Raw genomic sequence first — 288,358 nt, 5'->3', positions numbered from 1 at the left:
AACCTCCAATTAAAATAAATACATTTATATTTAAAACTTCAAGGTCTTTTTTCTTTAGAATTTTTAAATTAAAAACAAAAATTCTAACTAATGAACATGCTTGTTTCTGTCAACTCACCTCCACTTTGTTTATCTTAACCTTACATTTCTTCTAAGATACCTATAAATTCCACTTCACCAAGTCTTTCCTTATAAAGAGAGAAATGGCTCTTCCTCTTGTTATCTTCTTTATCCTGAGGGAAGCAAATCCTTTTTGTTTATACAAAAAGGTTTTGATTATGTGGGAAGATACTTGATAGAATTAGGAATGAAATCAAGTGGCTCTTACTATACAGATAAAGTAAGGAGTGTAAAATAGTGCAGCTATGAATTGAATCATCTCAATAAATAAGAGTTAAATAAAGCATCAGGTTTGATCCCTGAGTCAGGAATATCCCCTCGAGAAGGAAATGGCAATCCACTCCAGTACTATTGCCTGGAAAATCCCATGGACAGAGGAGCTGGGTAGGCTACAGTCCATGGGGTCGCAAAGAGTCAGACACGACTGAGCGACTTCACTCACTCCCTCACTCAAAGCATCTGTAAAATATATCAGTGCATTAATTAAATATTAATATAATGACTTGTTAGCAAAAATTAATCTAGATTACATTCTAGGATCAAGACAATTTCTATTTGTTTTCACTTTTATCCTATTTAAAACATCTCTAGTATTAGACACTACTGTAGAACTTTTTAGTTCAAAGAATTAACATTAAATATTAAATTTTAAATACTACTAAATGATTGATAGAGTATATTTTTAGATATATTTGAAATGGTAAATGGGGTACTTCAGCTGCAAGAAAACTAAGAAAATTAAAGTAAAAAATTATCATAAGTTTGATTAATAAACTTTAAAAAAATAATCTTGATGACTGATTATTTGCAATTTTTGCTAGCAAGAGTTGAGGGAAAACTGGCTTTAAGGAACCAATTAGAAAATATTGCTCTTATTTATACACTACTTTTAAACAATAATTATTAGATTTAGAGATCTCTGTGAACTGAACAACCTCCTATTGAATCACTAATTCCCTTGAAAAAGGTTTGGGACACCAGAAATTCAGATGGCTCTAGAAGTAAAGAACCCACCTGCCAATGCAGAAGACATGGGTTTGATCCCTGGATAAGGAAGATCCCCCTGGAGAAGGAGATGCCAATCCATTCCAGTATTCTTGCCTGGGAAATGCAATGGACAGAAGAGCAGAGTGGAATACAGTCCATGGGTTGCAAAGAGTTGCACACATACACGACAAATCACCTTTTTCAAATCTTTAGGGGAGAAGGGTGATAAAGAGACTGAAATACAGTTATCCCACACTATCTGCAAAGGATTTATTCCAGGACTCCTGGGATATAAAGATTTATGGATGTAGACCCCACAGATGCAAAGCTCATAGCTATGGAAGATTATACATATTTTAGCATTTCACACTTCATATTTAGTGTAGCTACTCAGAGATAATGCAATAATTTATAAATGTGTAACATGCCATGTTGCTGAAAACATTTAAAATACAGAGAAATTCCTATAATTTTATTAATAAAGATTGCTTTTAAAATATAAATTAAATATTTCTATGTTGATTTTTCTATGTTAATGAACTTTCATGCTATTTGTATAATAATTTTCTGTAAAAAATTTTTAAAAATGAGTATTTTGGAAAAGACATTATATGTTTGCAATGTAAATGGATGGTTAGAGAGGTGTAACACGGTAATGGAAAAGTTGTCTAATTTACTTCCCATGACTTGTGTAATTTAACTTTTGAACACTGATTTATAAAGTTATCGCAATCAGCAACATATTCTACATTAAAACATTAATAACTAAATTTAACTCAAGCTTGTTATTGTTCAGTCACTCAGTCTTGTTCGACTCATTGCAACCCCATGGACTGCCACATGCCAGGCTTAAGCTTAACTAAAGTTAACTAAAGATTTTCAATTTTAAGACATGTTTTACCCAGGAGTCTCAGTGGTAAAGAATCTGCCTGCCAATGTAGGAGATGCTGGAGACATAGGTTTGAATCCTGGGTCAGAAAGATCCCTTGGAGTAGGAAATGGAAATCCATTTCAATATTCTTGCTTGAAGAATCCCATGGACAGAAGAACCTGCCAGAGGAGGCAGGCTACAGTCCATAGGGTCACAAAAGAGTCAGACACGACTGAACAACTGAGCATGCACACACATGTTACTTTAGAATCAGGAGAACCTAGAAAAATAACATAATAGAGTCTTATTTTGGTGTATGCTGAACATGGTTAAGAGTTTTTGTGGCATATAAAATTATATTCAATTCCCTTTGCAGAGAACACATACATTACTAGGCAACATACAAAATGTTTACAGGTATTGATAGATCATCTTTCTATGTTTTTACTTACATACTAAAATATTTTCTATTACAAATACATATTCCTCCTAAATATTAATGATGCATTCTTATTAATGTAAGTGCTAATCAACAAATGAACAGAAATCTCATGACATGGTAAAGCTTAGGGTGTGAAATGAAATAGATAATAAATAATGAATATGAATTTGGAAATTAATGTGCTGAAATAGGGTAAGGCCATTTCAAGAGTATGTTTTCATAAAAGGTTTATATAACTTGCTAATATTTAAAGTGAGAGGCAAAGGATGGAAAGGATACAGAGAGGTGGAGAGAGATTACAACAGGCATAAGATAGATCTGGGGTGGAAACAGGCATCATGTGCCCATACCCCACAAGCAAGGTGAGCAGTGGAGCGGCCATAGAGCTGGAGGATGCCAAGGCAGATGGCACTGATGTTAGGGACAGTGGAGAGGTATTTTCATTATACTCTAAAGCTAACGGGAAAGACTTGCCAGGCGTCCAAGGTAGTGCAGTGGTAAAGAATCCACCTGCCAATGCAGGAAACAGAGGAGACACAAGTTTGATTCCTGGTTCAGGAAGATCCCCTGGAGTTGGAAATGGTAACCCACTCCAGTATTCTTGCCCAGAAAATTCCAAGGATAGAGGATCCTTGTGAGCTGCAGTCCATAAGATTGCAAAGAGTTAGACACAATTGTGGAACTGAGCACAAACACACAAAGGGAAAGCCACTGAAGTGTGAGTGGCAGAAATATGACACTGTCTAATTTATATTTTGTGTGTGACATAAAAAGAGATCAATCCCTTCAAGGAAACTATAGTTGAAAGATTTCCAGAATAGAGAAGGTATAAAATATAACTCAAAAGCCCCTCAGGAAATAAAGAATAAGCATTTAGAACTTCAGAATATCCTATCTATAGGGCACCAAACACAGATGACAACTGTCCCAGTTAAATAGGGTTTCTCTCTTGTACCTTTCCCCTACCACCTGGTCAACTCTAGAGCTGTCCTACCCAGCCTGTGAATGGAGGGAAGGGAGTGAAAGAAGGGACATAGGCCTCAGTTGTAGGAGAAAAAAAAAAAAAAAAAAAAACCTTTGAATTAGATGAGAATTTTTTGTTTTTTAAAAATTATTTCAGTGGACCTAATTTTATTCCTACCAGTGACAGTAAACCCACAGTTTACCAGGAAGCCACAGTATCTGTATCTGGTAGGATACTGTTTTATCCCAAAATGGACATCACACTTGACATTTAGGGAATATTCAACAGAAGTTGTCAAAGGGGGAGATTTTGTGGGGAAAATGGCTGAAAACATATGATATCTGATAAATAAATATTTGAGACATGCTAAATATATTTAGGTGAGAACCTCAGAGGAATTGTTACCATAGCGGTTAAAAGAATCAGAGAAATAAGTTTCAGCTAAGCTGACAGGTATATCATTCAGAAAATACAGTTTATTCATTCTCTATATTTCCTTTCTTCCTGGTACCCTTCTCTCAATGAATGACACTATCTGCCACTGTATTATCTGAGTCAAAAAATTGGTAATTATGTTAAATTAAGCTCTTCTCTTCATTCCACATATGATGCTGGCACCAAATACCATCGACTCTACCTATTAAAAATGTCTTGGCAAATGCTCTAACAAACTTTTTTTATCTCTCATGTTAATTGCAACAGAATCCTGAGTAGTCCTCCTGCCTTTGATAATTTTCCTTATTTGTATAGAGGAATGATTGTAAAAATAAAATGTTCATAATTTCAGTCTGTTCCTTAAATCCTTAAAGATCATTCCAATAATTTTAATATAAATTCCAAATTCTCAACACACTATCAAAACTCTCTCAGGAATTAGAACCTTGCCTATCACTCTTTTCTAGAATGCCTCACCGTGCATTATTTCCTGAATACGGTTTACTGGTTTTTTGTTGAATAATTTATACATGCTGTTTAATCATGTTTAAGTATGGAGCAAACCCGTGCCAACTGAACCATCAAATAGTTCAATTATAATCATCTTTCAATTTTTATCTTAAATGTATCCACTTCTAGCAAGGTTCCATCTTTTTACCCCCAACCATAACTGTAGCAGGGCATGTCAATTGCCAAGATTAGTGGTGGGAAGTTAGAGGTTCAAATCTTAAGAAACTTACCTATTTTTTGCTGTTGTTGTTATAGTTTCTTTTTGCTTCATTTCATTAATGAATTGACTTAGGGGCTTAAAATTTTCATCAGAAGACTGTTCTTCTGGACCTCATGATCTTTCCTGGTCTCTATTTTTTTTTTTTTCTTCTCCCAAGTGTGGGCACTATGACCACTGACAAATGGTCACTGCAGTTTAAGGTCACTCCAGTTTAGTCAGGTTGGTTCTTTTCTAATATCTATGTCTCAATCCTGATACCAGAGAGACTTAGATAGGCTTGACAACCTCAGACCCAAATATGATGTACTTGGAGTTGAAAAATACTTCTTGGCACTCAGGTGAGGCTGACTTGTTGGAGATAGATATATAGTAATTGACAGTCCCATAATAACATATGGAGTGATGATGGAGATATCCAAATATTGAAGAAGATTTGATAAATGAGCAAATCCTCATATATACACATGAAGTTACCATAGTTCAATAATCATTTTTTTCTCCAAAAACAGGGTGAGTCATAAGTTCTTTTTACTCTTATGATAACTTATATATACCTTTACCATGTTATATTGTAACATGGTACATATTTCACTGTACAATGCTTTGAAATTTCTCAGACTCTCTGATAGTAAAATTCTCAGTGATAGAACGTTTTTTGTTCTTGTTACTTCTGTATCATTAATACTTTGTGTGGACTGACAAAGAAAATAGGCATAGCACAAATGTTTGATAATAAATAAGAGCCAAAATCATAACACTAGCATTTTTCTCTAAAATTGCATTTAATTAAGATCTGACTTTCTATTTGCCTTATCTTGAACAATGGAAAGGACTAATTTTGTATTTGTTAAATGTTTTATTTCCATAAATTACGTATTTTATTTAACATGATCAGTTTCATCACATTTAACAAAGATCTCTCAGAGACAAATTCATAGACCCTAATACTAAAAATGTGATTTTTATCAATCTTAGGACATCAAGTTAGGAAAATTTGAGTAGTGTCATTCAGTTTACATAATGTGTCATATGTTATAAATAGCTTTTTAAAAATGATTTGTTTCTTTTTTAGTATCTATGGTGAATAACTTTCAAAAAGAGCATAAGTCTAGCCAAAGCCCCATTAATTTTTCTAATTATGTGGCAGAGGAAAATGCTTGTGCATTAACCATTATTAGGAGTACATTTAAATCATTATTCATTTATGGGATTGCATTAATTTCTGAATAATGTGGCACCACAGATGGATGATTAAAGACAAAGCAGAGTTTGTTAGAATCTTTTAGTTACTCATTATATCAATCTGTCATTCTCTGTGCCACCCACTGACACCTCTCAATCTAAAAAAAAAATACATTATCAATCAGATAATTGGGTGAGACTTAGAAATCAAATTAAAAATATATTTTTACTTAAAGTATTACATTCTCAGAAGACCAAAAAATAACGTATAGCCCTTTTGAGGCCATTAGCTATGGAAATTCCAAAATACCTTTACATTGATTTTTAAGCAATAATAATTTTCAGTTATTTCTCTAATTCAGGCAAATTCCTTTTTTTTTTCTTTTTTTCATTTTTAAAGACTCATTAATGCAAGTAAGGGCTTCCCAGGTGGCTCGGTGAGTAAAGAACCTGCCTGCAATGCAGATGACTCCAGAGATATGGGTTCGATTCCTGAGTTGGGAAGATCCCCTGGGAGAGGGCACAGAAACCCACTCCAGTATTCTTGCCTGGAGAATCCTATGGACAGAGGCACCTGGTTGGCTACAGTCCATAGGTCGAAAAGAGTCAGACATGACTGAAGCGACTGAGCACAACACAATTCAAGTAAGCTTAATACTAACAAAGATTTTTTTTTTTTTCAAAGTATCAGGAGGTTTATTATCTAGAAAATAAAAATGCTAAAGTGTTTAATGAATTTGCTGCCTGGATTGTAAACACTGATTCATCCATTCATGTAATGTACATTTAGGGGGTACAAACAAGAATTAAACAGTACTGTTAGATATTGGGCTATTGATATGAAATTTAATATCTATGGAGCATATGTAATATTTGTTTGCACTATTGTTCATCCAATTTTATCATGATTATAACAAAATAATATGTATTCATTAATGTATTTAAGAGGCAGTACAATGTAATGGACTTATTGAGCGCACAGCTCTGGAGCCAAAGTGTCTGCAGTCAAGTAAAAGTTGGGCACCGATCTCTACTATATTCAAATGAATGACATAGGACCTTGGTTTCTAATAGGAAAAAAAGCAGTTTATGTTTACAAAGGACTGATAATGTGTGTGGTAGAGCCTGTAAGTGAGCATCAATATTGTTTTCTCTGCTTCATCACGACTCACAACAAAGTTATGCCTCCCTTAAAGTTAATGTGATCATTTCCCTGGGTTCTGGCAAGTAAAATCTGACTGACATTAAGTGGTCAGTTCCAGATAATCTGAAAAAATTGTCTCTTGGGATGCTCTGTCTCTTGTTTCTTCAGCTTATGGACTTTCATGATATAGAGATGGGCAACAAAAACGCAATGGTAACACTCTGAGTTGGTGGATCCTGTGAGGTACAAAGCCACTTTCCAGATGTCACTTATCTCCATCTGCATTGAACTCAAATAGGATTGAAAAATCAACTTTAATTATCAAGTCATCAATAGGCACTTGAATTTTGGAATTGTCAAAGTTAAAACTTCTCTAATGAAATGTGCTAGAAACTGTTCTTAAAATATTTTATTTTTTATCAAAAGCATTGGCAAACAAGTGAAGTTCAGGCCCATTTGCAGATAAAGCTATTAAAGCAAGAAAAAAAAAAAAGTTAAGCTGTCTAAAGTGCCAGAGATAATAAATATTAAACTTGGATCTTGAACCTAAGAAGTTTGTTTCTAGATCCAGCTTTCTTACACGTTATGCTATCTCTTGTGTATGTACCCAATTGCTTCAGTCATGTCTGACTCTTTGTGACCCTATGGATTATAGCCCGCCAGGCTACTCTGTCCACGGGATTTTCATGGCAAGAATACTGGAGTTGGTTGCCAAGCCCTCTTCTAGGGGATCTTCCCAATCCAGGGATCAAACCCATGTCTCCTGCATTGCAGGTGGATTCTTTATCACTGAGCCTTTGGGGAAGCCCATGACATCTCTTGCCTGCCTGTTAAGTCACTTCAGTCATGTTCGACTGTTTGCAATCTTATGGACAGTAGCCCACCAGGCATCGCTGTCCCATAGGATTCTCCAGGCAAGAATATTGGAGCAGGTTGCCCTGCCCTCCTCCAGGAGATCTTCCCCACCCAGGGATGGAAACTGCATCTGTCTCTTAAGTCTCCTGCATTGGCAAGCAGGCTCTTTACCAATAGAGTTACCTGGGAAGCCCTTCCATCTCTTGAGTTATCTCCAAAAGGCCAGCTATGTCATAGCCATAAGGGAATTCTGTTTGGGACCTTTGTCTCCATTTTAATTTTCTTTAAAGTCCTTCAATTACTTTAACCACTTGGTTTTCTTTGCTGTGTGCTACAAAATTTTCTGCTAAATCTCAGACTTTCTGCTGTGTCAGGTTCTAATGTTGGGTGAAGCTGGGGCAGGACAAGGAGGTTTTGATATTCTTTAGATGCAGAAAAGCAGTATCAATATCATATTTCTTCTCCAGGTCAAGAATTTATAACACTTATTTGGCACTATCAGAATTAGCCTTATCTTCTAATGTCTCCTATAAAGTAGAGATACTCAGAATCTCTGATTTACCTACTTTGAGTAATTTTTCCAATAGCTTTCTTCTTCTATCTCAGTTTTGGTCTGGGTTTGGCTTCCAGCAAGACAAACTGATCAGAGAAGAAGGGAAAAATCCTGGCAAACACTTAGGCAAATCAAAATAGAACTGCCAAAATCCAAATGGCCCTTTTTCAATTTTCCTGACACAATTTTAATCCCTAATAAATTTTAGTTTATTCTCATTCATTTAGACTTTTAACTTTAGAAACGTTATCATTCAAAAATATCTAGCTGTGCTATTCAGTTAAGCATTTATTATTTTATTTATTTGCAGATATATTAATGAGAATCTGTTATGTACAAAACAAGTAGCCAGATGATTTTTGAAACAAAAAGATGAATAAACATCATTATCCCACTCTTAGGAATGTGAAGGGGAAATAACACAGGTATAATAATAATAATAGCAGAAGACAATGTGCTAAATTATCCTAAAGAAAGAACATTGTGGTATTTTATGGGCCCAATCTAAATAAACAAATGCAAATGATATGCACATGTTAATATCAGTTTCCAAAAAAATCTGTATATTTTTGTATATAAAAGTGAAATTTACCATTATCTCTTGCCTCTATTAAAGGAATGTATCCAATCATGCCTAATCCATGTTTCACTTGAGAATCTTTTCCTTTCTACCATCTCAGACCAAAATGTAGTTATTTGTCCATGTTTGGTTAATTATTGCTCTAACCTTCACTCATAATAATTGGATACTTGAAACCAGATAGATAAATCAGTGTTTCTGAAACTTTTGTCAAACTGTTGTTTTTCATTAACAGTCTGGTTGGTCACCATTGAGACTGGTTTCCTGAAAACATTAATAAGAATCTAGAAATGGAGACTGATGACCTTGGGTCAAGATATGCCTGAAACTGAATGCATCTCCTTAGAATTCTAGTAGATTGATATCCACTTGGTAATATTTAATAGATAAACACTGATATCTTTAGCTTAATAGACAAGTCGAGATCAAGTCCCTGAAAGTGATACTCGGAGAAAGTCATCTCAGACCTCAAAGGTAAAGATTCGCTCTTAATACGAACTTCCAATTTCTTTTTTCTCTCTACCTTTCAAACTTTTCCTGATAGTTGATTCCCAGAAGTTCTAATTCTAATCTGCTACTATATTTCTGAATTAGTAACAACAGTGTAGCTAGAGAACTACTGATCCTTTGAATTGGAATCTTGTAGGAATAGGAAAATCTACCTACATTTTGAAATCATTAGACAGAAAACATCTGCATTTAAATTGACAGGCCAGACATGGTTTCCTTAGGCTAATGACAAAACACTATGGTAAGCTTTTTGCTTTACTTTCTTGCTTTTATTTTTGCTTTGCTTTTCTTGTTTTTAACCCCAGGCAAACTCTCACTCCCTTATTCTGTGCTTTTGCTTTAGACTTTAAATTAAACACATGTCATGCATTTTCTTTCTTGCAAATCAAACATTAAAAAAAATAATTTGAAAATGGGACAGTGCAGAAAATTAAAAGGATTTTTTAAGTGTTTTTTGTTTTTATAGTAGAGAAGGCATATGTATTAGACTAAAAAACCTTATGAATTATAATCAAAAGTGCTGATTTTATCTGTAAGGAGAAAATTGCCCAGTCCAAGTCATTGGCAGAGTTCCAACTCATCCTTGTTTTCTACCTTTTCACAGGCACAGTCCTTGTCAATTTTCCTGTCATTGGAAGGAAAAGGGTTTGATGTCACAGTGAGCTGATAATGGGACATGACAGTGCAGGTATGCCAATGGAATTCTTTTTTCCTTAAACCTACTCTCTGTACAGAAGTAATGCACTTCAGGAGTTGTGGGATAGTGGAGGATGGGTTTTTTTCTACTCTTTCTCAGGCCAGCCTCATTCAGGATTGTCCTCTGCATAATTTGTCACAGTGCTCCATAATCTACAGAGTTTGCTATTGTATGAATACTTCAACTCTGTATGGTGAACCCAAAGAAAGACTAAATGACATGAGACATGGGCATTCTGGAAGCTGACTTGCATATCCCAGTGCCTGTTAATTCCTCAGGGCCCTCCGTACCTTCTGGTTTGTCTCTTGTCATCACTTTTCTAGCATCCTTCTCAGTCTCTTGTTGTGAATTGTCTTGTATATTTTGTTCTCTATTTTATAAAAAAATGTTAACCTTTCCAATTAAAATGCTTTGGAGACAGTATATATAAATCATGTCTGATTTATAATGTATGTCTTGCATACATATAATGCATGCTTATACTTTTGCAATTAAAAACCTAAGACAAACTTTAAATTAAGAATGCCGTTAACTTGAAGTTGACTCAAGTGAAGGGAGGGAGAAGCAATAGGTATTTACATTACTTAAACATTACATTACTGATGGGCACTTAGAGAAGGAAGGTAAAGTTTATTTTCATCTTGCTATTCTTTTACTTCATTTAATATCTATTCTCAAAACAATTATATGTAAATTTTTGACCACAGAAAGCCACAATTTGAAATGAATATTTTAAAAACAAGTTTTAAAATGGATTACACAAGTCAAATTTAAGATGTTTTCAAAATTGCAACTAGAAATTTTAGATAATGTAGTGATTCTTTAATTTATTTTATGAAAGGGAAAGGGGGATAAAAAATATGTAGCTGACTCATTACCTTCCTACTAGCTCTTTCTACCTTTCTACCTGATTTCACCAGTTTGACTAGTCATTTGAATTATTGTAGATTTGCTGCAATTAGCAAAATGAGCGTTATTTAAACTTTTTATTTCAACATAATCATCTAGTTGCAAATTTTTTAAGGTGATTCTACTTGAGGCTTATTGCTTGATTGCTAACTAGCCTTACAAGAGTTTTTGAAAAATATTAATAATATACTTTTTGTGGTGTAATTGCTATCTCCATGACTGTCAAAAGATACTCAGACTTACACAAACTATTTTGATGAGACAATCACAACACAAATGAAAACAAGTAGAGGGAATAAGTTTATTCAAATATACATACATGTTTGATGTGATAAGCTTACCGTCAATGATTGCTCAACCCCAGAGGGGAAAAATGTGTGTGTGTGTGTGTGTATATATATATATATATATATATAACTATAACATCCATATTATTATAATAAATACCCTCTTAAAATTACCTTATGAAGTAATATGTTTATTTGAAACATTTTTGCTTTCTTTTGGATTGACTGGTTGGCTCTCCTTGCAGTGTCATAGTTTTCCCTAAAACTGAAGAAATTATATTCAGCTGCTCCCAAAGGCACTCATGTTTTCATAATATGGCATCTTTGAAATAAATATGTATTTAATAATCAATGGCATTTTATTTTCTTTCCCAGTAAAACAAAATAACATTGTCTTAGAGTTGAAAAAAATCATGGTGTCAATAAAATAAACAATACAAATATTCAAACAAAAGTATAAATTATTACTTTGAGGTATCTCATCTTCTTCAGGTTTAACTCTACACTTAATTTTGAGACTTAAATGATTTATTTATGAAATGATTAGTTTCGTGGGTCAATTTTTCTTTCATAAAATATTTTGATTTTTTTAAAGCATAATATAGAACTCTTCTATAATAATATTATGCCATAATAATATTATTATGGCATAATATTATGGCTCACTATTTTTTAGAACAATTGGTAACATTCTCCCAAATAAGTCACTTATTAGCTTTATTATTTAAGAGAAAGAAAAAAAATATTATTCAGAAAAAGTAGGATAGTTTGTTAGAGAAGATTTAAATTGTGAACCTGTTGTGAAGACTAAATTTAGTTTAAATTTTTGCTGTGACTACCATATAAATTTCTTCTCTTTCAATAAATATTTTAAGTAAGACTATTTAAAGCACATGAACTGTAGCCCATCAGGGTCCTCTGTCCATGGGATTCTCCAGGCAAGAATATTGGAGTGAGAGCTGATGTTAATCACAGCTCTGAACTGAGGTATATGTCTTCAGATTGGTTACAGTGATTGCTTCTGTCCTAAGATTGTTCAACTAGTTGGAATTCTGAACATGGAACTTATTAATCATTTTAATAAATAACTGAAGAGAAAATCCTTTCACACTGGAAATCAGCATCCAGAATTTCTGCCAACCTTCCTGTGACCAAGAGAAAAACATTTATTTCTTTGATGAAAATATTTACTTTTGTGGGATAATTTCCATAATGGAAATCTTAACTTTTCAAAGAGAAAGCAAAAAGCAAAAATATATATATATATATTTTCAGGGATGAAACAGTGCTCAATGCACTCATTTGTTGTACAAAATAAAAGACATTGTTTTTCTTTCTTTTTTTAAATATAAGTTTATTTATTTTAATTGGAAGCTAATTATAATATTGTATTGATTTTGCCATACATTGACATGAATCTGCCATGGGTATACATGTGTTCCTGTAGATAATAATGCCTGTTTCCTTTTACATCTTTTTATACATTTAATATTATACGTGGAGAATCCCATGAACAGAGGAGCCTGGTGGGCTATAGGACCAAGAGTTGGACATGACTAAAGCAACTTAGCAAACAGAAGCACATGCCTGAAATATGCAGCTTTTCCTTTCTGTATATATGTGTTGATGCAAATTTTACCAATAACAGGATCCTAAATGCCAAAGCCCATCCTTAATTGTAACTCTGAAAGCTTAGTGCCTATCCTTTCATTTTCTGGATTTTATTAATATTTGATGGGGGAAGAGAGCCTTCTTGACTTTACTCAGTGATCACACAGACACTACAGAAGTGTAGATTTATATAGCAAATTGTTAGTGTATATGTTTTTTCTAATTTCACAATCTTTGTGCAATAGCCTAACTATGACAAATTACTATAATTTTGTGTAATTATTTACATAAGTATGTATTAAATTAAACAAAATTATAACAACTATTCTATAAAATTCCAGTCTATCTATTTAGCTAAATAGGAATATTAAATTTTATGAGAGGTAGGGCTTAAGTGTTCAACCTCTATTTATTTCTATAATTATATTTATTTATCTGATATACATGCTAAGTCACTTCAGTTGTGTTCAACTCTGTGCAATTCTACGGACTGTAGCTTGCCAGGCTCCTCTATCCATTTGATTTTCCAGGCAAGAATACTATGACAAATCTGTCACAATTTAAGTATCATTAGAATAATTTATATTAAAAGGGACCTGGGCAGAAAAGTTGCAAGTTTAGTTCATTCATAGAATTAATGTTGTAGCAAATAGAAATCACAGGTACAATTGAAATATGCTATCATATCCATTTCAATATCTCTTGACTTCTCATTTTTAGTATGCCTTTGTCATTATTTAACACTCAAAGGCACAATTCACTTATTCAACATATATTTTTTGAGTGCCAACTTTATGCCAGGCACAATTGTAGGCACTGGTAACACTTCAGTGAATAAAATGGAATCATCACCTGCCTTTATGAAGTTTCTGCAATATTAAGAAAAATGTCAAATAAGTATATAATGCTACATTTGTGGTAAGCACATTTGGGAAAAACAAAACAGAGCTCTAACATTGCACTCTTTTAGAGAAGGGCCCTCTGAGAAAATGACACTAAACAAAGGGTCATTCTTCACGAGAATAAAGTGAAGAAAAGAACATGCAGACACCTGGGTAGAGAGAATTCCTTGCAGAGAGAATACCAGATAAAAAGGTCATAAGGTGGAACAGTGTTAGGCATGTTTGCTTTTCAGCAAGACCTAATAGCTCACATTGCCAAACTATATTGCCTTTTGATTTTTATATATCTAGTCATTCATTGTCCTCTGAGTTTTAGCTGATATACACACCACTGATTCAGATAATATCTAGCTCTCATATTACATAGCTGTTTTCATTACAATGGAAAATAAACCAAAATATTTAAACTTTTTAAAGACATTATAGAATAAAACTACCAAGAATGACAAGATATTATATTATACTATTGTATCATTCTTTTTTTAGTGTTTTTATTGAAGTACAGATGATTTATAGTGCAGTGTTAGTTTCAAATATAAAGCAAAGTGAATCTGTTATTAAAGTGAAGTGAAAGTGAAGTCGCTCAGTCATGTCCGACTCTTTGCGACCCCATGGACTGTAGCCTACCAGGCTCCTCTGTCCATGGAATTTTCTAGGCAATAGTACTAGAGTGGATTGCAATTTCCTTCTCCAGGGGATCTTCCCGACCCAGGGATTGAACCCAGGTCTCCTGCATTGCAGACAGACGCTTTACCATCTGAGCCACCAGGGAAGTCCCAAATCCCTGGATCAGGAAGATCGCCTGGAGAAGAGAATCCCACTTCAGTATTCTTGCCTGGAGAATCCCATGAACAGAGGAGCCCAGCAGGCTACAGTCCTTGGGGTTGCAACGAGTTGGACACGAATCTGTTATATATATATATATATATATATATATATATATATATATATATATATATATTTGTATAATATATATATTCACTCTCTTTTAAATTCATTTAGCACATAAACCATTACAGAGTATTGAGTATTTCCCTGTGTTGTGCAGCAAGTTCTTGTTAGTTATCTATTTGTATATAGTAGTATGTATATCTTGGTCCCAATTTCCCAATTTATCCCTCCCTGCCTTATCACCTGGTATTCCATAGTTTGTTTTCTACATCTGTGACTCCTGTTTTATTAAAAAAAAAAAGTTCATCTGAGCCCTTCTTCTTTAGATTCCACATATTAATTATATCATAGGATATTTGTCTTTCTGTCTCTGACTTACTTCACTCAGTATGAAAATCTCTAGGTCTATCTGTGTTGCTGAAAATGGCATTATTTTGTTCTTTTTATGTCTGAGTAATATTAAATTGCATATATGTACCACATCTTCTTTATCCATTCCTCTGTTGATGAACATTTAGATTCCTTCCATGTCTTGGGTATTGTAATCGGTACTCCTATGAATATCTGGGTACATTTATTTTCTGAACTATGGTTTTCTCTAAATATATGCGCAGGAGTGGGATTTCTGGGTCATATGGTAGTTATGTATTTAGCTTTTTAAAGGACCCTAAATACTGTTCTCCATAGTGGCTATACTAACTGACACATTGTTTGCAGAATTTTTGATGATGTTTATTTAACTTATATGCAGAGTACATCATGAGAAACACTGGGCTGGAAGAAGCACAAGCTGGAATCAAGATTGCTGGGAGAAATATCAATAACCTCAGATATGCAGATGATGCCACCCTTATGGCAGAAAGTGAAGAGGAACTCAAAAGCCTCTTGATGAAAGTGAAAGAGAGTGAAAAATTTGGTTTAAAGCTCAACATTCAGAAAACAAAGATCATGGCATGTGATCCCATCTCTTCATGGGAAATAGATGGGGAAACAGTGGAAACAGTGTCAGACTTTAATTTTGGGGGCTCCAAAATCACTGCAGATGGTGACTGCAGCCATGAAATTAAAAAATGCTTACTCCTTGGAAGAAAAGTTATGACCAACCTAGATAGCATATTCAAAAGCAGAGACATTACTTTGCCGACTAAGGTCCGTCTAGTCAAGGCTATGGTTTTTCCTGTGGTCATGTATGCATGTGAGAGTTGGACTGTGAAGAAAGCTGAGAGCCGAAGAATTGATGCTTTGAACTGTGGTGTTGGAGAAGACTCTAGAGAGTCCCTTGGACTGCAAGGAGATCCAACCAGTCCATTCTGAAGGAGATCAGCCCTGGGTGTTCTTTGGAGGGAATGATGCTAAAGCTGAAACTCCAGTAGTTTGGCCACCTCATGCAAAGAGTTGAATCACTGGAAAAGCCTCTGATGCTGAGAGGGATTGGAGTCAGGAGAAAAAGGAGACAAAGATGAGATGGCTGGATAGCATCACCAACTCAATGGACATGAGTTTGAGTGAACTCTGGGAGTTGGTGATGCCCAGGGAGGCCTGGCGTGCTGCGATTCATGGAGTCGCAAAGAGTCAGACATGACTGAGTGACTGAACTGAACTGAATTCCTTCTTAATAAGCTATTAACAAGAAACCCTCTTAATAATAAATTGTCTGTTTTACTGTTGCATTACAATTGCTTTGATTTCCAATAATTCATTTTAATTCTTTTTTTTCATCATTTAAATAGGAATAAAAATTTTTACTTATTTTTCTGGATTGTCTGAAGATATTCAAGGGGAAAGTTAAAGTATTTTGGTCTTACTTAAAGGCTTTATCTAAATTTGATGCCTGTTATATTATTGGTGTGTTACAATTATTTTTGTCAAGAGGACTGAAGTGAAGTCGCTCAGTCGTGTCTGACTCTTTGTGACCCCATGGACTGTAGCCTACCAAGCTCCTCCCTCCATGGGATTCTTCAGGCAAGAGTACTGGAGTGGGTTGCCATTTCCTTCTCCAGGGGATCTTCCTGACCCAGGGATCGAACCCGAGTCTCCAGCATTCCAGGCAGATGCTTTAACCTCTGAGCCACCAGAGGAAGCCCCCATGGGGACTGAAAAGATTATACAAATAATTGAAATCTTCTGTTTGTTCATTTTGCTTGAGATCAAGTAAAATGCAATTTTAAAAAGTGCAGGGAAAAAGAAAGTAAGAAAAAAAATTAAGAAACAGAGTGGCTTACAAAGAGAATCTTCTTAGGTTGGAAAGGAAAAATACAATACAACCTTTGATGTATTAAGCAGCCTTGTAATATCATTGGCACCATGCTTTGCTCTTTTCTAAGTGCTGAGGCAAGTTTCTATTGGTTCTCTGAACTCAGTTGGACTGTGTCCTTTTGAAGCTTCCTGCTTGAGGAATAAAACTGTGCAGAAAATATAATATGCATATGCAGGGTACTGGACTGCTCCTCTCTCCTTTCCTTGCTTCACAAAGCTAGAATAAGATTAGTAAAAGTTCCTGCTGTTCAACCTTACACTAGGTCACAAAAGGGGAAATGAACCAAACAGTAGTGACAAAAAGGATGATAACCTATGGGTAAGTGGGTAAAGAAAGAAGACCTATCTCCACTTACTTAGAACACACTTCTTATATCATCCATAGCTATTTCTCTCATTGGACTCATGTAATGATTATATAAAGCACAATCAAGATTAACCTCTTCAATAAAATAGATGATTCTTTTTATTTGAGTGTAAATATTTTTATTTGAATGTAAATATATTGAGTATAAATATTTGAGTTGGACACGACTTACCAACTAAAAAGCAATGTGCTGTCTTTATTACTGAACGACACAGAGGATTTATCACAAAACTTTTTGCCTCAAATTTAGTGATTCTGCTATCTATTTCTACATTTAAAAATAAATAAATGGTATGCAATGACTTAAAACAATGAAAGTGAAAGTCACTCATTCGTGTCTGACTCTTTGTGACCCCATGGACTGTAGCCCACCAGGATCCTCTGTCCACGAAATTCTCCAGGTCAGAATACTGGAGTGGATAGCCCTTCCTTTCTCCAGGGGATCTTCCCAACCCAGGCATTGAACCCAGGTCTCCTGAATTGCAGGTGGATTCTTTATGATCTGAGCCATGTGGGAAGCCCAAGGATACTAAAGCAGGTAGTCTGTTTCTTCTCCAGCAGATGTCCTGACCCAGGAATCGAACTGGGGTATTCTGCATTAGATGCAGATTCTTTACCAGGGAAGCTACTCCACACCTCCCACCCAAATAAATAAATAAATGATAGACAATGGCTTAAAACAATAATAACATTTATTTTACCCATCAGTTGGGGCAGCTCATTCTGTCTGGCATCAGAGGCTCAGATATTGAGAGCTAAATTCATCAGAGGCTCACTTACTCACATGACTGATACCTGAAGATGTTTACCAAGTGAAGTTGCCACCAGAAAATCCAGTGTGGTTTCTTCACAGTGTGGCAGCTGAAATGCAAGAGTGAGCCTCACAAAAGAAATTAACCATACGGAAACTGTCTTGTCTTTTATGACCTTTCCTCAGAAATCACGATGTGTTGCTTCTGCTGTATTTAGTAGAAAGAAGTTACTACGGCTGGCTAGCTCATACTCATGGGGAAAGGAATTTGATGTTACATTACAAGGACATAATGGATGGAATACATATGGCTGCGGCTAGCTTTGGAAAGTATAATTTACATAATCATTTTAGTTTAAATAACAATGTACATATCCTAATTCTGGGCTTCCCAGGTGGTGCAGTGGTAAAGAATCTATCTGCCAGTGAAGGAGAGATGGGTTGGATCCCTGGGTTGGGAAGATCCCCTGGAGTAGGAAATGGGCAGCCACTCTAGTACTTTCCTGGAGAATCCCATGGACAGAGAAGCCTGGCAGACTAGTCTATGGGGTCATAGAGTCACATGACTGAGCTTGAGCTGTCCTAATTCTATCCATCTAGCTCATGTTGTTGTGGCTATTATTTGCCTTATTTATTTGTGTATTTATTTAATTGTTCAGCAGGTAGGACAGTTTATCCTGTTCCATTCACTTTGAGTGTTAATAAAGTATTTCCCTAGGGCAATATTGATTAAAAAATATTTGCTGTCTGTCAAGTAAAAATGCACAATTTATAAGTGGCAGTTGTTGTTCAGTCACTAAGTCATGTCCTACTCTTGTGATTCCTATGTACTGTAGTCTACCAGGCTCTTCTGTCCATGGGATTTCCCAGGGGAAAATATTAGAGTGGATTGCCATTTCCTTCTCCAAGAGATCTTCCTAACCCAGGGATCCAACCCACTTCTTCTGCTTGGCAGGTGTATACTTTCCCACTGAGCCACCTGGAAAGCCTATAAGTGGCTATATTCTATTGGGGAAAAGTATTACTGTATTTGTGAAAGTCTAGATATTTCTTGCCTGGAGAATCCCAGGGACAGGGGAGCCTGGAGGGCTGCCATCTATGGGGCTGCAGAGTTGGACACGACTGAAGCGACTTAGCAGCAGCAGCAGCACATATTTCTTTCCTTCATCGTTGTTATCTGAATTACATACTACTTATTGCAAAATAAAGGATCATGCAAATTAAATTCAATAATAATAAAATAATATTACCAGTATCATAAGGAAACAAATTATTGTTCTCTGTAAATCTGTCTTTAGTTTGCACTTCTTAAAAAGCTTTACTTAAGTGCCATTTGAGGCTGCTGATGAAATTACTTTGATGCTAAAGCTAGTTTTCTCAGAAATATTTCGAACTGGCAGTCTCTGTTGTTTCTTGTCACCTGTAGCTGTGGCAAAAGACTGCTTCCATATAAATGAATGAGAGAAGGCATCACAAAAGATTTATTTCTGCTGCCTCATTTTTCTTATTTATTTCTAACATTCTCCCCGTTTACCATGAGCTTCCTCACATTTCAGAAACAGCTAGTCATCTTTGAGAACAAATTGTGCTATTTACTTCTGTCCTCAGAGAAAATGAATGGTTTAGTGGGTGAGATGTCCAGAACAATAAGGAAAACTTGTGCTATGTATTCTCAACAGAAGAAATAGATCTTCTGTAAATAACTCCCAGCACAATCTTGGCAGGTCTCAGAACTGCACAGAGTTAGATATTTTTTTTTTCTTTACATAACTTTAAAGCCTCTCAAAAGAAAAATCAGCAGAATGCTGTTATGCAGGTATGTAGACTCACCACAAAGTCATGGAAACAGAATATTCATTAGAACCAAAATGTTTATTTATATTTCTCCATAATTTAGTACCCACACAGGTTAATTTTCAACTTCAGGGGCAGAAAATTCTTTGAGTGAAATGAATACAACTGAATAATATTAGACAAAGAAAAGAATTTTCTTTTTGTACAAATCAAAGTAAATTGACTATAAAGTTCAATAAATTATTATGAAATGTATTCAGACTTATTTGATAGGGCATTTACATATTTGTAAAAACTTAGTGGTTACACAAAAATTATGTGATTAATATTTGTTATTCTTATTACACAGATAAGAAAATTGAGATTGATAGAAATTAAGCAGCTTCTCTCCCTTCTCCCATCCCCTTAAAAAACAGTTACAGAAATACTTGCTCCCAGCAAACGGATTGAATTCATGATTTGATGAATACAGAATTAGAGAATCTCAACACCACTCTCATATCTGACATCAACTGCAACTTTTAAGGTCCAAGATCATTCTTAGACTCAGTCACAGAACTCAGAAAATCTTTTGAACTCATGGTTAAGGATTATCATAGAGAGAGCATATGGATTAAAACCAGAGGAGACAGTCCAGAGGACAGGATTCAGGAGACATCAAGGTGCAGAGCTTTTGGTTGTCTTCTTGCAGTGGAGCAGTACAAAGAGGGCCTATTACTTCCAGCGGTGACATGGACAACATGCATGGAGTATTGCCAACTGGGAAAACTCATCTGAACCTTGGTGTACAGAATTTTTATTGGTGCTAAGTCACATAGACACAGTTGACTACTCACATGGCTGACCTTAGTCTCCAACTCTTGCAAGGTTGAACCTACACCAAGTAGTCCAAGGTCTCTCATCATAAACCATATTGTTTTCAAGCTTATCAGGCAACCAGATGTCACCAGGTAAACAAAGACACTCTTAATCAGGCAGGAAATTAATACCTAGAAACCAAGGGCAAAGGCTAAACTCTTTGGTCTAATTAAATCTTTTTCTGGACATTTATCCTGACACAATAAGTAATAAGAAGAAGTGTACTCAGTGATACATATCAAGGATATTTGGTTGTATTTTTATTTTGAACTATAAAATGATCTGTTACATAGAACTTGTTCTCAATTTACTAAGGATTATTTCTTAAACTCTATTTTGTCCTAAATTGCATAGCAAAGGAAAGGATTTATATAAATCCCACTATTAAATTATTTGGCAGATTAATAAACTACCCATCTTTACTAAAAAGTATGGAATCATTTATATTGACTTAGAAAAGACCTTATTATCACAGAAGCCTCTAGGTTTTTTACATGCTCTGAGATACCAATTTGTCATTGTGATTTTTCAAACCATAATTATTCTATTGTGACAAGTCAACTCCAGAGATCTGTGTAAAGAACCATAAAATAGATTAGGAGGCCTACCTTCAGGAAGCGATTTGAATAGGGACTCTTTGTACAGGTCCAGGTCTATAAGTTTCCCAAATGAGTATATTATTTTATTTGAAAGTTGAATGTATATATTAGTTGAACTTATTTTTATGAGAGAGCAAGTTCTAGTAGAACTAATAACTATAAAAAAACTTCTCTGTGACATTCCTGAATGAGGTTTTTCAGATGCATTTTTGGTTACAAGATTAAATTTAGAATCTAGTCCTGACTGACTCATGATTTTATTCTACAAAAATGTCATATCAGCAAAATTCTTATCATCATCATTACACACTGATCTTTTATTGCAGCACATGTGCATGTTTTAAATAAAGTGAACACTTTTGTGTAGTAGATCTGATTATACAGAGCATGTTTTGGATAAAGAATAATACTATGCCACACATATACAGATTTCAAAGAGAATGAAGGTTTCTTTGGTAAAAAGCACTTAAAAAGTTCTCTCAAGTGTCTTGGTTAAAAAAAAAAAAATCAAAGCACGATGATGTTAAAGTCATTCTTTTATTTATTTCTTTAAACACTGCTATGCCATTATGAAATAATGTATTAAAAGATGCTCAATAAAAGTATTAAATGAATTTATAGAGCTATGATCCCACGTGTGTACCCTTACTCCCTGTATTATTATTTCAGACATGAGATTTATTTTATGGTAAAGCTATTAGTTTTAAAACTCAAGAATAGTTTCTTTCATGCCCATCTCTTTTCTGAATAATCAGTAATAGAAATTTTTCTATTCATATTTATTTGAATTGTGAAGAGAGCAATTATTTGGGAAATGAAAGTACTAGGTGAGATTTCCAGACTGAATGGAGGTAAAACCTGCTGTTTCCAATGTCAGATTATGTCAAGTTGTATGGCATCATACATTTTAAAAGGATAATGGATCTTAATTCATTTTGACACATATGGTCTAGTCTGAATAGGCAATGTGTGTCATGTTGCCTCCCAAATTAAATGGAACACCTTGCTTCCTTGGGTGTGGTACAGTATGTTGCATAAGCTTTCCTAGATATGTTTTATTATTCATTGTGAAATTATAAGTGGAGACATTGAGTTAATCATAATAAATGAGATTTTATATGACAGATTTTGTTATTTGGGGAAAAAGGGGGAGGGAGACTTGGTGTTATATCACAGATACTTTAAGCTTTATATTAATTATAATTTTTAGTTCCCAATATAATGTCACATTTTAATCATATAAGAAGGAAGTCATAACAATGGGATAAACAGACAATATGTGTGTTACTCCAGGTTGTATTTCATATAAATAGAAGGAGAAAATAATATTTTTGTGTGACTTAAGGTTGCCTAGAAACCTGTTTTTACCAAATGGTGATGTAAAGAGCTTCTGTATGAAATTAAGTTCTCAGGCTTATAAAGGTGGATTAGGAAGATGTCTCATACATAATCCAGTGCCACATGAAATTCAGTATTAAACTGTAACTAGAGTGAGCCCTCCCAAATTGTTGATACTCAATTTTCTTTGACCCCCCAAAATGTAAATTTCATATGGTTTCACCTAATGAAACCATAAATAGATACTTATCTGCACAATTCTCTTTGTTCACACTCGTTTTTACCCAAAATTTTGTCCAGCTATGTTGACAATAGATGTTTTTTTTGTGATGAGATCAGAATGTAGGTTAAGGTATTTCTCAGACAAATATCACAACACAATTACTTTATATATAGCTTGCAATATTATATTTTCTCTTTCAATCTATACATATCATATTGTGACCAATCACTTGAAAATAACAAAAATAGGACTGAACTACTTAAAACTACTTAAAAATATCTTGAAGATACTTACTTTTTCTTAATTGAGATTACTTTCTTTAAGACCAATGAATATCAGGACCCCAGTGAACACCCCACAGTGAATACTGTAATTTAGAACATGTCATCTATACTTTCTTTCTATTGTTCAAGGATTGAAAGTGAAAGTGAAGTCGCTCAGCCATGTCCAGTTCTTTGTGATCCCATGAACTGTAGCCTTCCAGGACCCTGAGTCCATTTTCCAGGCAAGAATACTGGAGTGGGTTGCCATTTCCTTCTCCAGGAGATCTTTCCAACTCAGTGATTGAACCTGGGTCTCCCCCAGTGTAGGCAGATACTTTACCATCTGAGCCACCAGGGAAGATTGAAAGTGAAAGTGAAGTCGCTCAGTCGTGTCCGACTCTTTGCGACCCCATGGACTGTAGCCTATCAGGCTCCTCTGTCCATGGGATTTTCCAGGCAAGAGTGCTGGAGTGGATTGCCATTTCCTTCTCCAGGGGATCTTCCCAACCCAGGAATCGAACCCGGGTCTCCCACATTGTAGGCAGACGCTTTACCATCTAAGCCACCAGGGAAGATTAGTATTGTATTATTCCAAGTGTTCCACTGTTCTCATATTGAGGTAACTACAACATTTTGCTGGAGGAGGGAATGGCAACCCACTCCAGTATTCTTGCCTGGAGAATCCCATGAACAGAGGAGCCTGGCAGGCTGCAGTCCTTGGGATCACAAGGATTGGACACAGCTGAGTGACTAACCCACCACCAGAACATTTTGGCTCCTTGTTAATAATAGTGTTGTATTTTATTTTATTGTGCTGATAGAGTTTTTTATTTACTAAGTTCTGGATGGCTTAAAAAAGTAGTCAATTTGGGTTTACCAGCCCGTGTCTCAAAAATTTTGAAGTTGATGACTAAGATTTGCTTTATGGTTTGGACGTATATTCCTCCTCCTTTACGTTATTTTGGTGGATGGCTTTTGCCCTACATTAGGGCTTCCCTGGTGGCTCAGATATTAAAGCGTCTGCCTTCAATGCAGGAGACCCGGGTTCAATCCCTGGGTCAGGCAGATCTTCTGGAGAAGGAATGGTAACCCACTCCAGTATTCTTGCCTGGAGAATCCCTTGGACGGAGAAGCCTGGTAGGCTACAGCCCACAGGGTCACAAAGAGTCTGACACGACTGAGCGACTTCACTCACTCACTCAGGTTGTTTGGTAATGTTTAAAAGCCTAAAATTCTCTTCTTATATATTTGCATTCTCCTTGATTGTGAAATATCTTGTGAATATCTCTAAGCTATAAACACACTTAAGATAGAAATTTGTCAGATTCTACTTATTCACTATACTAAACTCTCCTAAGCAGGATAGCATTAGCTTTGACACGTGATTTCTAAAAGTACTTGAGCAGTACTTGAACAATATACCAATGTTGGGAATCATTCTTGAAGCTACTTATCAAATATACTGGGCTAAATCGCTTCAGTTGTGTCCAACTCTTTGCGACCCTATAGACTGTAGCCTTCCCTCTGTCCATGGGATTTTCCAGGCAAGAATATGGAGTTGGTTGCCATTTTCTTCTCCAGGTGATCTTCCCAACTCAGGATTGAACCCGCAACTATTTCCTGCATTGGCAGGCAGGTTCTTTACCACTAATGCCACCTGGGAAGCCCACTAATCAAATTGTATTAAACCCCAAAGTAGAAAGATATTAATACATATTAGGACAATACCTAAATTAACTTATTTTCTTCTCTTACTATAGTGCCACATAGCTTATCATGGAGTATGGATTTTCAGAGTGTTGAGGGAGGGAATAGTTTGGTGTTGTTGCAAATAGTGTAAAATTGATAAGGGATTTGGACTATTTAAAAATTATTATTTTGGGGCTTCCCTGGTGGCTCAGACGGTAAAGCATCTGTCTACGATTGGGGAGACCCAGGTTCGATTCCTGGGTTGGGAAGATCACTTGGAGAAGGAAATGGCAATCCACTCCAGTACTCTTGCCTGGAAAATCCCGTGGACAGAGGAGCCTGGTAGGCTACAGTCCATGGGGTCTCAAAGAGTCAGACACAACTGAGCTACTTCATGTTCACTTTGTGAACAAAACTTCAGAAGCCATTGTAGCTATCACATAGTAATACACTATATCAAGAAGCAGACATTTCTAAATTCAGCAGACTATATCTGTTTTTATTGTTAGAATATTACATTCATAATCATAGTTTTGTAGGCACAGGAGAAATAAATCATCTAAGACAATTATAGTTTGTAAAAATGAGCTGTGAACTTGGCTTCTGGTATAAGAAGCTTCTACCATATCAAACTTCCAGACTGTAATTATAAACTCTGGTTTTTAAAATGTTTCTTTAATATTTGAAGGCCCCAGAAAGGAGACAGAATGAGGTATATTCTACTGGAAATCCAACCTTTGGAAGAATAAAATAGCATGAGGTGAGTTATCCATTTTGATGGACAGTTACAACAGGTACTGCACATAATGGCTAAAACTCTGATTTTTTTTTTTTAATGAAGAATTAAAGAAGAGAAGAGAGAGGGAGACAGAAAGCGAATTTCAAGTTCTCTTTATTAACTCTGCTTAAGTTTTTGTATAACAAAGAGAATAAACATCTCTGGATAAGTCAAAGCAGCTTAAGCTAAGGATAAAGCAACTGAAAGCAATTTGAGCAGTTGCCCAGAAAACAAGATTTGCAGTTTGAATCCAACCACACTAATTGCTTTCTATAAAAAAACAAATGACAACAACAAATCAATGTACTTCAAATAAATAGAATCCAGAATCTCCAGAATATCACATTTACAATATTTGGGATGCAATAAACATTTTCAATGTAAAAAAAGCCAGGGAAGTGTGGCCTATTCTTAAAAGAAAAGACACCCAACAAAGACCAATCCCAAGAAAATGCATATATTAAATGTAGCAGACAAGGATTTTAAAGCCTGTATTATTATATAATGATATTCCTTGGGGGCTCAGACCTGGGTTCCATCCCTGAGTGTGGAAGATTCTCTGGAGAAGGGAATGGCTACCCACTCCCGAATTCTTGCATGGATAATTCCATGGACAAGGGAGCCTCACAGGCTATTGTCTATGGGGCTGCAAAGAATCAGACACAGCTGAGCAACTAACACTTTGACTTTCACTTCATTATGTAAAGCCTATATCAAAAATGAAAGGGAAACATGATAAAAATGAATATAAGGATTGAAAATCTAAGCAGATAATTGGAAAATACAGAAACAACCAAAATGGATATTTCAGAACAGAAAAATTTTAAGAAATACACTGTGTGGACTAAAGAGCAGGAGAAAAAGTTATTTTCAAAAGATTTATATAAATTTTTCAGTCAGAAGTAGAATGAACAAAATGACTGGAAGGATACTTAAGAAAATTCAATTCAGATATACTGTTTAAGACAAAGTGTTTGATGATGTTCTTAATTCAAATAAAAATTTAAAATTTATGTTCAATTCAGTTCAGTTCAGTCACTCAGTCGTATCCCACTCTTTGTGACCCCATGAATCACAGCACGCCAGGCCTCCCTGTCCATCACCAACTCCCAGAGTTCACTCAAACTCACGTCCATCCAGTCAGTGATGCCACCGGCCATTTCATCCTCAGTCGTCCCCTTCTCCTCCTGCCTCCAATCCCTCCCAGCATCAAAGTCTTTTCCAATGAGTCAGCTCTTCGCATAAGGTGACCAAAGTACTGGAGTTTCAGCTTTAGCATCATTCCTTCCAAAGAAATCCCAGGGCTGATCTCCTTCATAATGGATTGGTTGGATCTCCCTGCAGTCCAAAGGACTCTCAAGAGTCTGCTCTAACACCACAGTTCAAAAGCATCAATTCTTCAGTGCTCAGCCTTCTCCACAGTCCAACTCTCACATCCATACATGACCACAGGAAAAACCATAGTCTTGACTAGACGAACCTTAGTCAGCAAAGTAATGTCTCTGCTTTTCAACATGCTATCTAGTTTGGTCATATGTGTTTTTTTTTTTTTTTCCAAGGAGTAAGCGTCTTTTAATTTCATGGCTGCAATCACCATCTGCAGTGATTTTGGAGCCCCCCAAAATAAAGTCTGACACTGTTTCCACTGTTTCCCCATCTATTTGCCATGAAGTGATGGGACCAGATTCCATAATCTTCGTTTTCTGAAAGTTGAGCTTTAAGCCAACTTTTTCACTCTCCTCTTTCACTTTCATCAAGAGACTTTTTAGTTCCTCTTCACTTTCTGCCATAAGGGTGGTGTCATCTGCATATCTGAGGTTATTGATATTTCTCCTGGCAATCTTGATTCCAGCTTGTGTTTCTTCCAGTCCAGCGTTTCTCATGATGTACTCTGCATATAAGTTAAATAAGCAGAGTGACAATCAGCTTTGATGTACTCCTTTTCCTATTTGAAACCAGTCTGTTGTTCCATGTCGCTTCCTGTTCTAAAACTGTTGCTTCCTGACCTGCATACAGATTTCAAAAGATAACATAAGCAAGCAATTAAGCAATATTTTTTTGTCCCATTTCTTTAATCATTATTCAGCAAAACCATTTACTTTAGCAATCCTCATGCATTTAAAGGGCTTTCCTGGTGGTTCAAATGATAAAGAATCTGCCCATAATGCAGGAGACCTGGGTTCAATCCCTGGGTTGGGAAGATATCCTGGATGCGGGCATGGCAACCCACTCCACTATTCTTGCTGGGAGAATCCCATGGACAGAGGAGCCTAGCGGGTTACAGTCCATAGAGTCACAGTGTTGGACACAACTTATTGACTAAGCACAGGCACATACATTTAAATATTATAAAAATTATAGAAAAATAAATATTGTTCAAATATCCCAATCAGCTGCATCATTTTTACATTATTACTTGAAATATTTTTGGCTAAAACACAAGAAAATATGTAGTAAATTCTTTCAAATGCCAAGAACCTTTCTACAGAGGCATGGGGAAATGTAGTGAATATTATATCTAACATGAATTGACATTTAATTAAGTACATCATATTTGATCTTGCATTCCTCTTTTATTTTCTTATAGCCATTTTTTTTCCAGTTTCTTCATTGTTAACTTTTTACTTTTATTTTACAACACTCTGTAATACAATATTATGACCAACTGTATTGTCTATAAGCAATTTGGGAGATTTTTAGGGAAAGCTTTGGTGTTCTACGAATCTCCTTCCCTCCCTTCCTTATGAAGAAATAATAAGTTGTGCTTTTACTATCAGCTCAAGTTGTGCTTTTACTATTCTCCCACCTGGGAAGGGTGCTGTAATGCAGCACTCATAGTAACTGATTTATATCTTGAAGTTTTTTATATCTTGGAGTTTTTATTTACATTTGTGAAATCTAAAGGACTGCGAATGATGGGTAGTCAAGCTCTTCTGATAAAAAGAGGTTGTTGAATTGTGGTCTTCCAATGCTTCCAATTTTTTTTTTTTTTTTTTTTTTTTTAGTGAGGTGGGAGAAGGAGAGAAAGGATACATGTGTTTGTTTGTTTGTTTTTTGAATACCATGTGATGTACTCAAGACAGCTGGTGGGAGGTTCTTTTGGATTCTGACCGAGACCAGCTTAGAGGTCAAGGAGCTCTCAGTAAAAGGGAGTTAGATGCCAGAGGAAGCAATTAGGTAGATGACCAGATGGAGAAATTACACCATTCCATATTAAAAAATAAAACTTCAGGTAAAAAATGACCACTGATGGAGTGTTTTCGAAGAACAGAGAGAAGCAGATAGAAGAAAAGATTTAGTTTTAAACCTTGCCAAGCCCAAGAAACACAGAAATCAACTAATCAGCTTATGATAGCATCAGTTAATAAATATATTTTTCTACTCCCATAATTTTACATTTCCTCCTCCTCCAAACTTAAAGCAGATGAAAGTAGTGTGTTGAGTGAGACAGCAGAAAAAAAAATCTTAATTTTTCTAGTTATACTTTTAAAAAATATTATTGATTGGAATTATGAGCATGTGGTTGTTTAAAAAAATTCCATAAATTCTCCTTTTATGCACTCTCTATTTTTAAACCCTTTGAACAAAGTAGTTCATTTACTGACTCTGTCCAAGACTGTAGAAACAAATTAGTTATCTTAAGGCAGCTCTCCTCTGAGTATGTGCATCACAGGCTCTGCAATTGTCTATGAGCTCCTACTCAGACTTATCCTTTGTAGAAGCTTAGTTTTTGCTGTAATTACTGCAAATATCCATTAATCCACTCTGTTTTTCTGCCTAATTCCCATTTTACAAACACTTTTAAATTTCATTCCAATATACTAGTGTTGCTATGCTACAGTCACCTCTTGAATAGATTTCTATTCTGTACAAAGTTAGTTTTCTTGACATTTTTACCTTTTGCTTAATATTTCCTGACTGAAGAAATGCAGGTTCGATCCCTGGGTCAGGAAGATCCCCCTGAAGAGGGCCCTGCAACCCACTCCAGTATTCTTGCCTGGAGAATCCCATGGACAGAGGAGCCTGACAGGCTACAGTTTCATAAGGTTACAAAGAATCAGACATGACTGAAGAGACTTAGCACACATGCAAACTAATATAGCATTCAGCCACACAAGAAATTTTCTGAGGTAATTCCTTTTTATTAGGGAAGGTGTTGCTTTTTGTACTTTGCTTCAGAAATAGAGCTAGGATGACCTTAGCCTTATCTTAAATTGCTACATTAAGCTCCTACCTCTAGTATTCAAGGCACAAAACTTTATATACTCCATCAGCTACACTAAGGCTTCCCTTGTGGTTCAGCGGGTAAAAATCTGCCTGCAAGGCAGGAACCTAGGTTTGATCCCTGGAGAAAATCCCCTGGAGAAGGGAAAGGTTACTGACTCCAGTATTCTGGCCTGGAAAATTCCACGGACTATAGAGTCCATGGGGTCGCAAAGAGTAGAACACAACTGAGCGACTTTCACTTTCACAGGTACACTAAAGCTTGAACAGAGATAGTGCATCATATTTCTAATTCGTTTAAAATTAAGGTTTGTATATTTGTCAAAGTACAATGAGGGACATTTGGGGAAGTCCAGTAAATATAAGTAGAATACATTGATATTAATAATTATATGAAAATTTCACTAACATGTAAGCTAGATAAACGGGTTGCAACTGGGAGTCAAGATCTAGCTAAAAGCATATAAAGAAGATCAGTCCTGGGTGTTCATTGGAAGGACTGATGTTGAAGCTGAAACTACAATACTTTGGCCACCTGATGCAAAGAGCTGACTTATTTGAAAAGACCCTGATGCTGGGAAAGATTGAGGGCAGGAGAAGAAGGGGACAACAGAGAATGAGATAGTTGGATGGCATCACCGACTTAATGGACATGGGTTTGGGTGGACGGTGGGAGTTGGTGATAGACAGGAAGACCAGGCATGCTGCAGACTGTATGGATCACAATAAACTGGGAAATTCTGAAAGAGATGGGAATACCAGACCACCTAACCTGCCTCTTGAGTAATCTGTATGCAGGTCAGGAAGCAACAGTTAGAACTGGACATGGAACAACAGACTGGTTCCAAATAGGAAAAGGAGTACGTCAAGGCTGTATATTGTCACCCTGCTTATTTAACTTATATGCAGAGTACATCATGAGAAACGCTGAACTGGAAGAAACACAAGCTGGAATCAAGATTGCCAGGAGAAATATCAATAACCTCAGATATGCAGATGACACCACGCTTATGGCAGAAAGTGAAGAGGAGCTAAAAAGCTTCTTGATGAAAGTGAAAGAGGAGAGAGAAAAAGTTGGCTTAAAGCTCAACATTCAGAAAACGAAGATCTGGTCCCATCACTTCATGGGAAATAGATGGGGAAACAGTAGAAACAGTGTCAGACTTTATTTTGGGGGGCTCCAAAATCACTGCAGATGGTGACTGCAGCCATGGAATTAAAAGACACTTATTCCTTGGAAGAAAAGTTTTGACCAACCTAGACTGTATATTCAAAAGCAGAGACATTGCTTTGCCGACTAAGGTCCGTCTAGTCAAGGCTATGGTTTTTCCTGTGGTCATGTATGGATGTTGAGAGTTGGACTGTGAAGAAGGCTGAGCACCAAAGAATTGATGCTTTTGAACTGTAGTGTTGGAGAAGACTCTTAAAGGTCCCTTGGACTGCAAGGAGAGCGAACAAGTCCATTCTGAAGATCAGCCCTGGGATTTCTTTGGAAGGAATGATGCTAAAGCTGAAGCTCCAGTACTTTGGACACCTCATGCGAAGAGTTGACTCATTGGAAAAGACTCTGATGCTGGGAAGGATTGGGGGCAGGAGGAGAAGGGGACGACCCAGGATGAGATGGCTGGATGGCATCACAGACTCGATGGACGTGAGTCTGAGTGAACTCCGGGAGTTGGTGACGGACACGGAGGCCTGGCGTGCTGGGATTCATGGGGTCGCAAAGAGTCGGACACGACTGAGCGACTGAACTGAACTGAACTGAACTGAACTGAATGATATGTAGAAGCCAGGAAATATAAGCAGAATTTCCATAGCTCTACTTGCCAGACAAAGCAAGATTTATAGTAAAGAATTGCGGTGGTTTCTATGTTGCATTATTCTCCTCATCTGTTTAGTTAGTTAGACCATTGTTAGCAATCTCTGTATCACCAACCTTGTCAATGTTACAATATCCCTCTTGTTATAGGTAAAATAGAATAAAAGATCTATTTTGTTAAAAATGAATAAATAAATAATAAATGTGTTGACATAAAACCAAAATCAGCATATATATATATATATACATATATATGTGTATATATATATATGTATCTCAGTCAATTTTGCCTTAATTTCTGATGGATTGCTCATTCTATTTCCCAGAACTTATTTAACTCACTTTCCACCTTTCAAAAATTTGACCCTTTTCTCTCTGCAGATGACAACTCTCTTATTACAGTGAGGTGATTAGGAAATTCATATAAATACTCTCACTTTTTTGTTTCCACCTCAAAGTTTCTTTGCTTTTCTTGTCACATTAAGGATTTTCCCTCACTTTTTCAAAAAGTATGCATTTTATTTCTTCTGATTTTGTTAGTAATTTCCTTTTTCTTTCACACATGTTTTTGTATTCATCCACTAAATCCTTTTCAGTTTACAGATTCTTTTTTTTTTAATTTTAAAGTTTTGCTATTCTAAGTGAGGTTTGTTGGCTGAAGATGCTATCACCTTTTTACTTCTAAACCCTTGTTTCTTGGCTTCTTTTGTCACCACTCTATTAGATGGCTTTCTTAAAGGTGACCAGTGATGCTTCTTCTCAGACTGCATTCTTTTTGACTGCAAGGATCCATTGGCAGACACTACTGGTTATTTCCATACAGTCAAGTTTAGTTCAAAAAATAGAGCTAGTCTACCAGTTATGTCCCTGGAACTGATTGATCTATATGAACACTGATTATTTTCCCTTTTATGTACACCCTTAAGTTGCATCAGTGACTTAAAGTTTCAGGAAAATTGAGTATCAGTGAAAGCTTAACTCAGTTCAGTTTAGTATCTCAGTCATGTCCGACTCTGTGACACCATTGGACTGCAGCAAGCTAGGCTTCCCTGTCCATCACCAACTCCTGGAGCCTAATCAAACTCATGTCATTGCATCAGTGATGCCATCCAACCATTTCATCCTCTGTCGTCCCCTTCTCCTCCCACCTTCATTCTTTCCCAGCGTCAGGGTCTTTCCAATGAGTCTGTTCTTCACATTAGGTAGCCAAAGTATTGGAGTTTCAGCTTCAGCATCAGGCCTTCCAATGAATATTCAGGACTGATTTTGTTTAGGATTAACTGGATGAATCTCCTTGCAGTTCAAGGGACTCTCCAGAGTCTTCTCCAACACCATCAGTTCTTTAGCATTTAGCTTTCTTTATAGTCCAACTCTGACAACCATACATGACTACTGGAAAAACCGTAGCTTTGACTAGATGGACCTTTGCTGGTAAAGTAATGTTTCTGCTTTTTAATATGCTGTCTAGCTTGGTCATAGCTTTTCTTCCAAGAAGCAATAGTCTTTTAATTTCATGGCTGCAGTCAACATCTGCAGTGATTTTGGAGCCCCCCAAAATAAAGTCTCTCACTGTTTCCATTGTATCCTCATCTATTTGCCGTGAAGTAATGGGACCAGATTCCATGATCTTAGTTTTCTGAATGTTGAGTTTTAAGCCAACTTTTTCACTCTCCTCTTTCACTTTTATCAAGAGGTTTTTTAGTTCTTCTTCACTTTCTGCCATAAGGGTGGTGTTGTCTGCATATCTAAGGTTATTGATATTTCTCCTGGCAATCTTGAATTCAGCTTGTGCTTCATCCAGCCCAGCATTTTGCATAATGTACTCTGTCCTTTTCCTATCTGGAACCAGTCTGTTGTTCCATGTCCAGTTTTAACTGTTGCTAACTACCCATGTTTAAGTTCTCAGACAGAAAGCTTCATCTTGTACATTCATAGCTGATATGTATAAGAATATTTTGTATGATACTTTAATGGGAAAAAAATCCACTTCTTCCTGTGGACATCTCCAATTTACCTATTAGGTTTTCAAAGAAGAGAGATTGAGAGAAAGATATTTTTTTTCTTTTTTATGTTTTTGCTAGAATATTTATGAATTCCCTAAGAGTATTTAAAACATTTAATGCCATTTTCCAATATACTGATTTATATATTTTAATTTGACTATCATCTCTAGCCAACCCCCAATTCTTCAATGTTTTACTTAAAAAAAAAGGCACCAAAAAATCTTTAAGCCAACTTAATCACTTGTTCCTTAACGAAATAATGTGTTTTAAAAACTGTCATGAAACTTACATAAAATCATATGATAAAGTAAATTTAACCAGGTTTCTAAAATTTATTTACAGTTGTCTCCACATAGGTGGATCAGATGATGTTAGCACGTGCTATCTAAAAGTTTAACACTTAAAACCTCAGTTCACTTCTTTCCTTTTATGATACAAAGATCTATAATGTCCCAAAGAGTAAAATTTTGCAAGTACTATTTACTAGCTTTATACATTTAATGAGCTCTATAAGTAACTATGATAATTTTCAAATGTCATCAAGGGCACTTGCCAGCAAGAGATTATCTGTGAAGAGGTCTTCCTGAATCTAGTTCCTTTCCCTTTGCAGATTTAAATATATGGGTTATTCAGACCTACGTCACACCAAAGATTTATCTAAATTTGTGCTGACTATGCAGGTGTTACATAGAATTTTTTAAATGCTCATGTTAAAACAGGAAACCTGCATAATAAATGTGCAAATCACCATTCATTATTCCAAGTTTAAATTAAGAAAATAATGCCTAAAGGAAATTCAACTAAAAATCTGCTTCTTGGTCATACCATTCCCACAGGGAATTTATGTTCTATCAATTTCTTTAGGGCATATTGTCTTAATTTAAATTTGAAGAAATGAAGGATGAGTTCTTAAAATTATGCTGCAAATTTGCAAAATTGGGCTTGCATTATTTTTTTTTTCTTAATGGAATATGAACCAAACTTCCCAAACACTGATCAGTAACTATATTTTTTGTAATATTCATTAATTTTTCTCAAAATTAGAAATGAGAAACTCAACAAGGCTAATAAAATAACATTTGTTTGACCCAATTTAACACTCCAAGACAGGCTTTGGCAGTACGTGTACTGTAAACTTCCAGATGTTCAAGTTGGTTTTAGAAAAGGCAGAGGAACCAGAGATCATATTGCCAACATCCACAGGATCATCGAAAAAGAAAGGGAGTTCCAAAAAAACATATATTTCTGCTTTATTGACTGTGCCAAAGCCTTTGACTGTGTGGATCACAATAAACTGTGGAAGATCCTAAAAGAGATGGGAATACCACACCACCTGACCTGCCTCTTGAGAAACCTATATGCAGGTCAGGAAGCAACAGTTAGAACTGGACATGGAAAAACAGACTGGTTCCAAATAGGAAAAGGAGTACGTCAAGGCTGTATATTGTCACCCTGCTTATTTAACTTATATGCAGAGTACATCATGAGAAACGCTGGGCTGGAAGAAGCACAAACTGGAATCAAGATTGCCAGGAGAAATATCAATAACCTCAGATATGCAGATGACACCACCCTTATGGCAGAGAGTGAAGAGGAATAAAAAGTCTCTTGACAGAAGTGAAAGAGGAGAGTGAAAAAGTTGGCTTAAAGCTCAACATTCAGAAAACGAAGATTATGGCATTTGGTCCCATCACTTCATGGAAATAGATGGGGAAACAGTGGAAACAGTGTCAGACTTTATTTTTTTTTTGGCTCCAAAATCACTGCAGATGGTGACTGCAGCCATGAAATTAAAAGACACATACTCCTTGGAAGGAAAGTTATGACCAACCTAGATAGCATGATGAAAATCAGAGACATTACTTTGCCGACAAAGGTCCATCTAGTCAGTTCAGGTCAGTTCAGTTCATTTCAGTTCAGTTGCTCAGTAGTGTCCAACTCTTTGCGACCCCATGAACTGCATCACTCCAGGCTTTCCTGTCCATCACCATCTCCCGGAGTTCACTCAGACTCACGTCCATCGAGTCTGTGATGCCATCCAGCCATCTCATCTTCAGTCGTCCCCTTCTCCTCCTGCTGCCAATCCCTCCCAGCATCAGGGTCTTTTCCAATGAGTCAACTCTTCGCATGAGGTGTTCAAAGTACTGGAGCTTCAGCTTTAGCATCATTCCTTCCAAAGAAATCCCAGGGTTGATCTGCTTCAGAATGGACTGGTTGGATCACCTTGCAGTCCAAGGGACCCTCAAGAGTCTTCTCCAACACCACAGTTCAAAAGCATCAATTCTTTGGTGCTCAGCCTTCTTCACAGTCCAACTCTCAACATCCATACATGACTACTGGAAAAACCATAGCCTTGACTAGACGGACCTTCATCGACAAAGTAATGTCTCTTCATTTGAATATACTGTCTAGGTTGGTCGTAACTTTTCTTCCAAGGAGCAAGCATCTTTTAATTTCATGGCTGCAGTCACCATCTGCAGTGATTTTGGAGCCCCCAAAAATAAAGTCTGACACTGTTTCCACTGTTTCCCATCTATTTCCCATGAAGTGATGGGACCGGATGCCATGATTTTCGTTTTCTGAATGTTGAGCTTTAAGCCAATTTTTTCACTCTTCTCTTTCACTTTCATCAAGAGGCTTTTTAGCTCCTCTTCACTTTCTGCCATAAGCGTGGTGTCATCTGCATATCTGAGGTTATTGATATTTCTCCCAGCAATCTTGATTCCAGCTTGTGTTTCTTCCAGTCCAGCATTTCTCATGATGTACTCTGCATATAAGTTAAATAAGCAGGGTGACAATATGCAGCCTTGAAATACTCCTTTCCCTATTTGGAACCAGTCTGTTTTTCCATGTCCAGTTCTAACTGTTGCTTCCTGACCTGCATACAGGTTTCTCAAGAGGCAGGTCAGGTGGTCTGGTATTCCTATCTCTTTTAGGATCTTCCACAGTTAATTGTGATCCACACAGTCAAAGGCTTTGGCATAGTTAGTAAAGCAGAAATAGATGTTTTTCTGGAACTCTTGCTTTATCCATGATCCAGCAGATGTTGGCAATTTGATCTCTTTTTCCTCTGCCCTTTCTAAAACCAGTTTGAACATCAGGGAGTTCATGGTTCATGTATTGCTGAATCCTGGCTTGGAGAATTTTGAGCATTACTTTACTAGCATGTGAGATGAGTGCAATTGTGCAGTAGTTTGAGCATTCCTTGGCATTACCTTTCTTTGGAACTGAAATGAAAACTGACCTTTTCCAGTGCTGTGGCCACTGCTGAGTTTTCCAAATTTGCTGGCATATTGAGTGCAACACTTTCAAAGCATCATATTTCAGGATTTGAAACAGCTCAACTGGAATTCCATCACCTCCACTAGCTTTGTTCATAGTGATGCTTTCTAAGGCCTACTTGACTTCACATTCCAAGATGTCTGGCTCTAGATTAGTGATCACATCATCATGATTATCTGGGTCATGAAGATCTTTTTTGTACAGTTCTTCTGTGTATTCTTGCCACCTCTTCTTAATATCTTCTCCTTCTGTTAGGTCCATACCATTTCTGTACTTTATCGAGCCCATCTTTGCATGAAATGTTCCCTTGGTATCTCTAATTTTCTTAAAGAGATCTCTAGTCTTTCCCATTCTGTTGTTTTCCTCTATTTCTTTGCCAAGGCTATGTTTTTTTCTAGTGGTCATGTATGGATGTGAGAGTTGGACTGTGAAGAAAGCTGAGTGTTGAAGAATTGATGCTTTTGAACTGTGGTGTTGGAGAAGACTCTTGAGAGTCCCTTGGACTTCAAGAAGATCCAACCAGTCCATCCTAAAGGAGATCACTCCTGAGTGTTCATTGGAAGGACTGATGCTGAAGCTGAAACTCCAATACTTTGGCCACCTCATGCAAAGAGTTGACTGATTGGAAAAGACCCTGATGCTGGAAGGGATTGAGGGCAGGAGGAGAAGGGGACGACAGAGGATGAGACGGCTGGGTGGCATCACTGATTCAATGAACGTGAGTTTGAGTGAACTCCGGGAGTTGGTGATGGACAGGGAGGCTTGGCGTGCTGTGATTCATGTGGTCGCAGAGTCGGAGACTAATGAATGACTGAACTGAACTGAAGTGAACATCCATTTTGCCCATTTATGAGACTTCTTCAATAAGTCTGTTGTTTGACCTATGCTATATCTTGTGACATGAGATAACAAATGTCAATGAAATTGAACAACTTAGAAATTTTGACCTTGAACTCTACATTTCCTATGGCTAATATGTGTTCGAAGAAGGCAATGGGACCCCACTCCAGTACTCTTGCCTGGAAAATCCCATGGATGGAGGAACCTGGTAGGCTGCAGTCCGTGGGGTCGCTAAGAGTCAGACACAACTTAGGGACTTCACTTTCACTTTCACTTTCATTCATTGGAGAAGGCAATGGCAACCCACTCCAGTATTCTTGCCTAGAGAATCCCATGGACAGAGGAGCCTGGTAGGCTGCCATCTATGGGGTCGCACAGAGTCGGACATGACTGAAACGACTTAGCAGCAGCAGCAGTAATATGTGTTACTGGGAACCTGAGTCGTCTTTAAGTTCCTGAAGTTTTTTATATAACACAATATCCAGAAAAGATAATGGGTGGAAGTCCAGAGCATATGCATAAGGAATAGCTGGCAAGAAATGACAAAACACATGAGAAAAAGGCTGATAGAGTGCAGCAAGAAGAAGTGTTGGGGCAGTCAAGAAAGAAAGCAGGAGAGATGCCACAGCACAGGGTCTGAGTTCAGACACTTGGTTCTAAATATAGTAGACACAGAGGAGATGTAAAGAGCAGAATATGCAAATAATGGCCCCAATTTGGGTAAGTAAAGAAACATTCTACTAACTAAAGTTGAAATACAGAGCAGAGTGTATATCTCAGAATAAGCAGAAGTTCAGAAATTGAACTGGAACATGAAGACAGAGAGAGCAGTAAGATTAATTTGATGAATAGTGATCAAACACAGAAATAAATTTTTTTCTAAAATATCATACCCAGAGATTTGACATGGATGAACTACTAGTTAGCTATCAAATCTACATTGATATTGAGAGGTTAAGGTCTGTAGAATAGAGGTTAATATAAGCTATTTTTATGAAACTATTAAAGTTTTCAATAACAATATGAAATATTGTCTATTATAAAAATAAATTAGTTTTGTTCTTTTTAAAGGCAATTTTAATTAAAAAAACATAGAGCTTTGTAGGGAGAAAGTTGATACAAAATAAATTGCACATGTTAAAGCATGTAATTCATTTTAATAAATGTCCATTCCTGTAAAACCACCAAAGGAAGATAGTATGTATACCCATCATCCTCAACAAGTTCCCAAATCATTTTTTTAACATCTCCTTCCTGCCACTCCCTGCACCCTCATCTTGTCTACAGGCAAACAGTGAGTCATTTCTGTTACTACAGATTTGTTTTCATCTCCTAGAATTTTATATAAAGGAATGTATACAATATGTGTTGCTTTTATCTAATTTTTTGGGCTCAGTATAATGATTATCATTTTTAAAAATTGTTTCGAGATTTAAATCTCAAAACATTATTTTGAGATTCATCCATGTTGTTACTATGTGCATGCAAGCCTGCTGTCTCTTCAGTCATATCTGACTCTTTGTGACCCTATGGACTAGCAGCTTGCCAGGTTCCTCTGTCCTGGGTTGGGATTCTCCAAGCAAGCACACTGGAGTAGGTGGCCATTCCCTACTTGAGGGGATCTTCCTAACCCAAGGATTGAACCCACTTCTCTTATGCCTCCTGCATTGGCAGGCAGGTTTCTACCAATAGTGCCACCTGGGAAGCTCTGTTGTTACTAGATCAGTAGTTTATTTCTTTCAACCTATGAATAGCTCCAAGAGATTTTCCCCAGGTGTTTTTCAGACTTTTTTTATATAGCTGATTGTATCTCCTATGAACAAAGACTATTTAATTACTTCCTTCACAGTGTGTATACTTTTTATTTACTTTCTATTCACCATATAAAACATTGAAATGCAGTCAGTAAGTTTGAAAAAACATTGTATGAATTTTAAATTTCCTGAACTTGCAAAGTGTGAATGTGGCTATGTAAGAAAATATCTCTGTTTCCAGGAAATATACACTGAAAAATTTAAAGATCAAGGGGGATTATATGTGTAGCTTGAGGCTCTCAGACTCAACTTGACATTCAGTCTTATAAAAGCCTTAAAGGCCACACTTGGCACAAAGAGCCTTAAAGGCCACCCTTAGCCTCATACTAATCAGAAGGAGCAAAGAGGGAACCACAGCTTGCTGAAAGAGAGCATCAGGCATGGCTCTTCTGTAGGAGTCCTTGCTTCAGCCCAAAGGCTGAGAGACATGACCCTAATCAAGAGGTTACAGGAACTGATGTAGCTAAAATGTTTCAGGCTCCACAGGGCCAGTATCTCCAATGAGAACTTCATAAACAGTGCTTCCCAGGCCAAAGGATATGTCAGTTATGAGTCAACACATTCTGGGAAACCCATGATATATATGGTTTACTGTTGAGTATTCATGCAGTTTACCAGTTTGAATACATTTTTTTTTTCTGTAAGTGTCTAGCAACACAGCTGACAATCCAACATTTATCAGATAACAAAAGGAACAGAGCTAGAGAGTTCATCAAAGACCAAATTTTTATGGAAATGAGAAATGCTTTTATTCAAACTTTGGTCATGACAACAATTTTCAGATGGTTCATAAGAAAAAATAATAGTAACGTGCATATGCGCTTGTGTGTGCAGAACGGTGACAAAACACATGTAGCAAAATAATAGCTTCTCATTTTCTCAGTTCATAGTCTTTAAAATTTTCACTGGAAATTCCTTCAGTAAAAACTTCTTAATTGGTGAACCTAGATGTAGGGTCTTACAAATGAAAAACAAATAAATAAATAAAATTGGAGTTATCTTTACTAATCTTAAATATTTTCCACAAATTTGATAAATTTTTAAAATGAAATGCTTTTTGTGAAGTGGAATGACATGTCAGAAAAAGGAGGCTTAATTAATGCTTCAAACACTGCAACTTTCTTTTTTTTAAATGCTTTTTGGCATTTTATTTCTAAACAACCCAGATACACTTGTGAACTTACAAATGTGAATTTTCAGTGAAAAAATAATCTCTCTCTCTCTTTTTTCCCCTGTTTATTTATTTATTTATTGGCAATTTGTATTTTTTTATTTTTTTTTTTTAGTTTTTTATTTTCAAAATTTTTAAATCTTTAATTCTTACATGCATTCCCAAACATGAACCCCCCTCCCACCTCCCTCCCCACAACATCTCTCTGGATCATCCCCATGCACCAGCCCCAAGCATGCTGCACCCTGCGTCAGACATAGACTGGCGATTCAATTCTTACATGATAGTATACATGTTAGAATGCCATTCTCCCAAATCATCCCACCCTCTCCCTCTGAGTCCAAAAGTCCGTTATACACATCTGTGTCTTTTCTCCTGTCTTGCATACAGGGTCGTCATTGCCATCTTCCTAAATTCCATATATATGTGTAAATATACTGTATTGGTGTTTTTCTTTCTGGCTTACTTCACTCTGTATAATTGCCTCCAGTTTCATCCATCTCATCAGAACTGATTCAAATGAATTCTTTTTAACGGCTGAGTAATATTCCATTGTGTATATGTACCACTGCTTTCTTATCCATTCATCTGCTGATGGACATCTAGGTTGTTTCCATGTCCCAGCTGTTATAAACAGTGCTGCGATGAACATTGGGGTACATGTGTCTCTTTCAATTCTGGTTTCCTTGGTGTGTATGCCCAGCAGTGGGATTGCTGGGTCATAAGGTAGTTCTATTTGCAATTTTTTAAGGAATCTCCACACCGTTCTCCACAGTGGTTGTACTAGCTTGCATTCCCACCAACAGTGTAGGAGGGTTCCCTTTTCTCCACACCCTCTCCAGCATTTATTGCTTGCAGATTTTTGGATCGCAGCCATTCTGACTGGTGTGAAGTGGTACCTCATTGTGGTCTTGATTTGCATTTCTCTAATAATGAGTGATGTTGAGCATCTTTTCATGTGTTTGTTAGCCATCCGTATGTCTTCTTTGGAGAAATGTCTATTTAGTTCTTTGGCCTATTTTTTGATTGGGTCGTTTATTTTTCTGGAATTGAGCTGCAGGAGTTGCTTGTATATTTTTGAGATTAGTTGTTTGTCAGTTGCTTCATTTGCTATTATTTTCTCCCATTCAGAAGGCTTTTTCACCTTGCTTATATTTTCCTTTGTTGTGCAGAAGCTTTTAATTTTAATTAGATCCCATTTGTTTATTTTTGCTTTTATTTCCAGAATTCTGGGAGGTGGATCATAGAGGATCCTGCTGTGATTTATGTCTGAGAGTGTTTTGCCTATGTTCTCCTCTAGGAGTTTTATAGTTTCTGATCTTACATTTAGATCTTTAATCCATTTTGAGTTTATTTTTGTGTGCGGTGTTAGAAAGAGATCTAGTTTCATTCTTTTACAAGTGGTTGACCAGTTTTCCCAGCACCACTTGTTAAAGAGATTGTCTTTACTCCATTGTATATTCTTGCCTCCTTTGTCAAAGATAAGGTGTCCATATGTGTGTGGATTTATCTCTGGGCTTTCTATTTTGTTCCATTGATCTATATTTCTGTCTTTGTGCCAGTACCATACTGCCTTGATGACTGTGGCTTTGTAGTAGAGCCTGAAGTCAGGCAAGTTGATTCCTCCAGTTCCATTCTTCTTTCTCAAGATTGCTTTGGCTATTCGAGGTTTTTTGTATTTCCATACAAAGCTTGAAATTATTTGTTCTAGTTCTGTGAAAAATGTGGCTGGTAGCTTGATAGGGATTGCATTGAATTTGTAAATTGCTTTGGGTAGTATACTCATTTTCACTATATTGATTCTTCCGATCCATGAACATGGTATATTTCTCCATCTATTAGTGTCCTCTTTGATTTCTTTCATCAGTGTTTTATAGTTTTCTATATATAGGTCTTTAGTTTCTTTAGGTAGATATATTTCTAAGTATTTTATTCTTTTCGTTGCAATGGTGAATGGAATTGTTTCCTTTATTTCTTTTTCTACTTTCTCAGTATTCGTGTATAGGAATGCAAGGGATTTCTGTGTGTTGATTTTATAACCTGCAACTTTACTATATTCATTGATCAGCTCTAGTAATTTTTAAATCATTGATAAAAGCAAAAATATGATCTGCTTATGCATAATGATGGCATTCAAAGAACATTATCATGCTCTTTTTAAAAAATCCATTTCATTTCTCTATTGTGATTGGAACATTGTAAATAAAAGTCAAAATTAATTATGCAGATGATTAAAAGCAAGGCATATTCTATCTTTCCAAATTGGTGCAGAAATTTGTCTTTTAATCTTTGCTGGCTGCAATATACAAATCATATGGAATTCTACACACTTTCATAAATATCAAAAATGCAGTCCACTTCATCTCCCATTCACAAACACCTGGATTTCCCTTAAGGCTATTAAAGGAAATGAGAATGAAAGCTTACATTCAAGTAATGAAGCCAGTCAGCAGTGGATAGTCATGAAATGAGACAACTTTCTTTTACTGATATCATTCCTGTCATACTCTACTAATCAAGTGTAAGGAAGTGTGGTGTATCAAAGAAATAAATGTGGTTTTAATAAACCACTGTGATGTTTTAAGTTCATTTTAAATGATTTGATTATTCAATGATTCCACTTAAAGATTTCTGATTATGGACAATGCATGTATAAAGATATACTTTAAAAGAAATTTGCATTTTCTCTTTTCTTAGTTCCTTATAACCTTTAAAAATTTCATCAGAAATTTCTTCAAGAAACATTCCGTAAATATTTATTGCACTTTAAAGTGTGAGAAATTAGAAGAAATCAATCATTCTAGAGTAGATGTTCTCACTGCCATTTTACAGATAAGTAAAGTTAAGGGTAAATATTAAAATCTAATCAGGTAGGAAAAGAATGATCTCTAATATAGAGATCTATAATGTTATTTTTAATTTTAATGCATATTTTTCTTTAACTTTGGCATTATAAGGCTGCATATAAACATGTTACTACATAGATGGTCTTCACAAGACATAAAAACCCCTCCCCCCATCTATTTCAGCAGCACTTCCTTCTTCTATTGTTCAAAGAGATGTAGATGCACATTTTCATTCATTCTGACTCAGTGACTGACTCCGTGATTGTATTTCATTAAATGTATTTCATTAAATGCATCTTTTGGAGAAGGAAATGACAACCCACTCCAGTACTCTTGCTTGGAGAATCCCATGGAGGGAGGAGCCTGGTAGGCTACAGTTCATGGGGTCACAAAGAGTTGGACACAACCGAATGACTTCACTCTCTCTCATTCTCTCAAATGTATTTTTATTTAATGTATAGCATTCTTCTTGAACAAAATTTGGATAGAGTCAACACTGTGTCAACATGGATTTTATATATTCATAATAATAGATACTTCCTACATATCAATAACCTCAGATATGCAGATAACACCACCCTTAAGGCTGAAAGTGAAGAACTAAAGAGCCTCTTGATGAAGGTGAAAGAGGAGAGTGAAAAAGTTGACTTAAAACTCAACATTCAGAAAATGAAGATCATGGAATCTGGTCCATCACTTCATGACAAACAGATGAGGAAACAAGGGAAACAGTGACAGACCTTACTTTTTTGGGCTCCAAAATCACTGCAGACGGTGACTGCAGCCATGAAATTAAAGACGCTTACTCCTTGGAAGGAAAGTTATGACCAACCTAGACAGCATATTAAGAAGCAGAGACATTACTTTGTCAACAAAGGTCCATCTAGTCAAGGCTATGGTTTTTCCAGTGGTTGTATGGATGTGAGAGTTGGACTATAAAGAAAGCTGAGTGCCGAAGAATTGATGTTTTTGAACTGTGGTGTTGGAGAAGACCCTTGATAGTCCCTTGGATTGCAAGGAGATCCAACAAGTCCATCCTAAAGGAAATCAGTCCTGAATATTCATTGTAAGGACTGATGCTGAAGCTGGAACTCCAATACTTTGACCACCTGATGCAAAGAGCTGACTTATTTGAAAAGACCCTGATACTAGGAAAGATTGAGGGCAGGAGGAGAAGGGGATAACCTAGGGTGAGATGGTTGGATGGCATCATCGACTCAATGGACATGGGTTTGGGTGAACTCTGGGAGTTGGTGATGGACAGAGAGGCCTGGCATACTGCGGTTCACAGGGTTGCAAAGAGCTGAACTGAACTGAACTGATCATTTCTGTAAATTGAAGGCAGATTATCACAAATATTATTGCTTGTTTTCTCCATAGCAATCCTATACTATAGATATTATCATTCCCAAGTTAAAGGTGAGACAACTGACTTTCAGACATACTCAAAGACATGCACTTCATAAGAAAGAGAGAAAAATCAATATTATATCTAGTTCTCAAATCCAATATTCTTCTGTCCACATCAACAGTAAGTTTTGCTTTCCCACCAAATTTTGTGAAATAAGAAAGTTGGGAAATTCGTTGTTTTATTTCTTAATGTCAAGTTCTTTAGGGAAAAATGAAAACATCCAATACTCTACATCAGCAAAAAAATTGATTTGTTATCTCAAGAGTGATTAAAAGTATCACATTTTTATAGGCCATACTCATGGTAGTTATGCCAACTGGTCTTTGAGTGCTGCCAAGAACTGAAGAAGAGTAAAGGGCCAGATCTCAGAGAAAGTTGAATTCTCCTAGTGAAAAATACAAAAGCAATGAGTGGTTGTCTGGAAATATATCCAATTACCACATGGGACACAGGTCTGAAAGTTGAGGTGGAGGTTGTGATTTTCAGAGATTAGTCAAAAAGCACCCTTAAAATTATAATGGGAATGCTGGTTCTAATCTTATTAAGTGAAGGAAGTGGATTCCTTGACCTATAGAACCACCGAAACCCTTTACACCATATACACTCAGGCAATGAGTAGCTCAGAACTGCTTCTCATGTACAAAGAAACCTCAATAAATATACTAAAGAGTCAATAAATGCATCTCAGGACTGACCCTCAAGGAAATGAAGAGATAAATTATTATACACCATTGGTCAACTGTTGTCCTCATAGGGATATAAGCATAAAGATCACAACTAAGAAATGCATGTTTGCTAGAAGTGAAAGTCTCTGAGCTGTGTCCAGCTCTTTGCAACTCCATGGACTATACAGTCCACGGAATTATCCAGGCCAGAATACTGAAGTGTGTAGCATTTCCCTTTACCAGGGGATCTTCCCAACCCAGGGATAGAACCCAGGAATGCATGAGCTGTTCTCAGTTCCTCCACTTTCACATCAACAGCAAAGCCCGAGGCTAGATGCAAAGGAAGCTTGTAACATGCACTATGTTGCTTGTAGCAGCAACTCAAATGAGAAGCTTTAAGGGCAAGAACTTCTTAAATAATGCATAGGAGAAGTTTCTTATCAGTTGCTCTCATGCATCTAAGATGCACCACATTCTCTATTAAGTTTAATTCATCACAGGATTGACACAAAGGGAAGGTCAGTTCAGTTCAGTTCAGTTGTTCAGTCGTGTCTGACTCTTTGCAGCCCTATGAATTGCAGCACGCCAGGCCTCCCTATCCATCACCAACTCCCGGAGTTCACTCAGACTCACGTCCATGGAGTCAGTGATGCCATGCAGCCATCTCATCCTCTGTCGTCCCCTTCTTCTCCTGCCCCCAATCCCTCCCAGCATCAGAGTCTTTTCCAATGAGTCTTTCCAACTCTTCGCATGAGGTGGCCAAAGTACTGGAGTTTCAGCATAATTCCCTCCAAAGACCTAGGGCTGATCTTCAGAATGGACTGGTTGGATCTCCTTGCGGTGCAAAGGACTCTCAAGAGTCTTCTCCAACACCACAGTTCAAAAGCATCAATTCTTTGCTGTTCAGCTTTCTTCACAGTTCAACTCTCACATGCATACATGACCACTGGAAAATCCATAGCCTTGACTAGACGGACCTTTGTTGGCAAGTAATGTCTCTGCTTTTCAACATGCTATCTAGGTTGGTCATAACTTTTCTTCCAAGGAGTAAGTGTCTTTTAATTTCATGGCTGCAATCACCATTTGCAGTGATTTTGAAGCCCCCCAAAATAAAGTCTGACACTGTTTCCACTGTTTCCCCATATATTTCCCATGAAGTGATGGGACCAGATGCCATGATCTTCATTTTCTGAATGTTGAGCTTTAAGCCAACTTTTTCACTCGCCACTTTCACTTTCATCAAGAGTTTTTTTAGTTCCTCTTCACTTTCTTCCATAAGGGTGGAATCATCTGCATATCTGAGGTTATTGATATTTCTCCCGACAATCTTGATTCCAGCTTGTGCTTCTTCCAGCCCAGTGTTTCTCATTGTGTACTCTGCATGTAAGTTAAATAAGCAGGGTGACAATATACAGCCTTGAAATACTCCTTTTCTTATTTGGAACCAGTCTGTTCCATGTCCAGTTCTAACTGTTGCTTCCTGACCTGCATACAGGTTTCTCAAGGGGCAGGTCAGGTGGTCTGTTATTCCCATCTCTTTCAGGATCTTTCGCAGTTTATTGTGATCCACACAGTCAAAGATTTTGGCATAGTCAATAAAGCAGAAATAGATGTTTTCTGGAACTCTCTTGCTTTTTCCATGATCCAGCGGATGTTGGCAATTTGATCTCTGATTCCTCTGCCTTTTCTAAAACTAGCTTGAACATCAGGAATTTCACAGTTCATGTATTACTGAAGCGTGGCTTGGAGAATTTTCAGCACTACTTTAATAACATGTGAGAAGAGTGCAATTATGTGGTAGTTTGAGCATTATTTGCCATTGCCTTTCTTTGGGACTGAAATGAAAATGGTCCTTTTCCAGTCCTGTGGCCACTGCTGAGTTTTCCAAATTTGCTGGCATATCGAGTGCAACACTTTCACAGCATCATCTTTCAGGATTTGAAATAGCTCAACTGGAATTCCATCACCTCCACTAGCTTTGTTCATAGTGATGCTTTCTAAGGCCCACTTGACTTCACATTCCAGGATGTCTGGCTCTAGATGAGTGATCACACCATCGTGGTTATCTGGGTCATGAAGATCTTTTTTGTACATTTATTCTGTGTATTCCTGCCATCTCTTCTTAATATCTTCTGCTTCTGTTAGGTCCATACCATTTTTGTCCTTTATCGAGCCCATCTTTGCATGGAATGTTCCCTTGGTATCTCTAATTTTCTTTAAGAGATCTCTAGTTCTCTTTATTGGGATGTAATTTTCCATCCTCTGGCTGTTTATCAGATACCTTGGCATCTAATGGAAATCAGGATTCATATTTCTTGCCACAATAGTAACATTTTCTGTGCCTGCTAGATAATTTGCATTAAAACCTTAATATGATCAGATTTTGTGGCTTCAAGGTTAGTGAAAATTTTGGTATATTCCCTTTAAGACAAAGCTCTGAGCTGAATTTCATGTTTTATTAAATTAGCTGCATTTGAATATTGGAATATATGAAAAAGCCAGTGAAGTTTATGGCCTTGAATCCACTGTTTCATTTCCTTCATTGTAAGAATTGTCTCTTCTGCTGTGAGACAGTGTTGTGTGCAATACTTCATCGATATATTTGACTCCTATAAGACTTGGAAGAGCAGGATTGTGATGATGGCAGAAATTGTGCAGTCTAAGAAGGCAAACCCATAGCCAGAGAAAGTGTTAACTGAGAAGCCCTAGGGAGAGAGGTACAGGGACAAGACCTGAACCTGAGATGAAGTGTCCTCAGACTGGCCCTGCAAGAAGCTAGGCAAAGCCCGCATGTAACAATTGCTACAGCAGTGGCTTTGTGTGTGTGAAATAGTGCATATTATAAGTTTAACACAGGAGTCTTGGTATCAAGGGAGAAAGTGATTCTTGAAATCACTGATACTTAATTTCCAACCCACCTAAAAGGTACTCAACATCATTTAACTTTATTTGGAAATTTGACCTTCTCTGTAAAGTATCTTATAAAAAATCTCACACTTTTTATTAAGTGATACTTCTATCCATGAAAAGTAATGAAATGTATCAATAAATTTTTATTTCAAGGGACAAGGGAGGACATTACTAGAATTTGTATCTTCAGTTCAGTTCAGTTCAGTTGCTCAGTCATGTCCGACTCTTTGTGACCCCATGAACTGCAGCACACCAGGCCTCCCTGTCCATCACCAACTCCTAGTGCTTGCTCAACCTCATGTCCATTGAGTTAGTGATGCCATCCAAACATCTCATCCTCTGTCATCCCCTTCTTCTCCTGTCTTCAATCTTTCCCAGCATCAGGGTCTTTTTAAATGAGCTGGTTTTTCACATCAGTGTCCAAAGTATTGGAGCTTCAGCATCAGTCCTTCCAATGAGTATTCAGGTCTGATTTCCTTTAGAATAGACTAGTTGGATCTCCTTGCAGTTCAAGAGACTGTTAAGAGTCTTTGCCAATAACCACAGTTCAAAAGCATCAGTTCTTTGGCGCTCAGCGATCTTTATGGTCCAAATCTCACTTCTACACATGACTACTGGAAAAACCATAGTCTTGACTAGACAGACTTTGTCAGCAAAGTAATGTCTCTGCTTTCTAATATGCTGTCTAGGTTGGTCATAGCTTTGCTTCCAAGGAGCGAGTGTCTTTTAATTTCATGGTTGCAGTCACCATCTGCAGTGATTCTGGAGCCTAAGAAAATAAAGCCTGTCATTGTTTCCATTGTTTATCCATCTATTTGCCGTGAAGTAACGGGACCAGATGCCATGATCTTCGTTTTCTGAATGTTGAGTTTTAAGCCAACTTTTTCACTTTCCTCATTCAGTTTCATCAAGAGGCTGTTTAGTTCCTCTTCACTTTCTGCCATAAGGGTGGTGTCATCTGCATATCTGAGATTATTGATCTTCAAAAATCCCAAAGCCGCCACCAAGTGTAAATGGAGTTATATCACCTGATCTCTGACCCATTTGGTTATAGCTGGACAAATTCCAACTGTTCATTCCAAAGTGATGTTATAAAAATTCTCAACTAGAAAAAAGAAAATATCCTGATGTGCCATAGTCACTGATTTTTTCTCTGTGAAGTACACTTCCCTATCAGGAGACTGCTTCTAATACTTAAAAAAAGGGAGTAGCATTAATCCTGAAGTGGTGTTAAGCTCTTGATCACTGACTACTATAATCATGGCTCTCTCTCCTTATCATAAAATCAAAAGAACATGACATTCCAGAAGCTGACATTTGCTTTTCTATAGGGAGAATTCAGCTCACAGTAAAAATCAGACACAAAACACTTCCCTTGGATTGCTCATATTCCTTTTATTGGCTTATTCACTGGTAAGAATATTGTGGAACACAACTTTATTTATGGCTGATTACTGCTAAGACACTTTAATGATGAATTCTCAACTGAAATGAATCAGTCAAAAGAAAGTACATGTGTACCTTAAACTCTTGGAATTTAATTCTGTAATCATAAGAACTGTGCATATATTGAAAAGGAGGGAAAATCAGAAATAAAATTTCAGTATTTCTCTTTGTGTATGAAGTCAATTCCTTGGTGATGTGAAGATGAAGAGCAAGGGATAGAAGGAATAATTGTTTAGATTATTTATTATAAGCACTTTCCTGTTATAAAATAGAAGGAAAATGATACAATATGATACTAAAGTATTTGCAATAAACACCATACATGAGACACATATAAGAACGTTATCAAGGGACATAAAAGAAAATCTGAACAAAAGAAGAAACATAGCATGAGGCTGGATAGAAATACTTAAAAAAATTCATCATCTCATATCTGCTATTTAGGATTAATATATCTCCAATCAAAGTCTTCATAGATTTGCTTTTGCTATTTTTAACTTGATTAATTTGTAATCAGATTAACATGAAGTAATAGATCTTTAAAATAGCCAAAAAAGTTGAAAACGAAGAACAGATGCATCAGTTCCGTTCAGTTCAGTTCAGTTGCTCTTTCAGTGTCCAACTATTTGTGACCCCATGGACTGCAGCACACCATGCCTCCCTGTCTATCACCAACTCCTGGAGTTTACTCAAACTCATGTCCATTGAGTCGGTGATGCCATCCAACCATCTCATCCTCTGTTGTCCCCTTCTCCTCCCACCATCAATCTTTCCCAGCATCAAGGTCTTTTCAAATGAGTCAGTTCTTCACATCATGTGGCCAAAATATTGGAATTTCAGCTTCAACATTATTCCTTCCAAAAAACATTCAGGACTGATCTTCTTTAGAATGGACTGGCTGGACATCTTTGCAGTCCAAGGGACTCTGAAGAGTCTTCTCCAACACCATAGTTCAAAAGCACCAATTCTTTGGTATTCACCTTTCTTTATAGTCCAACTCTCACATCCATACATGACTTCTGGAAAAACCATAGCCTTGACTAGATGGACCTTTGTTGACAAAATAATGTCTCTCCTTTTAATAAGATGCATACCACATGTTAAAATTAATTTTGAATTTTCAATAGTTAAAACAGCTGATTTGAGGGCTACAGTGCATGAGTAGATTTTAAAGAGACTGAAGATTCCCAAAGCATGGTGTTGAGATGGGAGCCCTCATGAATGTCTTTTATGTGAGCTGGCATTTGCGTCTCACACATCTGAATTTATAAACATTGGCAATAAGAACTCTTTATAAACCTCCAAATTATGCACATGTCTATTTTATATTTATCTAAAGGAAAATGAAAAGGAAATGAAGATATTACATGATTTGTGTCCATTGATGTCAATATTTGCTGCAGAGAGTATACATGGGAGAGGAAATCGATCACATATAAATTCAGGACTCAACAAATAACACTGATAATGCAACACTTGAACATTGACTCTGGGACTTTATACACAATGGGTTATGTAATATTTATAAGTTTGTGTGGAAAATTGTGTAGCACAAGCTTGACTGAATTAAATAAATAAAATCTTGTTGTTTTAGGTTAGATTTCCACTGACGTTGACGATAATTTGAGTGCACACAATTGACTAAGGAAGTGACTCCTGGAGGCACTGGTGAGATTATGGGGAAATGAGATAGAGAAGGGAAAAAAGCAGATACAGGTGGTTAGTGAGCAAATTCCTGCTGAGGGCAACAAAGACTCAGTCCCACTGGGGATTCTGAAATCTAGTTCTGAGTTATCCCACTCTAGGACAAAGAATCTGAAATATTTATCCACTAATTTCCATCTGTGATTTTTGGGTGTTTCCCAGGTGATTAACTCCCTGGACTCCTTTGGAATGCTGATGAGATTCAGGGAGCATAACAGAGCAATGTCCAGAATTTGTAAGGCATTACTCCATTGTCTTACAGTTATTGAGACTAAAGTTATCACTGTGAATCTTTTTTTTTTTTTTTTTTTGGCAATGCTGTGGGGCATGTGGACTTTCCAGATGGCTCAGTGGTAAAGAATCTGCCTGCCAACACAGGAAACACAAAAGACAAAAGTTTGATCCCTGGGTCAGGAAGATGTCCTGGGGAAGGAAATGGCAACCCACTCCAGTATTCTTGCCTGGGAAATTCCATGGACAAAGGAGCTTGCTGGGCTACAGTCCATGGGGTTGCAAAGAGTCGGACATGACTGAGTGAATGAGCATACACATACCCTGGGGCATGTGGGACGTAGTTCTCAGAACAAGGATTAAACTTGAGCTGCTTGCATTGGAAGCACGGAGTTTTAACCACTGGACCACTAGAGAAATCCCTCATGGTGATTTAATATGATATTTTCCTTTAGTAAGTATTTATTTTTTGTTCATTTTTCTTGTCTATTGTATATAGTTCTGAAATAATTTTGGGTGTTTTCCTTACTTCAGACATTTTAACATTTTGTGATTCTATGCCTTAGCTGCTCACCTACTACCTCCCTTTTCCCTCTTTCTTCTTTCCCTCCCTCCCTTCCTCTTTCTTTCATTTTTAGGGGTTAGACAATAGAAAGTTGCTTAAGTATAAGGATCTTTTAAAATTAATTCTGGAAATTTAAAATAGCTATTCCTTTATTCATCTTTACCTACTGTTCCCTCTTTTACCGAAGTGCTCTTTTGATGGATTGATGGATGGAGTCCACAGAACATGGAGCTTGGAAGGTCTTCCTCAGATATTGCCTTTGCAGGAGATTGTGATGAATTCTAAATGAAGAAGTGGCAAGGGTGCTAATCCTGATGACCATGTGCCCTTGGAGCTCAGGCAGACTACCTGGGGGCAGCAGCCACCTCTGGTCTCTACAAAGCTGACTCATGTTGGTCTTTTACATTCTCCACAGACACAGAACCGCTGTTCTCCAGTCAACCTGAGGCTTGTCTCAAAAGAAGTTTCGACTCTGGTCGCCGTAAGGACCCACAGCCCAATCACCCTTCCTTTCTTTTTGTCTTCTACGGCTTCGGTAATTCCATGGCAGTCCTATATGCAGGAGCACAAAAGTCTCATGTCGCTCCATTTTCTCACAATAGAAGTTGATTTCTCATCAGCAAAAATAGTGACCCAGAGCTTTTAAGGATAAAAGCCTCTTTAGCCTCCTCCACCTCCAACTTGACAGAGAAATGCTTTGCTTTCAGTATTAAATACAGGTTTAAAAAAGTCAGTTTCTCTCCAGCGAAGGAGAGGGTGTGGAGAAAAGGGAACCCTCCTACACTGTTGGTGGGAATGCAAACTAGTACAGCCACTATGGAGAACAGTGTGGAGATTCCTTAAAAAATTGCAAATAGAACTACCTTATGACCCAGCAATCCCACTTCTGGGCATACACACCGAGGAAACCAGAATTGAAAGAGACACATGTACCCCAATGTTCATCGCAGCACTGTTTATAATAGCCAGGACATGGAAACAACCTAGATGTCCATCAGCAGATGAATGGATAAGAAAACAGTGGTACATATACACAATGGAGTATTACTCAGCCGTTAAAAAGAATTCATTTGAATCAGTTCTGATGAGATGGATGAAACTGGAGCCGATTATACAGAGTGAAGTAAGCCAGAAAGAAAAACACCAATACAGTATACTAACACATATATATGGAATTTAGGAAGATGGCAATGACGACCCTGTATGCAAGACAGGGAAAGAGACACAGATGTGTATAACGGACTTTTGGACTCAGAGGGAGAGGGAGAGGGTGGGATGATTTGGGAGAATGACATTCTAACATGTATACTATCATGTGAATTGAATCGCCAGTCTATGTCTGACGCAGGATGCAGCATGCTTGGGGCTGGTGCATGGGGATGACCCAGAAAGATGTTATGGGGAGGGAGGTGGGAGGGGGGTTCATGTTTGGGAATGCATGTAAGAATTAAAGATTTTAAAATTTAAAAAATAAAAAACTAAAAAATAAAAAAAAAAAAGTCAGTTTCTATCTACTTCAGTCTGAGGAAACAAGTCCGGCAGTGCTGCTGGGGCTCTTTTCTTTTTCTATTTGGAAGGTTCATTTGAGTGAACAAGAGCATGTATGCTTAAATAGGAAAACTGTGAAACAGGAACCCAAGGGATAATGTACTGAAATATTAGCACAGAAAAAAAAAAAAAAAAAAACAGTGTAGAAATCAAAGTTGTTAGTACTTATATGGCAGAAAAACTAAAGTTTAAATTATAGAAGAATTTATAACACAAAGCAGCCCACAAGTGACTGCAACTATTTGAAAAACCCTGTGAGCTGGAAGTGTTCTTTTATCTTATTATATACTACTTGAAATTTATCTATCCATCCATCTATCTATCTATCTATCTATCTATCTACCTACCTACCTACCTATCTATTTATCTATCAGGCTTCCCTGAAAGCTCAGTTGGTAAAGAATCAGCCTGAAATGCAGGAGACCCCAGTTCAATTCTTGGGTGGGGAAGATCCCCTGGAGAAGGGATAGGCTACCCATTTCAGTATTCTTGGGCTTCCCTTGTGGCTCAGCCAGTAAAGAATCTGCCTGGAGTATGGGAGACCTGGGTTCAATCCCTGGGTTGGGAAGATCCTCTAAAGAAGAGAAAGGTGACCCACTCCAGTCACCTATACACTATACAGTCCATGGGGGTCACAAAGAGTCAGACACAACTGAGCGACTTTCACTTTCACGTTCATATATATATACATATATATATATATATATACGTATGTAAAGCAATAAACACAAAAACAACAAAGACCTCTGTTAAATATCAGTATGTTTCAATTAAATTCAACTCATTCAGTATCATTTTTAAAGATGTATACAGATAGTTGTTGATTTTGAAGGTGAGTTGTATCTATAGTCATAGCCACACTGTCAGATAAGTAAATTTGGTGCTAAAAAGCAGGAAAAATAAAGTAGTCATTCATAAAACCATTCATTCATTAAATAGTCATTAAGCACTTATTTTTGTTAGACATTATCTTAACTGACTTCTGCTCTTATGGAAATTTAAGTTTCAGTGTAAAAACAAATTATGATTAAATATAAGGACCGATGTTGAAGCTGAAACTCCAATGCTTTGGCCACCTGATGAGAAGAACTGACTCATCTGCAAAGACCCTGATGTTCAGAAAGATTGAAGGTAGGAGGAGAAGGGGACAACAGAAGATGAGATGGTTGGATAGCACCACCAACTCAATGGACATGAGTTTAGGTAAACTCTGGGAGTTGGTCATGAACAGGGAGATCCGGCGTGCTGCAGTCCATGAGGTCGGAAAGAGTCAGACATGACTGAAAGACTGAGCTGAACTGATAATTAATATTGTAATTATATGTAATCTATGCACATACATACTTGTATAAATATTAGCTTATGTACACACCTACAAATACATATAAATGAGAATTTAATTGTAAAGCTATGAAGAAAAGATACCTGTTTCTAAATCTATAAAATGGGGGGCAAATGGATGATATTTGTGTTAAGATCTGCACTGTAGGTTGGTACTACTTCGGTTCAGGGTCTGTAAATATTTGCATAATTCCTGGATGACAGTGGAAATAAAACAACTTTTTCTTTCTGATGCAAATTATCTGTCATTCCAAAGTAGAAATTATTAAAACAGCACTTACAACTGTCTGAACATCAGCTTTTGAAGAGAAAAAGTTCTCAGACTATCCAGACAACAAGCATATCAAAATGAGACAATGTTTCTTAACTCTACAGGTGTTCAGTTCAGTTCAGTTGCTCAGTCATGTCCGACTCTTTGCGACCCCATGAATCGCAGCACGCCAGGCCTCCCTATCCATCACCAACCCCTGGAGTTCACTCAGACTCATGTCCATCGAGTCAATGATGCCATCCAGCCATCTCATCCTCTGTTGTCCCCTTCTTCTCCTGCCCTCAATCCCTCCCAGCATGAGGAGTCAACTCCCTTCCAATGAGTCAACTCTTCGCATGAGTTGGCCAAAGAAGTACTGGAGTTTTAGCTTTAGCATCATTCCTTCCAAAGAAATCCCAGGGCTGATTTCCTTCAGAATGGACTGGTTGGATCTCCTTGCAGTGCAAGGGACTCTCAAGAGTCTTCTCCAACACCACAGTTCAAAAGAATGAATTCTTCAGTGCTCAGCCTTCTTCACAGTCCAACTCTCACATCCATACATGACTACTGGACAAACCATATCCTTGACTAGATGGACCTCAGTCAGCCAAGTAATGTCTCTGCTTTTGAATATGCTGTCTAGGTTGGTCATAACTTTTCTTCCAAGGAGTAAGTGTCTTTTAATTTCATGGCTGCAATCACCATTTGCAGTGATTTTGGAGCCCAGAAAAATAAAGTCAGCCACTGTGTCCACTGTTTCCCCACCTATTTGCCATGAAGTGATGGGACCAGATGCCATGATCTTCGTTTTCTGAATGTTGAGCTTTAAGCCAACTTTTTCACTCTCCTCTTTCACTTCTATCAAGAGACCTTTGAGTTCCTCTTCACTTTCTGCCATAAGGGTGGAATCATCTACATATGTAAGGTTATTGATATTTCTCCCAACAATCTTGATTCCAGCTTGTGCTTCTTCCAGCCCAGTGTTTCTCATGATGTACTCTGCATATAAGTTAATAAGCAGGGTGACAATATACAACCTTGACATACTCCTTTTCCTATTTGGAACCAGTCTGTTGTTCCATGTCCAGTTCTAACTGTTGCTTCCTAACCTGCATACAGGTTTCTCAAGAGGAAGGTCAGGTGGTCTGGTATTCCCATCTCTTTCCGAATCTTCCACAGTTTGTTGTGATCCACATAGTCAAAGGCTTTAGCATAGTCAATAAAGCAGAAATAGATGTTTATCTGGAACTCTCTTGCTTTTTCAATGATCCAGTGGATGCTGGCAATTTGATCTCTCATTTCTCTGCCTTTTCTAAAACCAGCTTGAACATCTGGAAGTTCACAGGTACTTATATGGAAATAACAGTGGAAAAGAAAAAAGTAGAAGTTTCATCCAAAATACAACCTGTATTGATCTACAGTAAAGGAAAGGAAGAAACTTCTGAGGAAATTGTGAGGTAAATAACACCAGTATTATCAGAAGAGACAAGGATATATCAGCCAATGGAAAAGTTATCAACATATATGTTTCATAAGTGATTACCTCCAAAATTTCTTACTCTGCCAGTTTTGAGTCATTTGTCAAGTGTTTCCTGACAATTTTGTCCCCAAGGCTTTCCCATTTCTTACATCAATTGTTCCTGCATCCTACACAGCTTTTTGCTATAGTCCTTCTTCTGACATCTTTGTTATTGTTGTTGTTCAGTTGCTAAGTTGTGTCTGATGCTTTGCAACCCTATGGATGGCAGAACACCAGGCTTCCCTGTCTTTCATCATCTCTTGGAGTTTGTGCAAACTCATGTTCATTGAGTCAGTGATACCATCCAACCATCCCATAGTCTGTCATACCCTTCTCCTGCCTTCAATCTTTCCCAGCATCAAAGTCTTCCTTGCTTCTTGCAACAGTGACGATCAGTCTCCCTTCTTTCATTTCTTACTTTATAGATTGGCCAGTGTAGGGGTTAGCTCATTTACTAAAAGTTCTAACTGAGAAGCAAGTTAAACTGTCTTTAATTTCTTCTTTCTCTCTTTCTCTTTTTTTGTCTTTCTCTAGATCATCCTAAAACTGAGTACTTGTAGTCAAGACAATAGTAATTATATGTCCTTATCATCAATAATTATATATGACCTAACCATATTGGTATAAAAAGCCTTAGGACAAAATCCTTAGGAAACATTTGACAAATGACTCAAAACTGACAGAGTAGGAAATTTTGGAGTTAATCACTTATGAAACACACATGTTGATAACTTTTCCTCTGGCTGATCTATCCTTGCCTCTTCTGATAGATACTAGCGTTTGAATAGTTGGCAAGAGATTCCGAAGACTGACAAGACTAGAGTGTGCTTTTGATCCATCCCAGGGTTCATGTCTGTCAATTTTGAGCCACAACAAACTGGTAACAGAAATCAGCGGGGAACCCCCTCCCCAATTTTCTTAGTATATCACTGCGGCTTCTTCCAGCTCACTGAAAAGTTTAAGTATTGCTATTGGCAACCCCTCCTGATGGGTTTCTGATGAGGTGTTGAATAGTCCTTCCCTTGGCCACAATATCCCCTGATGTGATTATCTTATGGACCTCACTGTGCTTGCTTTGTTAAAAGTGCAAAATTGGCTGGAAACTGAATTTTATGCAGTAACCAGTGCATGTCTCCATGAACGAGGAGGTCATATACTGAAAACATTCTTAGGAAGACTTCCGCAGAAGTAATAGAAGGTTTTAAATGGGCAATATCTATTGGTGAGAGAGTTATGTGGACAATCCAGGAATTCTGGGAAGCTTCTCAATGGCATCAGCTTTCCTGATAATCAAAATACGAAGAGCTGCTTTTCCATGCATTGAGAAAAGAAAAATGTAAATTCTGTTCTAGCCCTTTGGTTTTCTTTCCCATGTTGATATTTATCAGCTTAATAGTTGGTTTATTTGCCTTTTATCAAGTAATTAGTTCAACTACTCTCCATCCTGTTACCCTCATATGAGGGCACACGGTGTTTTATAGTGATTCTCAATTACTTCCTTATCAGGTCTCTTCATCACGTCTGCTTTACTAGCTACATGGTGTGTGGACAGGATGAATTTGGGCTAAAACATGAAGCAGACCCAAGGATTGACCACCAGATCTTCAAACCTGTTTCCTTAAACAGAACAGATAATTCATGACCAGCTAAAGAAGTTGTGCTCTCATCCACCTTTACAGGGAAATGGATGGCAATTTATCCAAATTAAAGGAACTATCCTTAGATGACTGTAGGACTGGTTTCTCATATACCCATTCCAAATGTGGCAGAAAGATTTAACAGTTTAAGAGAAAGACTTTAAGCAAGACTCCTGCCTTCTCAAATTTTGTAACCATATAATGATCTTAATTGGATTTTATAACTTGTGTTACTCATGCTTTTTCAATAGTAAAATCTTGAATTTGGAGAACATGGTTCATCTGGCTAGTATTACTACAGAACGGAGAGATAAAAGGAAACCTTTTTATAATCCAGGGTTTCTCATCTGACTGTTGCATAAGCATAGACCATAAGCCTCAATTTAGGAACTAGTAGACATTGTATCGTCTTCACCAGAATTGTCGGAGCAATGTAATACAAATCCACTGAAGTACTGAGTTTTATTTATTTATGTAACAGCTTTGTTCCTAGAATCTTACTGAGAGTCTAGAGATAAACAATTGTTTGCGTCATAACTGGTGTTTCTATGAGCAAGTTTAATCTAACATCTTATTTGCAACAAAAATGTCCTTCCTTTTTTTAATTCACAGTTTCTTGCCTTTGGTTCTTATTGTAAGATATCCCTTCTTATTTTCTCTTCTCATGAAACAAATTTTCATTAACTACTAATATATACCTAAACAGTAATTATGTTTTGTTCATTTCCTTGAGAAACTCAAGTTAAATATAATTATAATTTGTAATTATATTTCCTCCTGTACATGATTACTATATACCCTCAAGACTTGTTGATCTGTCCTAGTTCATCTTGCATTATTGGATGATTTATCATATATTAAATAATACTAATCTCATCAAAATATATTAGCATGATGTTACAATATCTGATAGTATGAATCATAAGACATTTCTTTGTGGTTATTTTTAATAGCAGACATGAGTGTAATTTAATAATGTGATTGCACATCACTAACAACAATTCAACTTGATAAAACATGATGCACAAACTATTTCATAACATAAAATATTATTAGACTTTTCTAAAATATGATATGTTCACCATCTTTGGTGAATATACATTTGAGAGAATTGAGTTCCAAAAACAAATATAATTATTAATATACTATGTTTGATAGAAGACTTATACCAAAATTCTAAATTACTTAGTAAAATCTTCAAGACTCATTTCAAATGCGGTTTGTACTTTCAATTTAGAATTAATATAATTAGTTCTTATAGGAAACTCCAGTGAGTATGTAGCAACACATCCTTATTTATAAATAAATGTCCTTCCTTACTGTTACATATTTGACCAAACGCTATATAAGTATCTGGAAATACCAGGAGCTATCCCATTTATTCCTACTTGAAAAGATATATTTCTTTTTGTTGTCAATAGATCACTCTGTTTTGCTGTACACTTTGTTAGTATAATATATAACATTCTGTTATATAATACATATGTTTAAAATGCTTTCTGAGAAATTGCCACTTTATACACATACACATACCCAGTAGCATAGCAGTGAAAGACAACAATAATTAATGAATAACATTTTGAGAGCTAATAAATAATGTAGATTATTAGTTCAGTGCATGTATTTTAGTTGCCTATCCTATATGACATGGGGCTTCCCAGGTGGTGCTAGTGGCATAAAGAACACATCTGCTATTGCAGGAATGTAAGAGATGCAGGTTCAGACCCTGAGATAGGAAGATTCCCTGGAGGCAGGTATGGCAATCCATTTCAGTATTCTTCCCTGCAGAATCCCATGGACAGAGGAGCCTGGTAGGCTATAATCCATAGGGTGGCAAAGAGTCAGACAAGACTGAAGTGACTTAGCTTGCTTGCATATATCATGCCATACATAGTGGGATTACAAAGACGATTACTCATAGGCTCTCTCCTTTCAAGGATGTCAGAGTTTAATGGGACTATAAAAAATTTTTCATGAAGAAACTATGAAATACCATGAAATTGGACTCATTAAAAATGCCTATGCTTGCTGATGTTGTTCTTATATTTGTCAGAATTTGGAAGCTACTTTATATCTCCTTTCCCTTCTACTAATTAAAAAAAGGAGAAAGAAAACATACTTTGTACAAATTTGGCATAATGAACTGGAGCAAAGAAATGGAAAATCACTTGAGAGAATTCAAATACCTCCCAAAGTAATTGAACTTTTAATTCACTCTAGACAGAATAGATTTATAAAAGGACAGGAGTGTTATATCATCAAATTAGAATTTGAAACTTGGCATAAAAAGCAGCTCTCCCAGAATTATCAGGGAAGAGAAGGACATCTTAGCCAGGGGGCTTTCCTTGTGGCTCAGTGGTAAAGCATCTGCCTGCCACATAGGAGACCATCTGCAGTGCGGGGAACACCAATTCAGTCCTTAAGTTGAGAAGATCCTGTAGAGGAGGAAATGGCAGTCCACCCCAGTATTCTTGCCTGGAGAATCCTATAGACAGAGGAGTTTGGAGGGTTACAGTCCATGGGCTCTCAAGAGTCAGACATGGCTTAGTGACTAAACCACCACTCCAAAAGAATCCCAGTGTTACTGAAATGACTTCAATTATTTTTAAAGTGGAAATTAATATTTCAGGAAAATTTTTACTGATTCCATTACAAATTTAATTTATTTAATCTGTTCTGATTCCAAGATTACCAGTCATGTTCCTACTAAAATAAAATCCAAATGAATTACTGAGACTTTCCTCAAGAGAAAATGACTTTTTCCTCATGGGATACTAAACATCATGGGACTAAACATGTCTAAACATCAATACTTTCTCATCACTTTAACAAATATTTGGGTGAGACAAAAAGTTCCTGAACTCTCAGATACAGACCAAACAATTTTAGTGATGGCTTCACCTGATTTCATTTATTGTCTCACCCTTGATTTTAGAAAGCAAGTATGCACTAGAAAGTTACATGTGAATGGTTGGACAATGTGAGACAGCTACATAACAGATGTACATAAAACTATAAAAAATTAATCTGGACCATATTTGGGGAAGATATAATATCCTAACTGTATTACATGTGCAAAACTCTTATTGTTTTGTGTATGATACTTCATTTAAAGAAGGGAAAAGGAGTTTTTGAGGAGAGTGAGATCATCAATTAAATAAAATGAAGTTCCTAGTTTTGGTCATGATTGCGATAGCTATCATCTCACTAAATACACATTGGCAATTCTCCAAACTAAGAATTCTCAAATACTGAGAGTCTGAGAGTAGGGAGGTATTGTATTTGTTGATTTTAACTCTTTGAAATGAGTTGTCATTATCCAGATGTACTACCATTGCTATTTGTTTATCATGTAGGTCACCCATTCAGCAGGAGTGACTGGAATCATCTACACTTTGTTTTAGCTCCATCAATATAATTTACCAGTCTACAATGCCACATGTGGTTCATTTGTACTTGTCATGTGTAGATTCTGCTCTAATATTTATCTCCTGGAGCTTTCTGGGTTCCCTGCTTGAAATTTCTTCTGTGCTCTATCAGCCTTCAGAGTATAAAAATAGCTGAGTAATTTATCTGCACTCATGATGTGGAAAGTACATGGGTTTAGCATCAAAGTATTTTGTCCCAATCACTGATTTTATTACTTAGAAGCTGCAGGTACTGGTACCAACTAAATGACTGAATTTTAGCGTCTTCCCTAGTAAAATGGAATAATAATACATTTTTCCAAATCTGCCACATGAATGTGCCACCATAAATATAACTCTGTTCTTTGCAAATAAAAGAAGGTTTGCTCAGTCACAAGAACCAAATCAATTAATCATAAAATAACACCAAGCCACTTAAAGACTAATAAAAAATTCCATTCCCAGGAAGTTTTTCTCTACCTTTGGTTGTCTGTCATACTACAGAGAGTGCTTCTATATAATTGACTTATTTTTTGTATAAATCAAGGCAATTTATAAATTGAGGTAATCTTTTATAAATCAAGATATTGGCTTATTTTTATTCCATCTACTTCCAAAAAGCAAATGAGTGAATGTACCATGAAAATATAACAAATAAGTTTAGATAACATTAACAAAACATGAAGGCAGTTTATAAAGGAGAAGAAAAGGAAACATATCAGGACATTTTGATAGCAGAATTATGCAACAAATTAACCAAGCACAAATTATTTCTGAGTTGTATGACAGTGGAATGTTATCATGAAGTCTTGGGCTCCATTTTTAAAATGCTTAAGAATGACTATTTACCAAAATTTTAGAATTTCATCTACATGTTAATCATTTGTATTTAATTCACAGAGATTTCAGTTTCACGTAATAAGATGTCCAGTGCCAGAACAAAGGCACTTATTTGTGAAGTTTCTGGCAGTTTGTACAGTGGAGACTCAAAAGAGATAAATATGCTGTGGGGAAGGCCAAGGCTTTGCAGTCAGACTACTGGGTTAGACATCAGTTTGTCCTCCTTAACCTCTATGACTTTGAAAAGTTCTCTCTATGCCTGTGTTTCCTTACTTGAAAAGATCCTCAGAAAGCCTACTTCATGCATGCTAAGTCACTTCAGTCATGTCTAACTCATTGCCACCCTATGAATTGTAGCCTTCCAGGCTCCTCTGTCCATGGGATTCTCCAGGCAAGAATACTGGAGTGGGTAGCCATGCCTGTCTCCATGGGATCTTCCTGACCCAGAGACTGAACCCACATCTTTTATGTCTTCTGTGTTGGCAGATGGATTCTTTACCACTAGTGCCACCTGGGAAGCCCACATCATAGTGCTTTCTTAAATACTAAATGACTCAATACATGTCAAGTCCTTAGAGCAGCCCGTGCTCATAGTTACTATTTAATTTCAATGTTTGCTGGTTTTAAAATCAAGTTATAGAACCATGAGATCAGTTTCTTTTGGAAAAGTCCTCAACATAATTACCTCAGTAAAAAATAAATACTGATTACCCATGTGATGTTCCAAGAAAAAGCTGAGGGGTCATTTTTAATCAAGATGCAGGTGTAAGAGGCTAGCTATTATGTGTTCACAATATATGATGCATGTACTGTTTTGATTAAAATTTAGAAAAAGGAGACAATGTTTCTACCATAAAAGAGTAAGAATGTGTCAGTGTACGTGGGGAGTAGTAAGGAATCAGTGTATAAGGTTCCTACGTTCTTTCTGCTCCTGCATATGCAGTGTGTTTTTTTGTTTGTTTGTTTGTTTTTGTTTTTGTTTCTTTAAATTTGTATAATTGAAGCTGTATCTATGGGAAAATGTACTATGGACTAGTGATTGCCTTATTTGGACCATAAAGTCTATTATTAGCTGTTATCCTAGGAAACCAAAATATTGCAGCTAACTTCAGTTCAGTTCAATTCAGTTCAGTCAGTTAGTCGTGTCCAGCTCTTTGCAACCCCATGAATCACAGCGTGCCAGGGCTCCCTGTCCATCACTAACTCCCCGGAGTTCACCCAGACTCACGTCCTTCAAGTCAGTGATGCCATCCAGCCATCTCATCCTCTGTCTTCCCCTTTCCCCTTGCCCCCAATCCCTCCCAGCATCAGAGTCTTTCCAATGAGTCAACTCTTCGCATGAGGTGGCCAAAGTACTGGAGTTTCAGCTTTAGCATCATTCCTTCCAAATAAATCCCAGAGCTGATCTTCAGAATGGACTAGTTGGATCTCCTTGTAGCTAACTTAAGAGAGTGCATATCATGTAAGAACCTGAACCTTCTCTCAGGGGAGTTGCCATAGCAGTAGTATACAGTATATTGTTCTGAACCAGTGGAGCTAACCCTCAGATGCATATTTGAATCATTTTAGTAAATTTAAAAATTTTAACATCTCCCAAGAATTTAATAAATCATATACTTGACCCCAGTCACCATAATTTGGATTTAATTCATCTAACTTTGAATGGGGGTATTGCTACTTTCAAAGGCAGGATGCAATCAGGGTGACTACTTTCCTGGATGCCTCAGACTGGCAAGGGGAGTGGTAGTAAAAATTGTGTTGAAATGGGACCTTTCCACTTTTCACTTTCAGCAATGAAATCTATACTTATAACTTTGGACTGAGTGAGAAAATATCAGAAATCCTTGGAAATATTTATTATCTGGTAAAAATAATCCCCAAGAGGATAATTCTCAAGACAGTGCCAATTAAATGATACAGTAACTCATTCAGTATTTCAAAGTTATTCAGCAGTAAGTGTTAGGCACATACATCTATATAATTTTGTATGCAATTGTACTATTATATTTTTGAGTTATCAAAATAATGACTCAAAATTATATATATATATATATACACACACATATATACACACACATATATACACACACATATTTATACATTACACATGTGTATGAAAGTCATTCAGTCTTGTCTGACTATTTGCAACCCCATGGAATTTCCCATGCCAGAATACTGGAGTGGGTAGCCATTCCCTTCTCCAGGGGATCTTCCCAACTCAGGGATCAAGCCCAAAAATACACGAGCTGTTCTAAGTTCCTCCACTTTTACATCAATAAACAAGCTCCAGGCTGGATGCAAAGGAGAAGCTTGTAACATGCACTATGAGCCACCAAGGAAGCTCACAACATTACATATATGGTTAAAATCAGAGATACTACAATAACTTGATTTATCCCAGAATGCTTTTAAATTGATTGGAAAATATTCCCAGGTGGCACAGTGGTAAAGAATCTGCCTGCTAGTGTAGGAGAGTCAAGAGACACAGGTTCAGTTCCTGGGTTGGGAAAATTCCCCAGAGGAGAATTCCCCTGGAGGAGAATCTCTAATCTGGAGAATCCCATGGACAGAGGAGTCTGGAAGGCTACAGTCCATGGGGTCACAAAGAGTCAGACATGACTGAGTGACCTATCACAAACACACATGTAATTTTTACTGTGATAGGCAATACAAAATAAAACATTTCTTGGCTAATAATGGTAAATCTCCAATGGTAAGGAATAGAATATTTTATAAAACTGGAAAGATCATTACATCAAATTGACCTTTATATAATTGAAGGATTTGGGTATATATCTAAATTCAAAGAGCTTTTGGAATAGAAAGGATGCACTGGTTTTTTCTCTTATAAAATAAGTAGGCTTAAGTTGGAACTGAATGTTAAAGCCATGTTACACAAGTTTTACCAAAGGAAAAGGATCATTCATAAATTGGCAAAGGAAGAATTCTCCCAAAATAGACATTTAAGAATATTATTTATATTGAAATTCTAACCACCAGAAAAATCACTCTTAAGTGGAAAACATAAATTAAGGTTTAGTGTAGATTTTCATAGAAAAAGAACTAAAAAGCTTCAATATATAGTTTGTGAAATTGGTACATATATGTCTTTTACTATGTGTTTACCATTTACAGTCAATTTAGTTTTGGGTTCAGTCTTCAATTATTCAAAGAACACTTAATAAATAATACATAAACAATAGAAGTTTAATTTTCTGAAATTTTATCTGTCATTTCTTATAGTAATTTCCAACACTTAGCTCTGTAATTCTATATAAATTGTTCTTAGTAAATTTAAATCAGAAACAATTGTAAGAGAAAAATTGTAAGAGGTATAATATGTTTGAACTCTGTTTAAAAGTGAAAGTGAAGTCGCTCAGTCATGTCCAACACTTTGCAACCCCATGGACTGTAGCCTACAAGTGTCCTCCGTCCATGGGATTTTCCAGGCAAGAGTATTGTGGTGGGTGGCCATTTCCTTCTCCAGGGGATCTTCCTGACTCAGGGATTGAACCCTGGTCTCCCACATTGTAGGCAGAACCTTTTACCATCTGAGCCGCCAGGGAAGTCCTTTGAACTTTGTTTAATGTGATGCAACAAATGTGTGTTTCTTGATTTCCTCTCAATAAGTTCTTCAGTGGTGTTTTACTATTAGGTTACTTGAAAAATATCACTGGGTTTTATCTTGCATCCCCTTTAGAATTTTAAACCTACTGTCTCCTCTTATGCTGTCTAATCTGTGTGGCATCATTATGCAGTCAGGGTAGAGGTGAGGCCTACAGTCTCCTAGAGGCAACCAGTGAGTGCAGTCTATTCACACCAAAGTGTTCCTTCAAGTTCTTGTTTTTAAATTGCCTTGGTTAGTTAACAATCTTTGAGCTATATACTGTGCTAGTATAAAATCCAACAGACTATATACTCTCCATAAATTTATGTGTGTGCATGCTCAGTCACTCAGTCGTGTCTGATTCTTTGTGACCCTATGGACCATCAGTTCAGTTCAGTCACTCAGTCGTGTCCCACTCTTTGCGACCCCATGAATCGCAGCACGCCAGGCCTCCCTGTTCATCACCATCTCCCGGAGTTCACTCAGACTCACGTCCATCGAGTCCGTGATGCCATCCAGCCATCTCATCCTCGGTCATCCCCTTCTCCTCCTGCCTCCAATCCCTCCCAGCATCAGAGTCTTTTCCAATGAGTCAATAGCCAAACAGTTTCTTCTGTCCATGGGATTCTCTAGGCAACAAGGCTAGAGTGGGTTGCCATTTCCTTCTCCAGGGGATTTTTCATACCTAGGGACATAACCTGTTTTCCTGAAAGTCCCCAGCATTGCAGGTGGATTCTTTACTCCTGAGCCACCAGGGAAGCCCTTGTAAATTTATGCTTTGGGGGCAAAAGTCATGTAAAAACTCTTGAAACAAGAAAAAATGATCCACGGAAACATTTACCTTTTATATGTGTTTCAAAGTTTTACTATTTATGACTTTTTTTTTTTTTTTTTTTTAGCTACTGCTGCTGCTGCTGCTGCTGCTAAGTCACTTCAGTCGTGTCCAACTCTGTGCGACTCCATAAACGGGAGCCCACCAGGCTCCACCGTCCCTGGGATTCTCCAGGCAAGAACACTGAAGTGGGTTGCCATTTCCTTCTCCAATGCATGAAAGTGAAAACTGAAAGTGAAGTCGCTCAGTCATGCCCAACTCTTAGCGACCCCATGGATTGCAGCAAAATTCAGAATATACTGGGAAATTATAGCCTAAAATGAAATAAAATTTACATAATTATGTGACAGAATGTATTATATCAGGTAGATATCTTAGAAATGGAGGGAAAACAATATTTCTGTTGAGCAAACATGAATAGAAAATTTTGTAAATGTGAAGGAAAGAGAGAAAACCTGAAGACTGATGGTCAGACAATATATAAGCTTAACAGTCTCTAACTCTCCATCTCTGATGTCAGGAAATAGGTACTCAAAATTAGACTTTGAGTAGAGGTTTCAACTGCACTTATCTCACATGCTAGTAAAGTAATGCTCAAAATTCTCCAAGCCAGGCTTCAGCAATACGTGAACGCTGAACTTCCAGATGTTCAAGCTGGCTTTAGAAAAGGCAGAGGAACCAGAGATCAAATTGCCAACATCCACTCGATCATCAAAAAAGCAAGAGAGTTCCAGAAAAACATATAATTCTGCTTTATTGACTATGCCAAAGCCTTTGACTGTGTGGATCATGATAAACTGTGGAAAATTCTGAAAGAGATGGAAATACCAGACCACCTGACCTGCCTCTTGAGAAAGCTATATGCAGATCTGGAAGCAATAGTTAGAACTCGGCATAGAACAACAGACTGGTTCCAAGTAGGAAAAGGAGTACGTCAAGGCTGTATACTGTCACCCTGCTTATTTAACTTATATGCAGAGTACATCAGGAGAAACACTGAGCTGGAAGAAGCACATGCTGGAATCAAGATTGCCAGGAGAAATATCAATAACTTCAGATATGCAGATGACATCACCCTTATGGCAGAAAGTGAAGAACTGTATAGCCTCTTGAAAGTGAAAGAGGAGAGTGAAAAAGTTGGCTTAAAGCTCAACATTCAGAAAATGAAGATCATGGCATCTGGTCCCATTGCTTCATGGCAAATAGATGGGGAAACAGTGGAAACAGTGTCAGACTTTATTTTGGGGGGATCCAAACTCACTGCAGATGGTGACTGCAGCCATGAAATTAAAAGATACTTACTCCTTGGAAGAAAAGTTATGACCAACCTAGATAGAATATTCAAAAGCAGAGCCAACAAAGGTCCAAGTCAAGGCTATGGTTTGTAGTCATGTATGGATGTGAGAGTTGGACTGAGAAGAAAGCTGAACACAGAAAAATTGATGCTTTTGAACTGTGGTGTTGGAGAAGACTTTTGAGAGTTCCTTGACCTCAAGGAGATCCAACCAGTCCATTCTAAAGGAGATCAGCCCTGGGAGTTCTTTGGAAGGAATGATGCTACAGTTGAAACTTTGGCCACCTCATGAGAAGAGTTGACTCATTGGAAAAGACTCTGATGCTAGGAGGCATTGGGGACAGGAGGAGAAGGGGACGACAGAGGATGAGATGGCTGGATGGCATCACCGACTCGATGGACATGACTTTGAGTGAACTCCGGGAGTTGGTGATGGACTGGGAGGCCTGGCATGCTGCAATTTATGGGGTCACAAAGAGTCAGACACGACTGAGCAACTGAACTGAACTGAACTGAGAGGTTTCACGCATTGGAGAAGGAATTGGCAACCCACTCCAGTGTTCTTGCCTGGAGAATCCTAGAGACAAGGGAGCCTACTGGGCTGTCGTCTATGGTGTCACACAGAGTCGGACACGACTAAAGTGTCTTAGCAGCAGCAGCAGAGATTTCCTTCAGGCACCTCTACTATTTCCTGACAGAAGGAGGAAATCTTGAAGACACCTAGAAAGTGAAAGTGAAATCGCTCAGTTGTGTCTGACTCTTTGCAACCCCATGGAATGTAACCCACCAGGCTCCTCCCTCCATGGGATTCTCCAAACAAGATTACTGGAGTGGGCTGCCATTTCCTTCTTCAGGGGATCTTCCCAACCCAGGGATCGAACCCGTGTCTCCTGCATTCCAAGTAGACGCTTCAACCTCTGAGCCACCAGGGAAACCTACCTTGCTGTAACTCAGTACTCAATATTTTATTAATGCACCCTTAACTTTTCACTCTCATCCTCCCCTTGACTCTAGAACCTTTTGTTCTGCATCCCCTAAGAACTGAGATTACCACTGAACTGATTTACCTGCGCTTTGCCCTTTTTGCTATTGGGGGAAGAGCGAGGGTTCGGAACAGGGAACTCAGTGCTTCTCCAGTTTTAGACTGTTGCATATACCATCACAGTGAGTGATTAAAGGTTTAATTGGCTACTCTGACACTTGACGACTCTGCTTTCTCACTCTACCAGATTAGTAGAGCTCGTGACACATCCTTGCACCAAAAACATGAAAGAAATGCCAAGGTCACATCTATTTTCCTGATGTGTATATAATTCTAATTTTAAAATATTGGCAACACTGTTAATTTTTAAAGTTGCTGGGGAAGCTGGAAAATATAAAGCATTCTACTAGTAGTTAATTTTTATCAGTAACTCAGATAGCATAATATTAGAGTCATTGAAATTACTAAGTAGTGAGGAATTCTTACTTTCTGTCTTCAGTTTTGTTTTCCATAGCCCTGATCTCTGATAGCAAATTATAATTTTACCAGCACAATTGAGCAAAGTGGAACTAAGTGAAAAAAATAAAAAGTCAAACTTTCTAATAAATATGAATACTTTTTGTAATTATAGGAAATAGTTACTTGGTTCTAAAAAAAAATCTCCATTTCTCTAAAATGTTGACTCATTAATTTATATGCCATCATATATTTCTATAGTGACAAGAAAAATTAAAACAGGCAAGAGAAAGGTAAATTTCAACTTTCCAAGCTATATAGAAAGTTATTATATCATTTAATTACTACTGTAAAATGATTTCCAAGTAGACTGAAAATTTTTATTTTTAATATTAATATCAATTCTTCATATACCTGCTTTGACTGCTGAAGAAATGTTCTTTACTTCTTTCTTTATTCAATTTCCTTTTGGTAATACTTCTTAGGCACAGAACCTGAGCACTGTTCATCATGTCATTCACATTTACTTTTCTCCTGACAGTACAAATATATTTCCTCAAATCTAACAACTTGTCATTCCCAAGAAGCAATTTCCAAGCCAAGTGCAGCTTCTTCATACTATTGATTTTAGAATTCATAACTGTGGCAGATTCTTTTTTAAATTCCTCTCTCTCTTCTCAGTTAGGATTTTTAGGTCTCCAAGGATGTTCCTTAATGAAAAAATTATAATAAAGCATGTATAAAACACATTTTTCTCTTCTATCTGTAAAAAAAAAAAAGTTATATATTTTTCTTAGATCCTGCCATTCTAGAGACATCAATGTCAGCCACCAAGTACTTTTTTCTACCACGTACTTTTCTCAGCTACCAAATACACTTTTTCAAGTGTGGTTCTGCTTCCACACTTGTAGGAAACCCAGTTTCTTTAAATAGCCCTTGTCCTTTGACTGACAAGATAGTTTTGTCAGTCTAGAGGGATTTTTCTCCTATAATGAATCTTCTGACACATACGACTGCTATTTTACTGTTCTATTGCTCCACTGAGTTATGAAGGCAATTTTTACTGATATTAAAACTAGAGGTGATATTGAGGTCCCCTGAAGTGACCCATGAATTGATGCTGTGACTGTCTATTATCTAGTGCAAATTTGTGAATCCAAAATTTAAAAGATTGGGTTTTACAGTAAGAGTGTTAATGTCCAGTGATGACGAAGTCAAAGGTAGCTGTAATCACAGCAAGTGTTGAAACTTCTGTTGTTAATGCATTGATGACTATCACACTGAACGTACTGCCATCCTGGTCCCACTCTTCATACCATGACCAATCCTGCTCACATCTTGCACTGTGGGGCACACAGACATTTTATAGTAATGTTTTTTTTTTTTAATTTTTATCATTATTATTTGCAGTTTCAGGAAATGGCAACCCACTCCAATACTCTTGCCTAGAGAATCCTGTGGACAGAGGAATCTGGTGGGCTGCTGTCCATGGGGTCGCACAGAGTCGGACACAACTGAAGCGACTTAGCATACATGCATGCATTGGAGAAGGAAATGGCAACCCACTCTAATATTCTTGCCTGGAGAATCCCAGGGACAGAGGAGCCTGGTTGGCTGCCGTCTATGGGGTCGCACAGAGTCAGACACCACTGAAGCGACTTAGCAGCAACATTGTATTTCCTCCTACCCTATTCGGATGTAAATATACATGATCAGAGTCAATATACATTCTAAAGATCAGACAGTTACTGCTCTTAGAATATTTACAATCCTCCAAAGTTTATGTAATTTTTTAAAACATATTTAAGATTCTTCCTATCAGCGCCCTTGTAACACAGAGAAATAAAGCCCAGTCATTCGTCCCATAAACATTCTGCTTGTTACAATGAATGTAATTTGGACAAAGCTGAGAACTTTGTTCTATAATGTGTATATATTATTCCATAACTAGAACCTATCCCTGACACACATATCAAACTGTATTAATTTTCTAAACAGAGTTTTGATTCATGGAATTTTGATTCTGGGATTAATAAGACCTCAAATTTCATGAAAAGATGACAAAATTAATATTGAAAGATAATTTGCTGTCATATACTCCAAAAAAGATTATCCTGAAATTTATTTTATTAAATATATCCATTTATGTTTATAAATTGGTCACTTAACCCTTATAGGGGAAAATTATCATATTAATACTCATCAAGTATATTATTATGGAATTCTGTTGTCATCTGTGGTTGACTTTCCACAATATGACACCAGTGAGGTTCTCTGGGTATGCACATTTTGAAAAAAAAAAAAAAACAGTGAAAGAAAGAGATAAAGAATCCAGCTAATGCTAAAGTGAAAATCAGGTAAGAACTGCTACTCCAAATTAAGAACTAAAATTAGGAACTCCTATAAATGCCCCTTTTCACCACCAGCAATGTAATCAGTTTTTGCCCAGATTCAGAATAGTTCTTTTCCTAGATAGGAATTAGGCAGTTACTATTCCTAGTAGCTCAATGATTTCTATTTTCACCTGTGACTGAATTCCAAACTAAGCCTCCTCCCTCTAGGGGCTGGATTTTTTTTTTTTTTTTTTTTTTGCCCTGAACCTCAGCTCCCCAGACAATGGAGACTCTCCTATGCATCATGGACTGCCTACCTCATTCACTACACTTACCTGGATTTCCACAGACTTGGATTTTCCCCTGCTGTGATGATTACCACCGATGATTACCATTTTTTCAAGCTAACTACCATTTATTGTTAGCTTGAAGTATAGCTAACTGCCTTGTTAGCAACTTTTCTCATGTTATACCATGACTACACTTATTTTAATGATTTTTCATTTTGGTTTATTTTTTAAACTTACCTCTGGTCTTTCTCTCAAGGGAGGATATCAATTTATACCTATCAAACCATATGTTCTCCCAAATGTCTGCTTGCACCTTTCATGACCAGCATCCACATCACAATCTAGTCACCAAATTCATGTTTGAGAAAAACAAGAAGAGGCATTTCCAGGGAGGGCAGCCAAGATATCACATTTGAACACCATAAACTGTCTCTAAGAAATGTTACCAAAACATATCCTATGTATCACTTTTAAAGATGATCTGACTTCTCCAGGAAAGAAATACTACCCTTTGAATAGTTCAATCAATTATAACTGATAGATTCTTTCATCAGCTTCCAACTGATTTAAATTTGTTTCTCTTTGAATTTGCCATCACCTCTTTATCATTTGTAGGGTGGCCTTGAAAAATCTTGTGATTTCTTTGAGCCTCAATTTATCATCTATTCTATAGGGATAATGGTAAATATTCTAAAGGTACCCTGTGAGGATATCAGCATCCATAATTTTACATTCCATGAAACCATGGCACTTTCCAAAACCTAAAGGGACTTGCGTAGGGGTTTTTACATTCATTTAAATAAAAATGAAAGCACACTCCACAACTATCATGTACTATCATAAAATAAAAACAAAATCATTTTAACAGCAAGAAATGATATCAACTTGGAACAAAAATAAAATCTTATAAGTTTAAAACATACTTATCATTCAAAAAGCTAATTTGCATAATGTTTTTTTTTAATTTCACTTTGGACTTTTGAATATTTTGTCATGAACTGAGCAGTATGCATGAAGCACAATGTAAACTACAGTGCAGGTGTTCAAACCTAATCATTTCTCCTTTCTAATGATTCAATTATCTACACAATTTCAGGAGAAAAGTTATTTTACTTTGGAAAATGTTGTAATTCCTCAACTCACTCTTTAGAGAAAGACAAATATAAACACATTTTTATTGTTATTACATTTCCTATATCACATTATGAGACTCAAGGGTGAGTTTTTAATTAATATTCACACAGTTTCCTCACAAACGTTTGATTTGGGAAAATGCAACTTATTTGTGAATCTGTAAGGTGTATTACAAGGAAGAACAATAAAGGTGGAAATCATGATACCAATGAGCCTTCTATGAAACTTTGAAATTTGGTGATTATTATTCTTGAGTGAAAATATTAACTATGAAAACTATGTAATGATATTTGACTATAATTTTGAGTCATACACAGAATTTGAATATAATGAACCTAATTCTGATACATTGCTTAAATAAAAGCACATTAAATCCTTAAAGGAATGACTTTCTTGATTATATTAGCACTGCCTATTAGCTTCTTATTGGATAATCATCATTTTTGTAGCAAATGTTTATATTTACAAGAGGTAACCAACTGCTCAGTGTTATAATTCAAAAATGCAGTCTTATTTTCAACAAAGAAAAAAAAACACTACATTTTCTAAAAGACTGGTCCTTTGAGTAATATTGTAATGTACTTCCTTTGATTTATTTTTGCCCCTAGTTGTCAATTAGCTGAGGAGAAACTGTCATTCATTGCAGCATCTTAAATTTTATGACCAGAGGTTTTCTAGTATGTCATCTGTCAAAATGTCAACAGAAAAGACATTTTTTGTTAACTTTTAAACTATTTCTCAGAAATACTATTTTGTTATCTGGTATACATTTAAAGTAGGTTTCCCTCAATTAATTTTAAAAGCCGTGAAAACTTCAAAAGTCAACACACAGAAAAAAGAAAAGAGATTTTCAGAATAGGCCTTTCTTTTGTTTACCAGTAAAACATTATATTTAAGCAATCAAAGGGAATTAACCAAAGAGGACACAATTAAGAGGAAAGATATCCTGTGTTCATGGATTGGAAGAATTAATATTGTTAATATGTCCATTCTACCAACTACTAATCTACAGATTCAATGCAATCCTACTGTAATTTCAATCACATTTTTCAACTATATGATAGTACAGAAAAAGAAAAACTACAGAGATAGTATACAGATCAGTGATTGTCAGGAATTAGGAAGATAAAAGTGAATAGGCAGAATATAGAGGACTGTAGGACAAGGAAATATTCTGTATGCTACTATAATGTCAGACATATGCTATTTCCAAACCCTTACAGTATACAACATTAAGAGTGATCCCTCATATAAACTATGAACTTTGTGGATGACGTGTCAATATAGATTCATCAATTATAATAAATGCACCACTGTGGTGCAAAATGTTGATAGAAAGGGAGTAGTATACATACAGGAGAAGGGGAAATCTTTGTATCTTCCAGTTACATTTGGCTGTGTACCCAAAACTGCTCTAAAAAGTATATTTTTAAAAATTCATAATGATGCCATCCTATTGTCTTAGCATTTAGTTGCAGGAGACTGCCATTAACCCCAAAGAACATTTTAGATGTTAATGAATCCCTGAGTAAAATTAACCATAAGACCTTTGTAGATAATTGAGAAACCAGGAGTTGAAAATATTTGCTAAAAATGACAGCAGTTGATATTTGCTCAAAAGGTTCTGTGGCCTCTATTTTTTTTTTCTTAAATAACCCAGGGCATATCTTTAAATTTAACTATTATGGTGTGAACAGAAAATGTGTTTTCTAAGAGTAATTTTGGCTTTTATTTCTATAGTGTCTGGAAGCAATAGTTAGAGTTAGAACTGAACATGGAACAACAGACTGGTTCCAAATAGGAGAAGGAGTATGTCAAGGCTATATATTGTCACCCTGCTTTTTTAACTTATATGCAGAGTGCATCATGAGAAACACTGGGCTGGAAGAAGCACAAGCTGGAATCAAGATTGCTGGGAGAAATATCAATAACCTCAGATATGCAGATAACACCACCCTTATGGCAGGAAGTGAAGAGGAATTAAAAAGTCTCTTGATGAAAGTGAAAGTGGAGAGTGAAAAAGTTGGCTTAAAGCTCAACATTCAGAAAACGAAGATCATGACATCTGGTGCCATCACTTCATGGCAAATAGATGGGGAAACAGTGGAAACAGTGTCAGACTTTTTTTGGGGGAGCCTCTAAAATCACTGCAGATGGTGATCGCAGATATGAAATTAAAAGACGCTTACTCCTTGGAAGGAAAGTTATGACCAACCTAGATAGCATACTCAAAAGCAAAGACGTTACTTTACCAACAAAGGTCTGTCTAGTTAAGGCTATGGTTTTTCCTGTGGTCATGTGTGGTTGCGAGAGTTGGACTATGAAGAAAGCTGAGTGCCGAAGAATTGATGCTTTTGAATTGTGTTGTTGGAGAATATTCTTGAGAGTCCCTCAAACTGCAAGGAGATCCAACCAGTCCATTCTAAAGGACATCAGTCCTGGTTGTTCTTTGGAAGGACTGATGCTAAAGCTGAAACTCCAGTACTTTGGCCATCTCATGCAAAGAGTTGGCTCATTGGAAAAGACTCTGATGCTGGGAGGGATTGGGGACAGGAAGAGAAGGGACGACAGAGGATGAGATAGCTGGATGGTATCACCGACTCGATGGACTTGTGTTTGAGTGAACTCCGAGAGTTGATGATGGACACGGAGGTCTGGCGTGCTGCAATTCATGGGGTCACAAAGAGTCAGACACCACTGAGTGACTGAACTGAACTATATGTAAAGATTTTTTATCAGAATAATTATTAGCCAACTAATCATCTGCCCTGTGTACTTTTTGTTTTGAAATATTTTTAAATACCAAATGTTATGAACATATGTCTTAATTTTGATTTATTATATGCTTATATTTTATTGAGTACTGTGAAAATGTCAATCACTCAGTCATATCTGACTCTTTGAGATGCCATCTACTGTAGCCTGCCAAGTTCATTTATACATGGAATTCTCCAGGTAAGAACAGTAGAGTGGGTTGCCATTTCCTTCTCCAGGGTATCTTCCTGACCCAGGTATTGAACCCTGGTCTCCTGCCTTGCAGGCAGATTCTTTACCATCTAAGCCACCTAGAAAGCCCCATTGGATACTGGTGGCTGAAAATCCTTCTACACTATCCTTCCGAATGGACTTTTTATGTATAAATTATGCTGAGCAAACATATTAATTTCTTTAATATATGCTAAATGATGGTTACTCCTTGGAAGAAAAGTTATGACCAATCTAGATAGCATATTCAAAAGCAGAGACATTACTTTGCCAACTAAGGTCCATCTTGTCAAGGCTATGGTTTTTCCAGTAGTCATGTATGGATGTGAGAGTTGGACTGTGAAGAAGGCTGAGCGCCAAAGAATTGATGCTTTTGAACTGTGGTGTTGGAGAAGACTCTTGAGAGTCCTTTGGACTGCAAGGAGATACAACCAATCCATTCTGAAGGAAATCAGCCCTGGGATTTCTTTGGAAGAACTGATGATAAAACAGAAACTCTAGTACTTTGGCCACCTCATGCGAAGAGTTGACTCTTTGGAAAAGACTTTGATGCTGGGAGGGATTGGGGCAGGAGGAGAAGGGGACGACAGAGGATGAGATGGCTGGATGGCATTACCGACTCGATGGACGTGAGTCTGAGTGAACTCCGGGAGTTGGTGATGGACAGGGAGGCCTGGCGTGCTGCAATTCATGGGATCGCAAAGAGTCAGACATGACTGAGCAACTGAACTCAACTGAACTGAAATGGTGGTAGTCATTTGAAAAGTTTGTCATGATACCTGAGATTACCACTCCATAAATTTGATAATCCATTACTCTAAAGAAATCCATAAATTCATTTTCTTTTAATATTTTTAGGTGAATGAATTGATCTTCAATGGAAATAACATTTTATATTAACATTAATACAAACTTTAGCTTCCAAAAAAAGGATTACTTTTGAAACATTCTTTTAAATTAGTCACATTCATTGTGACAAGAAATTAGAAAAGCATTTAAAATATTTTATTCATTTTAAAAATCTTTGGGCATTGATGATAACTTAGTAGCTTATTGTTGCCTAAAACGTACAAAGAGACAAATAAAATCAATGAGCCCAGAATCCTCAAAGAAAAATTATCCAAAGATGACAGAGAAAAGGGAAATTATCTGATTACCCTCTACTTATTCATTTAAAGTAAACTCATCTACTCACTGGAGAAGGAAATGACAACCCACACCAGTATTCTTGCCTGGAGAATCCCATGGACAGAGGAGCCTGGTGGGCTACAGTCCATGGGGTCGCAGTGTCAGATATACTGAGTGACTAACACATCCAGTTACTCTTGGCAGAAAGTTAAACAATTTATGTCACATATTTTTCTTTCACCCACCAAAAGAATGAGAAAAATTTATTCAATCTACAAATTTAAAAATTGAATAAAATCTCTATAAGTGTAAACAGAAATTATTTACACTTCCATACATTATCAACTGCTGAAGAAGACTTTGCAATGACTTATAATAAAAACACAAATAAAAAAAGTTTTTAAAAGCAGAATTTTAACATGCAAACACCACTGAGTATAAAATAGTCTCAAACTTAAGAAAAGTTAAGGGAGAGGGGAAATTTTTTAGATAATATCTACCAAAAAAATTCAGTTTTGAAAATTATTCAGCTTCTTAATATATCTTTTAACTCTGAAGGAAATTAACCAAAGCAGTTTGAAGTAGAAGATCCTTAATAAGATATTGGACAGAACCCTCAATGTTCTTTTTACAATTTTATAATATTTTCTAATTACTTCCTCACTTTAATTGGAGTTGATGTGTACTCACACATATCTGCTTTAGCTGATGCACCCTTCTGAATGTATCCTCTCAGTGTGAGATTGAGGAAATAATGGAAATACAGATCTTCCTGAATTTATAATGAGGTTACATCGTAATAAACCCATTTTTAAATCAAAATATGCCTAATGTAGCTCAATGTTAAACAACCCACCTGCAAATGCAGGAGACATGAGTTCCATCCCTGGGTCAGGAAAATCCTCTGGAGAAAGAAATCATGGCCCACTCCAGTATCCTTGCCTGGAAAATCCTATAGACAGAAAAGCCTGGTGGGCTAACAGTCCATGGAGGAACAAAAGAGCTGGATATGACTAAGCGACTAAACTATAAAAACAACATGCCTAACATGTGGAACATCATCCTTTAGTCTCATCTACCTTGAAGGCCCTCAGAACACTTATATTACTTGGGCAAAAATCATCTAACACAAACCCTTATTTTATAATACGATATTAAAGATTTCATGTAATTTTTTGAATACAGTATTAAAAGTGAAAAATAGAATGATTATATGGGTACAGAATTGTTGTAAGTATATAGATTGCTTACCATCAAGATCAGGCATCCCTGGTGGCTCAGTTGGGAAAGAATCCTCCTGCAATGTGGCAGACCTCGGTTCAATCCCTGGGTTAGGAAGATCGCCTGGAGAAGGGAAAGGATGCCCACTCCAGTATTCTGACCTGGAGAATTCCATGGACTGTATAGTCCATGGGGTCACAAAGAGTCAGACACAACTGAACGACTTTCACTTTCCTTTTTACCCTCAAGATCGCATGGCTGCCAGGGAGCTGTCACATCACCAGAGAACATCAGACTGCATTTCACTAGCCCAGGAAAAGTACAGTTCAACTGAATTCATAGCTTTTCACACCTTTATGAAGTCAGAAAATCATAATCTGGGATTATCTGTAGTCATTAATAACTTTTCTCCTTATTTCAACTTGATATTTCTGTTTTTCCTTATATACGGTGAGCTCTGTATTAAATAATTTTATATTTCAAAGGCCAGTAAATTTTATATGGGAGTCTTTTTTTTAAGTAATCAAAATGCTGCTAACTTGCTTCAGTTGTGCGCAACTCTGTGCGACCCCATAGATGGCAGCCCACCAGGCTGCCCTGTCCCTGGGATTCTCCAGTCAAGAACGCTGGAGTGGGCTGCCATTTCCTTCTCCAAATTTATCTCCATAAACAACCGCTTTTCCAAAAACTTGAGTCTTTGAGTTGGGAGTCAGCGTGTTGCTTTGCTTTATGACCTTAGAAGGATGTGATGTATTTCTTGGGACAAGTACTCAAAATAGATGAGCTTAAAACAGGTGATAAGTAGATAATGGTTCAATTTATGAAAAGGTGATTTGTAGCTCAATATGGTGAGCTAAACACAGGAATTTACTTTCCCAAATTCTATTTACATAAATTATATGCAAAGGTCAAATCCATAAAACCATTGAGAATGGAGGCATCCTAAGAAGCATAGCAATTTGCTGAATTTTTGACAGAACATAAAAGTGTCTATATCAATGAATAGAGACAGAGGGCATCACAGCCCAGATTCTTTGTAATAAAGTTCAAATTATTATACTAGTAGTACTCAGTTGCATCCAACCTGTGGTGACCCCACGGACTGTAGCCCACCAGGCTTCTCTGTCCATGAGATTAACCCTGCAAGAATACGGAGTGGTTTGCCATTCCTTCTCCAGAAAATCTTCCTGAGGAGAGATCAAACCCATATCTCTTGGGTCCCCTGCCTTGGCAGTCTGATTCTTTACCACCTGGGAAGCCCCAAAGCTTAAATTACAACTATATCTTGTCAGTGTGGAGAAGAGGTGTGGGCTGCAGGGAAAGAAATCAGTAATTAAATGATTATTTACACAAATAGCTGGTCTAATTATTTGCACCAACTTGCTGGCCTCTCACTTATGAAGTAGCAGGATAAAGTCAAATTTCCCAGGGTCATCTAGGTTCCTTCTGTTAGGGGAAGCACACTGACTAAAACTGCCCACCCTGGCCAGGCACCATAGTAACCATTTGCATGAGTTGCTTTACGACAGGAGGTCCTGGTAAGGAACACAGAACTAATAAGCCATCATCAATCGGAAGAGTTCAGGAAAGGTCAAAAGGAGACTTCGCATGTCCGACCTCCTCCCAGAGTCCTTCTCTCTTGCATCCATCTTGGCTGAACAAGGAGTGCACCACCAGGAAGGACTCTGAGTCAGAATGATTGGCTAAAGACAATCCAGAAACTAACCCCAACATCATAAAACTGGAGGCTGCAAGCCATGTGGCAGAGCTGTTCTGAGTTTCCTTACCCTACTGCTCTCCACCCAGGTGCCTTTTCCCAATAAAATCTCTTGTTTTGTCAGCACATGTGTCTCCTCAGACAATTGATTTCCTAGTGTTAGTCAACAGCCCAGTTTCAGGCCCTGGATGGGGTCTCCCTTCCTGCAATACTTCTGTGTATTTAGATTCTTGAAAGAAAACTGAATATAGAACATGATATTGCAAACCATCAAAAATTCATGGGGAGTGGAACAGGATATAGTAGTTAGAGAGAGAAGGAAGGGATAGGATATACTTGAGAACTCTTCTCTGAAAGAAATTACATGAAAATCCAGCAACCCTTGTAGTAAGATAACACTGAAAGCCAACTTTCAGAGATAAACCTACTTGGAAAAGGGAATTATAAACAGACAAAACAAACTATGTAAATTATTCAACCTAATTATTATGACGATTGGAAAACCCTGGATATGACATCAAAAAAACCAAAGGTTTATAAAGAATTGAGTATGAAAATCCATGGGTGGATCAGTTAGAAGTTGAAAACACAAGATTTGCTGGCATAGCTAGAAAGTGATTTCAGTGTTAGATTACAGGCATTGGCTATAAACATGTTCCTCACACAACCCACCCCCTTACAAGCCCAAATGGACAAAAGGTAACAAATTTATATCTCTGGCTTCCTAGGACTGGGAGACTTCTCACCTCACAGTTCATTGGAACTGCCATACATTACGCAGCAAGATGCTGCACAATGGTAAAACTGTACTTGCTCCTGAGAACACACACTTGGAATCTTAAAGAAATTGAATTCTGTTGGTATTTGGTTGAATTTTCCAACTTCTATCCCTTAAAGAAGCAGAGGCTAAAAAAAACCAAAGTAACAAAAAACAAATGAAAGAAGCAGAGGGTTACAGCAATAAACGCAGACTGAGCATGTCATATTTATTTCATTGCACCGATTGGGGCCTTGTTAATGTCAGCTTATTTCTGAGTTTCCCAAGCAACAGCTTTGAAAGTACGCCATTCTTTTTTCTTCTTTCTCCCATAAGGAATTTTAAGATATCTCTTTTAGTCAGGAAACTTCCATTCAAATTGGATTCAGGATTTTGTTTGTTTGTTTTAGCGTATTTTAGTGGATGTGTTCTTGCCTGGAGAATCCCAGGAACGGGGGAGCTTGGTGGGTGGGCTGCCGTCTATGGGGTTGCACAGAGTAGGACACGACTGAAGTGACTTAGCAACAGCAGCAGCAGTGGATGTGTTTATTCTGGAGCAAGAGTTCAAAAACTTGGGACTTTTAGGAAATTTGGAGCCTTTTAATACAACTCTATGATCAAATTATATCTTAGATATGAATTTCAAGCGTCTAAATCTTTATATTTCTGATGCTGTAAAACAAAATAAAATCATTATGCAAATAGTAACAAATTTTTGAAAAAGCCTTGGACAAAAACAAGGAAAATAAATATTTTTGAGCTCAAATTAGTATTAAATTATAATTCATTGATATTTTACAATGTACACAGATTGTAATGTGTAAATTTTCAAATAAAATAAAATTGAGAAATGCATTTATAGAATAATTTCTATGTAGTTGAATATTTAAATTTAGTTTTTTTAGAGATGTAATAATTTTCAATAATTCAATAAATTTATGTATTTTAATAAGCATGTTTAATCTATAGAAATGAGGATTCAAAACAGATATAGATTTTTTTAACATAATGCTTATATTTTCTCATAAAATAAAACAGAATCTCCATCCTGACAGTCTGTCTACCTCATGCCACTCTTCTTCCTGTGGATACCCTGTTTTAATTTTTCACCTTATCTGTCACTGTCTCAGAAAGTCCATTCTCTGATCCTATTATCTAAATTCCGTCACTTTTTTTTTTTTAAATTCTCTTATTTGTCTCTCTCACTTAGCAGAATTACTGGTTATTTTCCTTTTTACTGTTTTTTATTGCTTATCTTCCTTATTCTCCTGTAAATTCTATAAGATCATGTTTCTTTGGTTACTATTTTTTTTTTCCTTTGGTTACTATTATGTCCCAAGAATCTATCATAATGCATGACATATCTTAAGTATTCAAAATCACTTTTTCTTAATTTAATGAGTGAATAAATGGATTATTTCATGGTCTTACTATCTTGATGGCCAAATGAGTTTCTTGGTTTACAGAATCTTTTGAGGCTACATCCCAAAAGGTATACTATTTCTTTAGTCCACTTCCCACTGGTATTACTTTTTGTATATGCTCCACATTTGGCATACTATGCAATCAAGAACAATCTCTTGTATCCCAGGCTTGGAATTATTCTAAAGGTGTCATTATCTTCACTAAACTTTAGAAGGCTGCCAGTAAATGTCAGGTCACTTATGTTTAGTCATTCCTCAAACTCTGGTTACTTTATCAGAACCTATTGTGATACTCTCGGAGAAGGCAATGGCACCCCACTCCAGTACTCTTGCCTGGAGAGTCCCATGGACGGAGGAGCCGACTGAATGACCTCACTTTCACATTTCACTTTCATGCATTGGAGAAGGAAGTGGCAACCTACTCCAGTGTTCTTGCCTGGAAAATCCCAGAGACAGTGGAGCCTGGTGGGCTGCCGCCTATGAGGTCGCATAGAGTCGGACGTGACTGAAGCGACTTAGCAGCAGTAACCGTATTTTGATAATCTGTACTTGCTTTGATTGATTAGAATGTTCGGTTCACTCTTTATGTTCTCTGTTACCCTCTGGGTCACAGTAGAGTGACTTGGGATCATACCTGTTTCTATAAATGTCCGGGTTTGTCACATCCACATTGATTTAGGGGTTTAGATTAGGGAGCACTTTAGAAGAGTTTATGAAACCAGAATTCTCCAACTGTTCTGGTTTCCTGCAACTATTATGTTCCCAATTCCATAATTTCAGCTTTACCAAATGTTTATTAATTTTTCTTCCAAGATGTAGAAAAGCAGCAAATTTGGTCCCTACAATTCATCAAGATTTATGACTAATACAAATTCACCCAATATTTCTAGTCAGTCAGCTATCCATTCAGATTATATTTCAAATTACCCAATTGACCTAGTTTATTTACAAGTTCTGCATTACTACCAAAAGTGCAAACTCAAACACATAAATAACAAATTTGTGTACTGGTTATACGTGTTTACAACTCCAAATGTCCCATTGTCCAACTGATAATTTAGAAGAAAACACAATCTAATTGGCGTGTTCTACCTGATTATTCCATTATAAGTTATTCCCGTATTTATTACAACAGACTCACCATTTTTAGTTACACTATCCCTACTCAATTTTCAATAAAAAAATATACATTATTCTGTATTATGAATTTTTGCTAATTGATATGTAGTGATGTCATCAAACAAATTCCTGAAAATTATTCATGTTCCACATTAAGTACAGACTTTATAATTTTTTTAAACTAGTATTTATTAAATTAAAAACATCCATTTTTAATAGTATAGATTTCCAACAACTGTTCCTCATGAATGTCTAGAAATTAAAAGCATACTATTAATACATCTGGTCATTTACTTTATTTATTCTCTTGAAAAACCAGTTCATGCCACAATAAGTTGATGCACTGTTAATTCCAACAATCAATAAGGAAATGTTCCAGCCATCTGTGATGTTGTAATAAGAATTCATTCATGCAGGCAATAGCCACTGAGTTGCAATGATCTGATAGTTTCTCTGAACCTGGCTATAGCTGTAACACATAAGGTGCCAGATTCAGGCACCATGTGATGAAAAGTACATCTTCTCCATATGGGAAGTATCTGTGGATACATTAAACAACCAGCTTGTCTATCATTTTGCAAAATAAGCAAATGTTTGGTAAAAAATAATATTTAAATTAAGCATCCCCATTCTAATATTTTTTAATAAGAAAACATCTGGAAACTTGATACTATAAAACATTATAAAGAAAAATTTAATAAGAATGACATAAAGCTAATTTTAGATAACACATTGCCATTCAAATTTTTTATTTTACTTTTTATTGAAATATAGTTAATGTACAATATTATATTAGTTTAAGGTACATGCATAATGATTTGACATTTGATTAGTTATGAAATGATCACTACTACAAGTGTAGCAACCATCTGTTTCCATACAAATTTATTATATATCATTAACCATATTTTTATGCTTTAGGTTATATCCCTGTCACTTATTTGTTATATAACTGGAGATTTGCACTTCCTAATATCTTTCACCCATTTTGCCCACTCCCACACATCTCTAACAGCTGGCAATTACTTGTTTGTTCTTTGTGTCTATGAGTCTATTTGCAACCTGTTTCATTAGTTTGCTTGGTTTGTTTTTTAGATTCCTTATATATGTACGATTTTGCTGAATTTCTGTCACTTCCTGCCTGACTTATTTCACATAACATAATACCCTCTAGATCTATCCATGCTGTTTCAAGTGACAAGATTTCCTTTTTTATGGCTAAAAAAGGAAATATATATATATATATATATATATACATATATATATATATATAGTAGTAACTATTTGGGGTGCATATATCTTTTTAAATTAGTAGTTTTGTTTTCTTCAGGTAAATACCCAGAGTGAAATTGCTGGATCATATGGCATTTCTATCTTTAATTTTTGAGAGTCCACCATACTGTTTCTCATAGCACCTACATCAATTAACAATATCACCAACAGTGAAAGAAGGTTCCCTTTTTTCCCACATCCTTGGCATATTTGTTGTTTGTTGTCTTTTGAATGATAGCCCTTCTGACAGATGTGAGGTGGTACCTTGTTATTTTGATTTGCATTTCTCCATTGATTAGTGATATTGAGCATCTTTTCATGTGTTATTGACCATCTGTATATCTTCTTTGAAAAACAGGCCTGTACTTGGAAAACAAATTAAGAAATAGATCATGCTTCTGGACTGGAAGAACTAACATCACTAAAACAACCATATTACCCAAAGCAATCTACCGGGTCCAATGCAATACTTATCAAAATACCCATGACATTCTTCACAGAACTAGAACAAATAATTCTAAAATTTATATGGAAATATAAAATGCCTCAAATATTCAAGCAATTTTGAGAGAAAAGAACAAAGCTGGAGGTCTCACACTCCTGTTTTTGAACTATTAGTATAAAGTTACAATAATAAAACATTATTGTACTGGCACAAAAACAGACACAGAATTTAATGGAACAGAACAGAGAGCCTAGAAATAAACCCACACTTAATTTACAACAAAGGGGCAAAATTAATCTACAACAAATAGGAAAAAGATAGCCTCTTCAGTAATGGTGTTAGGAAAACTGGATAGCTACATGCAAGAGTATCAAACTAGATTACTTTCTCACAGCATACACAAAAATAAATACACAAGTGATTGAAGACTTAAATGTTAGGCCTGAAACTATAAAACTTCCAGAAGAAAATGGAGATAGTACAATTTTTTACATTGATCATAGTCCTATTTTTTTGGATCTATCTCAGGCAAAGCAAACAAAATAAATGGGACTGCATCAAATGCAAAAGCTTTTGCAAAGGAAACTGTCAACAAAATAAAACTGTGGCCTACTTAATGCGAGAAGATATTTACAGACAGCATATTTGATAAGGGGTTAATATCCAAATTATGCAAAGAACTCATAAACTCAACACCAAAGAAACAAATAACCTAATTAAAAAATAGCAGAAAACCTGAATTAACATTGTCATTTTTTTAATTTGAGGAAGCTGATAAAAGTTTATATACTATATATGCCCTGGAGAATTAGTCTTTTATGATAACTGTCTCTCTATTATTCTGAAGATCAGGAATATAATGTTATGTCTGTGTTTTCTTACAAAGAAAATAGCCAATTATCTTGGATGTAGATTCCTTAAGATTATCAAATTTACTTATCTTTTAAAATATAGGCAACTAAAATCATGAAATACAATTTAAAAATGCATGAAGGTTTGTGGAAACACTAGAGCAATTCAAGGCAACTTCAGCATAGAGTATTGTTTTACAAGACAAAACTTACAATCCATTTAATCATTTTCCTTTCTCAGAGATGGCAGCAGATGCATTAATTTGAAGAGTTCAGGAAAGACATCAAAGTTGGCTTGCACACTGAAATTTCCAACTTATTAAACATCTATTATAGCATAAATATTCCTGAGTAGATCAAAATATTTCAAGCAAGTAAACTAGTATATTCAGGATAAAGTGTTCAGATCAATTAAATCTTAAGGAGAGTAGAAACTTATAGGAAAAGAAAGCAAAACACAGAGGGAAAACTGACCAAACTGTGGTCTGATTTGCATTCTTTTATCCATACTTCTTAAAGATGCTGCAAGTGCTCTTAATATCTTACTATAGTTTCTTCTCTGACTGTGTTTATATATTTCTGGGTGTGAGAAATATATACATTGTGTAGAATCTCTTTTTTGAAATCCACAATGTTCTTTAACATATTGAGGATTCTGTGTTGCCTTAAAATAAATGAACCTATTTAACTTTGTTTTAACTATTGTTTTCTTAACATTTTTAAGCACACTTAAAAAACCAACTTAACACCTGACAGAAAGCAGTGTTTCACAGATCACTAGTAAGCTAAATGTGACTATAAATTCTTGATGTGTGATATACTTTGATCATATTCCTTCTTAAAGTGAATAAAGGGACACATCAAATTTAGTAAAATGTTGGTCATTACAAACTGCATGGAAGCCTTCCTAGAAAGATTACTGTAGTAGCTGCAAGAAGGAAGGTGAAGCTAAGGGTATATGAAGTATGTCACAAGAAGTATCTCTTGCTCTGGTGTTCTAAGACTATTTTAGGCAAGCTGAAAAATATAAAGTATAATATTTTCACAAAAAAAAAAAAACCATGACAGTTATTTTGCTAACTACTGAAACTTCATGTGTAGATAGGTAGCTTGAAGAACTTAAACTTATTGATTATATACCTTCCCTAAAGGGTGGGTAACTGATCTGAGCAATGAATTTACCTAGGTGTAACCTAAACTGACCAGTGCATGCATGTACACACACATGTACACACACACACACACACACACACATCATGTGCACACATGATATAGCCTTGCCAATGCTGAAATATTTTGCAACAAAATAACAAATATAACAAATGTTATTTGGCCATTATAAACATTTGAGTTTGTATTCCTCCAAGGAAATCCTATTGAGTATACTCTTCCTGTTGACTACCATATAGATTGTTGTCTAGACTTCAGATTCTAGATTATCTATTGCTATAAAACAAACATGGTAACTTTAATGTAAATAACCACTAATTGTCACTTTCTGGTTTAATCTCAGAAATTTGTACATGATTGCAAATATCATTCTTGGGAGGGAGGTTACTGTGGTATTTGAAATATTTTCGATTGTCTGTGTAAATGTCTAAATTTATTTTTGGAAAGGAGAGTGGTCAGGGCTAACATGTACAAACTTATGTGAGTAAAGTAAGTTTAAATTTTTTTTGCAATGCATTAAAAATTATATTCTTAAATTGAAAAGAAATTCTGTCACTATGCTGAGTCTAGATATTGTGATTACCATTGTTTGAAACTATTGAATAAATCTTTATCAAGTGTAATTGTTGAAGAAAACTGTCAATTAATTGAAATAGAATGAACCTAATTTTGTAAATATTTTAAATCCTTTAGGTTCTACTTAAATTCATTCATCAAGAGAAAATAACTCTTAAAATGACATATGTTGGAAATAAAATGATTGCTGTTTTAAACAAGAAATAAGATATTTTCCATTTCCTTTACATTATGCACAGAATTAATATGAGAAAATAAATTAAGTACATTAGGAAACCCTGAATATACTTAAAATTGTATACCTAATCTGTACAAATTTAAGAAATAAAATTATTTTATCTTTAAAAGAATAAAGATAAAGATATCAGTTCAGTGCAGTCACTAGGTTGTATCCAACTCTTTGTGATCCCATGGACTGCACCAACTCCTGGAGCTTACTCAAACTCATGTCGTTCGAGTCAGTGATGCCATCCAATGATTTCATCCTCTGTCCCCTACTTCTCCTCCCACCTTCAATCTTTCCTAGCATCAGGATATTTTCCAATTAATCCTTATTTGCATCAGGTGACCAAAGTATTGGAGTTTCAGCTTCAGCATCAGTCCTTCCAGTGAATATTCAGGACTGATTTCCTTTAGGATGGACTGGTTGGATCTCCTTTCAGTCCAAGGGACTTTCAAGAGTCTTCTCTAACACCACAGTTCAAAAGCATCAATTCTTCGGTGCTCAGTTTTCTTCATAGTCCAACTCTCAAATCCAAACAGGACTACTGGAAAAACCATAGCTTTGACAAGATGGAACTTGTCGTCAAAGAAATGTCTCTGCTTTTTAATATGCTCTCTAGCTTGGCCATAGCTCTTCTTCCAAGGGGCAAGCTTCCTTTAATTTCATGGCTTCAGTCACCATCTGCAGTGATTTTAGAGCCCCCCAAAACAAAGTCTCTCACTGTCTCCATTTTTTTTCACCATCTATTTGCCATGAAGTGATGGGACTAGATGTTATATTTGATCTTAGTTTTCTGAATGTTAAGTTTTAAGCCAACTTTTTCACTCTCCTCTTTTAGTTTCATCAAGAGGATTTTTAGTTCTTTGCTTTCTGCCATAAGGGTAGTGTAATCTACACATATGAAGTTATTGCTATTTCTCCCAGAAATCTTGATTCTAGCTTGTGTTTCATCCAATCTGACATTTCACATGAGGTACCCTGCATGTAAGTTAAATAAGCAGGGTAACAATATACAGCCTTGACATACTATTTTCTTAATTTGGAACCAGTCTGCTGTTCCATATATAGTTCTAACTGTTGCTTCTTGACTTACATATAGATTTCTCAGGAGGCAGGTAAGGTGGTCTGGTATTCCCATCTCTTGAAGAGCTTTTCATAGTTTGTTATGATTCGCACAGTCAAAGGCTTTGGTGTAGTCAATAAAGCAGGAATAGATTTTTTTCTGGAACTCTCTTGCTTTTTCAATATGGGGTTTATCTTTAATAATTTTTGGGAAAGCAGACTGACATATAAACTGAGAGCTCACTGATATGAAGATATGGGATTTAGATATTTAGATATTTCTTGGGAAAGTAGACTGAAAAACTATTTGGTTTAATTTTATTTCATGTAAATAATAAAATTAGATTAGGTTATTTTGGAGATTTTGTAATAAGGCAGTCAAGTCTCAATTATCAATAGGGTATTTGCTTTCTTTTAGAACAAATTATTTCTTTTCTTATTTCTAACTCCCAACATGTTGGGTTTCCCAGGTGGCACTTGCAGTAAGGAATCTGCCTGCCAACACAGGAGACACAAAAGACACAGTTTCGATCCCTGGGTTGAGAAGATTCCCCTGAAGTTGGAAATGGCAATCCACTTCAGTATTCTCACCTGGGAAATCCCGTGGACAGAGGAGCCTGGTGAGCTACAGTCCATGGGGTCACAAAGAGTTGGACATGACTGAGTGACTCAAGTAACTTGTATCAGCCAGGTCGTAATTGCTGAAAGATCAGCATCCAGCTACTCTCTGTACCTAAGGTCTTAATTTTGTTCTACTGGTGTCTTTAAATTGACATTTACACACAGTGTGTCTTTTTAATTTTACACAGAAAAATAAACCGAGTCTAATCTGAGAATTTGGACTTCCCTGGTGGTTCAGAGTGTAAAGGGTCTGTCTGCAATGCAGGAGACCCGGGTTCAGTCCCTGGGGATTGAAACAAATGACAACCCACTCCAATATTCTTGCCTGGAGAATCCCATGGACAGAAGAGCCTGACGGGCTACAGTCCACGGGTTTGTAAAGAGTCGGACATGACTGAGCAACTTCATTTTCAATCTGAGAAGTTATTTAGTAGGAAACATAAGCCCATTTGTCCACTTAATATTTATCCTTGATACTAACGATTGGTTTAATTTAACTTAAATTTAAGAAATATTGAAACACTCCAACTAATTACAAAATATCACCTTACAGTTAAATATAATAAACATTATGGACTATTGGTTATATTGTTCTTTTCAGTTTGAATGAAAAATTGATTACAAATAACACACTGTTGCAATTTGATTTAAAAGGGAAAAGTTTAAGTAAGTTATAAATCAGAAACAAGACTTGGCTCCTACACAGTATTACTATGTTTGGGAAAATATTATGAAATGTGAAATGTATATCACCTGAAAAATAAAATAACAGAAAGAAATCATATCACATAGTTGTTACCTTGGGACAAAATATACAACTTTGGTCACATTTAATTGGTACATTTTAAAAATAGGCATATTGTTCAAAATCGGTCAATCACAGTAACATATCTAGAGAAAGCCATTCTATCAAATACTAAATGTTAAAAAATACTAATAAAAAATTAAATAATACTTGAATTACCAGTAGAGTATAAGAGTTAAATAGGAATTAGAATACCTCAATATAACTTTCAAATAATTAATCTCCTTTAAAAATTGGTCTTGTAGCTATTAAGTAAATTGAGCCTTCTATCTGTGCTAATAAAAGTTATAATGTGTCAGTCCAGTTCAGTTCAGTCACTCATTAGTGTCCGACTCTTTGCAACCCTATAGACTGCAGCATGCCAGGCCTTCCTTTCCATCACCATCTCCTGGAATTTACTCAAAGTCATGTCCATCGAGTTGGTGATGCCATCCAACCATCTCATTCTCTGTTATCCCCTTCTCCTTCTGCCTTCAACCTTTACCAGCAGCAGGGTCTTTTCAAATGAGTCAGTTCTTCACATCAAGTGGCCAAAGCATTGGAGCTTCAACTTCAGTATCAGTCCGTCCAATGAATATTCAGGACTGATTTCCTTTAGGATGGACTGGTTTGATCTCCTTTCAGTGCAAGGGATTCTCAAGAGTCTTCTCCAACACCACAGTTCAAAAGCATCAGTTCTTTGGTGCTCAGCTTTCTTTATAGTCCAACTCTCACATCTGTACATAACTACTGGAAAATCCATAACTTTGACTAGACAGACCTTTGTTGGCAAAATAATGTCTCTGCTTTATAACATGCTGTCTAGGTTGATCATAGCTTTTCTTCTAAGGAGCAATATATACAGGGCTTAATAAATTTTAGGGTACTTTCATTATCTCTGGCATTCATAACATCACGTGGACCAAGTTAATTAATATCATTTAACAATTGAGACAACTGAAGGCCATTTGAGAAGAGCTAGAGATGGAGCCAGGGTTCAAAAACACATCTTTGTCTCCAGATATACAATATAGCCTCCAAACAAGAGGAGTTAATTTTATTTTATCTGCACATATGTTTCCCTGCTGGTTTTGCTATGACCAGAGGGTAGCATAAAGTGAGCTCCCTGAGGTGGATTTTATTTATTATCTGGGTGTTGACTGCACAATAGGTTTAGTAAAAATTCATCTAACTTTAACCTTATGACTTGTGCAATTATGTTAATCTTCAAAAAATAAACAAAAATAAAATAAAATAGTATTTCTGTCCAAGAGCACCATTTTCATTCATAGCAAATGTCATCACATTTCTCACCTACCCAATTCCACCCCTCCTGCTTTATTTGTCTTCCCCATCCCTTGCTTATGTTTCATTATATAGCTTTTCACAATTTAATATATTATGTGTTTCACTCACTTAAAAATGTTTTTTCTCTCCACTAGAATAGAAGTAACATGAGGCCAAGAATGTTTATATGTTTCATTCACTGTTATGTAATCTGTGCCTAAAACATACTAGGTGCTGAATAAATACATACCAAATTAGTGGGTGAGTCAATTAAATCAACAATGGAGAAAATGCCCATAGTCGCAATGTATTCATGTACTCCATTCTCCTTTTATTCCTACTATAGTCTATTCAGACTTCCACAAAAGCAACTTTATATTTCATTGTACTATTTTATTGATACCTTTGAGATAATTGTACATTCAATGTAGTTATATTAAATAAGACAGTTTCCATGTAAACTTCACTCAGTTTCCCCCAATACTGACATTTAAAAAAATCTGTAATATATCACAACCAAAATATTAAAATTGATTCAATCCACTGATCTTACTTATATTTCCCATTTTATCTGTATCCACTTGTATGTGTGTACACATTTAGTATTATACAGTTCTGTCACATGTCTCTATGTTCATGAATACACCACAGCAGTTAGGATACTGAAAGGTCCATCACAGTCCTTCACATTGCCCTTTAATAAAGACACCTACCTCCCTTCCACTGGCAATCACTAATCTTCTCTCTATTTAATTGAATAATTTCAAAAATATTATAGAAATGGAATAATGAGGTTTGCAAGCTTTATCATTGCAAATTGGATATTTTCACTCAATATAATTCCCTGAAGTTTCATCTAAGTTGTTACATAATTCAAAAGTTAGTTCCTTTTTATTGATATAGTTTCCATGATGTGCATGTATCACTGTTTAATTTTTTACTCTTTTGAAGGTAATATGGACTGTTTCCAGTTTTCACCTATTACAAATAAAACTGCTATGTACATTTGTATACAGATTTTTGTATGAACACAAGTCTTCACTTCTCTGGGATAAATTCCCCAGAATGCAAGTGCTGGGTCATAAGGTAGTTGCATGAGTAGTATTATAAAAAAATGACAAACAGATTTCTACAGTGGCTGAACTGAGCAATCTGTGAGTGATCCCATTTCTTCATATCCTTGACATCATTTTGTATTGTCACTTTTTTTTTTCAGCCAATCTGATAGGTACATAGGCTAGTTTTGTTTATAAGATGGTCTTTTCTTTTTTTTTTTTTAAAAAAAAGGTGAATCTGAAGTCAACTTTTGTACTATTCTTTTCTGCATTTCCTATACTTAATCTACTACCTGGCACATAGTGCGTCCTCAATAAATATATGTTGGATAAATAAATGAATAAGTTAATAGATGAGTAAAACTTTTATATTCTAAAATTTTAAGGTCTAGCATATGTAATTATTAAATTAACACAAAACAATGTTAGCTAAAAATAAAATCTATACTGTAATTAAATGAGCTATCATAAATATAACTAAAACAAGGAGGTGTTTCCATTATATTCACTGAATTTCATAGCTATAGTGTTTGAGATTATGATGTTATCAGCTGATTAAATTTCATTGTATTCATTGAATTACAAATATATAGTAAGAAAATGGTCTCTGAAAACTTACCAATATGATTTCATAATAAAATGATTATCCCAGGATAAACATTATAGTTATTTTACAATAGAATTCTTACTAAAACTGAACATACTATAATTGAATGTTTATAAAGATGACAACATCTCATGATAAAACATTATAGCAACATTATATTCTATTAGCAATAATAACATTTTCATCTCCCTTAACAAAGCAGGTCAGCTATTATATTATCACAGCAAATTACTCTGAGCTCTATACATAAAACATATTTTTCTCACCATTAGATGAGGAAATATAATTTTGTGTTTAGTATTCATTTTGGGCAAAATACTCTTATTATCTAAAAATGTGAATTGGCATGGAGTAGGCACTGAACCAGCTGAACTCAAGGTTTCATTTCTTTTTAATTTAGGGGGGAAGAAATATGAAAGGCTCAAAATGAAATTACTTCATCAGAATTCACATTTGATATTCATCTTTCAAGCTACCCAGCTGCATCAATGCTCAACTGACTATACTCCCAGCTGCATTATTCAAGAAAGTTATTCAAGAAAGAATACTTGTAATATGTGTTATACTGAGTAGCAAGCTAATTTAAAGAAACTCACAGCTGGATTTTTTGAAGGCTTTGATCTTAATTGTAAGGTGCTGAAAATGCTTGTTGGTTGGATCTTATCCTTTGTACCCTAAATTTGAAGTCTTCTCTTGTAAGAAAATTAGTAAGAACTGTTCATGAATGAGTGAATCTTTATCTTTGCTCTCTTTCTCTCTCTTTTTTCTCCTATCAGAGCTTAATCAACTATTCATCATTTATAATTTCTTACATTTCAAAGAGATCTCCTGAACAGGAATAATGGTAAGAATGCAATACTACATCTTCCAGGAAGGTTCTGTGGTTTACAGTCAATGAAAAACACTACATTTAAAAAATATGTGTTCTGAGAACAGTATTCCTTTAATTGAAAATTTATAAAATGTTTGCAATGTTTTGCTTTGGATTTATTATTCTTCACAAAATTATAGGACCAAATTATCTTTGCTACATGGGACCTAATGGGGTTGGGGAGAGAAAATAATAAGAGAATTTAAACAGAAAAATAATATGAAATAAATAAAATGGGCTACATGAAAAGAACCTTGACCAAGAAGAAGCAGTAGAATAATTGAGTCCTAACCCAGCTTTATATTGACAAGTAGAGTGACCTGAGAATCCACCTCTTAAGATCTGTATATCAATTGCTTCAATTGAAAATATATAATTGTGCAAGTTATTGTTTGTTTTTATTATTTTTATTCCATAGGCAAGTTATTTTGTTGGAAGTAACTAAAATTTATTCCTGTTGGCTTAAGCAGAAAAGGGAAATGTATTGTAGGGGAAGGAAGTGTACCACAATTAAACTGAGAGCAGAAAGTATATTTGAGACTGCATTAAACTAGCAATCTACAAGAAAAATAACATTTCTAGAACTTCTTGGTTTCTTCTCTGTTGTGCTTTGAATTTAATCCTGGATTTGTTGGGGGTTTTTTGTTTGTTTCTTTTTTTTCCCCCCTCTCTCTCTCTATTTTCTTTTTTGGCATCTTTGGCCAAGTCCTAATTCTAGTACTGTTATAGGTTAAGTAGGATTAATGTATCTTCAATACAATTTCCAACTCCATAGACAGAAAAACAGGTTAGTCAAGTATGAATCAAAATCTACTGTTTGGAATCAACTAACAAACAGTAGGGAGGGAGGGGGCATGTGGCTCACTGTTCAGTGGGGACCCATGTATCTTCATTGAGAAAGGTATCAGGAGAATAGAAAAAGGGATTGAACTTGTTCACCTCATTGAAGGAGAGGCCAGTATGGGATTTTGGAGTAGCAAAATAAATAAATAAATATATAAATATATAATATATTAATATTTATTTATTCATTTATTTATGCAACAATACAATGTTTACTGTAAATGTCTTGTATATATAGATTTAGAAGAGTGGAGTGAGAGGAATGGGGTTTCCAGGTGGCACAGTGGTAAAGAATCTGCCTGCCAGTGCAGGAGATGCAAAAGATATGGGTTTGATCTCTGAGTTGGGAAGATCCCCTGGAGTAGGAAATGGCAACCCAATCCAATATTCTTGCCTGGAAAATTCCATGGACAGAGGAACTTGGCAGGCTATAGTCCATAGGCTTGCAAAGAGTGGACATGATTGAACAGGCACACTGACTTGTGTATATATACAGATTTAGAAAGTGAAATGAAAATAGAGCTATCTGAAGGAAAAAAAAATTCAGAAGTTTTGTAGTCTAAATTGCTTCAGTGAATTAGTCTCTTGACTTGCCATATATATTTTTTCTCTCTTGATATTATTTGAAAATGATTTGAAAATGAGCTGTTAAGCATGTTTTTGATGATTTCTCTTTCCTGTAAAATAATCACATAAATGGAACTAATGTTAACCACAGAAAAGTCCCTGGATGATGTTTAGAAAACTGGAGAAATTTATACATGTTCATATTAAGCTCAGTGAATTGAAACTCTCATTTCCAAAAATGGTCCATATTCTTAGGACATAGTTTATCCATTAGTGTGAACCACCTCAATTTTCCCTCAAGTTATCTATTTCTCAGCTAGTTGATGTTATAATAAAGTTTCTGAATTTTGAATTATGTATTTTCACACCTAAAGAAGCTTAAAATAAAAATTGAGGTATTTAGCATTTTAAAATTTTCAAAAAGATTGTTTCCTCATTTAAGTAAAATTTATCTAAAATTTGAATTATATAAAGTCATTCGGATCAATCTCTATCAGCTATAAATATCTTAAATTATCATTATGTATTTTGGGATGGATGTGATTTGTTTGAAATGTCCATGGTCAATTACCATGGTCATTTTCCTGGTTAATTAAGGCAAAATGACCTGGTTAATTAAGGCAAAATAATAATAATAATTATTATTATTATTATTATTATTTTAATTTTACAAAAGCCTATAAATTTGCTTTTATCTGGTCTTGATTAAAATTATAAGGTAAGGATAGGAATTATTTTTCACCTTACCTCTAACAAAGATTCATAGAAATGAATTATGTTGCCTATACTCATATAGCTTTATAGGAACAAAAGCCAGACAGCAAAAGTCAATCAAAAATCCACACTGATTCAGATTCACCCTTCTTTCTATTATACTGCAGGGTCTAATATTCACTAATAATGTCTATGTACACAGTAACCATCATGCTCATTTAAAATAATCCAACTGGGATTATATTTTGTCTCTAACAGAAGCAATAAAGATTGCTTTGGGAAGAGAATTTACGTTTCCTTTCAAGCAATTTTCCTTAAAAAAATCCTAGCATGTAATTATGTAACCTAAATATCCATTATCCCTTTGGTGCATTATTTATGATTTATGTAAATTCTTCTAGAGCCTATTTAGAATTTCTTTCTAAACTCCTTCCTAATGATATCCATGAAAGTGCTAAATACTTCTTTTCTCCATTTAATCCCAAGGCCAAGTCTTTATTCTAAAATTCTATGTTTTGGAGATTAGTTTCACATCCAATGTAGTTCCATTTTTAATATTTTCATCCATTTTCTTGAAAACACTAAGTAATTAGGTCCTATTTAATTTGAACCACTCTTATTTAAGAGTAGAACTTAAACCTTAGGTTATTTTGATACCAAGAAATGCCCTGTCGTGATCCTGTGCACAAAATCCTTTCTGTGTCCCCCATTTATTTGATCACAGGAAATAGGTTTCATTCAGGCTCCCTGACCTTCCCTGAGTTCTAAGGAGCAGATTCAAACAGTTATTAATTAGAAAAGGGAGAGGATGTGAGTCAATGGAGAAACAACAGCTTAACTGTTTTGCAGATACTGAAGCCCCCACTCCCAGGTGCTCAGTGGTAAAGAATATGCTTACCAGTTCAGGAGACACAAGTTTAATCCTTGGGTCAAGAAGATCCCCTAGAGGAGGACATGGCAACCTATTCCAGTATTCTTGCCAGGATAATCTCATGGACAGAGGAGCCTGGTAAGCTGCAGTCCATGGAGACACGAAGAATCAGATACAACAGGGCACACACACATGAAACCCCCTCTAGATGGAAGGATTAATGGTTAATGGTGGCATGCTGCCCACAAACATATAGGCCCCAGATTAGTAGGAACTTGAAGGTTGATAATACTGAATCCTACTTACCTTATCACCAGTGAATCAGAAGAATTCACAAGCTAATCACACTTTTGTTGAATCAGAGCTTTGACTAGATGGGCCTTTGTTGGCAAGTAATGCTTCTGGTTTTTAATAATCTATTTTTTATTGCCTATACTAACACAAATTTCAAACGAATTTGTGAAATAAAACATAGCTAATTCTCCAATTTCAGAGGTTAGCATTTGATGTTAAAATATTTTACAGTAATACTAGCTAACATGCAAACTATTAATGCTACATATATTAACTTTTCTAATATTTTTAACAACAAGAGATGTACTGTTATTTTCTGATTTTACAGGTAAAGGAAGTAAGATACAGAGAAGTTAAGATATTTGTTTCTCTATATAGCTAGCAAGTGGTGGAGATGATACTTGAACACTGACAATCTGGATAATCTGCTACTTATTTTTTGTTATTAGGATATATTATTTCTGACCCTGTGGATGGCAGCCCACCAGGCTCCTCTGTCCATGGGATTCTCCAGGCAAGAATACTAGAGGGGGCTGCCACGCCCTCCTCCAGGGGATCTTCCTGATCCATGGATCAAAGCCATGTCTCTTACATCTCTTGCATTGGCAGGCGAGTTCTTTACCTCTAGTGCCACCTGGGACATCCCATTACTAGCTTTCACTAAAGATAATGATCCTCAGATATTTTCCTGCTATCACTTGTAATAGGTACAGGTCTACTGGCTGATACTTACTAAAACCCTGACTAAAGGATCCTCCACCTGACAGGCAATGTGACCCAGATGCTCCTTCTGTAAATTTCCAACAACTTCAACTTTCTTCTATTGCTCATCTCTGAGGACTGAACACCTTTGCCTGCCCATCTACAACGGTGTATTTTGTCTATTTTCCTCAAGCCAAAGATGCTTCCTGACTTTGGATGGTCTATCCTTTCCAAGCTAAACAAATAAATAAAACACTATAATCAAGACTTCATAGAGTAGTAACAAAAGAGAGGGTAACATAGTATTCTGGTGACCACTAAACCATCTTTGAGGTCTCAATGGAAAGTTAGTTTTTAACAAATATCCTTGTATTCTCTTATGAACAAGGAACATTTTACAGGGATGACTATCAAATTTCTGAGGACTGCATATTTGGTGCTAATATCTAATTCAGAGCATCATGACTTTTGTAGTGGAGTTGTCCAATTGCTAGGAGAGAATCAATCCTTAAACCTGAGATTGACTCATTGCCTTTTCAATTAGACTAACAACTTTAAGTCTTATCTAACTTAATAAATAAATAGACTATTACAAGATTTTTTTTAACTACATTAACTATTTCTCTGGCTAAATAAAAACATCAAACTGATCTAACAAGGTGATCAGTTAAACTTCTGCAAGTAACATTTTATAATGAGAAAACATATCTGTGTTTAAATAGGCTCTTTTCTGAGCTTCATCCCGTAGTGTTAATGACTTGAGCTAGAAAAATAAAGCCATCTTTTTGTTTCTCTAAAAACAGATTATACAAAGAAAATAAATTTTAAGTTTGTTTAGACAGATAGATTGTTCCAATTCGAAGCAGTCAGCCATGTGGAAAAATGTAAATTGTCCAGGCAGGAATGATATGCTACTCTATCCAGCCTCCATAACAACATCTGTTGTAAGCACAATAAATACTTATTGAATTGAACTGTTGGAGCAGCAGTTCACCAACATTTTTACAAGAAAAGGCTGCTGGAAAAATTCGTAGTCTTATTTTTACAGAAGTCATATTGTCAGCATTATTATCTAATGCCAAAGATTTTTTCTTTCACATAACCTCAAACGTACAAAATAACAGAAAGATAACATATATATATATATATATATATATATATATCTTTCACTCTCATGTTTGATGGTAAGTTATATATGCAACTTCAAATAGCAGATCAGCATGGTATTATATATTTCTGCAATTTTCATCATTTTCCCTTCATCTGTTGATGTTAAGAATTCTGGAAAAACCATATAAACTGTGGAAGTCTACAACATAAGAAAGAAAGAAGAAAAATTAACTGTGGACTTGTTTACATAATAGTGCCACATTTAGAGAAATTGTTTGGCCAATTTAGCAGATGTCCATAGAAGGAATAGAATAAATCTGTCCGTTCCTTAATTACTGAGTGCTTCTGGCAGGTTTCCTCAACCTATTGGCATTCTGGAGCAAGTAATTCTTTGTTTAGTGATCTGTGCTGTGCATTGTAGGGTACTTAGAAGGACTGTTGGTCTCTGCCTACCAGATGACAATAGCATTCTCCTTTCCAAAACTGAGACAACCAAAAATGTCTCCATATAATTTCAAATGTCCTCTGGGAGCAAAAATAACTGGTTAAAAACCACATAGCTACATATTGCAGTTCAAGCAAAACCAAAGGACAATTGTTTATTTTTCTTTATCCTCTTTTCAGTCTCGGATCTTTACTCTAGAGCTCTAAAGACATAAGACAAATGCAAGCTTCATAATATGCCTAAAAGCCTGGATGTACAATTGGTAGTACAGAGCTACCAGGAACTGACCACTACTGCTTGATTGTTACAACTTGTTACAAGTTTTCAATTTTTTTTTTTTTTTCCTAGAGAGTGGGAATCCAACACCATATGTATTAATACCTAGAAATCAGAGCTGTCATTTAGTTACTGGAGCTCCTCAATCTGCCTGATAAATGTTATTTGCACAAAAGAGTCTACAGTTTTCTAACCCTGAAATAAGCCATTTAGTCTTGAAGATGATTTTATAGAATAGACAGCAAATCTTGTAGTCATACATGTTCATTTTTTTGTGGGAAGGTCAAAAAAAAATTCTTAGAATGTATGTGAACAGTTCTGGGTGCTTTCATTTGGGGCCTCAAGAGGTGTTGACTGTGAGGTTGTCCCCAGAAGATTTTTTTTTAACACATGGTGTGAACATATGTTTTTGCTTTTGTTCTTTATCTATATACCCATGTCACAGGGAGGTTTCTCTGGGAAGCTGACTCTGAGAATTTCTTGCAGTAAGATTATTGGATCTATTACAAGGGTGAAGGGAGTTGGGTTGAGCAGGGGAAGGAGAAGCACAAGATAAACACAGTAAAGGCCTTAGCACACCCCTTGGGGAGTTCTCAAGCTTAAATGGCCTTACAGAATCATCCTGTCTTAAGAAAAGGGAGTTATCTTCTATGAACTCCTATAAACCAATCCTCAGAATCTAGCTGCCCTGAAAAGGCAGTGTGGATTTAGGCAAAGCAGATCTTTTGAGTTGAGGCCAATACCTGGAAAGGGATAGAGTCGAGTGGTGCCAGTCAGCAACATTACTACAGCTGGAGTAATTGAGGCCTCAGTTCTCACTCATGCTCAGTGTCCTCAGTTGCTCTGTCCTGTCCAACCCTGTGACTCCATGGGATTTCTCAGGCAAGAATACTGGAGTGCATTGCCGTGGCCTCTTGTAGGGGATCTTCCCAACCCAGGGATTGAACCTGCATCTCCTGTGTCTCCTGCATTGGCAGGTGGATTCTTTACCACGGCACCACCTGGGAAGCCCAGTTCCCACTCAGTCATCTACTAAAAGACACATATTGCTAGAGAAAATTATATATACCTACTTCCATAAGCTTGAGAGAGCTCTGAGATACTCTTCTTAATTCTGCCCTCAGCATCTGATCTGGGAGATTTGTTGGATTTTGAAATTTTTAGACAAGAGATAATTTTCAGGACACTTGGAATTTTTTTTTTCCTTTTCTCTAACCCTTTACTAATGCCTGAAAAAGAATCAAAAGTTTCTGGAGTTCCCCTAAAATTAAGAGAAAAAGACTAGAACAATAATCAAAATGTGTAAGATCTGTCATGAAAGAAAATAACAATCTTCTCACTCTAGATTATAGCAGTGGTCTCAAAAGTGCATGCGAATGAGAGTTGGTCATTCACAGAAAATTAAATCAAACCTTTCCAATTGACATAAATATTCTTTACTGCAATAAAAATGACACCACATACAAAGGAAAATGAAAATTAGAAACATGTTTTCAAATAATAAAAATTGTTCATTACAATTTATATTTTTCTATCAACACAGATTCAAAATGGCACATGAAATATCTAACACAAGATGAGCATTAGTTATATCATTGTTTGCAGTGTCTGATTTTTAGAATAAGTAATCCATGAGATTTTAGAAATAGCACAATAAACATTCAAAACAATAAATACTATCTTTAAAAGGTCCGATTTTTTAAATTTTCACACAACTTTATTGACATAAAAATTATATATAATTAAGATGTACAACATGATTTTTTATATATGTATATATTGTAAAAGAATCACTATATCAAGCTAATTAATCTATTCATCACCTCTACATAGTTACCATTTTGTTTTTGTGTGTGTTTATGTGTGGAAAAAGATTAATCTGTATCCTCTGCACATTTCAAGTATACAATACGGTATTGTTAACTGTCATCACAAAATACAGAATTCTTCTCTGTATGTCAACATAGAGCAGGAATCATTCTAAGCTCTGTATTGATCCAATTTTAGTTTATGTGCTACCAAAATGAGAACAAAAAAATCTTACTTTAAAAAGCGCTAATCTTCATTATCTTACCCATACTCACATTCATCAAAACGATTTATGCTTAACACCATTTTAACTTGTTTCACTGATTATCATCATTTTAATATCATAATGTCCTCATTTTTTAATTATAAAATATGAGTTATCATTTCAAGATGATACTTCTTTTTCTGAGTCCTAGTTTTTCTGATAATGAATTGCAACTGCTATCACACATGAAAGAAAGGAAATTCCCAGAGAAGTAACCAAGAATAAGATTATGGGTGTGCCCATGAGGAGCCAATGAAAATCCCAGTTGTTCAAACCTCTCATTCCTCCATTTCTACCACAAACTCTGGGAAGACTAATATGCAATATTAGCATTTAGCCGACTTGTTTATTTCTTTTATCTCTCTATCTGTTTCCTCTGATAAGGAACATTCTCAAAAGATAAAAAAGAAAGCTTCCACAGAAACAGATCCACATAAAGGCACAAGTATATTTTCTCAAAGTTAACATTGTGGAGATGATATGCAAAAGTAAAAGCATTTTCTTTCCAGCATCATTCCTCTGCTGAGAAAGTGATGCAATATACTGAGGAAGAAAATAAATAATTTAATTGTAAAGATAAATAAAAGTATGAAGGCAGCATCAGTACATATACAAATGGTACCAAATTTTTTTCTAGGTGTACCAGGGGAAATTTGACTGGGGACATGAGCAAAGTGCTGGAAGGAAGGAGGTCCTCATGCTAATAGTGACTAATGTCTCTAATAGTGCTAATACTGCATGTGCTAATACTGCATGTGCTAATAGTGATTAACACACATACTAATAGTGACTAATAACTTACTGTTAATTACAATCAGTATTTTTCATTCCTGGGTGAACATTAGAATCTCTTGGGAGATTTGAAAAACTGTAATTCCAAGGGTGCCATCCAATGCAATTTAATCAGTATCTCTGGAAGTAGGTCTTTAGAAGTGATACTTTTTAAATCTCCCCAGGGGCTATTCATACGCAGAGTTGGGAAATTTTACTTTAAACTATTGATATAAACTGCTAAACAGAGTTATATTTTATATTTTTATATTTTCCCAATATGCTTTTTACATTGTTGATGAATTTCCCTAAGTAGACATACTTCCAGCAATCCCACTGCTGGGCATACACACCGAGGAAACCAGAATTGAAAGAGACACATGTACCCCAATGTTCATCGCAGCACTGTTTATAATAGCCAGGACATGGAAATAACCTAGATGTCCATTAGCAGATGAATGGATAAGAAAGCTGTGGTACATATACACAATGGAGTATTACTCAGCCGTTAAAAAGAATTCATTTGAATCAGTTCTGATGAGATGGATGAAACTGGAGCTGATTATACAGAGTGAAGTAAGCCAGAAAGAAAAACACCAATACAGTATACTAACACATATATATGGAATTTAGAAAGATGGCAATGACGACCCTGTATGCAAGACAGCAAAAAAGACACAGATGTGTATAACGGACTTTTGGACTCAGAGGGAGAGGGAGAGGGTGGGATGATTTGGGAGAATGGCATTCTAACATGTATACTATCATGTAAGAATCGAATTGCCAGTCTATGTCTGACGCAGGATACAGCATGCTTGGGGCTGGTGCATGGGGATGACTCAGAGAGATGTTATGGGGAGGGAGGTGGGACAGGGGTTCATGTTTGGGAAGGCATGTAAGAATTAAAGATTAAAAAAAAGAAAAAAAAATGAATGTTATACATTTAAATACACTTTACATGTAACTATTTTGTTTACTGTTATAAAGTAAATATTAAATATAAGATTTAGTTTCAACAAGTCTAATCATATTTTTAGTAGAAGTTATATAAAGCATCTAATGACCAGCAACTTCAATTGTCTTCTAATAGGTAATTGCATCAAATACATTAAAACTATCCATAAACCTCATCTAGTATTATTCATAACCTCCTTCATATGAAAGAAACTTCAAGGATTTTCCTTCCATCTTGTAAATTTGTAACTTAAGGAAGACATGTTTAAGTGTGATGCATTATTTGGAAATTCTGTTTTGTCTTCCTTTCAAACCGTAATCTTATACTTATTTTCAACTAAAAGAAATGTTTTTTTATTTTATTTTATTTTTTTAATTTGTTCTCTTATCCAGTCTGCTCTCCCTTATGAATTTTTTATCATACATATTTTAAAAATGTTCATATTTCCTTTTATTTCTCTTTCATTATTTATGTCTTTGTTTTTTTGTAAATGTGTTTTGAGACATTTTGAAAGGACATGTTTGAGAGTTTTAGAGACTATTTTTCTCAGAAATCCATCAGCTCCCTTTTCTAACTCATTAATTCAATCAAGTTTTGTCTCTCTTTTTAAAGACATTTTTCCCTTAGGAAAAATATTTATCCATATATTCTGGCTTGATTTTTTATATGAAGACTTTATGATAATTTGATAATTTTCTGTATATTCAATATTATTTAGGTTAGAATCATATTGAGGATATTTTAATTATATTTTTAAAAGTATTTCCTCTATTAACTGTTTTACTGGGATCTATTTTACAATTCTGAGAGTTAACAACCTCTTTTCATTGGATTGTCCTCCTCACTTTTGGTGACTTGCGTTACATATGTTTAGATTTTCTATCATACTTAAAGTCAAAGCAGGTAAATATATGTTGTCACCTAAATGAAAATCAGTGTACATTCAGTGGTAAACAGAGCTCTCCATTATAGGATCTTACAGTTGGTATTAATGTGGGAATGGTGAACATATGAGATGAAGTGGCAAGATACACATGTAGCTTGATTTATGGTTGTCAAAGTTCATAATCATCTAGGTTATTTTATCTGGGCACTTTTCTCTTTCCATATCCCCAGTATCTATTCCAGCAACACTCTAAGTTAGAACCACTTCATTATTCAGAAAGAAAATACACAGATTAATCATTTTTCCATTTCCATTCCTTCTCCTATTGTTTTTTTAAAGGTGCAAAGTAAGACTGGGCTTCCCAGGTGGTGCTAGTGGTAAGAACCTGCCTGCCAATGCAGGAGACATAAGAGACAAGGGTTCAGTCTTTGGGTCAGGAAGATCCCCTGGAGGAGGGCACAGCAACCCACTCCAGTATTCTTGCCTGGACAATCTCATGGGCAGAGGAGCCTGGCGGGCTATAGTCCATAGGGTAGCAAAGACTGGGACATGACGGAAGCAACTTAGCATGCACACAAAGTAAGACTACTCAGCACCTACTTAGTCTTTTACTCACAAGCTTTGGAAAGTAGAAGCAACCAATGCTTCAGCTAGAGTAACCAGCCATCTTTAATGTCACCTACTGGCCTATATAAGAGAAAGGCTGGGGTCCTCCTGAACCAGGTTTTCTAAAAGGCAATATTTTAGTTAATCATAAAGATAATTATTAATGTCCCAAACATTATGGTGTTAGTTGTTTTGAGGCCAAGAATTATACTATTTTTCTCTTTCTACCTGATCCAGGCAGTGATTCAAGTACCTTGAAATTCTCTGTCCCTTTGAACTCACAACTTTCTTTCAGGTATATCTTAAAAAGTCTATTTATGATATTTGTCTTTTTGAAGCTATGATGGCTCTCTTTTGTAAATATTTCATGTGGTTTTGATTAGAATTGATTCACAGGCTTATTCTACCACCTTGATCCAATCTCTCTCCTTCCATTTTTTAAAACATCATTGCTCATTTTGTCTGCCCTGGGACTCAGTTGCAGCATGCATGTGAGATCTAGTTTCTCAACCAAGGATTAAACCTGGCTCTCCTACATTGGGATCTCATTCTTACCCTCTGGACTACTAGGAAATTTCCATCTCTCCTTCCGCTTTTAAAACAACTTTTCCTAGTTACATTTCTCTGTATAAGGATTATGTTGTAGCTTTTAGAATCTCCATATATATTTGAAAGCTACAAATACCAGAGAACTCACTTAAGACTGAGACCTAGTAGCACAATTTGTTTATAAGTAGCAGTATTAGTATAACATTGGTAGCAGTATCTCTAAAGATGGCTCAGGTCTCAGAAGGCTTGAGAAAATATCAGTGGGGAAGGTGTGCATGCTGTATGGTAGAAGGACCCAAACTCTACGTGGTATGAGTTATGTTTAATTAGATTTTAAATGGATCTATAAAATTTTGTATATTTAATTTAACATTGAACTTTTACCAGTATCTATTATTTAATATTAAAAGAATAATATGATTATTGCATAAAATCTATACTATCTCTAGCAGTCCTCTTTATATTTATTTTTCTTCATTTCTGAGAAGTGACTCATATGGTTGTCTAATGTAGGAAATTTGTAGAAAAGGGTTTTATTTTTTTTGCAGCTTGTATCATCTTTAAAAGAAGGGCTCATTAACTCATATTATGCTCCACTGATCCAATTTATCCAGCAGATATTTTGAGGGTGGCCATATCAGTACCACTTAACAGATTCAAATCTAAAACTACAGTTAAGAATAAAGCATACTCCATTAAATCAATTCTACTCAAAAAATGTTTATTGAAAACTTTTCATATATAAAGTATAAAAATGAATGCCACTCTGTTCTACACAGAGTTGAGCAGTGAAATCAATGTATAGCTTTACAGAGAATAGTTAAAAAAAAAAAAAAGGTCAGTCAGAATTTACAGTAGAAATGTGTCCACATTTTTAGATTCAGAGTAAGAAGAGAAACTATCAAAAGATACAGAGAAAAAATCGATTGAAAGTTAAGATTATCACAAGGATCTCAAACTGGCAGGCTCAGAGTCAAAAGCAATAGAAAGATTAACCAGAATAAACCCAAAGAGAGAGGTTTATGATTGATATAGCAAAATTTTTTGAGAAACATTTTAGTGAGAGAGCTGTTGGCAGAGGCCATGTTAGGTGATGGAGTGGGTTGTAAAATACTATAGAGTATAGCCTATGTTTTCAAAGAATAGAAGGGCGAGAAAGAGAGCATAGTCAAGGATTGAATTTCTTGAGTTCTTAGAAGCCAAGGTCACTAGAAGAAAAGAAATAACCTAAAAATACAAAGGGAAAAGAAAAATTCTGGGAGGGTTGGCAGACACAAGACCAGTCATTCAAGTAGCTACATGTTTTGCTGAAAATGGAGAGAGAAGAAATAATTCAAAATATGGAGAAATTCGAAGTGAAAAGTAGAAATTTGAAAGAATTCTCATTGGACAGTTTCTATCATTCTATTAATGTAAAAAATCAATACCATAAGATAGAATTTCAGGCTTTACTTGCTGCTTTACTAAGCAAATCATACCTGACAATTTAGGTAAGTTTGGTACAGTGCTAATCACTTGGGATTTGTTGAAAAATGAAACAAGCATGATTTCTGCACAGGAACCTAAATAAAATGTAAGAGCAGTGATAAATATTATATAAATAAAAAGGGGGCTAGATAGAGAAAAGGGCTGAAGGAGAGGATTAGGCTTTTAAATCAAGTGAAGAGAGAATTCCTCCTGACTCAAATGGAATTTAAAATAAGACTTGAAGGATTAGATGAAACTGTCCAAGTAAAAAATAGGAGGAAAATCATTCCAGATAGGATCCCAAAGATAAGAAAAGTCTTTCCAGTAGAAAATGGTACCGCTTTTTGAATGAGAAATGTTGCTTGCCAGATCGGTAAACAAAGGATGTTGCAGCTACCCAGCCACTGCGTTTGTCTCAAAGTGAACCTGAAGGGAATGCAGGCTGGGAAACATACTGGTCCTAGGTAGCTAAGGTGAATATCAAAAGAATGATTTCAATGAGCCCAAAGTCTGACATTTTCTCATACATAGAAAAATGATAAATTCATTAATTTGAGATCTCTGGGGTTTTTTGTTTGTTTTCAGCAGTAATTTATTCATGTATTGATTTTCCCAAGTGGCTCAGACAGTAAAGAATCTGCCTGCAATGCAAAATACTTGAGTTCAATCCCTGGGTGGGGAAGATCCCCTGAAGAAGGGAATGGCAACCCACTCCAGCATTCTTGCATGGGAAATACTATAGACAGAGGAGCCTGGCAGGATACAGTCCATGGGGTCTCAAAGAGTCAGATACGACTGAGCGACACTTTTTTTCTTTTTTGATGTACCAACTTTCTGGTCTTTTTTGCAAAAATGTTTATATATCCTGGCTTATCCCTTACCTATTAGGATCAGTCCCTATGAGTTATCTGAGAGATTGCTTCTTAGGCTGGAAGTCTTCAGAAAGACAGCTGAATAAAATATAATCTCAACTTTCAGTTTTGAAAGGTTGTTGCTGAACCACGAATGATGCTGGGATTCTTGGCCTCCAAAGCAGAATAATTCAATCTGGGGCCAGAGATGAGGCTTGATTGCTCAGAGCTTTGTGTAATAAAATTTTATGAAAGTATAAAAGAGATAGAGAAAACTCCAGATATAGACATCAGAAGAGGGAAGAAAGAGTGCACCCCTGCTAGTCTTTAGCCCAATGTTATATAGCTATGAGCAAGCTGTTAATTATAGAAAGCAGCAACTCAGAGCAGCAACAAGCCCCTCACCCACAATACGCATTTTGAGATAACATCAGCACCAGGTGGGTCATTCCACGCCATAAAATGATTGACATGAATCTTGAAGAAGGAAGGTTTCCAAGTAAATATAGTTTCATTAACATAGATAAGGAGAACAGTGTATGGGTAAAACATACTGGTTTGTCAAGTCATTTCTGATTCTTAGGTGGAACCGACTTGAAAACAGTTCAGTTCAGTTCAGTTGCTCAGTGGTGTCCATCACTTTGGAACCTCATGGGCTGCAGCACACCAGGACTCCCTGTCCATCACCAACTCCCAGAGTTTACTCAAATTCATGTCCATTGAGTGGATAATGCCATCCAACTATCTCATCCTCTGTCGTCCCCTTCTCCTCTCTCCTTCAATCTTTCCCAGCATCAGGATATTTTCAAATAACTCAGTTCTTCACATCAGGTAGCCGAAGTATTGGAGTTTCAAAGTATTGGAGTTCTTTTCCAAGGCAAACCATTCAATATCGCAATAATCCAAGTCTATGCCCTGACCAGTAATGCTGAAGAAGCTGAGGTTGAACAGTTCTATGAAGACCTGCAGGATCTTCTGGAACTAACACCCCTCAAAAAAAGGTCCTTTGCATTGTAAGGGACTGGAATGCAAAAGAAGGAAGTCAAGAAATACCTGGAGTCACAGGCAAATTTGGCCTTGAAGTACAGAATGAGGCAGGGCAAAGGCTAACAGAGTTTTGCCAAGAGAACGCACTGGTCATAGCAAACTCCCTCTTCCAACAACACAAAAGAACTCTACACATGGGCATCATCAGAAGGTCAATACCAAAATCAGATTGATTATATTCTTTGCAGCCAAAGATGGAGATCTATACAGTGAGCAAAAATAAGACTGGGAACTGACTATGGCTCAGGTCATGAACACCTTATTGTCAAATTCAGACTTAAATAGAAGAAAGTAGGGAAAACCACTAAATCATTCAGGTATGACCTAAATCAAATCCCTTATACAGTAGAAGTGAGAAATAGATTCAAGGGATTAGATCTGATAGACAGAGTGCCTGACAAACTACGGACAGAGGTTCATGACATTGTATAGGAGGCAGGGATCAAAACTATCCCCAAGAAAAGAGAAGTGCAAAAAGGCAAAATGGTAGTCTAAGGAGGCCTTACAAATAGCTGTGAAAAGAAGAGAAGCTACAGGCAAAGGAGAAAAGGAAAGATATACCCATTTGAATGCAGAGTTCCAAAGAATAACAAGGAGAGATAAGTCTTCCTTAGTGATCGGTGCAAAGAATTAGAGGAAAACAATAGAATGTGAAAGACTAGAGATCTCTTGAATAAAATTAGAGATACCAAGAGAACATTTCATGCAAAGAGGGGCACAATAAAGGACAGAAATGGTATGGACCTAACCGAAGCAGAAGATATTAAGTAGAGGTGGCAAAAATACCCTGAACTATACAAAAAAGATCTTCACGACACAGATAATCATGATGGTATGATCATCCACCTAGAGCCAGACATCCTGGAATGTGAAGTCAAGTGGGCCTTAGGAAGCATCAGGAAGAACAAAGCTAGTAGAGGTGATGGTATTCCAGTTGAGCAATTTCAAATCCTGAAAGACTTGAAGGCAGAGTCTAGGTTAAAGACATAGCTCATTTATATAGCTTAAGATAAACATTTCCTTAAGAAAAAGGCATTGGTTAGCTCAAGGTTTGAGAAAAGTTAAGTTCGGCTTGTCTTCATGTTGATTTCATGGCAACACAGATTTTTAAGAGAAACCTCTTTTTATTTTTATTTTATTTTTTTTTAGTTTTTATTTTTTTAAATTTTAAAAACTTTAATTCTTACATGCATTCCCAAACATGAACCCCCTCCCACCTCCCTCCCCATAACATCCTTCTGGGTCATCCCCATGCACCAGCCCCAAGCATGCTGCATCCTGCGTCAGACATAGACTGGCAATTCAATTCACATGATAGTATACATGTTAGAATGTCATTCTCCCAAATCATCCCACCTCTCCTCTCCTCTGAGTCCAAAAGTCCGTTATACACATCTGTGTCTCTTTCCCTGTCTTGCATACAGGGTCGTCATTGCCATCTTCCTAAATTCCATATATATGTGTTAGTATACTGTATTGGTGTTTTTCTTTCTGGCTTACTTCACTCTGTATAATCGGCTCCAGATTCATCCATCTCATCAGAACTGATTCAAATGAATTCTTTTTAACAGCTGAGTAATACTCCATTGTGTATATGTACCACAGCTTTCTTATCCATTCATCTGCTGATGGACATCTAGGTTGTTTCCATGTCCTGGCTATTATAAACAGTGCTGCGATGAACATTGGGGTACATGTGTCTCTTTCAATTCTGGTTTCTCGGTGTATGCCCAGAAGTGGGATTGCTGGGTCATAAGGTAGTTCTATTTGCAATTTTTAAGGAATCTCCACTGTTCTCCATAGTGGCTGTACTAGTTTGCATTCCCACCAACAGTGTAGGAGGGTTCCTTTCTCCACACCCCTCCAGCATTTATTGCTTGCAGATTTTTGGATCGCAGCCATTCTGACTGGTGTGAAGTGGTACCTCATTGTGGTTTTGATTTGCATTTCTCTAATAATGAGTGATGTTGAGCATCTTTTCATGTGTTTGTTAGCCATCCGTATGTCTTCTTTGGAGAAATGTCTATTTAGTTCTTTGGCCCATTTTTTGATAGGGTCGTTTATTTTTCTGGAGTTGAGCTGCAGAAGTTGTTTGTATATTTTTGAGATTAGTTGTTTTTCAGTTGCTTCATTTGCTATTATTTTCTCCCATTCAGAAGGCTGTCTTTTCACCTTGCTTATATTTTCCTTGGTTGTGCAGAAGCTTTTAATTTTAATTAGATCCCATTTGTTTATTTTTGCTTTTATTTCCAGCATTCTGGGAGGTGGATCATAGAGGATCCTGCTGTGATTTATGTCTGAGAGTGTTTTGCCTATGTTCTCCTCTAGGAGTTTTATAGTTTCTGATCTTACATTTAGATCTTTAATCCATTTTGAGTTTATTTTTGTGTGAGGTGTTAGAAAGTGATCTAGTTTCATTCTTTTACAAGTGGTTGACCAGTTTTCCCAGCACCACTTGTTAAAGAGATTGTCTTTACTCCATAATTTCAAGATTTGTATGGAAATACAAAAACCTCGAATAGCCAAAAGCAATCTTGAGAAAGAAGAATGGAACTGGAGGAATCAACTTGCCTGACTTCAGGCTCTACTACAAAGCCACAGTCATCAAGACAGTATGGTACTGGCACAAAGACAGACATACAGATCAATGGAACAAAATAGAAAGCCCAGAGATAAATCCACACACATATGGACACCTTATCTTTGACAAAGGAGGCAAGAAACCTCTTTTTAAATTTGTGTAGAGAAGGGGAAAAAATGTTAACACTTTTTTGTTTTCCTCTTGCCAGAAGAGAGAGAGAAAACTGTCTGACACTTGGAGCCTATTTCCTCTGTTTAGAGACCCCTAGCCTTGCTGACTGCTACCCTCTCAGGATGGGCAATTTTTTTCAGTGTGATGTAGGATATCTAAGGGTTCTAGTAGAGACATTTACAACTAGCATCCTGTTTGCATTTCTTGAGACAAGGGATAGGTGGGCTCCATTTGTTCAGTTCAGTCGCTCAGTCTTGGCCAACTCTTTGTGACCCCATGAATCACAGCTCACCAGGCCTCCCTGTCCATCACCAAGCCCCACACTCCACCCAAACCCATATCCATTGAGTTGATGATGCCATTCAACCATTTCATCCTCTGTAGTCCCCTTCTCCTCCTAACAGCAATCTTTGCAAGCACGAGATTTTTTCCCAATGAGTAAGCTCTTCGCATCAGGTGGCCAATGTATGGGGGTTTCAGCTTCAACATAAATCCTTTCAAAGAACACCCAGGTCTGATCTCCTTCAGGATGGACTGATTGGATCTCCTTGCAGTCCAAGGGAATCTCAAGAGTCTTCTCCAACGCCACAGTTCAAAAGCATCAATTCTTTAGCACTCAGCTTTTTTATACTCCCACTCTCACATCCATACATGACTACTGGAAAAACCATAGCCTCGACTATACGGACCTTAGTCAGCAAAGTAATGTCTCTGCTTTTGAATATGCTGTCTAGGTTGGTCATAGCTTTCCTTTCAAGGAGTAAGCGTCTTTTAATTTCATGGCTACAATCACAATCTGCAGTGATTTTGGAGCCCAGAAAACTAAAGTCAGCCACTGTTTCTCCATCTATTTGCCATGAAGTGATGGGACCAGATGCCATGATTTTCATTTTCTGAATGTTGAGCTTTAAGCCAACTTTTTCACTCTTCTCTTCAATTTCATCAAGAGGCTCTTTAGTTCTTCAACACGTTCGGCCTTAAGGGTGGTGTCATCTGCGTATCTGAGGTTATTGATATTTCTCCCAGCAATGTTGATTCCAGCTTGTGATACTTTGAGCCCAGTGTTTCTCATGATGTACTCTGCATATAAGTTAAATAAACAGGGTGACAATATACAACCTTGACATACTCCTTTTCCTATTTGTAACCAGGCTGTTTTTCCATGTCTAGTTCTAATTGTTGCTTCCTTACCTGCATACCAAGACAGGTGGGTCATGATGGAGAGGTCTGACAGAACGGAAAAGGGAATGGCAAACCACTTCATTATTCTTGCCTTGAAAACCCCATGGACAGTATGAAAAGGCAAAATGATAGGATACTGAAAGAGGAACTCCCCAGGTCAGTAGCTGCCCAATATGCTACTGGAGATCAGTGGAGAAATAGTTCTAGAAAGAATGAAGGGATGGAACCAAAGCAAAAACAATACCCAGTGACTGGTGACAGAAGCAAGGTCTGATGCTGTAAAGAGCAATATTGCATAGGAACCTGGAATGTCAGGTCCATGAATCAAGGCAAATTGGAAGTGGTCAAACAAGTGATGGCAACAGTGAAAGTCGACATTCTAGGAATAAGCGAACTAAAATGGACTGGAATGGGTGAATTTAACTCAGATTACCATTTTATCTACAACAGCAGGCAGGAATCCCTTAGAAGAATTAGAGTAGCCATCATGGTCAACAAAAGAGTCTGAAATGCATTACTTGGATGAAATCTCAAAAACGACAGAATGATCTCTATTCGTTTCCAAGACAAAGCATTTAATATCAGAGTAATTCAAGTCTATGCCCTAAACAGTAACTCTGAAGCTTAAGTCGAATGGTTCTATGAAGACCTCCAAGATCTTTTAGAACAAACACCCAAAAAAGATGTCCTTTTCATTATAGGAGAATGGAATGCAAAAGTAGGAAGTCAAGAAAGACCTGGATTAACTGGCAAATTTGGCCTTGGAATAAGGAATGAAGCAGGGGAAAGGCTAATAGAGTTTTGCCAGGAGAATGCACTGGTCGTAGCAAACACCTTCTTCCAACAACATAAGAGAAGACTCTACACAAGGACATCATCAGATGGTCAACACCAAAATCATATTGATTCTATCTTTGCAGCCAAAGATGGAGAAACTCTACACAGTCAGCTAAAACAAGACCGGGTGCTGACTGTGACTCAGACTATGAGCTCCTTATTGCCAAATTGAGGCTTAAAATGAAGAAAGTAGGGAAAACCACTAGAAAATTCACGTATGTCCTAAATCAAATCCTTTATGATTATAAAGTGGAAGTGAGAAATAGATTTAAGGGACTAGATCTGATAGATAGAGTGCCTGATGAACTATGGACAGAGGTTCTTGATATTGTTCAGGAGACAGGAATCAAGACCATCCCCATGGAAAAGAAATGCAAAAAAAAAAAGAAAAATGGCTGTCAGGGAGGCTTTACAAATAGCTGTGAAAAGAAGAGGAGCAAAAATCAAAGGAAAAAGGAAAGATATAAGCCTCTGAATGCAGAGTTCCAAAGAATAGCAAGAAGAGATAAGAAGATTTCTCAGTGAACAGTGTAAAGAAATAGAGGGAAAAAACAGAATGGGAAGGACTAGAGATCTCTTCAAGAAAATCAGAGATACCAAGGGAATATTTCATGAAAAGATGGGCTCAATAAAGGACAGAAATGGTATGGACCTAACAGAAGCAGAAGAAATTAAGAAGAGGTGGCAAGAATATATGGAAAAACTACAAAAAAGATCTTCACAACCCAGATAATCACGATGGTATGATCGCTCACTTAGAGCCAGACATCCTGGAGTGTGAAGTCAAGTGGGCCTTAGAAAGCATCACTACGAACAAAGTTAGTGGAGGTGATGGAATTCCAGTTGAGCTATTTCAAATCCTGAAAGATGATGCTATGGAAGTGCTGCACTTAATATGCCAGCAAATTTGGAAAACTCAGCAGTGGCCACAGGACTGAAAAAGTCAGTTTTTATTGCAGTCCCAAAGAAAAGCAATGCCAAAGAATGCTCAAACTACTGCACAATTGCACTCATCTCACACACTAGTAAAATAATGCTCAAAATTCTCCAAGCCAGGCTTCAGCAATACATGAACCGTGAACTTCCAGATGTTCAAGCTGGTTCTGGCAGAGGAACCAGAGACCAAATTGCCAATATCCACTGGATCATCGAAAAAGCAAGAGAGTTCCAGAAAAACATCTATTTCTGCTTTATTGACTATGCCAAAGTCTTTGATTGTGTGGATCACAATAAACTGTGGAAAATTCTGAAAGAGATGGTAATGCTAGACCACCTGACCTGCTTCTTGAGAAACTTATATGCAGGTCAGGAAGCAACAGTTAGAATTGGACATGGAGCAACAGACTGGTTCCAAATAGGAAAAAGAGTACGTCAAGGCCATATGTTTTCACCCTGTTTATTTAACTTATATGCAGAGTACCGCATGAGAAACCCTGGGCTGGAAGAAGCACAAGCTGGAATCAAGATTCCTGGGAGAGATATTAATAACCTCAGATATGCAGATGACACCACTCTTATGGCAGAAAGTGAAGAGGAGCTAAAAAACCTCTTGAGAGTAAAAGAGGAGAGTTAAAAAGTTGGCTTAAAACTCAACATTCAAAAACGAAGATCATGGCATCTGGTCACATCACTTCATGGGAAATAGATGGGGAAACAGGGGAAACAGTATCATACTTTATATTTTTGGGCTCCAAAATCACTGCAGATGGTGACTGCAGCCATGAAATTAAAAGACACTTACTCCTTGGAAGAAAAGTCATGACTGCCTTGATAGTATATTGAAAAGCAAAGACATTACTTTGCCAACAAAGGTCCATTTAGTCAAGGCTATGGTTTTTCCAGTGGTCATGTATGAATGTGAGAGTTGGAATGTGAAGAAAGCTGAGTGCTGAAGAACTGATCCTTTTAAACTGTGGTGTTGGTAAAGACTCTTGAGAGTCCCTTGGGCTGCAAGTAGATCCAACCAGTCCATTCTACAGGAGATCAGCCCTGGGTGTTCTTTGGAAGGAGTGATGCTAAAGCTGAAACTCCATTACTTTGGCCATCTCATGTGAAGAGTTGACTCATTGGAAAAGACTCTGATGATGGGAAGGATTGTGGACAGGAGGAAAGGGGATGACGGAGGATGAGATGGCTGGATGGCATCACTGACTCAGTGGACATGAGTTTGAGTGAACTCCGGGAGATGGTGATGGACAGGGAGGCCTGGCATGCTGCGATTCAATGGGTGGCAAAGAATCAGTCACGACTGAGTGAATGATCTGATCTGATCTGACCTGACCTGCATACAGATTTCTCAGGAGGCAGGTCACGAGGTCTGGTATGCCCATCTCTTTAAAAATTTTCCTCCGTTTGTGGTGATACACACAGCCAAAGGCTTTGGCATAGTCAATAAAGCAGAAATAGATATCTTTATGGAACTCTCTTCCTTTTTCGATGATCCAACAGATGTTGGCTATTTGATCTCTGGTTCCTCTTCCTTTTCTAAACTCAGCTTGAACATCTGGAAGTTCACAGTTCACATATTGCTGAAGCCTGGCTTGGAGAATTTTGAGCATTACTTTACTAGCGTGTAAGATGAGTGCAATTGTGTGGTAGTTTGAGACTTCCCTGGTGGCTCAGATGGTAAACCATCTGTCTGCAATGCAGGAGACCTGGTTTCGATACCTGGTCAGGAAGATATCCTGGAGAAGGAAATGGCAATCCACTCTAGTACTATTACATGGAAAATCCCATGGACAGAGGAGCCTGGTAGGCTACAGTCCATGGGGTCACAAAGAGTCAGACATGACTGAGCAAATTCATTTCATTTGAGCATCCTTCGATACTGCCTTTCTTTGGGATTGGAATGAAAACTGACCTTTTCTAGTCCTATGGCCACTGCTGAGTTTTCCAAATTTGCTGGCATATTGAGTGCAGCACTTTCACAGCATCATCTCTCAGGATTTGAAATTGCTCAACTGGAATTCTATCACCTCCACTAGCTTTGTTCTTCCTGTCGCTTCCTAAGGCCCACATGACTTCACATTCCAGGATGTCTAACTCTAGGTGAGTGATCACACCATCATGATTATCTGCGTCATGAATATCTTTTTTGTACAGTTCTTCTATGTATTCTTGCCATCTCTTCTTAATATCTCCTGCTTCTGTTGGGTCCATACCATTTCTGACTTTTATTGAGCCCATCTTTGCATAAAATATTCCCTTGGTATCTCTAATTTTCTTGAAGAGATCTCTAATCTTTCCCCTTCTATTGTTTTTGTCTATTTATTTGCATTGATCACTGAAGAAGGCTTTCTTACCTAACTCTGCATTCAAATAGGTATATCTTTCCTTTTCTCCTTTGCTTTTCACTTCCCTTCTTTCCACAGCTATTTGTAAGGCCTCCTCAGACAGCCATTTTGCTTTTTTGTATTTCTTTTTCTTGGGGATGGTTTTGATTCCTTTCTCCTGTACAATGTCAGGCACCTCCATCCATAGTTCATCAGGCACTCTGTCTATCAGATCTAGTCCCTTAAATCTATTTCTCCCTTCCACTGTATAGTCATAAAGGATTTGATATAGGTCATACCTGAATGGTCTAGTGGTTTTCTCCAATTTCTTCCATTTCAGTCTGAATTTGGCAATAAGGAATTCATGATCCAAGCTACAGTCAACTCCTGGTCTTGTTTTTAATGACTGTATAAATCATCTCCATTAGATGTCGACCCTCTGGTGATTTGAGGCATTTATATTCAGCCTCCTGTTTTACCTCTGAAATGGAAGTAACAAGAGAAACAGTAAATAGCCAGTTTTTATCTCTTGTAAGCACCTTAAGGGAATAGTCATGGCAAAGACATAGCGGTAAAACCCTGTTTGAGTAAAAGATTAAGGTATCTCCTCACCCCCTCTTTTGGGACAAGGGAGACACTACACACGTGCAGAAAGATTCTTTGTGGATCAAAAATCAGGGGGTAACTCCAGGCTATAATGAGTCTTGCTCCTCCCAGAAGCCTGCATTTTGAGACCCATCTTGGCTGAGAGGTGTGTGCACACCCAGGGGAGAGTCCCAGGGTAGGTCAGGTGTGGAAAAAGAAATCAGATAATTGGCCTGGAGGAAGACCAAGACACAGAAGAGCTGACCTTTATAAATGACATAACGGCCTTTTACTGTGCTCCTCTTCACTAGGAGGTATGCTTACACTCTTTCTCCCTAGGTGTGCATCTCTGCCTTGCTACTGTCTTAACTAAGCAAACTGTTTCTCTAGGTGTTCTCCCACTTGCTGTGCTATGTCTTTAATAATAAACTTCTACGTACATTTACAATTCCTGCCTCCATGATAAATATATCTTTCCCTGGGGACAAATGTCCATGGAAAAGTAGCTTCTAACCTCTAACCCTTGCTGGTCTGATGACTAGGATTCCTGGTTCTCATCCAGGTTATCCAGGTTCACGTCCTGGTCAGAGAATAAGATTTTGCTTCATGTCACTGCCTGCTGCAGCCTTGCAGAAATCAAGTTGACAGTTTGTTGAAAGAACTGAAATGCAATTGACCCTTGGACAAAATAGGATTGAACTGTGCAAGTTCATTTATATACAGATTTTTTTTTCAATAAATACTGCAGTACTACACAATCCTTCGTTGGCTGAATCTGCAGATTGTGGAACCATGCAGAGTGTGGACTATGAAGTGTTTTCAGTGTAGGATTTTTGATTGCAGAGAATAGGTGACCTAACCTCCACTATATTTGAGTCAACTGTAATTTGAGTCAAACTAGAAAGTAAGTGAACAAGGGAGAACATAACAAGATATGAGCTTGGGGAAGTAAGCTGGAGTCAGATCATGAGAAACTTTGCATACCAGGTAAAAGAATTTGAATTTTGCTATAGCTACAATGACAAACCACTGTAATATTTTATGCAAGGACCAAATACAGTTTTTATATTCTAAGAAGGTCTCTTGGAATATTGTATAGAATATGGTCTGGAGAAAAGCATACAGGAAAACAGAAGAAGTTAAGAAGCAATGAGGACTGGTGACACTAAGATGGTGGCAGTAAATATTAAAAAAAAAAAAAAAGGACAGATTTGAGGTGTGTTTTTTGGAGTTGGAAATGATAGTTCTTGTGAAGATGATTGATATGAGGTAGAAGGAAAGAAAAGCAATAGTAATAACTTTTAGATTTTGATTTAGCTTCCTATATGATTGTGGCATTTAAAAAGATGGGAAAGATTATAGGTTAGGGAACATGCTTGCTGGGGATAGAGATTTTTGGAGTAAAATAAAACTAATAAAGGAAAATATAATTTTGTAATTGAGTAGAATGGAAAAGGATAATAATATTGGGCATCCAGAAAGCCAAACAATGTTTGAGTAGAAAAATGAAGGAAGAAATTGACTTCTCTAAAAATGCACTATGAATGACAAGACGGGGCAGAGATAAAAGTTCAAGAATTGCCTGACTGACAATGAGTGAAAGGTCAGAAACAAGGAGACAGCTACACTGGTTCAGAAGGTTGATTATTATGGAAAAGCACAAAAGAGGGCAAAATGAATGCACGGGTAAGAAAAATGAACAGAAGAGAAGGTGTTGCTTCAAAGAAGATGATTTCAGATGTTCTTTGTGGGAGACAGAACAATTACAATTTTATGGCAAAGCTCAAATTTAGATGAAAAGGAAATTTAGATACACAAACAGTTTGTATTTCTAAGTAATTGCTTTCCAAATAATTATCTTCAGATGGTCAGATTTTGCATGAACTTAGATTAAAACTTCACCAGCATGACTTTAGGGATTTGCGTCATTAAAATGAAAAGCGTTCCAGCCAATAAAACTTTGAACTGCTATCTGTTTATATTTTAATGTGAGCCTGTAACTGAGCTTTGGAGAAGGTGGCTGCCCTTGAAACAACATTGGGCCTAGGTTACCTCCTCTTTGCAAAGTCAAAAGTCCTACATTGAAAAAACTTTATAGTATGTCTTCCATATGTGCAGTTCTCAAGGTACAAAAAAACTGCAGAAGAATAAATGTTGTCAAAAAGTCTATTAATATTTATTAAACACCAAATATTTATTCAGTATCTGGAATTATTCCTAAGGTATACTGTATATTCTGATTATGATAATAGCAATAACAGAAATAATAATTCCATTGGTTGAATACTCACTAGGCCCAATTCTCTTGTTTAATCCTTTTATAAATAAAATCACACTTAATTTTCATAGCCCTGTCTGGTAGGCATTATTATGATATATATTTACAGATTAAGTAATTGAGAATGAGAAAGACTAATTTGAAGATTAATTGACACTCATAATATTTACAAAGATAATGTTGGGACTATTTGATTCAACCACTTCATTTGGTAGAAGAGTAAAGCAAGACGCAGAATAAAGAAATAATTTGCTAATAGTCACATGGCTACAGAACTATTTCCTAGGATCATTTAAGTAATTTTGATGTCAGGATATAAGTCCATTAGAAAAATTATATTTGAAACATCCTTGAATTGCAAATAATAATGTAACAGCTAGAAACTCCAGAAGATAGAATATGGTAACTAAAGGTATTTCAACTGTTTAAAAAGTATTCTAGGAACAAATTAGTCTTTGACTTAAGCTAAAGGTTTATAAATAAAATAAGTAGTAGACAACAAGGTAGACATTATTAAATGAGCACAGATTAAATTAGGCTTGAAAAACTGTCTCCTATCAAGCCACAGTTTACTCTGATTTATCCCTTTAAAAAGAACATAGTTCAGGGGGCGGTCCTAAGATGGCAGAGGAATAGGATGGGGAGATCACTTTCTCCCCCACAAATTCATCAAAAGAACATTTCAATGCTGAGTAAGTTCCATGGAACAAATTCTGAATGACAGCAGAGGACATCAGGCACCCAGAAAAGCAGCTCAATGTCTTCAAAAACAAGTAGGAAAAAGTATAAAAGACAAGAAAAGAGACAAAAGAGGTAGGGAAGGAGCTCTGTCCTGGGAAGGGAGTCTTAAAGAAGTTTCCAAACACCAGAAAACACTCTCACTGCCGAGTTTGTGGTGAGCCTGGGAAGCACAGAGGGCAACATAACAGGGAGGAAAAATTAAACAATAATTAAAACCCACAGATTACAAGCCCAATGGTAACTCCCCAGTGGAGAAGCAGTGCAGATGCCTGCATCTGCCACTAGCAAGTGGGGGCTGGGCAGGGAGGTGCAGGCTGCATTGCTTTTTAAGGATCGGGCCCGAATGCCCCCAGGGTAACCAAAGTGAACTAACTAGGGTTAGCAAACTAGACTGTGGGATAGCGAGCCAGACTGTGGGATAGCTATCACGTGCGTGAAAAGCTCTAACATAACATACCATCAGGACCACACACAGAACAAAGGACAATACAGAATTAGCTGGTTGCAGACCATCCCTCTCCGGTGTCATGCAGCCAGAGCCAGAAAGGCCGGAAGAGGGCAATAGCAGCCCCAGAGAGACATTAACTACCAAACTGCAAACAGGCTTCTATGCTAACTAAGACTTTTTGGGGTTCTGGACAGCCATCATCCGCCTGAGAAGGGGCACTAGCTGTACACCCAGAAAACTGAGCAGCAGGGACGGGAGAGGCAATAAGTCGCAGTGACCACACTCGTCAAACACCTGAGCTACTCGGACCTGGGAAGGGCACAAAACACAGGGCCAACCAAGTCTGCACCTCTGAGGACTACCTGAGTGCCTGAGCCTGAGTGGCTTAGACCTGGGAGGTGCATGCAGCCCAGGGCCGGCCTCAGATAGTTCCCAGCAGAGCAACCTAGAGCCTGAGCTGTGTGGCCATGAGCGGGGGCAGGCCCAGCATGGCTGAGATCCTGCGAGCACACGCCAGTGTTACTTGTTTGCAGCATCCCTCCCTCTCCACAGCGCGACTGAACAAGTGAACCTAAAAAAAAGTGTCCACCACCACCCCCATTGTGTCAGGGCAGAAATCAGACACTGAAGAGACCAGCAAACAGAAGAAGCTAAAACAGAGGGAACTGCCTTTGAAGTGACAGGTGCAATAGATTAAAACCTTGTCGTTAGTAGTGACTACATAGGAAGGGGCCTATAGATCTTTTGAAATATAAGCCGGACCAAGGAACTATCCAAAAATGAACTGACCTCACACTGCCCACAACACCAGAGAAAATCCTAGATATATCTTTACTATTTTAATGATCTTTCTTTTGTTTGTTTGTTTTTTCTCCTTTTCTTTTTCTTATTTTTTTTTAATTTTTAAATTTTTAAGTCCTCTATTTCTCCTTTAATTTGTATTTTTATAATCTACTATTACTTTTCTAAAAAAAACAAACACCCTATTTTTAAAGCAAACTTCATATTCTATTTTTTAATAATTCTTGTGACTTTGTTTTTTTTTTCTTCTTCTTCTTCTTCTTTTCTTTAATATTGTATTTTGAAAATCCAACCTCTACTCTAGATTTTTAATCTTTGCCTTTTGGTATTTTTTTTTATCAATTTTGTACCTTCAAAAACCCAATCTTCAACCCATTTTTATTTGAGAGTGAGACTACTGCCTTGACTGCTCTCTCCTCCTTTGGACTCTCCTTTTCCTCCACCAGGTTGCCTCTGTCTTCTCCCTCCCCCTTCCCTTCTCTACCCAACTCTGTGAATCTGTGTGTTCCAGATGGTAGAGAACACTTAGGGAACTGATTACTGGCTGGATCTGTCTCTATCCTTTTCATTCCCCTCTTTTATCCTCCTGGCCACCTCTGTCTCCTTCCTCCCTCTCCTTCCTCCCTCTCGTCTTCTCTGTACAACTCTGTGAATATCTCTGAGTGGTCCAGACTGTGGAGTGCACATAAGAAAGTGATTACTGGCTAGCTTGCACTCTCCTCTTTTGATTCCACATCCACTCATTCGAATCACCACTAACTCCCCCCTCCATCTTCTCTTCTCCATGTAACTCTGTGAACCTCTCTGGGTGTCCCTCAATGTGGAGAAACTTTTCATCTTTAACCTAGATGTTTTATCAACAGTGTGGTATAGAAGGAGAAGTCTTGAGATTACTGTAAAAATAAAACTGAAAAACAGAAGCAGGAGGCTTAAGTCCAAATCCTGAGAACACCAGAGAACTCCTGACTACAGGGAACATTAATCGATAGGAGCTCATCAAACACCTCCATACTTACACTGAAACCAAGCACCACCCAAGGGCCAGCAAGTTCCAGAACAAGACATACCACACAAATTCTCCAGCAACATAGGAACATAGCCCTGAGCTTCAATATACAGGCAGCTCAAAGTTACTCCAAAACCATTTACATCTCATAACTCATTCCTGGATACTTCATTGCACTCCAGAGAGAAGAAATCCAGCTCCACCCACCAGAACACCGACACAAGCTTCCCTAAACAAGAAACATTGACAAGCCACTGATACAACACCACCCACAGTGAAGAAACTCCGTAATAAAGAGAACTCCACAAACTGCCAGAATACAGAAAGGCCACCCCAAACTCAGCAATATAAACAAGATAAAGAAACAGAGGAATACCCAGCAGGTAAAGGAACAGGATAAATGCCCACCAAACCAAACAAAAGAGGAAGAGACAGAGAATCTACCTGATAAAGAATTCCAAATAATGATAGTGAAAATGATCCAAAATCTTGAAATCAAAATGGAATCACAGATAAATAGCCTGGAGACAAGGACTGAGAAGATGCAAGAAATGTTTAACAAGGACGTAGAAGAAATAGGGGCTTCCCTGGTGGCTCAGAGGTTAAAGCATCTGCCTGCAATGTGGGAGACCTGGGTTCGATCCCTGGGTTGGGAAGATCCCCTGGAGAAGGAAATGGCAACCCACTCCAGTATTCTTGCCTGGTGAATCCTATGGACAGAGGAGTCTGGTGGGCTACAGTCCACAGGGTCGCAAAGAGTCAGACAAGACTGAGCGACTTCACTTCACTTAGAAGAAATAAAAAACAGTCAATATATGATGAATAATGCAATAAATGAGATCAGAAACACTCTGAAGGCAACAAATAATAGAAGGCAGAAGATAGGATTAGTGAAATAGAAGACAGAATGGTAGAAATAAATGAATCAGAGAGGAAAAAAGAAAAACGAATTAAAAGAAATGAGGACAATATCAGAGACCTCCAGGACAATCTTAAACGTTCCAACATTCGAATTATAGGAGTCCCAGAAGAAGAAGACAAAAAGAAAGACGATGAGAAAATACTTGAGGAGATAATAGTTGAAAACTTCCCTAAAATGGGGAAGGAAATAATCACCCAAGTCCAAGAAACCCAGAGAGTCCCAAACAGGATATACCCAAGGTGAAACATCCCAAGACACATATTAATCAAATTAACAAAGATCAAACACAAAGAACAAATATTAAAAGCAGCAAGGGAAAGACAACAAATGACACACAAGGGGATTCCCATAAGGATAACAGCTGATCTTTCAAGAGAAACTCTTCAGGCCAGGAGGGAATGGCAAGACATACTTTAAGTGATGAAAGAAAATAACCTACATCCCAGATTACTGCAGCAAGGATATCATTCAAATATGAAGGAGAAATCAAAAGCTTTAGAGATAAGCAAAAGCTGAAAGAATTCAGCACCACCAAACCAGCTCTCCAACAAATGCTAAAGGATATTCTCTTGACAGGAAACACAAAAAGGGTGTATAAACCCGAACCCAAAACAATAAAGTAAATGGCAATGGGATCATATGTATCAATAATTACCTTAAACATAAACGGGTTGAATGCCCCAACCAAAAGACAAAGACTGGCTGAATGGATACAAAAACAAGACTTCTATATATGTTGTCTACAAGAGACTCACCTCAAAACAAGGGACACATACAGACTGAAAGTGAAGGGCTGGAAAAGATATTCCACGCAAATAGAGACCAAAGGAAAGTAGGAGTAGCAATACTCACATCAGATAAAATAGACTTTAAAACAAAGGCTGTGAAGAGACAAAGAAGGACATTACACAATGATCAAAGGATCAATCCAAGAAGAAGATATAACAATTATAAATATATATGCACCCAACATAGGAGCACCACAATATGTAAGACAAATGCTAACAAGTATGAAAGGGGAAATTAACAATAACACAATAATAATGAGACTTTAATACCCCACTCACACCTATGGACAGATCAAATCAACAGAAAATTAATAAAGAAACACAAACTTTATATAATGAACCAGTTAGACCTAATTGATATTGCTAGGACATTTCACCCCAAAACAATGAATTTCACCTTTTTCTCAAGTGCTCATGGAACCTTCTCCAGGATAGATCACATCCTGGGCCATAAATCTAGTTTGGGAAATTCGAGAAAATTGAAATCATTCCAAGCATTTTTTCTAACCATAATGCAGTAAGATTAATCTCAATTACAGGAGAAAAACTATTAAAAATTCTGACATATGGAGGCTGAATAACACGCTTCTGAATAACCAACAAATCACAGAAGAAATCAAAAAAGAAATCAAAATATGCATAGAAACTAATGAAAATGAAAACACAACAACCCAAAACCTGTGGGACACTATAAAAGCAGTGCTAAAGGGAAAGTTCATAACAATACAGGTATATCTCAAGAAACAAGAAAAAGTCTAATAAATAACCTAACTCTACCCCTTAGGCAACTAGAAAATGAAGAAATGGATAACCCCAGGGTTAGTAGAAGGAAAGAAATCTTAAAAATTAGGGCAGAAATAAGTCCAAAAGAAACAGAAGAGACCATAGCAAAAATCAACAAAGCCAAAAGCTGGTTCTTTGAAAGGATAAATAAAATTGACAAACCATTAGCCAGATTCATCAGGAAACAAAGAGAGAAAAATCAAATCAATAAAATTAGAAATGAAAATGGAGAGATCACAACAGACAACACAGAAATACAAAGGATCATAAGAGACTACTATCAGCAATTATATGCCAATAAAATGGACAACGTGCAAGAAATGGACAAATTCTTAGACAAGTACAACTTTCCAAAACTGAACCAGGAAGAAGTAGAAAATCTTAACAGACCTATCACAAGCACAGAAATTGAAACTGTAATCAGAAATCGTCCAGCAAACAAAAGCCCAGGTCCAGAAGGCTTCACAGCTGAATTCTACCAAAAATTTTGAGAAGAGCTAACACTTATCCTACTCAAACTCTTCCAGAAAATTGCAGAGGAAGGTAAATTTCCATACTCATTATATGAGGCCACTGTCACCCTAATACCAAAACCTGAAAAAAGATGCCACCAAAAAAAAAAAAAAAAAAAAAAAGGAAAACTACAGGCCAATATCACTGATGAACATAGATGCAAAAATCCTTAACAAAATTCTAGCAATCAGAATCCAGCAACACATTAAAAGGATCATACACCATGACCAAGTGGGCTTTATCCCAGGGATGCAAGGATTCTTCAATATCCGCAAATCAATCAATGTAATTCACCACATTAGCAAATTGAAAAATAAAAGCCATATGATTATCTCAATAGATGCAGAGAAAGCCTTTTACAAAATTCAACATCCATTTATGATAAAAACTCTCCACAAAGCAGGAATAGAAGGACGTAACTCAACATATTAAAAGCTATATATGACAAACCCACAGCAAACATTATCCTCAATGGTGAAAAATTGAAAGCATTTCCCCTAAAGTCAGGAACAAGACAAGGGTGCCCACTTTCACCACTACTATTCAACATAGTTCTGGAAGTTTTGGCCACAGCAATCAGAGCAGAAAAAGAAATAAAAGGAATCCAAATTGGAAAAGAAGAAGTAAAACTCTCACTGTTTGCAGATGACATGATCCTCTACATAGAAAACCCTAAAGACTCCACCAGAAAATTACTAGAGCTAATCAATGAATATAGTAGAGTTGCAGGATATAAAATCAACACACAGAAATCCCTTACATTCTTATACACTAATAATGATAAAGTAGAAAAAGAAATTAAGGAAACAATTCTATTCACCATTGCAACGAAAAGAATAAAATGCTTAGGAAAATATCTACCTAAAGAAACTAAAGACTTATATATAGAAAACTATAAAACACTGGTGAAAGAAATCAAAGAGGACTCTAATAGATGGAGAAATATACCATGTTCATGGATTGGAAGAATCAATATAGTGAAAATGAGTGCAGTACTCAAAGCAATCTACAGATTCAATGCAATTGCTATCAAGCTACCAGCGGTATTTTTCACAGAACTAGAACAAATAATTTCACAGTTTGTATGGAAATACAAAAAAAACCCTGAATAGCCAAAGCAATCTTGAGAAAGAAGAACGGAACTGGAGGAATCAACCTGCCTGACTTCAGGCTCTACTACAAAGCCACAGTCATCAAGACAGTATGGTACTGGCACAAAGACAGAAATATAGATTAATGGAACAAAATAGAAAGCCTAGAGATAAATCCACACACCTATGGACACCTTATCTTTGACAAAGGAGGCAAGAATATACAGTGGAGTAAAGGCAATTTCTTTAACAAGTGGTGCTGGGAAATCTGGTCAACCACTTGTAAAAGAATGAAACTAGATCACTTTCTAGCACCACACACAAAAATAAACTCAAAATGGATTAAAGATCTAAACGTAAGACCAGAAACTATAAACTCCTAGAGGAGAACATAGGCAAAACACTCTCCAACATAAATCACAGCAGGATCCTCTATGACCTCCCTCCCAGAATATTGGAAATAAAAGCAGAAATAAACAAATGGGACCTAATTAAAATTAAAAGCTTCTGCATAACAAAGGAAACTATAAGCAAAAAAAGACAGCCTTATGAATGGGAGAAAATAATAGCAAATGAAGCAACTGACAAACAACTAATCTCAAAAATATACAAGCAACTTATGCAGCTCAATTCCAGAAAAATAAACGACCCAATTGAAAAATGGGCCAAAGAACTAAACAGACATTTCTCCAAAGAAGACATACAGAGGGCTAACAAACACATGAAAAGATGCTTAACATCACTCATTATCAGAGAAATGCAAATCAAGACCACAATGAGGTACCACTTCACACCAGTCAGAATGGCTGCGATCCAAAAGTCTACAAGCAATAAATGCTGGAGAGGATGTGGAGAAAAGGGAACCCTCTTACACTGTTAGTGGGAATGCAAACTAGTACAGCCACTATGGAGAACAGTGTGGAGATTCCTTAAAAAACTGAAAATAGAACTACCTTATGACCCAGCAATCCCACTCCTGGGCATACACACCAAGGAAACCAGAATTGAAAGAGACACATGTACCCCAATGTTCATCGCAACACTGTTTATAATAGTCAGGACATGGAAGCAACCTAGATGTCCATCAGCAGATGAATGAATAAGAAAGCAGAGGTACGTATACACAATGGAGTATTACTCAGCTATTAAAAAGAATACATTTGAATCAGTTCTAATGAAGTGGGTGAAACTGGAACTGATTATACAGTGAAGTAAGCCAGAAAGAAAAACACCAATACAGTATATTGCTGCTGCTGCTGCTAAGTCACTTCAGTCGTGTCCGACTCTGTGCGACCACATAGACAGCAGCCCAACAGGTTCTGCCGTCATTGGGATTCTCCAGGCAAGAACACTGGAGTGGGTTGCCATTTCCTTCTCCAATGCATGAAAGTGAAAAGTGAAAGTGAATTTGCTCAGTCGTGTCCGACTCTTTGCAACCCCATGGATTGCAGCCTACCAGGCTCCTCCATCCATGGGATTTTCCAGGCAAGAGTACTGGAGTGGGGTGCCATTGCCTTCTCTGATACAGTATGCTAATACATATATACGGAATTTAGAAAGATGGTAACGATAACCCTGTATGAGAGACAGCAAAAGAGACACAGATGTATATAACAGACTTTTGGACTCTGTGTGAGAGGGAGAGGGTGGGATGATTTTGGAGAATGGCATTGAAACATGTATAATATCATGTAAGAAACGAATCACCAGTCTATGTTCGATACAGGATACAGGGTGCTTGGGGCTGGTGCACTGGGATGACCCAGAGAGATGATATGGGGAGGGAGGTGGAGGGGGGTTCAGGATTGGGAACTCATGTACACTTCTGGCGGATTCATGTTGATGTATGGCAAAACCAGTACAGTATTTTTAAGTAAAATAAAGTAAATTTTTTTTAAAAAAAGAAAAAATAAAATGAACATAGTTCATTCAGCTTTTCAAATCTCTATCTCTACTATCTGTCACTATCTGAGTTGGGGCTAGTTATCAGTTGGTTTCCTCACTCTTAGTTTTCCCATCTATAACATGATTTTAAAATGCCTCTTTTATATTTTCAAAACTTCATTAACAATGTAGTTTATCTTTGACTTTTTTGCAAGTAAAGAGATGTTAATTTTCAGTAATTCAAATTTATGGATATTACATAAGCTGAATATTCAGTTTCTCAATATTGAGCTTTCTTGTTTTGGTCTTCATTAGCCATAACTATTACTTTCCAAATTTTACAAAGATAAATAATATCTGTTGGATTTCTCTTGAAATTCAAATAACTTCAAGGTTTGATTACAAAAATTAAATTGTGATGTCATTGAAACAGTCACTTTTGGGTTTATCTTTGGGCCAGTTCTAAAAGTCTAAATTCATCCTCCATTTCTTCCAACTTCTCAAGCCAGATCTGTCTATAAGAACTTGTGAAGTTATTTCCGTCAGTTTATTTTATTTATTTATTTTTTGCAGTTGAATCATTTGAATTAAAAAAAAAATGTTTAATTGAAGTATAACTGCTTTACAATGTTGTGGTGATTTTCGCCATACAACAAAAAGTATTTAAAAAGTATAGGTCATCAGTCCATTTCAGGTGCTCAGTTATGTCCTACTATTTGCAACCGTATGGACTGCAGCATGCCAGGGTTCCCTGTCTATCAAGATCTCCCAGAGCTTGTTCAAACTCATATCTATCAAGTACGTGATGCTATCCAACCATCTTATGCTCTGTCGTTCCCTTCTCCTACTGCCTTCAATCTTTCCAAGCATCAGGGTCTATTCCAAAGTGTCAGTTCTTCACATCAGGTGGTCAAAGTATTGGAACTTCAGTTTCAGCATCTGTCCTTCCAATGAATATTCACGACTGATTTCCTTTAGGATTGACTAACATAATCTCCTTGCAATTCAAGGGACTCTCAAGAGAAAGTACAAATTGAATGAAATAGATTGTAGGGTAATATATTACTCTACAATCTATTTCATTCAATTTTCATTATAGGGAACTGGAATGCAAAAGTAGAAAGTCAAGAAATACATGGGGTTCTGCCAAGAGAACGCACTGGTCATAGTAAACACCCTCTTCCAACAACATAAGAGAAGACTCTACATATGGACATCACCAGATGGTTGACACCAAAATCAGACTGATTATATTATTTGCAGCCAAAGATGGAGAAGCTCTATACAGTCAGCAAAAACAAGACAGAGGGCTGACTGTGGCTCAGAAAGTGAACTCCTTATTGCCAAATTCTGACTTAAATTGAAGGAAGTGGGAAAAACCACTAGACCATTCAGGTAGGACCTAAATCAAATCCCTTATGATTATACAGTGGGAGTGAGAAATAGATTTAAGGGACTATATCTGATAGAGTGCCTGATGAACTATGAACAGAGATTCATGACATTGTACAGGAGACAGGGATCAAGACCATCCCCAAGAAAAAGAATTTTAAAAAAAGCAAAATGGCTATCTGAAGAGGCCTTAAAAATAGCTGCAGGAAGAAGGGAAGTGAAAAGCAAAGGGGGGAAAAAAGGATATGCCCATTTGAAGATAGAGTTTCCAAAGAATATCAAGGAGAGAAAAGAAAGCCTTCCTCAATGATCAATGCAAAGAAATAGAGGAAAAGAGTAGAATAGGAAAAATTGGAGTTCTCTTCAAGAAAATTAGAGGTTCCAAGGGATTTTTTCATGCAAAGATAGGTTCAATAAAGGACAGAAATTGTATGGACCTAACAGAAGCAGAAGATATTAAGAAGAGGTGGCAAGAATACACAGAAGAACTGTACAAAAAAGATCTTCATGACCCAGATAATCACGAAGGTGTGATCACTCACCTAGAGCCAGACATCCTGGAATGTGAAGTCAAGTGGGCCTTAGGCAGCAACAGGAAGAACAAAGCTAGTGGAGGTGATGGAATTCCAGTTGAGCAATTTCAAATCCTGAAAGATGATGCTGTGAAAGTGCTCCATTCAATATGCCAGCGAATTTGGAAAACTCAGCATTGGCTGCAGGACTGTAAAAGGTCAGTTTCATTTCAATCCTAAAGAAAGCTAATGCCAAAGAATGCTCAAACTACTGCACAATTGCACTCATCTCACACACTAGCAAAATAATGCTCAAAATTCTCCAAGCCAGGCCTCAGCAATACAAGAACCATGAGCTTCCAGATGTTCAAGCTGGTTTTAGAAAAGGCAGAGGAACCAGAAATCAAATTGCCAACATCCTCTGGATCATCAAAAGCAAGAGGGTTCCAGAAAAACATCTATTTCTGTTTTATTGACTATTCCAAAGACTTTGGCTGTGTGTATCACCACAAACTGTGGGAAATTCTGAAAGAGATGGGAATACCAGACCTCCTAACCTGCATCTTGAGAAACCTGTATGCAGGTCATGAAGCAACAGTTAAAACTGGACAGGGAAAAAAAGACTGGTTCCAAGTAGGAAAAGGAGTACATCAAGGCTGTATATTTTCACCCTCCTTATTTAACTTATATTCATAGTACATCATGAGAAACCCTGGGCTGGATGAAGCACAAACTGGATCCAAGATTGCTGGGAAAAATATCAATAACCTCAGATATGCAGAAGATACCACCCTTATGGCAGAAAGTGCAGAAGTGAAAGAAGAGTGTGAGAAAGTTGGCTTAAAACTCAACATTCGGAAAAAATAAGATCATGGCATCCGGTCCCATCACTTCATGGCAAATATATGGGCAAACAGTGGAAACAGTGGCTGACTTTATTTTTCTGGGCTCCAAAATCACTGCAGATGATGACTGTAGCCATGAAATTAAAAGATGCTTACCCCTTGGAAGGAAAGTTATGACCAACCTAGACAGTATATTAAAAAGTAGAAACATTACTTTGCCAACAAAGCTCTGTCTAGTCAAGGCTATCGTTTTTCCTGTGGTCATGTATGGATGTGAGAGTTGGACTGTGAAGAAGGCTGAGCGCCGAAGAATTGATGCTTTTGAACTATGGTGTTGGAGAAGACTTTTTAGAGTCCCTGGGATTGCAAGGAGATCCAACCTGTCCATCTTAAAGGAGATCAGTCTTGGGTATTCATTGGAAGGACTGATGTTGAAGCAGAAACTCCAATATTTTGCCACCTGATGCGAAAACCTGACTCATTTGAAAAGACCTTGATTTTGGGAAAGATTGAGGGCAGGAGGAGAAGGGGAGGATAGAGTATGAGATGGTTAGATGGCATCACCAACTCAATGGACATGAGTTTGGGTAAACTCCAGGAGTTGGTAATGGACAGGGAGGCCTGGTCTGCTGTGATTCATGGGGTCAGACACGCAGAGTCAGACACGATTGAGTGACTGAGAAGAAGTAAACTGAACTGATTATGATTACTTCAACAACTATGATAGCTCATACTATTATATTACACGTGACTTACTAAATAGGCAACTAAGTAGACAAATTTGTGACATTAAATGCTCTTAGCATACACTTTAGAATTGTTGTTGGACATAGGTAATGGAGATTTTTAGTTCCAGCACAATTCACTTTAATTTTCATCCAATAGACGTTTGAGCCACACAGCATGTTTTTTGTTACAAAGTGAATGATTTTATGAATGTAATATTTTAGGAATTATATCCACTAATGAAAACTGAGTATCGGTTCAAATGAACAGTTTAGGAAGTTATTGATACAGTCTAAGAGAAATTTAATAATTAACAAGGCATTGAAAGATAGAAGCTACTATGATAACTTAATTGCATATAAAAGAAAATAATTAAAAATTAAATTAACAGTTAAAAATTAGAATTGTAGGGAAAAAATCATTAAAATATTCTTTATGTCTTTTTAAGCAACAAATCTAGATTGTCCAGAATTAGGTATAAAATATAGACAAAGAATATATAGGTTTTATTCATTTTATTCACACTATTATGCAAAAAGAAAAAGCAGGTGTCCTTTATTGATTTTTTTTTTGTTTTAATTGCATTTGACATAGGTCTGATCTCTTTTCTAAGAGATTTTAAGGTTAGAAAAGCTCATATTTGTTCCTGTAGATATTGTTACTGTGTATAAGTCAATGCTACATCTGAAAGGAAAAATAAACACTAACTATTAGGTTATCTATTAAGAACATAAAAAACAGGCATAAGTACCCCTGAGGAAATTTTGCTGCCACATTCTGACATCCTTAAATACGCTTAAACACATATTTCCTCAAAGTAGAGTATAACTGAGTATACATCTTCTTTTTCCAACTGCCCAAGAGAAGTATCCCTGGTGGTTCAGAAAGTAAACAATCTGCCTGCAATGCAGGAGACCTGGGTTCGATCGCTCTGCAGGAGGGGATCTTCCAGTATTCTTGCCTGGAGAATTCCATGGGCAGAGGAGCTAAGTGGCTACAATCCGTCCATGAGGTTGCAAAGATCAGACACAACTGAGTAATTAAGGCTATGAGGAGTAATAATGCTTAGGAATAATATAACAATTCTAGCACATCAATTTCTTTAAAAGTGTGTATGTGCTCAGCCATGTCTGACTCTTTACAACCCCATGGGCTATAGTCCACCAGGCTCTCTGTCCATGGGATTTCCCAAGCCAGGATATTGGAGCAGGTAGCCATTTCCTACTCCAGTGGCTTTTTCCAATCCAGGGACTGAACCCATGTCTCTTGTGTCTCCTGCTTTGGCAGTCAGAGTCTTTACCACTGCACCACCAGGAAATCGTAAACTGTAAGTTACTATACATGTATTTGTTTTTACAATGCTACAAAAATTAACATTTTCATTACAATGAAAGTCATTTATAAAAGTAATGAGGGATAAAATTATTCCATTTCATGGAGAAAAATTATTCCAACCTAGGGCTAGTGAATTTCCAGAGTTTAAAAACAAAAAAAAAAAAAAGCACACACTTAATTTTTGTTTATTAAGGTAGTACTTCTTAAGGAAGTAAGTTAACTGAAAGAAGCCAGATAAAGTTTACTAAATGGATAAGTTTGTCCAAAACGAAAGGTACATTTTTAATTAATGCAGGATTCTTGAATTTTTCCTTTTTTTCAGAAGAAAAACATTATTGTATATAGGGAGGAGGACGACCCTCCCCCTGCAACTTTAACTATGCATTTAAACACAGGATAATTTTGTTGTTTAATTTTACTTAAAATACCTTCACGTCTCTCAATTTAACTCTTAATTTTAAAAGGATCATAGAAAATGTTATAAGTTGGAGCATATATACTGCATATACTAAATGAATTATTTTGTTCTTTGTAACTATTTGAGACTTTTTTTAAATATCATCATCTTACAGGAGAAGGAAGTAAATCATATAAAATTTATGACCTCCCCATAGACAGATAGCTAGTTTGAATCAGTTCCCAAATTGCAAGTGAATCTGATTTCAAAAGGGATATCTAGAACCATTTAATTATGGGGGAAAAAAAAGGAAATGTCCCAAAGCGTTGTAAATGAAGGTGGGATCCAAATTAAATTGGAAAAAAAGAAAAGCAAAACAAAAGGAATTTCTCATATCTTATGCAAGTGACCACTTTTCCTAATGTTTATTTAAATGTGTTTTACATTTTACTGAAAAAGAAATTGTTTTTTTAATTTATTTTTTTATTGAAGGATAATTGCTTTACAAAATTTTGTTGTTTTCTGTCAAGCTTCAACATGAATCAGCCATAGGTATACATATATCTCCTCCCTTCTGAATCTCCCTCACATCTTCCAACCCATCCCACCTCTCTGGATTGGTACTGAGCCCCTGTTTGTGTTTCCTGAGCCATACAGCAAATTCCCATTGGTATCTATTTTACATATGGAAAAAGAAATTCTGATTCAGATTCTGCATATATCATGCCTGGGAAGCCAATTTCAAAAATAAGCATGGAATTCATTAAAGTCTAAAAAAGTCTTACACTTTAGTAATACAATGTGTAAATGATGAATGATGCCAATAATTCTTCTGATATATTTCAGTTTCACAGTGGTTCTTATTTGACCTCTTAGTTGTCAGTAGGATTATTTAAAGAGAGAGGAGATAACTCCTTTGTGAAAAATTTCAACTAGGCATACATTGTTTAACCAAGGTGAATTTTTATTTTAACAGCATGCATAAAAATTATGAACATTTCTTAGCTTTATTATAATAGTTATTAACAATTCTCACTACAATTATAATTAATAATGGTTCTTAGTCATTGTACTTAATGGTATCATTAATGATATTCATTTATGCATCTTAAACCAAATTAAAGATACAGTATACTAGAATAGTGCAAATTTTGGCAAGTTACCATTTGATATCACTCATGAAGCAAAAAGTTTATAACAACAAAAGAATTGATTACTAGAACACTTGGAGAACTAACTTTGGTCTAGTTTCACTTAATTTCCTGTGTATATTGTGAGTTCTTTTTGAACTGAAGTTAAACCTTATTGCAATTTGTGTTTTTCAGATAATAATTGATAGATAATTCATACCAACTTCTGTTCAACAAATGTTTATTGCTTAAATGACTCAACCAGTAGAAGTGGCTATAAGATTTAAAATTATATATTAGCAGAAAGAATGTTTTATTTGGAATCAAAATCCCAAAATATGAATCTCTTCCTAACCCATATACTGTCTTATTATGAGAGTTTAGAGAAGCCACATGTTCATTTTGATTCTAATCTAACAAATGGGATAAATAATGTTATATCTCAAAGCTTCTTTATGTATTAAATGAGAAAATGCATACAAAATAATTTGCCTAATTTTGAAATTATGAGACTTCTTAGCTCTCATTTATTCTGATACCACACAGGAATAATGCAAGCTATTATATCCCATATTACTATCTTAAGTGAGTCAGATTCTTCTAGTACCTATCTGTCAGAGATGGCATGGTACAATAAAAATAGAATTAAAAGATATAGGCTTTCCTCTAATTTTTAATTTGTTATCTTTATGAACATCTTTGTTATCTTTGAAATTTGGATGCTTCATTGGTAAAATATGTATGTTTGTGTTCACTTATGTCCAACCCTATGTGACCCCATGGACTGTAGCCTGGTAGGCTGCTAGCCTCCTCTGCCCATGGGAATTTTTCAGGCAAGAATGTGAGAGTGGGTTGCCATTTCTCTCTTCAAGGGATCTTCCTGAGAGATCCCCTGAGATCGAACCCACATCTCTTGCTTTTTCTGCATTGGCAGGTGGATTCCGTACTTCTGGCACCACCATTGATGGAATAAGAATATAATATTGGAACATTTCTATATATTCTCAGTTCTGCTAGGCCTGTACAGATTGTTTAGTAGGCATAGTAATATTGAATTATATAAACTATATTCCTTTTATAAAGTGCAAAAATGTTTATAACTAAGTATGTTATTTAAAAAAAAACTGTGTGGTGCATGATCTATAAAACTATTGAATTACTATGTTGTACACCTGAAACTAATATAATATGGTATATCAATTACACTTCAAGCAATAATAGAAAAAGAGTACCAAAGTCAAATATTTAATCTGCATTCAATAAATATTACAGACTTATGAAGCATATGCATTTTAATATAAATCTTTTATTGGTTTCTAATTATGTCTCTCCTGCTTTCTACTCTTTCCTTTATCTCTTCATCTCTCTCTATCTTTATCTGTGTGTGTATGTGTGTACACACTAAGTTATCTTAGTTTCTATCTCTATTTATTATTTTATCTTTTATCTTTATCTGCATACATATATATGAAAACTTGATTAATTTTCTCTGTAACATTTGACTATCATGACATTCCATCTTGACCCATAAACCACATATGAAAACAAATCTTAGCTGTATTTTGTCATCTTTAAGTTTAAACAAAATTATTTTGCTTAGCTAAGAGTTTTATTGTACCTTTTGAGCACTTAACAACTTATTTCCTTCAACCAAGGGCTATGTTACATATAATATGTCTACCTTTATATCCACCATCCCAGAAGTCTCCATTTGCTGAGTTATTGTCATTTAGATCAATTTTGAGTTTCATGAGACTCTTATGTTATAATAAAATAAATATAAGTATGCAAATTATTAAAACATTATTTATGGCAACAGGTATTTTAGAAATAAAATTTTAAAGTATCCATATTTGCTTACCTTTTTAAACCGGAAAAATAATTAATTAAGTGCTTAAGTTGATGATATGGAGGACAGAAACAAGAAGGAAACAGAAACTACATTTCTCTGAATATACTCTTTTGTAGATTTGGCATTAGAAGCATGTAAAAGTTTTGCATAATTATAAAACAAAATTAAATCAAAGGAGAAAAAATAGCAACACCTAAAATCTGTGAACAAAACAGAACAATTAAAGTTGACCTGATAGCTCTACCATGCAGAGAAGAAATATTTTAAGTGAGCTTAAAGTATAAAATTTGATTGTAAATAAAAATAATTGGGAGAGAAAAAGGAAAATAAAACTTAAACAGCTTTTAGTGATACTGTTAGAGTCAATATCTTTATTTGGAATAAGCATCACAAATAGTTTCATTAATGTTTAGGAGACTAATATTTTGTAAGAGACAATAGATGATATTGAAACCATTTACCACAGACTGGGACTCGAATCCAGCCAAAACCCTGCTGGGGACTGGAACTCATGTAGCTGGGACTCAAACCAATCCAGAACCCAAGGTGCCTGGTTTTAGGACCTAATGAAACTCAGATTCTTGGTGTCTCATCACTAAAAGAATTCAGTGAGATACAAAGTGATAGGTAAGAAGTAGATTTATTCAGATTCAGAGAGCAGCACACTCCATAGACAGAGTATGGGCCATCACAGAGGGCAAGTGTGGCCTGGAAATTTGGCATGGTTAATTTCTATAGGCTGGGAATTTAATATGCTAATGAGTGGGAAAATTATTTGGGGGAAGAGGTAGAGGTTTCTAAGATTTGGATCACCACCCACTCCTTGGTAGTTTAGCAGTGCCTTGGAACTGTCATGGCACCTCTGGGTGTGTCATTTCACTTGCTGATTGAGTATCAAGATCCAGTCTTATCTGCCAACTTGATCCCATTTGATTCTAATCAGTTTATGTTGTGTCCTTGGGTTGCATCATTCTTTCAAAAATTGTACCCTGCCCCTTTACCTCCTGTTACAATATATTAAGGATTTAATAAAACCACACAATTCTACATTTAAACTGGAAATATCAATATAATTCCCAACATACGTCTTCTTTTAAATTATCCATATTGTCTAGTTCTGTTCATTACAATAGGTATGGGAATAGTGACCCATTCCAAGAATAACAAGCACACTATCATCCACATAGTAGATTTTGAATATCATTTCTCACCACTACTTTAAGAAATACAAAGAATAAAATAAGAATTACAAAATTCAAGGTAGAGAAGAGGAACATAGAATAAGCCATAGCATTGGCTTGTAATACTGTATATTCTAGTAAAGTGATACAGATAAAATTAAGATAATTCAGTAACAACTGTTGTTGAAAACCTACCAGCTATTTATATCTGTATTTGAGAAATTTTATTTGGAGACATACACAAATATTCCAAAACTCATATAGCTGTGGTAGGGGATTGATTCCATGACCCTCCTTCATACCAAAATTCATGGATGCTCAAGTCTCTTTTTTATATGACCTAATTCCTCTTGACAAACCTATATGCAGGTCAGGAAGCAAACAGTTAGAACTGGACATGGAACAACAGACTGGTTCCAAATAGGAAAAGGAGTACATAAAGGCTGTATATTGTCACCCTGCTTACTTAACTTATATGCAGAGTAAATCATGAGAAATGCTGGGCTGTAAGAAGCACAAGCTGGAATCAAGGTTTCAGGGAGAAATATCAATAACCTCAGATATGCAGATGACACCACCCTTATGGCAGAAAGTGAGGAGGAACTAAAAAGCCTCTTGATGAAAGTGAAAGAGGAGAGTTAAAAAGTTGCTTAAAGCTCAACATTCAGAAAATGAAGATCATGACATCTAGTCCCATCACTTCATGGGAAGTAGATGGGAAACAGTGGAAACAGTGTCAGACTTTATTTTTTTTTGGCTCTAAAATCACTGCAGATGGTGATTGCAGCCATGAAATTAAAAGACGCTTACTCCTTGGAAGGTAAGTTATGATCAACCTAGATAGCATATTCAAAAGTAGAGATATTACTTTGCCAACAAAGGTCCATCTAGTCAAGGCTATGGCTTTTCCAGTGGTCATGTACGGATGTGAGAGTTGGGCTGTGAAGAAAGCTGAATGCAGAATTGATGCTTTTGAACTGTGGTGTTGGAGAAGACTCTTGAGAGTCCCATGGACTGCAAGGAGATCCAACCAGTCCATTCTAAAGGCGATCAGTCCTGCGTGTTCTTTGGAAGGAATGATACTAAAGCTGAAACTCCAGCACTTTGGCCACCTCATGCGAAGAGTTGACTCATTGGAAAAGACTCTGATGCTGGGAGGACTGGGGGCAGGAGGAGAAGAGGACAACAGAGGATGAGATGACTGGATGGAATCACTGACTCGATGGATGTAACTTTGAGTGAACTCCGGGAACTGGTGATGGACAGGGAGGCCTGGCGTGCTGCAATTCATGAGGTCGAAAAGAGTCGGACATGACTGAGCGATTGAACTGAACTGAATATCAATACGATGTAATTCTTTTGTAGTAGTTGTGAGCAGGGCAATTTCAAGTTTTGTGTTTTGAAAATATCTGGAATTAAATATATATATATATATATATATATATATATATATATATATTTCCATTTGCTGTTGGTTAAATCTTTCAATGTGGAACCTCCAGATGCGAAGGGCTGACTGTACTTATTTTTTTCAGAACAGAATGTCAAGCCCCATAAGAACTGAATGTCTTCAGTCCACGTATGTGTTTCAAAATAAAACTTAAGACAAAGGAAAGTATGGGTGTGAGATAATTAGTAAAAATTATGACCATTAAATTTCCTTGCCAAAGTAAACCTTTCTGCATCTTCTGGAGATTTTAAAATTTCTCTCCATATCTAGTCTTTATTCACAGATCATGCTTTTATTGTACTTTTTAAAAGAATGCACAAGCTTATTATTAAAGTTATCATTCACTAGAAAAATTATTTATGTAGTTTGTATTACTTTGCATAATTTATATTTCTTATTGAGGGGGAAATTATACCAGAGCACACTAATTTTACCATTTAAATTTTATCACTCTTAAATTTTAGCTTCTAATCTGTTTTTTCAAGTATCTTAACCTAAAATGGTTTAAAAAATTGATGGCAAACTTCATCTTTTCTCCTCTAGTATAACTTCCATATCACAATATATTCTCTCTGTCTTTCCTTTTGTTGTTAATATTCAATATTGACTGTTCAGTTAGTTACAAATCCTATCCATTAATAGCAAAAGAACAGATTCTTATTGGCTTAAAAGCTTTGCGAAAATCACCCAGCTACATTGCCACAAATTAGACTAGCTATTACTGAATTTTGCTCTATAGTATACTTAGCCATACATCTTTAATGTACATCAATTTCTAAAACTACGTATAGTTAATGCGTTGATGCAACTCAGTAATCCTCTTCTGAGAGATATTCAGAGGAGTGACCTGAAGCAGCATTCCCTGAATATGCATGTTTGTGAAGATACTCAGAGTGCCTATTTCTTGGTGATCCTCAGTGCACATTGTCACAGTAGCACTATAAGTTAAAACATCCAAGGGGGCTTCTCTAGTGATTCAGTAGTTAAGACTCTGTGCATCCAGTGCAGATGGCACAGATTTAATCCCTGGTCAAAGAAATAATATCTCACAAGCTGCACAATGCAGCTAAAAAAGCAAAATTAAAATAGTTTAAAGACTAAAAATCTTTGATTTTTAAAAATAATAAATAAATATTTGAAAGCATCTGAGAAATCAATCTGTAAAATTATTTCTTCAGTTGTTTGTACCAATGTTTCCTTTACTTGTTGAAATATGGAATGCTTTTTCATTATAACAGATCAGTGTCTGTGTGTGTATGTTATGCAGTGCCGGGGTCCAGCCCTGGTGGATCCAAGGAATTCATAGGTGGGGACTGCATCGGCATCCTTGGAAAAATATGTATTTAATTACAAAGATATAGAGAGATTAGAAATGGATAGTGTAGTAGGAAATTTAGTGGAGAAAAAGAGGCTGAATCACTTGGTTTACGTGGAATAGCATCCATGCTCCAGATGGGAATTCAGCCAGAAAAACGGGGAGCAAGAAAGAAATGACATGGGGGAATCAGTCTTTCCGAAAACTGATCCAATTTCTTTATTTTGGGGTTTGCTTATATACCTTTTGTTATACATAGGGATGAATACAGAGTCACGCTCTGTCAGGTGCTTCACATAAATGTACAAAAAAAAGATCTTAGGGATATTACATCCTCTTCTGGCTTTGAGACCTGATGACATTTTATGATCTTTTCTTTCTGATAACCAAAAAACTTATTTTTCCCAAGGGTGTTTTTTCTTAAACCAGGCACCATCCTCCAAATAAAGTTGCATTCCTATAGGGTGAGGGTGTAGTGAGTTACAATCAAGAAAGGAATTTATTTAACCCAAGGTTAACATGATTAATCTTAAAGGTTAATACTTATTTCTCCTATATGCTAGTTATATTCTTTATAAGGGCAGGGAACATGCAGATTTAGCAGCAAACATCAGCCCAACAAATGAAAATCCTTTCACCAATGTCCCCCTTAAGATCTATTTAGTCTTAAGATAGTGATAAAGTTACATTTTTACATAGCAAGGACACAGTGATTTATAACAAAGTACAGTGATCTATTACAAGAGAGAAAATTCATTGACTCAAAAAGTCTAGTATTGCTAATCTTAAAAACTACTATATTTCCTTTTCTATATTCCAAATACATTGATTAATATATTCCCAAGTGCCTAAGGATATGGAGGCCTGGCGGCAATCATTGACTCAACAATGAGAAAAAGCCCTATCCTAATTAAGACTTTCAAAATACTCCAAAACTCTGTGCTGTTTATGGTTGAGAGGTAGTAAACAATCATATGTGTAGTGGCAGGAATATGGATAATCCTGTCACACAAGCTAGTCTGTCAGCAGAGATGTTTGACTTGAGACATCCTTGTCCCACCCAGGGCAGGGAATTAGCAGCAATTATTGGCACAACAAATGAAAAACCCTTCACCAATATAATTCCTAACCAACCCACTATACTAATAATTTCTAATTCCCCCAAAGAATTTTCCTTTAGTAAGTCTAAACCATCTTGTGCCTTTCAGGTTGGGAGGCTGTAAACAATCACATGTGGCCAGACAAACCTATACAGGCGGGCTAGATAACCTTCAGAGGAGTCTGTAAGTTGAAACACTATTGTCATGCCCAGGAATTTTTATTGCCTTGGAGCTGCACGTTTACTCCTTCTCCGAGAGAAATGGTTATGGGGGAGAGCATAAAACAGACTCTGGTTTTGGGGTTAGATGCTCGGGAACAGGGGGTTTCCTGAGGCTTGATCACGCCTTTGCGTATGCCAAGCCTCCTTCCTCATGACCTTTGCCATGGGTGGAGTTCCTTACGCTGGCCCCCGACAATGCAGTTCATTATTATTCTCTCTTGGTGGTGACTATAGGGTGTATGCTGGTGCTAAGTCACTTCAGTCATGTCCCACTCTGTGCAACCCCATAGAAAGCAGCCCACCAGGATCCCCCATCCCTGGGATTCTCCAGGCAAGAATACTGCAGTGGGCTGCCATTTCCTTCTCCAATGCATGAAAGTGAAAAGTGAAAGTGAAGCTGCTCAGTCATGTCCAAGTCTTCGTGACCCCATGGACTGCAGCCTACCAGGCCCCTCCGTCCATGGGATTTTCCAGGCAAGAGTACTGGAGTGGGATGCCATTGCCTTCTCTGACAGGGTGAATTATAGGGTGTATAATCTCTCTAAAAAGCACTATCTTCTCTAAGATATCTTTATTTAAATTCAGATGTCTTACTTGCTCTGAGGAAAATTTCCTTTTAAAAATAAAACAAACACTCCATATTGTACTTAGTTACCAAACAAAACCAAATAAATGCCTCTTTCCAAATTTCTAGTTATCATTTCTTCACATCATGCATAGTTAAATAATTCCAATGGCTCAAGTGGAATTCAAGTGTCCAGTTTGAAGATATCAGTAGTGGTCCAATAAGCTTGGGCAAAGAAAGGCTTTTCTTACAGGAAAATCTATTTTCTTTCACTTCAGCAATTATCAAAAGTGAAAGTATAAGTTCCATCTGACTTCTTTGCAACCCCATGGATTGTAGCCTGCCTGGTTCCTCTGGCTCCTCTGAATTCTCCAGGCAAGAATATTGGAGTGGATTGCCATTACCTTCTCCAAGGGATCTTCCCAACCTAGGGATCAAGCCCTGGTCTCCTGCACTGCAGGTGGATTGAAAATTAAATGAAATAAGCATGAATTTATAGTAGTATCTGGTCTAGAAGAGTACCTGGTCAATAGTTAGCTCTCAATAAAAGTTAATTGTATTTAATGCTCTACATTGCAGTTTTTATATTTAAATATATATATATACAATGATGTATATTTATGATTTGGGATAATAAACACTATTTTCTAGGTGCCACATAGTAAGTAAATTGTCTTAATTCAAGCATATTACTGACTTTTGAAGAACAAAAACATTGGGATCAGAAAAAAATTTCCTTAATCTCAGATAAAGACATTTAATTAGTATTTCACTTCAAAATTTTGTATTTATTCATCCAAATTATATTAGTTAAAATCATAGCTCACAGAACGTTTCCTTTTCTGTATGTGCTCTGTCTTAAGATAACATTGTAAAAGTCTATTACTCAAGAAATATGCAAATACAATGCTGGTATTAATAAGAATACTATAATTATCTATGGCAATTGAATTTAGGTTATTTTTGCATAACCTCACTCAAGACAAAAACTTTGTCATATGGGATTAAAAATTATCATTATCAATATCATCATTAAGTTTCTTTTCTCAAATATATACCACTCTTTTATGTGAGTGCCAGCAAAAACTCACCTTAGAAAAATGTTATTTTATCTAGAATATACAAAAATGTTTTTGACAATTTGGAGAAATGATTTTTTTCCCATTGAAAATCTTAGAGAGGAGTAGTAAATGCATATTGGTAATTCTTTAAAGTGAATTATCTATTAAGGTAACTATGTTACTAATATTTCTAATTGTTTGTTTGCTAAGTCACTTCAGGCATGTCTGACTCTTTGTGATCCCAAGGACTCTCATCTGCCAGCTCCTCTGTCCATGGAATTCTTCAGGCAAAGATAACCTGAGTGGGTTACCATTTCCTCTTCCAGGGGATCTTCAGGACCTGAGATCGAATCCATGTCTCTTATGTCTCCTGCATTGGCAGGCAGGTTCTTTACCACTAACGCCACCTGGGAAGCCCCAACATTTCTTTTTTTTTTTTTTAAATTTTTATTTTACTTTACAGTACTGTATTGGTTTTGCCATACATCAACATGAATCCCCCACGGGTGTACATGAGTTCCCAATCCTGAACCCCCCTCCCACCTCCCTCCCCATACCATCTGTCTGCAGCCACTGTGCAGAGCAGTGTGGAGATTCCTTAAAAAACTAGAAATAGAACTGCCTTATGACCCAGCAATCCCACTGCTGGGCATACACACTGAGAAAACCGGAATTGAAAGAGACACATGTACCCCAGTGTTCTTTGCTGCTGCTAAGTCACTTCAGTCGTGTCTGACTGTGCGACCCCATAGACAGCAGCCCACCAGGCTCCTCTGTCCCTGGGATTCTCCAGGCAAGAACACTTGAATGGGTTGCCATTTTCCTTCTCCAATGCATGAAAGTGAAAAGTGAAAGTGAATTCGCTCAGTCGTGCCCGACTTTTCGAGACCTCATGGACTGTAGCCTACCAGGCTCCTCTGTCCATGGGATTATCCAGGCAAGAGTACTGGAGTGGGTTGCCATTGCCTTCTCCACTGTTTATAATGGCCAGGACATGGAAGCAACATAGATGTCCATTAGCAGATGAATGGATAAGAAAGCGGTGGTACATATACACAATGGAGTATTACTCAGCCATTAAAAAGAATACATTTAAATCAGTTCTAATGAAGTGGATGAAACTGGAGCCAATTATACAGAGTGAAATGCCTGTATAATTAAGCTAGAAAGAAAAATACCCATATAGTATAATAACACATATATATGGAATTTAGAAAGGTGGTAACTAACCCTGTATGTGAGACAGCAAAGAGACACAGATGTATAGAACAGATTTTTGGACTCCAATATTTCTAATACTGGATTCTAAATTAAAAATATTTCACCAAAGGGGGAAAAAGAATTTTTGCATTCAAAATATTAATATGACTTTAAACGTCCCAGAAATTAACATTTTATAAAAAGTGATTTCATTAAAAAGTTAATAAATATAGAAATTAAAGAAATGTAGTATACAGAATGAGGAATTTATAGCAGAAAAGCTACATAATGGTCAGTAAAGAAGCGAGTGAGTGAGTGACTCTTTGCGACCCCATGCACTGTAGCCTACCAGGTTCAAAGTGTCCTATATATACTTTTCCTTAACCTGACAATTTTAATAAGTATTAGATGTTACCAAACTAGGATGAATAGTGAAGGAAGCATTAGGTTCCTTATTCAGTTCAGTTCAGTTCAGTCGCTCAGTCATGTCCGACTCTTTGCGACCCCATGAATCGCAGCACGCCAAGACTCCCTGTCTGTCACCAACTCCAGGAGTTCTCTCAGACTCACGCCCATCGAGTCCGTGATGCCATCCAGCCATCTCATCCTCGGTCGTCCCCTTCTCCTCCTGCCCTCAATCCCTCCCAGCATCAGTCTTTTCCAATGAGTCAGCGCTTCCCATGAGGTGGCCAAAATACTGGAGCTTCAGCTTCAGCATCATTCCTTCCAAAGAAATCCCAGGGCTGATCTCCTTCAGAATGGACTGGTTGCTTATTACGTACTCATTATTTATTACATACAATATGCTATTTTACTACTTCTTCTGGATTATGTCTCACAAAAAAAATTTTTTTTTTAAATCTGGAATGTCTCCAATAACCTTGTAAGCTATTATTGATGTAGGCTGAATGAATATTTTTTTAGAAAAACTGAAACAAATTTCAAGTATCATATAGTACATATGGGTACATTCCCAGCCCAGGAATGGAACCGAGGTCTTGCATTGCAGGTGAATTCTTTACCAGCTGAATTACAAGGGAAGCCCTATATGGTACAAAGAAATAGCATAATTTTTAGGAAAGCTTTGGTGGAAGTAGAAATAAGCTATAAATAACTCACATAAACAAAGTCCAGAGCTACTTATATCTACTTTATAAATATTAATTGATTACAAGCTTCCAAAAGATAAGTTAATTTTCTTCTAAACAGTTCTAGAAACTCTTACCTTGGTATTTTTGCAATATTTTTCATATTTTTTTTCAATGACTGAATGGAAAATCCCTAATCCTTAATAGAGCTGTGTTCCTTTTATACAAAATACATTTTGTATTATACTATACAAAAGTATTATATTATACTATAAAATAGCAATCATACTATTTTTATGCTTGAATAACAGATAATTAATACATTAAAATTCATGTAATGTATTTTTAGATCCCCAGAAATGACTCTTCATTATTAGATGCTGATATTTAGTATCCCTCTCCTTTTAATGGTTCAAGTTTTAGTTTCACTTATGATTATCAGCTTTCCTCATATCAGATTTCTATTTTACCGACAGGCTAGATTTCATCACAAAATCATTTCTATATGTGGGCCTTAAGTACCCATATTATTCCATTTTCCCAGCTTATTTTTCCGAAAAGTTAATTATGTGAAATTGACTCAAGCCAAGCGGTGAATTGGTGAACCAGGCCTAAATCTGTGACTCACATTCCTGATCCTTTTGTCTAACCTTTTAAGCAATAATTAAATACTTTTAGCTTCTGTGTGTGTGTTCCATTTTTTATCAGAACATTCTACTACTTATCTTCTTTAAATGTTATCTGTTCCCTGTCATTAAATGCTGTGGACAATAAGTTCTATCTGCAAAAGCTATGTTTTACTGTTTTCTAAGAGAATTGCATTTGTGGTTTTTATTTTATTTTCAATGCTGTGACCTTGTCTTTTTTTAACCACAGGCACATGTAGATGGCACGTGTCATTCTGTACCCTTTCTTACCAGATGCACTGCTGTCTTTCTAATTCCTTCCTGTTGTAGAGGATATTTTTCCATATCCTCAAAGATAATGAACAGACTCTATAAATCACTGAAATAAAATTGTATATAATATATTTTTTCATCTTCAAAATCTGAAAGTTGTAAAGAGACACAAAAACTGATGTTAAGCTACGGTGTTCGATAGCTAAGCTATTATATATCTCAGTCTTTACCATTTTACATTTATAAGAGTAAATCATATGACTGCTTCTCTAATTTTCACTTATTGAATGAGACCCAGGTTCAATTCCTGGGTCAGGAAGATCCTCTGGGAAAGAAAATGGCAACACACTCCAGTATTCTTGCCTGGAGAATCCCATGAGCAGAGGAGCCTGGCAGGTTACAGTCCACGGGGTCTCAAGAGTCAGACATGACTTAGCAACTAAACTACCACCACCTAATTTTCATTTATGAACTTACTATATTAAAAATACCACAATGTATAACCACAAGAAAATATTGCACAATCAAGATGAAGGAAAAGTTCAAGGAACTTAGACTAAATTTAGTTTATCCTGCAAACTTTTTGCCTTAATTCATAGGCAAACCTAGAGCAATATGAGTCATGCAGAAAATAGTTTAACTGATACTGTTTAAAAATATGGCTAGAGAATATAATATGGATTTGTGTGTAAAGAAATAACAGAAAGTGAGAATAAAGAAGACAGAAGTACTACCCAAACTGAGAGGGGCTTTAGAAGCTGTGCTAAATATTAACACTTAAAATTTAGAGAGAAACAACTAATGACCTGTTAAATATTTTTAAGTAACATTGCAGTATCAGAATATGGCATTTATGATATATGTAATGAATTTATACATAACTACCACTATATATTTTCACTAACAATTTATATGTAAATGGAGTAAAATCATCCTAGTCTTATGACACATTTTTAGCTTTTTGAAGATATAAGAGAGTCTTCCCTTTCTTCATATTCTTTCATCCCTTACCGGTTAATGAAAAAAAAAAAAAAAAAAGAAATCCTAAGGAATATAGTAACAGAAATTTGGAGCTAACCAACAAGGTCTTATTGTATAGCACAAGGAACTACATTCAATATCCTATAATAAACCACAATGGAAATAAATATGAGAAATAATATATATGTATATTATATTGATAATTTGATAAACTTGAAGCTCATCAGGAATCCACCTGAGGCCAGATTAAAGTAATTCAGTCTCTCTGCTTTATCCACAACCCCGTTCTTGAACCATTGCTATAAAACTCCTCACCAAAACCGTTTGGGTCAGGACACACAGTTTTAAGGGCAAGAATCTGCTGTGACCCCCTTTGCCTGGCAAAGCAATAAAACCATTCTTCTCTACCTCATCCAAAACTCTGACTGAGATCTGATCTGGTACCATTGCACAGAGACTGAGATTTCATCATTATCCACTGCCAGCCAGATTCCCAGAACCAAAAGTGGCATAAAATTATACTGCTCTTTGCTCAACAAAAGAAATGACAACCAAAAACTATGGGAAAACTATCTTATAAATGATAGAAGACATGTATGGGGCCCAAGTCAGAATATGTATCTTGTTGATCTGCATTCTGGAAAATTCAGTCAGTTCAGTCACTTAGTTATATCTGACTCTTTGAGACACCATGAACTGCAGCATGCCAGGCCTCCCTTTCCATCACCAACTCCCAAAGCTTGCTAAAACTCATGTCCATCAATTTGGTGATGCTATCCAACTATCTCATCCCCTATCATCCCCTTCTCCTGAGTTCAGTCTTTCTCAGCATCAGGATTTTTTTCCAATGAGTCACTTTTTTGCATCAGGTGGCCAAAGTATTGGAGCTTCAGTTTCACATCAGTCCTTCCAAAGAATATTCAGGACTGATTCCCTTTAGGATGGACTGGTTGGATCTTCTTGCAGTCAAAGGGACTCTCAAGAGTCTTTTCCAACACCACAGTTCAAAAGCATCAATTCTTCGGCAGTCAACTTTCTTTATAGTCCAACTCTTACACCAATACATGACTACTGGACAAACCGTAGCTTTGACTAGACAGACCTTTGTCGGCAAAGTAATGTCTCTGCTTTCTAATATGCAGTCTAGTTTGGTCATAGTTTTTCTTCTTTCAGTTTCGTGGCTGCAGTCACCATCTGCAGTGATTTTGGAGCCAAGAAAATAAAGTCTGTCACTGTTTCCATTGTTTCCCCATCTATTTGCCATGAAATGATGGGACTGGATGCCATGATCTTAGATTTTTGAATGTTGAGTTTTAAGCCAGGTTTTTCACCCTGGAAAATAAATTTTTCAATCTGGAAAATTAAAATGCATTAACTTTTGCCTACCAGGAATTTTTTAAAGTAGAATGGATGATGGATGCAAATTACTGCACTAAAATGGAGTTCTGGGTAATTTTAAGTAGTTACTTGGGATATTGGGAGATACCTTGAGTGGAAAGAGCAACTCTTGTCACTTGTACATCTATTCATTTGCACTAACAGTTCAGTATTTTGTCCTACCTTATCATTTCTATGAAAAGGAGAAGTCATATTTCACTATCCCAAGCTTTAGTACAATGCTAAACATAGTAGGTCCTAATAATATATTTAAATAGCTGAATATTGCAGATATAAAACATCTAGATAATAATAATAAAGAAACAGATTAGCAATTAACATGTTTATTTATGATATTATCTTCTATGATTTATGGAAGCTACTAAAAGCCACATATCCTGATCATATCTCCAACATAACAAACAATGCAATTAAAGACTGTAACTAGATGGTGAATATAGGGATGGAAAGAGTGTTGATGGCACTAAAATAATAGGCCAGGGGCGGTGACCCTGAGGAGCCAACCTGAGCCCGAGGCCAGGAGCAGCAGCTGGGAGGAACCACCCACGCCAGAGGCCAGGGCCAGCGGCCGGGAGGAGCATCCCGAGGAGCAGTTGCTGCGCAGGTCCAGGAGGGCCTAGAGGAGCTATCCCACGTTGAAGGTCAGGAACGGTGGTGGTAAGGAGATACCCCTTGCAGCCGTGAAGAGATACCCCATGCCCAAGGTAAGAGAAACCCAAGTAAGATGGTAGGTGTTGCAAGAGGGCATCAGAGGACAGACACACTGAAACCATACTCACAGAAAACTAGTCAATCTAATCACACTAGGACCACAGCCTTGTCTAACTCAATGAAACCAAGCCATGCCTGTGGGGCAACCCAAGACGGGCAGGTCATGGTGGAGAGGTCTGACAGAGCATGGTCCACTGGAGAAGGGAATGGCAAGCCACTTCAGTATTCTTGCCTTGAGAACCCCATGAACAGTATGAAAAGGCCAAATGATAGGATACCGAAAGAGGAACTCCCCAGGTCATTAGGTGCCCAATATGCTACTGGAGATCTGTGGAGAAATAACTCCAGAAAGAATGAAGAGAAGGAGCCAAAGCAAAAACAATACCCAGTTGTGGATGTGACTGGTGATAGAAGCAAGATCTGATGCTGTAAAGAGCAATATTGCATAGGAATCTGGAATGTCAGGTCCATGAAGGCAAACTGGAAGTGGTCAAACAAGAGATGGCAAGGGTAAACATCGACATTCTAGAAATCAGTGAACTAAAATGGACTGGAATGGGTGAATCTAACTCAGATGACCATTATATCTACTACTGCGGGCAGGAATCCCTCAGAAGAAATGCAGTAGCCATCATGATCAACAAAAGAGTCTGAAATGCAGTACTCGGATACAGTCTCAAAAACGACAGAATGATCTCTGTTCATCTCCAAGGCAAACCATTCAATATCACAGTTATCTGCCGGGAGCCACCACGGGAGATCCCACCCATGACAAGGTCATGTGGAAGAGAACTGTTGAGCAAGGCTTCAGGAATCAACGGGCTCCCTAGGCTTTCTCGAGCATCTACCCCAAAACCAGAATCTGTCTGTTTTACTATTTCATGACTTTCACCAATTCCTCTGACATTAACAGGGGGCTAACCCTGACCACCTTTCTCTGGAGAAAATTAACTTAGGGCTATAGCTAATAAGTCTCCTGGACATGAGAGGAATATTTCCAATCAAAACCCCTCTGTTAGCATTATAGCTTGCTTGGCAGGTATATCCAGACTCTTGCAGCTATGCATATGATTATTTACATCCTCCCAACTGTGAGAGGCATGGAAAGCCTAAAACATAGAGCCTTTTAAAGAGTTAAAAGTTATTAGAGTAGTGTTAGGCATAGGATTTCATTTTTGGGCCAATGCTTGTTACTAACTAAGTTCGCATATCTCTTATCCACTGTGCACCTGGGAGTGCATTAGTTAACATAGTTGAAAAGTAAGAAAAACAAGTGTAGCCTTGAAATTAACCACATCAGACTTCTGAGCTAATTGGTGCTTTCTTGTAACTCACTGCACCTTTGCTTCATGAGAATGTAACTCTGTTTAATACTTTTTGAGGCTGACATAGATTAGAAATATAAGAAAAAACATTTCAAGGGAAAATAAGTTTTCTGGTTGAGAAGCCTTTATCAAAAGAGGGTTATAAAATGTTCACAGGCCTCCAAGGCCAGAAGATAATGTACACAATATTGTTTATGGGAAAGGTTTGCAGAAAAATCCTGGTTTCGATAAAGACAAAACAGATTTAATGTTTGGGCTGACTCTGTATGACTTTGCATCTTTTATTTCCCTCTATGTTTAAGATAAGGTATAAAAGTACCTTTTAAAAATAAAATTATTGGGCCTCACTTGAAGAAGCTTGGTCACCCTGTGTTTTTCTTTTTTCTCTTTTTTTCTCTTACTTTCTTTTTCAGGCTGATGCCTTGAAGCATAGAGGCTCCCTGCTTTCACTTATCTGCCTGGGTTTCTAAGACCTGAATGGGAAGATGTACTGCATCCTCACTCCCTCGGGAGACCGGGAAGGCACCTGTGGCCTCCGTGAACAGGGCAAACTTCTTGTCTCGAAGTTTTATTGGCTTTCTATGTAAACCAAGGAATATCAGCCTCTTTCTCTCCTCTGTTTTCTTATCTACAATATTCTTTCCTTATCTCTCTCTAAATCATCCGCCAATGCCATTTTTCCTTCAGGTTCCCTTGGATCCTGTGGGAGCTGGACCCCGGCAGTTATCCAAGTCTATGCTCCAACCAGTAACGCTGAAAAAGCTGAAGTTGAATGGTTTTATGAAGACCTACAAGACCTTTTAGAACTAACAGACAAAAAAGATATCCTTTTCATTATGGGGGACTGGAATGCAAAAGTAGGAAGTCAAGAAACACCTGGAGTAACAGGCAAATTTGGCCCTGGAATACGGAATGAATCAGGGCAAAGACTAATAGAGTTTTGCCAAGAAAATACACTGGTCATAGCAAACACCCTCTTCCAACAACACAAGAGAAGACTCTACACAAGGACATCACCAGATGGTCAACACCGAAATCAGATTGATTATATTCTTTGCAGCCAAAGATGGAGAAGCTATATACAGTCAACAAAAACAAGACCAGGCACACATCATGAACTCCTTATTATCAAATTCAGACTCAAATTGAAGAAAGTAGGGAAAACTACTAGACCATTCAGGTATGACCTAAATCAAATCCCTTATGATTATACAGTGGAAGTAAGAAATAGATTTAAGGGCCTAGATCTGATAGATAAGAGTGTCTGATGAACTATGGAATGAGGTTCGTGACATTGTACAGGAGACAGGGATCAAGACCATCCCCATGGAAAAGAAATGAAAAAACTCAAAATGGCTGTCTGGAGAGGCCTTACAAATAGCTGGGAAAAGAAGAGAGGTGAAAAGCAAAGGAGAAAAGGAAAGATATAAGCATCTGAATGCAGAGTTCCAAAGAATAGCAAGAAGACATAAGAAAGCCTTCCTCAGTGATCAATGCAAAGAAATAGAGGCAAACAACAGAATGGGAAAGACTAGAGATCTCTTCAAGAAAATTAGAGATATCAAGGGAACGTTTCATGCAAAGATGGGCTCGATAAAGGACAGAAATGGTCTGGGCCTAACAGAAGCAGAATATATTAAGCAGAGGTGGCAAGAATACACAGAAGAACTGTACAAAAAAGATCTTCACAACCCATATAATCACGATGATGTGATCACTCATCTAGAGCCAGACATCTTGGAAAGTGAAGTCAAGTGGGTCTTAGAAAGCATCACTATGAACAAAGATAGTGGAGGTGATGGAATTCCAGTTGAGCTGTTTCAAATCCTGAAATATGATGCTGTGAAAGTGCTGCACTCAATATGCCAGCAAACTTGGAAAATTCAGCAGTGGCCACAGGACTGGAAAAGGTCAGTTTTCATCCCAATTCTGAAGAAAGGCAATGCAAAAGAATGCTCAAACTACCGCACAATTGCACTCATCTCACATGCTTGTAAAGTAATGCTCAAAATTCTCCAAGCCAGGCTTCGGCAATACGTGAACCGTGAACTTCCTGATGTTCAAGCTGGTTTTGAAAAGGCAGAGGAACCAGAGATCAAATTGCCAACATCTGCTGGATCATGGAAAAAGCAAGAGAGTTCCAGAAAACATCTATTTCTGCTTTATTGACTATGCCAAAGCCTTTGACTGTGTGGATCACAATAAACTGTGGAAAATTCTGAAAGAGATGTGAATACCAGACCTCCTAACCTGCCTCTTGAGTAATCTGTATCCAGGTCAGGAAGCAACAGTTAGAACTGGACATGGAACAACAGACTGGTTCCAAATAGGAAAAGGAGTACATCAAGGTTGTATATTGTCACCCTGCTTATTTAACGTATATGCAGAGTACATCATGAGAAACGCTGGGCTGGAAGAAACACAAGCTGGAATCAAGATTGCCGGGAGAAATATCAATAACCTCAGATATGCAGATGACACCACTTTTATTGCAGAAATTGAAGAGGAGCTAAAAATCCTCTTGATGAAAGTGAAAGAGGAGAGTGAAAAAGTTGGCTTAAAGCTCAACATTCAGAAAACAAAGATCATGGCATCCGGTCCCATCACTTCATCTGAAATAGATGGGGAAACAGTGGAAACAGTGTCAGACTTTATTTTGGGGGGCTCCAAAATCACTGCAGATGGTGATTGCAGCCATGAAATTAAAAGATGCTTACTCCTTGGAAGAAAAGTTATGACCAACCTAGATAGTATATTCAAAACCAGAGACATTACTTTGCTGACTAAGGTCTGTCTAGCCAAGGCTATGGTTTTTCCAGTGGTCATGTATAGATGTGAGAGTTGGACTGTGAAGAAAGCTGAGTGTTGAAGAATTGATGCTTTTGAACTGTGGTGTTGGAGAAGACTATTAAGAGTCCCTTGGACTGCAAGGAGATCCAACAGTCCATTCTGAAGATCAACCCTGGGATTTCTTTGGAAGGAATGATGCTAAAGCTGAAACTCCAGTACTTTGGCCAACTCATGCGAAGAGTTGACTCATTGGAAAAGACTCTGATGCTGGGAGGGATTGGGGGCAGGAGGAGAAGGAAACGATTGAGGATGAGACGGCTGGATGGCATCATGGACTCGATGGCCATGAGTCTGAGTGAACTCCGGAAGATGGTGATGGACAGGGAGGCCTAGCGTGCTGCTATTCATGGGATCGCAGAGTCAGACACGACTGAGCGACTGAACTGAACTGAACTGAATGTGAAGGTAGCTATACAGCTCCTCTTAAAAAACCATTGTTTAGATTACAAATGTTTGTTAACTTGTCTTTCCATAAGCCCCCCCTTCCATCTTATGGACTCCCCCCCCACTTTCCCTACTTCATCATCTCAATACCTCAGATGATGGTACCACCATCTTTCAGTTATTAAACCACACAAGAAAATCACATGTGCCTCATTTAAGCCAGCCCTTCTCCACTTCTGCTATTTCTTTTGATGCTGTATTCCTGGCAATTAATCACCTTATGCTGCAAATTCTTAACAGCACTGATATTGTTAATTCTGCAAAGTGAAACATAGAGCAACTATGTCAAAATTGTTTATAAAAATTTAAAACAGCCACATATTAGTCTCAGAGCTAGCAGATTCCATTGTCAAGCACAATAATAAATTTATATGGTAGTTTTCAATTCTAAAATTTAAATGCACATTTTGAGATCTCTAGTAAGAAGAAATTTGGTCCCCATGCTCATGGTGATTCAGAGAAGTCAGTAAGTGGAGGTGCAAGTTAGTTTCCCTTAACTGAACTAGCCATGTATCAGAACTTACCGGACAGTTTTGCAAACTCAGGAGAATGGTTTTTGTCACATTACTAAGAATGGATTTATTTTTCTCAAGCAGTCTGAAAAGTGAAAGTTATAGCTTTCTTTAAATAATTCAAAACAACCTCTTGAAATTCAAGACAGAAGTGCAAATATAAATATCCGAAATGGGATGCTGTAAATTCTTTCATTTGCATTCTTGTTTTGGACAATTCATGAATGACTCGGAAAGTCTATGGCATGGTAATTTGCAACTTTGCTGAAACAAATTCCAGTCATACACCTGCTGGAAGTCTTAAATGTGGAAAAGAGACATTCATCTGGGAACTGAGCCTGGTTTACTACATAGCATCAAAAATTCAATGCAGTTTCCCTCTTTTCCTCTTGTGTCTGCTCTCAAATAAACAATACGGGGCTGAAGGTTGTTACTTCAAATTTTCATTTTCAATTTGCATGTATAAATTTTGAAGATTTTAATCCTGAGAGAGATGGGCTTCAAGATTTTTATTTCCTGCTAAAAATTAGAATTAAGTAAATGTCTCTCTGAAGATAACACACATACATACACACACAACCTGTTGTGCTGGAGCTTTATGCTCATCCAAGGGCAGGTTGAAGCGTCTGCCTCCAATGTGAGAGACCCGGGTTCGATCCCTGGGTCGGGAAGATGCCCTGGAGAAGGAAACAGTAACCCACTCCAATATTCTTGCCTGGAGAATCCCATGGACAGAGAAGCCTGGTAGGCTACAGTCCACGGGGTCACAAAGAGTCGGGCATGACTGAGCAACTTAACATGAGGGAAAAATCAAAATTAAAGGGAAAGTGATTTTTGTTCCCTTGTCTTATAAATAAAGTAATAAAATCTTATCTTCTTTAACACTTTCCTAATGATAATCTGAGCAAAACATTTTAGAATGACAATTTCAAAAGAAACCTGTAGTGTGGTAACTACTGTAATTACGTCTATATATTTTTCTAAGATAGTACTACTTATAAAATCCTAAAGGAAAGAAAGAATGCAAAAGTTAATGAAGTTGTTATGCTTTGACACTAATAATGAAATTGAGTTATTCAGTAAAGGGAACACGTGTATACCTGTGGTGGATACATGTTGATGTATGGCAAAACCAATACAATATTGTAAAGTAATTAATTTTCAATTAAAATAAATAAATTTATATTTAAAAAAGAAATAGTTTTTGGTGTCTTTCTGTAACATAAATATTGAGATCTCTAGAATAGTAGTCATCAAATATAAATAATGTTATTTCTGGGTGGTGTGATTTCGGGTGGTTAAAATTTCTTAGTATTTCTCTACTTTGCTCAATTAAAAAAAATAATGCACTACATTTTCTTAAATAATAGACAATTGAATATAAAACTCTTTTGTAATACCTTTAAATATTATATTGGCATTTTAAAGATTTGTTTTATTGTGAATGTTTATCATTCATTAAATTTATAGAAAACCCAGGTTTCAAATCAATTAAGTTTAGCATGCAATCATTTTTGGCTGGAGTGAGAATTGGGAGAAAATGTTCTTAATGAATAATCTCTTTTAACATCCTTTTTCAAGATAAAGCTAGACTTAAAAGGTGCTTACTCCTTGGAAGGAAAGTTATGACCTACCTAGACAACATATTGAAAAGCAGAGACATTAGTTTGTCAACAAAGGTCAGTCTAGTCAAGGCTTAGGTTTTCCAGTGGTCATGTATGGATGGATGTGAGAGTTGGACTATAAAGAAAGCTGAGCACTGAAGAATTGATGCTTTTGAAATATGGTGTTGAATTAGACTCTTGAGAGTCCCTTGGACTGCAAGGAGATCCAACCAGTCCATCCTAAAGGAGACCAGTTCTGGATGTTCATTGGTAGGACTGATGTTAAAGCCGAAACTCTAACTTTGACCACCTGATGCGAAGAGCTGACTCATTTGAAAAGACCCTGATGCTTGGAAAGAATGAGGGCATGAGGAGAAGGGGACAACAGAGAATGAGATGGTTGGATGGCACCACCAACTCAATGGACATGGGTTTGGGTGAACTCCGGGAGTTGATGGACAGGGAGGCCTGGCGTGTTGCAGTTCATGGGGTCACAAAGAGTTGGACATGACTGAGCGACTGAACTGAACTGAACTGTGTAATCATGAGTCCTACTTCACATTTTATGTATTTGTATTCAGCTCATTTATTGAGAGGATTGGATAGCATCACTTACTTAACAGATATGAGTTTGAGCAAACTCTAGGAGATAGTGAAGGACAGGGAAGCCTGGTGTGCTGCAGTCCATGAGGTTGCGAAGAGTCAGAGACAAGCAAGCCACTGAACAACCACAACTCATTTATTGATATATGAAACAAATCAGAAGATATTTATTTAATTCAAATTTATTATTTGTTATATTAATTTAAATCAAAACATTGACTTCTAATATACAGATCACAAATTGTGCTTGCCATGCATTAACTCATGGATCAGTTCAGTTCAGTTCAGTTCAGTTGCTCAGTCTTGTCCTGCTCTTTGCGACTCCATGAATCACACCACAGCAGGCCTCCCTGTCCATCTCCAACTCCCGGAGTTCACTCAAACTCACGTGCATCGAGTCGGTGATGCCATCCAGCTGTCTCATCCTCTGTCGTCACCTTTTCTATGGATGGATGTGTCTATTTTTTACAGCTGAAGAAAAGAAGCATTAGAGAATGAAATAACATAGCAAATGTGTAAAACTAGTAAGTGATATAAAAATCAAGATTTAAATCTATGAGCACCTAAGTTTTACATATATTATTTTAACACATTCTTCTGAAATTAAAATAATTTCTAAACTATATAAGATCTTTCTGTATATCATATGTTAAATTTTTTCCAATTATCGTTTCCTTTAATCTACATAAATATACAAAGTAGATACTATCATTATCCCTTTTTACAGATAAAAATAATTACATAATTTGCCCAAAGTCATGCACTTAATAGTCACAGTAATGCTTGTTGATATTCAGTATCCCACCTAACTTTTTAACTCTTACCACAAGGGCCTGTAAAACTTTCCCAGACTTTCTTGCCCAAGAGTTCCTGTGATATATTTCTTGTGCTCCCTTTCATCTTCAAACCAAAAATGGCCAGTCACGGCACCCTGACACTGATGCCCTTCTGCCTCTCTCCTCCCCTTATAAGGATCCTTGTGATTACACTGGAACCACTAAAGTAACCCAGGATAATTTTTCAATATCAAAGTTAGTTGACTAGAAATTTTAATTTCTTCTGCAACTTTCCTTTGCTGTGTAGCCTAATATATTCTAAGATTCAGAGAATAAGGACATGGACATCTCTGGGGTGGGTATTATTCAGCCTAGTACAATTGGGTATAAAAAATAGACCAAAGATAAAGATTTTAGATCACTAACCTTTAACTGGATGACTATCTGATTCAGCTCAGTTCAGTTCAGTTGCTCAGTTGTGTCTGAATCTTTGGAACCCCATGAACCACAGCATGCCAGGCCTCCCTGTTCATCACCAACTCCCAGAGTTTACCCAAACTCATGTTCATTGAGGTGGTGATGCTCTCCAACCATCTCATCCTCTGTCATCCCCTTCTCCTCATGCCCTCAATCTTTCCCAGAATCAGGGTTTTTTTCAAATGAATCAGCTCTTCACATTAGGTGGCCAAAGTATTGGAGTTTCAGCTTCAACATTAGTCTTTCCAATGAACGAACAGGACTGATCTTTTTTAGGATGGACTGGTTGGATCTCCTTGCAGTCCAAGGGACTCTCAAGAGTCTTCTCCAACACCACAGTTCTAAAGCATCAATTCTTTGGTGCTCAGCTTTCTTTATAGTCCAACTCTCACATCCATACATGACCACTGGGAAAACCATAGCCTTTATTAGATAGACCTTTGTTGTCAAAGTAATGTCTCTGTTTTTCAATATGCTGTCTAGGTTGGTCATAATTTTCCTTTCAAGGAGTAAGTGTCTTTTAATTTCATGGCTGCAATCACCATCTGCAGTGATTTTGGAGCCCCAAAATAAAGTCAGCCAGTTTCCCATCTATTTTCTATGAAGTGATGGGACTAGATGCCATTATCTTAGTTTTCTGAATGTTGAGCTTTAGGCCACCTTTTTCACTCTCCTCCTTCACTTTCATTAAGAGGCTCTTTAGGTCTTCTTCACTTTCTACCATAAGGGTGATATCATCTGCATACGTGAAGTTATTGATATTTCTCCCAGCAATCTTGATTCCAGCTTGTGCTTCATCCAGCCCAGTGTTTCTCATGATGTACTCTGCATAGAAGTTAAATAAGCAGGGTGACAATATACAGCCTTGACGTACTCATTTTCCTATTTGGAACCAGTCTATTGTTACATGTCCAGTTCTAACTGTTGCTTCCTGACCTGCATATATGTTTCTCAAAGGTAGGTCAGGCAGTCTGGTATTCCCATCTCTTTAAGACTTTTCCACAGTTTGTGGTGATCCACACAGACAAAGTCTTTGGCATAGTCAATAAAGCAGAAATAGATGTTTTTCTGGAACTCTCTTGCTTTCTCAATGATCCAGCAGATGTTGGCAATTTGATCTGATTCCTCTGCCTTTTCTAAAACCAGCTTAATAATCTGGAAATTCATGGTTCACATGTTGCTAAACACTGGCTTATAGAATTTTGAGCAACACTTTATTAGCATGTGAGATGACTGCAATTGTGCAGTAGTTTGAGCATTCTTTGGCATTGTCTTTCTTTGGGATTGGAATGAAAACTGACCTTTTCCAGTCCTGTGGCCAGCGCTCAGTTTTCCAAATTTGCTGGCATATTGAGTGCAGCACTTTCACAGCTTCATCTTTCAGAATTTGAAATAGCTCAACTGGTATTCTATCACCTCCGCTAGCTTTGTTTAGTGATGCTTCCTAAGGTCCACTTGACTTCACATTCCAGGATGTCTGGCTCTAGATGAGTGTGAGTAATCACACCATCATTATCTGGGTCATGAAGATTTTTTTTTTTTAGCAGTTCTTCTGTGTATTTTTGCCACCTCTTCTTAGTATCTTCTGCTTCTGTTAGGTCCATACTATTTCTGTCCTTTATTGAGTCCATCTTTGAATGAAATGTTCCCTTTGTATCTCTAATTTTCTTGAAGAGATCTCTAGTCTTTCCCATTCTATTGTTTTCCTCTATCTGATTACTATGGTCTTTGAACAAATATGCCAAGTCTCGCCCCCCCAAAAAATGTATTTGCTATGGTAATTGCTGTGATGATAACTGTGGCAGTGTTTTGTTAGAACTTCAATATTGTAAATATTGTATATAAAATGCAGTTTCCAAATTTTTCATTTCATAACATTGTTCTATCAAGGAAATTTGTGTTTCTGTTATGAAAATATCTGTTTAAAAAATTAACAGTATTTGAAGAAATAAAACACATTTCTGAGTTTTGTTTTAAACCAATTTACACCTATTAGAATGTGTTGAGCTGAAAAAGGAAATATCCATATTTTCAGCATGTCAAATGCAAATGTTTTCTGTGTTTTGATGTTTCAGAGGGTGAGAATGCTCCTTGGGTTGGCTAAATTTTACCACAGATATGTCTAATTGTATGCAGAAATCCATTAGTGCCAAGGTAAGTAATACTGATTGCTGTTTCCTCCTAATGGACATCAGTTAAAATAGAAATAATGAATCTATGGAAAATAGTAACCATTCTTTTGGAGGAAACACCTTCTTTTCTGCCACTCCTGATTCAAGCAAATGCATGTGAGAGTATCAAACCAGAATACCTTGCAGCCAAAATAGCTGAGATGAAAATCACCACCATTCTGCCACTTTCATTCTGGCTGACCTTAACAGTCAGATTCCTCATTTAAAAAAATAGAAACAATTATATAAATGTTGTGTTTTCAGGAGAGTTAAAGAAGGTGAATTAATTTCTCCAAAAATATTTATTATCTATTCATTGGCATGTGCTTTTCTAGGAGTTGGGCATCAAAGAGCTCACATTCTGGGGGCAGGTAGACAAATACACGAATAAACATTATAGTGTGTTTTATGGTAGAAAGTGCTAAAAATGAACCATTGAAGGTGGGTAGGAAGTAAAACAGTGTGGTCAGGGATGACCTCATCGAGAAGGCAACCACTATCAAGCATTAAAGGAAGTGAGGGAATCAGATGTGCTATTACACATAGAAAACAATAACTGCCCATAGAGGGACTTCCCTGGTTGTCCAGTGGTTAAGACTCTACTGTAAGGGGCTTGGGCTTGTTCCCTGGCCAGGGAACTGAAATATTGCATGCCCACCCATATTGTCCCTCCGTTGTATCCGACTGCTTGTGTCCTCATAGACTATGCTAAGTCACTTCAGTCGTGTCTGACTCAGTGCGACCCCATAGATGGAAGCCCACCAGGCTTTCCCATCCCTGGGATTCTCCAGGCAAAACACTGGAGTGGGTTGCCATTTCCTTCTCCAATGCATGAAAGTAAAAAGTGAAAGTGAATTTGCTCAGTCGTGTCCGACTCTTTGCGACCCCATGGACTGCAGCCCACCAGGCTCCTCCATCCATGGGGTTTTCCAGGCAAGAGTACTGAAGAGGGGTGCCATTGCCTTCTCTGACTATAGCCTGCCAAACTCCTCTGTCCATGGAATTTTTAGTGGTATGAATACTCGAGTGGGTTATCATTTCTTACTCCATGGAGATACTGCATGCCATGCCCCATCGTGTGTGTGTTGGGGCAGTCCCATGGAAGAATATGTTCAAATGTCTCAAGTCGGAAGAAGCAAAGCATTTCTAGAAACACAAAAAAAAATATGTATAATTGAAGCAGGGAAAGTGAAGGATAGTATGACACCAGGTGAGTATGAAGAACCAGAACTATACCATATCAAGAAGGCTCATGCGACGGTTTATTTCCACCCTAAGAGAAAAGGAAAGCCATTGATGAGCGAGTGTGATGGCAATGTAATTGCAGTTGTTTATTAAACATGTTGGCTTTTGTAATGAGAATGGGTTGGAGGGGGAGGCAAGAATTGAGGAAACTGAGGAAGATAGAGTAATTAATGGGCTATTATGGCATTCCAGATGAGCCATAAAAATGACTCGTACTATGTCAGGAGCTAGAGAGATAAAAAGTTGAAAGAAAAATATAGGACCTAGAATCTACAGAATTTGGGGACATGTTAGTTCTGGGATATTAAGAAGAAATCACTCCCAAAGATGACCTCCTAATTTTGGTATGAAATACTGGGTGAATGGTGGGGCCATTTTCTGAAGTGAAAAGGAGTGGATGAAGAGCTAGTTTGGCAATTAAAATGGAGTTGCAAAGTTGGGGAAGATCGTGAATTCAGATATGAAAAGTTCACCTTTGTGCTGCTTGTGAGATGTCCAAAGAACTACTGAAAAGAGTTGCATACACAGGTGTGACGCTCACATGGAGATCTGGCCTGGAGGTTCAGATTGCTGAAGGTTGAAGCAATAAAGCACTAGAGAAGCGGTGCCAAAGGGGAAGTTAAGCTTCCACTAAGGATAGCAAAATGTGCTGAGGGAATATTCTGAGCAGAAGGATCTGGTCATTAACTGACTGTGAAGCTGAAATGGCCCAGAGAATGAGTAGGAGGTAGAGGAGTAAATACCTGTGAAGGGAAAAGGGTGTAGGGAGCCCTTGAGGGATATGGAATGCCTCTAAAGTTAATTTACATATTTCTGCTCTGAACCATTGCATGTTGTTTTTAGAGACATCTTACTTCCAAATTCTTAAAATTTATCTTACTATAGCATCTGTGTATTGATAATAGCTTTCACATTTAAACTATCACATCAGATGAAATTTAAGAGTAAATGTTTTGATTCAATACTATTTAATCTTATTGTACTTCTAGATAATTATTTTTCTCAATTCATACACTGTGACTTCTTTGAATATTATATCATAATATATCAGATGTTTCAAGTAAGGATTTCACCTACATGAGCTAAAAATTTTTTTTTTCCCAAACTCAGTGTTGAGAAATGAAATACTAGTTGATGATGTTATAAAATTCACAGTGATGAAAGGACTAAAATAAAGTAATAGATTTGTTTTTTTTCCAATTAACCTATTTCATTGTAATCTCATTTTAAAATAAAATGACATCTAGTCACTACATATTGTTAGCATTCATTTAAAAAGTGAAGCAATTTTCATATCCATAGTAAACACAAAATTATATCAAAGATCTTTAAAATGTTTACTAAAATGACATTAAGAGATGAAATACATATATTATAAGAGAAAAAGCTTAGCCAGATATGGCAGTAACATACATCAGGAACAAAATGTGGAAGACCTGGGTGATAAAGGAAATAGCTATTTGATCAAATGGCTGATAATTTCAAGTCCTATATGATATGTCAAGTTTAAAAAGATAAAAATTTACATCCAACTATTCAGATAGTGTCCAGAATTACTGAAATACATAAAAATATAACAAGGAGCTATACAAATAGACAAGAAGCAGAAGAAAATGAATTTTATAAAAGAATAAACTTCAAATAATTTATCCAACAATTTCATTTAAAGAAATTATAAGAAGATAAATATTTAAATTTTGAGAAGAGAAAAAGATTTCTTTTGGAAAACCACAATCTGTACTACTCAGTAACCATAAGATACAATACATGCTCTCAAGAGAGAATGTGAGATTTGTTTTTTGATTAGTTTGAGACTACGTTCAAGCTCTGGAGTCTAAAAGTTGCTATCTGGAAAAGTACAACATATATAGGGTAGTAACATAATATTTCATTTCCCCTAATTTATGCAAACTGTATCAATTTGAAACTTGTATTCATAAAAATTTGTAATGACAAAAGATAAAAACACCACAATCTCCTCTGCAATCCTTCAACTGCTCAAAAGATGTCTCAACATTTCCTACCTAGTTGAACCAGAAGATCTCCCAGGGAGAGTTCTCTGTATGTAATGTGCAGTTGCTCTCGTACCTTTGATGTAAGTTAATAAAAATAGTAACTTCAGTTAGACTAAGTATATAAGTATATTTTGTTCCCTGCAGAGATCTTGGTACCAGTTAGCTTGCTCCTTCCTTAATCTTGTATTTCTTTTCATCTAGAATGACTTTCTCAAATCTATGTGATAAAAAACCACTTTCTTTACATTTATTCAAAATTGTATGCATGTACTTTTTTCTAATTTATCCCCCACCAACCAAAGGTCTATCAAAGTTTCCTTTTATCAACATCCTCTCCAACACTTATTTCTTGTGTTTTGAATTATAGCCATCATTATCATTATGGCATCCTTGTATTCTGAGCCTTTTGGCTAAGATCAAGTGTAACATGGGGGCTTCCTTGGTGGCTCAGTGGTAAAGAATCCACCTGCCAATGCAGGAGACACAAGAGATGTGGATTCAGTCCCTGGGTTGGGAAGATCTCCTGGAGTAGGAAATGGCAACCCATTCTATTATTGACTGAAAAATTCCATGGACAGAGGAGCCTGGTGGGCCACCATCCATGGGGTTGCAAAGAGTTAGGCACAACTGAGCATGTGACTGAGCTATTCTGAGTTATGAATTCTGTTAAATATTTCAACTATAACAACATTCAAAATTTTTTAATTAGGAAAAAGTAAATTGTTCCAGAATATTAGTTAGTTGAGTAGATTCAAAGAAACCTAAGTGTTAAAAAATACCAATGAATATTATTTTAAATCATGACTTAGAGAGTCATTCAACCAGAATGAATGAGCTAAGGTAATTTATTCACCTAATTAAATAAATATATAGTATTTTTTTTTCTCCTATCCATAAAGGAAAGCTAGAGGAAGAAATTTGGATTTCTACTCTGGCCTGAAGCTTGTGTCCCCCTCCCCCAAATTCATATGTTGAACCTCTAATTTCTGACAAGTTGGTATCTGGAGATGACTCCTTTGAGACATATGCAGTCATGTGGGTGGAGCCCTCTTTAATGCAAATAGTGTCCAATAAGAAGAGATGTTGAGAGCTCAGGTCCTTTTTCTTTGCTTTCTTCTATGTGGGGACACAAGGAGAAACTGGCTGTCTGCAAAGCAGAAAGAGGGCCCTCACCAGACACCAAATCTGCTCGTGCCTTGATCTCAAACTTCCCAAAACTGTGAGAAATACATTTTTATTGTGTAAGCCACAAAATCTATGGTAAATTCTTACAGGAACCCAAACTAAGAAAATTTCCTTTTGGAAAATAAAGAAAAATGTACATTATTTGCATTGATATACAGTTTATTTTTTGCTTTCTAATTAAATGCAGGGAATAAGAAATAATTAAATCTGATGACAATTGGTGGTAACTTAAATCTACTAAACATTGAAGAAAATGTCATATAAAATTACAAAATTTTTGCTTAATTTAAAAATCACTTATTTTAATTATATCTTAGTTACACACACATGTATTTAGTAATTAGATTACAGTCAGCTGATACTGAGTAAAAGCAACTAGAACCATTAAATTCTACTAAATATATTTAAAAATTGAATCTAGGCCATGTTAATATTATATAATAGTATTAATATTGATGAACACTCTGCAATAACTTTAGGTAGATGTTATTAAAATCATATTTTACACAATACAAGAAACAAGTGAAGAAGGTAAACTATAAGTATGGTGGTGAAACTTAAATCCAGATGTTAACTTCTCTTTGACAATTCGGACTGATGGTGATCTTCATGACCAGTTGACTTCTATTGGTTCATCTAGAGTAACATTATTCCCTGTTAGATCAATATCTAATATCTTAAAAAAGAAAAAAAAAGGTAATTAATTGTTTAATCCAACCTGTGGGGTGTTTTTCAACAAAAACTAATTCCATAAATAAATGCTCTATAAGTAAACACATTATAGCTTGTTTTACTTTCCCATTTTGGTCAATTTTTACATCAGAGAGTTTGCAACCATTTCAGTAGTACTTCCAGCCAACCCACCCATTATACAGACAATGAAAATAAGTCTCAGAGAGCTGTCAAAACACAATCAGAAGCTGAGACTATTTACCAGTTATTCTTATTTCTACAACTTTTCTCTTTCTCTGTGACTCTTAAATACTTGATTATAATTGCATTACATATACCTCTATGCTTTCTGCCCTCAAATATTATCCAGTCATCTACAGACAGAATTTAGATTTTAGTAATATGCTTTCTTTTGCATCAGTCTCAAAGGACTTTATGCTGAATTTATTGCCAATGATTTCATTACATGTATGTTACTTTCTTTCACTGGAGAGAATCTTTATCAGACCATATAGGGACTAAGTAGGGGGGTGACTAATGAAGCAGCTGTACTTAAATAATCATCTGTAATATAATGAACTCACTAGACTTCCATTGCTCTGATACACTCACATGACTCTCAGGGCCTTTAGCTCAGAAAGTTGGATTAAATCATCAAATATGTAAGAGAAGAAGAAAATGAGCATTCCTTTACTGCTAACCAAATACCAAGTATGCACGTAGGGACATTATACAATTTATTCTTTATTAAAGCACCTTAGAATTTCCCACACTTTATAGTAGAAGAGTTTAAAACATAACAGGTAAATAATGTTCTTAGTACCTAACAGGAAGATTTGATACTGATCCATCTTATAAGAAAAACTAACAAAATTATTTTATATCAAACATGAAGAACAACCCATGCATCTCATAGCTCTTAATAGCTGCATAGATGGCAACTAGGCGTAACTGTGCTAGGTAAATATTTTTAAAAATTCACTGATACAGCAATTAAATCATCTTTTGTATGTAACTCTCACACCCATGGGCAAGGGTCACTAAGATAGAGAAAGAAATTGATCACTCCTTCCTTTTTCCAAATATCTATAAAGCTTTAGAAAACAGAAGGTGTTCATAAATATTTGTTTTATTTAAATGTACTTAGAAGGGATAGCTCCAATTTTTGGTAAAGTTAACATCTTCTTTTAGAATCATTGAGATTATAAAATATTTAAAAATTACTCTTAATACTTAAAATTCTTTGTGAATGTTTGAAATCAGTGGAATGAACTTTTCCTTATAAATAGTGATTTTTTTTAATGCCAAGTATTTGGTCAAAATTAACTTGAAACAATACTTGATATGTTAAAATACCTTATTTGACATTGCTTAATTGACTGTATTTAGTTTTACAGTAAATGTTGTGAGCTTTATTTTTCACCATTGTTGTAGTAAACAAAGAACAAGAAAATAAATAAGGGAAACCATCATTCTCTAATTTCATTGAAAACTGGGTTGTTTAAAAAAAAGCTGATTTCTGATTATGATGGATAATCATTGACTGTTTATTCTTGGGAAATTAATTTTCCCTTTCAAGCTCAGTTTCCTAGACTGTCATATAAGACTACTGGACTAAATCACTGATTCCCATACTTTAGAATTTTATAAACCAGTAAAAATTTAAGAAGAAAAAAATGGAGGTGAGGTGCTAAGTTATCAACTTTTATTCTACCATGCTGCTACTGCTGCTGCTAAGTCGCTTCAGTTGTGTCTGGCTCTGTGCGACCCCATGGACGGCAGCCCACCAGGCTCCCCTGTCCCTGGGATTCTCCAGGCAAGAACACTGGAGTGGGTTGCCATGTCCTTCTCCAGTGCATGAAAGTGAAAAGTGAAAGTGAAGTCGCTCAGTCATGTCCGACTAGTAGCAACCCCATGGACTGCAGCCTACCAGGCTCCTCCATCCATGGAATTTTCCAGGCAAGAGTACTGGAGTGGGGTGCCATTGCCTTCTCCATTATTCTACCATAGATGGACACAAAATACATAAAACTCTAATTTCTTAAACTTGATAGAGTTTAAAGAAATTTAATGTCAAAGTAGTAATTAAGACTCAGATATATATGAAAGGGGAAATTCTGATTGCCTATAGAATAGCAGTAATAATAGGATAGATGCTAAATTTCAACAGGACAAAATGACTTCGGGTACTGTTCAACTCTCACATCTTATAAAATTTATGAAAACCTAAAATTGTGTCCAAGACACAATTATTTTCTTTTTCAGTTGTAGTCAGCCAAACAACTAGCTGTTTTGTAAATTATGTTCACTGAAGTGGTCAGTTGATTAAAAAGCCAGTTGTTTTCATTCAGCTTTAAACACAAAACAGGTATATGTACACACACTCAAAGTTTAACAGTTTATATGTAGCCTTGAACTTGGATCAAGCAAAACAGTTCATGGATTCTAAAATATATGTTCTTTAAAATCTATTTTTGTAGAATTTAGGATGAGAAAGAGTTTAAGAGATTGTTTACTTGCATATTCTTATTTAATAGGAAAGAAAAAGAAGCACTGAAATTATTTACTCAAAGTAAAAAGCTCATTACTAGCAGCAAAGGGACTTTAACATAAGAATCCTGAGTCCCTATTTAATGTTTGAATCATATCCTTGTATTGTATGCCATATTATTCATAGATGTTAATCGATAACTCTATTCATTTTGAAAGGGCTTTCAAGTATAATTCATCCAAGACATATTAAATGTTCAAATGTGAGCATTTTGTTTTAGAAAAGTACTAGGTTTTGAGGCACTTTACCGTAACGGGATGAAAATAATTTAGAGATTTAATGTTAATTTTGCTTTGATTATGTCAGAACAATTATAAAATAGATTCCATTAGGTTGATTTATATGACAAGTTATCAAGGATGATAATATAGAAATAGGTATGAAAGTTTAATGAAAATAAGTAGAGTAATAGGTTGTTGTTGTTTTTTTTTAGATCTAAGAAATGTAAGAGGTTCACATAGATATTTTGAATAGTTCCTTTTAAAAAGAAACATTTTCTTCTGTCAATTACCTCCAGGTTTTGGTCTTCAGTAAAGTTAACAGACTCTTTATTTCCGTTATGTGTGAGTGTAACCTCACTAACATGCATCTTTTCCTTCCCCCATATGTGGATATATCCAAGTCTCATTTCACTTCTGTTTATGTAACCATTTTTCAGTATAGTGCTTGTCAAGATGGTCTATGAAGACAAAGAAAAAGAAATCATTTGAACCTTTCATTTAGCAAAAGCAATTAAATCTTTGGTTGTTGTTGTTTAGTTGGTAAGTCATGTCTGAGTCTTTGCGACTTTATGGACTTTAGCCTGCCAGGCTCCTCTGTCCATGTGATTTCCCAGGCAAGAATACTGGAGTGGATTGCCATGTCTTCCTTTAGGGGAATCTTCCCAACCCAGGTATTGAACCATGTCTCCTGCATTCTTTACCACTGAACCACCAGGGAAGTCCCATTAAATGTTTTAAAAGCATGTATTTGTTAACCAAACTGTATCAATATTTCATAGTATACAGATTGTTTATTCATATATTTGAAGAGAGGTATATTATATAACATATATAGTATGTAAATACAAAATATGGCATAAAACTTCAAATATTATTTAACACAATTGCATATAAATGATCTGTAATGAATACATACCTTATTTAAATTAAATTGTACCAAGGAATATAGGTCTCTTTCATAGGTGTCTATAAGAGAAAAAAGAGTGATGTATTTATATTTCCAAAAAATAATCTGTAGTAAATACTAGCATATTTTGCTTTTCTTTCACAGTACAAAGGATATCAAATATCATCAATGTATATCTAATCCTGTCTAAGTTTACGTATCTTATTCAACATAGTCTGAGGAGCACTGAAATATGAAGAATGAGTCATGTATCCATGTAGACAGAGTCCTACATGGATGGGTAGATTGATGTGTGCTCGTTTGTGTGTGGGAGAGTAACTGTAGAGGAGACACAGGTCTAAACACTTCTCTAGGAGGGTGGAAGAGTATAAGAATAAACAGAATTAAGTATGATAATCATCGACACTCCCCGGCCATCTTGATGGCTGAGAATAACAATATAAAGGAAAAATAATATGATGGCCACTTATCCTAGTGTCATTTGAGAAAAATATTCATTGTTAGAGATTATTAACAGGACAATTGAAATCAAATGGATAAAACACAGGCTTTATATTCATCACTTAAATTAGGTATAATCTTGCCATACTGAAAACCAATTAAAAATGTAATATTAGATCTAAAATTTATTCAGTATCTGTCAAATTCTAAGTATTTTATCACTATGCTGTAAGAGATGTATTATTACTTTTCCTACTGTATAGAAGAGAGAAATGAGTCCCAGAGAAATTAAATAAATAGCTCAAAGTGAAACAACTAATTAATATCAAGTCTGAACTTATGTCTGGTTTTCTCTGATTTCTATGATTGTGTTCATATGTAAAACCAAACAAACGTGTAAGACAGAAAAGCAAAAGTAAAGTCAAAGGCATGATGAAAACAGGTATTAGGATAACACTGCAAAAGTAACAAATTTTAATTCCTTCTTCCATTACACATGCCAGCATTATGTTTATTAATTCTCTAAAAAATAAAATGCTTAATTTGAGAATAATTTTGTTTATACTAAGATTAAATTATATTCTCTGTAAATTTTTTCTCTATAAATAGATTAATTCATATATGACTTTAATAACACATTTTGAGGCAAAAAATTAAACTAATTTTAAAATGCATAAGTATAACAAATATTTAAGAGCAATTTTTAAGTACAGATCTATGAAATAAAAGAAAGCGAAAGTGACAGCTATTAAGAGCATATAACAGTTTTTTTGTTTTTAATGAATAAGAGAAAGATACCACTTATGATCTTACTTCAAGGTAGACATATGTCTATTTCACTAAGATGAGTAGGAAAAATTAATATTTTACTAAACTTACAACCTTGTTAGCTAGAACAGTCAAAATTTACTTAATATACCCACATTTCAAAATAAGTTTATTTTGCTTTATCCTTTTTTGTTTGTTTTTTGAGACAAATACATGTCTATAAATAAAAGTGATTGGAGCAGAGGAAAGGGACCAGATAGATGATTAAATAGTTAATTCCACTAGAGAGTTTTAAGGAAAAAAAAAAAAAAAATCCTGTAAGCTAATGATCACTCAGGAAAATAGGTTTGCTTAACTACAAAATCAAGCAGGCTTGCTTAGCAACAAAACCATACAATGCAAGCATGAGACATGGCCCGAAAGAATAAAACAGTAGTGGAGTGAAACCCACACCCTGCTCAGTAAGATCAGTAAGTTAATGATTCCTAGGACAAGCCTTTCTGCACACACTAAAAACAAAAATATAAGGAAAAGATGACATTATACTGAAACCTGAGATAATCTACTATATTTTAGTATGTTACCCCTTTTTGCTCATTTGCATTGTGCCATGACAGTCCCCATTTGACCATGTAGGGACAAGAAAACTCCCTCCCTTGTCTGATGTGGAGGAGGAGGTGATGCTGGAAGCTTGATGTCCACTCAAGAATGAGGAAGAAGGTGGTGTTTTCTTCCTCCCCACCTCTCCTTTGATTATAAAACAGTAGCCCACCAAGTTCTCAGCACAACACCCTCTTGCCCATCTTCTTATAAACCTCACAAGAGTCCTATTCTTGCATCTTATTAAGGATCCTCTTGCTTAATTCTTTCTGCTCTGAAACATAAAGAATTGGAGCCTCCCAAAACACATTTTTACAGTTTCAATAGTATTCCTTATAATTTAAATGTACTTAAAAGAAAAATTTATTTAGATATTTAGTTTATTAGATAGGTTGGCAAGCTTGTTGTAAGAGAAAATTCCTTCAGAGATTCTGATCTAATAAATCTAAATATTCCAAGCATTTGCTATGTATTGTTGTTGTTATTCACTTAAGAAATTTCAGAGGATTTGCTGAAACATTTATAGTTACTTATAACAAATATACTGAGATCGTGAAATATAACCAAACTAGTAGATATAATGGGTCAGAACAACTTTGTGTGTTTGCATAAAGAGAACATAGAGAAATATATGAATTCTGCTCACTTTTCAGTGATATAACAAAAGAAAAATCTGCCATGAAACTTCAAAAGAGTAAAGGTTTTACCAAGTTCTTTCATCTATATCTTAGCTTGATAGAAAGAGCTGCATTAAAAAAAAAAAAAAAAAAAAAAACTAAGAAAAGCTTTGTCTCCCTACAGCTAAAATGAATTAACTAAATTTGCTAGAGAATGATATTCAAATATCCCAAGACAAATGTGCAAATTATGCATAACTCAGCTTTACACTCTTGGAGAATTGTAAGCAAATTCAAAGTGCCTCCTAGTGAGGAAGAAAGGCTGTAAACTTTGTAGAACCTCAGTTAATGTGTTAATGAAGTTCAGGGCTCTGAAAACATAGGATTTTATTTAACTAATAGAAGTTGAGTTACTTTCTAATTCACAAAATACTAGGAAAACTTATATATTTATTTTGAGGCTTGCTTATTACCATATGATCGTGACATCAACAGGTTGTCAACACTGAAATCAGATTGATTATATTCTTTGCAGCCAAAGATGGAGAAGCTCTATACAGTCAACAACAACAACAACAAAAAAGACAGGAGCTGACTGTGGCTTGGATCATGAACTCCTTATTGCCAAATTCAGACCTGAATTGAAGAAAGTAGGGAAAACCACTAGACCATTCAGGTATGACCTAAATCAAATCCCTTATGATTACACAGTGGAAGTGAGAAATAGATTTAAGAGACTAGATCTGATAGAGTGCCTGATGAACTATGGATGGAGGTTCATGACATTGTACAGGAGACAGGGATCAAGACCATCCCCATGGAAAAGAAATGGAAAAAAGAAAAATGGCTGTCTGGGGAGGCCTTACAAATAGCTGTGAAAAGAAGAGAAGCAAAAAGCAAAGGAGAAAGGAAAGATATAAGCATCTGAATGCAGAGTTCTAAAGAATAGCAAGGAGAGATAAGAAAGCCTTCCTCAGAGATCAACACAAATAAATAGAGGAAAACAACAGAATGGGAAAGACTAGAGATTTCTTCAAGAAAATTAGAGATACCAAGGGAATATTTCATGCAAAGATGGGCTCGATAAAGGACAGAAATGGTATGGACCTAACAAAAGCAGAAGATATTAAGAAGAGGTGGCAAGAATACACAGAAGAACTGTACAAAAAAGATCTTTATAACCCAGATAATCATGAAGGTGTGATCACTCACCTAGAGCCAGACATCCTGGAATGTGAAGTCAAGTGGGCCTTAGAAGCATCACTACGAACAAAGCTAGCGGAAGTGATGGAATTCCAGTTGAGCTATTTCAAATCCTGAAAGATGATTCTGTGAAAGTGCTGCACTCAATCTACCAGCAAATTTGGAAAACTCAGCAGTGGCCACAGGACTGAAACAGGTCAGTTTTCATTCTAATCCCACAGAAAGGCATTGACAAGAATGCTTAAACTACCACACAATTGCGTTCGTCTCACACGCTAGTAAAGTAATGCTCAAAATTCTCCAAGCCAGGCTTCAGCAATACATGAACCGTGAACTTCCAAATGTTCAAGCTGGTTTCAGAAAAGGAGAAGAACCAGAGATCAAATTGCCAACATCTGCCAGATCATGGAAATAGTAAGAGAGTTCCAGAAAAACATCTATTTCTGCTTTATTGACTATGCCAAAGCCTTTGACTGTGTGGATCACAATAAACTGGAAAATTCTTAAAGAGATGGGAATGTCAGACCACCTGACTTGCCTTTTGGGAAACCTATATGCAGGTATGGAAGCAACAGTTAGAACTGGACATAGAACAACAGACTGGTTCCAAAGAAGAAAAAGAATACGTCAAGGCTGTACTTATTTACAGTCACTCTGCTTGTTTAACTTATATGCAGAATACATCATGAGAAATGCTAGGCTGGAAGAAGCACAAGCTGGAATCAAGATTGCTGGGAGATATATCAATAACCTCAGATATGCAGATGACACCACTCTTATGGCAGAAAGTGAAGAGGAACTAAAAAGCCTGTTGATGAGAGTGAAAGAGGAGAGTGAAAAAGTTGGCTTAAAGCTCAACATTCAGAAAATGAAGAACATGGCATCTGGTCCCATCACTTCATGGAAAATAGATGGAGAAACAGTGGAAACAGTGTCAGACTTTATTTTGGGGGCCTCCAAAATCACTGTAGATGGTGATTGCAGCCATGAAATTAAAAGATGCTTTTCCTTGGAAGGAAAGCTATGACCAATATAGATAGCATTTTTAAAAAGCAGAAATATAACTTTGCCAAAAAAGGTCCATCTAGTCAAGGCTATGGTTTTTCCAATGGTCATGCATGGATGTGAGAGTTGGACTGTGAAGAAAGCTGAGTGCTGAAGAATTGATGTTTTTGAATTGTGGTATTGGAGACGACTTTTGAGAGTCCCTTGGACTGCAAGGAGATCCAACAAATCCATTCTGAAGGAGATCGGCCCTGGGTGTTCTTTGGAAAGACTGATGCTAAAGCTGAAACTCCAGTACTTTGGCCACTTCATGTGAAGAGTTGACTCATTGGAAAAGACCCTGATGATGGGAGGGAATGGGGACATGAGAAAAAGTGAATGACAGAGGATCAGATGGCTGAATGGCATCACCAATTTTCCCTGACTTTTAAGTCTTGCAGCTATTGGGGTCCTGATAGAAGATGCTTTAAAACAGTCTTTTGAGGACAAACTAACTATTTTTACCAGTCACCAAGTGAAACAGCTCCTGAATGGGAAAGGCCATTTATGGATGTCTGATCAAAGGATCCTCAGATATCAAGTGGTGCTGATGGAAAATCCATGCCTGACTACATCCCCTTGTGAGGTTCTTAACCCAGCTACCCTCCTGCTTACCCCTGAGGGCTCTCTTCCTTTTCACTCTTGCCTAGAAACCTTGGACCACTGGACAAAACCCAAGAGGGATTGTCAGAAAATCTTCTAACCAATCCTGAGGAAATCATGTACACTGATGGAAACAGCTTTGTCTTGGATGGAAAAAGAACTGGATATGCAGTACCCTCCAATTTTGAGACCATAGCTGCTAAACGTTTGCCACTAGTTACTTCAGCCCAATTAGCTGAGCTCATAACCCTGACTTGAGCTTTCGGGCTGAGAAAAGGAAAAACAGTAGCCATTTACACTGACTCCAAGTATGCCTTTGTGGTGCTACATAGACACTGCTATTTGGAAAGAAAGAGGGCACTTGAACACCTGAGGGTCCCCAATCAAATATGGTGATAAAATCCTAAGGCTCTTGAAGGCAGTCCATCTGTTCATTGACTGTAAAGGGAGCATAGAAGTGGTACAAGGGAACCAAGCAGCTGATCAGGCAGCTAAGAGAGCAGCATTACAGAACAAAAGGGGTTGCTACCTTAGATCCACAGACTAATTTGCCAGAAACTCCTTCATAAACTGAAGGTGAGACTCTTAAAACTAAGAGTGAAGACTTTCAAAAATATCATATGAGGGTAGTTCCAAAAGGAGGGACTCATTTTTCTGCCTGGGGACCTTCAATGGAAGTTGGTTAACTAGTGATATGCTACCACTCATTTAGGGTAAAGGCCCTCCTAGGATTACTAGAAAGGTCCTTCAGAGGAACAAGCCTCCGAACAACTAGAAGGCAAGTGTTCTTTTGTCCCAGTTACCAGTTAAACAATGCCTAAGGAGCCCAAAGATACTAGCTGGCCCAGTCTGCCCAACAACGTGGTACCTACCCAGGAGAGGACTGGGAGAAGGACTTCACCCAGATGCCAGTTTCTCAAGGGTATAAATACCTATAAGTCATGATAGATACATTCACAGGATGGACTGAAGGCTTTCCCACCCAGACTGAGAAGGCTGAGGAGGTGGTAAAAAAACTGCTCTATGAAATCATTCTGAGATTTGGTCTGCCCAGATCATTACAAAGTGACAATGGGACACCATTTTCTTCTAAGGTCATCCAAGGTCTCTAAAGCATTAGGCGTTACTTCTTATGTCCATTGTGCCTGGAGGCCTCGGTCTTCAGGAAAAGTAGAAAGAGCCAAACAATTATTAAAACCAGCGATTAAAAAGATAACTCAGGTGACCTCCCTGGGATGGAAGGAGGCTTTACCAATAGCTCTCCTTCACATCCATATTGCTTCTAAGGAACAGGTTGGTCTTAGTCCTTATGAGATGCTATATGAGAGACCATTTGTTTATGTCAATGACCTCTTCCTAGATCCAGAGGCTCAGATCCTCCGGTCTCATACCATGGCCACTGGGCATTCCAACATGATATGCACTTGTGGGGTGTCAACTAGGACCCAAAAGATTCTAAAGAACCACCACTATATGCTCTAGGGACTCAAGTCCTAATTACAGTCTGGAAAGATGAGTCTCCAAAGGCTCAACTCCAGCCCACAGGGAAGGGCCCCTTCCCTGTAATACTTTATACCCCTACAGCAGTCAAGTTAACAGGATACGACTCCTGGATTCACTACTCACAAGTCAAGCCATGGAAGAAAACTGAAGAGGACAATCAATATACCTGCGAGCCCCTGGGAGATCTCAGATACCTATTCAGGACTACAAATGAGTGCCATTCTAATGAACAGCCAAAAATTAAGTTTCTGGGGATAAAATTTCTCAGGATAGCTCTAAAAAGCCAACACAGCTTGGCAAGAGTTGTACTCCAAAATAGACAAGAGATAGATCTCCTGATCCCTGAACAAGGAGGGACTTGAACCATCTTGGATGAAATATGTTTTTTCTGGGTAAATACCTCCAGCTAAAGTTTAAGGAAGTCTCACAGTCCTCAAGAAAAACAAAACATTCAGATCCTACAGGAGCTCAAAGAATGAGCTGGAGAGTTCTCAGTGTGGCTATAATCTCTCTTTGTGGATCCTTCTTCTGGCAATGGTGGATTTGGAGCTAGCTAATGCCCCTACTAATCCCTATTATCACAATATTGATGCTGCTTATGATTGCTCCACGTATTATCAATTGTGTAAAACATTTTTTGTCTCTGCCCAGGTCAATAAGCTACAACATGCAGTGCCAGTTCAACAAGGATATATAAAACTACACCCGACCATGGGAAATATCACTCACCCTTAGGTGGACACCACTATAAGGACTCTGAGGCTTGAGATTAGCAAGAGGGGGAGGCCCAATATCCCTCACTATCCCAGTTTAGCAGGAAGTAGCCAGAAAGACCTCGATGGAGACCTCTATTCCTAAAGAATTGCACCTCCCATCTCTTGAGGGGGGAATTTTAGGCAGTTAGAATAGGAAAAAGGGAGTCCAAAAAATAGCAGTGGCTAAAAGACAAAGAAAAAGCCTGCAAAAATAGAATGAAGGACAGTCTGAGGACCAGAGTAAGAACCTCAGGTGAAGCAAACAGCGCTCCTGGCTAGCCAAATTTACATGGGGCAGGTTCAGGGGGAAGAGGAAAAAATATATAAAAAGAGGAGTTTCTGGATTCTTTTCTCTTCTGTTCACTTCTTTTGGATCGGCACCCTCATGCTTCAAGGATGTTTTTTCCTTTGCTTGCCAAATGAAACTGAGCTGTATCACCAAGCTGCAACACTGGTCTGTCCATTGCTTCAAATTTTTGCTGTGGCGAGACAGAACTGAGGAAATTACACACTCCCCTGACACTCCTAAATGGAACACTTACCAATAGTCTCTCCATCATCCCAAAACAGAGATCCTTGTGCCATCTGATCATCATCTGCAGCAACAATGAGCTTCATGTAATTCTGCCGGCTGTAAAAAGAATATAATTTTATGAATGTTTAAAGAGTATCGAGTGTTTTATTGTATGTGTCCAAAGAACACAAATAAGGATATCAATTAAGGAGAATACAAATTGTTTTAGGAAAAGAAAATAAAAGGATTTTCCTGGCTTCCCTGCTGATTCAGATAGTGAAGAATCTGCCTGTAATGCAGAAGATCTAGGTTTAATCCCTGGCCTGGAAAGATCCTCTGAAAAAGGGAATGGCTACCTACTCCAATATCCTTGCCAGAAGCATTCCATGGAGAGAGGAGTCTGGTGGGATATAGTCCATGGAATCACAGAGAGTCAGACACAACTGAGTGACTAACAAGAATGGAAAGTATATAAACCACAAAATCCTTCATATTTAATAGAAAATATCATGCATATCTTTGATATCAAGGATTCACCTACTATAGAAAATCAGAAGTGACCTCATTTATAATTAAAACCATGTTAAGGTTATTTATTTATTTACACTTTCTATGATAATTCTACGATTGGCCATTAAACATAAAGCTATTTCAGTATCATGTTTTAATCCTTATGACATATATTATCCTCATATTTCCATAAATAAATAACTTAATTATCATTGACAGCTGTTAATAAGAATGTGAAGAGTAGCTAGTAGAAAATTGCAAATCCTGTCTTTGGATTGAGCAATACTTACCATCTTCTGCCTTTAATATGCTTATTTCTGAATTAAATATCTGCTTCCATTCTCAGTATACTAATCACTTGGTTTGACAGCCTTATACTGCCATGGAAGGATTAATTATGCTTAGCTATCTGCCTTTTCTGATCACAAATGTTAAAGGCTGTACTGCTATGGAAGTCTCCTAAAATATCCAAAATATCTAGAGTTCAAATCTCCATAGCAAGTTTATATTTTCCAAGTAAAGATTTTAGCATGTCTTAGCAAGTATGTATGTATGTATTTCAGTTCACAGTCACTGAATTAAAAGATAAGTAGATCTTATTAGCAACATGAATATCTGGTTTAACATAATTTCCCAACATACTTAAAATGAGATTAAGAGAAGCTTCACAACTTTCATTCTACCCTGTATAGAATGAAAGTTCAGTTTACCCTTGAACAACATACATCCAAGTAACCACAGTTCCTCTGCACCCACAGATTCAGCCAATCATGGACTGAGTAGTACTGTACTATTTACTATTGAAAAATACCCACATATAAGCGGACTCATGTAATTCAAACCCATGTTGTTCAAAGGTTAACTGTATACCTAAATATCTTATTTACTTTACCCATCTACACACACAGGCACACACACACACACACCCACACACACACACACACACACACAGAATGGCCTTTCTAGTCCTCTTTAATAACATAAGGATTCTTCAAGGCACAACTTATAACTGGTCTCCTTCATGAGACTCTTACTTCTCAGGTGCAATCATTTTTCTCCTCTTTAATGATATCAATATAAAGTATTGGAGGAGTACTGGAGCAGGGCATGGCAACCCACTCCAGTATTCTTGCCTGAGAATCCCCATGGACAGAGGAGCCTAGCCAGCTACAATTCATGAGGTTGCAAAGAGTCAGACATAACTGAGCGACTATCCACAGCACAAGATAAGGTGTTGACAGAGATGGATCTGGATGGCTTTGCTGTTGCTGATGCTAAGTAGCTTCAGTCGTGTCCGACTCTGTGCGACCCCATAGACAGTAGCCCACCAGGCTCCCCTGTCCCTGGGATTCTCCAGGCAAGAACACTGGAGTGGATTGCCATTTCCTTCTCCAATGCATGAAAGTGAAAAGTGAAAGTGAAGTTGTTCAGCCGTGTCTGACTCTTAGTGACCCCATGAACTGCAGCCTTCCAGGCTCCTCATAACCTATTCATGCCAGCTGGGGCTGTCAGCACATGGATCACCATGAGAGGAGGTACAGCAGGAGATGAGAAGAGAAACAGAACTGAGTCCTCTAGAATCTGAATATCTAAGCCAGGAGTTTAACAGTGGAAATAGATTCTGTGATTGGTATCAGAAATTCATTCTTACATCAGTCATAGGAGACAGAATGGACCCACAACCCCTGGTACATATGACACATCGTTGAACAAGAGGGAGATGTCACATAAGCAGTCTTAGAAGATGTTCAGTTATAAATGGTAATGGATAGAAAATCTGAACTACCTTTCATTGTAAAATGGGACAAGATTGATAAAAACAGGTCTGGTTCTTCTATGGACAACAGAGGACTTAGCAGTTTGAAAGAGCAGTGATATTGTCAATAGATATCTACTTTTATAAACTAAATTTAATAAACTAAATTGAATCAGGGAATGTGTCATAGTACTGATGGAGGAAGAAAAGGGGGTCTGGAAAAGACAGAAGGAAAGAGAAGTCTTCTGAGCATTGTTTGCTTAAAGTTCATAGAAAAGTTCATTTTAAAAATATACTTTGGAAAAGAAGAAGTAAAACTCTCACTGTTTGCAGATGACATGATCCTCTACATAGAAAACCCTAAAGACTCCACCAGAAAATTACTAGAGCTAATCAATGAATATAGTAGAATTTCAGGATATAAAATCAACACACAAAAATCCCTTGCATTCCTATATACTAATAATGAGAAAGTAGAAAAAGAAATTAAGGAAACAATTCCATTCACCATTGCAACGAAAAGAATAAAATACTTAGGATTTATCTACCTAAAGAAACTAAAGACCTATATATATAGAAAACTATAAAACACTGATGAACGAAATCGAAGAGGACACTAATAGATGGAGAAATATACTATGTTCATGAATTGGAAGAATCAATATAGTGAAAATGAGTATTCTACCCAAAGCAATCTACAGATTCAATGCAATCCCTATCAAGCTAACAGCGGTATTTTTCACAGAACTAGAACAAATAATTTCAAGATTTGTATGGAAATACAAAAACCTTGAATAGCCAAAGCAATCTTGAGAAAGAAGGATGGAACTGGAGGAATCAACTTGCCTGACTTTAGGCTCTACTACAAAGCCACAGTCATCAAGACAGTATGGTACTGGCACAAAGACAGACACATAGATCAATGGAACAAAATAGAAAGCCCAGAGATAAATCCAAACACTTATGGACACCTTATCTTTGACAAAGGAGGCAAGAATATACAATGGAGTAAAGACAATCTCTTTAACAAGTGGTGCTGGGAAAACTGGTCAACCACTTGTAAAAGAATGAAACTAGATCACCTTCTAACACCGCACACAAAAATAAACTCAAAATGGATTAAAGATCTAAATGTAAGACCAGAAACTATAAAACTCCTAGAGGAGAACATAGGCAAAACACTCTCCAACATAAATCACAGCAGGATCCTTTATGATCCACCTCCCAATATACTGGAAATAAAAGCAAAAATAAACAAATGGGATCTAACTAAAATTAAAAGCTCCTGCACAACAAAGGAAACTATAAGCAAGGTGAAAAGACAACCTTCTGAATGGGAGAAAAAATAGCAAATGAAGCAACTGACAAACAACTAATCTCAAAAATATATAAGCAACTTATGCAGCTCAATTCCAGAAAAATAAAAGACCCAATCAAAAAATGGGCCAAAGAACTAAATAGACATTTCTCCAAAAGAAGACATACAGATGGCTAACAAACACATGAAAAGATGCTCAATATCACTCATTATCAGAGAAATGTAAATCAAGACCACAATGAGGTACCACTTCACACCAGTCAGAATGGCTGCAATCCAAAAGTCTGCAAGCAATAAATGCTGGAGAGGGTGTGGAGAAAAGGGAACCCTCTTATACTGTTGGTGGGAATGCAAACTAGTACAGCCACTATGGAAAACAGTGTGGAGATTCCTTTAAAAATTGCAAATAGAGCTGCCTTATGACCCAGCAATCCCACTCCTGGGCATATACACCGAGGAAACCAGAATTGAAAGAGACACGTGTACCCCAATGTTCATCACAGCACTGTTTATAACAGCCGGGACATGGAAACAACCTAGATGTCCATCAGCAGATGAATGGATAAGAAAGCAGAGGTACATATACACAATGGAGTATTACTCAGCCATTAAAAAGAATACATTTGAATCAGTTTTAATGTGCTGCATGAAACTGGAGCTGATTATACAAAGTGAAGTAAGCCAGAAAGAAAAACACCAATACAGTATACTAACAGATATATAAGGAATTTAGAAAGAAGGTAATGATAGTCCTGTATGTGAGACAGCAAAAGAGACACAGATGTATAGAACGGACTTTTGGACTCTGTGGGAGAGGGAGAGGGTGAGATGATTTGCGAGAATGGCACTGAAACATGTATACTATCATGTAAGAAATGAATCATCAGTCTGTAGTCGATGCAGGATACAGGGTGCTTGGGGCTGGTGCATGGGATGATCCAGAGAGACGATATGGGGTGGGAGGTGGGAGGGGGGTTCAGGATTGGGAACTCATGTACACGCGTGGTGGATTCATGTCAATGTATGACAAAACAAATACAGTATTGTAAAGTAAAATAAAGCAAAACTAAAAATTAAAAATAAAATAAAATAAAAAATAAAAATATACTTTAATGAATAAAATAATACTTCTTTCCACATATCAGACTCAGAAAAAATAATGAGTCTTAGGTGAGGCAGCCATTTAAAATACAAAAACTTTGCATGTTATCAATACCTTTGCATGTTTATACAGAAGACATTAAATTTCAGTTGTTGTTTTGGTCTGTGAAACATTTCTATCATGTTGGAAATCAATTTTCCATGAGTCAAATTTCTACATTATTTAAGCACTGACAATTTTTCTCCCTTCAAAGCAAATAATGGATAATTTACTCAAAGTCTACTATAAAAGGTTGAGTTTCCCAAAACTTGGCATTTCTTCATTGTGACACAAACCTCCTGCGTGGACAGTATCCACCTGGGTCACTTGATGTCACTCACCCACATGGGACTTGGGGGTCAAGTGACACTGAAGTAAACATGAAGCTCATATTTCTTGCTATGCCATGAGTAAGACCTTTGTCTCAGACACCGTAGTCATGAAACTGTGGCAGGCTAACTTGTAAGCTTGGAAGTAGGATAAAATCTAAGAACTTTCCTGGTTCTTGACAATTCTAGCATTATGTATCTGAAAATCTAATCTGAGTTCTGTAAACACTTTGTTTTTGTTGCTGTTGATCAGTTGCTAAATCGTGTCCAGCTCTTTACAACCATAGCTGACAGGTTCCTCTGTCCTCCACTATCTGCCTGGTGTTGCTCAATTTCATGTCCATTTAGTTGGTGATACTCTCTAATCATTTTATCCTCTGCTGCCCCCTTCTCCATTTGTCTTCAATCTTCCCCAGTATCAGGGTCTTTTCTAATAAGCAAGCTCTTCGCATGCAGGGCCAAAATGGGGCTTCAGCAACAGTCCTTCCAGTGAATATTCAGGCTCGATTTCCTTTAGAATTAGCTGGTTTGATCGACTTGCAGTTCAAGGGACTCTCAAGACTTACACTTCACTTACCTGTAAAATGTGTTGTTAGCAGGCTCTTGACATGGTAGGATGTAACCACCACGGACATGTAGGTTGATTTCATATAAAGGAGCTGCAAACGTATGAAATGTTTCTCTGACACCAATATCTTTGCCCTGGAAATGAGACAGTTGCAAGAAAGAACAAAAGCAATAAGAGAATCATCAGCAACACTGGTACTTGAGGAGGCACATTTATAGAATCAAATAATATAATTTTTAACTTAAAAAATAATAAAACCACACACATTTATTCAGGAAGTTATATTGGTTAAATGATAAACCAGTTTATTCCTTAGGTTATTTATAGCTTTGAAATTAACTTACCACTATTTTTTGTAGTATGCACATGCAAAAAATACATGGGTGTTTGATGGGTCACAAAAGTTATTCCTGACTTATCACATATATTATTCTTGGAAGGAATGCATTACTTTTAGCAATCTTCTTGCATACTTAATAAAAGGTAATGACCTTTTAATGCACAATGTACAATTTTCACATTTATTTAGTAAAATAAATCCATGACTATATAACAATCTATGGCACAATAAATTAACTCTCTCACTGTTTGTTAATTAGCAAGAAACATCTTATTCTTTTTAAGTGGAAAGGAAAACAAGTATGTCATTAATAAAAATGCTATAATCAATTTGTTACTCATTTCTATTTTGTCAATCCCCCCAAATTTCTTAATTACTTACTGTATGGTAATCAAACCACCGAGCATTAGGGACATAGCCTTCTACAGTGTCAACATACTGGAATTTAAAAATATATAGTCATTAAAAACATATAAACCAAAGAATAATCTTTTGTGAACAAAAATATTAAATGGGACTTACAGGTTCCAATACAGGGGTAACCATAAATGCTGGACCCCACAGAAACTGTTTGAATATATCCCAGGTTGGCTTTTCATTTAAAAACCTGGACAAAATATATACAAAGTTAAATCAAATAAATTTATCTCTTTGAAATACAATAAAATAATTATTGAAAACATATTTTGAAGCATGGACTTTTGTGGATAGAAATGCAAATCAAACTATAAAAGATCAAAAACAATTTCATCATTTGGAATTCAATATGTGAAAGTCACTCAGTCATGTCCAACTCTTTGTGACCCAATGGTCTATACAGTCCATGGAATTCTCCAGGCCAGAATACTGGAGTACGTAGCTGTTCCCTTCTCCAGGGGATCTTCCCAACTCAGGGATTGAACCCAGGTCTCTGGCATTGCAGGCAGATTCTTTACAAGCTGAGCCACCAGGGAAGCCCCAAAATTCAATACACAGTGGTACAATATTTTATGAGTAAATCTAGAGCATGACTAAACCTTCTGACAAAATGCAGAGTTACAATGGACATGTAAGACCGACTGAGTGAGAAATCTCCTTTGAAGTGAACTTAAGTTCAGTTCAGTCAGTTCAGTTCAATCGCTCAGTTATGTTCAACTCTGCGACCCCATGAATCGCAGCACACCAGGCCTCCCTGTCCATCACCAATACATAGGTTCAAATATTAACTTTGCCAAATAGAAGATCAAAAAACAGGAAGCAAAGATACAAACACTCTGGAAGAAAAGTGTGAGACTATGAAAGTGCTGCACTCAATATGCCAGCAAATTTGGAAAACTGAGCAGTGGCCACAGGACTGGAAAAGTCAATTTTCATTCTAATCCCAAAGAAAGGCAATGTCAAAGAAAGTTCAAACTACCACACAATTGCACTCATCTCAACACTAGTAATGTAATGCTTAAAATTCTCCAAGCCAGGCTTCAGCAATATGTGAACTGTGAACTTCCAGATGTTCAAGCTGGTTTTAGAAAAGGCAGAGGAACCAGAGGTCAAATTGCCAACATCCACTGGATCATCAAAAAAGCAAGAAAGTTACAGAAAAACATCTATTTCTGCTTTATTGACTATGCCAGAGCCTTGGACTGTGTGGATCCCAATACTGTGGAAAATTCTGAAAGAGATGGCACTACAAGACCACCTGACATAACTCTTGAGAAACCTGTATGCAGGTTAGGAAGCAACAGTTAGAACTGTATATGGAACAACAGACTGGTTGTTCCAGTCCAAATAGGAAAAGGAGTACGTCAAGGCTGTATATTGTCACCCTGCTTTTTTAACCTCTATGCAGAGTACATCGTGAAAACCCTGGGATGGGGGAAGCACAAGCTGGAATCAATATTGCCGGGAGAAACATCAATAACCTCAGATATGCAGATGACACCACCATTATGGCAGAAAGTGAAAAGGAACTAAAAAGCCTCTTGATGAAAGTGAAAGAGGAGAGTGAAAAAGTTGGCCTAAAGCTCAATATTCAGAAAACGAAGATCATGGCATCTGGTCCCATCACTTCATGGGAAATAGATGGGAAACAGTGGAAACAGTGTCAGACTTTATTTTTCTGGGCTCCAAAATCACTGCAGATGGTGACTGCAGGAAGAAATTAAAAGAGGCTTACTTTTTGGAAGGAAAGTTATGACCAACCTAGATAGCATATTGAAAAGCAGAGACATTACTTTGCCAACAAAGGTCCATCTAGTCAAGGCTATGGTTTTTCCAATGGCCATGTATGTATGTGAGAGTTGGACTGTGAAGAAAGAAAGACTGTGAATGCCAAAGAATAGATGCTTTTGAACTGTGGTGTTGGAGAAGACTCTTGAGAGTCCCTTGGACTGCAAGGAGATCCAACCAGTCAATCCTAAAGGAGATCCGTCCTGCTCATTGGAAGGACTGATGCTAAAGCTGAAACTCTAGTACTTTGGCCACCTCATGGAAGAGTTGACTCATTGGAAAAGACTCTGATGCTGGGAGGGATTGGGGACAGGAGGAGAAGGTGAGGACAGAGGATGAAATAGCTGGATGACATCACTGATTCAATGGACATGAATCTGAGTGAACTCCAGGAGTTGGTGATGTACAGGGAGACCTGGCCTGCTGCGAATCATGGGGTCACCAAGATTAGGTCATGACTGACTGTGTGACTAAACTGAACTGAACTGCTTAATTTAAGTAAATATTCTCTGTGTATTTTTTTACTGGTTTATGAATAGTGAAATCTAACAAATGACCGCATTCAATTATTCTGATAATATAGGTCACACGGGAAGTTAAGTATATCATGATTATTTCAATTTTTTTTGGTTTGTATACATGTTTGTTTTTTATTTTGTGTAACATCCATAAGAAATGTATTTGCACTAAAACCAGAACATGTTAACATTTTTGCAACTATATTCATAGAATTGAATTTCAAGATTTGGTCATGTATCAGTTTGAGATTTAAAGAGTAAATCCAAAACAATTTTCTACAAAGAATGGGAGAGTTAGGATGGTCTTCCTCAGTCAGGCATTTGTATGTGGTACATTAACTGAATTGCAGTAAACTTCAGTTAAACAAATTATAATATAGAGATAATATTACTTATTTGCAAGAATTCTCAAAAATACACACTGTAATAAGGTCTATAAGTAATCTAAAACAATATTTGGTATGTAGTAGTTATTTCTAAAAATTATTGCTTTTTAAAAACTGGTTAATGTACTTCATTTTTAATGGCATATATTAGACTGCTTTTTAGCAGATTTCCTCATGTAAATGCTTATTAATCCAAAATGTACACTAAAACAACAACAAAAAATGTTTTAGTTTAAAATATTTTATATTGAAGTGAAAGTAGATTGGAAAGTGAAAGTCAAGGTCGCTCAGTCACGCTGACTCTTTGCGATCCCATGGACTACACACTCCATGGAATTCCCCAGTCCAAAATACTGAAGTGGATAGCCATTCCCTCGTCCAGGGGATCTTCCCAACCCAGGGATTAAATCCAGTCTCCCACATTGCAGGCGGATTCTTTACCAGCTGAGTCACCAGGGAAATCCCATTTTATATTGATAATTGAATAAAACAAAGAATAGCTAATTTCTTTGTGGTAGGAAAATTAATGTGAACTTACTCATGCAAAAGGGGTCGGATAACAGTGCCACCATGAGCATGAATTTCATGCATCTGTGTATAGAAGTAGGGCAATAAAGTGTATCTAATATTTAGAATGTCCCTTGACATTGTAGAAAAAGTTTTATTCCAGGAAGCAGGATCTTGTCTCTGAAACAAAGCAAAATGAAATATAAGCTCTTGTCCTTGGTTAAATCATAGTTTTCAAATACATATTTGAAGGATAAAAACTATGGAATACTTTAAATCACCATCATATGCTACATACGTTCTTCACAAAATTCTTCTGGAGTAATATTTCTATCTCATATGATGGAAAGACAGAGCATAATATTAACACTCTAATAAGAAAGTACAAATTAAGCTCATACATGATTTCATGTAGGTGAACCTACTTAAAGAGCAGTTCATATTTGAATAGGTGACAAATACCCTTGTCAACTGTGGTGATACTCACCATAGGATGAAAAGTCTAGGGGAGAAACAGAATGCTATACAAAAGTGGATTGAAATAAAGAGACATGCAAAGTCCATCACAGTAACCCTGCACACTGTGATCTCATGAGAAATGAATAAACTATGGTACTGAAGAAATAACAGTATAGGAAGAGGAGAGGATCAAATTAATATTGCATAACAAAAAAGAACATGCCCACCAAATCTGCTCTGGAATCACTCTCCAGGTAAAAAGCCTAAAATTGATCCTGGAAAGTTAAAAACTTCTAAATAATGTTATTGTGGGCTTCCCTCATGGCTCAGTGGTAAAGAATCTGCCTGCCAATGCAGAAGACTCAAGAGAGGCTGGTTCAATCCCTGGGTCAGGAGGATCCCCTGGAGGAGGAAATGGCAACCCGCTTGAGTATTCTCAAGGGAAATTGCCTGGTGGGCTATAGTCCATGGGGTTGCACAACCCATGCAAGCACTCAAACAATGTTATCGCACTTACTGGTTAAAAAATAATAGGGAAATTGATTACTATCTTACATTCTACTTTATATCAAGGGAACAAATAAGACTGCCGCATGACTCCAGGGGACAACACTTTCAGTGTTTTTTGTGATTATCAACAGGAACAGAGTTTTTAAGAGTGGTATCCTATCTATGAAGATTTCAATTTTCCTAGATTCCAGTAGTAAAAACGTTTGAATGGTGACCAATTGTTAAATTGGTTCGTGTAGAATTAGAATAGGTAAAACCTTGAAAGTACAATGATCCAATAACTACTAAGCTCTGTCTTCTCCTACTGTTACCAGTTTCCAAGTCAAGTTAGAAGAGGTAAAGACCATATCTGTTGCATACTGACTTTGTTGACATTATTTCAGTTTTTACATGCTGAAAATAAGCATTTAATCCTAAACCATACATTCCTAAATTCAATTATACTACCTCCTAAACGTGAGACTTCTGTTCTTCACATTTCATTCAGAAATACTTCATCAGTCTTTCCCTCTCCAATTTCATAGCCTTCAAAACTCCAGCCACATTCCCACTTTGTGGTCTTTCACTTGTTCCCCTGTCTTGAAATTCATCCCCATATGTTTAAATTTGTTTGTTTCCCCAACTCAAGTCTCTGCTCTAATGCTAATGTCACTTTATCCAAGAAGACTTCCCTGAGCATCCCCTCTAAAACAGAACCCAAATAACTCTTTATAATTTAACTTACCCAAGTTTTCCCTCATATGACTTATTTGGACTGCTGTTCTATATACATATTATATATATGTTATATATACATATTATATGCATATATACATACATGCAATATGTATACATACAATATATACATATTATATTATTTGTATATATATATACACATAATTGTCTATTATCTCTATCCTTTGTATATATATTATATAAATCATATAGAGTGCAGGGACTTTGTAAATTATTAAATAATAGATTTTCAATGAACTCCTCTTGAATGAAAGAAAAATTAAAGAATTATTAAAGAATCCCTATTTAGGATTTTATTCATTCAAGCCTCAATCTCCTAATAATACAGCTTTCTGAATTGCATTATTGACAAAATGTTCTCCTGTTAAAATATTCCTATCTTATCAACTTCTTTATTGCCCAACTTATTACAAATTATTACAAATTCTCCCAAAATGTGGCCCCATACTGCCTTTAACCTTGTATATATTTTCATTTTGTAATACAAATTTTTCCTTCTATTCTGACTAAAATTTCCTAGAGGTGACATGAAGAATTCACAACACATGATGAATTCTGCCATTCAGTTATTATGGCTAAACTGCATCCTTAAAAGACCAGCTCCATCTACAATTCTTCAATGAGGTGCATTTTGATAATTTATCTTTTTTTCTATAATTTTTCACTGAAAATGAATATCACAAAATATAACACTTAGTTAAATACTGTCTTCAATTGTTTATACTTTTCTATGAGCTGTGTGCTGTCACTTCAATCGTGCCCAGCTCTTTGCAACCCTATGGAACATATAGCCCTCCAGGTTCCTCTGTCCATGGGATTCTTCAGGCAATAATACTGGAGTGGGTTGCCATCCTCCTCCAGGGGATCTTCCAGCCCAAGGACTGAACCTATGTTTCCTATGTCTCCTGAACTGGCAGGCAAGTTCTTTACCACTAACGCCACCAACCACCTCACTCAAAAAGTTCTTCCAGTTTAGTAAAGTATATATAAGGTATATAGTGCCACCACATATAAATTTGTTCTCATGATTCCCTTTTCCTTTTATTTCTTCTCAATTCATCTTTAAAATGTTTGCTGTTTAAATTTGCCCGTTTCACACATTGATACTAGTATTTTAAGTGACTCTTTCTAATGATTTAGTTTGAAGACAATTTTTTTTTCATTGTTCTGTCCAGGTTTGTAAGGATTTCCAGAAGCAGTTTTTGCCCTGGCTTCTCCAAAATTATATAGACCAGCAGTACATATGCCAGCCAACCAAGTCTTAAACCCCAAAGTATAAAGATAACCCAAATCAGGAAATTCTTAAACTGATGGACTCAGATGCCCTTAGTAAATGTAGAGATTCAAAGCATTCATCTGGAAATCAGCCAGGAAGGGTGAATTCTAGTCAGAGATGCTTAAGGTTAGTGGGACAAAAGAATGAGAGTAAATGCAGTAATTACATACTCTAGTAAATGCACTGTTGTGATTTCTTGCATATGGATAAAATGCTCCAAGTTGCATCCAGCGGGCACAGAGCTGATATTCTGAATTGTTGAAGAAACCACAGATATCTGCTCCAGTCTAAAATACAGTGATATTTAATGAAAGTTAATAGTACTTTTTTAATATTCACAAGTGATGAAGATAAGAGGAATAGAGCTACTTACATATGACATTCCAAATAGACTAAATTCCATCATACCTAAAAATTATAAAAGAAAATTGCAGAAATCAATATTTTGATATTTGCTTTTTTCTTTTTTTTAATTTTTATTTTTACTTTATTTTACTTTACAATACTGTATTGGTTTTGCCATACATCAACATGAATCCCCCACGGGTGTACATGAGTTCCCAAACATGAAACACCCCTCCCACCTCCCAGCCCATATCATCTCTCTGGATCATCCCCATGCACCAGCCCCAAGCATCCTGTATCCAGCATCAAACATAGACTGGTGATTCGTTTCTTACATGATAGTATACATGTTTCAATACCATTCTCCCAAATCATCCCACCCTCTCCCTCTCCCTCAGAGTCCAAAAGTCCGCTCTACACATCTGCGTCTCTTTTGCTGTCTCATATATAGGGTCATCGTTACCATCTTTCTAAATTCCATATATATGTGTTAGTATACTGTATTGGTGTTTTTCTTTCTGGCTTACTTCACTCTGTATAATTGGCTCCAGTTTCATCCATCTCATTAGAACTGATTCAAATGTATTCTTTTTAATGGCTGAGTAATACTCCATTGTGTATATGTACCACAGCTTTCTTATCCATTCATCTGCTGATGGACATCTAGGTTGTTTCCATGTCTTGGCTATTATAAACAGTGCTGCGATGAACATTGGGGTACATGTGTCTCTTTCAATTCTGGTTTCCTTGGTGTGTATGCCCAGGAGTGGGATTGCTGGGTCATAAGGCAGTTCTATTTCCAGTGTTTTAAGGAATCTCCACACTGTTCTCCATAGTGGCTGTACTAGTTTGCATTCCCACCAACAGTGTAAGAGGGTTCCCTTTTCTCCACACCCTCTCCAGCATTTATTGCTTGCAGACTTTTGGATTGCAGCCATTCTGACTGGTGTGAAGTGGTATCTCATTGTGGTCTTCATTTGCATTTCTCTAATAATGAGTGATGTTGAGCATCTATTCATGTGTTTGTTAGCCATTTGTATGTTTTCTTTGGAGAAATGTCTAGTTCTTTGGCCCATTTTTTGACTGGGTCATTTATTTTTCTGGAATTGAGCTGCATAAGTTGCTTGTATATTTTCTATTTATTTTTTCTAATACTGACCTCTAATTCAATAAAACAGCTTTTCCGATTATTAATACAGTTTTTATTTTTTCTTCCTATAAAATGTACGTATTTTTTTTACTTTATAGAATTAATGACATTTATAAAAATAAGACTCCTTGACTCTTTCAAGATGACACATTTAGATCACAAAGCTGTTATGAACAAATTATAGTATAAGAACGTGTTAATGGCTTCCTTGGTTTTATTATTAAAATAAAAGGCTGTTTCTGTAATTATCTAGCCATAGATCTTATCATTTGAAACAAACTGAATTATCCTTATTAGATAAAATCCCCTGAGGAGTGATCATTTTCATGAAATAGAATGTATGTGAATTTCCAGCTCTTCTTTTAAACGAATATTTCTAAACATTGATTAAGTGTTTTCCTTGAATCCTAATATAAATATAAATAATTTTAAGTCTATATCTGAAACTGAAAAATAATCCCTTTAACAAAATAATATTTTATTTACTCTTTATCCAAATATAGTCAGAAAACTTTCAAAATTTGTTTGAGATGTTTCATACTTTAGCATCTACAAGATATTCTTATTCCCTAGACTCTAGAATTTCTATCCATTTCTTTTCTTAGATCTATATGCTATCTTTCTCAGTTCCTGCCCTTTCACAAAAGGAAACTGAGACCAAAAGGGACAAAATTATTTTCTCAAAATAAGCTAAATCCTGCTCTCTGGCCCATTGCTTTTTCATTATGTTATTTGTCAGAGAACATGGTGCCAAAAGCATATTAAAAGGACTTATAAAGTATATGAACTAGCAACAGTGAATAGCTAATACAAACTTCAAAAGAATAATGAGAAAGATGGTGACTCTCACATACCAATGATAGATTTTTCCAAATTGTCCCATGTTGCATAGTTGTCTCCAAACCAGTGTCCTGACCATCGTCCAGCAGAAGGATATGTGGAACGAGAAATAATAATTCCTCTTTTGCCAGTTGCCTTTTGCAATGCACTAATATAGATGGAGAGGAACTATGAGTTCTTATAATATATGAGATATTTTCTTCATATATTTCTACATAGGACCACTTCCTTAAACAAAAAAGTATTTTATTTATGTTGTCTATGCTGTCTCTTGCTATAGCTAGCCTTTATAAGTGAGTCTTATCTCATTATAGTATAAAATCCTCACAGACATGGAAAACATCTTTTTCCCTTCCAACACGTAGCAGAGCAACATGCCTAAGTGGCCCTTTTGCTATTTGACCAGTGAAATATAAGCCAACTATTGATATTATCGACTCAACTAATTATATTGTGAGGTTTTGAATGAACTCATTTCATCCTACTTAAACATGTTCTCTTAATAAAGTTTAGGCCCTATTAATGCTTCAACTCTTCTTATTTATAACTTGTCAACAATTAATCTCCATATCACTCTGCAGAGAATCTTGGCTATAATACTCCCTGTTTTAGAGGGTAGTTTAAAGACAGAAAGGCTTCTCTAGGTCTTAGAAATAAAAAAAAAATAAAAATAGTTATTCTATTTTAAAGATAGAATCTGTCCAAAGACAGATCTCAAGAGAATGGTTTTTAAAATTGGATCATATATTTTTCTTTTCCTCTCTTTTCAGCCTTTGAAGAACAAGTTTATTGATTTTATTATTTATTTAAAACATATGCTAGTGTTAAGAATAATGCAATATGTTATCAGTATCTGTCTATTATAAATGTACCAAAAATTTAAAAATTCACTATTGTATTAGCTTTAAAAATAATTGTTTTTATTTTATTATTCAAAATAAATTGTATATGAATAGGGACTATAGAACCATATTGGAAAAATATTTCAAATTCTTAATTAGGCAGATTTGTAACCTATAGGCATGTTATCAACTCTGTGTAATCATTTCCTTGTTAAAGATGGATAACAGTGTTTGTACTGATTTTTTTATACATAAAACTTCTTCAATGAGACCTTGAGACTCTGGAGGTTTAAGGAATGCCTTAATCTTCTTTGTACTCCTTATACCTAATATAGTGCTTGGCATATAATTAATTTTTGAATTAACGAATATCTCAAACTTATAGGAAACTGAGAATTATTGAAACTGAAATAATGAAACTAAAAATGGTACAGTCTGAATAACTTGAATAAAAATATTATGCTTTTCATTCTTTCAGTTTTTTCCAATGTTAAAAAGTCTTACTGTCCATCATTTGTTTAAATGTAATTTATTTATAGCATCCTTTTACATTTGCAAGATCTTTAAATCTATAATGATTATCTCTATAATATCTGAGAGTTCAACAATTTTATTCTCATATAACTGAAAAAATTAAATAGTAAGAAAGTATTTAAAAGATATAAAAAGTCTATGGCTATGCATAAATTGAGTTATTTAGCTCAATATTTAAAACTTATTAATCTTTTAATTTAATCAACAAATATGATTAAAGTTTTACTGAAAGATTTTATGTATAAGAATAAAATTAACATTAAATGGATGTTCTTTGGAAAACTGTACCAGTATCTTCCTCATAATGCTATTTAAGAACTGAAAATGGATTTTAAAATCCCCAAACAACTTATAACATATCATATAACAACATATCAACTATCTAGAGATTTACCTAATTTTTCCCTGAGTTTATTTATACAATTTTAATAGCTGTGGTAAGATAAAACTGGTTCATTTAGATGTACTAAACATTGCACAGTGTGTCAGGAACCATGCTAAATTCTGTAATGTGCTCCAGAAATTCAATTTATTGTCCTCTTTGAAAAAAGATTTTTTTTTCATTTCCCTTAAAGTACATATTTTTTTCTCAAGTTATATAAGTTTTGCTAACGGGTTCACCAGTCACTTCTCAATATTTCTGTTATTCTTAATATCGATAGTATTATGGTAAAGTGAGGTTAAGGAAGGGTAATTGTGCCCCATAGTATGTTTCAGTAGGGTCAACTGAAGAAGCATTTGTCTCAATAAAAAAGCATTACTCTTAAGAAATACATCTACTAGTTTTTCTGAATGCCCTTGCATTGGGTTTTCGTGAACAAATCTATAGTCTATCATTCATGTAATAATATCTTAGATAATTCACTGATTCTAGGTTGAAAATTGATTTTGGTCCTGGAAATAAGATGTGTGTTTCACTAAATAAGGAAATATTACCCATACCCTTTACTGCAAAATGCTTTTCATTCTTTTATCAACTTTAGTCATCTACTAGAGTACTGGTTTTCAATCCCAGATGCTCATTACAACCACCTAGGTAATTTTTAAAAATTCAGATTCTTAGGCTGCAATTCAGATTAATTAAAATCAGAATTTATATAGTACAAAAATTTCTAATTTTGTACTATATTTAAAATAGATGACCAACAAAGGCCTACTGTATAGAACAGGGAACTCTACTTAATATTCTATATTAACCTAAATGGTAAAAGAATTTGAAAAGGAATATATATACATATGTATATGTATATATATACAAAAGTACATATACGTATATGTATATATATAGGTACATATACATATATATATATATGTATAACTGAATCACTTTGCCATATGCTTACAAATAACACAACATTGTTAATAAACTACACTCCAATATAAAATAAAATTTAAAAAATATCCAGTGGATTATAATCTGTAGTTAAGATGATCTAGAGTTGCACTGTGTAGTATGGTGACCATAAGCCACATGGTATTGTAAAAAAAAAAATAAAAAAAATAAAAATAAAAAAATCTATGAAAATTAAATAAAATTTAAAATTCTTTTTATGAGTTACACTAGCCAGATTGTTCAACAATCATATATGGCTGGTAGCTACCATATTGAACAATCCAGAATTATAAAACATTTCTATCATTGCAGAAAAATCTGTTGCACAATGTTAATAAAGACTTTTATTTAAAGAATAGACTATGTTGCATCATTATTAGCCTCATATAAGAATTTGTTTAATAGAGCTATTAGTGGGCTTCCCAGATGTTGTGGTGATAAAAAATCCATCTGCCAGTTCAAGAGACATGGGTTCAATCCCTGGGTTGGGAAGATGTCCTGGAATAGAAAATGGCAACCCACTTCAGTATTCTTGCCTGGAAAATTCCATGGACAGACGAGCCTGGCAGGCTACAGTCCATGGGGTCGCAAAAAGTCAAACATGACTGAGCACGTGTATGAGTATTAAAGTTTGAGAAGCTCAAAGTCAATTACATAGTTTCTTATTTGCTAATAATGGATTTAAATAGCAGATTTAGCCTAGCATTTATGCTTTAATTAATGACATCAAACTATACATTGTTTACACATATTCATTAAAAATTATTCTTTGAGCTCTTACTATTCCTGAGGCATTGTGCTACTATGAGCTGAGTACATGCTTGGGAACAAAATATAATAATTCAGGGTCCTTTGGGAATAGGATGAAAATTTAAAATAAATGTACAAACAGAGAGAGAGAAAAAACTATTCCAAGTGCTTTGAATGATCAAGTAAGGTAAGATCAGCAGCGAAGGACTCAAAGTAAATCTAACAAATAATATAAAGGATGATTATGAAAATTGCTTACTCATAAGTAGGTTTCAGCTGTGACCATCCATATAGATTGTGAACATCATAATGCAAAACAGATGATCCATCACTAAGAATCTGCTCTGTTTCCATACACATGGTTCTGAAATGTAATCCATCAGTTCTTTTTGTGAGTTCTGGGGAGAATCAATGAAAAAACATTAATATGTTATAAAGTTATCTGTTTTGAAATCTGTAACCTGTACTCATAAGCTATTTTGGTAAAACATTAATCTCTGTTTGAAAAGAATACTTTTTAATCAATTGTGCACTTTGTTTATGCTAATTTTAAATTAAAAACTGGTCTGCAACTGTAAGTGATTGCAATTACAATTGCGACTGGAAAATATGTGCAAAATTTTGCTCTATTTAGTAACAAAAATGTTAATAATTAATATGAATTCATAAAATCATGAAAAATGTACTCCTTAAAATCTACTATATTTTATGCATTTAGATAAGAAATATTGATTAAATAGATTTTTTTTTTTTTAAAGATTCCATTTGCTAACATAAAGCCCTGGGATAAAGAGCCAAGCAAATGCTACAACAGCACTATTTCTTGATCAAATTATTTCTCAGTTTCAGATTAAAATTATCAGAGCTTTGCCATAACTTTAGATATTAACCATTTATGCAATTTACTGCCTATGTAGGAGTATGTGGATGAATGCCAAAAGACTGTTCTTTTCTCTCCTAGGTCAGGACAACCAAGGATGTTAGCATTCTTTCACTTTTTCCCTAGTAAAGAAAAACTTGAAAAAAAAAAAAAACCTTTATAAAAGATTTAAAGACTTTTATTCAAACAATATTGAGGATTCTCAAATCTGGGATGATTCATAAGAAAATCAAAGTAATCAAACCTAGAAATGTATTCATATAGGTAAATCATGTTTCTTGACCTTTTTTTTTTTTTTCTCAAAGTAATGTTAGATGATCTAGATGATATTGGTAATGAGCTGAGGGTGTGGTCCAGTGTGCAAATGGGTAGTGAGAATTGGGAATATGAATCCTATTCTCTAGATCATAAAGTATATAAACCTGATAAATAAATGATAATAACATGATAACATCAAAGGTATAACAGCAATATTGTACCTGGGAAATAAGGTGGATAATTTAGCTCTGTATTTCTGCATTGATTAGTAGTTGTTCCATTTACAAAACTTGATGGTTCATTCATATCCTTAAAGAGAGAAAGAAAAGTAAACAAAAACAAATTTAGGGCATATCTTCTTAAAAGAACTAATTTAGAAACTCAAATTGAAATAGCACATCCAAATAACAACACTTTTTTAAAAAGAAAAAAAATATAAGACAATCCCAACAATACTAAAGAATTTAGTTTAGCTCAATATTTCTTAACATGTTACAGTTCATGTCTCCTTTTTTAAAATATAAAATATACTATTTTTCTCTGTAGATAAAACCTATATGTAAAAGTGAATTGTTTTCTGTGTTTCTAGACATAAAACTAAATTATAATAGTGTATATTCCCCCATGTTTTTCCCTCCACTTCTGCCCTGGAACTTTGTATAATTTTTATTTTTGAACAATGGCTTGTGGTTTTTAAAACTGCAAGATATAGTTTACAAATACAGAAAACTTCAAAAAGTCTTTGAATACACATTTTAGAATCTTAGTAGCCACATATAAAAGGACCATCATATAAATATATAAATAAGTTGACAGTTAAAGGTGAGGAGGAAATGGCAACCCACTCCATTATTCTTGCCTGGAGAATCCCACGGACAGAGGAGCATGGTGGGTTATAGTCCATGGGGTTGTGAAGATTTGGACACGACAGAAGAAACTAACAAACACATTTAAAGGTAATTCCTTTAGCATAAAAAGGTTATTTTTTCTCAAACAAGATATAATTCTTGGGGATTATTTAATAAAATTCCTTATAGTGCACAACTTTATAAATAAAATAAAACTGTATTTCTGTTAATTTAAAAAATACATATTTATATCCTCTAGCATTGTATATAATATCACCTCTATAATTTTTTTAATTAAAAAAGTAAGTAAATTAATGCAGACATAAGGGGACTTTCCTGGTGGTTCAGACAGTAAAGCGTCTGTCTACAATGCGGGAGACCCGGATTTGATCCCTGGGTTGGGAAGATCCCCTGGAGAAGGAAATGGCAATCCACTCCAGGACTGTTGCCTGGAAAATTCCATGCACAGAGGAGCCTGGCAGGCTACAGCCCATGGGGTCGCAAAGAGTCGGACATGACTGAGCGACTTCACTTTCTTCACTGAAAAATCAACAGATAAATTCACCTACAAATATCTAGAGAAGTATTATGCAAAATCTCCTGTATTAAATGTTTACTTGTGATACAGTAAATTCATTTTATGTTTTCTCAGAATTTTATTACTAAAACTCTTATATCAACACTTTAATGTTACACATAAAATTAGAACAGTATTTAAAGGATGATTTTGTTACATCTGTAAGAGACTATGACTTCTTAAACCAAAGACTGACAGTTGAGTGTGAGATTTATTCCTACATTGAATGAAAATAAAATAAGTATTTATAAGCACTTATAAATCATTAAAGAGACTACTTTGGTTTCTTGGTAAAGTTTATTCAGGAAAAAGCAGCCAAATACTTAAATTGAATTGTTCAAACTGCATTTTATCAGTTCTTTGCATAAGAAAGTTCTACAGAAAAAAATGAGTGAGATTTTCATAAAGAATACTTTGCTAAGATTATATAGAATTTAGTACAATTTTTGCATAATCAGTACACAATAAATAACTTAAAATATAAGTTTCTTAAAGTTTACTTACAATCCACAATCCATCAAATTTCATCTGGTTATTATAAAAATCTATAATTTCCCTTGCCCACCACTCTGCTGTAGAATTCCTGAAAAAATCTGGAAAAGCTGCATGAGCTCTGGAAGCCTGTAAAAACAAAAATTAGACCAACATGTAGAAAGTCATAACAGAAACCTTATATTTCAGTAAGACATTTATCTATCAGATTCACAAGTTGTCAACAAGTGATAGTAAAGACAACTTGACCTCAACTCTAATGAAATCATATCCGTGATCTTCCTCCAACAACCAAGTCTATGTGTGTCCTTAAATCTAAACTGAGTTTCTCATTGACAGCATATATATAACTTACAAACTGTTAGCTAGACTAAGAAAAAAGAGAAAGTTAAATAAAATCAGATATGGAAGATGAGAATTACAACTGATGTCACAGAAATAGAAAGGATGGTAAGAGGCCATGATGAATACTAATACAACAGACTGGATAACCTAGAAGAAATGGACACATTCCTAGAGTCACACAAACAATATCTGATGAGTAGATATACAAGCATCCTCAACCAAACTATTAGCAAAACACATTCAACAACACATCAAAAGGCTCATACACCATGAATAAGTGGGATTTTTCCCTGTGAGGCAAGGATTATATTACATACAAAAATCAATTACTGTGATACAGCATATCAACAGAATAAATGATAAAAATCACATGGTCATATCAATAACAGTGCTTCCCCAGTGGCTCAGTGGGTAAGGTATCCGCCTGTAATGCAGGAGCCACAGGAGACGCAGGTTTGATCCCTGGGTCAGGAAGATCTCCTGGAAAAAGAAGTGACAACTCATTCCAGTATTCTTGAAAAATTCCAAGGACAGAGGAGCGTGGTAGGCTATGGTCCAAAGGGTCCCAGAGTCAGACACGACTGAATGACTAAGCATAAGCATATCAATAAACAATGCAGAAAATGTATTTGATAAAATTCAACACTGTTTCATGATAAAAATAAAAAAAAAAAAACAAAAAACTCTCAACAAACTAGGAATAGAAAGAAATTACCTTAACATGATGAAGACTATATATTAAATCCCGATAGCTAATATCATACTCTTTAGGAAACACCTTGAATATTTCCTTAATCATAATAATCTTGAGTAAGTAGAAAAAAGCTGAAGGCATTAAGTTTCCTAATTTCAAGATATATTCCAAAGCTACAGTAGTGAAAAGCATGGTCTTGGCATAAAAATAAACATATAGGCCAATGGCACAGTTAAAGAGCCCAGAAATCATCCACACATGTATAGTTAACTGATCTTTGACAAGAGTGAAAGAGTATGCAGTGAGGAAAGTATAGTCTCTTTAGCAAATGGTGCTGGAGAAAATGGATATTCACATGCAGAACAGTGAAATCTCTAATTATTAAATCTAAGTGCTGAATTTCTTTTAGTTCTATAATTAATCAATATGAAACTTACATTAACAGCTTCATCTTCAGTTAAACTTTCATCTATTGTCACATTAGGCAAATCTGGCCAAACCTACAAAAAGAGAAGAAATGAGAAACCAGCTCAAAATAAATTCAGTGTGGTATGACTTTTATAAATAAAGTATAAGAAAGTTTTATAAGCAAATAATAAAAAATATTCCCTTCAATTATTTGCTTAGTTTGTGTTTTGGCATATGTATCATTTGCAAACTCTTTCCATTTTCCATATTAATCTTCTCTTTAATATGACAAATAAAAATATCCAACCTTGGTGTAGGTAGTGATTTTGAAAACAATGCATGCAACCAAAGTGTCTAGTCAACAATTAATTTGAATCACATACACCAAATTTAATTTAATGTGATATATTAAAATTATTTCTATACTTACTCCAGGATAAAAATAAAAACATTTGAAAAGCAAAAATCTATATATTTTTATATGAAAGGAATTGAATATCTGAGTTGGATGAGGCCACACTGAGGCAAATAATCCTCTTGGTTTTCACAGTAGTACTAAAATCCTTCTCTCCACCATATTCCTAACCCAGTCACTGCCTCTTAGCCTACCAGTGTTTCTTCTATTCCAATCACAAACACAAAACAGGACTCAAATTCAATCATGCCAAAAGCTCTGGGATTTAAATTTATGTTGTAGAAAGTAGAATCTGCAGAAAGGTAATTACATATAAGAGATTAGTTGCTGATAGAGAATAGTGCTTAAAAGGTAATAAAACGAGAAAATGTACAAAAATATAGAATTAGAAGAAAGTAGGAGGGAAATAATCCCTTTTAATAATCAATATTCTATACTTTCATGTTTCTTAAAACATTGTGATTTTTCACCTTTTACTGCAGAATTTTTTCTATTTAACTTTTATCTTTTTATTTTGAAATACTTTCAGACTTATAGAAAAGTCACAAACAATATACCTAGTGTTTTTCTGTACCCTTCACCATGCTTCTCTTAACAGTAATATATTTATAACCACTGTACAATTATTAAAACCGAGAAGCTAACATTAATAGAATATTACGAACTAATCTATTGGCCATGTTCGAATTTCACCACTTTTATCACTAGTGTTAATATTTTTGGTCTAAGATACAAATAGACTTGCACATTGCATTTAATTACATCTCCCACTATGGAAATTATTTTCATTCTGACTGTGACTAGTGGATTTTTTTCTTTATTCTTTAAAAAATGTATTCCATATTAGAGTATAGTTGATTAACAATATTGTATTAGTTCAGGTATACAGTAATTATGTTATACATATACATGTATCTATTGTTTCTGAAATTCTTTTCCCATTTAGGCTTTTATAGAGTATTGAGCATCTTTATTCTTTCTGTATAAGCCAAAGGAGGATGTTTTCTATAATGTATTAATATAGTCAGATCTGAATATTATCGTCTAAATGAAATACAACAAACTATTTTCCCTGTTCAAGTAAGGAATATAACTATAGCTTTTACAATTATACAAGATGTTTTAAAGAGAATTACAAATATTAAATAACTTTTGTAGTATAGAATAATGAATGACCATCTTATTAGTGGCAATTTTATAAAAAAAAACACAAAGGTACCAATAAATACAATAAAAAACACATTAAAGATGAAACAAATAGTATTTGGACATATGATGTATGAATTCTTTCTGTTTCTAATAGTTTGGATTGAACTTACAGAGTATCTATTGATGGTGACTTCAGCCATGAAATTAAAAGACGCTTACTCCTTGGAAGGAAAGTTATGACCAACCTAGACAGCATATTCAAAAGCAGAGACATTTCTTTGCCAACAAAGGTCCGTCTAGCCAAGGCTATGGTTTTTTCAGTGCTCTTCTATGGATGTGAGAGTTGGACTGTGAAGAAAGCTGAGCACCAAAGAATAGATGCTTTTGAACTGTGGTGTTGGAGAACACTCTTGAGAGTCCCTTGGACCGCAAGGAGATCCAACCAGTCCATTCTAAAGGAGAATGGGTGTTCTTTGGAAGGAATGATGCTAAAGCTGAAACTCCAGTACTTTGGCCACCTCATGTGAAGAGTTAACTCATTGGACAAGACCCTGATGCTGGGAGGGATTGGGGGCAGGAGGAGAAGGGAACGACAGAGGATGAGATGGCTGGATGGCATCACTGACTCAATGGTTGTGAGTTTGAGTGAACTCCAGGAGTTCGTGATGGACAGGGAGGCCTGGTGTGCTGCAATTTTTAGGGTTGCAAAGAGTCAGACAGGACTGAGCGCCTGAACTGAACTGAACTGAACTGGAATCACTGTATCTCTTCTTCTGAATATGCCTTAACAGTTGCTTAATTAAGTAGAAACTTTCAGTGAAATAGCACTTTTACACTTATTTTATTTCAAGCTATCAATTCAATACCTTTGCCCAACAAATATCATTTGTGTTAGGCCATTTGACAAAGACATCTTTTTCCTGTCCTCTTTCAAAGGCAGGGTAAGGCTTCGTTTCATTTCCTGAAATTGCTGGATCCTAAAACGAAAATGAAATACAAAACAGGTGTCTATGATATAGAAGTATAGCCACCTGGGTAGCTGTTATGAAATATTACAATTTTCCATTATCAAATTATCATTGTATTGTATTATCACATAGACTGACAGATGGACTGACGGTATAAATTTCTGTGTTCTAGCTTGATTGTTTTTTAAATTTTCTAGAAGGAAAATTTAAGAACTTTTGAAAATGTGTTAGCTATGATTACAAGCAAGATTACTACTGTTTTTGTTTTGCTTTTATTTCCCCAGTGGGATTTCTGACTGCCTAGCTTGCTTTTGGTAATATATTGATGAAATAATCTCCCCATTGAATCACTAACTCGAAGCAAATTTTTAAACATGGCAAGAGTAAGAAGCTGTCCCAGAGAATGATATGAGATTCTTACAGGAATAGAAAAATCCATCATCACTTTGTGATAGTGTCTATAAACTGAGGTCAGTTTGTAGCTTGGGTGATTATTAAGAAACAGCCTGTCTTTGACTCCCAGCTTTATTTAGTCTTAGGTCTCTAAGGATAAACCCAAGAATGAAGATAGCCTTGTGGTTGCCCATGTAAATGAAGTGTTAAAGGAAGAAAGCTTTAGATTTGGGAGTAGAATCCAAACTTACATATTTCATATTTTGAAACACCTTTTCCTCCCTCATTAAGAAGAGAAGTCTGAACAAAACTAAGATAATAAGGCTCAGATAGGAGATAAAATATAAATACTGACCAGGATAATAATGTATCTCATTCCCTCACTTCTTATTTTGTCAACAAACTGAGGAAGGTCACGGAATTCATCATCAATTGTAAAGTCTAATTGCCTTTCCATGTAATCAATATCTGTGTACTGAACATCCTGAAAAATATGAGAATTGTAGTGTGGTAAGAATCAGCAGATTGAGTTCATCACATTCTATCATGTTTATAAAAGTAATAGTAGTATGAAAGTTTAAATGCTTGAGAATTGAGTAGTGCGATATTCAAGAAATAAAAAGAGCATGTATAGATGCAAAATATTCTAAGAACAAGTTCATATAAATGCTATGTTTTGTTAAAAGTTCATTAAATAGTAATTCTGATTTAGAAGTAAAAATCCTTTTAAATCACTATCTTTTGTTTTATAATTCCCAAAAGAAATAAGACACAAGAGTAAAGGACTTATGAGGTCATGAAATTGTATTAAATAATAACTTGGAATTTTGCACAGTATACAGAAATAAGTATTGCTCTATTTCTGGAAACAAAAAGAAAATATGGGATAATTTCAATAATTATAAAATTATAACGGAGAATAAATTATTAATAAATTCATCAATTATTTAAAGTTATTCTTTTATCATCCATCAAAGTCATTTTCAAAATAATAGCCTAAGCTTAAATAAGCAAAATATTGTTTACCAGTAGATATTTACAACTATATTTATATGAATAAATGCTTTCATTATATTATTAAATCCTTAATTTAGGCCTAAATTACTTTAAAAATTATTTTCTGTTAAAGGCAATTTCTTTTTCTAGATATTACAAAAAATATGGATAACATAGAACTAATAATGAAAAAATCTTCTTCAATATATTTTTTCACTTTCATATCACTACCTCATTAACCTATACAATTAATTTCCCTATAATAATGTATTCGGGAACCATATGTGGGATTCTACTGTATGTCTTGATGTCTTATAAATGATACTCTACTTATTCTTCTTAGAGGGAGTTCTTATATACAAAGCATTCTAGATTTCAATTTTTAAATATTACCAGGAAGATACCTGAGATTTCTTAATCTTGCTAAAAAATAAAAATCACAGGAACTGATTATTTTCGATACATAAAAATATTAATTTCCCACACATTGAGGGAAGAGGATATTCTGCAAGCCCACTTATTCTGTATGACAACTGTCATCAATTCCACTGCAAAAATCATTGTTTCACCTCAAATTTTTTGTAACTTTTCATATCAGTTGATGAAATAAGTTCCCTGGATTCTTACTCTCATTTAAAAGAAGACAATAAATGTGTTTGACTACCTGTGAGACAGAGTTTCTAAGAGAAAAGCAAGTGCATAGTGACTTGTTTAGCACAACTCACAGTCATAAGACTGATGAGAAAGAAAGAAAAATAATGGTATTAGCCCTTTCTTTATCCCTCTGCTAAAGAAAATCAGTATAATCTGATATCCAATTCATTTTGTGCTACTAACAAACCAAGTATTGCTTTTTGTCAAAGGTTTAAATAATTTTAAAGTGTGTGTTTAATTATTTCATTCTGCTTTTATAGATGACATATTTAACACTGTTTTAAAAGTTGATATACATACATAAGGGATCCGAGCAGCCACCATGTCATTATATACTTCTTCAACTTGTGAAGTATTTCTGTACCCATAACGACATAACTGGAATCCCAAAGCCCAGTAAGGTGGCATGACTGGTTGGCCGATTACCTTTGAAAAAAAAAATTCTTGGTGAACTAAGATAAATACTTTATATTATAAAGAAAATGTTATCTCTTTTTAAAATGCATAGTCATACTTCATGGTATTGCTTTGTTACGACTTCTGGAGATGGGCCCAAAAACATATAAAAGTCCAAGATTCCTCCAATCATGCGATATGTCAGAGCAGGCATTGGCTGAAATGTAACATCTGGAAATCCAAAATATTATTACATTTTATCTATATATAAGTTATTATTTTATTTGAGTCACATAAAATATGATTTTTTAAAGTTAAATTTAAAAAAAATTGTTTTACCCATTGCATTGCTGTTAAGTAAGAGAACTCCATGAGCATTGTTCTCATCTTCCAGAGCCATGTAATAGGGATGAAATCCATAGGAATTAAGTTTGTACTAAAATTTTAAAAATAAACATAATGTATATTTAAATAATAATAGCATGCAAATTTTTGTCAATGTGATATTTAAATTCACTATAAGATTGAGCCTAGGAATTTAAATATTCCTTCATTGCACACCCAAACTATGACTGAATTAAAACAAACACATTTTTTAAAAAATGTAATTATTCAAACCATTAGTGCATTAGAGTATGAGAATGAATATACAAATGTGTAATACTCACAAATACTGCCAAATTAACTTACATAAAGAAACCACTGGTTTTAGAATAGTTGTGTTTCTTTCCGTAGATTATGTATCTTAATTTATTTATGAATTAGTACTTATTTTTCAATAATAGAATGTTTTATTAATGATTAAAGTGATCAAAGTACTCAATCTCAAGGACTTAATGGGATATCTAACTTTCTATACTAATTTATGATAATATTTTAAATTAATATATTTTCCTCTACTGAGCATTTAATTTCATTTTCAGCATCATCTTTTATTTTTTCAGAATGGAAAATCTATATGCAGCGTCATGCAATGTCAAGATTACAAAACTTATAAGTTGAAGATCCCTAATCGAATTAATGTCATTGACCCACAATGAATCCTAGTAACTGAGTAGCATGTGACAGAAAATTTATATATTTAGGATCAAGGTTATATAAGCCTAACAGTGCCAATACTTAATGTTGAAGGGTTTTTGTTTTGTTTGTTTGTTTGTTTTTTGATTCCCCAACCAAGGATCAAACTTGTGCTTCCTGCAGGGGAAGCATGGAGTTTTAACCAGTGTACCACAAAGGAAGTCCCTGAAGGGTTTTAAAGAGGTAAACTTTGGTAAACATGGTCTTTCAAGCTGGAATAAATGAAAAACAGTGTTCATAGATTTGAACTATTGTGATACAAATAAAAATTGTATGAGTACTTTACAATAAGAAGTGGTTATGATAGTATACACATTTATAATCTCATTCTGAATATATCCTTTAAGTACACATGACAAATGGAAAATGCAAATGAACTAGTATTTTTATTAAAATGTACTTTTCTATGATATATTTAGAGTAATTATAGTTAATACTAATTGTGAGAAATATATTAAATATTCATGAAATATATACCATTAATAAGACAAAACTTTGGGGAAAGTGTCATGAGCACATAAAAATATTTCCTAAGATTATAACTAACAGTATAACCTCATAAAAAGGCACAACTGCAGCTTAGGGTAACAAAGGAAAAAGTGAGAATCCAATCTTCATCTAAGGAGTAAAAAAGAAAATCTCAAGGAAAACCTTAGCCAGTTTTTTTTTCTAAAAGCTGAAAGTAAACATGGTTTTGGCAGGGAATATTGAATCTGAATGTTCTTTCTATGCAGTTGAGAGAGCAAGCAATTAGGTCACGACCTCACTTCTCACTGTAGTCAATAATGTTATCTGATCAGTCATTTACTTTCACCTGTACTTTATTGTGACTTTTTGTTTTTCAGAAAAACACTCCAGCAACTGTCATGATTTCTAGTCCCTTTCTTTGTTTCAATGTTGAAATACAGGCCGACAAGGAGATGGCTGTGTCTTAGTTGCCACTTATGGTAGTCAAATACTGGTACTTACACCAGGGGGTTGGTCTCTGGTGAACATTCCCCAAGTATGCCAGTTCAGGTCACGCCTAAATGTTGTGTGTTCCATTTCCCCAAAACCATACACATATTCTGAAGGCAGGCGTGTAGATATCTGAATGAACTGGTTGTTAAAAGCAAAACCAGGAAGGCGAGAATCCCAACTGAAAACAAAAGAAAACATATAAACATATACAGTTTTATTCCTGTATATGCATACAAATAGGATCACAAATAATAATGGTAATTCTTTCTTAGGTGATCTGAAAATCAGTAGTATTTTTCCCTATATAGGGCTTATCATACCCAGATATAGATGGAAATAGATAATTATTCCAATACTTTTTTGGCTAACATAGCAAATATCAAAATCTGTTTCACAAATTCATAATCTTATTATGGCTATATGTGTATCTTTAGATATATATCACTTTTTAAAATAAAATCAATATAAATCTATAAATAATATATGACCTAGAAGTAATATATGTCCTAAGAATTGAAAGTCCTTCATTTTCCTGTTCTCTTGAGAGAATCAGCAAACTTTTACTACATATAGAATAAAAAGAAATCAATATCAAAATAAATAACACATAATGTATATTTTAATTTCAAACTCTATTACTCTACCTAATCATTTTCATCTTTTAATTTATATTTGTAAAAACGTGTTTACAAAGAACTCCAGAAGAAATGTGTTACAGAGAATGTTATTTGCAATAAGAAGATAAAAGAAGAGGAAAAGAAAGTTGGCAGAGGAAGAAAACATTATTACAAAGAATTTGGAACATATTCATATTTTTATATTAATGATTTTGGAAAAGTATTTGCTAAAGAATAATACTTCCTGAATAACAATAAATAGTGTCTCTGTACCAGGGATTTTCCACAAAATCATTTAGCTTTTTAACATTTGGAATGAAACTCTTCAACAGTTTGAAACAATATAACATGTTTTTCTTCATTATTTGTATCCATACTGACAATACCTGAAAACATCCTGACAACATCATGTAAAGAATACAGGGCAAGTTTAAATTACATAGAAGTATTTTGTAATAGAAAATACAAAGGAATATACTTTGTAGAACTTTTCACTAAAATAAAGGAAATATTTTAAAAATTAAGTTTATTCATTGAATATAAAAATCATGTCTATATGTACATATCTAAACTTCCTTTCATCAATTCCTGACAGAGATAGTATTAACTTGATCAAAATCCAGAACTAAAAAACTCCAATTTCAATCATTCTAATAAAATATGACATATTTCTAAATACATGTATAGATACTTATTTTGACAACACTCATCAGGCTTTTCAACATGAGTCTTTATTTTTGCTCTCAGCTTGAATGGAAGAATGGGTCTGATATTTAATAATAAAATTCATCACATCCAAAGTGTCAATAAAATCTTAGACCAGTTGTTAACAGCCCACCAACTTTCATTTTTGAATATTAAAATAAGCCAATTATTTAACATCTTTAAAACTACTTTTGATGTTCTGACACAGTAGCACAGTGAAGGCTGTGAAAATAATCATCCAACTTTGCCACCTAAGCTAAAATGAAACTATCTTTCATATCAAATAATTCAATCACTTACATAACTCTTCTTGTGCTTCTTCTTCGAATCTGAATGCCAAAAGGATTTTCCTTGATTTCAACATCATAAAGTCTAGTTTCATAAGTACTTGTTGGTGTAGTTGGAACGTTCAGTGGTACTGGAACTTCATATCTCTTATTTTGGGCATCATAAATCTATTATAGAGAAATAATGAAAAGAAATATGTTTAGTTCTTAATGGTGACGTATTAGGTGTTGTGCTGTGCTTAGTCCCTCAGCTGTGTCTGATTCTTTGAGACCGCATGGACTATTGCCTGCCAGGCTCCTCTGTCCATGGGGATTTTCCAAGCAAGAATACTAGAGTGGGCTGCCATGATCTTTTCAACCCAAGAACCCAGGTCTCCCACATTGTAGGCAGACTGTTTACCATCTGAGACACCAGGGAAACCCAAGAATACTGGAGTGGGTAGCTCATCTTGTCTCCAGGGGAACTTCATGACCCAGCAATCAAACTGTTGTCTCCTGCACTGCAGGTCGGATTCTTTACCAGCTGAATTATCAGGGAAGCCCAATATATTTAGGTACATATCATTAAATAATTTAAATAATGCCTCAAACAAGAACATTTACATTCTTATTTACATAATTCCTAATTTTGTATCCATGGCCCATATATCTATTTCAAATTCCATAAACATATATAGATATAGAATGAATTAAATGATGTACTATATTTTACCTGTTTTAATGTTTTCTAATTCATTTTTCCATACAGTAAGAACTCTTAAAGAAGAGAACTTTCAGAGCTAGATATTCACTTATATGGATACACAAAATTATTTACCACTCATGGTTAGACACAGTTGCCTCAATATTTTAACCTTATGTATGATTTTACAATGAATATTAATGCTAATTTATCTTCATTCACATCTTTACTTAGTATATTACTTACAAGTGATAATATTAGGTCAGAATGTATTACAATTTGTACGATCCTTGATATCTATTGGTAAACTATTTTCCAGAATTAGTATATTAAAGAACATTCTCATTAAAATATGTACTCTAATACTATTATTTGTTAAACAAGAAAACACTTTTTTTCTAAAATTGCCATTTATTTCCTTGCTGTAGAGGATAAACATGGTTTCCTCATTTTTTGTATTTTTCTTTAATTTCTTTCATTTTTATTAGCCTCCAATTAAAATAAATAAATTTATATTAAAAAATAAAGGGTGTTAAGTATTTTAATATTTTATTCCAGATTGTATTTCTTCAGTTAAATGCCTGCATATGTATGGGTTGAAATTGCTTTCCATTTGTCATATATGTAGTACAATTTCTAATAATTTTCTTAATGGAGTTCTTCAGTGCTCTTCCTTTGTGGCTCAGCTGGTAAAGAATCTGCCTGCAATGTGGGAGATCTGGGTTCAATCCCACATTTAGGAAGATCACCTGGAGAAGGGAAAGGCTACCCACTCCAGTATTCTGGCCTGGAGAATTCCATGGACTGTATAGTCCATGGGGTCACAAAGAGTCGGACACGACTGAGTGACTTTCACTTCACTTCACTTCAGTGCTCTTAAGTAAAAGATAACTGCTAAGTATAGCTATTGAAAGAAATTATTTCTTTTGTATTTCTTACTATATTGGCCATAAACTTCAGATCGCTGTTTAAAAAGAATGGAAACAATAAGGATCTTATTGTGTTTGTTTTGTCCTATTTTGTTTACTTGAATGAAACAACCAACAGAGTCCAACTAAATGATTTATCAATAATTTAAATGATTAAAAATCACCATTATATGTTTAATTGTTCAAAAAGCTAGCAAAAACAGAAAATTTTACTTATTGTGCATCTAGCTATGGGCTCTGTAGGAAGACAAAGAAAGCTTTATAGAATCAAAAGACCATCAATCCAATTAATAATCCTTAATATTACATGAAAAACCCAAGCACCTAATCTATTTAAAATTTTTCTTGAGACATGAATCATGCATTGTGATAGTTTATAATAAACATACCTTAAACTGCAACATATCATCTTTGTGATATTTCACCTCCACACGAAGAGATGAGATGGAATCAGAAGGTAGCTTTATTCGAGGATTTGCAGTATTCAGTTGGAGGTCAGCTGTTATACCCACTGACGAGTACTGAGTTGAGTGGACTAAATAAGAGTTGTCTTCTTTAGGAAAGTAACACTCAGGTGCTTTGGATCCTAACTGAGCCTAAAAACACAATACATGTTCATTTCAGAAATTGTAAGAATTGTAATGTTTAGCTAAAGAAAACCAGAGTAGACATGTTAACCATATGTATGACTTATACAATTTTTACATTAAAAATCTGTAAATAGTTTACATTAAATATTAATTAAAATTTATATTATTTGTGTAATAAAATACATTAAATAATTTACAAATTATTTAATACTAAAATGAAAGTGCAATCATAACACAAAATATCTATCAGGCAACATTATCTATCAGGATAGCCATTCCCTCTCCAGGGGGATCTTCCCAACCCAGGGATTGAACCCAGGTATTCTGCATTGCAGGCAGACCCTTTTCCATCTGAACCACCATCCTAAGAAGACATCAACTAGACCCAAACTGATGGACATTCTACCACAAACCTTGCCAGTAATCTTCAATTATAAAAAGCAAGACTCAGAAATTTCACAACTTAGGAGGAAACAGAGATCAAATTGCAAACATCCGTTGGATCATTAGAAAAGTACTGGAGTTCCAGAAAAACATCTACTTCTGCTTTATTGACTACGCCAAAGCCTTGGACTGTGTGGATCACAACAAACCATGGAAAATACTTAAAGAGATGGGAATACCAGAACACCTAACCTGTCTACCGAGAAATCTGTATGCAGGTCAAGAAGCAACAGTTAAAACTGGACATGACTGGTTCCATATCAGGAAAGGAGTACATCAAGGCTGTATATTGTCACCCCTCTTTTTTAACCTATACGTAGAGTACATCATGCAAAATGCCAGGCTGGATGAAGCACCAGCTGGAATGAAGACTGCCGGAAAAAATATCAATAACCTCAGATATGCAGATGACATCACCCTTATGGCAGAAAATGAAGAACTAAAGAGCCTCTTGATGAAAGTGAAAGAGGAGAGAAAAAAAAACAGGCTTAAAGCTCAACATTCAAAAAACTAAGATCATGACATCCAGTCCCATCACTTCATGGCAAATATATGGGGAAACTGTGGAAACAGTGGCAGGCTTTATTTTCTTGGATTCCAAAATCACTGCAGATGGTGACTGCAGGCATGAAATTAAAAGATGCTTGCTCCTTGGAAGAAAAGCTGTGACCAACATAGACAGCATATTAAAAAGCAGAGACATTACTTTGCTGACAAAGGACCATCTAGTCAAGGCTATGGTTTTTCCAGTAGTCATGTATGGATGTGAGAGTTGGATTATGAAGAAAGCTGAGCACCAAAGAATTGATGCTATTGAACTGTGGTGTTGGAGAAGACTCTTGAGAGTCCCTTGGACTGCAAGGAGATCCAACCAGTCCATCCTAAATATTCATTGGAAGGACTGATGCTGAAGTTGAAACTCCAATATTTTGGCCACCTGATGCAAAGAAGTGACTAATTGGAAAAGACCCTGATGTTGGGAAATATTGAAGGCTGGAGAAGGGAACAACCGACAATGAGATGGTTGGATAGCATCACTGACTTGTTGGACATGAGTTTGAGTAAGCTCCAAGAGTTGGTGATGGACAAGGAAGTCTGGCATGCTGCAGTCCATGGGGTGGCATAGAGTTGGACACAAGTGAGTGGCTGAAATGAACTGAACTGAACTGAGGAGATCCTTGGGTCAGGAAGATCCCCTGGAGAAGGGATTGGCTACCCACCCTAGTATTCTTGCTTGGAGAATTCCAGGGACAGAGGAGCCTGGCACAACAGAGTGACTAACACGTTCACTTTCTTTCTAAATCTCAGTGCCTAAGTTGTTTGGCTGAATGTGGCTTAAAAAATGCCGGAAATTGTGCAGACTGCTCTCCCTTTATGAAAGTTCGAGTGGGTCCAAAAGACACAACCACGCTATATTTGCCTAGTTCATTCACTATCACACTGCACTGGATAACATTTTCCTTTTGTCTTCATGAAAATCCTCCCAATTCTCATCATCTCCTAATGATTTTCCTTATTATTTCAGTATGGAAAGGAAAGCAATCAGAAGAAATATCAGAATAAAACAGGACAACTACCCGACCACCTCTTTACTTCCTGTTACAAAATATTTTCTGCCTGTGATTCTATGTAAGGAGAACCATTTCATTTGTGCACCCAGTCCCATGCCTCTTTACCAGAAAAGACATTTCTCCTGCAATTCTCAACTTTCTGTCCTGTATTACTAACATTCCACTCATTACAAGTTATTCCCACTGGCATAAACTGATTTGATTTTTCCCATCTTGTGGTGCTAGTTGTAAACATTGCACCTGCCAATGCAGGAGACTCAAGAGATGCAGGTTCAATCCCTGGGTTGGGAAGATATCCTAGAGAAGGAAATGGCAACCCACTCCAGTATTTTTGCCTGGAGAATCCCATGGACTGAGGAGCCTGCAGGCTACAGTCCACGGGGTTGCAAAGAGTCAGATATGACTGAGGTGACTTAGCATGCACGCATCTTAAAGAAACTGTTGCCTCATTAATTTCTCCAATTACTGCTCTATTTTTTATGCTTTCCTTATGGTCAAAGACAAAAAGCTCACCATATTCTCTATGTCTAAGTTGTGACGGCAGTGTTAATGGAATCTCATTCTCTCTCTGATGAGGCTTTTATTCCCAGAACTCTATCAGTATTTCTCTTGTAATAGTTACCAAAGACTTTCATGATGCCAAATCCATGCCACTTTCCAGTTCTTATCTTACTAATTTATAAGCATAACTTTTACAATTGAAATTTTTTCTGTCTTGAAATGCCATATTTACTTGGCTGGCAAGAACAACAATTAGATTGTTTTCAATCTAATTCATTTACAATTTATTTTCAGTCTCTTAACTGATTCTTTATCATTTCACTGAGTCAAAGTGTTGGATGATTCAGAAGTTTAGTTTTTGAACTTTCCCCTTTTCAAGCTCCTTCCTTTGATGATGTCAGTGCATCACATAACTTTAAAAACTGCAAGACAGGGAAAGAGACACAGATGTGTATAACGGACTTTTGGACTCAGAGGGAGAGGGAGAGGGTGGGATGATTTGGGAGAATGACATTCTAACATGTATACTATCATGTGAATTGAATCGCCAGTCTATGTCTGACGCAGGATGCAGCATGCTTGGGGATGGTGCATGGGGATGACCCAGAAAGATGTTATGGGGAGGGAGGTGGGAGGGGGGTTCATGTTTGGGAATGCATGTAAGAATTAAAGATTTTAAAATTTAAAAAAAAAAAAAACTAAAAAAAAAAAACTATATATATATATATATATATATATATATATACACACACACACACACACACTGACTCTACATTTTATATCTTACCAATAATGTAAAATTTTCAGTTTCATTAGTTTCAGTTCAGTTCAGTCACTCAGTCGTGTCCAACTCTTTGCAACCCCATGGACTACAGTACCTCAGGCTTTCTTGTCTGTCACCAACTCCCAGAGCATGCTCAAACTCAGGTCCATCGAGTTGGTGATGCCATCCAATCATCTCAACCTCTGCTGTCCCCGTCTCCTCCTGCCTTCAATCTTTCTCCAAATCAGGGTCTTTTCCAATTAGTCAGTTCTTCACATCAGGTAACCAAAGTATTGGAGTTTCAGTTTCAGCATTAGTCCTTCCAATAAATATTTAGGATGGACTGGTTGGATCTCCTTGCAGTCCAAGGGACCCTCAAGAGTCTTGTCCAACACCACAGTTCAAAACCACCAATTCTTTGGTGCTCAGCTTTCTTTACAGTCCAACTCTCTCATCCATACATGACTACTGGAAAATCATAGCCTTGACTAGATGGACATTTGTCAGCAAGGAAATGTCTCTGCTTTTTAATATGATGTCTAAGTTGGTCATAGCTTTTCTTTTAAGAAGCAAGTTTGTTTTTTTTTTTTTTTTCATAGCTTCAGTAGGCATCTGTAGTGATTTTGAAGCTCAAGAAAATAAAGTCTGCAACCATTTCCACAGTTTCCCCATCTATTTGTCATGGAGTAATGGGACTGGAAGCCATGATCTTAGTTTTTTGAATGTTGAGCTTTAAGCCAACTTTTTCACTCTCCTCTTTCACTTTCATCAGGAGACTCTTTAGTTCCTCTTCACTTTCTTCCATGAGGGTGGTTTCATCTGCATATCTGAGGTTATTGACATTTCTCCGGTCAATCTTGTTTCCAGCTTGTGCTTCATCCAGCCTAGCATTTCACACGATGTACTCTGCATGTAAGTTAAATAAGCAGGGTGGCAATATACAGCCTTGATGTACTCCTTTCCCCGTTTGGAAGCAGTCTTTTGTTCGATGTTTTGTTCTAACTGTTGCTTCTTGACCTGCATACAGATTTCTAAGGAGGCAGATATAGTTTGTTGTGATCCACTCAGTCAAAGATTTTGACATAATCAATAAAGCAGAAGTAGATGTTTTTCTGGAACTCTCTTACTTTTTCTATGATCCAAAGGATGTTGGCAAATTGATTTCTGGTTCCTCTGCCTTCTGTAAATCCAGCTTGAACACATGGAAGTGCACAGTTCAAGTACTGCTGAAACCTGTCTTCGAGAATTTTGAGAATTACTTTGCTAGCATGTGAGATGAGGGCAATTGTGCAGTAGTTTGAATGTTCTTTGGCATTGCCTTTCTTTGAGACCGGAATGAAAACTTACCTTTTCCAGTCCTGTGCCCAGTGCTGAATTTTCCAGATTTGCTGGCATACTGACTGCAGCACTTTCACAGCATCATCTTTTAGGATTTGAAATAGCTCAACTGGAATTCCATTACCTCCACTAGCTTTGTTCATAGTGATGCTTCCTAAAGCCCATTTGACTTCACATTCCAAGATGTCTGGCTCCAGGTGAGTGATCACACCATCGCAGTTATTCAGGTCATGAGATCTTTTTTGTATAGTTCTTGTGTGTTCATTAGTTTATATCTCACAATTGGAAAGCTTCACTTTGATTTATATTGAAAGTCTTAATTTTAATTTTTCCAAAACAAAACTCTTCCTCTCCTTGCTTGTTTCCCCATAGTTTTGACAGTGTGTTACTAAATACTTTCTCTTTTTCTCAGCTGTTTACACCAAAAACTTGCAGTCATTTTACTCTTCTTTTCTCTCATATCCCATATCCAATCAAAGAACAACATTTTCTAGTTTTAGGTTAAAAATATGGACAAATGTCAATCGTGTGTGTGTTTAGTCACTAAGTTGTGTCTGACTCTTTGTGACCCCATAGACTGTAGCCCACATGGTTCCTATTTCCACAGGATTTGTAAGCCAGAATACTGGAGTGGGCTGCCATTTCCTCCTCCAGGGGATCTTCCTAACTCAGCAATCGAACCTGATTCTCCTGGGTCTCTTGCACTGGCAGATGGACTCTTTACCAGTAAGACACCTGGGAAGCTTCCCACAAAGTCAAACACTTATTACTAATTCTACCATTACCACTTTGGCTCAATCTACCAATATTTTACTTTTTTACTGCAGTAACCTCTTTCCTGGTCTCCCTGTCTTAGTTTTCTCACAGTCTATTCTCAACACAGAAACCATTATAGTTCCATTAACATGGAAATTTAATCTACTTATTTGTCTGTTCAAAACTCTCTAGTAGAATTCGATCTCGGAGTAGAAATCTTATTACTAAAAGTGGTCTGAGTAACGGAACTACATTATCTGTTTCAATATGTCTGTAATTTTATCTCTTCCTGCTCTTCTTCCCACTCATTCTGTTTCAGACATGATGGCCTCCTTGCTGTTTGTAGACTCCACCAGGTACATTTTTACTTTGCATTCAATTCAGACTGATTTATCTTCTTTCTGGAATATTATTCCTTCCTTTCTTTCCTTTGTCTCTTTTAACAAATGCCACCTTCTCAAAGAAACCTTTTGTGCACACTAATTATAGTTACACCACTGGCATCCCACATCCTCCCTTTTCCTTTTCTGCTTTTTGTTCTCTGTAATAATTATCTAACATAGAAGACAATTTTTATTTTTTAAGTGTTTAAAATATTTTTTGATGTGGACCATTTTTAGTCTACTGAATTTGTTACAATATTTTTTTCTGTTTTATGCTTTGTTTTTTGGCTACAGGGCATGTGGGATCTTAACTCCCTGAAGAGGGATTGAACCCACAGCCTCAGCACTGGAAGACAATGTCTTAACCACTGGACCACCAGGAAAGTCCCTAAAACAACTTTTTAAGTTATCTGTTTGTTTTCCCACACTGAAATATAATCTCTAACAGAAAAAAGAGTTTCATTTATTTTGTTCTCCTAGAACAGTGCCTAGAACATAGTAGCTCTCAAGTATTTATTAAATGAATCAAAGAATAAACAGTATGGTCTAAAGAAACATTAATTTTCTAAATTATATTTGATAACTTTCTAATGTTAAAGCTCCACTTATTTGACTTAAAAATTTATAACATGTTGAATATGAAGAGTAATAGTAATGGGAAGAATAAATCTTTCACACTTTCTTATTAGAAGTTATTAGAGCTTTAGTACCATCCTTTAAATTCAATTTGATAACAGAAGTGACCATGTACTGAACTCAATGGAGGATGGATATGGATTTGAATGAAGTAAAAAGAAGATACTGTAGGCAAACTGTAATGATACTTCAATATTTGTTTTTATTGATTTCAGAATCTTTTCTCCTTCTCTCTTGTTTTCTTCAGTTCTTTTGAAACTTTCCTAATGTTAAAGATTATGCAATTTTACCAAGCAATGAAGAGGAATGAGGGCCATCTCTTTTTGGGCAGGTATTTTATGTATTCTTCATATAAGTACCGATATTTCTGGGAACTTGCTGGCAGATGAGTCTAGACTCTTCTCAGTGTAATAAGACATGCATTTAATTTGTGGGTAACATGAAATTTGGAAAACTCAGCAGTGGCCACAGGAATGGAAAAGGTCAGTTTTCATTCCAATCCCAAAGAAAGGCAGTGCCAAAGAATGCTCAAATTACCACACAGTTGCATTCAACGCACACACTAGTAAAGTGCTCAGAATTCTCCAAGCCAGGCTTCAGCAGTACATGAACCATGAACTTTCAGATTTTCAAGCTGGTTTTAGAAAAGGAGGAGGAACCAGAGATCAAATTACCAATATTTGTTGGATCATTGAAAAAGCAAGAGAGTTCCAGAAAAGCATCTATTTCTGCTTTATTGACTGTGCCAAAGCCTTTGACTGTATGGATCACAATAAACTGTGAAAAATTTATTCTGGAAGAGATGGGAATACCAGACCACCTGACCTGCCTCTAGAGAAACCTGTATGCAGGTCAAGAAGCAAAAGTTAGAACTGGACATGGAACAACAGACTGGTTCCAAATAGGAAAAGGAGTACATCAAGGCTGTATATTGTCACCCTGCTTATTTAAATTATGTGCAGAGTACATCATGAGAAAAGCTGGGCTGGAAGAAGCACAAGCTGGAATCAAGATTGCCGGGAGAAATATCAATAACCTCAGATATGCAGATGACACCACCCTTATGGCAGAAAGTGAAGAATTAAAGAGTCTCTTGATGAAAGTAAAAGAGGAGATTGGAAAAGTTGGCTTAAAACTCAACATTCAGAAAACTAAGATCATAGCCTCTGGTCCCATCACTTTATGGCAGATAGATGGGGAAACAGTGGAAACAGTGTCAGACTTTATATTTTTGGGCTCCAAAATCACTGCAGATGGAGACTGCAGCCATGAAATTAAGAGACCCTTACTCCTTGGAAGGAAAGTCATGACCAACCTAGACAGCATATTAAAAAGCAGAGACATTACTTTGTCAACAAAGCTCTCTCTAGTCAAGTCTATGATTTTCCCAGGAGTCATGTATGGATGTGAGAGTTGGACTATAAAAAATACTGAGTGCCAAAGAATTGATGCTTTTGAACTGTGGTGTTGGAAAAGACTCTTGAGAGTCCCTTGGACTGCAAGGAGATCCAACTAGTCCATCCTAAAGGAAATCAGTCCTGGGTGTTCATTGGAAGGACTGATGTTGAAGCTGTAACTCCAATATTTTGGTCACCTGATGAGAAGAACTGACTCATTTGAAAAGACCATGATGTTGGGAAAGATTGAAGGCAGAGGAGAAGGGGACAACAGAGGATGAGATGGTTAGATGGCATCACTAACTCAATAGACATGAGTTTGGGTAAACTCCGGGAGTTGGTGATAGACTGGGAGGCCTGGGGTGCTGCGATTCATGGGGTCCCAAAGAGTCAGATATGACTGAGTGATTGAACTGAACTTGAAATGAATGTGTGTTGTTGTTGTTGTTTCCCAAAAAATCCCAATGATGTAACCAAAAGCTCAGAATTCATAAAATTAGATAAGCACATGAGGGTACTCTTCTCATATACCCTTCTGTAAAAACTTCTGCTTTTAATGACCATCATTGTTCTTGAAGGTTTGACCAGAATTACTGGCAGAAATTGTCACCTCTTAGTGGACCAGTTACAACCTATCAATCAATTTCAGAAGTTTCGATAACTTGAGACAATGCTTTTGAAAGACTACTCCCTACTGGAAAAATACCTTACTGAACTAAGCTAGTCAGTCACAACCAACATCTAACAGTTTGCCACAAATAGAATTCTATTTTATTAAATAAAGTTACACTATTTCTAAAGTACCTGGAGCACAATTTACACATACATTTAGCATAGCGTACTAAACCATGTCTTTGGAGAATTAATTAAGATAAATTACCTATTGGAAGTTTAATTTCAAATTCCAAATGCTTCTCTAGATGAATTTAGTTTATATACTGTAGAATTAAAATTTTAATCTGTACAGTTTACATTGAAATGCTTATGTGAAATCCATTCATGAATAATTAAAAATCTTATTACCGTTTGCCATAAGCAGCCACGTTCTTCACAGCGTTCTTTAGTTGCCGTGTCTGAATCTGGATAACAAGTAAACTTTTCAACTTCCAAGAAAGTTTGATCCCATTGAACAGTAAAGTTTCCTCCAAGGTTAAATGTCAGATTGTAAATTAGTAGAATCTTTGAAGACAAAGAAAATAGTGAAGAGTATTTCTGACCATTGGATAATTTAAAAATAGTTAACATTTATAAAATGCAGCAACCCATCAGCAATTCTTATAAATCAAATCTTAATAATTTTAATGCAATATTAAAAGAAAAGAATAGATAGGAGAAAACATGTCACGCCACTGGAAAAGCTAGAACCTCAAGACAGGAAAACTATGAGAAATTACAGAATACTGATGAAAAACATCTTTAAATCCAGACATGTGTTTACTTCTCAATTCTGCCAATAAATGCTCATGAGTCTGAGGAAACACCTATCTTGTTTTAGCTTCAATTTCCTGCCTCTGTAAAATAAGATTAACAGATAAATAATATGTGAAATTTAAAACACATACAATGCTTGAGGCACAGGGCTTCAAATATTAGGTATGATATAAATATTAACTTCTTCAATGAAGACAAAATTGACACTGTGCTTGATTTGGAGGCTTCCCGAATCAAATCCACTGCTAACAATATTTGAGGTACAAATTAGGAAATAATATGGCAATACACAAAAAGAAAAAAAATGAGAGGATAGTGTTTTATTTATATATATATATCTGTATATATATAATAGTGTATTGAAGTGTATACACACACATATATATACAAACATAATAATATATAGGTATAGATAGATAGATAGATAGATATACATATGAGCTTTCTAGGTGTGCTTCTGATTAAGAAACTGGCTGCCAATTCAGGAGACATAAGAGATGTGGGTTCGACCCCTGGGTAGGGAAGATCCCCTGGAGGAGGAAAAAGAAACCCACTCCAGTATTCTTGCCTGGAGAATCCCATGGAGAGAGGATCCTGGAGGGTTACAGTCGATAGGGTCTCAAAGAGTTGAACATGACTGAAGCGACTTAGTAGGCATACACACACATACATGCATATATACAATATATGTATGGGCTTTCCTGATGGCTCAGTAAACAATCCACCTGCAATGCAGGACACTAGGAGTTGAAACCCTCAGTTGGGAAGGAGGAGGGCATGGCAACCAATTCCAGTATTCTGGCCTGCAGAATCCCCATAGACAGAGTAGCCTGATGGGCTATGGTCCATTTGGTAGCAAGGAGTTGGACACAACATAGCAACTAAGCATGCACAACATATACATATGTATACATAATGCAACAGTTCAGTTAAGTTCAGTTGCTCAGTCGTGTCCAACTCTTTGGGACACCATGAATCACAGCACGCCACGCCTCCCTGTCCATCACCAACTCCCGGAGTTCACTCAGACTCATGTCCATCAACTCTGTGAGGCCATCCAGCCATCTCATACTCTGTCGTCCCCTTCTCTTCCTGCCCCCAATCCCTTCCAGCATCAGAGCCTTTTCCAATGAGTCATCTCTTCGCATCAGGTGGCTAAACTATTGCAGTTTCAGCTTTAGCATCAGTCTTTCCAATGAACACCCAGGATGGATCTCCTTTAGGATGGACTGGTTGGATCTCCTTGCAGTCCAAGGGACTCTCAAGAGTTTTCTCCAACACCACAGTTCAAAAGCATCAATTCTTCAGTACTCAGCTTTCTTCAAAGTCCAACTCTCACATCTATACATGACCACTGGAAAAACCATAGCCTTGACTAGACAGAACTTGGTTGGCAAAGTAATATCTCTGCTTTTCAATATGCTATCTAGGTTGGTCATAACTTTCCTTCCAAGGTGGAAGCGTCTTTTAATTTCATGGCTGCAGTCACCATCTGCAGTGATTTTGGAGCCCCAAAATATAAAGTCTGACACTGTTTCCACTGTTTCCCCATCTATTTCCCATGAAGTGATGGGACCAGAGGCCATGATCTTCGTTTTCTGAATGTGGGCTTTAATCCAACCTTTTTACTCTCCACTTTCACTTTCATCAAGAGGCTTTTTGGTTCCTCTTCACTTTCTGCCATAAGGGTGGCATCATCTGCATATCTGAGGTTATTGATATTTCTCCTGGCAATCTTGATTTCAGCTTATGCTTCTTCCAGCCCAGCATTTCTCATGATGTACTCTGCATATAAGTTAAATAAGCAGGGTGACAGTATACAGCCTTGACGTACTCCTTTTCCTATTTGGAACCAGTCTGTTGTTCCATGTCCACTTCTAACTGTTGCTTCCTGTCCTGCATACAGATTTCTCAAGAGGCAGGTCAGGTGGTCTGGTATTCACATCTCTTTCAGAATTTTCCACAATTTATTGTGGTCCACACAGTCAAAGTCTTTGGCATAGTCAATAAAGCAGAAATAGAAGTTTTTCTGGAACTCTCTTTTTTGATGATCCAGAGGATGTTGGAAATTAGATTTCTGGTTCCTCTGCCTTTTCTAAAACCAGCTTGAACATCTGGAGGTTCACGGTTCATGTACTCCTGAAGCCTGGCTTGGAGAATTTTGAGCATTACTTTACTAGCATGTGAGATGGATGCAACTATGCGGTAGTTTGAGCATTCTTTGGCAATTGCCTTTCTTTGGGATTGGAATGAAAATTAACCTTTTCCAATCCTGTGGCCACTGCTGAGTTTTCCAAATTTGCTGGCATATTGAGTGCAGCACTTTCCCAGCATCATCTTTCAGGATTTGAAACAGCTCAACTGGAATTCCATCACCTCTGCTAGCTTTGTTTGTAGTGGTGCTTTCTAAGGACCACTTGACTTCACATTCCAGGATGTCTGGCTCTAGGTGAGTGTCACACCATCATGATTACCTAGGTCATGAAGCTCTTTTTTGTACAATTCTTCTGTGTATTCTTGCCACCTTTTCTTAATATCTTCTGCTTCCTTTAGGTCCATACCATTTCTGTCCTTTATCGGGCCCATCTTGGCATGAAATGTTCCCTTGATATCTCTAATTTTCTTGAAGAGATCTCTAGTCTTTCCCATTCTGCTCTTTTCCTCCATTTCTTTGCACTGATGGCTGAGAAAGACTTTCCTATCTCTCCTTGCTATTCTTTGAAACTCTGCATTCAGATGCTTATATCTTTCCTTTTCTCCTTTGCTTTTCACTTCTCTTCTTTTCACAGCTATTTGTAAGGCCTCCCCAGACAGCCATTTTGCTTTTTTCCATTTCTTTTCCATGGGGATGGTCTTGCTCCCTGTATCCTGTACAATGTCACAAACCTCCGTCCATAGTTCATCAGGCACTCTGTCTATCAGATCCAGTCCCTTAAATCTATTTCTCACTTCCACTGTATAATCATAAGGAATTTGATTTAGGTCATGCCTGAATGGTCTAATGGTTTTCCCCACTTTCTTCAATTTAAGTCTGAATCGGCAATAAGGAGTTTCTGACCTGAGCCACAGTCAGCTCCTGGTCTTGTTTTTGCTGACTGTATAGAGCTTCTCCATCTTTGGCGTCAAAGAATATAATCAATCTGATTTCGATGTTGACCATCTGGTGATGTCCATGTGTAGTCTTCTCTTGTGTTGTTGGAAGAGGGTGTTTGCTATGACCAATACATTCTCTTGACAAAACTCTATTAGCCTTTGGCCTGCTTCATTCTGTATTCCAAGGTCAAATTTGCCTGTTACCCCAGGTGTTTCTTTACTTCCAACTTTTGCATTCCAGTCCCCTATAATGAAAAGGATATCTGTTTTGGGTGTTACTTCTAAAAGGTCTTGTAGGTCCTCATAGAACCATTCAACTTCAGCTTCTTCAGCGTTACTGGTTGGGGCATAGGCTTGGATTACCATGATATTGAATGGTTTGCCTTGGAAACGAACAGAGATCATTCTATCATTTTTGAGATTGCATCCAAGTACTGCATTTCGGACTCTTTTTTGTTGACAATGATGGTTACTCCATTTCTTCTAAGGGATTCCTGCCTACAGTAGTAAATATAATGTTCATCTGAATTAAATTAACCTATTCCAGTCCATTTTAGTTTGCTTATTCCTAGAATGTTGACATTTACTCTTGCCATCTCCTGTTTGACCACTTCCAATTTGCCTTGATTCATGGACCTGACATTGTTTCTATCACCAGTCACATCCACAGCTGGGTATTGTTTTTGCTTTGGCTCCATGCCTTCATTCTCTCTGGAGTTATTTCTCCACTGATCTCCAGTATTATATTGGGCACCTACCGACCCTTTCCCCTTTCATTATCCTAAAGGAGATCAGCCCTGGGTGAACTTTGGAATATATGATGCTAAAGCTGAAATTCCAGTACTTTGGCCACCTCACATGAAGAGTTGAGTCACCAGAAAAGACTCTGATGCTGGGAGGGATTGAGAGCAGGAGGAAAAGAGGGCAACAGAGGAAGAGATGGCTGGATAGAATCACCGACTCGATGGACATGAGCTTGAGTGAACTCCGGGAGTTGGTGATGGACAGAGAGGCCTGGCGTGCTGTGACTCATGGGGTCACAGAGTCAGACACGACTGAGCAACTGAACTGAACTGAACTGATACATATATATTTAATAGTGTATTGGTGTGTACACTGTATACTCCAAATATTCCATACACTATTACTTTCATTGTTGTTGTTGTTGCTGTTCAGTCATTCACTCATGTCCCAGTCTTATGGACCCCATGGACTACTGCACACCAGACTTCCCTGTCCTTCACCATCTCCTGGAGCTTGCTCACACTCATGTCTTTTGAGTCTGTAAGCCACCAACTATCTCATTCCTTGTCATCCACTTCTCCTGCCTTTTACCTTTCCCAGCATAAGGTCTTTTCTAATGAGTCAGCTCTTTGTATCAAGTAGCCAAAGTATTGGAAGTTCAGATTCAGCATCAGTGCTTCCAATGAATATTCAGCGTTGATTTCCTTTAGGATTGACTGGTTGGATCTCCTTGCAGTCCAAGGGACTCTCAAGAGTCTCTCCCAATACCACAGTTCAAAAACAACAATTCTTCAACACTCAGTTTTCTTTATGACCCAACTCTCACATCCATACATGACTACTGGAAAAATAATAGCTTTGACTACATAGACTTTTGTTGGCAAAGTAAAGTCTTTTCTTCTTAATATGCTGTCTAGCTTCGTCATAGCTTTTCTTCCAAGGAGCAGCATCTTTGATTTCATGGCTGTAGTCACTGCCAGCATGATTTTGGAACCAAGAAAATAAAGTCTGTCACTGTTTCCATTGTTTCTCCATCTATATGCCTTGAAGTGACAGGACCAGATGCCATGATCTTAGTTTTTTGAATGTTGAGTTTTAAGCCAACTTTTTCACTCTCCTCTTTCATCTTCATTAAGAAGCTCTTTAGTTCTTCTTCACTTTCTGCCATAAGGGTGGTGTTAACTGCATATATTTATTGATATTTCATTTTTCAATCTTGATTCCAGCTTATGATTCATCCAGCTTGGCATTTCACATGATGTACTCTTCATATAAGTTAAATAAGCAGGGTGACAATATACAACCTTGATGCACTCCTTTCCATATTTTGAATCAGTCTGTTGTTCCAGTTTGATTCTAACAGCTGCTTCTTGACCTTCATACAGATTTCTCAGGAGGCAGGTAAGATGGTCTGGTATTCCCATCTCTTGAAGAACTTCCCACAGCTTGTGATCCACACAAAGGCTTTACTGTAGTGAATGAAGCAAAAGTAGATGTTTTTCTAGAATTCTCTTGCTTTTTCCTTGATCCAATGGATGTTGGCAATTTGATCTCTGATTCCTCTGCCTTTTCTAAATCCAGTCTGTACATCTGGTAATTCTCTGGTCATGTGCTGTTGAAGTGCAGCATGGAGGATTGTAGTTCGAACGTTCTTTGCCATTACCCTTCTTCTGGATTGGAATGATAATTGACCTTTTCCAGTCCTGTGGCCACTGCTGAGTTTTCCAAATTTTCTGGCATATTGAGTGCAGGACTTTCACAGCATTATCTTTTAAGATTTGAAATAGATCAGCTGGAATTTCATCACCTCCACTAGCTTTTTCCTAGTGATGCTTCCTAAGGCCCGTTTGACTTCTCATTCCAGGATGTTTGGCTCCAGATGGATGAACACAGCATTGATCTTATCTAGGTCATTAAGAACTTATTTGTATTGTTCTTCTGTGTATTCTTGCCACCTTTTCTTAATGTCTTCTGCTCTGTTACCTCCATACCGTTTCTGTCCTTTATTGTGCCCATCTTTGCATGAAATGCTTTTCTTCTTTGCCTTTAACTTCTTTCAGCTATTTGTAAGACCTCCTCAGACAACCATTTTGCCTTTTTGAATTTCTTTTTATTGGGGATGGTTTTGATCACTGCCTCCTGTACAATGTTCTGATAAAATATGGTGTACTGGAAAAGGGAATGGCAAACCATTTCAACATCTTGCCTTGAGAACCCAATGAATGTATTTTCATTGTTACAATATTTCAAATTTTTGTTTGGTTATTGTTTATGACAGTGACGAAATTTATCACAATTTCATCTGTACAGTTTCTTTTTTTATCCTTCATAGCTCTAATTTAGAAATAAAAAGTCATACAAAGATCAGTCCAAGCTCAGAAGAATTAGAAAGATGTACCTCCAAATGTCTTTGTAAATCTTTCTTGTTGTTTAAATGCTGAATAATGTCCGACTCTTTTGTGACTTCATGGGCTATAGCCTGCCTGGCTCCTCTATCCATGGGATTTCCCAGGCAAGAATACTAGAGTGGGTTACCATTTCCTTCCACAGGGAAACTTCCCAACCCAAGAATCAAACCCCTCTTCCCTGCACTGGCAGGGGTATTCTTTACTGCTGAGTCACCAAGATCTCATAAATCTCTACATTAGCATAAAGCTAGAAATAAATATGAACTGGAATTGTAAAAACCATATAATAAAATGATTTTGTATTGTGCCCCCATATAATCTTTACTAGACTCATAAAATTTTCAATAAGTCTGCATTGTTTAATTTATACTGATGAGTTCTTATAGTCACAAGAATATTTATTTTATAGTACATTTACTAAATAAAAAAACAATTAACCAATACATATTTTATGTAAATTCCTACATGGAAAACTCTGGGCTAGAGGGCTTAGGAGCCAGACAAAAGCACTCCAAAATCATATTCTATATCTTAATTTAGAATTTATGCTAACATTATTAATAATTAGGATTATAGAAATGGTAGGAAATTAAATGCCAATAAAAATCACTTCTATGTTTTAAATTATTTTATATAACATAGTTAAGCAACATTATGATTAAATATTTCATTTTACATATGAGGAAGCTGAGATATTAATCTATGGTTTAAATGAACAAACTGCAGGGCTGGAATTGAACCCAGTTCTGCTACTTCTTTTCCCTCTCTAGTACATTTGTCAAAGGAGTAAAGAATCAGGATAAGAAAGGGACCACTAGAAGGGAAGAGTGTTAACAAAAATTTGAAAAATAATATTGATACAAGATATGTTGAGGACAAAGAGCACTCATGAAAGGAGAAGTGGGGAAAACTGAAGAAATGAATTCAATCAATAACTTAAGGAGTCTTAAATGAGAAGTTAAAAAAATTACTATTTTTACTGTATGCAGTAGGTAAATTAGAGAAATGGAATAAAAAAACATATTAGGAAGGCAGAGATAAGTGATATCAAAGAAAAAATTGAATAGAGAAGGAGTAGTATGAATTCACCTTATGGTTGATATCTCAATATAAATTGAAACGACTAAAATGGGATATTGCAAGCAAAAGGAAAATAAAACTAGAAATGTAATGAATAAAAAATTCATAAAACCATGAGCCTGAATGATTATATGTTAAAAATGACAGAATATGGCATTAAAATATTTTAAGAGATTGTATTTACCTGGTTGGAAGCATCATAACTGAAATTGTAGTGAGCTCTCAGTGGTTGATTGTCTTCTATCACTGAAACTTCTGTAACAGTGTCTATCAACCCAAGGACTTTTACAGTCTCAAATGCTAAAGCAGTTCCCTCTGGGTACGATGAATGCATACATATGATATCTAGCTTGTTCTGAAAAAATATATATATCAAGTAGATGGTCACTGGATGCAAATCAGAAATAACAATACAAGTGTATTTATAACAAGCAGATTAAATCTTATAGTTCTAAATATATATAAATTATAGTTTATTTACTAAATAAAGACAATTAACCAACACACATTTTTATGAAAATTGCTAAGTGAAAAACTCTGAACCAAAGAGCATAAGAATTAGATAAAATTCTAAGAAAATATTTTGAATCTCACATGATTTAGAATTCATTTACACTGATATCATTAATAACTTAGTATTTAATTATATATATGATAAGAAAATAACCAATCATCTATCTTTACATTCTCAACAGCTCTTCACGTTCAAGTATCCTATATAAATATACTTATTAGCGACTCTTTAAAATTTTTTGTATATATTGCATAAAATTATTTTCAGAGATAAAATATGCATGATGCAAATCATTCATATCACTTCTCATTCTAGCCCTGATGTTGGTGAAGAATAACTTAGCTTTAACAAAAAAGAATATATGAAGAAATCTAACTTCTACTAGAAGCACTGCTACTAATTATTCAAAATTTAACCTTATGCAAAGCATTTTCATTTTCACCCCAAATCCATGACAGTCACTGCTATGATTGGTATATTAAAACATTGTCAAATATGCTGAGATTATTTTCCTAAGATCTGCTTAAACAAGACTTAGTGCTTCAAGAAGTCTTATGATTTTGTGTATAAACTTCATCATCAGAAACTCATCTATTACATTGGAATATACTATTATATTGAAACATAAAAATTTAAGGTAATTCATATACAATTTAATGATTTAAATTAAACAATTTATTCCATGTCATTCCATTGATCTTTGGAGAGAAATGCATCTTTCCAAGAAAAGGCACAATCTAGACATTAACAAACTATTATATTTAACTATGTGTCCAAGGAGAACGCTTACGTTAGAAACTGAAAATGTATATAAAATGTAGTTTCCCTTTTGGATGGTATCTGTAATGAGGGAAAAATAAGTTATCAGATCAAAATAATGCCATATTTTTATTTTATTATTACAGTTAGACAACACAGGACATTTTTAAAAAATAAGTATTATTTATTAAGCAAATTAAATAAATTATTTTCATTAAACTTTTAATTATCTTTAAATAAAATAACTTTAGTAGTTTATTTTCCCAGGAAGTAAAGTTAATAAATGCATCTTTGCCCAGTTTGATTTTTCAGACCGCTAAAATAGTTCTAGAAATTCAGAGAATGCAAACTTGTAGTAAAATATATACAATTATAACTATTGTTTAGAATGATATTTTATCTCTAATAAACTGTGTAACAAGAAGTTTATCATGGGAAGACGTGGGACACCACAATATTGTTTTGCATCTTTCAATTTGTTTTTTTTCATTATCTGAAGGACTGAATGTGGAGACATAGTAAAGATTCATGTACACTTTAATGAGAAAAATGGAAGAAAATAATTATTTTATGCATCATATATGAAACATAGCATTTTTATCAACATGTTTCTTTAACAGGAGACCATAGATTATAACTAAAATATTTGGGAGAAAATAGAGTGGAAAATACAAGGAGAATCCTAGGATTTATATAGACTACTTTGAGTAACATTAATTTACTTAAAATTTTAATCCTAGGGAATAAAATTAAAATCAGAATCTGAATTGAAGGTTATTTTGCTGTTTACATATTTGACTGATTATTCAGAAAATTCTGATTTTAACTTTTCAACACATTTAAGTATATAGTCTTCATATTAGATGACTGATTAAAGTATAACTTCATATTTTTAACCATCCTATATGAAGTAAATTATCAATATAGTTTTTAATTTATTTATTTTTTATTGAAGGATAATTGCTTTACAGAATTTTGCTGTTTTCTGTCAAACCTCAACATGAATCACCCATAAATAAATTTTTGCAAGTAGGAAAAAAGTAATGAACTTGGAAACAAATAATTTGAGAAATAAGAATAAACTTAAAATCAAGTCTCAGATGCTACCAATAGAGGTATTGTCTCAACAAAATTCTTTACCTGATGATTATGAACAGTTTATTAATGTTTCTGCTGAAGTCCACTCTTACTGAATTTCTATGTAATAGTGTTTGGAATCTATACTCAGGTCAGAGCTCACCTTAGTATGCTTAAACTCTAACACATTGAGTAAGAAAGAAAAGTCTCATGTGCTGAAGTAGAATGAAAAATGGAGAGCAGTAAGGAACAGTTTGCGTGAGAGTGCATGTGTGCATGTGTGTGTGTGTAAAATCTACAGGACATGGTGAGTGCTCTGGATGTTTATAAAGACTATGGCTCCTGACTGTAATGGTGAATTGATAGAGGGTTTTGAGCAGAGGTGAGCATAAAGAGATAATTTGAATCATTTTCTAAAGGGCTTACTCTATCTGCCAGTTGGTAAAGAGAATGTAAAAAGAGGCAGCTGACAAGAGCAATCAACTTATAGATGATTAAGGAGCTATCTCAGTAATTAGAATGAAAAGTAGTGATGATAACAATGGTGGAATTGATAAGATTTAGATCAAGACGGAACCAAAAGAGATTCCTAGATAAGAGTGAACTGTAAAGTTGTTGGTATCCTGTTGAGGTGAAGTTACCATCAACTGACAAGTGGAAGACAATGCATTTAGTCGAGCAGATATACTGTGGTAATTTACATATTCACAGGCAGGTAAGACTTCAAAAAGAAAACAATTTTTTCAAAGATTCGATATTTTTCAAATTATAAGAGAACACACCAATACATAGACTATTTCTTGGAGTTAAGTTAAAGATATTGGATGCTTCATATACTATAACGGGCTTCCCAAGTGGCTCAGTGGTAAAGAATCTGCCTGCTAATGCAGGAGACACAAGAGATGCAGGTTCGACCCCTGGGTTGGGAAGATCCCTTGGAGGAGGAAATGGAAACTCAGTATTCTTGCCTCAAAAATCCAATGGACAGAGGAGCCTCATGGGCTAGAGTCCATGGGGTTGCAAAAGAGTCAGACATGACTGAGCACCCAGGCAGGCCATATACTATAAAACATCGGTGAGGTATTGAGCTATTTAGTTTAGTAGCTCAGTCGTGTCCAACTCTTTGCAACCCCATGGACTGTAGCCTACCAGGCTCCTCTGTCCATGGGATTTTCCAGGCAAGAATATTAGAGTGGGTCACCGTTTCCTTCTCCAGAGGATCTTCCCGACCCAGGTATCAAACCCAGGTCTCCCATGTTGTAGGCAGACGCTTTACCGTCTGAGCCACCAGGGTACACACATATATAAAACTTATTATCTAAGAGCCGCCTATTAAAAAATGAGATTTAAACACCTTAAATTTATGAGAGTGGTTGTAATTGACTAAGTAAATCCAAACAGGTCAATTTTCCATAGCATAATTTAATATTAGAAAAAGTGATTCTATTTTTATTCCCTTGGTGTACTGAATTCTCAGCTTTTGGGCCAATTAATTAGAAGACATTTAATAATTCAAATAAATGATGACATTTATATGGTAAAATCCTTATCTCAAATAATTTTACATTAACTAAATATTTTTATTGAAGTATAGTTAATTTACAACACTTCAGGTAAAGTGATTCAGTTAAACATATATATATATATATATATATATATGTATATGTATATGTATATTTCTTTTTTGGATTCTTTTCCATTACAGTTCATTAAAAGATACTGAATATAGTTTGTTGTGCTATATACTAGGTCCTTGTTTATATATTTTATATATAGTATTGTGTATTTGTTAATCTCAAATTACCAATTTATCCCTCCTTCCTACATTGAATAAACTTTAATGTTGGTTTTCTTTTACAGTAATAAAATATTAGTTTTAACCACTATAATCACGTAAGATAGTTGAAAATAAGATGCAATTTACACATCTGTGAACTTATTAACTATTTTAGTTTTTATTCAATAATCTAATAAATAAAGGTATCTACACTTGTCAAAGATTTTTACAATAAACCAAGAGATAAAACTAAATGTTGTAATTAAATATACATAATTTAAATAGCAATGCTAAATTACATAAAGTTGCTTAAACTCTTAAGATAAATAATAAAACAGAAATTAAAAATTAAAACTTGTAACATTTTTAAATGAATGTAATTCCATAATAAAAGCAAAACTTCCCATCATCAAAATAAACATTTTAAAGCATATCACTTTGAAACTTACCTTTAGTTTCTCCATCATCCCAGAAAAAGTCTCCTTTTGCTGTGTTATTATCATTTAATGCAACTATAAGTCCTAGAGGGTTCTTTCGGCTGTTAAGTAAGTTTGGGTGTATTTGCAATTAAAAATAAATTTATAATAGTGAAATATCCTATAAATAAATCAATTTCAACATAAGGATTTGTAGGATTTCTGCACAAGAACATTGATATTAATAAAATTCATGTCTATATGTATTAATAATTTTTCAATGAGAAAAATAATTTATATACTTGGAAAATAAATGAAAGAAATAAATACAATAAATATAGTATGGAACTTCTTGGAGGCTAAGACACCATCATCAAAATTGAAACAGTAAAATAATATTTCAATTCAAACAATAAAATTAAATATATCTTATAAAATACCATATTCAACATGTATTTGCCACAAATATATTAACCCTGCATTGCAATGCATCAAGGTTACAAAATGATAAAAAAAACTATAAAATAAACTTTTAAATGCCAAGTAGAATCTCTTAATAATCATACAAATGAAGCTAATTATACCATGTGAAATGAAATGTGGTTAATATTTTTTTTAGTTGTATATTACCATTGGTTTCTAAACTTAAAATGAGGCTGTATAGTCCAAGTAACTGCTCTATACAGAATATATTCTTTCCAGCATGCACCCATCAGAGTGTATGTTTCTCTTATTTGATACATCTCTAGAGTATACCTAATGATTTTAAGAACATAATCATGAAACATTGACAATATGAAAATAATTCTAGGAAACAAATCTAATTACATGACTAACTAGTTTAATTCATTCACTCATAAATTTGTTCCTTCAACAAATATCTAGGGAAAGAGCTTATCCCATAGTAGGGCTTCCCTGATAGCTCCCTTGGTAAAGAATCTGCTTGCAGTGCAGGAGACTCCGGTTTGATTCCTGGGTCGGGAAGATCCCCCAAGGCTACCCACTCCAGTATTCTGGCCTAGAAAATTCCACGGACCGTATAGTCCTTGGGGTCACAAAGAGTCGGACACGACTGAGCAACTTTCACTTTCTTCACTTTCATTCCATAGTAGGGTAACACTATTGGTATGTGAGCGCGGCAGAATTGATGCTTTTGAACTGTGGTGTTGGAGAAAACTCTTGAGAGTCCTTTGGACTGCAAGGAGATCCAACCAGTCCGTTCTGAAGGAGATCAGCCCTGGGATTTCTTTGGAAGGAATGATGCTAAAGCTGAAACTCCAATACTTTGGCCACCTCATGCGAAGAGTTGACTCATTGGAAAAGACTCTGATGCTGGGAGGGATTGAGGGCAGGAGAAGAAGGGGACGACAGAGGATGAGATGGCTGGATGGCTTCACGGACTCAATGGATGTGAGTCTGAGTGAACTCCAGGAGCTGTTGATGCACAGGGAGGCCTGGCATGCTGCGATTCATAGGGTCGCAAAGCGTCGGGCAAGACTGAGCGACTGAACTGAACGGATTGGTATGTGAACTAAAATGGTGAAAAGTCGGGTCCCTGCCTTCATGGAGTATATAGTTGAGGAGAACAGACATGCTACATACAAGAACAAGTAAAAATATAATTCCATATATTCTTAATGCTATGAAGAAAATACAGAGGGTAAGGAACATAGGGTGACTATCTACTGAGGTGTTGTAGAACATGGGGAAATGTGTAGATGCAATATGACACATTCTGTCCATATACCCAGGATGAATTTTCAAGATGAAGTACCAGAATTTTCAAGTTCCTCCTTTTTTCGAAATAGTTCTAAAATGTATTCTTACTGAACAACTTAATTTCTATATCATTCTTTACCTATACAGAAATATCTACCTCATTTATTGACTTTAAACATTTTACCTGGAAAACAATCATTTTGACATTTATGTACTGACAATCCAAACAGGTAACAACTGACACTTTAATCAATTATATAACATTTAATACTTCATTATTTAGTAATAATCAGCAATTAATTTTAATTATATATATTCTTTACAGATATAAGTCAGTACAGTTTTGACACAGGAGATAAAGTTCTAATCTAATTATGCTCATTTTTTTAAATTAAGAAGTTTGTTGTAATATATTAAGACATAATTTGATTCTTTCTTCTTTTTATAACTGATAGTTATATGTAAGAATCCTTTGCATTAAATATCAATCATTGATTTTTAATAAATATGTGAAACATTAAATATTATATTATAGTTCAGATTTCAATTAATGCCTTTTAATTTTACCTTGCTGTTGTAGTTACAGCAGGTTCTTGAAAGGGGATAATGTAACCACCTCTAAGATGTAATCCTATTTTGTCTCCTGGAAGCTGCATATCAACACGTTGTTTTCTCCATGGCCTTTTTACACCCTAATATTTGGAAAATAAAAAGATTTTTTTCATTATTGCAATGACTTTAACCCCATTTCACAAGAATTACACATAGAATTTACACAGAAATAATTCTTATTATGATCCATTCATGTCATTTTAGTGAATAGTAGCATGTTGTTTTCTAACTTTTAAAGAAACTTCTTCAGTTTACTGAAGAAATTTTGCTAAAATAAATTGTTTTACAAAAAAATCACCATAGAGAAATCCATTTCCTTTCTACAATACTTAACAATATTCTTAATTAGTCCTATTTTTATTCTTTGTTTTTGGTTAAAGTTAACCAGGTCTCTTGAAAGGACTGAAAAAAAAATCTTTCTTATAAAATATAAAGGGTCTGCTTAGCAAATATAAGTGCATTGCAAAATACTTTCCTTTAAAATACACAATTTTTCTGGAAGAATATGTAAAATAGGAAAACTATTAAAATAAGTTACCAATTCTTCTTAAAGCTACTCTTGACCTTTTATTTCCACAATTTAAGATGGATAAGTCTTTACACTGAAGAATATACTTCATATTAATCATGTGCAATGGGACATATACCTGCTCACATGTAAGAAAATGTATACCTGTGCAGACTTTTATGCACTATTAAAATCTGAAATTGTTATTTTTTAGAATAATAACAGAAATATTGTTAAGTTCCCATGTATAGCTGTTGGACAATATATACTTTTGATCTATTATTATATTACGTTTACTTACAGTTTCAAAGTCATACCAAGTAGCATCAGGGATGTATGCACTCACTGTTTCTGCACCCTAAAATAAAGCAAGATAATTTGTATGTGGAGAAGGAAATGGCAACCCATTCCAATATTCTTGCCTGGAAAATCCCATGGACAGAGAAGCCTGGTGGGCTATAGATTCTACGGGGTTGCAAAGTCAGACACAACTTAGCAACTAAACAACAATAATTTGTATGTAGATACATATATTTTACTTCAATATGTAACAGAAGAGAGTCACATCAAATGTCAGATTTTCATAGTGAAGTGAAAAGCTTCCTTTGTATGTTACACTACAATATTTTCTATATATCACAAAAGGCTATTTTAATAATTTTAGATACTTTCATAATACACAATATTCCATAAGCAAAGATGAAATAAATTTAAGTGGCAACTAAACAAATGGATGCATATATTTGTATCATTATCATATGCATGGTAAGTGTGAGTGTGAACACATTCATTTCTCTATATTTCCATGACATACCAACTTTTAAGTAATAGGCAAAATCCACATATTTCATTCCACCATTTTTTCAACATTTTCATATAATCTATTGGCTTTCAAGTTCTCTTTTATTTACAGGATAGCAAAATTTCAATGTCTATGACATGAATGACAGTTATTTGTTACTATTATAAGATTTGATATGTTTCATAAATACAGCTTTCTTTTGTGGAAGAATACTAATTGTACACAATTTCTGCTCCCCAGTACATATTATATACTTGAAAAGCATAAATCTACATAATATACTTGAAACTTTTCAGAATTTCTTCTATGTTTTAGAATTTAATTAAACACTTATCAGTTTGAAGCATTCTACTGAGTAACATTTATTACCCAAATGTTTTGTAATTTAGTGTGGATTTGATTACACAAAATTCCCTTTAAAATTTATTAAAATTGTATCCTACCTGTTTCAATACAGGGGTTATAAGTAATGAGGGGCCCCATAAGAACTGAGTATCCTCAATCCAGCTATTAGTATCTTCATAAAACCTAAGAACAATGACAGTGTTTACAATATAAAGATAAAAAATGTTAATCCAAATACTTCAATTTATTATCTTTTAAGTTATTCCCTGGAAATAATCATTGTCTTTAATTTTGCTTGATATGTAAAGTTGACTTTATAAAGTCAAACCTGACTTAATATGTAAATTTTGAATCTATAATTATTAATGCATCCTTATGGTACACCTGACACTCAAGAAAAAGAAACATAGAAAGGAAAGGAGAAAGTAAAGAAAGGTGGGAGAGAGGAAATTACTTCATTTGGGACTCAAAAACATAATCTATAATATATGATAAATAAACAACTATAAAAATAAAAAGTATAATAAACAACTATTCTGTTTAATTCATTTTTTCCTGTAAAATAGGTTCATGAACTATCAGAAATCCTTCATATTCTACTTTTCTCCTTTTTATACTTTTTCCTTATAAACTTCAATTTGACTTGGACTTGAAGGGATCTTTAGTCATTTCTTGAGGAACGACCTTGTTTTGGTCAAGAAATACAAAGACAAGCACAATTTATTGTTTTACAACTATACTATATGTTATTTATATTTAGATAATTTTCACAATATATATGATTATGCTGTTAATATTTGCTTAAGTAATGATATTTAATGTTTAATAAATTATATTAAATATTTAATACATGTAATATTTAATATGTGTTTTAATATTCTATATTACTTACTGATATACTTACTCCAATATATTCTACCATATTTCTTTCCTTTTAAGTTTTATATAATTATCACATTTCTAGATTGAACTTGTCCATTTCACCAAATTAATTATTTTTACTATCATTTCACATTTCACCAAATAATTTACATAAATGTCAAGAAAAGCATCAGAAATCCACATGATTTGTCTGAATATAATTTGAAATGCTGAAATTCTTGAACATGATACTCACTCATGAAGAAAAGGCCTTGCTACTGTTTCTCCAAACATATGGGCTTTATAAAATAGAGTATAAAGGAAAGGTAACAAGGCATAGCGGATATTCAAATAGTGTTTTGATGACTTAACCAAAAGAGAATCCTGTCCAAAATGCGCTGGATCCTGATGCTGTGGGATAAACAGAGAAATTGAAATAAGAAATTTAAAATATGAATAAAAATGAAAACATAAGCATTTGATCTATTTTTGAAAACCAAAATGTGTACTTTTTAGCATGCTTATAGATAGTTGAGATGACTCCTATTTCATCATTTCTAGTTTTTATGTTTTCATTTGGATATATATATTAATTAAACTTTATTTTAAAGCAGACATTTCCCTTTTGAATATACATACTTGGAGAAGATAAAACATATTTTAACAAAGTATTCTTCATTTCTATTATTTGCAGTAGATTGAATTATTGGTCCCAATTTTCATGCCTCCTTGTACCCACAATTTCTGTTATATAAATCTTGTTAGTATCTACCTCTAACAGTGGAATGTATTTCCCCACTATTTGACTTTGTGTTCAGCTACATGATATACTCCGACTAAAGTAACCTTAGGACACGTGACACTTGCAAGTAAGGGCTTGAACCGTGCTTGGATTGCCAAAGGATTTGCTGCCTTGCACCTTGTCACTGCTATTAGAACAATAAGCTCACTCTGGAAACCAAGGGACACAAAGAACAAAGTCATCTGGTCAGTCTGTAGGCTTGCAACCAGCAAGAAGGACAGCCTTCTTGCTGAGCCCAAGCTGGTTTAGTTGACTAAGCCAAGCTATAATGATGTAAGCAAACCTGCTTAGATTTCCTGAAACCAGCTACTGCCTCCCTGGATACACCATCATGTTTACGCCAAAGCCACAGTTTCCTTTGGCTGCTCCCTGGAAATCAATGAGCTTGGTGGGATATATAGGACCTATGCCAAGGAGATACAGGTCTTTTCCAGTGGTCAACTTTGCCTTGAGGACTCCCTATTGGATGAGCCAAAATTTCATTTGAACTGGGCTGTAGAATATAACTGTTTATCAAACCTCCTTCTTTGCCTTCATCTGCATCAGATTTAGGCCTGAATTGTGATCTGAAGGCTCTCTCCACTTTCTCCTTCTTCTTCTCCTTTATCCACCACAAGTATTTCATCAATAAATTGCTAATGTTTCTAACTCTGTGTTGGCATCTGTTTTTTGGAGGACATACATGAACACAAATATAATTTAATTCACATGAGGATCTCCCAAGAACACAAATTTATTGAAGCATCACTTAGGTGGATTAGGAAATAACAACTATCAAGTTTATACCTTTTACTTCTGTATTGTCATGCTTTCTTCCAGGCGGAGCTCTGAGTGGCTGTCTTTCTTCTCAAAGAGAATTATGCCCCATTGTGTGTACAGTGAATAATTTCTTAACCAGTTTGCACTTAATTGACTTAATGCTTTCACCTAATTTTCTCATTCCCTCTAAGAAATATGCCTATGAGAGCCCATAGCTCAGGGTTTGTAGATTAACCTCCCACCAGTTCAGATGCATGTTTACAAAGTGCTAGTTTTAAATTTTTCCCCACCTGTCATTACAATTTTACTTACTAAAGAAAAATTATGGACCCAAACTACTTTGCAAGTGTCTTTAATTTCTTGTATATCTTTAATAAAAGAAAAAATTATAAATCCTTAAGAATATATTCTATTTTTATGAAAGAAAAGTTACCTGGAACTTATTATTAGAATGTAAGAAATCAGACTCAAAAAGCTTTGTCATTAACTTAAGATATTGTAATTTTACACATGTGTATATGTGTTAGGCTTAAAATATTTCTGCAATACTGTCATGATTTCCTTATTTGATCATATTTTTATATACAAAATACAGACCTTGTGAAGAAGAGTTCCAACTCTTCTTTGCGAATTATACCACAAACTTTCAGACCAGATCTCTACATATATACATTTAAGTACATTGCTAAAAATAGGATTATGTTTTATTTTGAAACCTGGAGAACAAGAGGCATTCACCTCATATCCATCAGCGTTATGGTTTCTGGCATATGGATAAAAAGCTCCAAGTTGCATCCACCTTCTGCAAAGCTCTTCTGTGGTCTCAGCCACAAACCCACAGATATCTGCTCCAACCTAAATAACATATATATCTATTATTTATATTGTAAAGATTCTCAGATTGCCCAGGGCATCACATTTATGCAACTGATTAATCTGTACCAACTTAGTCTTTGTTTTACTGTCTTTTTACTACTCCTCCTTGGTCTAGTTGATTTTGGATTTTTGCCACACACTTGCCTCTAATTCAATGTATAAAGCCGAAACTGAGTTATTAAAATGTGTGGCTTCTTAATCCAAAACTCACCATCTGTGATTTGACTTTCCCTATTTATATTGCTGTAGGAGTAAAAGAGTAAAAATATTGCCAGATGTATGATCACATATAATTGTACTTTTTGTCCCTCAAGAACTCTTCAGAAAAAAATGACTATACTTAATTTACTATTAGTATTTAATGTTTACAAGTATTTCTGTGTTTTTGTAAGTGGTTTATATGTATCTATAAACAATATATAATACTATTTTGCATTCTTATTACCTTTACATAAGTGACATGTATGTGTTACACTGCATTTCCCTTTTATTCTCAAAGAATTATTTTTGTGAGATTCAATTAGGTTAATATGGCTGCAGTTCTCTATTGTATGGGATCCCATCACTATAAAATATGATTGTATGAAGCGTGTATATAAGCTTCTTTTTGAATATATATGTATATAAGACTACATTCCTGACTAATTAGAAAAGTATATTTTTAAAATCAAAACTAGTTGTATCTTGTCAGGGAACATTTAACAGGAGGATTCCTGCATACTGTTTTCTATTTCTCAAGGATTCTCTGTTCCTTATCAGTTCCTATTCTGAGAATGAGTAGAGCTGCACGCAGTTCTCAGGACTGAGGTCATAAGATGAGACATGCAGTAACTCTTTTCAGTGTCAGGGACCTTGTATGTATTAGACTATCCATATTGTGGCTATTGATAAAATTTCATCCTGGATAACAGCTGAGTAATCATCTTACTAAAGATAAATAAGCCTGCATTTCTGCTAATAAAGCACACTTGCTCCATCAGAGCTTGGGTCCCCGTGTCTTTTTCTTTCTTTCTCTCTCTCTTTCTCTCTTTCACTTTCTTATTGTTAACTACGGACGCCAAGTTCTGGTCCATTAAAGGACCCCAACAGTAACTATTTATAATAAGTACAGTCACAGTACAGGAATGTTATCACTTGCTTCATTTTCTTGCTGATTTCTGATATTTTCAGGCTTTTAATTTTTATCTCCTATATATATTAAATGCATTTCACCAAAGTTTTTACTTGCACATCTCTGATTACTAGGAAAGTTGAGAATTTTTTCACACTTTTTAAAATTTCATATGTATTTCTCTTTCTATAGAATTGCTTGATATATCCTTTGCTGACGTTTCTACTGTTTTTACCTTTTATAGATTTATAGTAGGTTCTTTAAATTAAATATTAATCATTTATTACTTATATGAATTGAAAATATAATTTTCCAGTAGTAGGAAACATTTTGTTTTAATTTTTAAACTAGATATTAGATGAACAGAAATTTTCATTTTGTAACCAAATTGTTTCTTTATTAGTTGTGCCTCTGTGCTCTGTTTAAGAAATTCAACTTTTAACTTTACATCATAAAGTTACTCACTTATATTTTCTTCTATGATGCTTAAAGTATACTTTTCACACATAGGTTGTGTATTATTTGAGACAGAGAGTCATTTTACTTTATATTTTAAACGGATAATCAATTGTCCATATGAATGGTTGATACTTTATTCACTGAGCTACAGTGATAGTGCTACCATTAAACATTTCTATTAATGTATGGACCCATGTCTTATTTTGAAATATTAACTTATTTGATTATTCAATTAAGTATCATTGCATTATATCACCATTTTAGCTGATAGGGCAAAATCCATGTGCTCTTTTCTGTCTTTAAAGTGTATTGTCTTCCACATGAAGTTTAGAATAACTTTATATGTTCTTCAAATTCTCTTTATAGCTTAAAACAGAACATCACTGAATTTAGATAACAGTTTTGGGAGAAAGTATATTTCTATGAGACTTCTTATCCACAAACATGGTGTATCTTTAATTTACTAAGTTACTACAATTTCTCTCAAAAAGTCCCACACTTAGCTTGAATATTTACTCCTGGTTATTGCTTATTAGTTAGTTGCTATACTATACATAACACCTTATCTTGGAATACATTGTAATATTGCTTGTTTTTTCTTTTTTTTTTTGAACAAAACTTGCCATATATTGGTCTATTTTATTCAAAATTTCAGTCACCTTTTTATTTTGACATTTGTTTCTCTACAGACATTGCTTTCATTGCATTTATCTCTTATTTTCATTACCTATATGTTTGGATTTATTGTTTTTCATTGTTGTAATTCATGTACTTCACTAATTAATGTTTAAAACTTCTTTGTTTATAATCTAAGCATTTAAAGCTAAAAATTTTCTTCTAAATACCAATTTGTCTGATGTCCCAGATTTCTGATACGAAGTACAATTGTTTACATTCAATTTTACGGTTTCTTTCCTTCATTTCCATTCAGTTTATTTTGGTGAATCAATTGGTAATGTGTTTACTTTACTTTCCAAATTCAAGATGATGTGTGTGTGTGTGTGTGTGTGTGTGTGTGTGTGTGGTAGCTTTTTTGTTTTGGTTTGGTTTGTTTCTGGTTTTCATTTTGTTCGATACATATGAGAGAATAAATGAATCACTATAATTTTATAAATATTTCATATTTATTTTGTTATGTAATGATACTTCTTACTGTTGAAAATCAACACTGCATAGTACTTTTTTTTTTTTGCATGATTTAGAGACTTACCTGGTTTCTTACATTTGGAATAGCCTATATAATTTTCTCTACTTAAAAAATCTGAAACATTTCTGTCATCTTTTCTCTTTTAAATAGAAGAAACAACTTTATTAATTTTTTAACTTAAAATGAAAATCTAGAGAATTTTGAATATATCTAGACTTTTGATATTGACTTTTTTACAATGCCAATTTGGATTTTTCCCTATGATTTTCTCTGGTGCTTTTGTATTTATTATATAAGATTTTTCTGTCCTTTGTTTATATTGACTTTTGTTTTAGGAATTAGTATGATTTGACTGAATTTTGTTCATTCTCTCTTTACACTCTAATGTTATAAACACCATCCACAATCTTATTTTTCTCATAAATTCTCTAGGAATAGAAATTGAAATTTTCTGTCATATACCTTCAATCATTTAACTGAAAATCATTAAGATGACAATATTACAACATTTGTAATTGCAGTGTTTATAAACAGTATTGTAAAACTACTTACCAAAGGTATTCCAAACAAACCAAACTCCAGCATTCCTGTAATAGACCATTCCATTTGTTCCCAAGAAGCAGTATTGTCTCCTAACCAATGTGCAGAATGGCTTCCAGATCCAGCAAAAGTCGATCGGGTGAGAATAAAGCTTCTTTTATTAGGAAGAACTTTTTCTATAGCTCTAAAAACAAAATCAAATTAATAAAAAACATTTATTTTAAAATAATATTGATATGATAAATTCTAAAATCTTAAATTCAAGGCATATATTAGTTTTAGGAACCAAGCTATAATAGTTACAACTATTTAATCAATATTTTATATTAATTTTGTATTTACATATTAATATGTACTTAGTAAAATACATTCAGATCAAACATAGAAAAACAAATTCTAAAAATGATTTAGACTTTGAATAATTTTATTTACCAAATTAAACATGGGTTTTCTGTACCCAGAAAACAAATCAATATTTGTTTTTGAAATATGTGATTTAAATACAGTGAAAAATCTCTTTATAATATAAAATACAGTAGTCCAAACTTGAACCCCAAACACATTTTTTGTGATTCAGTGATGCTCAGTTCAGTTCATTCAGTCACTCAGTCGTGTCCAACTCTTTGTGACCCAGTGAATCGCAGCACACCAGGCCTCCCTGTCCATCACCAACTCCCAGAGTTTACTCAAACTCATGTCCATTGATTTGGTGATGCCATCCAGTCATCTCACTCTATCATCCCCTTCTCCTCCTGCCCTCAATCCCTCCCAGCATCAGAGTCTTTTCCATTGAGTCACCTCTTTGCATGAGGTGGCCAAAGTATTGGAGTTTCAGCTTTAACATCAGTCTTTCCAATGAACACCCAGGACTGATCTCCTTTAGAATGGACTGGTTGGATCCCCTTGCCGTTCACAGGACTTTCAAGAGTCTTCTCCAACACCACAGTTCAAAAGCATCAATTCTTCGACACTCAGCTTTCTTCACAGTCCAAATCTCACATCCATACATGACCACAGGAAAAATCATAGCCTTGACTAGACGGACCTTTGTTGGCAAAGTAATGTCTCCACTTTTGAATATGCTATCTAGGTTGGTCATAACTTTCCTTCCAAGGAGTAAGCATCTTTTAATTTCATGGCTGCAATCACCATCTGCAGTGATTTTGGCTAATCATACATTGATGTCTATATTTTCAAATATTATCTAGCAATGTTGATGTAAAACTTAAATGCTTGAAAAGCATTTTATTTTGTTTTTAGAATTTCATCTCCACAATACTAGCATTATTCATCTCACCACTATTAGTACCTGAATATTGTTGACAAATTTTTTTCATAATTGGAAAATAATCAGAAAAAAGGTAATAAAAATTTAAGTTTGTAGATTACCTTAATAAAAATATAATAGTATTCTGAGCTGTTTTTTTAAAATTACCTTTATATGAACTATAATGTTCTTTCTTTCCAGAATTTATTTACTTATACTCTATGATATATAGATTGAAGTGAAGTAAACACTATGAAGATAGCATATACAATTTTGATATCCTCGTATGCTTTAGGACCAAATATGCTTTAGAATTAAAACTTGATCACAGTTGCTTAATTATGAGAAAAATTAAAATTTATTGATCCAGAATTTGTTTTTTTACTTACTATTGCATTATAGGTCCTCATACAATGCTTGAAAAATAGCAGGCAATCAATATATGATTATCTCCTTTCTTTGCTTTGTATCATGCTACATTTTTACACCCAAGCAAACCCATTTTTTTAGAGATGCTACGTACAAAACCACATTTTAAATGAAACACTCTTTAAGTGAAGAGGAACTAAAAAGCCTCTTGATGAAAGTGAAAGAGGAGAGTGAAAAAGTTGGCTTAAAGCTCAACATTCAGAAAACGAAGATCATGGCATCCGGTCCCATCACTTCATGGGAAATAGATGGGGAGACAGTGGAAACAGTGTCAGACTTTATTTTTGGGGGGCTCCAAAATCACTGCAGATGGTGATTGCAGCCATGAAATTAAAAGACGCTTACTCCTTGGAAGGAAAGTTGTGACCAACCTAGATAGCATATTCAAAAGCGGAGACATTACTTTGCCAACAAAGGTCCGTCTAGTCAAGGCTATGGTTTTTCCAATGGTCATGTATGGATGTGAGAGTTGGACTGTGAAGAAAGCTGAGCATCAAAGAATAGATGCTTTTGAACTGTGGCGTTGGAGAAGACTCTTGAGAGTCCCTTGGACTGCAAGGAGGTCCAACCAGTCCATTCTAAAGGAGATCAATCCTGGGTGTTCTTTGAAGAATGATGCTAAAGCTGAAACTCCAGTACTTTGGCCACCTCATGTGAAGAGTTGACTCATTGGAAAAGACTATGATGCTGGGAGGGATTGGGGGCAGGACGAAAAGGGGACGACAGAGGATGAGATGGCTGGATGGCATCACTGACTCGATGGACATGAATTTGAGTGAACTCCAGGGGTTGGTGATGGACAGGGAGGCCTGGCATGCTGTGATCCATGGGGTCACAAAAGTCGGATATGACTGAGCGACTAAACTGAACTGAACTTAAAAAAAAAAAACCAGTGATTTGTTCAAATAGCACCATTGTCTTAGGCCAGTTATGAGATTCATGTTTAGAACACATGTTCAGTGACACCAAGCTGAATCAAAATTTAGAAGAATAATTTCAGTCAATGAATTAAAGTATCGCAGTTAAGTACATATATCATTTAGTTCTTGATAATTAAGTTTTAAATATGTGAATATTTAATAAAAGAGGTGATGCTTATATGTCCTGATTTTTCACAATGAAAATATTATCTTTCTTTGCTTTCCTACAGTTGTTATTATCCACTCTATGTAAATTACCAAATATATTTCTAGACAATAAATTTAGAGAGTTGTCTGAGTGAAATTGTACTTACTTCTCTGTGGCTATAGACATACTATATCCATAGAGGCTGTGTACATCATACTGTTTTCCCCAGTATTGCATGGCATCCATGCAAATTGTTTTGGAATACATGAGTTTGTCAAGAATATCTTAGAAAGAAATATAAGAAATAATTAGGTAAGAAATATTTGCCATTTTAAGTTTCATAATTCTTAAGTGATGTGCTATGTAATTCTATATATAATTAGAAAATAATTAAAGATATCACTTTATGCTAAATTCCAATTGGGTCTCTACCCTTTATTTGCATTAACTGACCATTACATTTGCACTTAAAGTAATACATATTATGTTTCTTAGCTTCAGTAATAAATAAATTCATGGAAAAAATAGAGTTTATGTATATAGAAATATATACATTTGTATTGTAAATCATATAATTATATTCCAATTTGAAAACTGAATATTTTTTTAAAATATAACCTAATTCCACACATGTCGATTTGTTACACAACAGCAAATCATTTAAATCTCTGCTTTTTAGTTTTTATTGCCTTTTAATTTGCACGCTTATGTGGCATTGTAATAATTATTATTATCTTTCTTCAGATATCCTTACCACAATCTATTTCCCTAAGAGCACTTATTTGTCTTTACGTTAAATTTTTAACCAGTTTTAATGGTGAAAACATTCTTTTTAAAATAGGTGAAAAGTTATTCACATTTGTTATTGCTGTAGTTTAGTCACGATGTCCAACTCTTTTGAGACTCCATGGAGTGTAGTCTACCAGGATTCTCTGTTCACTGGAATTGCTATTTCCTTCTCCAGGGGGTCTTTCCAATGCAGTGATTGAATCTATGCATCCAGTATTTACAGGTGGATGATTTACCATCAACTCCCAAGGGAAGCCCAACTATTCATATTAGCTACATGGTGGAGAGGTCTGACAGAATGTGGTCCACTGGAGAAGGGAATGGCAAGCCACTTCAGTATTCTTGCCTTGAGAACCCCATGAACAGTATGAAAAGGCAAAATGAAAGGATACTGAAAGAGGAACTCCACCAGGTCAGTAGGTGCCCAATATGCTACTGGAGATCAGTGGAGAAATAACTCCAGAAAGAATGAAGGGATGGAGCCAAAGCAAAAACAATACCCAGCTGTGGATGGGACTAATGATAGAAGCAAGGTCCAATGGTACAATGAGCAATATTGCATAGGAACCTGGAATGTCAGGTCCATGAATCAAGGCAAATTGGAAGTGGTCAAACAAGAGATGGCAAGAGTGAACGTCAACATTCTAGGAATCAGTGATCTAAAATGGACTGGAACGGGTGAATTTAACTCAGATGACCATTATATCTACTACTGTGGGCAGGAATCTCTCAGAAGAAATGGAGTAGCCATCATGGTCAAAAAAAGAGTCCAGAATGCAGATGCAATCTCATTGGATGCAATCTCAAAAACGACAGAATGATCTCTGTTCATCTCCAAGGCAAACCACTCAGTATCACGGTAATCCAAGTCTATGCCCCAACCAATAACGCTGAAGAAGCTGAACGGTTCTATGAAGACCTCAAAGACCTTTTAGAACTAACACACCAAAAGATGTCCTTTTCATTGTAGGGGACTGGAATGCAAAAGTAGGAAGTCAAGAAACACATGGAGTAACAGGCAAAATTGGCCTTGGAGTATGGAATGAAGCAGGGAAAAGACTAATAGAGTTTTGCCAAGAAAATGCACTGGTCATAGCAAACACCCTCTTCCAAAAACACAAGAGAAGACTCTACACATGGACATCACCAGATGGTCAACACTGAAATCAGATTGATTCTATTCTTTGCAGCCAAAGATGGAGAAGCTCTATACAGTCAACAAAAACAAGACCAGGAGCTGACTGTAGCTCAGATCATGAACTCCTTATTACCAAATTCAGACTTAAATTGAAGAAAGTAGGGAAAACTGCTAGACCATTCAGGTATGACCTAAATCAAATCCCTTATGATTATACAGTGGAAGTGAAAAATAGATTTAAGGGACTAGATCTGATAAATAGAGTGCTTGATGAACTATGGAATGAGGTTTGTGACATTGTACAGGAGACAAGGATAAAGACCATCCCCATAGAAAAGAAATGCAAAAAAGCAAAATGGCTGTCTGGGGAGGACTTACAAATAGCTGGGAAAAGAAGAGGGAAAAAAAGAAAAAGGAGAAAAAGAAAGATATAAGCATCTGAGTGCAGAGTTCCAAAGAATAGCAAGGAGAGATAAGAAAGCCTTCTTCAGGGGTCAATGCAAAGAAATAGAGGAAAACAACAGAATGGGAAAGACTAGAGATCTCTTTAAGAAAATTAGAGATACCAAGGGAACATTTCATGCAAAGATGGGCTCGATAAAGGACAGAAATGGTATGGACATAACAGAAGCAGAAGATGATAAGAAGAGGTGGCAAGAATACAAGGAAGAACTGTACAAAAAAGATTTTCACAACCTGGATAATCACCATGGTGTGATCACTCATCTAGAGCCAGACATCCTGGAATGTGAAGTCAAATGGGCCTTAGAAAGCATCACTATGAACAAAGCTAGTGGAGGTGATGGAATTCCAGTGGAGCTATTTCAAAACCTGACAGGTGATGCTGTGAAAGTGCTGCACTCAATATGCCAGCAAATTTGGAAAACTCAGCAGTGGCCACAGGACTGGAAAAGGTAAGTTTTCATTCCAATTCCAAAGAAAGACAATGCCAAAGAATGCTCAAACTACCACACAATTGCACTCATCTCACATGCTAGTAAAGTAATGCTCAAAGTTCTCCAAGCCAGGCTTCAGCAATACATGAACCGTGAACTTCCAGATGTTCAAGCTGGTTTTAGAAAAGGCAGAGGAACCAGAGATCAAATTGTCAACATCTGCTGGATCATCGAAAAAGCAAGAGAGTTCCAGAAAACATCTATTTCTGCTTTATTGATTATGCCAAAGCCTTTGACTGTGTGGATCACAATAAACTGTGGAAAATTCTGAAAGAGATGGGAATACCAGACCACCTGACCTGCCTCTCCAGAAACCTGTATGCAAGTTAGGGAGCAACAGTTAGAACTGGACATGAAACAACAGACTGGTTCCAAATAGGAAAGGAGTACATCAAGGCTGTATATTGTCACCCTGCTTTTAACTTATATGCAGAGTACATCATGAGAAACGCTGGGCTGGAAGAAACACAAGCTGGAATCAAGATTGCTAGGAGAAATATCAATAACCTCAGATATGCAGATGACACCACTTTTATTGCAGAAAGTGAAGGGGAACTAAAAAGCCTCTTGATGAAAGTGAAAGAGGAGACTGAGAAATTTGGCTTAAAGCTCAACATTCAGAAAATGAAGATCATGGCATCCGGTCCCATCACTTCATGGCAAATAGATGGGGAAACAGTAGAAACAGTGTCAGACTTTTATTTTGGGGGCTCCAAAATCACTGCAGATGGTGACTGCAGCAATGGAATTAAAGACACTTACTCCTTGGAAGAAAAGTCATGACCAACCTAGATAGCATATTCAAAAGCAGAGACATTACTTTGCCGACTAAGGTCCGTCTAGTCAAGGCTATGGTTTTTCCAGTAGTCTAGTATGGATGTGAGAGTTGGACTGTGAAGAAGGCTGAGCACCAAAGAATTGATGCTTTTGAACTATGGTGTTGGAAAAGACTCTTGAGAGTCCCTTGGACTGCAAGGAGATCCAACCAGTCCATTCTGAAGGAGATCAGCCCTGGGTGTTCTTTTGGAAGGAATGATGCTAAAGCTGAAACTCCAGTATTTTGGCCACCTCATGCAAAGAGTTGTCTCATTGGAAAAGACTCTGATGCCGGGAGGGATTGGGGGCAGGAGGAGAAGGGGACGACAGAGGATGAGATGTCTGGATGGCATCACTGACTCGATGGACATGAGTCTGAGTTAACTTCAGGAGTTGTTGATGAACAGGGAGGCCTGGCGTGCTGTGATTCATGGGGTCGCAAAGAGTGGGACACAACTGAGCGACTGAACTGAACTGAATGATGGCAAAAGAGAAAAGGAAAGACATACCCATTTGAATGTAGTGTTCTAAAGAATAGCAAGGAGAAATAAGAAAGCCTTCTTCAGTGATCAGTGCAAAGAAATAGAGGAAAACATTGGAATGGGAAAAACTAGAGATCTCTTCAAGAAAATTAGAGATATTAAGGGAATGTTTCATGCAAAGATGGGCACAACAAAGGACAGAAATGGTATGGACCAGCAGAAGCAGAAGATATTAGGAAGAGGTGGCAAGAATATACAACAGAACTATACAAAAAAGATCTTCACAACCCAGATAATCATGATCACTCTCCTAGAATGCAAAGTCAAGTGGATGTTAGGAAGCATCACTATGAACAAAGCTACTGGAGGTGATGGAATTTCAGTTGCTGCTGCTGCTGCTAAGTCGCTTCAGTCGTGTCCGACTCTGTCCGACCCCATGGACGGCAGCCCACCAGGCTCCCCCGTCCCTGGGATTCTAAAGGCAAGAACACTGGAATGGGTTGCCATTTCCTTCTCTAATGCGTGAAAGTGAAAAGTGAAAGGGAAGTTGCTCAGTCGTGTCCGACTCTTAGCACCCCCATGGACTGCAGCCCACTGGCTCTGCCATCCATAGGATTTTTCAGGCAAGAGTACTGGAGTGGGGTGCCATTGCCTTCTCCGAATTCCAGTTGAGCTATTCCAAGTCCTAAAACATGATGCTGTGAAAGTGCTACACTCAATATGCCAGCAAATTTGGAAAACTCAGCAGTGGCCACAAGACTGGAAAAGGTCAGTTTTCATTCCTATCCCAAAGAAAGGCAATGCCAAAGAATGCTCAAACTACTGAACTATTGCACTCATCTCAGACAGTAGTAAAATAATACTCAAAATTCTCTAAGCGAGGCTTCAACAGTATGTGAAATATGAACTTCCAGATGTTCAAGCTGGATTTAGAAAAGGCAGGGGAATCAAAGATCAAACTGTCAACATCTTCTGGAACATTGCAAAAGCAAGAGTTCCAGAAAAATATCTATTTCTGCTTTATTGACTATGCCAAAGCCTTTGATGTGTGGATCACAAAAAACTGTGGAAAATTTTTCAAGAGATGGGAATACCAGACCACCTGACCAGCCTCCTGAGAAATCTGTATGCAGGTCAGGAAGCAACAGTTAGAACTGGACATGGAACAACAGACTGGTTCCAAATAGGAAAAGAAGTAGATGAAGGCTGTATATTGTCACCCTACATATTTAACTTATATGCAGAGTACATCATGAGAAATAACTGGAATGGACTAAATAACTGGACTGGAATAAACACAAGCTGGAATCAAGATTGCTGGGAGAAATATCAATAAATTCACATATACAGATGACATCACCCTCATGGCAGAAAGCGAGGAAGAACTAAAGATGAAGGTGAACTAAAGATGAAAGAACTCTTGAGAAAAGTGAAAGACGAGAGTGAAAAAGTTGGCTTAAAACGCAATATTCAAAAAACTAAAATCATGGCATCTGGTCCCATTAAAGTGAAAGTGAAAGTGAAGTCACTCTGTCGTATCTGTCTCTTTGCGACCCCATGGACTTTAGCCCACCAGGCTCCACCATCCGTGGGATTCTCCAGGCAAGAATACTGGAATGGGTTGCCCTTTCCTTCTCTAAGGGATTTTCCCAGCCCAGGGATTGAATCCAGGTCTCCCGCATTGCAGGCAGACACTTTAACCTCTGAGCCACCAGGGAAGATCATAACATCTGGTCCCATTACATAATGACAAATAGATGGGGAAACAGTTAAAACAGTGACAGACTTTATTTTGGGGGGCTCCAAAATGACTGCAGATGGTGACTCCAGCCATGAAATTAAAAGACACTTACTCCTTGGAAGAAACGTTATGACTAACTGAGACAGCTTATTAAAATGCAGAGACATTACTTTGCCAACAAAGGTGTGTCTAGTCAAAGCTATGGTTTTTCCAGTAGTCATACATGGGTGTGAGAGTTGGACTATAAAGAAAGCTATGTGCCAAAGAATTGATGCTTTTGAACTGTGGTGTTGGAGAAGACTCTTGAGAGTCCCTTGGACTGCAAGGAGATCCAAACTGTCCATCCTAAAGGAAATTAGTCCTGAATATTCATTGGAAGGACTGATGTTGAAGCTGAAACTCCAATACTTTGGCCACCTGATGCAAAAAACTGACTCATTTGAAAAGACCCATATGCTTCAATGGAAAAGATTGAAGGCAGGAGGAGAAGGACAATAGAAGATGAACAGATGGTTCGATGGCATGACTGGCTCAGTGGATATGAGTTTGAGTAAACTCAGGGAGTTGGTGATGGACAGGTAGGCCTGGTGTGCTGTAATCCATGCGATTGCAAAGAGTAGGACGCGACTGAGTGACTGACTGAACTGCATAAAGACACAGAATCACAGCATAGCGTTCAAGGAAAAAACTGTTATCACTTAAATTATGACTTCAAACAAATTTTGTGTCTTTCACTTATCATTTAATCATAAGCAATTCATCTGTGGTAAAGACAAAATATTCTGCACCAAAATTTAAAAATGTGCTCCTTTACTTAGGCATAAATATTTTGGACAAAAATAAACACCAGTTATTTCAGGGTCTCAAAATTATATCAACATCTGTAATTTAGAAAGATATGCTTGAATTTACCAGTAAATAAATATAGTTTTTCTCACTTAACTGTAGAAAATAAATGAAATTTACCAGGAGTAAAAGGTGGGTAATTCAGGTTGTTCGCACTGCATCCTTTCTTTGAACCTTGAACAAAGCTGGAAACTTCATTCATGTCCTAAATGGATTTAAGATATAAAACAACAGATTTTAAATAGTTGTAAATCATATTTGCATAAGGTCTATTTATTTGTAAATATTTTATCAAGCACGACCATGACATTCTTCTCCCAGAAGACAAATATAACCTACCAACCTACAAACAAGCTTGTTTAACTATTCTCATTACTTGATTCTACTTCTAGTATGAACAAGTTATTATAGTGAGAAAAAAATATTGCTTGTGTTTGAATAAATGTATATACTAGATAACATCAGTATCTTGATGGAATTAAAGGATTATATACAACCAAAATATATTTGATTTACCTTGTTTAAAATACATATAAAGCATTAATCATATTAGAGTAAATGTATTAAGCAACTGTCTTTTAAAATAAATGTTCTGCCTATGTTTTCCTAAGAGTTTTATAGTTTCTGGTCTTACGTTTATGTCTTTAATCCATTTTTTGCATTTATGTTTGTGTATGGTGTTAGAATGGGCTTCCCTCATAGCTCAGTTGGTAAAAAACGGAGGAGACCTGGGTTCAATTCCTGGGTCAGGAAGATCCCCCGGAGAAGGGAATGGCAACCCACTTCAGTAGTCTTGCCTGGAAAACCCCATGGACAGAGGAGCCTGATGGGCTACAGTCCATGGGGTTGCAAAGAGTCAGACACTACTGAGTGACTAACACAACTCCTTCATTTTCATGAGAGAGTGAGAATACAAAAAAGGTAAATAGCATTTTAGCATTCTAATAAAAATGGCTGTGACCTTATTGAATCCCTGGAAGAGTTTCAGGGAACCCTAGGGCTGCTGGACCACATTATAAGAACCAGTGATCTAGATACCTTTTGGAGTCAGAGCTGTGGGGTATTGTGTCTATGGATTTTCTTGCTTTGTAAACTGAGGCCTCAATATTTTCTTCCTACTTACTAGTTTTATGTCCACAAACAGTTGAGTAAAATCTTTGGACTAAAAAAGATAATTCATATAAAATCATTTATAACATGCTCAAGAAATGTGTGTCCTTCTCCTTCTCTGTTAATATACCAAACTTCTATATATTTTTGAGTCTTATTTCCCTCATCTCTACAATATTTTGTTTCTGCTTTCACAAAGGTATCAAACTCAGTCAATTCCTTTGTTAATCTGGTTTTCCTGAGAGGAAGCATATTCTCTTCATTACTCTTCCCTTCTTCAATCTACATGATGTTCAGATGGAATTAATGTAAGAAATTAAGGCCATTCAGGGAGAGATATAATTTCTCATTTTGATACACATTTTTGTTTTCTTAAGAGCCACAAAGAAAAACAAGTAGTTATTCTAAAGTATACATTGTTTTTTTTTACTGAAATTTACCTAATATATTCAATTTTGCTGCCATATGTCCAGTAAAATTAATACAAAGAGATACTATAGTTGAACAGGCAATAATTTTAGATAAACATAAATATTTTTTTCTTCTTGATTGCAGAAATTGAATTAAATTTAAACATAGCATCAAGTACTGAAATTCATAAATGGAACTGAGTTGTATTATTTTAAATTTTAAGTCTTTTTCTAAAATATTTTACTAACTCTTGTATATAATATCACTGAAGAAATGCAAGAGCAAACATTTAACTCTGATTTTAATGTTATTGTACTTGAACTGCATATTTGCAAACTTGCAAAAAAATTGCAGCATTCACTAAAAATATACTTTATCTTATTCAATTTAAGAGTAAATAAAATAATTTAATAAATATAATATAATAGCAAAATAACTTAAAATGATTTTAACTATATTCTACAATAAATGGATAGCATTTGATATTTTCTTATTTTTAATTAAAATATCTTATCTATTTGGAAAGATTATATTATTAATAAGCTAAACTTACTACTCATAATTTGAAGGAATTGATTTGTATTTCTTTTCATGTATTTTGTATTTTTGTTCTTTCAGAAATCTGAAAATAGTTTTCTCTAGCATACTCAAATCATTTAAGTGATGTTACATTTATATAATGTCATGTAAAAAGTGAATTTGATTAGCATTTCAACTTAGAGTCAGATTGAAAATTTTGTAAGTTTTGAGGCCGAGAACTCAATGAATTGATAGTAAGATGTATTCCTACAGATTTTCAGGTATCATTAAAATCATCTCAAGCCTAATAATGACTATTTGTAGAAATTGGCAATGGCATTTTTATGGGTACTTTATCAAGTCCATTGAAAATTTTATAATAATCTGGTGACATTACATAACTTCACGTTTAAACTAAATCTAAATGAAGTGAAGTGAAATTGCTCAGTCATGTCTGATTCTTTGTGACCCTATGGACTTTAGCCTATCAGGCTTCCCCATCATGGGATTTTCCAGGCAAGAGTACCAGAGTGGGTTGCCATTTCCTTCTCCAAAAATCTAAATGAAAATGCCTTTATTTTCAAAGAAATTCAAATAATCGACTTTTTCTAAGAATCTTATGAAATGTTGAGAGAATGTATCCAATTAAGCCTTCAGTTATTTGGGATACATTGAACATGTTTGGATATATTTTCTTGATGAATTTTAAGCTTCCCAACACTATATATTAAATTATTAGACTTCTTTATGGGAAAACTCAGTTGTTCAGATTTTAAAGAATAAAACCATAAAAACAATGTGATTATGAAAATATGCCTATTTTTTCAGAAAAAAATGGAAATGTTCTTTGAAGTTTTAGTCTTAATTGTACCAAATGCAGTTGGCTCTTATTTCTAAAAATATTAAGATATTATCTTAAGAATGATACAGAAAAGATAATTCAACTGTAATGTATTCTTATATGCAAGAAAAATCTATTTTTCTACTTCAATTAAGTTCATAACATTTTCTGAAGTGATTTTAATACTTAAAATTAAAAAGCATTAGCATTGAATCAAAATTAAAAATCTATCAAATTATAAAATTATACAAATATTTTAAAATTTGACATGACAATAATTTTTCATTAAATAATACTCCTTTACTATATATTCATTGTCAGAAAAAATAATTTGAATAAAATGAAAAAAGTAGAGAAACAACTAGCACTAGAATTTGGCAGTTATTTAGGTAAAAGCTAGAAACAGAATATCCACATAAACCAAATGTATGGTTGTGCTAAGAGTAAAGAATCTGCCTGTCAATGCAGGAGACTTTTAAGAAATCTGGGTTTGATCTCTGGGGTGGGAGGAACCCCTGGAGGAGAGTTTGGCAACCCACTCCATTAGTCTTGCCTGGAGAAGTCCATGGACAGAGGAGCTTGGAAGAGTACAGTCCATAGGGTTGCAAAGAGTTAGACAAGACTGAAGCAACTCAGCATACACACAGAGTAAATATGAATTTGGTGATATTTAATGAGCTTTGACATCATACTAGTTATCATGTTGTGTGTGTGTGTGTGTGTGTGTTTTTAATTAGTCAAAATGCTTCTGTGTCAGTGTCATAATTACTCTGACTTGCTCAGATGCTCTTCAGCCCATCCTTTCCTCTCTTTGGATATGAATCAAGTATTTCAGTCTTCAATAGACTTGGGAACTGGAATATTTTCTCTTTATAGCATAGTCAAATTATCTTGCATTATGGCTAAATGTCATTTATACTTGTAACTCTGATGCAATGGACTCAAATTATTTCATATGCAATAAAAAGAAAGGAAGGAAGGAAGAAAGGAAGGAAGGGAGAGAGGGAGGGGAAAAAAGGAAACAAAGAAAGGGAAGAAGGCAAGAAGGCACTTCTAATTTAAATAAAGCAATTGAAATTGGAGCTAGAATTGAAAACAAAACTCAAGAGAAGATTGCTTTGTTTTTTTTTTTGTTTGTTTGTTTGTTTGTTTTTTCTTTTGGTCATCTCTACCAGAACTGAGTGTTGTTGATTCTATCAAGAATTGTTGCTAAAAAAGGAAATAAAGAAATGAGGTAGGATTGATGATGACAAGTATGGTCAATGATTCCCTACCCGGCTTTTTTCTTCATCATAAGGAAGACTTAAGTAGAATAAAGTGAAATATCATTAGCATAAGAGATTTAAAAATATAGGAGGCAAACTGCACAGAAGAGAAAGAAAAATCCACATGGGAGGACTGATGCTGACTGGAGTAAGAGCCACTTCATCAACTGAAAATAAAGAAAAAGAGGAGGGATGCTGGCTTTTGATGGGTTGGGGTGGGAAGCAGAAACAGTTCATGTCATAGTCTTCCATTATCTCTATAAAGGAGAAAGAGAGATCCTCTCTATAGATAAGAGCTGTTAGTAAAATGGAGTATTCACTGAGGATAAATGGAAATTTAACTGGTAAAAAGACAAAAGAGAGGACTGCTAGATGACAGTATGTCTTATGAGTTTTTGGGTGAAACTATAGTTATCTCACCAATAACTGTTTGTGTGGAGCATCTGATAATTTGAAATTTTATTAAACAGACAGAAAGTAAATCATGAAAATAAAATCCCAGCAGCTAGATATCATCATTGCAGTCTCACTAATTTTCTGTCAAATAACTAAATGCCTTTCCATCTTCATTTGGTTATCATCATAAGAATTCTGAAGGTTATGCTAATCTTTTAGTCAACTCCATGTTTTCATGATGGTGAAAAATAAACACCTGTAATTGATTGGGTAAATAAATGATTAGATGAATAATTTAATAATGACTGAATTAATAGTGAAAATTCAGGAAAGTGGAGATGCTGTGACCTCAAACGTAAAATAATTTAGCTATCCCCAGATATCCATTATTTTTCCTTCCAAAATTTTGTACAGCTATAATAACTTTGTAAAACATGGCTGATGTTCTGTGTCCAAACTTATTAGATTTTTTTTTCCTGAAATACAGAGTTCTCAGATTACCAAGTAATTTCATTCCCCAAATGTTATAGTTTTATAGTCTGCCAGGCTCCTCTGTCCATTCAGGCAAGAACACTGGAGTGGGCTGCCATTTCCTTCTCCAGGGAATCTTCCCAACCCAGGAATCAGACCTGCGTCTCCTGCATTGCAGGCAGTTTCTTTACCACTGAGCCACCATGGAAGCCAACTATCTTAAACAAAAGACACTAAATCATTGACTATAATCACTATTATTTTAAATCATAAGCCTACCAACAGGCATCAATAGCTATAGATGTAAAAATTTTATCCAAAGCAACTTTTAAACATTAGTGTTTTCCTTTAATAACTTTACCAGTAAACATACAATTTTGTCTGTTTATTGTTGTCATCTGTCTTGAGATAAAACACTTAACTTATTGACAACATTGATTTGTTCTACTTATAACTTATTAAAAGAAAGTTTCTAAAGGATAAGAGCTTTTCAAGCCCATGTTGCTGCAATTGCTTAACTACTGCATCTATTAATAAATGTTTTTGAAGTTGCACTACAAATTTTGTTAAATGTTTTCAACTTAAATTATTAACCATAAAAATATAACCTCTTAGTTATAGAAATAAACTTTAATCTATAAAGAATATTATTAGATGATAAAAATCTCAATTAATAGTTTTTAGTTTGTATTTTCTGACCCATAAATATGTCAGGTATGATATTTATATATTTTAGGAAAATTATAACATTATTTTATGCTTAATATATTATAAAGTACATCTTGTTGAACTTATAGTTATTTTATGGAAAAATAATTCTACGTTTATTGTCCAAAATCACAAGTCTAAAATAACTACTTACAATCCAAAGTCCATCATAATTTACTTGTTGATGAAAAAGGTAGCATTCATTTGCCCACCATTCTATGCAACTTGGATTTGTGAAATCAGGGTATACTGTTAATCCTGGCCATACCTGGAAGAACAGATTATTCCCATATATACGAATGTAAGAGAAAACATAAATAATGGAAATTCAGACTGAGTGAATAGGAAGAGTAAAAAATTTTTAAAGTTATGACATTGTACTTCTTTAGGTATATGTGATCCCTGCACCACCTATATTTACAATAATCTTAGGTCTACTTGAAAGCACAGACATATTAACTGTTTGATAAGAGGAATTATATTAGTGCATTTCCAAAGGCATATGTTCTCAAGAAATTTAAGCTAAAAAGTTCTTTGTGTGTTTATTTATATTTGTGTGTATTCTTAGTCACTCATTTATGATGTTCTTGGGACTACTCCAATGGCTTTTAGTTATTACTTCATTAAGTCTTCACTAGAAATTTAGGAACTAGGTACTATTTTTATCATCACTTTACAGAAGAGGTAAGTAGTATAATTAAACTCATTTTGCTGATGAAAAAAGTGATAAACAAAGGAGCTTTTCAAAGTCACTTGCTAATAAGTAGTACAGAAGGAACCTCATATCCAATCACATATCCAGGCACTCTCATATCCAATTCCATGCTGTTAAATACTAGATGCCTCTTTATGATTTATGCTTCTTCATATTATTTTACTTACCATGTAAAATAATGACATTCAGCAAGATAAATTCAATTTAAGATGTATTGGGACAAATAATATTGTTTTAATATTCAAATTATGCATATTAGTGATCAGATCTGTCCATATTCAATAGAACAGGTCTTGGTAGTGGTTTAGACGATAAGTCATGTCTGACTCTTGTAACCCCATGGACTGTAGCCTGCCAGGCTCCTCTGTCCATGGGATGCTCCAGGCAAGAGTACTGGAGTGGGTTACCATTTCCTTTTCCAGAGGATCTTCCTGACCCAGGGATTGAACCCAGGTCTCCTGCTTTGCAGGCAGATTCTTTACCGACTTAGTTACCAAGGAAGCCCTGGTACAGGTCTTAACAAAATATATATTTTAAGATATTAATGACATTAGGGAAGGAATATTTTGTTTCCTGATGGAGCTCATAATTAAGAAAATTTTCATCAGAAATTTTAACTTTGGTGAATGTGATTAAATAAAAAGTTATTGTTAGTATAGTCTTTACTGTTGTAAATAAATTTATTTAGTCTTATTATCTTATTTAGTCTTTATTTTTGTATATAAAGTCATAATAAATATGTTTCTATAAGTTGATATTTTCTGCTGTTTCATTTCCCTTGACTAAATTACAGAATTGGAATTATCAGGTCAACATATCTACACATTATGGTTTTTGGTGTGTCTTATGAATCTGTCTCTAGAATATTTATCTTGATTAAAAATTATGCCTTTGGGAGCTAGGCATTTTCTTCACACTGCTCTTTATTAGTTCCGTGATATGAGGAAAGTTAAAATTGGAAAAGGAAAGTTAAACGTTAAAGCCATCTCAAATTGGCTTTTTTTCAAATGTAAAGTATTAAAAATAACTTTAATCATAGATATCTAATGATTTTATTGTAAAATCGTTGCACCATAAATATACACCATAAATCTTATTATCCAACATGTAAGTATTCAATTTATACATGCAATTATTTTACATCAAATTATGAGAATTGCTGTAATCAAGGTATTTATCATATTTGCATAACTAATTTCATTGCTTATCATTGAAAATTATCTGCCTTCTTATAAAAACTGCTTTAGAGATAATTGGAATATTTACCCTAAAACTTCTCTATGCAATTAAAATAGCAAATCCAGATTTGAAAGCAAGCAAATTCTCTGACACACACATACATACACACACTCAGAAACACTTGTTGCTGTACAATAGAAAATCCAAGCAACACAAATTTAATGAATATCATTATTTACCTCTCCAATAATGGCTGTAGTCCCATCTGACTCATTTACCCACACCTTTTGGGCAGTTCCCCTATCATAGGACTCATATGCTGTCCCATTCACACGTTTGTCTATGGAAACTGCAGGGTCCTAATAATAGAGAGAAGAAACTAGAAAATCAATTAATTTTCAAATGTGTAAATACTAAAATTAATATATATGTTCAGTTATTACCAAGATGATGACATATTTCTGCCCGTGGGCATGCAGATCTTGAACAAATTCTGGGAGGCCGTTAAATGCAACTTGATCATAAGTAAAGATTTTCTTGTCTTCCATATAGTCAATATCAGTGATTTGTGTGTCCTAAAAATTAGCAGAGTATATTTCAATAAACAGCACTGAACGAAACCTCTAATCACATTAACCCTAAAGTCCAAAGAATTGCTATATAAATGTAATGATTAAAAGGTAAATGAACTTAGATCTCTTTTATTTCACTAAAGACACAATGATATGTCTAATAAAGCTAGTTTGTCTAATGATTATTTACATTTGTTTAAGTGATGACCACTCGGTATGTATTATGTTATAAACACATGTATATGTACATATATGGGATCATTGTATAGAAAACAAAAATCTTCACATTAAATAAAACACATGAAATTTTATTACATTAAAAGTATACAAACTCTAAAAGTATATATGAACAATAATATAATTTTGTTCATACTTCAACATGTGTTCTATTCTAGTATAACTCATGATCAGTTCTCAAAATTCAGGTACACCTGAGCATTGTGTATGGACATAAAGTGTACTTCATCATTAATAAGCAGCTTAATAACCTATATCTATATTTGGCAAACAGCTGTGAAAAGAAGAGTAATAAAAGGCAAAGGAGAAAAGGAAAGATATACCATTTGAATGCAGAGTTCCAAAGAAGAGCAAGGAGAAATAAGAAAATTTTCTCAGTGATCAATGCAAAAAAATAGAGGAAAACAACAGAATGGGAAAAGCTAGAGATCTCTTCAAAAAAATTAGAGATACCAAGGGAATGTTTCTTGCAAAGATGAGCACAATAAAGGACAGAAATGGTATGGACTTAACCGAAGCAGAAGATAATAAGAAGAGGTGGCAAGAATACACAGCAGAACTATGCAAAAAAGATCTTCATGACCCTGACAATCATGAACACTCTCCTAGAATGCAAAGTCAAGTGGGCGTTAGCAAGCATCGCTATGAACAAAGCTAGTAGACTTGATGGAAGTCCAGTTGACCTATTCCAAATCCTAAAACATGATGCTGTGAAGGTGCTACACTCAATATGCCAGCAAATTTGGAAAACTCAGCAGTGGCCGCAAGACTGGAAAAGGTCAGTTTTCATTCCTATCCCAAAGAAAGGCAATGCCAAAGAATGCTCAAACTACTGAACTATTGCACACATCTCACACGGTAGTAAAATAATACTCAAAATTCTCCAAGCGGGGCTTCAACCATATGTGAAATGTGAACTTCCAGATGTTCAAGCTGGATTTAGAAAAGGCAGAGGAACCAGAGATCAAACTGTCAACATCTTCTGGAACATCACAGAAGCAAGAGAGTTCCAGAAAAATATCTATTTCTGCTTTATTAACTATACCAAAGCCTTTGATGTGTGGATCACAATAAACTGTGGAAAATTCTGAAAGAGATGGGAATACCAGACCACCTGACCTGCCTCCTGAGAAATCTGTATGAGGGTCAGGAAGCAACAGTTAGAACGGGACATGGAACAACAGACTGGTTCCGAATAGGAAAAGTAGATCAAGGCTGTATATTGTCACCTGCATATTTAACTTATATGCAGAGTACATCACGAGAAATGCTGGACTGGATGAAGCACAACCTGGAATCAAGATTACTGGGAGAAACATCAATAACTTCACATATGCAAATGATATCACCCTTATGTCAGAAAGTGAAGAAGAACCAAAGACCTCTTGATGAAAGTGAAAGAGGAGAGTGAACAAGGTGGCTTAAAACTCAATATTCATAAAACTAAGATCTTGGCATATGGTCCCATTACTTAATAGATGGGGAGACATTTAAAACAGTGACAGATTTTATTTTGGGGGGGCTCCAAATCACTGCAGATGGTAACTGCAGCCATGAATTTAAAAAATGCATGCTCCTTGGAAGAAAAGTTATGAGCAACTGAAACAGCTTATTAAAAAGCAGAGACATTACTTTGCCAACAAAGGTCCATCTCTTCAAGGCTATGGTTTTTCCAGCAGTCATGTATGGATGTGAGAGTTGGACTGTGAAGAAGGCTGAGCACCGAAGAATTGATGCTTTTGAACTGTGGTGTTGGAGAACACTCTTGAGAGTCCCTTGGACTGCGAGGAGATCCAACCAGTCCATTCTGAAGGAGATCAGCCCTGGGATTTCTTTGGAAGGAATGATGGTAAAGCTGAAACTCCAATAGTTTGGCCACCTCATGCAAAGAGTTGACTCAATGGAAAAGACTCTGATGCTGGGAGGGATTGGGGGCAGGAGGAGAAGGGGACGACCCAGGATGAGATGGCTGGATGGCATCACTGACTCAAAGGACGTGAGTCTGAGTGAACTCTGGGAGTTGGTGATGGACAGGGGGGCCTGGCATGCTGTGATTCATGGGGTCGCAAAGAGTCGGACACGACTGAGTGACTGAACTGAACTGAACTGAACTGATGCTACGAGTGATGGAAGGCAGGAGAAGGAGACAATAGAGGGTGACATGGTTGGATGGTATAACCGACTCAATGGACATGAGTTTGAATAAACCCCAGGAGTTGGTGATGGACAGGGAGGCTTGGCGTTCTGTAGTCCATAGGGTCACAAAGAGTTGGTCACGACTGAGTGTCTGAACTGAACTGAACTCATATTTGGCAAATATGGTAATCCTGAAAATGTCCTGCATTTATTATAATGTGAAAATATTTAACTTTATATATATTCCCACAAACCCTTCATCCTACTTACAAATGGTATGCCAGCTTCCCGATTTCTTTTTACCACTGCTTTCACTACATCAAGTGTCTTGTAATTCCAGCGACTCAGCTGGAATCCAAGATTCCAATAAGCTGGCATTGCTGGTCGTCCAATGAGCTAGAAGTAAATGGATATTTAATTACTTTCAATAATGAACATTAGAAACTAATATTAATATGCTTTTAATTGCTGTATCTCTAGTACCGATTTAAATTTAGCTACATATTTTAAACAAAGATTTTGTCGTATCTACATTCTGAAATGGATATTCTCTTAGAATTGTGTTATGAAACACTTAGCAAGTTTATGTTCAGTCATTCATCTTTTATTTTGTGTTAAAACATCAGAAAGGTAGCACTTTAAAAAGTAGCATTTATAAGTGTATTTTGCTATGCACGGAAAATTAAAGAAAAGAATAAAAGGATAGCATTAAAGATATTAGAGAACAAGAAAACTGTCCCACCACACTCCCCACTTCCTGTAGCAACAAAATGAATGAATGATACAATTCCTATTCTATTACATTTGGCACTTATTTCCTAGTTTGCAAAAATATTAATAAAATATATGCCTACAAGGCTCCCCACAAATTATTTCATAAGGTACTTTTGATAGTCACATGTAGGGCCTTGTATTCTTCCTTCCCCCAAGGACCAGATGGGCCCTTCTCCTCCCACTCTCTGGTAGCCCAAGCAGGCTCAGTGCACAGTCACAACAGGCCACCAGTGTCTTATCACAACAACAGAGTACAGGATTTTGCACTTGGATATACAAGTGCAACTGATATTTTTTTTTTCACTAAAAATGAATTATTAGGTTATATTAAAACAAATAACTTTATAGGGGAATGAACTGTGATTTCATCATGTATGTCTAAAAACTACTATTTAAATTTTTTTTTAAATACTAATATTGGGTCATTGTATTCTCTTCAATTTAAGCATTAAATTTATTTTTTAAAACTTGGTATCAAATAAAACTGTGCCAAAACTCAATATGTTTACACTATTCATAAACATGTTTCTTAAAATTTTAAAAATTTAGACATGTGATTGAAATTTCTGTGTGTGTATGTTATACATATCACATAATTTGTTTTCATAAAAGTATATAAAATAGGTGTTGCTATGTATAATATTAATTTATGTACTATTCATCTTATACTTTATATGTATATATCATCTTTAAAACATATAAAATGATCTGGTCATTCAAACGCATTAAAGTTTTCAATTTTTGGCACCACTATTGAGTTAATTTGTACAGAAAGGATAGTTCGTTCTTCTTCAAACAAGAAATACTTACTTTTGCCTAATTTCTGTCTAATTTGTTCCCCCACTGAAATTTAGCACTGATAAATAATGCTATATTCTACATGCCATTTTTTATTTAAATTCAAGACTTTGCAAGTCTACCCATAAAATGATGTATGCAACTGTATTACTAATGCATGAATGCTGCACTGGCATGTCAAACATGACTCAAGTTCAGGTAGCGCTGACCACAGACTTTACTCAGCATGTAACAGACAACTATCCCAACTAATATTTCACAAATCAAATCTTAAACTCTTTAAAAAATGTGCTGTCCCCTGTTTTGATGTTGTGACAGCCATACACAATAAATATGATGTCATATTATTGAGACTGTAACTTTTGTGTACATTTCTGAAATTCACATTTATGAACGGCAACTTGGAAATTGAAAGATTTTATAAATTATTCAACTGGGTAAAATTCTAGCTACTGTTAGTTCAGGGTTTTAGATCATAACTAAATTTTTTGATAGTAATTACTTCTCTTTTGAGATTATTCTAGGATATGGGAATTGTATGTCAAAATATTTATCAATAAAACAAGATTTAAAAAATAGACATGATTCTTAAATTTTATGTCTATAAAGATTATTTATTTTTCATGATAACACCAAGATTTATATATGCTAACAATTTACATGGGAGAAACATTTAGAATCCAGCTCAAAATAAGTCCTGAGTTCTTCACCTTTCTGAAGTTTTTCTTGGGCTCATGTACAATAGCATGTTATTTAATAGGTAAATGAAAGTTGTTTAGTTAGTATGTTTAAGGTGTAAGACTTCAGACTATGTTTTCAAAATTTGCCCTTCTAAATCTGAGTGTCAGAGCCAATTTTACTGGGATTTACCTACTGTAGATTAACAGCAAGTGTCACTAGCCCTTTTGTTAAACTCAGTTGCCTCCGGAATTCCTATCAAATGAAGATAAGATATCCCATTTTTTATCCCATATGTAACATCTCAAAGAAATTTAAATACTGAACTCAGCTGCCTGGAAGCAAGAAACCATTTGTTATCAGAAATATAGACATCTAAATATACCTAGGTGTCACTGTACAAGAAAAACAAAAATAAAAAGTATTTTCTCATGTCTGAAAAATGGTTAAGGTATAAAAATATATTCAGCTAAGGGGCCTCCAATAGCTAAACTAAAATCATTTAAATATGTTAGATGAAAGAAAGGTATGGTAGAAAAAAATTTTAAAATAGACCTGCAACACACCTCCTGATACTGTTGAACTACTTGTTCTGGTGTGTCTCCCAGAAAGATATAAAAGTCCAGAATTCCACCTATAACTCGGTAAGTTACTATTGGAGTAGGTTGGATGAAAATCTCTACAAAACAAAAATTGGAAAAGCATATGTATATAGTAAAAATGTACATAATAAGAAAATAATTGCAATGTCTACTTCAAGTACTTCACATTAATCATATAATTTTAGAGTCTTTTTAATTATTAAGATAAAATATGATATTTAAGATAAGAATACAGGAGAAAAGTGGAATGCCAGCATATATTAGGTTTATGATAGGTTATTCCAGATATTCCTTTTACAGATATTGGCAAAAGCTTCCCTAGAAAATGCTTAGCAGGGAATAAAGGATTGGTCCTTTTACAATAAAAAATATTTCTTTTTGAAGTTGCATCTCAGTATTTTAATTGAAGATTTTGTGAAAGATCATATCACAAGTTGATTTCTATAAAATAAAACTGTGAAGGTTTTAATTTTTCTATATGTTAAACATAGTAATTGTCTGGATAACCATATGGAGCACTGCTCTTGCTGGAATATTATTATTTTTGTAGTTTTTTTTAATTATCACTGATTCATCTATCAAATATAGGTATTACATTACTCACAACATTAGAAAATAAAAGGTTCTACATTGCTTGAGTTATGATGAACTGAAATATGATTCATTCTTCTCTCTTTTTTTCCCCATATATACCTTTTTTTTTTTTTTTTTAATCTGCAGGGCATATGAACTTATCTTAACAATCAAGGCTATGGGAATGGGAATAGTCATTTACATGGATACATTCAATGTTGCTCTGGAGGGAAAAGGAAGAGCTTGTATATCATAATATGGCATATTTCCCCCAAAACAGAAGCACAGACACACAAAAATCCATATCTCAGGCTCCTCTGTCCATGGAATTCTCCAGGAAAGGATACTGGAGTGGGTAGCCATTCCCTTCTCCAGGGAATCTTCCCAACTCAGGGATCAAACTCATGTCTCTTGCATTGCAGACAGATTCTTTACCTGAGACACAAAGGAAGCCCTCACTAACTATAAAACCTGCTTATAATAATTTCACATTCTAAATCACTAACAACAAAGTTTACTCTGCTATAATATATCTATGATTGGAATAAATAAAGCAGATAAAACATTTCAAGTCTCATTTAAACATATTATCAGATAAATTACTCTTACCCATTGCATTGCTGTTCATTAAGAAAACACCAAATGACTTTCCAGAAGTATCCTCAATGCACATGAAGAATGTTTGATGGCCATATAAATTATTATTATTCTGTACGGCATAAATTGGAAAATTAAAACTTAAAGTACATTTAAAATAAAAAAGTATACTTAAATGGCTTTTATGTATTCCTATCTTTTTCTGTAATTTACTCCTGCTGCTACTGCTACTGCTAAGTCGCTTGAGTCATGTCCAACCTTGTGCGACCCCATAGATGGCAGCCCACCAGGCTCCCCCGTCCCTGGGATTCTCCAGGCAAGAACACTGGAGTGGGTTGCCATTTTCTTCTCCAGTGCATGAAAGTGAAAAGTGAAAGGGAAGTCGCTCAGTCGTGTCCAACTCTTAGCAACCTCATGGACTGCAGCCTACCAGGCTCCTCCATCCATGGGATTTTCCAGGCAAGAACTGGAATGGGTTGCCATTGCCTTCTCCAAATTTACTCCTTATATTCTATAATAATTTTTTCTACTTTATACCATATGAAACACTGTAGCACAAAAGGCATTGAACTTATTTTGCTTACTAATCCATTAAGATATAAGTATATAACTATGTTATGCTATTAATAGATTATTTAACTTTCTTTTATGTTTTATGATGATTAAATGAGTTTTAATAAGCCTTTCATCAACTATATTTCAACTAAAAATAAGCTATCTGTGATAGGGTAATAGAATGTTTATATATCATGTCTCATGTATGCCCCAAGGTATTGCCAGGAATTCTAAGATGATGTCCACTTCATATAACTTTTTCAGTATAGATGTTGAAAGCTGATGAGTAGCAAAATTTATTAATATTTTTGTACCAAATGAGAATCTTTAAAACAACTGACTTATTCATTTCAGTATCACTGGAATTTTAAAAATCAGTAACATTTGACTCAAAGCAATCATGAATCAATTTAAATGGTTTTTTAACGCTATTGTATTTGTCATAAAAAACTGCATACTTTTGAAATTCAGAAATATATATACACTAATAATAACTGATGATGTCATAACAAAATATGAATAAAGTATTTTAGAAAATAAAGATTAATTCTGCATAGAGGAGTTTGGGAAATTTTCTTATGAGGTGAGATCAAATGAGCTATCAATGATATGTATAAATAATAAAAAACTAACTTCTTGTGAAAATATGTGAACCTAAGAAAGATTATCAGTTACAGAAGAGATAAAAGTAGGTATAGCTGCAGGACATGATGTCCACTAGATAGACAGACAGCACATATACAAAACCATGTTGAACATGGTAAGTGTTTGGAAGTGTTCTTATGTAATAACTAGTCCTAGATAGTGTAAGTACAAGAGTAACTGAAAAGTGATTAATAAAATATAAAAGTGAAAAGTCAAAGGAAAACATTCATAAAATAGAAATACCTTTTAAAATATTCATAAAATCTGTTGTTCACTTATTTATTTAATTTAGGACTTTGATATGAATCCTCACCCTTAAAGTAAAGAAGCTTCTGGAATATATATCACTGACAACAAAAAATAATGGTTACAAAAAGGCTAGAATTATCTCCTGTCAAATATAATTATTTTATTTACAACAAAAAATAGAGATCCTTACATCACCAGGAAGTTGATCCCGAGTAAAAATTGGCCATGTTTTCCAATACAAATCATGACGAAATCTCTTATGAATATGTTCCCCTAGACCATAAATGTATTCATTGGGAAGTCTGGCTGAGATCTGTAAATACTGGTCAGAGTATACCAGGGGACCAATGCTGGTATCAAACCTAGAGCATGAAATAAATAAAAGAGCTAAAAATATATAAAATGCTCTACTAAATTAGGATCTATGTTATCATCCAGAATATTTCATTTTAAATAGGTCAGTCTTTAGCTGTGATTACTTCTTATGAACACATGATTGTACCATAACCAGAACTTAATTTTATCAACACAATTTGCTTCATCATCAACAATATGAGTCTTCACATGCATTTCTCTCCTTTTATCTTTACTACAATACTGAAGCAGAACCACTATTATAAATTTCATTTCAGAAACGGCACAATTTGGACAAATTTACTCATGTTTTCAAGGTGACAAACTGGTAGTCAGCAGAACCAAATTTCAAACCCAGTTTTGACTTTCTACAGAGACAGAGTTTTAAAACATAGTACTATACTGGTTTCTATACCTCTATACATGTATTAAAATTAAGTTGAAAATCATTTTTCCTGAAAAAGAAAGGTTTCATGTTTTATATATATCAAATATAAGCTATGCAAAATGTCAAATAGCATTTCTTTTGTGATTTAACATAAAATCAACTTCAAGTTATTAAAATATATTTATGAAAATTAATTGCTGAGATTAAGTCCTGATCATCCAATTAATTTTTCTTGGAAACTCAAGAGCAGCAATATTGAAAGTTACTAACTTTTTTACCAGAAATGTCCTTCAAAATACATTTATAATGAAGGTATTCACATAATGTTTAAATTATTATCTATGGCTATTTAAATTTATTATGTGTAAATTATTCAATTAATTTCATACACATAATGAAAAATCCTCTAATACTATGGATATTTGTCCCTCTCTGAATAGTAACTATTTGATCCTACCAATTGAAAGAGAATATGATAGATAACAAGGAAAAGACATATAAGGTTTTATAGTTATGCAAAATATATGCAAGGCTAAAATTGCATTAGTGGCTCTCTTCAAATTTGGTTGGCCCATTCTATACTTCATATTCTGGTACATTTCATCCATAAGAAATTAAAGCTTCTTTGATATTATAATATTTAAAAACATGTACTCCCATCCTCTTTTGGAAGGAAATTTATTCTTTCTGAAAATGCCCTGAAAATGAGACTTTTGTGGTTCTATGATAATACAATAAAATTTACCAATTATTTAAACTTACATAAATATAAGATAATTACTTACAAAATTTTATTATTGCTTTTTCTAGAAATTTTAATGCTAAATGGATCATGTATAACCTCCAGATTATATAGTGGATCAGAAGCTGCAGTTCCACTAAATTCTTTTACAAACTGATGAGGAACTTCATATCTTCTATTATTTGGATCAGTGATCTGAAAATATATTTCAAAATTAGCATTATTTGATTCAAAACTGTTACTGAATTTTTCAGTTTTGAGTTAGGCATTAAATGCAAGTTCTAAATACAAAACAATAAATCTAATGATTTTATAGATGAGTTATTAATCTAGTCATAAACTTAACTTTGTTGAATGGCTATGCAAAAAATAAATTGTAAATACTCTTAAGGAATTGATAGAATTAGTTAATTATAAAGGTACTATATCAAATATAATTTTTATTGACCAATAGAAAAAAATCATGAAACTATTATTAAATATTGATTCTTAAATAGTAGATTTTTGTGAATTTAATTATTAATTATCCATGCAGTATTTTGATGATCACTCACTCACAAGTCCTGAAAGTAATTTGAATTTTGTTTTAAAAAAACAATTTTTTGAAATTGTTGCGAAAAGTTATTGTACAAAGGATATATTGTTTTTACTGCCAGTCCAAAAGACCATACTCACAAACAATTTGGTAAAGAAAGCAGAAATTAGTTTCTTTAAAATCATGACTAGAAGTGATACCAGTAAAAAGAACTAGTGAGTGTGTCAAACTTATATGGAACAATTAACAGCTTCCTTAAATTAAATTCTAAACTAATCTTTTGTCACAGTCTATAGTTCAATAACAAAAATTACTACAGTTTATTGAGTGTTAGTTCTTCTCAGGACACTGGATCAAGTATTTTACGCTGACTATACTATTAAATTCTTTAGAAACTACTGCCAGAGGAACTAGTTCTTGAGTTCTATCTGAGTAGAAGGCTCAGAGAAGTGGAGTAACTAGCCCAATAAGTTCTTTGGAATAGACATTTATTAAGACGGAAAATGTCTTGGTGGGTTAGAGGGTATATTCATAACATGCTCTTTAGTATTAACTTTTCTTTAGGAAACTCAAAACCCAAACCTTGAACCGCACACGATTGCGTGTCTGATTTTGAGTTGTGAGGAGTACGCTGTTAATGTCATTTCCAAAGAGTGTAGGTGAAGCTTTCCTTTTTAATTTGGCTTCAAGTCCTTAAAGAAAAAAAAAAAGTTGTATGAATTATGGTTTTATTTATAATGATTAATAATCACTAAATATTTTCATATTTTTTCTAATTTTATTGTAGATCTCACCTTTTCTTTTTTTTAATTTGGAAGATAGAATTGTGAAAAAAATAAGTTCTTAACATACCAAATTTGAACATTCTTGTGTACATGTTCCTATTTGATTTTATTTAAGATATTTTTCCAAAGAAAAAATGTGAATATACTTTTTTTATTCAACTTAAAATATGTTGGATCACCCCGGATAGAACACTTCTCACCAGCATTTGTTGATGTTACTTTCTCAGCATTATAGCCGTGGTTATTTACGAAGAAGCACCAAGGAATAACAGAATCATTCCATGGCCTCCAGCAGCAACCTCGAGCTGCACAAAGTGTCTGATAAAACATTTATTAAAGGAATCATAGGATTAGTACTGTTATTATATATGTTGGTCTCTATTTTTTAAACATTCACTCATTATAATAATTGTCTGAATGAATATTCTAAAAAACGTATTTCTTCAAATATGTAATGTACTAAAATATCATTTATTCTTTTGTTCCTTTCACTTTGAAGAAATGTAAATATTTGATGAATTGAATTACATCAGTGATCAATGCTCTGAGTTGTGATTTATCAAATTTACATATGAATATACATTATTGTAAGGTCATGTTATTTTCAAGATTCCTGCCCTCTAGATAGTTAATTATAGTCTGTTCTTTTACCATGTAGTCAGTGCAGAAGAACTAAAATATTTATTGTGCACCAATTATATATCAAATTGCAAGTGAGGCTATAAAGAAGAGATGGTCCTAAATTTAAGCCTAGGTGAAATGTTTAAGGTCTTTATTTCCAGATAATTTTTAGTTTGATATGATTTAAACTATTTAAACTAGTTCATATGCTAGCTGTTGCAAATAGAGGCTGCCATTACATCTAATGTATAAAGTAAAATAATAAATTCTCCTCAATATTATGATCTATATGGAAAGGTTACATGAAGGGAAAGAAAATTTATATATGTTTATAGTAAAATTTGAGTCACATGGTGATGCTGTGTGTTAACATTGGTATGATAAAAAATCTAATATTTAAGTTTAATAGTGTAACATATTTTTGTAATTTGAATACTTGTGAGCCCTTTTTCTCGGCTATTTGCCTTGAAAAAAATTTTTTTTAATCTCCATGTTTATCAGTTAATGGTACACATGTTAAATTCTTTCCCATTTTTAACATCAAATTAAAATAGCATCAGGTACACATATACACAGGGGCTTCCCGGGTGGCTTAATGGTAAAGAATCTGCCTGTAAATGCAGGAACCACAGGAGATTCAGGTTCAATCCTGGGTTGGGAAGATCCCCTAGAGGAGGAAAAGGCAACCCACTCCAGTATTCTCACCTAGAGAATCCCACGGATAGAAGAGACTAGCAGGCTACAGTCCATGGAGTCGCAAAGACTCAGATACGACTGAGCAACTGGGCACACATACACACACACAGGCACATGCATACATGTTATAAAAAATGATAGTTCAATGGGAACTGAGCATTTTGGAGGGTCATTACCTAACAGAATCTGGAGCGTGTGTGACTTTTGATATAAACATCACAAGATGGGAATACACACATACACACCTTCACTCATTGACCTCTTAATCCCATACAAGTTATAATGACTAAAGAAGAGTCAATTTAGGGTTAAGTGAATCCATTTATTTACACTTAATTTTCTCCAGCTGAATTCCTTCTCCCCAAATAATAAAATAATAAATGGTTTTAAAAATTAAAAAAATAGTTACAAGAATCAATGTTACTTTATTTTCCACAGATTCTTCTTGTTAATGTCATCATCACAAACAATTTAAAATATTTAAACTATTTAAATAGTTACACTCTATTTTACACTCTATTAGAGTGTAGATATTCTTTCTTAAAAGTTCTATATTTATCGAAGGTCACACTTTTTAAGCAGTAGTTTGAGTGGATAGAATTTCATAAAGAATTGTAAATTTAACAATAGCTTTTTAAGTATGGAAAAATATTAACTTGCTATTTTGAATTGAAGTACAGAAAAGCAGAGTCAGTAATTTCCATTATCTCTCATCTGTTCATACATAAATAAAAAGAAATACAGCCTAATTAATGGCTATACTTTTTAAAATATGGAATATATCCAATAATTATCTTAATATAATTATCATACTATATATCTATTCATAGAAATATAAAAGACTTTGGTTGCAGACCTGTGTGGGAGATCGTTCTGGAATGCAGTTTATTCTCTGGTTGATAGGATCGTTCAACATGCTTGGGCATGTGCCTCCGGTTGAATCACTGATTTCTGAGAAAGAAACAGGTCAGTAAAACAAAACATGGTTTTAAATTTGCTTTTCAAATTTTCAAGTAACAAATACATTGAAAGTAAACACAAATATATATATATATATATATATATAATGAAAATTTTAAAAACCCCTACAAATTCAAGTCCTAATTACCGAAAGGAAATTATCCAAACAATATTTAAACCTGTATAAAGCCCTTTGACTGCTCCTTAAGTGAATCAAAGTACATTCACAGAAGGTCTTAAAAGATAGACTCAAAAGGAAGCAAAATGTTTCCTGTACCATACTCACAAACTGTGTTTTAGAGATGAAGAAAGAAGATGGAGAAATATGTATGGGGAATATGTATGGGGAATATATATGGGGAGAGGATGCAAAGAAGGAGACAAGAATTAGAGAAGAAAAAAAGGTTAGGAGGAAGAAGATACTTAAACAGAAGAGAAAGAAGAGAATAGCAAAAAAAGCAAAATCCCAGCTCTGTATAATAAAGAGGGACTTTCTAGGGACCAGAGATGGGGAAGATAAATTTGATTGCTTCATAATGTAGCAAGCTTTCAGTTTACTAGAAGATTATAAAACAAGGCATAAGGCAGCAGAAAACACTAACTATTGTTAGAGTATAAGATAATTTGCAATACATTTTTCACTTCTGATTTAATCAGGAGAGAATGAGGAAGAAAGAAAAAGTAGATCAGGTGGATGAAAGTAGCATGCATCAACTTTAAATTAGGATATAAATATTCAGGAAAAATGATAAACACTTCAAGCCTGTTTCACCTCTCTCTGTTTCTCTCATATGACCTCACTCTTAAAAAAAAAAAAAAAAAAAAGTCTATGACAAAGAGGTTATCCCCTTAAATTTCCTAACCCTGACTGCAAGTGTCTGAAAGCTAGAGCAAAACCCGACTAATGAGATTTCCTGCTAGTTAGAAGAACCTCACTGGTAACTATAGAAGATTACTGTGTTGTTTATTCATATTTTGTTTCTTTTGCCTATTTGCTAGTTCTAAAGCAAGGCCATTAATATCAAAGCATATGGATTTCTTAATTGCAATGACACTTCATTGAAATATCTGTAATATAATGGATAGAAAAAGTTGGAGTAACTGTAACCTACCTGAGATCTTTCTTGAAGTATTTCATCTCATATAGATCTCATATATGTTATAAATTACTTTTCAACATCCATAATTATTATAGAGTAAACTTTATCTCAACTTACTATAATGTATAAATATTTTAAATATTATTTACCTTCAACAGCAGGTGTCTTAGTTGCTAAAACAACAACAAGGGCAATAGCTATTATTGTAACTATAGCAAAGAGGACAATCAGAGTAATTTCTAATCCGGAAAATTTCTTCTTTGCCATCTAAAGAAAGAAAAAGAATATACATTTGAAATGTAGAATATAGAATAAATGACCATAATTATCATAAAATTATGTATTTTTTCTACTAAGCATAATGCAAGCAGAGCTCCAGACAGCTCTAACAGTTTACAATGTAAAATAATGCACATTTGCAAAAGGGTAAACAACACATGCAATTTCAAGTAAAAAGACAGAAGTAGCGATGAACATTATAGTAGTACACTGAAATGAAAATATAAAAGGAAAAAAATTTCCAGGAGGGATTAGTTGCTGTCTCATTTTAGAGCATTTTTCAAGTCAAGGAAAGCTAATACTTATATTGTGTTCCTAATTCCACAACAACTGTATGAAGGAGACACTGTTATTTTATGAACTTCAGGCTTAGAGAAAATATTATCTTTTCAAAGTCAAAAAACCCAGTTCTTCCTACTATAACTATTGCTCTGCAATTCCAGCACTACTTTCTTATAAGGATATCATGGAAAAGTATGGGCTTCCCTGGTGGCTCAGAGGTTAAAGCTTCTGCCTGCAATGTGGGAGACCTGGGTTCGATCCCTGGGTCGGGAAGATCCCCTGAAGGAAATGGCAACCCACTCCAGTACTCTTGCCTGGAGAATCCCATGGACGGAGGAGCCTAGTGGGCTACAGTCCAAGGGGTTCGGTCACGACTGCGCGGCTTCAAAGTTAAAAGTAAAAAGTATGGAAAAGTATATAAATATAAATATGGGGCAAATAAAATAAATATAAACATATAAAAGAATACAAATATAAAATGTAGAAAATACATATATATAGGACACGTACACACACACACACACACACACACACACATATATATGCTATACATTTAGGAGCTGTTGCTTTAAAAAAGCATTTAAACTACATGATCACCAAATTCCGCTCTCAAATAGCAAAATATACCAGACTCTCAAATCAAAAATGTATTTATTTCAGATAATATGTATTTGAGTTACCGTCCAGAGATGCCTAAATGTAGGTAGAGAAGAACTCTTCTCTTGTAATTATCTTAAAGCCTATTTGTTTAACTTAGTTTTGATCATAATCTATCTCTCCTTGTCTTTAAGCTTCCACGATTTTTCTATATTTTATATTGCTATATGTTTTAATTTGATAGAATACACTTAGATAGAAATTAAGAATTTTCACAGTAAGTTCTTTTATAAATTGTGGTTTTAAAATCAATTTTTGGTGTTTTTCTTTCTGGCTTACTTCACCAATACAGTGTACTAACACATATATATGGAATTTAGAAAGATGGTAACGATAATCCTGTATGCGAGACAGCAAAAGAGACGCAGATGTACAGAACAGACTTTTTGACTTTGTTGGAGAGGGAGAGGGTGGGATGATTTGGGAGAATGGCATTGAAACGTGTAATATCATATAAGAAACGAATCCCCAGTTTAGGTTCGATGCAGGATACAGGATGCTGGGGGCTGGTGCACTGGGGTAACCCAGAGGGATGGTATAGGGAAGGAGGTGGGAGGGGGGTTCAGGAGTTGGAACTTATGTACACCTGTGGCGGATTAATGTTGATGTATGGCAAAACCAATAGAGCATTGCAAAGTAAAAAAAAAATAATAATAATTTATATTGAAATGTAAAATAATAATAGTAATAATTAAATGAGTTAATATTTATAAAGTACTTAAAACAATGCTTGGCACCTAGTAAGCAGCACATAAATTTTATTAATGAATAAAATAAAGAAGCTCAATTATCAAAAATAAATAAATAAATAAATAAAATCAATTTTTCTTTTTGCACTCTTATACTCACCCTTTCTCCTCTGTCTATGTCAGTTCATATACTGAGCTGTCTCGATCTAAAAACTTTTTTTCTCTCTTCCATATCTTTCTACCACAATAAAGCACTCAACAAGTCTTGCTGATTCTACTTCCGGAATAGTTTCAGAATTTTACCCTTATCTCCAACAATGAAATATTTTTTCTGGATAACATGCGTTAGTACATGCTATTTAATCTTTCTTCAATTCTTCCACACCAGCTCTTCTAGTTCCAATTTACACCCAGTTCAAATACTATATCATCTGTGAAAGTTTTCTTACTTTCAGAAGCAGAGTTAAACCTATTCTCTTCCCATTTTACAACAGTATATAGTATATCTATTGCAATTATTTAAGCACGTGTTAATTTCCTCCATTGTACTGTCACATTCCTAATAGCAAGAATCATGAAAGTAGTTCAGATCCTAACATCAAATTAGTTTAAGCTCAATTTTAAAAATATATCTTATGATTGAAAGTTGAAAGATTAGCACTCAGTTTTAGCTTATGATTTTCTATTATAGATATGAAAGCTGTTTATTGCATCAGTAATCTTCAGAACTTGAATGAATGTAAGCTAAATTTAAATAAAGCAACATGATCTAAAAGGCTGTTTAGAAAATGAATCCCGGTTGCTCAAAGTTATGTGAGAAACAACAGAAATGAATTTAATGTTTAACTTGAAATAAGTTTAACTCTCACACAAAGTAATTTCATTTTGAGATCAAGAAGCCAATAAAAATGACTGTTCTTTTCTTTTGTTAAGGGAAATCTAAAAAAAAAAAAAGCATATTGTCATGAAGCTAACCCTCTTTAATTTAAATAAATCAGAACAAAAATGTACCAAATTAAATTATTTACATGAGTACTTATAAATGATTAGTACTAAAGTTGTTCATAAGCTGTAGGTGGTAATTACAGTAATTGTATTTTGGATTGCAGTAATTTTAAGCAAAATAGTTTTGGAGAAATTATATATTGATGCCCATTCTCTGTATATTTATTTTCAAAATGAGTAATACTTACTACTAATTTTAAAGATCACTAATGACTTGTCTTTAAAGAAATTTGCTAGAAAAGATTTGAGTGTTTTATAAGTGTAGCATTCCATCCTGTATATATTTTTCTTAAATATATATTTAACATGGCTACAGTATTTCTCTAAATTTCAAAATATATTTTATCTTTATTTTCATCTATATAGAACAATTCAACTAAACTTTCTATCATTCTACGTGGGTCTGACAATTTTAATGAATAGCTGGGCAAAGAAAATATTCTTCTATCTTTAAAACATTTTAGAAGTGTTTTTTTCCTGTTTTAGTACAAGGGGCTATACATTTAATATGGAAAATGAAAATATGTTATCATTGCTATTTTAACCAATTGAAGATAGACAGGAATACCGTTAACATGAATTAAAGGAATACACACACAATTACTTGAAAACTCAAATGTAACAAAGAAATATGATAGGTAAACTTACCTTATTTCATACTCTGTTCTTTCTGCTCTGCTGTACCAGAGTTGAATAAGGCTGCCAAAGTAATGATCAGGGAAAACTGCTCAGCTATAAATTGAGCTACTCATAAAGTTTTATTGCACTCTCACCAGCTTATCAGTATTTAATAAACTTCTGTTCAATGTGCAATCATAAAAAAAACTTAACCCTGAAAACTGTTGTGTAAATCTCTCTCTGGGAATCTAGGTTAAGTAATAATTGTGCTCTCAGATAGTTTTTGATTTCTGGAAGCTATGAAGTAGCCTAAGAACATAAAAGTACTTATTTATAGTGTTTATTTCCCTTTTCAAAATTGTATGTCTTTTACCATATAGATGCTGTTTCATTTACTGTTTTATACATTGTGCAAAATTTAAACTCTCACTGGAAAGTTGAAACATACTTGTAAGCTAGGATTTGAAAAACACTTGTAGGAAATGACAACTGGCTGATAATTTTTCATAAAAGGCAATGATTAAATAAGTAATCTCCTGTGTCTTGTTATTAAACTTAAAGTTGAAGAACTAACAAAATCCCTAAGAATAAAGTGTAAAAGTATAGATATATAAATAAGTAGCACAGAAATAAAATCAACATTTTATTTATTACTTATAGCACTGATTTTATTATCAAAAATTATTGCATAAATACTTAACTTTTCAAACAGGAAAAATATAGGATATCAATTATTGCACTATTGGTTTAAGCTAAAATAATGTTTAAGGACAAAGGACTTGAAACAAGAGCCCTGCATACACATACCAGCTATAACACATATGTCTGAGAAACTCTGGGCACATTTGTTAATTTTCTTCAAGCCTCAGTCTCTGTATCTACAAATTAGAAATAAAAACACTTACCCATAGGGTCATTATAAGAATTATGTGTGCTCACATAGTCCATTATCATTATTACAGCTCTGCTACCACAGAGTACAATTTGACTCTGAAATGGTTAGTACGAGTTCTACATGTAGTCAGGGCACTACATTTTCAAAGGAATTTATATTAAAACAAAGTGGTCACACAGAGTAGAGTAACTAGTTTCTTGAGGCATCCTGAATATGAGTTTAAACAGAAACAGTAAAAGAAGTATACACATGGATTACTCTTAAGACCTTGGGAGATATAAAGGAGAATTTCTAGTACATAAATAGCAGTGATATAGAAATAAGAGTAAAGTGATTTCCTCTCAATTCACAAAGCATATAATTATTTAAGTGGAAAATCTCATTAAACCAACTGAAATCTTTTAGAACCAAGAGGTGAGTGGAACAAGATCACAGGATAAAAGCTTGATATACAAAGGTCAATCATGCTCCTATAAAACAACAATGAATGATTGGACAATGAAACTATAACACAGACATACAGGTAGATAGAAATAGATATACATATTTAGAGAGATATAAATGAATGGGGCTTCCCAGGTCAGGCTTAACTTCTCTTCTCTTCTCAGTTAGTCTGATTTTCTCTTTATTTCCCTAAAGTATTCATCTACCACTTCCCAGCAAAATAATGCAACTTGTTTTAATCCCAGTGCAGTATTCCAATAGCACCTACTGCCTGGAGGTAGAGATCTAAACTTCTTAACTTTATATTTACACTCTAAATTTTGCGTTTGCCATTTCATCTGACATCTTCAGTGAACCCACTCTCCTGCCGTAACTACCAGTTAAGCTCTTCCACTTTCTCACTCTCACACCTGTGCTTATTTGGTCCAGAATCTGGATTGCCCTTCTTCAATGCAAACTCTATCTATCTTTCTAGTATCAGTTGACATCACTTTTCTACCAAAGGGACTATTTGAATTCTTCTAGTTGTCCTCAAGAACATTAGTTAATGTCTCCCCATTCCCCTTCATAACAATGTATTTTACAATTGTGTTACAGTACTGCTTTAGCTTATATATTACCACTATCCTTACCCTAAGGATAGCAGTAAGCCCTGCTTCCTTGGGGCTTCCCTCCTAGTTCAGTCAGTAAAGAGTCTGCCTGCAATACAGGAGACCCAGGTTTGATCCTGGGTCAGGAAAATCCCCTGGAGAAGGAAAATGCCACCCACTATAGCATTCTTGCCTGGAGGATCACATGGACAGTGAAGCCTGGCAGGCTACAGTCTATGGGGTCACAGGAGTCTGACACGACTAAGCACACACAGCACAGCATGCTTGATTATATTGCCCAGGTGAGACTGAGCACACTTCGCAAGGACAATGACTTTTTCACTTAATTCACAACACTGCACACATTTTATGGAGCAAGATATAGCAGTGACTGTACATTGTATATCTATATCAGTCCTCCCTTGTCAAAGTTCACCAGCAAAAAACCATCAGGAACATGACTGCATTCAAACAAGGAAGGGCAGGGTGTCTCAGACAAAGTTGGCACAGAATTTGTACTTACACTGTGTATGTGCATGCATGTTCAATCTTATTCATTCCATTGACCCAGGGTTTAAACCCAGGTCTCCTGAGTTGACAGGCAGATTCTTATATTAAGCTTTATATTAAGGGACTTACATTAAGCGGACTTATATTAAGTGACTTTTATTAAGATATAATATAATATATGCCATGCCATGCTAAGTCGCTTCAGTCGTATCAGACTCTTTGCAACTCTATGGACTGTATCCAGCTAGACTCCTCTCTCCATGGGATTCTCCAGGCAAGAATACTGGAGTAGGTTGCCATTGGCCTCCTCCAGGGACTCTTCCAGACACAGGGATTGAACCTATGTTTCCTGTGGCTCCTGCACTGAAGGTAGATTCTTTACCACTGAGCCACTGGGAAAGGCCCAATATAATATATATATATATATATATATATATATATATATATATATATGTTACCTGGACTTATATTATGGGTACTAAATTGCTTGAGTCATGTTCAACTCTTTGCGACCCTATGGACTCTAACCCACCAGGCTTCTCTGTCTATGGGATTCTCCAGGCCAGAATCCTAGAGTGGGTTGCAATACCCTCCTTCAGGGAATTGAACCCATGTCTCTTAATCTCCTGTACTGGCAGGTGGTTTCTTTCCCACTAGCACCATCTGGGAAGTCTGAACTTATATTAAATGGCCATTAAAAAGAAATCAGAGAAGAGGGAGGAACTATGCCTAGATTGGATAATGTCCAGGAGTGAAGATAATTCAGTAATTAAGAATCTTTATCCTGGTACAGGAGGTGGAAAGAATAAAATGGAGGTGGGGAACGTCACTGGTAATACACTCATAAGTCAATTTTTGCAACAATATGGCCTACTTAAAAACACTGTTTATCAGTCTTACCAGCAGCAGAGTCAGTTTTTCAGTTTATCTTTTTCCTGTTTTATTCTTTTAAGGCAGAGTCCCCTAAATTTAATAAAGTACACACATATCTATCTACAGACTACATTTTCTAATCTCTCAGATTAGAAATTAAAATTAAATCATTAAAATTAATGATGTAACTAAATTATATTAATAGTGAGATAAGACCAGAATTCATGCATGCAACTTTCACATTACATTTTTAAGAAGAAACTGCTTCCCCCCATATCCTCTATTTAATTCTTTCTATGAGCCAGACATATATTGGTCTTGTAAGCCAGCTTTGAGCATGTATCCCCAGTAGACAAGAAGTTAGGAGAGATTTAAACTCCTGGATCACCTTGTGGACCAGAAGAACCTATCTACTCTGGATCATTAAATTTTCTCTAAAATGTTAAATGGGAAAAAATAATTTGCTTTAAATCGCTGAAGATTTGAGCATCTTTAGTAGAGCACTTTATATACATCTAATACATATGGTAAGAATAGACATTGGCTACTGAATTATAAATTCTAATGATAAAATGTTAAGAATATCCACTATAAATCAAAAGATTGCTAGTTGGATTTTGTGTACTATCTGTGACCTCCTTTGGCCTTCAGTTGTGTGGCTGCATTCCTATTTTGGGGGGAAAGATTTTATTTCTGTCAAATTTGCACTCTTGAAATGTGAAGAATGATTTGGATGGGAAGGGCTGGGTCATTTTGAACATAAGTTCTTGAAGAACTAGTAAGGTAATTTTCAAAATAAGTCATTTAGGACTTTTCTGGTGGTACAGTGGATAAGAATCTGCCCTGCAATGCAGGGGACTTGGGTTCGATCCCTGGTCCAGGAAGATTTCACAGCATGTGGAGCAACTAAGCTCATGTGCCACAACTCTAGATTCTACAAATTACAACTAGTGAGCCAGTGTGCTGCAACTACTGAAACCTGCACAGGTAGAGCCCATGCTACACACAAGAGAGGCCACCCTAACGAGGATCCGCCACACTACAACAAAGAGTATCCACACTCACCGCAATAAGAGAAAGCCAATGCATAGCCACAAAGATCCAGACTAGCCAAAAAAAAAATTAAAAATAAAATTTTAAAAATGTCAATCATCACTGGAAAAAATTGACATGATAGATTATCAATTAAGTTCCAATTATATGATGTAAAATATATTTTGTCTGTGTAATACCAGTCTATGCAGTTGACATAAAACTGGAACAACTAATAAAAATGAATGCCTGAGAGTAATCTAATTGTTATTGTATTTATGGCAAATATCATTGAAACTATATAAATATCAAAATAGTTTTTGTATTATGAAAACTGGCCTAAAGTTTCCAACTTATTAATAGCTTTTTTGATCCTATTTCCATATTTTGATTCTAGGCAATCTTTGGTAGGAAAAAGTACTTTTTGATGATGGAATATTCATTCATATTTAAGTAAACAGACTATGATTTATTTCAAATGGCTACTAATGTATATATTCCTGAAATAGAAGTTTGATGCGTAACAGTAAAGAAAAAGAAAAATAAAGTGACTAGAGGATGCTCTAAGATGAATCTGATCCCCTTAGCACTGAAAAACTTACTCACTTTAAATAAATATTTACCAGAGACTTAAAGTCATTTTTCTTTGGCAAATAAAATAAGAACACTGAAGCCTTCTTAGAATCCAACTTTCTAAATCTTTCTGAAGTAATTTCCACATTAAGAATAATCAGTAAAGTTGCATAGAACTCTATGTCTAATTCTGTGGAGGTTTCAACAATGACAGTAAGTTTTCAATGACACATGAACTAAACAGTTTCTTATTTCTTCACCCATAATGTAATATTTATTAGCTGAAATATATTAGCTGGCAATTACTAATAGGGAATTTTAAATAAATTTAAATATAAATTATTTGAAAGTAATGAAGTAGCCCCTATGAGTGAGCATCTCCAAGATGTAACCATTCTACACGTTCAGTTAAAATTGCATCAGATATTTTCCAATATTCATTTTAGTATTCACCCATATCAGAAATAGTTTCATGAAACATAAGTTTTTTAAGAAGAAAATATAGACTCAAAGCTCATTTAACTCATAAGTTTTCCAAGACAATGAGCAACCATTGAACTAAGAAATTCTGCCCAGCTCTAATACTTACATTCACTAAATTCTGAGATTTTTATGACCAGTCTAATCCACTGATACATTACCATATGCCAGCTTTGCATTAAGGAGAATAAAGTGATGAATGGTATTCCCATTTCTATGCTCACTGCCTCATAAAGTATGTGAGACTTTGCACTAGGTACAAAAGTCTTAAGTTATGAAATTGTTTATGACACAATAGGAAAATTGTCTAATTAAAAAGAGAAAACAAACCAGAGTTAAAACATTTATATTATTAGCAAACTTCTCTGATGTTTTCAGAATATATAAAATGAGCTTATAATACAAATACTGTAATTATTTCCCCTAGAATGTCTGAGAATCTATACCCACAATATAAATTCAAACTAATAGTTGGGGTTAATTTTGGGTTTGAATTACATTACTTAAATTATATTAACAGAAATTCTAATCCAAGAAAAATACATGTGTTGTATGTTACCTATAATATACATATCTGATTAACTGTTCTGCTCTTTCCCAAGAAGCAGAGGAAAATGACTCAAAATATGTAATGCCTTGGATAGCCACAAGTTTGCCAGCACAAAACTGAAAACTTGTACCAAGACATACTTTATCAGCTTCTTTCATGAACACTGAGTTGCTAAGGAATTCTATTTTATGACAGGTCAATTTTAACAATATGATTTCTCAAAAAAAAGTTTATTTATACTTCAGAATGTGGACTTCTGCCTGAAATATAGAAATCTGGAATGATCATAATGATATCAATTTTAAAACAACAAAAATCAGTTAACCTGAAAAACCACAACTTTTCTTGAATTCATTGGTAACAGGTAAGATTAATAACTTGAAACTGAAGTTAGAAGAGTGCAAGGAGACACAGAACACATTTGCTTAACCAAATTACATGGACACCAATGTCACACAAGCCAGTAAGGAAAATTCAGCTAAAATTTGTACTGAATTGCTAGAGGTTGAATGTGGCTCATATCAGAATACCCCTGAAAGCCAAAGACAAGGGATATTGTACCTATTTACAGGCTCGTTTTAAAAGATTCTTTTTAATATGGGCCATTTTTTAAGTACCCCCCGCCCGCTTTTTTTAAACTTTTAATTTTGTGTTGGAGCACAGCTGATTAACAATGTAATAGTTTCAGGTGGACAGCAAAGGGACTCAGTAACAAGTATACATGTATCCATTCTCCTACAAAGTCCCCTCTCATCCAGGCTGCCACATAACATTGAGTAGAGTTCCCTATGCTACACAACCTTGTTGGCTATCCATTTTAAGTATAGCAACGTGTACATGCTTATCCAAAACTCCCTATCTATCCCTTCTGCCTATCCTTTCCCCCTAGCAACCATAAGTTAGTTCTCTAAGTCTGTGAGACTGTTTCTGTAAACAAGTTCATTTATATTTCTTTTTAGTTTATGCATGTAAAGGCTATCATATGATATTTCTCCTTCTCTGACTTACTTCACTTAGTATAACAATCTCTAGGCCTATCCATGTTGATGCAAATGGCATTATTTCATTATTCTTTAATGGATGAGTAATATTCCACTGTATATATGTACCACATCTTCTTTATCAATTCCTGTGTTGATGGACAATAAATGACTTTTCTTATGCTGAAATATTTTCCCTCTATACCCACTTCCATTCAGTTCTGTTCAGTAGCTCAGTTGTGTCCAACTCTGTGACTGCATGGACTACAGAATGCCAGGCCTCCCTGTCCATCACCGACTTCTGGAGTTTACTCAGATTCATGTCAATTGAGTCAGTGATGCCATCCAACCATCTCATCCTCTGTTGTCCCTTTGTCCTCCCACTCTCAATCTTTCCCAGCATCAGAGTATTTTCAAATGAGTCAGTTTTTCACATCAGGTGGCCAAAGTATTGGAGTTTCAGATTCAGCATCAGTCCTTCCAATGAATATCCAGGACTGATTTCCTTTAGGATGGACTGGTTGGATCTTCTTGCAGTCCAAGGGACTCTCAAGAGTCTTCTCCAACACCACAGTTCAAAAGCATCAATTCTTCGGTGCACAGCTTTCTTTATAGTCCATCTATCACATCCATACATGATGTGTAAGGAAAAACCATAGCTTTGACTAGATGGATCTTTGTTGGCAAAGTAATGTCTCTGCTTTTTTAATATACTATCTAGGTCGGGCATAAGTTTTCTTCCAAGGAGCAAGCGTCTTTTAATTTCGTGGCTGCAGTCACTATCTGCAGTGATTTTGGAGCCCCCCAGAAGAGTCTGTCACTGTTCCCATTCTATTAAGTGGCTTTTTTTTTAATCATGAATGGTGGCTTCCCTGATGGCTTAGCTGGTAAAGAATACACCTGAAATGCAGGAGTCTTGGTTCAATTCCTGGGTTAGGAAGATCCCTTGGAGAAGGGTAAGGCTACTCACTCCAGTGTTCTGGCTTATAGAGTTTCATGGATTGTATAGTCCCTGGGGTCACAAAGAGTCAGGGAAGACTGAGCGACTTTCACTTTCACTTTCATCATGAATGGATGTTGAATTTTATCAAATGCTTTTCCTTCTCTTGAGACAATCATGTGGTTTTTGTCTTTTCTTTTGTTGATGTGGTATATCACATTGATTGATTTGCCTATGCTGAACCATCCTTGTGATACTGGGATGAATCTAACCTGGTCATGATGTATGATCTTTTTTATGTATTGCTGGCTTTGGTTTGCTAATATCTTGTTGATAATTTTTTGCTTCTATATTCATCAAATATTTTGGACTGTGATTTTTTTTTAGTAGTTTCTTTGTCTGGTTCTGTTTGGGACCCTGAATGATTCCTGTACCTAGATATCTGTTGCCTTCTTTAGCTTTGGGAAGTTTCCATTCATAATTTCTTCAAACACACTTTCAGTCCCCTGTTCTCTTTCTTTTCCTTCCAGGATTCCTATTATGTGTAGATTGGTGTGCTTTCTATTATCTCATAAGTAGCTTATATTGCTTCCATTTTTTTTTTAAATTTGGCACTCTGTCTCTTGTCCTGATTGAGTGATTTCCATTATTCTATCATTTAGATGACTTATTTGTTTTTCTGCATGATTCATTCTACTATTCACTGCCTTTAGCTCAGCTTTTGAATTAGTGGGTGAGTTTTCTAACATTTCTTGATTCCTCTTTATAATTTCTAGTTCATTTAAACAAACAGTAACTTTCATTTCTATCAATAGCTTTTCTTAATTCTTTCCTTATTTTCATTATCTCTTTTTTGAACTTGGAGATGGATGAAACTG

At 35.6% G+C, this 288,358-nt stretch overlaps 1 protein-coding gene across 3 annotated transcripts; it reads right to left on the bottom strand.

The window, feature by feature from the left end:
• Window positions 1–166,777: 166,777 nt before the first annotated feature.
• On the bottom strand, window positions 166,778–279,704 carry SI (sucrase-isomaltase). Of its 3 annotated transcripts, XM_027958732.2 has the most exons (48): window positions 279,644–279,704; window positions 276,233–276,350; window positions 274,880–274,974; window positions 272,907–273,024; window positions 272,504–272,613; window positions 271,430–271,581; window positions 270,093–270,264; window positions 268,466–268,565; window positions 267,248–267,360; window positions 264,702–264,827; window positions 261,930–262,061; window positions 261,726–261,845; window positions 259,747–259,860; window positions 253,992–254,076; window positions 247,270–247,387; window positions 244,352–244,523; window positions 240,945–241,061; window positions 238,902–239,056; window positions 237,883–237,967; window positions 236,939–236,995; window positions 236,085–236,209; window positions 233,832–233,920; window positions 230,560–230,609; window positions 229,440–229,610; window positions 221,523–221,678; window positions 212,510–212,716; window positions 210,523–210,677; window positions 208,910–209,078; window positions 207,203–207,299; window positions 206,982–207,094; window positions 206,768–206,893; window positions 205,173–205,301; window positions 204,323–204,433; window positions 201,922–201,984; window positions 200,458–200,574; window positions 198,750–198,837; window positions 197,650–197,788; window positions 193,946–194,079; window positions 191,970–192,004; window positions 191,767–191,883; window positions 188,648–188,796; window positions 185,523–185,607; window positions 185,382–185,438; window positions 184,670–184,794; window positions 179,067–179,155; window positions 171,000–171,049; window positions 170,374–170,541; window positions 166,778–167,315 (listed from the first exon to the last, which is right to left on the bottom strand). In XM_027958732.2, the coding sequence occupies exons 2-48, from the start codon at window positions 276,348–276,350 to the stop codon at window positions 167,247–167,249; spliced, it is 5,442 nt and encodes a 1,813-aa protein (XP_027814533.2). In that variant the 5' UTR covers window positions 279,644–279,704; the 3' UTR covers window positions 166,778–167,246. The 3 variants fall into 3 exon arrangements, with proteins under 3 accessions (XP_027814533.2, XP_042090867.1, XP_042090873.1); XM_042234933.1 differs by lacking the exons at window positions 272,907–273,024; window positions 279,644–279,704 and having other exon boundaries at window positions 276,233–276,346; XM_042234939.2 differs by lacking the exons at window positions 267,248–267,360; window positions 270,093–270,264; window positions 271,430–271,581; ... (3 more) ...; window positions 276,233–276,350; window positions 279,644–279,704 and having other exon boundaries at window positions 268,466–268,561.
• Window positions 279,705–288,358: the final 8,654 nt, after the last annotated feature.

Source organism: Ovis aries, chromosome 1 (genome assembly GCF_016772045.2).
Source record: "Ovis aries strain OAR_USU_Benz2616 breed Rambouillet chromosome 1, ARS-UI_Ramb_v3.0, whole genome shotgun sequence".
NCBI lineage: Eukaryota > Metazoa > Chordata > Mammalia > Artiodactyla > Bovidae > Ovis > Ovis aries.
Note: the sequence above shows the minus strand (reverse complement) of the source record. Positions and strands in the feature narration are given on the sequence as shown.

Coding starts and splice junctions, on each gene's coding strand:
- SI (XM_027958732.2), bottom strand. CDS start 276,350: ATGGCAAAGAAGAAATTTTCCGGATTAGAAATTACTCTGATTGTCCTC. Junction 237,968..238,901: donor GCAAGGCCTTTTCTTCATGA/GTGAGTATCATG, acceptor CATTGTTCTTAG/GTTTTATGAAGATACTAATA. Junction 188,797..191,766: donor ACAACAGTGCATTTACTAGA/GTATGTAATTAC, acceptor GCTTTGTTTCAG/AGACAAGATCCTGCTTCCTG.